Below are 288,358 nucleotides of genomic sequence, written 5' to 3' on the forward strand. Positions count from 1 at the left end.
CCCATGCGACTTAGTGGTATGGGTACAGCATGAGTTTCCTCCATGGTCCTGGTCAGCAGGACAGCCTTGACCTGCAGCAATAGCTCTGCTGCCTACAGCTGATGTTATATGCCTTGATTTACTTTGTTTTCCTGTCACCTTGCCATTGCTTTTTCCGTGCTGTAGCAGTTCTTAGGAGCGTGGCTGGTACCACGTTTAAAGCCTTGTGAAGTTCTCGCTTCAGTCTGGCTTATTGCCTGGAGGTGTTAGTTTACAAACAGGTTTTTAATACCTTTTTTTATAGAGAGGAGGCTTCTTCCTGGAGAGTTTTTCTTCCATATGGAACTGATGTTATTCTAGGGCTATTTTTGCTATCTTTTTCTGTCCCCTTCTAAACTCTGCAATAGTCAGAGGTAACAAGTTTTTCTGTGTGTGGACTTTTCATTCCCTCTTCAACAGGCACATATACTACAAACTACAGAGAACTGTACTTGGGGTCCTGAGGAATTCAGTGACATGCTGTGGTGCATGTTATTTCTGGGTATCAATAGAGGGGAAAAGCATCCTTGAACTAAATCTGCTCTCGCAAGTCATCTTTATTTATACTCGTGTTGCTTTTCTGTTGCTGAGGTTTAGAAGCACTTGTCAAGCCTTCACTTAGGGTGTATATGTAATTAAACAGTAGACTGTCCTCGTTCCTCCAAAGATGCCATCCTGAGCAAGGCAGCCCTGAACCAGTTTGCTCCTTATTCTTTGAGTTACCTCAATTCTCACAAAATCCTGCAAATTCCTGTTTGTTGTTCTGCCAGTGTTTGCGTCAGTGAGCGGAACAACCTGGGAAGTAATGCTGCAGGGTATTTAGCAACAAGCAAATAATCAGATCACCACAGCACTCTTGGGCTTCCATTCCTGTGTCTCTATATTTAAAGTGGTTATCTGCTTACTCCAACTGCTATTTGAGAACTCCTTAAAATATTGACTGTTGAAAGGTTCAATGACTTCTTTTGACTGAGAATTAACATCACTGATAAGGTGATTTGCATGCACCATGTGCAGGGGGAGCTCTGCCCTGGTAGCCCATGTGGACGTGGTGATAGCCACGTATGGCCGTGCTCTGCGAATAGCTGTCTTAATAGCTGGCAGCAGGCACATAACATCATTGGCTTTCCTCTGGAATCCGTCTATTGCATCCTGACTGCAAAGCAGCCCTTCTATAGAGAACTCTGATAATAAAATTCCTCTTGTAATCTGTGTGCTGGTCTACTGCAGCCAAAATCACTTTTAACCTTTATGTCGCCCGGCCTGGCTGTTATGTGTGGTATGAAATACCAAGGTCTGCTTTTCGCAGTTGCCTGTGGGACAGGGAACTTATGACTTGTCTGGCTTCAGAGCCAGTGATACTATTGCATTTGACAACCTGCTCACCTCTCCAGCTTTGGTTCCCTTGCTGATAGAATAAAGGTGCTGGGCTGTGATAGTCTGCAGGACTGCAGCAGTGCAGCAAGGCTCCTGCTCTGGCTCTTACATGATTTATTGTAACTTCTGGTTTAGACTTCTCATAGACTTACAGTAACCATTCATGGACTGTAGTCCAAGGCATGTGGTGATCCCCTGCCTGCTTGGTTAAAGATTGCTGGCCACTTTCAGAATAGATGTGATACAGGCTTTCCTTTATACCTGATTTGCTCCTCAAGCCATACCCCAAGGCTCTGGTACTGTGCAGCATGGAAGCTTTTTTGCCATCCCAATCCCACCATGGCTGGTGCAAGGCTGGTATAAACCCAGTCATTTTCCTATGCCACTACCCCACAGCATCTTTCCCAAGGTGTGTGTGTACTGCAGGTGTAGCCAGGGCAGAGTTTCTGCTTTACCAAAGGGTTGATCCTTAGACACGCTTTTACTTTGCACCTCAGGCTTCAGGAACTGATGCTCCAAACCCAGACTCTGTCAATAAAAGGACATTGTCTTGTTCTTCCGGGTGCTGTTCAGACTGGATTAGAACTTAAATCTTCAGTGCTAGAGGCTGTAGAGGAACAGTGTTTCCATTTAACATCTGTTGTGAATTTTATCTTTTAAAGCCATAGACCTGAATAACTGAATGACAGATTTATTGTGACTTCTGTGTTTGGATATAGATTTAAATGGTGCAGCTCTTTAAACAGCTGGATAGCTAGCAGAGACATTTTTAAAGCCTGTGATTAAGAAAGTAGATAGGTTTGTGTTTTCTTTTGTTATGTCTGCCTCAGCTTTTCTTCTGCTAATGCTACAGTCTCTTAGTGAATTTTGTTTTGACACATACTGAAAGGTTGGGTTACTTCCATGTAATACATTATGTTTTGCACCCTTACACATGATACTTCACTGATTTTCCACCATTTTGTTCTTGCTTTATGCAGTGACTCTCAATTGTTTGAGTCTCAGTTTTGTACACCTAGTCTTGTGAAGCAGCAAGTGCAGGTCTATGCAGCTATTGGAGTGCAGAGTGGACAGGAATGTGCTTTGGGTATTTCTGGCACTTCTGTCCATATTTCTGTTGGCCTTGCTAACCACATCACCCAGCATGCAGCATCGATTTCCAGTGAGACAAAAACCTCACCGTGACTGGCTTAAGGACCTGTACAGGGCAAGGAGATCCATCATCCAGGACAGAGGAAATCCAGGAGTGAAGCAAACCCTGAAGTCCAAAGTGGAGCTGTGGCAACTGGGCAGTCACCGAGCAGCTCACACTTTGCAGCTGCCAAAAACTCACTGCTAGCATTCCTGTATGACTCTTGCATAGCTCATCAGTACCTTGCATCACTTCTCTTGTCCCAATAAAAGCAAACAATGTCAGCAGCAAAGCAGGTTTTTTGGTTCTTCAGTTGCCATAGAGCAAAATATGGAAGCACAGAGCTGCTTGAGCCGTTTAGTGGCTGAGTGAACACAGAATGGCTTGATGTGAAGCAGGCATTTGGCCATGGTAGGGGTTTGGGGCCAGCAGCAGGTACCAGTGCCTGCATGGAGAGGAGCCAGGAGTGACCAGGGCAGAGTCCAGCTCATCCCCAAGAATGCTGGTGTGGCCGGGGGAGGAGATTTCCGCTCTGCCTGCCAGGAATCAGTCTGTTGGCATGGGCAGGAGGAAAAATACGATGGGAAACAGGGAGATTAAAATAACCCCAGTGAAAACAGGATGTTGGAAAACTGGTCACGGAGTGGGGCTGCAGGGCTGGCTGGGCACAGGGTGCTGGGAGGCTCGCACATGGGGGCTGTCCAGGGGAGAACACCCGGTTCCCATGTGCCTATAGGAGCCACCAGCGCCCTGAGGCAGAGGCAGCATGAGTCTGCTGGCAGCAGGCTGGTGTTTTGTGTTCCCAAAATATGACTGATTATGGCTATTTACACCAATGTGTTCGCTCACCTTCTCTTAACACCTGCCTGCTCCCTTCTCACCGGATGAAGGTCATAAACCATTCCCTGCAGCACATCAGCCTGGCATCACATTTATTTAATTGATACGACCTCGCAGGCGCTGCCAAGCAGCAAGAGGCAGCTCTATTTCACAGCTCGGCTGTCACCAGGGAGCTGTATTTCTCTCCTGCTCTCCGAGCTGTGATCCATGGCTCCCTTCCAGCCGCAGACAAAGTAAAAACCAAACAGTGTTTTTCTCTTGCTAACTGTCTCTTCCTTTCAGGGGCTGACAGCAGCAGTTACTGGTGCAGATTTACTGCAGGGCTGGCAGGTCCCTGCAGACAAGGAGCTGGATCCCAGTGCCAGTAGCTGGTTTGTGACCATCAGAGGTTTTGCTGCTGATGGGTGCTTGGCAGCTCATCGAAACCCTCACACACCCATCACTGAGGCATTTCTGCTCCTCTGCAAGCAGGGACAGGATGGATGCCAGAGGCTGGTTTCAGCCTGAGAGAATGTGGTGGGCTCATGAGAGGTCTTTACATTACAAAGTCCCATTCTCCAGCACATGTAGGCCATGCTCAGAAGCAAGCACGAACTCAGCCCTAACTCTGTAATGTGTGAGTTCACTGAGCCATTAGAAAATGTGTAGTAAAATCTCTGAGGCTAAACCGAACTGGTTTATTCCTTGAGATACAATAAAAATTAATCTCTTCCATGAGTCCGTACTGCTATCCACTTTTTAACCTTCCACAGTCAAATTGAATCTGCCAGGTACATTGCAAGTCATCGGTGTTTGTCAATGCAGAATCAAATGCAAAACGGTCCCTGGGTGAGGACCATGTCATCAGCTTTAATCAGCTGGGCTGGTTAACACAGAGCAATTCTCCTTGGTCATCTGGCGGTCTCCCAGTTAGGATCACAGCTTGACAGGCACCACTGTAGTGCTCTGCAGCCCTTCAGTGGAGGAAGGAAAGCTCAGTCAGCGGCAGGCTCCCCGGCTCTGCCCAGCACCATGGGGGTCCTGTGGCTGTGCAGCTGGGCTCCACTGGCTTTCCCTGGTGTACCTGCAAGTTGCTTTCCTCATCAGATGATCTGGGTCCTGAGGATGCCAGCCTGATTTGTGTTTCCTCTCGCTCGGTTTCAGTTCTTCCATGCTCAGTGAGGCAGATTTGCTCTCCAGGTCCATAAAACCCAAAATGCTCACCCATGAACATCACAGATGTTCACTACATCGCTTGACTTTTATGGCAGGTGAGAAATAACAGAAGATGATGGAGTGCTTGAAGTGAAATAATTAGCTGGAGTTAGTGGCCTGCCAGGCCCAGCAGCTCAGGGGGATGCCCAGCTCCTTTAACAATCAGCCCAGTACAATGTTTGTCCAAGCAGAGACTGAAAAGGCATCTTTTTAAGCTGAAATTCTTCACTATTGCAGGTTTTGACATGAATTTTGTCACCTGCTGGTGGTGTCACAGGAGAGCTGGCTTCAAACCTGGGGAGCCAGAGCTGGGGAGCCCCCTGCATGCCAGAGGGGAGTCAGTTTCATGCTCATGTTAGTTTCCAATGTTTGGAGGTAGAAATCCCTCCAGGCACCACTTTAATCCAATTTACAGTGTCTGGCTCAAGCGAAGTATGAGAAGACTGCTTCAGCTCTTGGAGCAGGGATGTGCCGCAGTGCGGAGCTGGGCACGCAGGCAGGGCACTGCCCCTGTCCCCTGGGAGCACGGTGCTGAGCAGCCAGGGGGCTTGGGAGGGCTCCTGCTGGCCAGCGCAGGCACCCTGTGAGGACAGTGGCAGCAGGGCATCGGGCCAGCGCACCGGTCTTTCCCTGCCTTCTCCTTAAAATGCTCATGAAGCTGCTGTAGAAAACAAGTCAGAGACTGCACTGCTCGTGCCTTTGGGCAGTTCCCATCAGGGCATTTGCCTCCGGGTGTCAGGGACACCACCGCACTGCCGCACACCACCCCGCTCCCGTTGCAGAGCCCACAGAAATACGGGACTCACTGTTTTCAAGCAGTTTAAGCCACCCTCGCTTCCTGGTGAGGGAAGGAAAGCCTCAGAAGGCTTTGCAGCGCGCTCACATGCTAACTGCTTTCCTCCTAGGAAATTTGTATCTTGTCTTTTCCACTTTACAGCAGGGAAAATGGAAGGTGCCAGAGGAGGGTTTGGCTGGGGCGGAAACACCTGGGCCCTACCAGATGCTGGAGTTTGAGTCACCGTGCAAGAAGCCTTAAGGTAAGGAAAAAGTCATTTAGAGCTTCAGCTCTTACTTTGTCCCTGAGATCTGTGCAATGTCATGGCCATTTATAGAAACTAATGAACCACATCATCTGAATATGGAGCAGTTGCAGGGAGAATTGCAGCAGTGATAGTGATTGAAGGTAGCGTTCAGGTGAGAGCTCAGTGCTCTCCCTCTCTTGGGAGGGCAAAGTGTGCCGGGGGGGAGCATCCTATGGCAGAGGTAGCATTCATGACCTGGGCCAGCGAAGAGGTCTCACACCACTGTGAGGTGGGATCTTCCACTTCTCTCTTTGGAGTTTCTAGTGCTGGGGAGCTGAGGTGGGACCAGCATCCAGCCACTGCTTAAGGACTTGTTTGCCATGGCGGTGCTGGAGCGCACCACACATTGGTGGCAGTGGCCACCACAGCACCTCTGTGCAGGCAGAGACTGCCTTCCCCGAGAGCCCTGCTGTAAAGCCCTGATGAAGCCGTAACATACAGAGCCCAAGCGCATCCATGGCCCAACAGCACAGTGCAGTGCAGCCTTATCACAATCCAAAGCGGTTTGTTCTGGTGTGTGACAGGAAACAAACCTTTTCACAGCCACAGCAGAGCTGGCCCAAGGTGGCCACGCATCCAGAGTGATTCAGCTGCCTCCAGTGCAGTTGTACATGTATTTTATGGCCATCGTCACCATCCTTCCTGCTTTTCCCTGAGAGGTGGGCTTGGGGAATCATTAATTCATTAGAAAACACTATTGCACAAATGCCAATGTAAGTCATTTTATATTGCTAAATAGTCAGTTCCAGTTAATGGGGTTTTCAATTTCTGAGAACACGCCGCAGTCGCTCGGGTGATGTCAGTGGTGTTCCTGCCTGCTATTGCAGCCTGGATGTCGGGATGCTGGCCAGGCAGTGTAAGCTGCTGCCTCTGCTATGTTGGCAACACATCCACAGCATTACTAATGAACGTTTCTAAATATGAAGGCAGCACTGAAGAAGAGGGAAACTTCCCCCAGGTGCAGTATTCTGCTATTGTCAGGGCAGTGTGGAAAGAAAGCAAAAAGGATTTCAAGACTCCTTTTGGCTGCCTGTTGAGGCTCTGATTATAAAACACAGCCTGAATGCACCATGCCTGAACCAACCCCTCCCCCTGCCCAAACCTTAAGCCAAAGGACTTAAATGAGCTCTTATGTAACACGGTTTTAGTGTTTCCAGTAGAAATAGGTGTTCTAAATATAAGTGATGTGCAGATAAAATAGGCTTATATAAAATGCTTTTGCATTTATATAACCCTTTGTTGGCATTGCACCCAACAGCTCCACCAGCCACCAGCCCAGTGATGGGGGCAGTGGTGCCACAGGTGGTGCCACAGTGGTGCCCTGTTCAGATGCCTGCCTGGCCATGGCTGTGGGACTGTGCTGCCCTTTGCAGCCACAGACCAATCCCTATCCCATCCCATTCCCAACCTGCCAGCCAGGGCCTCTCCAGGGGTGGTGCCTGCTGAAGGGACATCGTTTGCTTGGTACTTGTTGACTCCCTTCCTTCTCCTAGCTCACAGCAGCAATTGCAGGATACTCTCATGGTATTCCCATTGGTGTCAGCTCCTGTGAGGACACCCCCATTTTCCAGCAGCAGTGCTGTGACAGTGGTGATTATAGAGACTCAGCAGCTGGATGCTACAGATAGATACAGTCCCTTGGGGTCAACCTCTTTGGTCCTTTAAGCAAAGAAGGCTGTTTTGAATATTGAGAGCTGGAATTCTTCATCCCGATGTGCACACAGGGATTGTGTGTCTATGTATAGGTTTGCATGTGTATATTTATACATACACATGGACTAGTACAAGAGCTGACTGCCTGCAGCTCAGGGTTTGCAGCATGGCCTCAGGCTGTGGGCTCTTGCATGCCCAGGCACAGCTTGCCATTGCAGCAAGGCTGTCTGAATTGCCATTGTAGGGTAAGACCTTGTTTGCAATGCCTCTTCTCTATGGCCAGCTTCATCAAAACTGTGGTTGATCAAAGCAGCTGTGCTTTGATCCAGCTCAGGAGCCGTAACAGCAGCAACTAATAAAGATAGTGACAATTAGCTTAGAAGTAGTGTCTTGTGAGCAGAAAACAATGGTTGCTATGTTACAACCTTTACGTATGGAAAGATAGTCAAACCCTGCACAACAGCCTTCGGTGCATCACACCAACCGTTTGCTCTTAGAGGAAGGACTGATTACCAAGTATTTTTAGCTACTGACATGTACAACACATACGTAGAGTTATACATAAATATATAGAGATATGAATAGATATGCAAACCTTGTTTATACAAACACATATATTTTCATACATATGAGAAACAAGAACACATTTTTCAGCTACAGTGTATTTTTGCAACAGACCAGTATGATTTATACCTCTTCGCCATTAACATTTCCATTCAAATAATGCTTATTTTATGCCCATACCAGAGAAGCAATTTTGACAATGTGGGAAGATGCTTTTTATCGAGAAGCCAGAACTGTCAGCAGCTTCTATTATTTCTGGTGGGACTGTCAGTTCTCCAAGTAACATGACTTCATTTTTAATCCAGGTCTGTTGGAAGACACTTGATCGGTCCTGCTTTTGTCAGTCATAGAAGGCAAACTTGCCATAAAGAAACAGTATGTGTGACCTTTGGAAATGACTGTTGCCTTTTCTGTCTTGGTCTGCACTCTGTTTTTCTTGAAAGCCTGTCTCTGTTGTGCATTACAGGCGAGATGAGGCATTCATCTTTGTCTCTGCTGCCCTTGCTTTGTTGGGGGAGTCACTGCCTGCAGGCGGAAGGAGAACACTGGGTCAAGCAGCACTTGGGTGTCTTCTAGAGCTGGACCTGCAGCGGTTCATCAGTCACTTCCCTTTTGGAAATCAATAGGCACGTGTAGTACAAGTGCTTCTGACCCCTGAGAGTTTACCCAATAAAGTCATGCACAGACAGATTGAAAGAAAAAGCAAAAACCGAAACAAAAGACAAACCTACAAAGTGGCCACAGAGTGTTTGATGCCTCCCAGCACTGACAGCAGCCCTGCTGCAGAGGCTGTGCTTGAGCCTCAGATGTACCTTCAAGTGCTGCAATGTTGCTGGGGTGCAGCAGCTTTTTATATTTAAATTAATGGCTGTCATAAGTACATGGAAGGCTTTTGGGAGCTTGAATGGGAGGTGTCTATATAGGGTATGGCTCTGTGAAGACAGGAATAGAAGCAACCACAACCCTTCTGCCAAAAATGATGGGGCTAAAGAACAGGATAGAAACCCCCACAGATGCACAGAGGACTGCAAACCACTTACATTCCCCGAGGCTCCTTAGGGATGGTTTGATCTCAACAACAAAGATAGTTCTATAACATCATGGACATGTTATATAGCTCTATATACACATATATGTGCATATATACACATGTCTATATATCCATATATGGGTACACATATAACTATATGTACATATATAATGTATCTATATATACATACATCTGTATGTATATATAGAATCATGTGTATATATATGTATATATATACACCTGCACATAGGTGTATATACACATACACGTGTTTAAGTACATCTATGTCTCTACACCCATATATACACATACATATATGCATATATAATGTCTGTGTATACATATATGTGCACACATACATACACATACATGTAAGGTGTCTGTATGCATATATGTGAGTATATATACATACGCAAACACACAAACACACACACACTCTAAGGGAAGCTCCCCCAGTGCAGAGCAGGCGACCCAGACAGTGGCCCAAGGCTCTTATACTGCCAGTGCTTGCTGTTTTAGGAGTTCAATAGTGATGGTTAACACAGGGCCCTTGCATTGCAATGTGATTGCCTGTACCTCTGATTCAACATAAAGCTGCATTTGCACTGATGCTTATGTGAATGCAGTCGGAAGCCACTGCACTTTCAGCACGGTGCTTGGCTGACATGCTGCAGAGCTCCACATCGCTGTAGTGACTGTGTTTGCCCTGCCAAATCAATGGAATATGGTGTATTTCCCACCTTACAGCCTTCACTGTTCCACAGTCCTCCAAGTCCAAGTCTAAGTGTCCCAGTATGCAGCAGTACCTACCTGGTCGCTCTCCCCAAGGTAGCTGTCACTTTTCCCTGGGTCAATTAAAATAAGGTTAAAAGGCAGCCCAATACCTCGTGTGTAGCAAGCTCTTTTCCTACTGGGATTTGTGCTTACAATTCATTAGGTAATTTCAGTTCCAGTGAGTGGCCCACAAAAACTAAGCTGCCACGAAAACCCCAGCCTTCTCTTTGCACTGTTGTTCTTGGAGAGGACTGTTATTAATGTGACACTTGGCTCTCCCAGTAAGTACAAAAATAAAAATGCTAAGAAAAACTGCTACAAGAATTTTGCTTATTTTTCCTGAGCTGGGTGATGGGGCACTCGACTATGAGCCACGCTCAGTAAAACTGCAGCCAACCTAAGCAGCAGCTCTGGCAGCAGCCCTTGGCAAGCCTTGGTCTGTGTGGGTCAGCACCCTTGCTTTGGATATCTTGGAGACTCTGCTGGAGGCCTTCATTTGGCCACTGTGTGAGCCCTGCAGGGTGACAGCGCAGGTTACCCAACACACGTTTCCTGTAGTGCTCTATTAGCTGATTTTTAATGCTGTGCACATTGTCTAATGCCCTGTGAGTTTCCCACATTTATGTTACTTTCCCATGGAGTTAACCCATTGGTGCTGGTCTCTCCACCACACCATACATACAGGTATATAGACACGTTACATATGTATAGGTATATGTCTGTATATACAGAAATATATAATGTTTATATACACCTATATGTGTACATATATAAATAATACAAATACAAATATAACATGTATACTTACATATATATACTCATATACATGTATTTTTATATATACATCTCTCTCTCTCTCTCTCTCTATATATATATATATATATATATATATATTGCAGCACTTGCAGCCAGGTGGGAGGCACAGAGCTGGTGATGAAACTCTGGGCTTAACGTCTAAAAATGCAGATGGAAAAAAGAAGTCATATTACTGCCACAAATACCCAGGCAAGTACTTTTGCAGGCACAAACTGAGCAGGTAGCGAGTGGCTGGGGGAGGACTGTGTGTTGCTATGGAGGGTGCTGCTGAATTCATTCTTATAGAAAGCTGACAGCAACATTTCTGAGCTAAATAGACAGACATTTCTGCGGAGGGCAAGGCAGCTGAAAACAGAGCTGACCCCTGTTAAAGGTGTAAATCCTATCTGGTTTTGCAAGAGGCATGACGCCCATACTTCTGTTAAAGTAACAACAAAAAGCACCAAGAACAACCACTGGAAATTTGGCAACATCTGGTTTTCAGTGCTGAAAACATGCCAGCTTGCTCAGGCAACGTGGGGCAATTTTAGGAGATGAAAGACAGAAGACGAAAGCAGCTACGCTCTCGTGCTTTGTATCAGGTGTGGTGGGAGCCTGGCCACCACGCTCTTGTGCTCTCGGGGCTGGCTGGCAGCCTGCTGCTGTTGTGGGGCTGACGTCTGGCATCCCCAGCACAGGGCAGAGCATGAGGGAGATGGTGCCTTGGTTTGCAGATGGGATAATCTCTGACTCGTCAAATGGTGCTGCTTGCCCGTGACCAGCTCAACTTGCGTGTCCATCAGTAGGCAGTGGTCTCAGCCTGCTCTGAACAGAGCACCTCGCTGCAGGCTCCAGCCTTACCTGATGATCTGCATCCATTGGGTAGCAGCAATATAAACAGGTAAAACCTGTAACCAGCAACAGCCTCAGCTCCTGCTTGACACTGAGGCATTGGTAGTTCCTCCTGAATGATGAAATGTGGGCTTCACGCTGCCTCGAGCTGACCCCTTCCAGGAGCATCAGCACCAGCAGGGCTCAAAGGCTCCATCCCTTTACCAGCTTTGCTCTGGGGGCATGCGGGGCTGGACCTTTACAGAGGGGCTGTATTCGTGGGCCTCCTTCACTTACATGACCTTCACCTCCAGTTCTTTGAGGCTGTACCTAAGGAATTTAGATTTAAATTAATCCTTTGGCACCATCAGGTTCAGGACTTCCACCCTGAAGGCTAATGAGCTGCATTAAGATTAAATCCCATCAAGGAGAATACCAATGTCTTTGCCCCTCGGTGCTTGTTCAGATCCTTCCGAAATCACTATCAAAGTGCCATGGTTCACACTGTTTAGGCTTAAGGGGCTCTTTGCCACTGAGCAGCTGCACAAGAGGGAAGGACAAATGGCCTCCAGAGGCATCTTCCAACCTAAGTTTCTAATACCAAAAACCATCTCATGGAAATTAAATTGAAAAGAAAACTTCTCAGAGCTTCTGTCTTCTGGTTTTGTGCATAGCATGGTCACTAACAGTGTTTTATTTTGTACACATCAGGCATGAAAATGACAGAGAAATGCACAGTAAGAGAGTAATTTTCTAGTAGTGTTTGGCATTATAGGAATTGTAACTTGCAGGGCTTTTCCTTGGTCAGTCTCCTCCCTCTGGTTGAAGTCCGCAGGAGCTATCAGCCCAGCCATGCTCACCACAGACCACACGTCCAGAAGCACCCAAAATTCATGGCCACGTTTGAAACAGCTGCATGAGAGCAGCTTTGAAAAGAAATGAAGGCACAAACATACACAAAGCTCAGGCGTTGCGCAGCTGAGCTGAAACCCTCCCTCTGCCTCTTGAGCTTTGGGAAGATTGTCCCGGCGTTTGGACACAGATTTGTGCCTGAACTTTGCTCCCCTCAGCCATCCCAAGCGCACAGTTTGAAAACCCCAGTAATCTCTGGTCTTTCAGGGTTAACGATCAGATGCAACTTTGAAGCTGCTGAACTTGTGAACCAGGATGTGTTGGGAAGGCGGAGGCATGTAAAGATTAGCCCTTTCTCAGGAGCAGGGTGTTAGCTGAAGTGACTGAGAGGGTTTGCGTTTGGTGGGGGTTTGCTAGCAGGGGCGATGCCATGGCCCTGCACATCAGCGCAGCCCCTGTGCTTCAAAGAGCTGAAGCAGCTTTTCCCCTTCCGTCCCCCCATGCTCGTACAGTGCTGTGAAATCAGCAGGAGGCATAAATCCATGGCTGCTGTGTTGTGCTCCATGGGGTTGGGGTTCTTTCAGTTTGTTTCGGCTTGAATGAAATCAAACCCAGGCATTCATTTTCATTCTCCTGCAAAGCATCACCCGTGTCACCCTGCAGATACTCACCCAAACCAACCTAAACCACCACCTTGAGACCCATTCAGACACAGACAGAGGTGCTCTTGCCTCAGTGGGCCCAGAACTCCATCCTGGGAGGAGGCAAGCAAGGGGCTGCTCTGCACTGCGGGCTGTGTGCCTGTGCCCAAGCCCACCACACCAGGCTGCTCCAGCCTAGTGCCACTCTGCACCAGCCTGTGTGCGGGTTCCAGTCCAAGCCAGGACAACCTCTGCTTTACCAGTGATTCCTTAGCCACTCACGCCTACCAGGCGCAGCAAAAACTTCCCAAATGGCTTCAATTTGACAAGCTATTAGGATATTATCTGGTATGAAAACATAAGCAGAGCAACTCTAATAGGCTGCAAGATGTGCTTGTGTGAAAACTCGTTTCTGAAAGAGATAAATTAATTTGAAAACCGTGTACTTCTCCAGAAGGCATTTTCTTCCCATTTCCCCAGGACATATTTTAAAGCTGAATCATGCAAGATTTTCAAGTATCAATCTTTTCAAAGCCATACTTGACCTGGCGTCATGCCCGTCCCATTACCTCTTCAGCAAATGTGGATTTCACCATGGAGTGACCTGAGTAACAAGGGTAATGTCTTTAGTGCTGAGAACAGACTGGTATGAAGTGGGACTGAAGCGTTAAACATCCGTATCTTCGGCCTGTTCTCAGGGCTCTGCAGCACTGCGAGGTCTCTGTCCCACCGCCACAGCGGCAAGCGACCCTCCCGAAGAGCGCCCCGGAAAGCAGCGGCTCCCCCTCCAGCCTCAGCCCCAGCGGCGCCTCGCAGGAGCGGCGCACAGCGGCACCTGCCGGGCGTATATGGGCAGTCACACACGTACACCAGCGCTTGTACCCTCAGTGCTATTTACATCACGGATAGAGACACGTATGTATGTGCATAGATACACGTGTGTGTACAGATATATATGCATATATATGTATATACCCATGAATATTCATGCATATGCATATAATTTATTTACACATATATATGTACACATGTATAATTTATATACATAAATGCATATGTGTATATATACACCTATATGTATGTAAATGTGTGTATACGCACGACCAAATTTATATATATTCATGTATGTGCATATGTATATAATTTATCTTAATATATACATTGTATATGTATATGTATATGTACATGTGTATGTATACAGGTGTATATATGTATAATTTATATACATAAAAGCCTATGTGTGTAGAGATACATATATATATGCATATATAACATAAATATACACGTTTATGTAAATATGCATACACATATATGTATATATGTATATAATTCATATACATATACACATATGTATGCGTATACACACCTATGTATATTTATGTGTACCTATGTATATATAGGTTTTGCATACGTATGCACACGATATATAGATGCATTTATACACATACATGTGTCTATATAAGCGCTGTGTGTATGCGTACACAGGTTGTCCCAGGCGCCTCCCCGGGCAGGGCCGGCTGCGGGCGCTGGCTCCTGCCCTCACACAGGTGCAAACCCGCAGGCACGGCGGGGAGCAGCTGCCCGCAGCCGGTGCGATGGAGGCCGGGATGGCGGCCGCATCCTGCACGAAGCCGTGCTGCCGGGGAGACCGAGGCGCCGCTGCCACCCGCGCCCGGCAGCTCCGCCGCGCTGTCTGTAGCCTGGCACTGCCACCAGCGAGCGGCCCCGGCTGCCGGCGCGACACCCAGCACGGCGCTTCAGTTGTCTCCGGTGTGGCCGGGAAGCGAGCTGAGCTAGATGGGAAGTGCGTGGAAACAGGAGCCTCGTTGGTTAGGTCGGTGTTCAATTAGAACTAACTGCATCAGGGCGCTGCTTGCTCCCGCTCTGTGCGGGTGGGTATCCACACACCTCATCAAGAGGCTCGGACACCTCAGCCTGCAAACCCCGTTCAGGACGGAGGGTGAAGTCTGGCTTTGCCGAGACCAGCACCCCAGAAAGCTTCCTGCTGCAGCTTGCAATGCAGACCCGGGTGGGCTCCATCCTGCAGGACAAAGCAGAAACACCAGCCTGCCATGCCTGCATGGGTAGAGCCAAAGGCACCCAGGCACAGCAGTAGAGGCCTTTGGGTAGTCAGCTCCCTGCAGCTGGGTGAGATGATCTTTGAGCCTGCAAAAAGGAAGAGGTTTGGGAGAGGCTGGGATCACCCCAGCCTCTGCCCATAAACACAGCCTGGCCTGGAACCAAGCTGGACATCCACCTGCATTGCCTCCTGCTACAGCAACACAAGCCTTTAAGGCTCAGCTTCCCCTCATCCCTCACGATAAAACACATACTTCTAAGTTCAAAGCGCAGCAGAACATCAAGACCAGCCATTAACAATTGCATTTCCTACAGCCAGCCTCCAACAGTATCAAGTTTCTGCAGTTATGTCCGGCCAGGAAAGTCTAAAGAGTCCCCTGTGAAGTGTTTCATCTATTTTAGACGCAGAAGATCCCTGTGCCCACTGTAAAACACTTGTGTCCTACAGTCAGCCTTTAGCACTTCAAAAAATCTCAGATCAGCTGCTCAATACTGAACTTTTATGGAGTAAGAGGAAGGGAAATCTTTTCCATTACGTTTTGCTTTTGGCATTGCCAAAGCACTTTCACGTCCTGCTTCTGAGTCACTTGATTACTGGTGTAAGATGCACCATATGATCCCAATGTATGACACGGCATTTGAAGGCAGGGAGCTGTGTGTCTGCATACCCGCAGCACTGACAGTCCCCCCCAGCCCTCACCAGGGCCTTTCCATCATTTCTTGTGCTCTCCTCAGCCCCATCCCATCCACCTGCAGCAAACGCAAGTGGCTGCAGATGCTGGGAGAGGTGAGATCCGGTTTGGCTCACTTCTAGCCCAATCTGAGTGGTAAGCTCTAGTGAAAGCAACCTGCAGTGCTCCCCAATACTTTGCGTGTGCCATCCTCTATCCCGGCTGCACACCAGAGTGGTCTGTCGTAGGGACTGGTGCTGGTAAGCCGCATGGTGCCTCCAGCTTTTGTCCTCTGCACAGGCTAAACAGCCTCCAGGACATGCAATAGTTGTTAGATACGTTAGTATAACCAGCAGCATTGCTCCTGAGGAATACCCAGAGCCTCCCAGACTCCCTCCCTGCCAGACCTGCTTATTCATCCGCATCACTGTCCCATCCAGAGACAAGGGCTGGGTCAGAAGGAGCTATTGGGACACAAAATGCTATTGGAATGGGAGGAGCTATCAGGGTGAAACAGGGGCACTGGCAGTGGGGAGATAGTGGGTGCCCCACTCGCCTTGCCCCAGAGGAACAGGGTGACCCCAAAGGGCTGCTGCTGGCCCGGTGGCACAGGGAGAGGAGAGGCTGGGATGGGCTCCACAGTCAGCTCCAGCTATGCCTCTGCTCAGCAGGGCTTTGGCTGAAACCCAGACCCTGTGATCTGGGGCAACCCAGCACAGGCTCCCCAGCGCCCGCAGCCTTACTGCAGCCCATCTGCACACAGATAGGTCACATCAGCCCTCAGCAAAGAGTCGTATCGTGGCCAGTAGCTAAAGCAGCAAGGATGCTGGCTGCAGTGGTTACCAACTGCTTCCACAGACCAAAGAGTCTGCAGTGGGGAAAAAGCAATCCCAAAGCAGCAAACTGAAGTCTCTCCAAGCAATGACCATGTGCCCCACAGGAGCACGCAGCAGACCGGACATGCTGGAGACATGCAGAGCTGTGCTGGTTTCGCTCTGATCAGATGAGGATGAGGTTGGTTGTTGCAATGTGTGATAACAGCATTTTGCAAGCATGATGAAAACGTGTGGTAAAGCCCAGGGAAGTGGGGCAGCCTGCGCACACAAACCACGCAACATGGGCTTTTAGCAGAGTCAGGCTGAGGGCTTTAACTATTCCATGCCTGTCCCCTGCGCTCCACAGCACAAGCCAAGCCCTGCTGCCTGCACCCAGCATCCGCCACATCCTGTAGCTGCCTTGTTCCTATGGAGCCTGAGCCTGGGTCCCGGCAGTGCTACCCCAGAGGTGATCCCACAGCCAGGCCAGGCAGTGAGCCCCAGGGAACGCGGGGCTGAGCATGGCAAAGCAAAGGGCACCCAAAGAGCCTTCTGAATGCTGCCCAAAGCTTGCTGCAGGCAGGCAAAACAGTCAAAAAGAAATCCATTTGCTTTGACAGAGTGTCCTGACTGCCCGTGAACTGGCCTGTATTAATGAAATCATTACAGCAGCTTAGCAAGCTGCTCATTTGTCACATTAGTTGCTTTGCTCAGAACCCGACATTGAAGTACCCTTTACATCTACTCCCTTTGCTCCTAAAATACACGTTTCAGGACTGATTGAGGACTGATGGAGGGCATCGGCGCTGGCACAGACAGCAGCTGTGCGTCCTGCCCTCGCTCCAGCTGCCCAGGGACTCATCCGAAAGAAAACTAAGATGCCAGTGTTTTGCAAGAGTAAACAGGACAATGCTGGAGGCAAGGCACCATGACCTAGAGCCCAGGTGGGTGCTGAGTAATTCAGTTCCCCTCCCTTAAACAGTTTATTTCTGCTAATCAAGAAGGGTTCCCAGAAAACAGATCTGGTTTCTGTTCACAGTAACTTGCTGATACAGGCTGCTGTATTATTTGCAGAACCAGAATAATGCAAAAGGTAATACAGCACATAATAACCACAGCAAAACCTGGCCAACTCGTAGGTGTGAATCCCCATGCCAAGTCATGAGCCAACATCAAGTAGACAGTTTGTCAGAGAGGGATTCTTTTCCTGCCTCCGAAATTTCACGTTTGTAAGCAACGAAGTGGACAAACCCACCATAATTAACGCAGAATCCAGCCCCCGTCTCCAGAGCGGGGCACATGCACATGCAGTAAATGTTTGATACTGACAAATACAAAAATCACAGCTAAAGCCAAGACAGACTCAGCGACAGTACATGAGGGGCATGATGGATCCAATTCATGAGCAAAGATCCCTGAGCGAGAACACCCCAGCTGGACCCCGTTTGAGTGCTGCTGGGATGGTGTGTCCCTCTCTGGTGTCTCAACCCCTCCCCAGCAGAAAGCTTCAGCAAGGAGAACAGATGTGCAGCACGGGAGCTTTTCTGCTGCTGGGGATGAGACATGCAGCACGGACAAAGCCACCTATGACCCACTGCATCTACTCCAGCAAGCCCGCATGACCGAGCGCACATGGGAGCAACATCACAAATAACACTCAGCTGCTTCAAATGGACAACTACAGGTGGCACCAGCAGAAGTAGACCCCCCAAAAAACCCACACTGTCTGTGAAGACTTTTACAGTAAGACCAGCCCAGGCCAGTCAGGCACACAGACACCGAGCTGATTTTAATGGAAATACTATGCTGGGGGGATCTTCTCTTACAATTGCACATACTTTTCAAAGCTACAGTGAGAATATTAGAGACTCCTCTAGCAAGTGAGAAGCCATAAACCAGCAGAGCAAAAGGTACCTTGAAACCACCCCCAGATCCATGAGAAAGCCTCTCACCTGGAGGGTATCCACAGGCCCGCAACAAACATACCAACAATACCCTTTGGTGGGACACAGTTGAACCATGCTGGTTAAACTGCATGCTCTCATGCAGTATTCTTTTATAGTTATTGGCTAAACCAACTTGGAGTCTTCACTCCTTAAAAGAGCTGCAGTTACCCCAGAGGAGCAAGGAGGCAAGGAAGCTCAGTTGCTACCTAAGCAAGACACTGGCGGCTCTGGGTGTCCTTTCCTTCTCTGTGACAAATAAGGGTGGCCAAAGCTGCCCAAGAAACTTGTTCTATTCCCCAGAAAGAAATGCTCTTGGACTTCTTGTTTGTTTGGTTGTTATCTCCTTGAGGAGTCTCTAGGACACTTTGGAGGCTTCAGATAAGAACATTGGCAATTATAAAGGGAAGAATGAGTTCATCACTCAGTATCATTTTGGACAAACAATGTGAGGCAAACAAGGTTTAGCAACCTCTCTGGGTTTGCAGGGTTTAGGATCCAAATAACTCATCCTGATGCTGTAAACCTGACACACAGCCCAGTCATTTTTCCACCATGGCAGTATCTTATCTGCTCTGACCCCTGGCTCCTGCTGGCCAAACCCACCAGCCGACCTTTTTATTGCCATCTGCCCACGAAATGCTGTAGGGGTGATGTGCGTTCTTCACCTTCTGCCCCACTCTCTGGAGCTGTGAGCAGCCATCAGCCTTGCGCCCTGTGCAAGTGCCAGGTATACTGGTGAGGGCTTCGTGTCCCAGCACAACCCACACAAACCCTGCATGTCCCCTCTGTCACCCTCGTGCTTTGTGAAACCCCGACACAACTGCTCACCAGCAGACTGGGCCCAGTTCTTTGCCTGAAAGGAACCATCTCCTCCAGAGGAGCTGCTATTCCCGGCATTCTGCTTTATTTGCATTGCTCCCGCTGCAGCCCACACCACACACCTGGCGCCACCGAGGCAAAAAATGGAAAGAAGGTGAAATTCCTGTTCCTACACAAGGTCTTTTTATAGTGAAAGGGATGAGGTTTTTCACTCTCTTCCTATTTTCCACTTAGGGAGTAAACAGGAAAACCGACCTGGCCTGGTACCTAATTTGGGAGCACACAGCCTCTCTTGGTATGCCTCACTGTGATGCTTCCTGCCCTCTCCTGCCGTGCCAGTGGTAGCAGGGCAGCACTGGGGCCAACACCCCATGTCTCTATAGTGTCCCTTGGAGGGAGACAACAGCCCTCGACTGCTCCTGAACAGGAATGAGGACCCCACTGGGACCATTCCCAATCACACCCAGAGCCGGCATTGGGCATGTGGGACCAGTCAGTTTCTGTGTTAACAGCAGAGTGCATGAGCACTGGACTGCAGCCACTCTCAGGGGGGACACTGTCACCAAGCTGTGCCACTGGGAAGGCTTTCCTGCCCCTTCCCTTAGGGCAGTGCACCCTGATGTGCTGGGACATAATTCTGCTGCAGCATGAAGGGGGAACGAGGGAGGGCTGCAGAGGGAGGTCTGGGAGTGTGAGGACATGGACTTATGTATGTCCAATGTATGCAGCTCCCTTGTCTCCTCGGCACGTTCAAAGCACACAAATGGGCTGGGAGCCAGTGCCACTGAGCGAGGTACAGATGGCCTGACACCTCCCTGCATGTGGCTGAACGGGTTTGTGTGCACTGGCATCCACGTAGCCTGAACCCATCCGGTACCCATGGACCTTCACCTGTGTCCATGTTTGTGTTGCCACATAATGACTTCCTGCAAAGCGGAACACAGGTTCCTGCAGGAACCACCATATGGCAACCATCATATGTCATCCTTTGTTGACTTGCTTGGTCACAGGGATGGGTGATGAGCTAACCAGCATCAGCAACACACACACGTATCACCACCAACTCTGAAATTCCTACCCCTGAATCCATCCACACGGAACAAACCTCGTCCATTCCAGCGTTCCCACCTCCTGCCTCAATCCCCCTTCCTGGCCACATTTACCCTGCCCATGCCTCAGCACTGAGCACCCCAAGGAGGGGTGTGAGGGATGCATGGCCCCAGGAGGGTCACCACCATAACTGAGCAATTGCTCTTACGGCAAAGCATTGCTTCCTCAATGATGCTGCCCAAGAGAGAACATGTCTTTGCCTTCAGCAATGGAAAGACATAAACAACTGTGTGAGAGAAAAATAAACACTAGTGCTGGCAACAAGTGGTACTCAAAGCGTGGTGAGTCTTCAGGCCCTAAGAGATGTAGGAGGTCTGGCCCACTCAGCAAGACAGCTAATATAAAAGCAATGAGCACAGCAGAAGGAGCCTTGGTAGCAACATGATGACTTTAGTCATAGTCACAAGGCTAAAACAGCCAGGAGGGGGAAGTTTTCTCAAATACCAAATAGGAAAGTTGCATAACTGCTGCCCAGATCCTTCAAACAGGGCCTGATTTCCCCCTCCAGAGTTAGGGGGACTTCCCCTTGCACCAGTTTCCAGCTGTGTCTGTGGCACAGAGTGACCCGGGGAGTTGCGGTCCCCATCCACGGGTGGCTCTAGAAGAAGAGCATGCACCTTGCTACAGCTTGGCAGCCTCTGGGGAGTCCCATGTGCTTGAGAAATGGAAAAGCATCTTGAAAAACATCACCTGCAAGGCTGATCACAGCAGAGAGCTTTGGAACTCCTTCACTGAGAGATCGCTGACTGGTAACCAAAGGGCTGACCCCAGTGATCCCTCCTGCAGGTACTCAGCCACGATGCCTCCCTGGGCAAGGCGCTGTGCCATACCCTCTCCCAGGCCTCTCCTGGCTACCCAGGGCAGCAGCAGGAAAGCTTCAAGAGCCTTTGTCAGTAAGAGTACAGTAAGTCTTTAGGTTTGGCCTTTTTGATCCGCTTGCAAAACAGAGAGCAAAAGCAAGTCAAACAGAGCTCAGACACGGGTGCGAGAGCTCACAGTGTACCAATGAGTGTTTGCCCAGTGCAAGGACATCAGTGAGAGCAGTGCTCTTACCCCCGAGGAGTGGGAAACAGGCTCGATGCTGGAATTAAAAGGCCACCTCAGTCGGTGTTGCTCATTCCCAGGCACTGTTCCTGTGCATGAATCACCGTCCTTCCCTTTGGATCATTAATCACTGCAAAATCAATAACCACCACACACGTTTTTCATGTATTAGCCGTTAGTCTGACCTTGTGTCTATCTCTGTGGAGGGTATGAAATGAAAGCATTTCAGATCAAAGCAATCGGCACTAAATTTACCCAGCACTAGCACCCGGTGGAGCCCGCTGATTTACAGCCACTGAGCTCACACAGAGGTTGCTTTGGTTCCCAAGAGCCCTGGGCAGTTACAAAGCCGTCCTTGTCCTCTAGGAACACAGGCAGGCAGGAGGGGCCACTCCAAGAGGATGTTCTTCGGGATTTGTTTATCTCCTTAAGAACAGGGACTGCTTTCTTGTCCAGGAGCAAGTGCCTGCACCACACTCAGGGATGAGCAGTGCATCTCGGAGCTGCTGTGTGTGTCCTGCCCCACAGCACTGTTCTGGCTGCCCCCCTCTCCCTGAGCCTTCCGTGCTGTACTGCTGCAGAACAAACACCTTGCACAGCAAAACCTGCTAGAGACACACACACCATCACCAACAAGGGAGACCAGAAGGACTGAAGTCATTCACCAGGGATGGGGCATCTGCCCTCTGTGGCCCACGGACCGCAGGCTGAAACCCCCTCCAGCCACCAGAGCCAGACGGCATACATTAGACTGCCTACATTTTTTCTGCATACACATATTTCTTTTGGGACTAACATGCTGTGAGCCAGGCAATGCTGCTGACCAACTGCCACTACTATTGATCACTTCTGCACCCAGCTATCTGGGTCAGGCCTGCCCTATTGTTAGGGACAGGCAACGGGCCAGCAGACCAGGAAATCGCAGTGCTCAGAGGTGCCCCTGGGGCACAGCAGCAAATCAGCCACGTTCAGAACCCCCAAACTCCTTCCAAATGCTCACGAGCCAGAGGCAGGTTCGCTGCTGTCCTGCATAGACCCCCGATAACTGCACACCAACCCCCTCATTAGCCTGTCACAGCGCTCCTAAAGAGCTCTGGCTAATGCTGCTGCAGAGGCCACAGAAATACTTGCCTAAGGCAAGAGGATAGTTTGATGTTCAGAACAAAAATACTGGTCTTTGCACCAAGCGTGGAGATGGGAGGGTGGCTCAGGACACTGCAGAGTGAAGCTCTTGTAACAGCAGGAGGCATGTAATTTGACTGAAACAGTTTCAAGACTTCTCAAAACCTGAAAGCAGAGCTAGAGACAGCTCTTTATTAGGGATTGCTTTGGTTTTAGTTTAAAATCATCTGTTCACGCTCCCCCAGCTTTGAGCCTAGGGACTGTATGGGGTCCCAGCCATTCAAAGCCTCTCACAAATGCTGTGGTCCTGGCAAAGGTGCAGGGACCAGCTGAGCCTTGCAGGCTGGATTTCATCTGCTTCTACTGCAAGTTCATCACCCAACCATCCTCCCCAAAACATCAAAGTCTACCTTCCTACAGCAGTCAAAGCACCATTCACCACAGCAAAGGCACCCAGCAGACACCCTGCCTTCGTGCCCTCCCTATTAGGGAGGTGTCTCTGCTGTGCCCTCCATCCCACTTCCCTCTCTCCCCGCATGACACCAGTGAGTGTGTTTACTGGAAACACCTCTGTGCTCAGCCCTGTCTCGGCACTGAAATAGCTGTGGCCAGGCTGTGGACAGGCACGTGGCTCTTGCAGGCAGTGCTTTTGTAACCGGGTTTGTTCTGGCTGCCCCTCTCCAGTGAGACATCCACCCCTTTATGTTCCTCCTCGCAGTGTCTTCTTCCTAGAGTAGCTACAGTGAGTATTTCACCTTGTGTCAGGCTGACACACAGCGTGTCACACACAGGCTCTGCAGCATCGGAGGTGAAGTACTGAGTAACTGGGATGATGCCAGGCTGGTCATCCCACACACAGCTGCAGAGGCCACCCAGCCTCAGCTCTTCCCACCAGTGTGAGTGCCTGGCAGATGTTTTGGGTTTGGAAAGTATGGCCATGACTTCTTGCATTTTCCTGCTCTGCGTAGCTGCTCCCAGCACTGAGCAGACAGACAGATGCATGCACACACTGCTGATCTCAGCCTGCCGTTCCAGGAGTAACCCTGCTGTCAGTGTGCTGCATGTATGCAAACCATGGGCAGCAACCTCATTCAAATTTGGTAGGCAATGGCATACACCTCTCCAGCTTGGAAGATAAACAACCCTGCCCCATTGCTTTGCCTTAGACACTCCTCAGCAAGAACTCCTCTCACACCAAAGCCTTCAGCAGCCTGAACATCCCCCGTGTCAGCACCATGATGGGTTTCTGGGGGTTTTTGGTGCTCAATAAGCATCATCTCACAGAAGTAAACCAACCCAAGCTGCACTAGCAAAATTCCCCGAAGATTATATGGGGGATTTTATTCAAGGGTGATTCTGGTTTAATCTTGCAGCTGGCCTTACTATAAACCTTTGGACTATAACACATACCAAATAACTCCACCTGCCCAGCTGATTACATTGGGATATTGTTATTAAAAAGAGTTACTTTGACATTTATAATCAAACATGCAAGCTTAACATTGAGGGATGGGATGGCACAGGGCCAGAACAAGTTCCCCCTGCCTGGGCCAGCACAGGCCACCCTGGGACAGGCAGCCCCTGCCCACCTCTGTGGGCACACAGGTGAGGAGGGGGACACCCATGGGGTGAACACACATAGCTCTGCCCACACCGATGCTCTCCCCACCGATGCTCTCCGTCATCCATGCAGCCCATCCATCATGCTGGAGCCAGTCTCCTGCCCTGTCCCAGCAGCAATCACAGAACACCAACCAAAAGAGGCAGGGAGGCTTCCCCCCCCTGCTTACATTGCTTTTTGCTCTTTTCTGCTGCCTTTTAAAAATCCAGATGAGAAAAGTACATATTGGAAGGTTATCCTTTGTATCTCATGATCACATCACAAGTTAGCATGTGACTTGGGAGGGAAAAACAAGTCTTTCCAGCAGATGTCAATGCAGTGAGTGAGCTCTGCTGACTGCTGTACCTTGATGTCTGCTGCCAAAGTCAATTCTTCGTGCAACCTTGAGGTAAAGAACCTCATGATTCATGAGGATCTTATCCTAATTAAGGAAAACTCAGATGACTTTCATTTTGGCTTTGCTGTTTAGCAACTCTGAATGTGATGTGTATGGAAGGATAAATAGCAGCCCTCAGCCTCTGTTTTGTAAACAGGCTCCAGCGCAGGAAGGACAAGGGCAGGTTTGGAGCCACGTGGAGTCATGTGCTCAGGAGACTGTGCAAAAACCTCTCAATGAGCAAAGGGAGAGATCAGACTGGAGCTCAGGCAGCCACCCTGCTGCTCATAGCCTGCAAAATGGCCTATAATGTTCTCTGGAGGCCAGGGCAGGCATTGGTGAGCTGTGCCACACAGCCCCAGGGGAGCAGAGGAGCATCTCTCCATAGGAGAGGGGGTCTGGTGCTACATAAACTTGCTGCCTTCCCTCTTTAAGCAAATCAGGGGTTGCCCATTCCCAAAGGGTCTGGTACCCGATGCTGCCTGTACCCTGGCACACATGGGTACCACAAAGCCCTTCCCCACCAGAGCACGGGGCTTGCTGTGGCCCCAGCGCAGCTCGGTTATCCTGGGATACAGCATCTCAGGGCAGGGCCCCGCAGCAGCTCCTGTCACATGGCGGGTCAGCAGCTCGTGGGAAGTCACAGCCTGAAAGTTAAAACCCGGTTACTTCAGCCAGCTCCTTCCCCACAGGAAACAAAACTTGGAGCTCAGCTTCAGCAGTCTGGGTTTGACACGACTTATCTTGCCCGCGGCCCCGGGCGGGTTTGTCTTGCCAAGCTCCTGACCCAGCTCCCAGACATGAAACCCTGCAGGGAAAGGACTCAGGGAAGGGCAGGAGGGGCAGAGATGGGTCGGTGCGGGGCAAAAGGAGCTGCTGTAGCTCTCCTGAAGCCCCACACTGGGACAGCTCTGCATGGAGAAGAAAGTCCCCGTCTGCAGGAGGCTGATGGGAAAAGCCAGCACGGCAAATATTCCCACGGTTGCCGTCTTTGAGCCCCAGGGAAGCCGACCCCCGGTGCACAGTGCGGCGTGGAGAAGCTGTTGCCCTTCCTTTTGCACAGGCTCCGTGGACAATTGGGCAGCTATTTTTAAACTGGCTTTTTCTTTTCCCCTGCAGAGGCTCTTGAATGGCTTTCCCCTCGCACACGGAAGCACAGGGAGCACGGATGTCGTCTCTCATTGTGATGGGAAAGGTTATCGGGTACAAAACAAAAGTGAAATCATCCGCTGGCATTCCTGGGACCAAAATAGCCGCCTGCTCTCCAGCGCTGACGTTATCACAGGGGAAGGAAGGCTCTGGATACAGGCAGCCCCGCTCCAGAGCTCACGTACCGGCCCTGCAGCAAGCCAACAGCCGGGCTGGCTATGAGCAGCAGCGGAATGAGGCATTCTTGCTGTGATGGATTGAAGACAACTCAGTGGATGAAGTCCCAAAGTTGCCATCACCACCAAGCAGCCACAGAGCCTTGCATGAGCATCACTCCAGCAGCAGCCTGGCAATAAAGCTTGCTTGTTTCACGTTAAGGGCCTAGAGACCCCTCAGGAACAGCAGGGGAGTGGGGATTGCTGCGGCAGATGGACACTCCTAACAGGGGGATGTGTGAGCTGCCAGTCCCCATCCCCAGCAGCTTGGGGGCTGCAGTGTCCTGCCCTCCCCAGCAGCAGAGCCAGTGCTGCACAGGGACACAGTGAACTGCAAAGACAAGGCTTGGCTATCAGCTCACTAAAAGCATCTTTGCTATTGGACTTACCTGGGGGTTATTTCGTTATTGTTTCATCCTCTTGCACAAATAGATTAAATGCAAGAAACGGCATCATCACAGGGCCAGGCACATCGATCAGGCCTGTCACGGCAGAACCGCTTAGGTGCTCCTCAACTGAAATGTGTCATAAACACTGGTTTAAGCAGAGCTTGCCACCAGCCCCCATGCTTAGGAGGACTCTGGTGCAGAGCTGCCCAGCACCACCCTGAGCCACAGCATGACCCTGCACAACCGATGTGCTGCCACTGCCCTGGTCCCCTTGTTGTCTCATACCTTTTTGCAGCCTCTCCCATTGAGCCATCTGCAAGAAAGGCCTGGGAAGCACCCAGTTCTGGGGGATCCCTGCTGACAGGTGCTTCGCATGGATCTCCTATGCTTCCAGCTACAGGAAACACCACTGCTGGAACGTCCCTGTTTCAATTCCTCTTGTCAAGGCAGGACCATGCAGGCATTCCATGCTGCCGTCCCTGGAGTGGTTCTGGTGGAAATCATTCCTAGTGGCACACCAAGGAGAGGAACCGGAGCGGGGATTGCAGGGAGACTCCAACACCCCAGACTGGTTGCTGCTCGCAGTCCTACTCACCACCTGCAAGTAAACCAAAAACATGGGTAAGGGCTGCAGGGTGCTTTGCAGATGGAGAAGGCAGAGACACACATGAGATCCCGCAGAGCCCAGTGGAGATGGAATGGCTGGCAGCTGGCATGCCAGAGCTATGGCACTGGCCAGGACATGGGGAGAGTAGGAGTTGGTAAACCCTTCAGTGATGCCCTCAGCACTTCCCATCCTGGAAGAGGAGCTCATCTGGGCTTTAGATGTAAACTTCCTGCAAAGCACAGACACTTCATTGCTTAAATATCTCCCTGTGAGACAACTGCCAGGGGTGAGGGGTGAGTCACGGCAGTGCTGAAGCTGAGAACCAAGGAACATGGAAGCTAGGGGTGAATTTTATTCCCCCCAAACACACAGTAAATTGTCCAAGGCATTTTCAATATCAGCCAAGTGCTCCACTGCCTGCCAAACCCAGATTCCTTTCAGAGATTTAAGGCTCCTCTTCATTTGAATTGCAGTAATGAACTAATACTGGGAGTGCCTCCAGCTGCCAGCAGCTGGCTTACGCTTAATTGCACCCCACAAGCATTTCCCTGGAGCTGCGGAGGCGCCCAGCCCAGCCCACGGGCACTGGTTCATGCAAAACCAAGCAGGTTGGGAAGCACAAGCCAGTGCTGTCCATACAGGCTCCGTTAGGGACAGCAGAGCCGCCGGAGCAGGCTCCGGTGCAGCTTTCCTGGCTTTGTTGACGGGTACGGCTTTATCGCTGTTAAAACACCGTTTGTTGCTATGACTTTCCCCCCCCCTTCTTAAATGTCAACTTGAAAAGAAAAATTCGGGAAAGGTCTCTTACCAGAGGGACTGGCACAACTCCAGTCACTTGGATAAACATGCATAGGGTCAGCTGCTGCAAGAGGGGATTTAGAACCAGTTATTTACCTGGTTGAACAAGCATTGTGTTCTGCAGGAAGGTGGGACTTCATGTACCTTGCAGGAAGCAATCAATCTCTTTACCACCCATTCATCTGCTGCCGGGATCATTAAATGCTTTGGACACCCAGAGAAGATGCTTGGCTCAGGATGCCCGATTCCCTATTCTAATGGGGCAGGAGTACTCATCAAAGCCCCAGCCTTACCCTGAGAGAACTGGGATACTACTGATCTAATGCTATGGAGAGGTGCTCACCAGCAGCACCACTGGACCCCTTCCCCAGGCACCTGCTGGGGCTGCTCTGCACCCCTGTATGGCATGGGGCTGGTAACACTTGGCTCTTCAAGCCAGTCAAGCCACTAATACTTGGCTGGAAGCAACGTGCCAGAGACCCCGCTAGTGAAGAGCAGCATTATACGTGCATAGAAGCAGATCCAGGGTCAGGTGCTGGAGTCCTCACAGGGCAAGGGGCTGCTTGCACAAAGAGGTCAGCCAGTGCATCGATAGGGAGCAGCCCCTACAGACACAGCCTCATGATGCCCTTTAGCTCTATATGCTGCTGCTGCACAAGATCTCAGTGGTATTGCTGTCTCTAACCTGGTAGGTTTCTACCCCGCCACTAAGCATTTTGGCTGCAGCCAAATCAAGGATTTGACTGAAATAATAAGCCTTTTTCCACTTGTTTCCCCTGCCCAGGCCTTCATCCCCATGGCTTTTTAGACAGGGAAACTTCAGATTTTGTTTTGCACAAAATTCATTGGATTTTTGCCCTTATGTGTATAACAAGTACGCTATTTATGATTTGCACAGAGTGCTCCATAGCTCAGTAGTACCACTCCACCAACTAGACAAGCCTGCTGCAAGATGGTTGATCATGTTAGGTTGATCAAAGGTCCCTAGGCATACCACCTCCATTCCTTCAGCATCCTCACTGCCCAGTGCACAACCAATGCTGCTTGAACCTAATGACTCACATTACTGTGCACAATGAGCAGCTCCATGGCCTCCAGCAGCATGCAAAGGGTACCACAAGGTGCAAGGTCAAAGGCATCATGGCTCTGCACAGTGGGAAACCACCACCATGAGGCTTTCAGAAGTTAAGCTGGACAGAAGAACTGTCAGCAGCGGGGAAAAGGGCGGCTGCTGGTCCTGCCAGTAAAAACAAAACCGGAGAAATGAGCCCACACCACTTCCGATCGGATGTGACAGCTCTGCCTGAAGTGCGCAGCAAACCCAGCCTGTGTCGCAAGCGCAGCAGGAGGCCCAGGGGCTCCCAAGTGATGGGAAGTGGAGAGCCGTGGTTCTAGGGGTGCAGGAGGGGGAGCCGTGGAAAGCTGTCCCTGCTTCTGCTCTTCCCTTCCCCACAGCCAGCACTGTGCACCCACTCACACAAGCCCGGAAGGAGCCCGGTCCCACTTACACATGCGCCACATCCCTGTTAATTCTGGTGTCCTGTCCTGGCAGCCTTCCCCTAGCCTGGGGTGGGTTTCTCTAAGAAAACCAGAGAAAGATTGTTTCCTATGGGCAGGGAATCTAAGAACGTCTCTCACCTCTGTGCTGGCCAGGAGAGGGGCTCTGGGCAGCCTGTTCCCAAACACAGCAACGCATTCCCACCAGGCCCCACACACCCCTTGAAATAATTCATTTTTCGTGGAATTCAGTCACTTGAAAAGAAAACAAGAAAAACAACAGAAAACCCTTCCACTGGCTTGCAGCAATATTTTGTCTGTAAATAATCTAGAGAGCAAGGTCACATTCCCAAGTGAAAGCGGAGCAGGGGTGGGCAGGAGGGGGGTGCGGAGCAGAGGGGTGTGCAGCCACAGCCCCAGGCCCTGCAGGCAGAGCTCTCCCTGCACAGGGGATGCCCACGGCAGGACCCCCTGGCACTCACTCGCCCCATGCCAAACGCACTGAGGTCCATGCTGTTCTGGAGCTGGCTCTCAGCAGCAGCTCCAGCGTGGGCACCAGCACAGCCCGCAGCCGCCAACCAGGACACGGTGCCCGGCTTTGCCAGGGCAAAGGGCAGCTCCTCCGGGACACGGGAGACACAGACCTCACCCAGCCCTGCAGTGCCAGCACCAGAGCTCAAAGCCAGCCGCCGGCCATGGGGCAGCGAGGGGAGCGCTGGGGGAAAGCACCCACAGCCCTGGACCGGCTGCAGAGCAGATGGCAGAACGCAGCCGGGATTTCTGGTTCGCGCAGTCTCTCGCCCCACTCACTCCCACGTTTAACCTTTTCCTCCCATGGGGCAGACCTTCGCTTGGCAAAAGCAACCAGGAAAGCTGGAAGGGTTTCAAAGCGGCAGGTGGTGTTCTGCTCTGAACATCACCAAGGACAATACACCACATCCCAAGGGATTGTTTTTTCCTTTGCAAAGCTTCAGGCTCCTTTTGTGCTATTTTGTGCCATTTTCAGAAGAGGTTATGAGAAATCATTTTCTTTGCTTCCATTTTCTATCCCAGGGCAGGGCAGTGCTGCTCTGGCACAGAGCTGCCTACTCGCCCTGCAGCAGGAACGCTTAAGGATGCCAGGTTTTTCATGCTGAGTCTGACTTGTGCTGGCCAGCAGCCCCACACAGGAGAGGTGCCCACGCTGGGACTGCCAGCAGAGCTCCTGCAGGTACATGTTCTGCAGGGCACGTAAGGGTTAGGGGAAAACAAAAGGAAAATATGATTAAAAACTCAACCCTTGCACACATTTGACACTTCTCATACCAGAAAGCTCAGGGGTTTCTGCAGTTTTGGGATGGAACCCACGTACTGACTGGCTGAGTGCAGCAGGCACTGGCTCTGCTGTAGCCCCATCACAGTGGAGCAAGACACCATCCCAGTGCTGCCCCATTTGGGGCTGTGTGAGGAAACAGGACCCGGCACAGCCCAAGCAGGAATCCAGCCCCCTGGGCAGAGCTGGCTGCTGTACCACATCCCACTGCTTGAGAATGCCACTATCCAGCTTGGGTATGAATCGCTCAAGGAACCACATCCCTAGCAGGCTCCCAGTGTGATTTGGTTCAACATTTGAAGTCCTTGTCTGTATCAAAGCACGCACCCATGTGCTGGGTATCAGGAAGCAAGCACTCACTCTGTGTGTGAAGCACCATCAGCTCTCAGCTGCCACTGGTCTTGTCAATACTGTTTTACAAGGTTATTTTACACCTGGCTGGTGGAATTCATTCTTGCTCATGCATTAGAACCATCCGAAAGCTATCTAATCACCACCCATCCAGTGTAGCACCAACACGGCCACTCCTTCACAGTCTTGTGCTTGGCACCAAGAGGCAGTGTGGCCATGCTGCCAGGGAGGAGGATGACACTGGCTACATCCAGCATGGCCATGCTTCCAGCAGAGCTCTAGGAGCACATACTCTGCTTCAGGAGAGGTGGGAAAGCCCCAGATCCAGCCCATATACCAGGAGATCAGGCACCGAGTGAGCTTCTGCTGTCAGCTTCTAGAGAGACAAGAGCTGAGCGCTGCCTGCCCTGCACTGACTCCTCACCAAGCCACATGGCTCTGCCTGTGTTCTAGGAGTCTCTAATGGGGACATCATACAGCTTCACAATTAATGCTCAGAAATTAATTACAACACTCTGGGATTCTTCTAAAGACACTAATCACTACAAGGAAGAAGCCAACCAGCCTGTTGGCTCGGCACACAGTGCTTTCTCTCTAGCACTTTGATGAAGCCACCTTTGCACTTTTACACACTGCGAATGAAAAGCACCAGCAAGAGCTTTGGTGTCAGACTGCCCATAGCAGAGCTCCAGTGCCATGCCTGGTCCTCCCTGAGGAGCAATGCAGCACAGACACCTTCCCCATGGTTAGATGAGCCTGGCCATCGTTCCCCACAGGCCCTGCATCAGGCCACATGTGATAATGATACAAATAACTAAAAGGCAGTATCCAGAAGCTGTAAGCCGGGTGTGGGGTTCCTGCTGTTACTCACCATGTGCTGAGCTGTTCAAACAAAAGAGCAGGCTGGGTCAAACACAGGAACTCCCTCAAGTGAACTGTTGTCACAGGTCACAATCATTAAAGGGATTAGACCTAAAGAGCACGAAGTTTCTGCAGTGCCTCCCATAGCTCTCTGTGGACAAGCTTTTCCAATGCCATGCACTGCGGTGTCTCTTACTACAGGACATGATGGATTTCCACTGCCCTGATAGCTGCTGTGATCCCCTACTGAATTAAAGCAGCCAAGTTAATAGGATTAATTCCTAATTAACAGAAACATGTAATGCACATCAGCTCTGACACAAAACGGGTGAACATCCAGAACATGAGACTGCCAATTGGCAAGTTCCTATTACAGGTTGCAGTGCTAGAAACTGATCACAGGCTGGGCAGAAACAAACGGCCTCTTCGAAAGGAAACCTCTGTGACAAGGAAAGCCAGGTCCTCTCTTTCTCGTTTGAATAAAGCAAATAGACCAAGCCCAAGCAGAGAAAAAGTCCAACAAAACGATCTTGTTAGCTCAGCAGAGTTGATTTTTAAACTTCCTACATTTGACTTCAAGTAAACCAGGATTTTATTTCACTCTGTTCTTATTGAAGAACTTCAGTTTGTGACAAGATAATGGTTAAAAGTGTGAAGGTAACACTTTAAGGTGCACCCAGTAACAGCAGTATTTATGAAGCAATTACACTGACTCTTTAAACCCTAAAGCAGGTAATTCCCAGCTGTGCCTGCTCTCCCCACACAGCATCTCGTCATGGCAGGGACAGCCCAGCTTGAGGCAGATACAGAAAGCAGGGAAACAGAAGTGAAACCCAGAAGTTTGTTTTCATTATCCAAACTGAATGAGCACAAGAGGTGAAATTACATTAATAAATGTCACACACTTGATCTTTTTTTCTTTCCAGTGATTCCCAGAGGGGAGGTTTGGCTGCTCAGTTACATTTGCAACAGGGCTCTCCCATCCTGCCCAGGCTTGGGTACCACCATGTGCACCCCACCACCATATGTGGAGAGAGCAGGATGCAGCAGCAGCACTAGTTCCTCCAGTGAGACATGCCAGACCAGATTTTTTGCATACCACAGCTCACAAAGTGCCATGTTAACACCATTCTGCAACTCACAGGTTTTGAGCTCTAACAGCTTCTCATTTTTAACGAGTCAAAAAGAAACCCACTTGCTAATTCAACGCCCTTGAGAACCATGATGAATAGATTGCTTTTTCCTTTAGAGAGAAGGCAGCTGGGCTCCTGCACTGCAGCCTTTGCCCGTGGTTACAATGGCTGCGCCTTCAGAAGGGAACTGGGTTGGGAGCAGGTGCTGTGCCAGCAGATAACACTAACAGCTCCAGTAAGATCAGAAGGAACAACACTGAAAACTGGGCCCTGCGAAGGTGTCTGTATACAGCACAGCAGGGAAGACTCCAAACTGGTGTGAGCATCCAGACAAGGGATGCAGCTCAGCCAGCACCTCCCTTCAAACACAGACCCTGCCCAGCAGGCAGGTGCCTTGAAGTGACCCACGATTGATGGCTTCTGCAGGTGTAGGCACATAGGACACCAGCAGAACCTGCAGCAATTACTGTGTGCTAATCATTAGGTAGGAGAAGGCTTGTTGCACCCACCACCTGTCAAGAAAGTCAGCCAAAGCTGAAGGTCAGCAAGCTGTTGTGAGGATTAGCTGCAGCCTTGTACTTAAAACATCCCCTATTCCCCTTCTGCATTTAAAGAAAGGAACAGCATCCTGCTTCCCTTTTCTGAGGCAGAAAAGAGGATGAGCAGCAGTTTTCAATTGAAATAGAGGACTTCACTGAGCCAAACTGTCAGCATGAAACCGAAAAAAATAAAACAGAAGTCATACAAATGTAAGTTAAGCCTAAACTGCCCCAGAATAAGCGAGGCTTTGCTGATATAGCCCTGGTCTTCAACCCCCCACGCATCAGAGTATGGCTCCGGCTGTGACAGGCAAGTCAGCCTCGTGCCAGGCTCCAGGAGCCTGGGCTGTGCCCCCTGCTCTCAAGGTGGCTGAGCAGACCACCATCAAGCAAGGGTTCCCAGCAGAGACCACAGGAGGCTGGCTCCAGGAAGCTACAGGCAGCATTGACACCGTGCTGCTGAGCTGCACTGCGGTCTCCTGACAGCCTTACAGCTTTCCCAAACTACCTGATTCTTCTAGCCTTAGACACCCACCCCCAGCATTCCCCAGGCCAGGGAAGAGCGGCAGACGGTCTCCAATCTGCACCTTGTAAAGGGTCCGGTTTACACCAAAGGCTGATTGTGACTTTATTCAAGGACATTTCCAGACCATTTTCTTCTCTTTTCCAGAGCACACGGTGAAAACCAGGATATCCTTTCTGCTATTGCTTTTGTGGGGCCTGCCAGATCAGGTTACACTGGAAATCAAAATACTCGTATTTTATCTTTGTTCTGCTTGGTACTGGAGAGGCACTGAGATCCACAGCAGATTTCCATGGAGCTTTTGCCCTCTGTTTAGAGCATTTCTTGCCTTGTCATTCGGCACACATGCCCCTATGCATCCTGTATTTCGGAAACTACCTTTGTTTCCCGGCACCAGCCAGCTCATTCCCACTGTAGCCAAAGTTGCCAGCACCACAGGCTCCCGGCTGGCCAGGAGGACTGGAGGCAAACGCCCGAGAGCATCCAGCTGCTGCCGGGGCAGGCGCCATCCCTGTGGGAACTTGGGAGAGGAACTGAGCACAATGGTCCCACACCACGGGCTCTTAATCCTCTTGCTGGGAGCAGCCAAGCTGGAGTTCGAGAACTGGAAGTCGGAGAACAAGCAGGCGTTTGTTCAGAGCAGGCAGCGCGGGGGGGAGCACCACCAGCTCCTTCCCGCCTCCGCGGGACTTACCATCCCTGAATGTCCCTTTTTGTCCTTCTCCCGCATCTGCGGCCGAGCGCACAACGCTGCTCTGTCCAGCGCTGGGCCGTGGTCCCTGCCACACACCTACCCCCGTGCCCAGTGGCCAGCGGAAAGAGAAGCAGTGTGGCCACTGCCAGCCACAGCGATGCCGGCCAAGGCTCAACTTTCCCAAGAGGAAGTCTAACACATGCCAACTGCTCTCCCTATGAAGGGACATGCCCTCTTTACAGGCAGTGCAGTGGGCTGACAGGTGACCAGGAAGAGAGGCTGAACAACAGGTTTGCACCATTCAGCAGGTATCAGATGCACCAGTGCCACAGAAACATCCACTTGTAGACAGGAGCATGAGACCGCCCACCACCCTCAAAAGTACAGCTGCTCGGTATTACTCATCTAGTAAGGTTAAGCTCCATCACCTACTGCTCAGTCATCATTGTAACACGTGTTAGAAACTCCAGTTTCAGGAAAAAAGGGTGCACTTGTGAAAGAGAGCGGCAGCAGCAAGTGTTGGCAGAGAACAAGAGTTCTTTTGCTCTGTACAAGCAGGAGCAGCTCTCAGAGAAGCCTGTCTGCACTCACCTATGCTAATGAACTCTGGAAAGTTTTGCTCTACAAAACCACATGGTTATTTCCAGTTGCTGTGGTGAAGATGGGCCTTTTGGACTGGATTTTCCGCTTAGGCTGACTTAGCCCTAGTTCTTACTGCAGGACTCCTCTGCAGCAAAAAGCAGTACCGCACCGCTCCGGTGCTGCACAGTTACTCATTTCAGGTCAAAGCACCAGGAAGGTGAACACAAACTGATGCACTAAAACACTCAGCATCCAAGGAGTGAATCACCCATTCGAGCAAATAAGCAGAAAGTTAAGGTTTTTAAAATAAAAATACTCAACATTTATTCACCTTTGAAGTCACCATAGTAAAATTGTACACGCTATGAGTAACCCAGGAACGTTATTAAAAGCTACCAGAAACATAAGGCAATTTGTACAACCACTGAAAGAAATACACAGCATGTTGAAAATAGAGTGAAATATTACTCAAACAAGACAACGCTTGATACGCACTAGAGTGACAAGAACCAGCATTAAGTTTTAAACAAAAATAAAGATGTTATGGCTACAAGTATTATACAGTGATAAATACTTCAAAAATATATTAAGATATATGGAAATTCTTGTTTTGTCAAGGAAATCCAGAGAAATTCCAGCCTCCACTGGATTTCAATATACCAATTAAGGTTTAATATTTAAATTCCTTTCAGTAAGAACCAGTACTGCAGCCATTAGCGTCCTGTATCAATACTTATCTTCTTGTAGTGTAATGAAATCAGCTGTATGTTATATCAAGCCCTAATGCCTCTTGCATCACAGGCATTTAATTGCTCTAAATCAACCAACTAGTTGCCTTTCGGTAACAAGTGCTGTGCACCGTATTTGAAGCCATAAGCTATGTTAAATCACAGTTAACGTTCGCCCACTTTACAGTATTAATGGAAGGCGGGTTCAGAGACTTGCCTCCATGTAAAAAAGACGTCTCAAACAGAGGGTTTAGTAGTGGCAAGCCCACCATAACGTCTTCCTAGCATAACACCAAGCACTCAGAAGTTACAGTACATGAACCATGCTAAAGCTTAGGTTACATCTTCAATAAGAAAGTCCAGAGGGTGTGTGTAGATGAGAGGTTTTGAACATGCACAAATGGTGGTTTAGGACACATTTGTTTGTGCTGTTACTGAGTATTGTGTGAAGCAGTTTATAGCCAAGGATTTGGCAAGACAGTTTCCCGAGCCAGTTTAAAAATATAAACTTCTTCTTAGAGGGTCTGTTCTATAGAAAATAGAGTGAAATCTGGTAAATTGTCAGTTTTGAGAGTACTTCCCCGTGGTGACATCCGTTCATCAGCCTACCGCACCACCAAGAGAAAAGCCAATCCTGCTATTCCAAACCCCGCTGCGGCCATGATCGCGTTGCTTATGGTACTGCTCTGCTCAGTCGTCTCGGATCCCTGTCTGCCAAAGAAGCGGCAGAAGCCATCCTGGAAAAGCAAGACAGAGAAATGACATTGAGTTGGTTGGCTTACAATTGACTGGATTTCTTTTAACAAGTCTTTGAGCACAGTTTGGTTCACACTCCCACAATGGTGTTTGTCAGCTGTAGAAGTATCAATTTAACTATGAAGGTCTAAACCTTCTGCCTCGGGCACACAAAAATGCTTTGTGAGAGCCTCTGCACAAGGCAACTAGAAGCAGTAGCTGCAAGTGCACACTCCTGGAAGGGCCAAGTGGACACTGCTCAGAGCAACGCTGGCAGCTGCTCTCCTAGATCGTTAGTTGCGATAATCAGAAGTGGCAGCAATACAACTCCAGATGGTCGAGTTTGAACTCTGCTCCGCAGATGTCTATGTAAACAAGTTATACTCTTAATTTCTTCCGGAACTTTGTTCTTTACGCTTTAATTTGTGCGAACAACCAATGCGATTTTGCCAAGTGACAGCGTACACTGCAGCCAACAACCATGCTGTTCTGAGCAGTCAAATGGACCACTGGAAAACCAAGTTCATTTTGGTGTCTGGAAAAGTCAACGGAACCAGTGGCTGCTTCCCCCCTCTTTCTATTTTTAGTGCTTATTTGTACTGACACCAAATATTCCACTAGGACTGGAAACGGGGAATGTGCAGTTCTGTGGGACAGCTGACGTTTTGTTCAGTAACACAGGCAGAGCCGCACGGGCGCTGTAAAAGCTGTACTTTAGCATGCACCTCAAGCGGCAGAAAGCAACAACAGCCATCGCTTTACTCTGCAACGCACATTAATGCTGCTGCCCACACCTTCCCAAGGCTCCGACCTGCCCAGTTCCAGGACAAGCAGGAACCAGAGCAGCAGGTCCAGCAGACGGGTGGCTCCGTACGCAGGTGTGTTTGAGAACAGGCACATCAGTGTTTTGTGTTTACACCTGGGAGAAGGCCCGTGTCAGCCTGCTCTCCAAGATCTGCGGACCCGAGAAGGTAACCCCTGTTCCCACAGGCCAGTACACAGCTCCCGTATTTCCAGGGGGCTGCAGCTCATCTAAGATGGACACCGGCACCTTTATGGAACCGGACCGAGGCGCAACACAGGACTCCCGCAGGCACCTTGAGCACCCCGCATGCCCCACAGACCGTCGCTGCGCGCTCCCCAGGCCCCACAGACGGCCGGCGCCGCTCCCCGCGGAGCCTCCGTCCGGGGCCGCATGCGCCCGTCACCCGCATCACGGCGGCCCCTTCCCCGGCGATACCCGCGGCGCGGGGGGCTGCCCTGCCGTGCTCTGCGAGCGGGGTAAAGGGCCCAGGCCGCCCTCAGCCACCCCGCCCGGGCTGCCGCTCCCAGGGCCCGCCCCGCGCCCCGTCCCCGCTCACCCATCCGCCGTGCGCCTCCAGCCACTCGCCGCGCTCCTCGGCCAGGTAGGCGGCCAGCGCGGCGGCCAGGCACCGGGGGCCGTCGGTGCAGCCCCGCTCGTCCAGCGCGGCCGCCAGCGTGCCCGCGAACACCACGAGCGCCAGGACCCGGCCCCAGTTGAGGCCGCCGTCCGCCTCCAGCTGCACCGCCACCCGCTCCAGCAGCGCCGTCGCCTCCTGCGGCTCGGCCCGCGCCAGCGGCGCGCAGGAGCGGAAGAAGACCCGCTCCTGCCGTTCCAGCTCGGCCGCCGCCCGCCGCAGCGCGGCCGCCGTGGGGCTGGCGGGCAGCGCGCTGCCGCCGCTGCGGTGCTGGAAGTAGTCCTCCAGCAGCAGCGCCGTCTCCTCCTTCAGCGATCCCGGCATGGCGGCGGCCCAGGGGCGGCTGCGGCCCCGCAGCAGCAGCTGCCGCCGACTAAGAGGCGGGGCGGCCCCTCCGCCCGGCCCAGCCCCGGGGTGATGGGCAGCGCTGCCCGCCTCCGGGGCGGGGCCCGGCCCGGCGGAAAGCCCAGCCCGGAGCCGGGGGAAGGCGCCCCCCGAGCGGCACGTCCTGCACAGCGGCGCGGTGTGGGTCTGCGGGGGGCACGCACTGCACGGAGCCGCGGGCGGCCCCGGCAGCCGCAGACCGCGGGGCTGGCAGATGCGGGCGGAGAGATGCCTCTTTATTCATAGCTTCCCCCACACACATCAGCGTGTGATGCGCACCAGAGCGCGACAGGTTGTCTAGGGCCGCGGGCTGAGCGCGTTGTGTATTTACCAAACAAACGCAGTGGCGTTTGCTCTGTGATGGACTTACAGACAAAAATTAGGATTAGGACCTTTGCGGTACAAAGGTTGGCCCTTCACTGCTGGTGTAAAATGAAACGGCAGAGAACAACACTGGCCAAGCCGTGTCGTTTGCGCAGCACCATGGAGACATCTCAGCCACATGCCACCCCTGCATCCCAGCTGTGCCCTTCGAGCTGGGAGTACCATCAGCTCCTTAACAGATACCAAGACTCCCATAAACACCACACCGAGATTTATGGCAGACAGCACCCAACATGTGCTTCCTGCTCAGTGCTGGTTTGCTGGTGAGGTTCGGGTGGTGGCCTGTGACCATGCTGTCCCACACAGACCCGTACCAGTGCTGAGAGAGGCGCTGCCACAGCAGCCTGGGATGGGGGCAAGCTGTCACCTCTCCTCACGCAACAGGATCTGGGTGCCCAATGTGTTGGCATGGGACTGCTCAGCTTCACTGCGTCTATCTGGAGTCGCAGCTCTCTGTCTCCATTTCACATCCCGGCTAGAAAATCTAAAAATAGATGGTTGGAATAAACCCTATTGCAGTTTCTCAGATCACTATCAAGAACTGGCCTCATCTCTCTGAGTCATTCCCAGGCAAAGTTTTAGTTTTACATCCCCATATTTGGCTTTTGTTTTGTTTTGAAGCGGGGAAATCAAGCCTGTGTTTATGTGCTAGAGCAGTAGCTGGAATATCTTTACTTGTCACCAGTGCTTTACACACATGCTTTTTTAACTAGAGTTTTCCTTACGATTGTTAATCTTGCAGCAGGAATTTCCTATTGCATTCCTCACAGCAGGAGAGCAAGAGGGAGAGGCTGCTCTTTCTCTTGCAATATCCTTTTCCACCCTTCCTGTTTATATAGCATTTCTGTTTAACAGGATGGAGCCGTCCGATAGTGACTTTGCCCTGGCTATAGCTTGCTCCCATACATTTACCCTGGTTACATCCTGCTTGTGTAGCCTTTCAGGCTGCTTTTACTTCACCTCAGCTCGGGTCAAGAAGGTAGGTCCAGTGCTGGGGCTCTGGGATGTGACACTGCTGCTCCACTGCTGCACACAGAGCTGCTGTGGCTGTTCTCCAGGGCTGGGATGTGCTGAGGAAAGGACAAGATGCAGGTTAAAACCTCTCCCTCTGGAAAGGAATAGAGGCATTTCTGGGACACAAATAGCTTCCCAGACCAAAGGGGGAATTTCAAACCACTGGGTTTTCCAAAGCCTCCCTGGCCAACCTTTAGTGAGTAAGAGCTACAAGGGATACGTAAGTGCCCTGTTCCTCTGTCTTCATTTATCTGATGGGAAGTTGAAGTTCATTTTGGCTCATGGCTTTCACTGTTCCCTCAGGAGCAAAAAGGTGGTTTCCACACGAGGCAAGTCCATGAAGCCTGACTTACCAGCCCCGAAGTGCAAGAACCATGGAATGCAAGGAATTCTCCCTTCTTAAGAACAGAGGTGCAAGATGTAATGCCAGCCTCATTATCACTGGAACTGGTGACGGTTTGGGTACTGCTGTCACTCAGAACAAGCTGGCTCAGCACTTTTCCCCTCAGAGGGAAGGAAATGAAACAATGTGCCCAAATAAAGGATGTGGGTTTTTTCAGCATCTAAACTGAGCACTTCCACCAGCCAACTTCATGCTGACCACAAAACCTACGTGGAAGTGGACAGCTGACCCCAGCACAATTCTCCTCTACTGCCAAGGCTGAACTGCTGCATCTCAAGATGCAAATCGCAAGATCTGCACATCTGGTTTACCCAAATAGTGAGAGCCTGAGCCCTCAACAGTGTGTCAGTGCCCAGCTATCACTGGTGTCCCACTGCAAAGCGAGGAGAATCCTGTGCTCCCGCAAAACACATACTGGATCTGCACAGAAAAATTCACATTACCTGTGATCCTTCTGGGCAGGAAAGCACAACTTGGATGCTGGCCTCCTGAATGCAGAAGGAGCTCGTGTAGAGTTTCAGGTACTTTCAAGGACTCAGTTGCTGTGGCTCACCTTGGGTATTTCCAGAAGATATTCCAGAAGCAATTTTATAGTCCACCTGGATTTCACCCTAGATTTTTGCAGGACAAATGATCTCAGAAACTGTATGATGCAAAAAGTAGATCCCCCAAAACAGGAAAAATAGCTACCATTACAAATACCTAACTGATGTAAAAAAATTGTATATACATGTTCTCAATATGTAAAATACAATTTATTGTATTTAGGCCATTCATAAGTATCAACACAATGTAGTATGTTTGAAACAAACATCTTACCAATAAATACTATCTAAACATTAATATTAATCTTTTGATCAGATGTGTACAGTGTATTGACTCAGTATTGCACAGTGAGCTCTATATGACATTTCCGTAGTGCAGATTGTTGCAGGGATAGTTTGCCACAAACATTGCAAAGCATCAGAGTTGGCTTTTCCAAGTGAGAACAGCTGGACTATTTCATTAGAGTCTGAAGGCTCACACAAATGTCAGTGTCCTAGAGTAACTGTGGATTCATGGAACCTAATGTTTTCATGAATGAGGAGACTTTGTTCCCAACACAACTTTCATAGAATTGTAAAGAAATCCCATTTTCAAATAGAATGAGGATATTATCAGACCTGGGTGAACAGTCAATTCCAGTGATCAGTGAGCTTGTGATCAAGCCCACTCCAGTGAGCTTATTTTCTCTTGTTTCAATCTAAATATAAACCATGTCTTTAATATTTTCGGAGACGTATCTCACCACTTGCATCTCAAAGGCCAGACCATGCAAGCCCCCAGCATTACTCCAGCACTTTGCTCCCTATGTGCCTTTGCTCAGGTGACACACTCAATAGTTTCCAACGTATAAATGCAGATATAATTTCCCAGTAGTTGTATAAATGACTGTATCTCAGCTTTATCTGATTAAATCTTCATTCTATAGCATCAGCTCCTCACAGGCGTAGTCCTGCCAGTCTGTATTGCGTTACCATGCTCACACAGAGGGCTAGGTGCTGCCAGCAATGCGGCTGTACTGCTTTCCTGAAGCCCAGCAGCTCCTGGATCAGATGCTCCGGTGAGCACGGTGTCAAATGCTGACAGAACTGTGCTCGCAGCAGGTTTTCAACAACTCACTGTTGTGAATTCTCAACTCTAAATATGACAAAACTATGTCCATGCTAGTAGTAGGAGGTTACTGTTGGAGTAAGGACTGTACGATTGGACTTGTAAGGTTTGACAGGCATTTGCATGAACTTACACTGCTCTGACATTGCAGAAGGGCCTTAAAATGGGAATATACTGCCTCAATGCACATTTAAGCTACAGTGCCCTGCCAAAGTGGTGTGAACTGCTCAAAATGCAAGTAAGAATCGTGACTGTAGAATGACTATGACTGACTTGGAAAAGATTTGACCATCAGTATAGCAGTGTTTAGTGCTCAGCGTATAGTATCCCTTAGTGCTTAGCATGTAATATTCCTTTAAGTAAAAGAAAATTCACTCACCAAGTGATACAATTAAAAATTTCTAAGAAACTACTGGTTAAGTATTACCTCATGATTAAGTAAATCATGTTTATATCCCTCCTTTTTGCAGCTTATCAGTTTGTATATATTTAGATTCTTTATATTCAGGTAACAGAGATGAAATACTTATTTCTATCTAAAAAGACAGTAGGAAAAAACAGGGATTGAAAGGATTCCTTTTCTGTACAAAAAATACATTTTTATGACAACAGCCAGTACCTTCACAATAAGTCCTTTGCTCCTCTACTTACTACCAAGTTTCAGTCATTCATAACGCCACCATAAAGTATCAGAATTAATTTTCTTTCCACTTTTCACCACCAGAATTCAACGCGCTACTATGGAATGTTTCCAAAGTCTTATGCTACATCCTGATAAAAATCAGAAATCAGGGGTTTTTTAAACTTTTTTCTTTTTCTTTTTTTTCTTTTTTTTACTTTAAAAAGGAACTAAATTCATGCAAATAAATACATAATGTGCACTGAAATACTCAATCCTATGGTACAGGTGACTTCAGAGAAAAGTCCTTTTTAATTATCTAAACTAATTCTAATAAAAGAAGATAGTTTCAAAACAGAATTAAAAATATTGCATTTTACTACAGGTTGGTGCTTGCTATATGATCAAGCAGATTACATTTTCTACCTAGCTGTGTTAGCCTGTGGGTTTGATGTCACTCTTTTGTGGTATAGCAAGTATTTGATTTTGAGGAGTGGTGTTTTTATGCAGTTTTTGTATTCCAGGATTTCAGTCTTCGCTCAATTCTGCATACAGGATCTCAGGTTAAGCCCAGATCTGCAGAGAGAGAGTTGAACAATCATTTATGACATTGACTATCCAATGTTTAATCAGAATTTGGCAAGGCAGTCAGGTTAGTCATACAGAGCATCAGCAGCAGTGATGTTATTTAACCCACAAGTTCAAAACTCAACAGTTCTGTTGGCACTTTGTGGGGATATTTAAATTGGAATTTTCTGCTCATGCTTTACACTATGTTTTTACAGCCTCGTTAGTCACTCTAGAGTCAATTTTCTTGTAATAATCTTCCCACTCACCCCCTCTTTTTAAACAATCAGAGAAGGAAAGAAGCACCCAACGTAGCTGCCCCCAACACTTACTCGAAGCGTGTGGTCCCAGGAGCCTGAGCAGAACGCTGTCCCATCCGGAGAGACCCGCAAGGTGCTGACACGATTTTCATGTCCAAACAGAATGGATACCCGGGACCCTTTCAGCACATCCCAGACATTGATGGTGTAATCATTATAGCCTGCAAACAGTAGGCGACCTACAAAGAGAATGGGATTTTACAAAGTGAGGTCTTAAGGAAGGTCTTGTCTGCAGCAAGGGCCTTCTGCAGGACATCCATCACCCAGTGAGCCACAAGCCAGCCTTCCCATGCCACTCTCTGCACACAGCAAGCCTTGACCACTGTTCCTCCAGGCTAGCTGTACTCCTGTTAGGCAGCCCTGCTCCACTGCTGAGCTAACCATACTGAAAGCTGAACCAATTAAAATGCATTAGTTAAAGATATAGTTAAATTTAACTAAATTATATAGAATCTGTTTAGTCATTAGAGAGGGGGATGACTCCAAATCACAACAGACTGAAGAGCACTTCAAAAGCCAGTGCAGGGTAATGGTATTCGGCTCAGCAAGAAGTTGAATACAAATGGTTGAATGATTAGTAGACAATTGGGTAAGTGATTCATTGTCCCCAAGGGGATGAGCTGTGGGCTTGTGACCATGACAGAGACATTTGCTTCTGTCCCGGGGGGATGGCAGTTCACCACCCACTCATCCCCATTCAAATCTGCGTTTGTGCTGGGGCAGGAGGGAGAAGACTGGAGCTCATGTCTCCAGATCTGCAGTGAAAAGTGGTAATATATGTCCTCATGCTCCTCTAACATACATTAACTATTAGTCATTTACTGTCCTTTTAAATGCTATTTGTGTAAGTGTGCCTCATAGTCTTTCTTGTTTCCTTTGAAATGTTTTTAGTCATTATTGTGAAATTCTAGCCCAGCTGTAGTTAATGACAAAATATTTCCTGCCTTCAGTAGGGCCAGGAAAATACTTTTCATTGCTACAACAAAGCATTAGCCAGTGAGGTTATTTAAAGAGTAATTCCTTTTACAGAGACAAAAAGTCTTCCATGTATTAAATGTTTCCTTTGGTACTTAGTATTACCTTTAATAACAAATGCTTTACCAAGTTAAACTGGAAAACTTTATAGTTCCCCTCAAATTCCAACACGAAGATAACCTCCAAAGTTCAGGACTCACCACTGAGAGAGAAGTCCACGCTGGATGCTCCAAAAATGATGCTCTCTTTGGAATAAATTGCTACTTCTCTGTCTGCACGAAGGTCATATAAACGACACTAGGATTAGAACAAAACCAACACACATGCCTCAGTAAAGGCTGGAGTCAATGACTACCACATTCCATTAAAAAAAAAGGGACTGTGAAGGACCACAGCCTAACACATCACGGGAAGTGGCTGCTTGGCTTCTTCCCTTCTGCTATTCCTGGCTGCTGTAACTGGGACTCCTCTGGAGTCTAACAGCAACCTAAGCAAAACAAAGCTGTTTTGTATAAACTGAGTGAAGGACTTGCTTTTCCAAACCTTTTCCAAACTTTTGGAAAAGGCTTCTGTAAGCCTCTTCTGTAAGCCTCCTGCCTGTCCGGCTACAAAGAGATGAGTGGTGGGCTTTGGACCATGGCTACCCACTGAAAGTCCCTCTTGCTTGCCCACCATGGTTTCCTACATACTAGGCATCCTGCTGCTAAGAACGTGCATGGGAGACAGTTTCCAAAGAAATAGTTTAGCCACATACAGAGTCTGGGAGACAGAGGATTGAATCACTAGTAACCTTTGAGAACACAGAGCACATGGCACAGTGCTCAGACAGCCCCTTGGCATGGGGAGGCCTAGATGGTCGTCCTTGCTCTGAGTAAGACAGGACAGCAAGCAGCCCATGCCCTTCCATGCGGCCTCTCTGTTTGAAAACCCAACATGAAAATAATTCAAGTGAGATAATACATTTTTATATAGACCATTGGGTGCTCATTTCTCATGGAAAATTCCCAATCACCTCTACAACCTGCACTTCCTGTTTTTATCATTTGCCAGCATACTTGGGATTGTTTAACATGGAAATAATGTACTGTCAGACCAGACTTCATTGCCATGCATAAAAGCAGTCTGTTAGCCTGAAATCAAAATGCATTTTTTAATCTATTTGAACCGAAAACTTTCCTCAGTAAGTTAAGTTTAAGCAAACACTGGCCAGATGGGGTTGCTAATATTAAGACTTTACAAATAAAACCCGACTGCTGTTCAAGCCTGCACATAAAGGGGAGCCTGTTTCATTCGCACGGCGGTGGGGAGCTGCCAGGTATGTGAAGTCCAGGTCTCCAGTGCTCCAGGTTGATGAATAATTCCATCAGGCTGTCCTGATAGGGAGCTGGGGTCACCGCAGGTGACCGCATTGCCATGTGAGCATGCTTGTACGGTCTCCCTCCAGACGGTCAGGATTATCTGTGCCTTGAAATCCCTAAGCATGCAGATCAGGTCAAAGATACCTGTCAGCGCATCAGGATATACACTGAAAACACCAACCTCTTCATTTAAAGAAATGGAAACCGTCAAAACCTCTGTCAGAAGTACAGAGATGGAATTTCCCATTCTCCTGCTCAAGTCAGGGGTGTCAGGAATAGTTAAGAGAGAGGGAAAAAAATCAAATAAATTAATAAGAGCCTGTGGTACTGGGCATAAAAAGGGAGTGCTCTTATTGGAATTTCATAATGGACAATTTCTCCATCTCACTACCTCAGCAACTCGGTACCGCTCCTGAATGTGCAGAGAGCCGCTGTGCTCACCACAGTGCTAGAGGTATTAATTTCTAATCACAGCTTTTAAGACCCCAAAGCAGTGTACACTGTCTCCAGAAGAGCCTTAGATCACCTTTACATCCAGTGAAGACACAAGGAATGATTCTATTGAGCTGAGCTAGTACTGCAGTAGACTCAAAACATGCAATGAGGGCAGAGTACTTTTATAAAGTGCTCATCCTCATGCAACTCTGTGATGTTTAATAAACAGAAGAAACAAGATCCCAGCTGCCTCCCAGACATGTGCTCTGGAGATATACTGAACTGCCAGCTCAGTCCCTGCAGGGCTGTGGTACAGGCAGAGCCTGGTCCTCCATGGGGACCCACCAGCTGCAGGGAGAGCCACCAGCCCTGTGCATGACTCAGGGGCCCAGAGGCACCAAGAGGTAAGTGGCATTTTGCATACGATGTGCTGACCACAATTACCTGTCAGTACATACTTTGCCCCTCCTAGCAGCTTGCTCATAGATAAGGAAGATCATCTAGGACAACCTGGATGCGGTGATTCACTGCAGTGAAGACCTGGCAATGATTCAGGCTGAGAGGGAGGAGATGTACATGGCCAAGGCCACCCTTGGACCCTGCTCTCAGGGTGCACAGTGCTGAGAGGGTCTGTCCAGCTCTGCACTAAGCCCACTGCCTCTCTGCTTGCTGGGACATGTACACTCATGTTCAGGTTCCATTTATACCCTTGCACTGTGCTGCTGCTTCTGACACAAGCTGCAGCATTTCATCTGGTTCCTTCTGTTTGTGACCAACAGCTATAGAAAGCCAAATCTCTTCCAGTAAGACAAGTAATTCTGATCATGAAACTTCAAAACACAGAAAATCTGAAATGAGTATTTGGACAGTACCTCATGTAGAAAAGTTTGCAGAGGTGACCTACAAAGTGCTACTAGATTTCCCCTACAGCATTATATGTACCATTTATATTAATATAATAAATATTATGCATTAATAGTAATATGTATTTCATAATTTTATTATTTATTATTAATATATTTACTATATTATAGTATTTCTGCAACTTCGGTGTCACAGGCAAGTCCTCTGTGGATATGACCCAGTCTTTTAGGAAAATCAGACTCAGGAAGTAGCAGAACTCTCCTAAATTAGGTTACTTTTATTTATTTATATATAGAAATTGACATACCGTGGCATCATCCGAACCAGAGGCAAAGGCATCCCCACTTGGATAGTATCTGTGCACAAGTGAAATAAAGACCAGAACACATTACATTACATTACATTACTTGGATGAGGTCAGACTTCAAAAATAGAACCAGCACATTGCTCAACATCGCAAATGTGTCCTCTTCCAGAAACATACTGACCTGACACTGTTGATATCTGAATCGTGGGTTTCAAATGACTGGATGCACTGACCAGACCGCATATCCCAGACCATGGCTTTCTTATCACATCCCTAATAAGACAAAAAAATTCACTATGGTTGTGCAAATGGTGACATTCATCACTCATGTGTCTGATACATGTCATCAAGCCTGGCTACATTAAAAGGCTCAGAACATCACTGCTCTGAGGGGATTTAAGCAGCAAAGCAGCTCCAGAACTGGCTGTACTGGTACCCCAAGTCTGATGCAGCTGCAGTTAGGAGCACAGTATGCTACCAAGGCTGGAGCCTCAGTGGTGCTGCAGACCAGCAAGGGCACAGCACTGCCATGCAGCACAGTGGGGTGCAGACAGGCTGGGGGGTGTGCGGGCAGCCCCACACTAACCAGCACTCACTGCCTTGCTGTGCTTGTGCTGCTGCTGTACCTGTGCCTGCAGTCCCACCATCCCACAGAGCTGCATTACTGACTCATTCTCTTACCACTTAACATACCCAGTATAAAAAATTTATATGCAGCATTTAAAGTTTTATAACTAATTCTCTTCATACACTGAAACAGAAAATGAAATAAGTGTATCTGGAGGGTCTCTTGCACAGTGTCCTACCAGTTAACCTCTGCAACCACTGCTCAATGGCATGCTTGGGATGAGAAAAGAGCATAACAGCACTTTAACATCTCATTTTAACATCTCATTTAACATCTCATTGTCAAGCTCTAACCTGCCTTCCAAGCAATGCTTTGAAAAGACCATTTAACATTCAGTGCTGCTTGTGAAGTGCTCAACACGCTGAATGCTTTGGCCCATGTACTCTGCAACACGTCCTCAGGGCAGGAACTATGTCTTACCTGTAGGGTCATGGTCTGAACTGGGATGTCTCAATTGTGGTGTCTGAACTGCTGTAACAATTGTGGTGGTCTTTTAAGAGGAACAGGAGATTTTAATAGATATGCCCCTGCTGAGGGGCAGGCTGTAGGTAGGATCGGCTCTGGGGGGCTCAGCCTCTCTGAGGCATGTGGAATCATGGGGCAGGTCAGGACATTGCTGTTTCTGCCAAGCGATTGTGTCCTGCCCAACAGACTGTACCACACATCATTTATTTTTAAGCAAATATGATTGCTAATTAAATTAAAGTCTCCTCACAAGCCACATCTTTTTTCTCTCTCTTTTTTAATTCCCTTGTTAAATGAAATCCCAGTTTTCTGCTAATGATATCATATTTAAAAGAGGTAATGTTCCTTTGTACCAGCTTGTGGTTTCTGCACACAGGAAACGAAACACGACAGAGAACATTCTGGACTCAGCATATTTGCCTCTCAAGCCCTGCCACAGCCCAAGCCCAGCCTTTTGTATTGCTTCCACGTGCACTGTCCATAGTGATCTCTCTGGGAGTCTGGGGGCAAGACCAATCTGACAAACTGGTGATTTATCTCCTAAGGTTTTGAAGGAGAAACCAGCAACCGTCTGTGGAGAGATGGGACCCCTGAGTGCCATCCAGCTCACTCTGAGGGCACTGAGCCCAGGACGGAGTCCTGAATTCCCCCAGGAGGGCTGGGATTTTCACTTAAGTCACTAAATATAACAGCACCCAATCTACACGCTGATGTATTGTCATTGTTTATTCCAGCTCAAGGTTACTGTGTTACATAGGCACAATGCACAGGGAGTCTCTCTATGCCACCATACCTTCAGGTTGCACTGTTTTGGCTCTACCTGCATTGACACAGTATAAGACAGACCTTCACTGAAGTAGTATTTTGCATGTGATGAATTAAGCAAGTCCCTCTAAGCACAGACATGCCCAAGCTGCTACATCTACAAAGTATGACATATTCCCTCAGCAGTACCATAGCTGCTTGTGATTCTTTGCCCTATAATAAGCTGAGCTGTTCCTAGGGAGAATGAATCTATCCTTTCTGGGAAGCAAGCTCGGTGACAGGAAAGCCCGGGAGGAGTAATGCATTTGGATGGAATTAGCTTTCAGTCACGCTTCGGAGCAGCTGTGCTAGCAGCAGGCAAACTGGGCCAGTGTGCTGGGATATGCTCCTGATGGGCCAGCCAAATGTGACAGAAGAGCCAGAACAGAAAAGGCCCAGGTTTATTGTGCAGGGATGGGACCATGATGCTGAGCACAGGTGGAATCCCCTAATCCATGGTTGGCACCCTTTGCACAAGGGCCGTTTCCATCAGCAAGCACAGGAGTGCTGTGCCAGTGCTGGTGGGGCTCAGAAACCAGGTACCTCCAGCAAAATGACTGGTAGTAGCCTGCCTTCAGCAGGAGAGGTCATCTCAGCTCCTGCCGGCTCTCACCGGCACACCCTGATGTGGGAAAGACCAGAAGCACCTCAAAAAGGAGCTGACCCCATCCCACCTACGCCTTGCCTGCCTCACTGCCAGGCTGCATGGCAATGGCTCAGCTGCCTGGATCAGTGATCCCTCAGCAGCAGGACAAGATGTGGGAGTTGCCCCAGGTACTTTCCTGGAGCAGTGCTGCAGCCCCAGCGAGGGCTGTGTGCTCCTCTGGGCCAGGACAGGGAGCGGGCAGTGTTCCACCGGCGAAGGGGCTTTAAATACCTCTGGTACCGCTGGAAGGCACAGGGGACTCAACAACAGCTGAAGATGTGGCCACACCTCCTCTCCTTGCTCCAACTTGTACGGGGGTTTACCAGCATCCAAGCTACCTCTTGGCTTCTAGGAGCGGTTGAGGGACACCGTGGCACGCATGTTATTTGTGGCCCCGTTTCGATGCCCTGAGCAGCCGCCTGGCACACCCCGTCTGGCTCCAGAGAGCTGGTCACCAGAGAGCAGCCAAATGGGGGAAGTCATCTGCTGTGCCAGGCTCCTGTCCACAGGGGCTCACACCTCTGCTGTGGTTCGAGCCCGCTGCTCTGACTCTGAGCCTTTCCCTGCCCCGCAGAGGCGTTGTTTTGATGTCAGGCTGGATTGCTTTGGTGTGGGGTGGAATTTGCTAAGTAAGCAGAACTGCAGTCAGACTGGCTGGGTGGGTTTGACCCCACACTCAGGGGTTTAATTTGCTCCAGCTTGGAAAATGTGCTTGCAATGAGTGGATTGCACTAGGGCTTCCAACACACACTCCAGCACTCTCTCAACAAGATCACGAGCCTCCTCCTTTGCTGCCTTTTACACATTCCTGAATTTTATATTATGATAGGAAGCTCCTGCTTACCCCAGAGACAAAAGTATTTCCTGTTTCAGAGGGAGCCAGATCCAGGCACAGGACATCAGCTCCATGACCATGGAAACTCTGTAGAAGCTGCCCGCTCTCCACATCCCACAGAGCACAAGTTCCATCTCCACTTGCTGTCAGGATCTATAGGATGTGGCAAGAAGAGTCACAATGCAAAAATCAGATGATCTGCAAGTTCACAAACAAGTGACGTCCTATAAACACACCAAGAAGAGCTTTAATTTAATAAAACACGCAATAAATCAAAGCCATAAACTCTACGTGAACCTAAGCACAGTTTATGGTTTTTATTTGTAAGGAAAGAAGCTAGAGTGGAACGGACAGCTCTATCTTCATAGCTTCGATAATGGTCAGCTTTATGCAGTGGGTTTGGAGAACTGATAGCCACAAGGATCTGCTGGCACTTCCATATCCTCCAAAAAGGAGGTAGAACCAGATTGGTATTCCTGTCTGCCGCTGTATTTAACCCTATCCATATTTAAGCTGCTGTAATTCAGCCTGGGTAAAGAGCAGAACTGTTGGAGTCAAGTATACCTGTTTAGCTCCCTAAGTTTTTCTTTCTGCTTGAAATAGCCAGGTTAACCTCAATTAATTGGGCTTAAGGCATGGATTTTCTGAAAGGGAAGTAAGCCTGTCTAGACAGTTGTTTGTAAGCCCATCGCCTCTCACTTGTCCAAAACCATCTGTGTGTGAAACGGCTTGAACATACACTGACCAAACCCAGCTCCCAGCTTCCCTCATGTGCTACAGCGCTTGTGGTCAGTGCTTGTTATTGTGCCTAAATCCTGACAATGGTCAATTGATCAAAACTCCGCCTTGGCACCCGAAGCTGTTATACAATCGCAGGTTCTGTAGGGTGAAAGAGCCGCTGTGTGCTGGCGTGGAAGAGGCAAGTGTGAACGCAGGAGAGCTCGCAGCCTTGCACACAGGTTTTTCTCACGGTCGGTGAGAAAACTCAAGGGACCGCAATGGGTAGTTAGAAATCAGCAAGAAAATACTCGTCAAGAAGAAAATGATCAGGCAATCCTGAAACCATTCACAGAGCTGCACAAAAGTCAAACACTGAACATGTCTGATAGATGCTCCAAAAACTCCTCCCATAAACAGAGGTCTGCAAAGCTGCAGAACAAACTGTTCCGAATCCTGCAGTACAGAGACACCAATGCATGAAGATGATCATAGCAGAAGTCATGACTTGTCTTTCTGACCAGCTTTTGAGCCTACATCAATGAACTTCCCTGTTCTGAGGCATATTTGTTCTTGGCTGAGGAATGAAGACTTCCAGCCCTGAGGATATGCTCTTGTAAGAAAGATATGAGGGGAATAGGAATAGCTAAAGGGGTAAGGAAGGGGTCTGCTGGCAATGCAGCTAATGCTTAAAGAGAAAGGTTATGGACTTAACGTCAGGGCATTGCTGTTGAAAACCAAACCAAAAGAACCCAAAACATCCAAGCCCAGAAGGAAATTACCAATCTTTGCTACCAGACTCCCGCTCGCTCCAGCAGCACCGGATGAGGATCCTTGCCTGGTGCCTGGTGTCAAGAGGCAGCACTTGCACAGGGCAGGGGCGAGCAGGGACACAGCCCCTACCAGGGCTGGGAGCAGCAGTGAGGGCAAAGGGGCCACCCTCACCTCGGCCGCCTCCACCATCTCCACGGGCTTCGTCCTGCTCCTCAGCCCAGCCACACTGGCAGTATGTCCGCCTGCCCTAAGCAAAACACTTGAGATCTTAATTAACTGCTGCTATTAATACACATGGAGCACTGTCACATGGGGAGCATTATCACACCGCCGAGCTGTACATACCTAATTTAGGAAGCGAGGCTCTCTGTGTACTGAGGGAGGGGAGGCTCCCTCTGGCAAGGCTGATCTGGGGCACTGAGAACAAGGTGCAGGTCACCCAGCCCTGCAGCTCAGCGCTTGTCTTGGCCCAGGTGGGAACATGATGAGGAGCAAGGGTGGGACCCCAATTCTCAGCACTCACATAGCCTGAGAGTGGCTTTAATCAATAATGAACCACCCCGCATCTCTCTTTGCACTGCACTGCCTATGGGCACACCAGCTCCTAAAATCCTGTCTTTCATTCCTCTGAGGGAAAACCGAGCCATAGTTTAAGAGAGCAGCCACGGCGGAGCAGCAGCACTCAGCACCTGGCAGTGGGTGCTGGACCTCTGCCATGTGCTAGGGCTGCTCCAGGACGGGTACCACATCCCTCAGTGACACAAGCAAGGGAGAGCAGAGCTGCTCCGCACACAGGTAGGAAAGCTCCTGCACAGTGTGCTGATTGCACTGTGCACCCTTATTGTTACTGAGTAATCTTAATTCAGGGGGCATTAAGTAGAAGGGAAAAGATAAGAAATATGGGATTCTCTAGGATCCCCTACATAACAGTATTCTAACAGAAGCTTGGCCAACCCGCTTGTTTGTATTTGTTTCAATAGCAACATGCAGTGCTGTAAATGATCACTTATAAGCCTATCAATCACAAGAAGATTTCTTTTTAAAGTCTTTAGAAAAATCTCTGAATCACTGAATATAAAGCATCTAAATCCTCTGTGGTATTATTTAACAGTAATAATACATTATCTTCAATATCAATGCAGATTTCTGTATTTAATATGGAGAAGAAAGACCCAACTTTTCTTTCTGTGTCTTCTATGAAAAATAATTCTTTCTCCTTTCATAGGATTTAATCATGATGCATATAAATATGGACAAGGAAAGAGAATACTGGTTTTCTATCTCATCAAAAACATTCCACTTAATTTAGACTGCTCTAATTACGCCAGGCTCCTGCACAGTAAGGTCAGGGCTTAAGCAAGCCTGAGCGCTGAGTACCTCCACCACTTGTTTCCATGGCAATACACTTAAATTAGCACCTCAGAGTCATTGCAGGCACCATAGAACGACAAACAACAACATACTCTTCGGCATCTCATGTCCTGAAATAGAAGCAATGAAAGCTGATATTTCCTTCAGCAAAGCTCCAAGTATCTGGAAGAAGGGGACAAGGTATTCCCTTTCCAGCAGCTCTGCTGACACAGAGAGCAATGAAAATGCTCTCTTCTGCCACTTATTTTGCTGCAGAGCTGCACTGAGCAGAGCTTCAATGAAATTCAAAAACCAGAGAGGACAGGGAATTATCTTGGCTCCTTTCATCATCTTTCATGCTCCTGGAGAAAGAGATCTTTGATATTCACTACAGAGGAAGGCTGGCCTGGTCTCATAAGATCTGCATTTAGTTCCTAGCTTTGCCATTGTCTCCCACCATGGGCCTCTCTGCTCCACCTCCGCTGCTGACAGATGAGGATAGCATCACCCCTTTTCCTCAAGGGAACACATCACTGCATGTAGAGAGCACAGGGCTGGCCCTGCAGGGCCATCCTCAACCTCGAACATCTTACTCAACAAAAATACTAAGAATTAAAGCAAAAGCGGGCTGGATACGCAGGATAAAGCAGTCAAACAACACAGTCTCCATCGGCTGGCACAGCACATACCCAACCTAGTCCTGGTGAAACTGGGGTTTTCACTACTTGTGTTAGTTTTTGCTCCTAAAAGCAGAAGCCAGCACAGACCCAGTGAGCAGAGAACACACAGGTACCAGTGAGCTCCCTCTGTGGAAGCGCAGGGATCACAGCCTGGCTGTGGGCTGTGACAAGCATCTTCTTACAGCAGCTTTTGCAGCATCTTCTTTGCCCTCAGCGAGGGTGTTCCAGCAGCCCCTGCATGGAGCAGGACATGGCCCTGGGTGCCCTGAGTGCAAGGAAGGTGGCTTGCATCACATACGAGTGCAGCTCATGTTAAGTGTTGCAGGGCAGCGAGCAGCGGGTAGGGAATGCATTTACCTGCATGTCTGAGTTAGTGAAGCTGCAGGCAGACAAGTAGTTTGTGTGCATTGCAACCGATTTCTTCTTTGCAGCCATGTTCTCATTTTTGTCAAATGTCAGAGGGTACACAGAACACTTGTTGTCCAGGCCACTGAAGAGAGCAATAATAGCAATAACAGAGAGAGGGTAGAACTGGTTAAAACTGCAACGACAAAAGGCGAGTGGTGATAAGAAGGAAACCACCTGTCAGTGCTGCGCTGCCAAACCCTTACAAGTACCGACTTCCCTGTATTGTGCTGCCCGGGATCTCCCCTCGCAGGGAAGCCCCAGCTGCCTCACCAGCCTGGCTGATTTACAGAACTCCAACAGCTGCGCCCGGTATTTCTGACCCTCGTGGAGTTTATAAATGGCACTGAATGAAACCTCACCAAAGTATAACCCGGGAGGTGACAGAGCAGTCACCTCAGGGGTAGCTTCACATAGAGCCAAACTGACGGCTTTTGGTTGACATCTGTCACTGAGCATCAGTAATAAAGCATCATTATCTAACTACCTGGGCAAATTTAACCTAACTCCTATGGAAGAGATGGTGTAGCAAGTAGCGGGGTGAAGACAGGGCTTTAGCAGAAGCACTGATCTCTATAGCTGACACGTCCTTCCTGGACAGTTGCACCAGTTAAAACGTGTCTCCCAGGCCAAATGCAGGAGTCTTTTCCAGAGGCTCTGTCTTGTGTCTGACCCCTTTCTAGAGCCGTACTAGATCAGCCCTGCCATGGTCGCTGGGATCTCAGCACACCACCAGTGCTGGTTCTGTGCCTTGTATTACGTGCACAACACTTAACTGACAGGACAACAGAAACAGAGAATTAGGTAGTGCAATGCATGCGTGCCCCCGCTGTCTCTCTTGCAAGTATGAAGACAGAGCTTTCTTGCCATTCTTCGAGATTCAATCAAAGCCATCCTGTTTCCGGACTCCCTCTCTACACACATTTGTGGAGTCAGTCTGTCTGTCTCAGCCTGCTGCTTTCTGGATTTGCAAGCTGCAGTGAAGTCTCCCTTTGTTCCTTTCTCTCGCCCCAAGCTTGCTTTGTCTGTCTGATCCACCCAGTCTCTTATGAAAAGATGCTTTGCCAACATTTCATCTTTATTTCCTCCCCTGCATAAACTCAGTATTTTTGAACCTGTGTCCTCAGAAAACTTAAAGCAGATTATAAAGGATGGAGTTACTTCTCCCCACCCCATCTTGGCAAGATCTATTCACGTGCTGGTTATCATTCATGACTAATGTCTATGCTATAGAAGAAAAAGTGCAAAGTAAGACCACAGTTAAAACCTCTCTCCTTTAAAAGATACATCCAACACATAACCAAACTGGAATAGGGAAGTTGCATGCATGCAGAATTCTTAACCCATGATATAAATGCTGAAAGAGGATTGTTTTCCATGCTTACACAACAAATGTTATTGCACTGAAGTCAGTGGAGTTAATATGTACGAGCCATTATGGGAATAGAATCAGAGGCACTGAACACAGTCCTTCCGCCCACAATCAAGGCATGAAAACTTCTAGCTGTCAGCATCTAAAGGCACGAGGACACCACGACCGATCAAGCTAACTCCTTTGTGTAAGCAGCTGTGGGAACGGGGAACTTACCCACAAGCAATGGCACATCCAGAGGGGGCATACGCACACGCCATCACCCAGGTGCACGGCATCGTCACTGCGTGTTCCTGAAACACAGCACCTCTTTAAACTGGGATGTCACTGTTTCTCTAGCCAGTGCAAGGAAAACAGTGTAGAGTAGCAAGTTCAGTATTTCTGTGGGACATCCTGAGGGTCAGTGAAAGGTGTTTCCCCCAGCCATGACTCACATGTAAGGCTGGGACAGCCCTTATGCGGAACCCAGCAGGATGGGCAGTCCTGACATTTGCCACCTTATTCACGCACCCCAACCTGATCAAAGAGCATGTTTTATTTGGGTTACTCAGTGCTGTAAAAGATCCCTATGCTGCACTGTAAAACTGAGTGACAAACAAGCTGTTTCTCTCAGCTGTGTGGAGCAGGAGCCATGAGGCAGCCCAGGCAGGGGCTGGAGGAGCAGTGGCACCATTGCACAGTGAACACCACAGCTGAAGGATCCCCGGTTACCACATATGGCACCTGGTATGGGGATACCCAGGGAGGGCCTCTGCTTTGCTGGATGGGCTATGCCCCCAGCTGGGATCCCTCCCTGTCAGCAAAGAGGCTGGATCAGAGCCTCCCACTGACACCACAGGAAACTCCCATGCCCTGACAGGAACTTTGCTCAGAGACGGGTCAAGGGAGGTGGTTGTCCCTTGGGACCCCTGGTTTGACATGCTGGGGGAGGTTTGCATGTTATCCTATCAACCTGCAGCCCCCTGTGACACCTGCGAGCCCTCAGCCCTTCATCTTATCCCACTGTCATCTCCCCTGTGCACAGGAATCAGACTTCTGCTGAAGCTTCACTTACCTTGTTGGTAGTGAAGGAATCCCATACGATCACCTTCCCATCCTAAATGAAAGCACACAGAGAGAGAAGCTGAGGCCTTCCAAAGACATAGTTGTCAGCCTGCTTCCTAGATATGGGAAAACTCTGCTGCTCAATTCTATCCCCCAGTCTGTTATGTCATTAGATTTTTATCCCCATTTTAACAAGGGCACGATGGTCACAGTGAAGCACCAAGGAGACACTCCTCAGTAGCGCGAGTTACGCCTTTGGCCAGAAGAAAGGTGTATTTCCTTCTCACTGAGATGACTAAAAAAACCCCATCTTTTAAGCCAACATTAATTTCCCTTCCCCTCATCCCCTTCCCTTTTAGCGGGTTTATGAGAAATCCTCTCACTTGCAGGATGGGCAGGACCAGTAGAGAGCATTACAAATACAAGAGGTGGCCTGTGTTACAAATCACTTGTTGAACTGGCAGCACTCATGGGGACTATTTATGGACATTACACAGTTTATTCATCTTCCTTTTCCTGCATTTCCCTGGTTTTCCCTTCTCTCTACACTTACTTAACCTTCAATTAACCATTGATACAATCTGCTAAATTGCCATTGTGAGAACCTTCCACAGAGAGCAACACAAGTGCTTTGTGTATGCCAGCTACACTCATGGCAGCTATACACATAATGCCTTATGCACGTAATATTGTTATCCTCCCTGCATCACAAAAGCAAAATGTTTATTACTGAGCAACATTTATTGGTCTACCTGGACTCACTATGGTTCCTAACTAGAGTAAAAAACGCTGAACTGCATTAAAACTTGCCTTGTTCAGCTTTCTGAGCTGCACACTGACATTTTAACCACTTCAGAAAATGTGACATCAATTATTTAAAATTACTCTGTGTTGAGATCACCATGAATGGTAAAGACTCGCAGTAACTGAAGGTGGCTTGCAATGCAGATTGCCTATTTTTATCCCTCAAGTGAGACCCCTGACAGATTTCATATAGGTCAATGAACAGCTGTGAGATGCAACGAGCTCACTCACTGCCATACTGGGCTCAGGATGAACCAGGAGGTCTAGAAAGTAATTATCTCATTACCTCCTCCGGCTCATGAGACTGGTCTGGAGCAGGTGTTAAGACTGTTTCTCAACATGCCCAAGTAAAAGCAGTAAGTCTGGGAGGATGTTTGATACTCTCAAGGCTGCAGCAAGTACACAGACTGCAGATGAAAACTGTGCACACAAGTCTTTTTCACCCTTCCCTTTTCCTGGTTATTTTCTCTGAACACATAAACTGATATAGTTACTAAATATTTCATCTGTAAAGAGCAAGGAAATAAAAGTGGCCTCAGATGTGCTCCATTTTCTATTGTAGTACGGAATATGGGGAAAACATATATGACTGGACAAGAAATATTTAGGGTATTAGCTACAACAGGTGTAGTGATGATCTTGGATTTATACTCTCTAAACAAATACATTGCCAATGAACTGCTTCAATGGCACCTTGAAAACATTTACACTGTACACAGGTATCATCTGCAAATAGTGGCACATAGCACAGCCAGAAGATTTGTATAGTGCCCAACACCAGCTTTGGAAACGGCTGCCCAACAGCGTACCTGGGAAGAGCTCACAATTCTTCTCTTATCTTTGCACCAGTCCATACAGAGAACTTTATTTCCATGGCCCTTCAGCGTCCTCCTGGTCTTCATCACAAACTGGCCCAGCGCCTCCACACGCTCTGCCACCTGATGAACTGCAAACAGCTGATGGTTAGCGAGCCCTGCATCAAAGCTCTTCCCTGGTAAATCTCTATGTTATGAGTAATGCTACTTGGAGGAAGTAATCCCTGAAGTTTGAGCCTATAGTGCAAGCCAATGAACTCTGCTTCAGAGCTGGCAGGTAGTTAAACCAAGGTGAGCAGTGTATGAACATATTTACCAAAGATAAGGGCGAATTCACTCAGAGCTGAAATTCGAGGGCTGTAGCAGCTCTTGCAGACCATCACACCCAAGTAAAACTGGAAAACAGATTACCCTCTTGCCCCCTCTTACTTGAGAAATCCTTAAACTGGCTGAAGCTTGAAAGTGCACAGCCAGCCTCCAGCCTAACACATGCCTCAAGGTACTCAGAAGTGAAGCCCACTAATGGCTCTTGGGCAAAAAAGAAATCATACAAAAGAAGGGGATAACATCAATTCTCCAAAGTTTCTATGATAAAACACTCTTCTAGATGTGAGACTCCCAGCTGCCATCGTCTTTCAGTACTGCAGGGCTGGTGCAGTGTGAGACAGGTACTAGCCACCGCTGCTGGACACTTCTCTGCTGTGCCATCACTTCTGGTGGCCAGGAAAGCACTGAGGGCCAGGACAGCTCTGAGTGAGCGGGGAAGCTTGGCATTTACTATTAAAGTGCGCTACCCGACTTCTCAACAGTGTCTATGGCCATTAATGACTTCATGGATTGCTCAGCTTTTTCTTTTATGGGAAAGAGGAACAGTGGGCAGGCAAGGAACTTTGCTGAGTAGCATTGCCTGGTGGGGGTGAAGTCTCACAGCAGAGCAGAGGTCCTGAGGCACCAGAACTAAAAATTACTCTGTCTAGAGCAGAGCTAATAGGCTCCAGTGCTTACCTGTGTTGTTTGTCCACACACAAGCCTAAGATCCAGCTGCTGTTAGCTAAGGGGGCAAGGTCTGACCCAATAATTGACATGAATGCAGAAGCTCACATGCTCTAATGGGATGGTGAAGGCAATACGAAGTTTTTCAGTGCCATGCTGGAGGCTGAGCTCCACACCCCACATTGCAGGTGATCGCTCTGCAGCTGCATTGCTGCTTCATGCTTTGTCACTTTTCTAGCACTGCAAGAAAGCTCATGGGCCAGGAAGGGCTGGCACATCAAGAGCAGGCATCCTTAACTTTGAGCTCCATTCATGGCCCAGGGTCAGGGAACAACTTCTGCCTAAGGCAGAGACTGATTTCCAGTAGATCAGCTTTTCGGGAGTTGCCTTTCAAAACCACCAGCCCCACAGGCTGTGCCGGAATAATGTATTTACCTGCTCAACCAGTCTAACCCAGCCAGGGGACAAATACTGTTCACCATCCCTGACAGTTTGTCCCCACTATCTCTAACATGAGGTCAGAAGCAAGTTTCTGAGAAAGCAGCATACCAATCCACTGAGGAAAGATACATTCCCCCTACTTTCACCCATGGACACCTGCCAAATGATCCAACCAAAAGACATGAAAACACAGGACAGGAGGTTATCGTCGCAGCTGGAAAGATGCCTGTGTCCAGAACATATCTGAGAAAACAAACGTTTCACAGACAATGGACAAAGTGTTCCCATTATGTCAACGCAGCTGATGCTGGAATTGTCTGGTTTAGCCTTTCTGATTCTCTGAGGACGCTTATCTCCAACCACAGCCATAATAATCCTGCACCCGCCTAGCACAGGTTTTAGAGGCAGATAATTATTTTGAAGCATTCTCCAATATTGTTTCAAGATAGCTGAAAATTATGCACTCAGGCAAGCAGATCAGCTAAAGCCAATAAGGAGCTTGAGTGGTTCTACAAAGGTCCAGGTAAAACAGGCTGTTTGTTCTAAAACGTATCATTTGGCCTGAACAGGAGGTGAGAACTTGATGCAGATACTATTGGGTCTTTGACCTTTTCTGTGCTGGAAGTCCATTTCGTCCTAATGGTCTCTTCTGGGCTTAAACACTGGCAGTTTGTGTGAACAGAACAAACTTTTCTTTACACCTCAACTTTAAGCGGTAGAATTGAATCCTTAAAATTGTGAGATTGCAAATCAAATGCACGCTTGGTATTTCCTTTTTCTCTCCACATTTTTGAGAGCTGCTGTTCAAAACCAGTTGAACAAATAAGGGCAATCCTAGTTCAGCCAGCTGTTTGTTTTGGGAACCATAGAGGGAAAATCATGATCAGAGCAAAGAAATATCCAAGATACAATTTTAGACTAGAAAAAACCACCCAAACCAAAGCAGAAGAGATGCTTTGTTCTGAAACTTCCAATCTCTGCAGAATTAGTTCTTGCAGATGAGTGCAAAAAAAGCTCTGATACAGAATCAATAATATGAAATATGAAGGAGCCTTGTTCTACAGCACCATATGATTTCTGTCTTCAAAATCATGTCATAGCTATGCAAACACAGCCTTCCAACAGATCCTACTTGTGACAAAGACATAAATGTCCTATGACTATCAATGGCATGTAAAATTACACTGTCTCTGAAATCACAGGGAAAACTCCTTGTGAGCAAAAGTGGATTTAAGCATATGCTTAAGAGGTCTGTTAAAGAGGCCTCACTATTTCTGATACAGAAATTATACTGTAGGAATATGCTGATTTATAATGTTTCTGTAATGAAGACATCTCCATTTGTTTAATGATTCCTATTAATAGGATACTCACATAATGTGTGATTGTCTAATTTAGACAAGAAAATGCTCTATTTACTCCAGAAAAAAAAATCCCTTAAATCTTCGCCACCTGAAATTTAAGGACGTTTTCCAGTCCCTCAGTCTGACAGAACACTGAAAGCTTAAATGCTGGATCAGGCTCATTTTCCTTTCCAATATTAAAGGCATCCAAACAGATGAAAGAAAAGTTTTAATGACCCATTAATATTTCTGTTAGAGTGAGCTATATGATTTCAGAGGAATAAACCCCCTAAACTGCAACATATGATATCATTGTAATCATAACATTAAATAATAAAAATAAAAGGATTTTTATCTCTCAGGACAGACGAATTAACACGTATTTTAGAAGCTCCATAAAAATAAGGTTAGGTTATTTTTCCTGAGCAGGGGCGGGGGGCACGGGAGGAGGGCAGGGCTGAAATGTGCCCATGTCATTTGTGTTACGTTAACCGTGGGTCTTGAAACTGCAGCTGATAACGGTGAGTTACGCATTGACAGCTCCAGCACTGACTCACCCCGCACCTCTGAATCAGCACTGGATCCCTGCAAGTTGTTTCCTTGGGGAAGGAGCGGGGAGAAGGAGCTGGGTTTGGAAACAAGGTTCCTTTTTAAGCCCTTTCACCTCGGGTGAAATCCTGGCCTCCTTAAAGAGACTTCCCACCCAGTTCCCCAAGGCTAGGTTTAATCTTTGTTTCTGCCACCAAGATGAACACCGAACCGATGCAAACACATCTCAGAAACCACCAGGGATGCTCCGCGGGCCATTCCCTCCCGCCTCCCACCCCAAACGCGGCGCAGGAAGCGGCTGGGGCGCTGCGGGGTGACTGCCTGCCCACCCGGCGGGCACTGCATGGCACTGAGCACCCAGGGAGGCTGCGCCGCCTCTGCTCCCCATCCGCTTCCTATTTATCCCATCACGGAGCCGTGCATTGTTTGAGCAGCGCGGCCGAGCGCAGCAGTCGTGCTCTCAGCTGGGCTTCAGCAAGCGTGGAAAACCGACTGTCCTGGCAGCGGACCCGGGGCAGCTCTCTCCGCGCTCCGCTCCAGAGCGGCGCTCCTGCCTTTCCCGGGCAGCGGCCCCGGCTTCCAGCTGCGCTCATTTCGGGCCGCAGCAGGGTGTTTTCCTGGCCACCCGGCGAGGCCAGGCCGTGGTGCCGGCATGCAGCGGTCCCTGCCCGGCAGCGCCCAGCGGTGCCCGCGTCCCTCGCACCCGGCCCCACTCACGCTCCACGTCATGCAGCTTGGCCCGCTCCTCCTCCAGCTTGCCCTTCAGGGTCTCAGCCTCATTTTTCAGCGATGCCAAGGTCTCGTTCTCGCGCAGCCCCTCGGTTGCCATCTTTGCGAAGGAAGCAGGGAGAGAGACGAGATGAGATCGGGAGGGAGGAGGAGTTTGCTTGCCTGGCTCTCAGGGATGCTGCTGAGGCTCCTGCTGCCTCAGCAACGGCGCCGGAGCCGGCCCGGGCTCCCTCCCCCTCCCCATGCTGACGTCCAGAGCCGGACTGGATGCTGCTCCAGCCTGTGCGCAGCCAGCACCTGACCAGACACCGCATGGAGAAACACCCCCGAGAGCCAGCAGCCCCTGCCCGGCCCCGCGCAGAGGCAGCGCAGCAGGGCCATCATCCATGCCTGCTGGCCTCCAGGCAGGCGGCAGGACCAGCCTCACCTCTTGCCTCCTCCCACCCACAGGCTTCCACCTGCTCTACATCCCAAGCCATTTTCATAGCCCGGAGGCTTCATTTCCCCAGAAATACACGCAAGAGGGTGTTGCTGCTTTGTACCCAAACTGGTTTGTAGCAGAAGTTGCACACTCTGCATGGGAAAAAGGGGAATAAAAAGAAAGTCATATGGAATTTTAAAATATCAGTCTGGAAAGACTGATTTGCCTAGCAAATCCCAGCTCAGCTCCATCATTCCCTTACATCCTATGGGTAAGGGGCACTAGAAAAACTTCACTCAGGAGGTAGGTGGCCCAGCTCCTGTGCCAGCAGGACAGACGCAGTGGTGTGAACCCTTCTCTCTACTATGCTTTGAATTCCTCATTTTTAGTTTTGGTGTTACCAAGTTTTCTTTCCTCCCAATGCCATTTCGTACCCCTACACACAGGTAAGTGGTCTGAGGCCTTTCCAGTCCTTGAAAGGGACCAGTTTCCAAAACCCCAAAGTGAACAAGGAGCACTCCAGTTTGGTGTTGGTGTGAGCCTAAGGCACAGCTCCACAGCTCTGCAGTGCCGCACAAGTGCGGGTCAGAGCATGTGCTGGGCACAGGGAGAAGCTGATGCTTCCAGGAAAAGAGCCATGGCACACGGCCTTGCGGGTTTTTGTTCCCTGCAAGGGGAGTTCCTTGAAAATGTCCTCTTCTTATTACAGTAATTGTCCTTGATCTACACAGAGAAACCATGCTCAAGCTGACTCCCATTGTCTCCCTTTAGCCAGAAAATAGACAATCCAACGGCTATTGTTCAATGTGGAGATGTGCCAAAATTGGAAAGGGAGATAAGAAAATACATGTTTGCAGCTGTTGTTTAGACTCTGGGCACATCCTGGACATGGTGTGAGTCTTGGAGGAAATAAAACTCCTTTCCCACACTGCGTTTACTTAGCAGCAGTGTCACCATCCAAGCAGGATGCACAGGCAGAGCTGTTGAGCAATTCACTGTCACTGTGGAAGCTGAATTGAGGGCCTGGTCTGGCTGTGTGCTCAAGCTCTCTCTTAGTCAATGGATTTGCAAGCAGGAGCGGGGTTACTTTGCTAGAAAGTCAAATGCAGTGGATGCATTTCCAGGTCTTCTCATTGTCTACACCAACTGGTGTGACCTAGCCCCACCACACAGGCTGCCACATAGGAAACCCTGAACTTGAAATTCTGAATCCTGAAGTGAATTGATCAAGCTACACTCAGTATCACAAAAGCAAAAGTAGGCAGTACAGAGTTCACATAGTGCTCGATATAGGAATGTTCTTCAAAGCCCCTGAGAGTAAACAGCACATTGGAATTGCCTTCCCGCATGCTGACAGTGCCAAGGGAATAGAAATTCACTATTTTTAAAGTGATACCAAAAGAACAAAAAAAGCACTCTTTAGCAGGAAAGTGACAGGAAGCTTCTAGTGTGTTATCTCCATGTCTCAAAAATTAAACTACTTATATAGAACTCAGTAATGCATCTTTGTGCTGGCGGAGTAGCAGGGGAAGAGTTTCAATAAGATTTTGAAGGACTTCAGTCTATGACAAACGCCCTGCTTCTGACACCTAACAAGTGTGAAGGGGCCCAACAACAACAAAAAAACCCCATAGGAAATGTCTTTGCCTTGATAGGAACACATCAGCTCTAAGGAATTTGACTTAGGTAACACCTGTATGTCAGACAGTTGGCACAGTTCTAAGTGAAAAACGAAGGTTTTCTAGCCTTACTGATATGAACGGTTTCACTGCCTTGGGGAATGGGATTAAAACATCTACAAAGTCTTTGGGAGCCATACATGTTCAGACTGATACATGATATAACAGGGATAAGCTGAGATCTAAAGTGAGAGAGAAGCCTCTACTGAACAGAGCGAGCTCTGGAAGTGTGTGATATGTAATGCGTGTTTCATTGGTTTGAATTTAAAGAAAAGTATTTAACTCATCTGACTAAGCTGCTCATCTACCCATGTAGCTGCTACCTAACCATGCCAAAACCCCAGGTTAGAGCCAGGCCATTTGGGAGCTTTAAATAAAATGAACCAGGGCTGGATTAATTTAGCGAATAACACAGTACAAAACAACTAAAAAAGAAAAATGTTGCCATTTAATACACAGTCAAGGTTTTTGTTTCTCCCTTTCCATAAGATGTAACCCTACTGAAGGCAACACTTCCTCAGTATACTAGCAATTGCTTAAAAAATGGTAAGGAGTCAACAATTTGTTAAAACAGTATTAGAATTCACTATGCTGAAGGCATGTTGAATCTGAAATGGCAGTGCAGTCAGCAGCCGTGGATAAGGTCTAGGCTCTCTTAGTCTGGTCTCTGCTTTCAGATGAGTTTCAAAATGCATCAGCACAGGACGAAAGGCTGGGAAAACATCCTGCACAGAAGGTGTGGTATGTGGAATATATGGAAAAGCAGTGACAAGTAACTGAACTCCCCTTTGTAATGTTATGATCCAGTAATTGTGCACTAATAACTGGCATATAAAAGTGTTTGTTGCTGGGGCTTCCTACTGCCCACCAGCATTCCTTAGAAAGCTGACTGCTTCCAAACCGGCTGCTATGTCCTCAGCAGTGAGCTTCCAAGTTGCCCAGCACAAGGACGGCTTTTTTCTCTGACTCTTCCCAATGGAGCAAAGGCAAACTCACTCTTGGCTTCATGTATTTTGAGGTAACCACTCTGAAAGCAGTCAGCTTTCTATAGGGCATTACTCTATGGAGGTGCTAGAGAAACATTAATCACCAAGAACTGTGGCAAACCCACTCAATATTGCAATCATAAACCTACCTTCCACACATGGCAAATACACCAGATTGTAGCGATGGGGGTGCATGGAAGAAACTTGGTACTGTTCCATTAATAAGGAGACTCAGGAAAATGGAGGATGTAACAGTGTGTCACAAATTGTCACCTATCTCAAGAGTTAGGTCTTTAAAAGTTTTCACTCTTACTAATTCACCAGCTGATCTCTTTTTAGCTAATTTACTAACACTTCTGTGGGAAGATTAAACCAGCAAACACTGATTGAGTTTCTATTGATTAGCACCAATCTCCAAAGCAAGCAAAAACTAAAGGAAAATGATCATTTAGGCTAAAAGGCAAAGAACTAAAGTAGGATGATCTCAACACTGGGAATCAGCAATTTCTAATTCTGTTACCCCTCAACATAAGTTGGTTTTGGAGAAATCACAAAGACTGGCTGATGAAAATGCATGTGTGCATCTGCTGGACTGAAATTAGGAGCTGCATGTGCAAATCAGGATGCTGCAAAAAGATCAGCCAATTACACTCCACATTATGCACACGCATCCACGAACATGTGTACAAGTGGTCCGCATTTTGATATAAGCCAAAGTATACCCGTAGCTCTGAAAAAGTCCATTCAAAAAGGATGCAATTCCCATACCCATATGTAGGTAGGGGAATATGCATATGCTAGTGCAGAGAGCTCTCTGAAACTCGTGTTCTGAAAGCTTGTTTTTAAATCTTTTACAAAACAAATATGAAGCAGCAAGCTAAAGCCAGATCTACCAGAAAGCCCAAGATCCTACTGCAGTGCTAATAGGAAGCCTAACAGGCTGTTAGGTACTGACACAATTCTTCCTGAAGTCTCAATCTGCTTCCACCTAGCAGCTGTTTCAGTTTAACTTCCATAACGCGAATAATAAGGAGAAAGTTGCAGGAACTGTAAATAACAAACATCCAGTTTCCTGCAATTCCAGCATGTATTTATCACATCATGCAAAATTTTATTGGATAAATAGCCATTTCTAGGCTGTTGGCCAAGAAGGACCTGAACAAAGCAGCAATTTCAAAGTCAGGAGAAGCATGTAAACCAGGAAGGGACTGTCTTTTGTTTTGTGGTCATTACATTTAAATTTCCTCCTAAACAAAGTAACGAATGTGCTGCATCAGCCAGGGAACTGTACACACACACCACCTACAGCCATCAAATCAGTGCTCTCATCTGCCTGTAAAGCAGTGTTTGGTAAACACCTCTAGTTAAACCTTTCAGCATTCATGCAGAGATCATTTAATCTGACACTCAAATAAAGCAAACTATTGGACCCGAATAAAACAAATGACTGGACCCTACTCAGTTGTGGTAGAGACCAGTTCTGGGGAGGAAACAGGGAAGGATGTCTTCTCCAACTGATAGTGCACAATGGTTCAGAAAGATAAAGTAGAACTATTCCAAGTTGGAGTACAATCAGGACAACAAAATTCTTAAGTTTACAAAAGGAGGTTTGGAGACCAGCTCTTCAGTAGCCACATGGGTTCATGACCTTAGCTTTGTATTTAATCTAAAAGCCTCACTGTGATCTCTCTAGAACAGTGCTCCCTACCAGGAGAGTGGGACATCACCTCACCTGTAATTGCTGGTGATTAGGAAGTCTCCAACATCATCCCTTCTTCATGCAGGTATTCTGGTGGGACCTACTGGTCAGATTTAGCAGGTTTGCTAGTCTCGCCATTACCACCTTCTTCTGATGCACACACATGGTGACAGAAGACCCCCCACTGCTGTGCATCCTTTTCCTGCCTTATCTTCATTGTAGCTACTTCCAGCTCTCACCCAAGTACTGCACATGGCATAAGAGACAACAGGGTCTCAGTATTGAATGTGGGCCATGAAGGAGTTCTGACAGCACGGCACTTGTGTCTAGGTTTTATTGAGACAGACTAGATGAACTTCATATTCGCTAATCACTAGTGAATGAGCTTACTGCAGTGGTTTAACCTTTTTTGTTTGCGAAGTTCTGCTAAAGGTAGTGGGAAACACTCAAGATCATAGACCAAGCAGACATGCACACATATACCTCAGAGCAGAGTTTAGACAGGCAGGCAACATGGGCACAGTTGAGGAATATGGTACCCTAGAGGAAAAATCTCGTAGGCATTTTCCAGTCAAGAATCATAAAAGGTGTCCTTGAACCCTGGGACCACCTCTATTGCAGGCTTGTAGAAATATGTCTGCAGAGCTGTTTTTTGGCAGTCTACAGGCCTAGCAATGCTTATTTGCTGTCAAGAAAAATACAACATAACAGACCATAAACACGTCAACCCCCGTTTTTGTCCTTCCACATTCTGGCTGATAAAATCAATAACGTACCATTTCCACACATAGCGAGCAGTAGCTGAGTTGTTCTGATTTGATGTAAACAGGCCTAAGGGGCTTCTCTTTGAAGCACTTGTCACATGGGCCAAATACAACTGCTAAAAAGGTCTGGTCCATCTTTGTGGCTTGAGAGAGCTGAAAGAGATGGAGAAGAAGGAAAGAGTGCATTCCAGTCCAGCACAAAGCTTCCCATGACTGCTCCGCTAGCTAATGCAGCCTAGACTGAATATAGACATCTGCAGGCTGGATTATCTCTCTGTGACTAATCTCTGAAGCTCAAACTGTCACTATATGCAAGACACTAACATGCTCTGCAGATTATATTTCTGTGAAGAAAAATACAAAGCCAAATACATATATTGTGTTAGAATGTGCACGGATTATACATGGTTATAATGTGCACGTGGATTCACTACATGCAGGAAATTACTCTTAGTCTCTAACTACTGTCAGGAGACAGTAACCAGAAACTTCTAACAGCAGCTGGATCTGAGAAACCTGCACTGATCGATACTGGTTTTCCACTACGTTATTAAACAGTCAATATTATGCATTACTTTTAAAGCTGAAAAGACAACCCAGGAATCAGTCAGCAGCAACAACAATATGAACAATGCGCTGCTTGAACAGGAATTGATGCTTCAAGCACACTGAAAGCTGGGTCATTATGAACCCACTTTTGTCCTCAAGCCAGCCATCTCTAGGATTAAAGCACTACCATCAACAGAGATTCAAATCCAACTTCAGAGTCAAAACCAAACAAGAATAACACTGTCATTTTTCTCTGTACATTTTTCATAGGGAAAATGGGACCTTTCACCACTTCTAAAATGAAAGCTTTTAACATTATTTAGGCATGTACATAAATAATGAGTTTATGTGTAACAATTAGAAGAAGCTATTGCAAGACAGACTTAAATGGAGCAAAAGAAAGTCAATGAGCCATGCAGACTTTAGAATTTGTTTGGCTGGACATTATACAACCCCAGATTTATTCTGTGGCCCTGCCTTCATTCTGCTGCTTATTCTTATATATTTCAGTGGACTACTTGAAGAGAGAGATGATAAACTCAGAACTTCTGCCCACACTCAAGTCAGTAAGTTCTGCTGTTGTCTCCAGGCAATGCCTAACTTCATCCCAAGACATGTGGGAAACACAATCTGTCCTGAAAGGAACTACAGCACATTAACCTGAAGCATGGATGGAGCTTTCAGTCAGCTACACGCAGTTGAGGAAGTCTATATTCTATTTGATGAAAAACAGCAAATATGTCCTGAAGTTTTCAATGCATTTTTTTGCAAGCAATGAGCCTGAGACCACAAGCTACCATCCTTTCAGGGAGTTTCTCTGTGCTGCTATTGCTCATATCTTTAAAATGACTACGGCACCAGGGCTCAGTTCTGTTAAGATTACTTAAACTGGACATTTACAACTCAGTAATAACCTGTTATTCTGAGGTTCTTAGAATTAGTCATTCCCACCAAGGCCAAGCCAGGTGATAAAATCATGGATTTATATTACTTGGTGTGAAGCCTCGAGACACTAGGCCAACTAGACTGTGGGAGGAAAACCTTCATTTCAGAAGAAGTGTAAATGAAGATATTACAGGGAATCTTACATGCCATCCTATTTGGACAAAATATCGTTACTATTTCTAAGGACTTTATACAAGGATCTGTTAGGCTTGGAACAGATACTCTGGGCAGAATTAATCTTTGATAAAGTGTAAGAATTCGCTGGAGTAACATACAGGGTGAACCATAACTGCTCAGTATTTTACCTCAGATGAGATTATGATGTTACAAAATTTTGCTACGAGAGGAGCCATCAAAACTTCTGAATAATTAAAAAGCAGTTTTATACCTGAGATTGGCTGCGATAATGGTGGAGTTTTACACTATTTTATAAGGACATAAACTATTTAAACCAAAAAAAGTCTAAAAAACTTACAACTTCTTCCACTGCAGCCTGAAATTTTACACTTACTGGTTTTTAAAGTTACAGCAGAAATTTACAAATGATGTCATGGTGAAACATGAAAAAAATATGCTACTTAGAAAGTCTATACAATGAATCTCATTGATAAATATCCAAAATTACCCACCTTTTCAAGCAGCAAGAACCTAGAGATTCTCAAGACGACTAAATAAGCTGTGTGTGACTGCTAAGCAGAAAGGCACCCTTCCCATTAAGTCTACTTAAAGGGTATTTAAAGCTCAGCCTCTTCCAGTGCTAACACCTCAGGTCAGCTACATACTGATGATTAGACTTTAAAGACTTAACTTTAACTGCCCTCTTTCATAATATAAAGAACATAAACTTAATATAAAGAAGATAAACTATTAGGCACACTAGATCTTACCTTCCTATTCCATACAGGAGCAATTTTTGGGTGGTTTCCAAATGTTAAAGTTTAAACACACTGGAGAGATAATGACTGAGTTTTCCAACTATTAAACTGACATTCAGACAAATAGCACTGTCAATGTTAAGTTTATCTCATATTCTCAATGAAATTTAAAAGTCAAACAAACTGATCAGTGTCTGTGCTGGTTGTTCCTTGGATATGCTTTTACTATTGATCTGTTTCAATTCAATAGGTTTAAAATCAGTAAAATAAAAAATTGTCGCTTTTTTGCATGTTTTGAAAAATTTTGGGGAAATTTATGGAAACATGTCTGAAAAAAATAAAAAATGCCGAAGATCACATCTACTCTTGAGACGCTATTGAAGTCACTGACTTCATGCCATTAGATGTTTGCATTTGATAGGCAAGAGGATCCAGGACAAAATGAAGGGGGAAAGAAGGTGGAAAAAACGAGGTCTCTGCCCAGCAGAGACTCGGGTAGAGGTCACCTGTCCCAGTCTTTCTTTATTAGAATATTATGGAAACACAGGACTGAAAGGGACCCATGTATGCTTCTGAGTCCTATGCCCAGAAACTGCAGGAGTTGCATGTCTAAACACATCCAAAGATGCCAACAGCACCTTACACATCACACCATAAGGCATTTCAGTGCTTTCCCATTCAGCAGGGATCATCATTTGACATTTTCGCAGTTGAATGAAACAGCTTTCTCCTTTGCTGTCATCCTAGGAAAGTTAACCTCAGTAATGCCTCTTTTATGGATCTGCCTTCTGAAGTCTAAAACGGCTCCTTATATTTAGAAGAATTACAGATAACACACAGAATTTTGTACCTGCACTGTGGTTGAAGGTATTGTTGTCAGCAGAAGTAAGGTTCTGAGAGCGTAGCAGACACTGATAATTTTGAACTTGCTTTTAAAAATACACTTTGTTGCTTGCTAACACACTGTTAATAGCAATCTTCACACAAACCTCCCAAAGTAACCTCACACCAAATTGCCAGGACGTTTTTCCTTAATCAACAATTTTTGTCATAATGACATACATGCCTTCTGATGCTTCTGTGTGATGTAGTCTAAGAGTGAGCCGTGATTTTACTCATACAGTCCCAGGTAACAGATACACAGGTCCAGTAACTGTGAAAAAAGGCTATATATAAATTAAAGCAACAAAACTTGCTGGAAGTAAAATACTTACAGAAATTCATGAGGAGCCAGGACAGCATACCGTTCTGACAGGAAAATACACCACAGCAAACAAATAGATGTTTATGGTGCAATACAAGACTAACAGTATTCACTGACATTCACATAGTTAAAAGTTTCAAACAATCCCATACTGAAAACATAACTATTGCATCACTCAAAACACTACAAATTGGTTTAAAAGCTACTTTATTTAACAGATAAAATTACTAGTCTATCTACATGTCTGTGATATTTTGTACAGCCTTCAGTGTTACTGAACAAAATACAGATTTTTTCCATCATATAATTTGAATATATCTCTGTGAATATCACCATGAATAATTCACTGTACATAGTAAACACCAAGAACACTAAGTAACAAGAATCATTCCTTTATATTTACAGATAGTTCTGTGAAATTAAGCAAGCAATACTAATACTGTGTAATAAAATCAAATCAATTGTTCCTTTCTGTAATATTCAAATTAACTAAATTAATCAGAATCCTTTAAATATTACAAAGCTTTAGTACTCAGTTTTAATAATTATGCCTGATACACTAGCCAGAAATCTAGCATTATTTTATATTGGACATAAGGAGGAAGTTCTTTCCTGTTAGGGTGGTGAGGCACTGGAATGGGTTGCCCAGGGAGGTTGCGAGTGCTCCATCCCTGGCGGTGTTCAAGGCCAGGCTGGACAGAGCCTTGGGTGGGATGGTTTAGTGTGAGGTGTCCCTGCCCATGGCAGGGGGGTTGGAACTGGATGATCTTAATGTCCTTCCCAACCCTAACTGTTCTGTGATTCTATGATTCTATGATTATTTACTGAGGAATTCCTAAGGACAGCCATCACTGTGGTGAGGTGAGTGCCGTTTCTTCAGTTGTTCTGACGCGGTCCCGTACTAAAATAAAGTTACTGTTTGCTGCCTTCTGACTACAGGAAGAAGCTGGACAAAGCAAAAGGGGCCACACTTCTGCTTCTGAAGATCCCACAGTTGAAACAAAATAAAGATGAAATGTAAGGAATTAAGCTTGGTTTATCAGTAACACCAGACCATAGTACCTGCATTCACTCCTACTTAGTGTCTGGAGGAGGAAAACCAGCAAAAAAGGAAAGGGAGAAGGATGGTGTGCACATGTGTGTATACTGTGTATATTCTGCAGTAGAGAAGGAACCAAACCAGGAGATGACTCCTGCTTTTTAGAGAAGTTTGTAATTCAAATCTGGATCATAAAATTAATTTTATATCTGACTTCTGTATTATAACGACTGAAAAAATTAAAATCCGGACTTGTCACTGCAAAGAACAAAACCGAAATCTGTCTTCAAGAAGAGCACCTGAGTCCTTCCTCTGGCTGAATTGCTGCAGTGCAAGCATTCAGTCAGCCAAGCCAGCATGCCTACAAAGAGACAATGTGGGTTCGTAATTCTCTAAGGTTGGTCAGAGTTCCCCAGTTTCAATGTAGCTATTTATATTGATTTTCTTAAACAACTGTGGAAGGACCTTCCTTTCCCTTCCCTCCTATTACTGTCTTCTGGAAGAACTGTTAGAAAAGACTTCTTTGATGAAAGGAATACAGGCACAACCAGTATAGTATGGTATAGAAGGGTGAAAGCTACTGTAAAACAGATCCAGTGTATCAAGGCAATGAATAGAAATTGTGGAAAAGAAAAGAAAGAAATCTCTTGCTACAGGAAGGAAAGGCAAGGAAAATTGTAAGGTAATAACATTTACGACATCTCTTCCCCTCTGACTGGTGCTGAGAGAACACTAGTGCAAACCTTCCAGATAAATGCTTCTCTTGTCAGGTGTGGGTTAAGAAACCGTACAGTTAGCTTTGTGTCCAGCTGATGATATCAAGAAATCATTGTAGGACTGTAATGCAGGGAGATAGGTAAGATAAGAGAGAAGGAAATCACAAGCTCAAATTATTCCTGCTTTGAAGTCTTGACTCAGGAACAAGGTTTTATCAGTTTAATTCACTCCAAGCTGCAATGCTATCCACCAGGTAGAACCATGGAAGTCTGCCTAACTTAATATAATACTTGAGGAAGTACCAATGCATTGGTTTTACTAAACCCTTGTAAGAAAGCCAAGTCTGAAGCTGCTGGGGACTTGTATCAATTCCAAGGCATGTGGAGAGGGGGTGAAAGGAAACGTCACTTGAAAGAGATATTTGGTATCGAGCATCAACTGTGGAGCATCCTCACGATTGTTTAGCATAGCCTGAAATTATAACAGAAAGGGTAAGGAAATACTGTATTAAGCACCAAAGCAAAACCAGTACATTGTTTGCTTCCCACTGCAAATCTTGCTTTCATGTGATGTTAAGGAGACTTGTTTTGATCAGTTCCAAATGTCTAGAAGTTGAGCAGCTTAGTAATAATGATCTAAAGGTCAAGCATAATTACGTAGCATCAAAAACTGTGTATGATGTATCCTGTAGCTTCAGTATGAGAAATAAGAGTGGTAGCTCTTACCTGGACTTTACGAACAAATGATGGAGTCACTCTTTTCTCGAAATCATCTATTGGAGTGTAGGAGTTGAGGATCTTAACAATCTGTTCAAAGTAAAAAAACCCTGTTTTAGTCTGTCACAAAAAAATACAAAGACAAAAAGAAAAAGGCATTAGCACCTTTACTGATACTTAATTAGAGTTTCAGTAAAGAGTTTTACAGGAGAGAATTTTGACTGGTCACCTAATGAGCTGTTACATATATGACAATTGCTATGCCTCATTTCCAGAGGTATGAGCAGGATCAAGGAGATGTAGAAAAAGCTGAACTGCTTAAGGGAAACATCAACAAAAAAAGCCTATGGCAAAGTAAAGAAAATACATTGTGGAGTAAAAAAAGGGATTGAACAAAGCAGGCAAGTATTCACCATGGGAGCAGTTAAAACGCTAACAATCAGGAACGAGGAGTTAAAAATTTAATAAGTGGTGATGTGGAATGCTGAGGAATGCTGCTTATCAAATGAAAGGCCAATTACTCTTTGCAACAAATTATTTTCGAGAGCCAAGATTCTGCAATTGGTGCTGCCAGAAGGATGGTTCATTACCTGCACAGTCGAAAGAGATGTGCAGTGTTCACATATTTCCTTGGCATCATCATCTGTGATCTTTTTGACCTGAAGGAGCCAGGCTGCCTGAGACAGAGGCTCCAAAGTTTCTTTGGCATTGCTGCTTTGAAGATTCTTGTCCTTAAGCCATTCTTCCAAGTAGCTGATATTACATCTGGTTTAAGCCACAAACGGACAAGAGAAATGTCAGGTTCTCCATAACAAGTGAATAACATTAAAGATTTCTAAAGAAGGAATGCTCCCCTAATGCATTGTTCAAACTCATATATTTTAAGTTAAAAACCATACTTGTAGGTCATAAAAATAATACAATTGCTGATCTGAAAGTTTAATCCCTTGTATATTTTGATTATTTTTAGGTTTTTATTTCTTAAAGTTTGGATAACAGAAAGCAAGTTACAAGTTTAGATGTTGTTTACAGAAAATGACTAATATGTCTTGGCATTACCTACCACTCTGTACCACTATAGGTCTTCAAAATATTCATTTACAAGTGAGCTTGTACAGGAAATCAGAACAATCTTTGCACATTGCAAAGCAGGGCAGGGCTATAATTGATTACCTAGAGGTTCAAGCAGCTTTATTCTAGTAATATTCCCAGATGGGTCAAGATTCTACTGACTTTCTTTCACCTTAGTCTGCAGACTGTCTAATGGAGAACAAATGAACTGTATCTCCTGAAAAACAGGAGCATGTTCTCTTGATGTTCGTAACAAGACAGATGATGCCCCGTCTACTCCCTCAGAAGCTCTGTCTCAGCACCTTTCTCATCACAGAGCATAAAAAAAGGTAAGTCAGCTTTTGCCTGTCTGCCAGCCAGGGGATGCTGCACTTGTTTACTACAGTAAGAATTAAAATACTATTTTAAAATACACATCATAAGTGACCTGGCATGAAAAGAATCCTAAATATGTCTGATCGTAAACTCCAGACTGCAATTTTCTCTGTCTTTTCTTCCAATAGTGGTTCCATGGGAAGAACCATTTGTAATATGCTATGTTGAGAAAGCTCAGCCCAAAATGCCAAGATCTACTTTTTCAGTAACAGTAAAATCTGATCAGCTGCTTCCCGCAGAATGGTTACAGTGACTTAGAGATAAAGGACATTACATCAAAATGTTAAGAACTTGTTCTCAAGCTTGTGTGAACTTTACTGGCTTTACCTTATCTGCATTCCTTTTCTACACGAACACATGTCCTTGCGGAGGAAGAGGCTATTGAGGGTGATAGCTCCAATCAGAAAGAAAAGCTGCTTCACTGCCTGCTTTAGAAGCTCAGAGTCCAAGCCATTCTGGCACATAGTACTATAAAAATAGCTGAGCTGTTGCAGGATAGAGGTCATTGTGTAGGTATCCGTGTCATCTATACTAGAAGAACGTTTACGGAACCCTGTAGGTTTCAAGCCAGAAATGCCCTGAAGACTTTCATATTCCAGCATGCCCGGTACTGAAACACAACAGAAAATAACTGGTAAGACCAAAACTCCTAAGGTTCCTGTCAGTTACATTAATTTAATTCTTGAACAAAAACTACCTCAGGATATTTTAAAAAGTAAATGAGGCAAGAAAGAAAAAAAATAACACACTGACAAAGGTTTCTGGAGCACACAAATTTTAAACAGCCTTTTATTTTTGTAGGATGTTGATCAGTTTCAAAGCATTATCCCACATCAGGAAATGTGAGGAGAATGTCTTTCCAAACCCTATGGGGACATACCATTCAGTGGAATTTATATGTGCAGAAACACAGATGCCAGTACTCATATCTATAAATCAACCGGAAAAAGAAGCTTATCCCACTTTTTTCTCCATGTATAAGCTTTATTGGTGTACTTCAGAAGCTACATTGAAGCCTGTTTGGATTGCTGCTGTCTTACCGATCATGGGCTGAATGCTGTTCTCCATTACAACAATGAATTGGTAGTAGATACGAATGGACAAATCACTAAGAATCTGCCTGTATTCCGAGAGATCAAAATGCTTCAAACAGTTCTTATTCTGACGTGGAGTGTTACACTTCATGAATTCCTACAAGTTGTGAATATAATTATTAGAAATCACATAACATTGTAAGTTGTTACTACAATGTAATGTATTAGAGTAACTCATTCTATCACTGGCTGAACACAGCCTCAGAATGAGTCAAAGCTACAGCTGACTTCAGTGGATGCTTCCAGTTCTGGGCTTCCTGTACTTAGCTTTCCAGTTTATGTTGGCATTTACTCTGTTTCTTAAGCTGCTAAAGCCAAAGGAAAGACATGCATAAATTTCAGTGAACTTTGGCACAATTACTACATCACTTAAACAGAAAGCAACCCCCACACACACCCTCCAAAAAAAAAAAAAAGGCAAAATGCAGTTATTTAAACGATGTTGACAAAAAAAACCAAACCAAACCAAAACAACTATGAATTACATTTTATTGCTACAAAGGGATCTAATTTTTGGACTTTTCATCAGGAAAGTTCTGACTTCAAGTCTAGGCTGAATCCTAATTTGTTTGAAGTCTTGAATGTTCATTAAAAATACAGATTAAAAATCTGCAACCAAATTATAAAAGATTGTCATTAAATTCTAATGTTTTCAGTTCTCCAATGCTCTTTAGATGTTCTCGAGATGACCACAAGAGGGAGTGTTGTGTTTAGACTGCACAGTTACCGTGATTTCAAGGCTTTATGGTACCTCTTTGCTTTAATCCTGAAGACTATACTCTTACGTGTTTATGCAGTTCCAGTTAAGTCTACCTAAGTCTATAAAACCTACCAAATACACCACAAACTCTATTAACTGATTTTATATTAACTGAAAAGAATTGAAAGAATTTTGAATCTTGGGATTAAACTTAGTTTAAAAAACAAGAGAAACAAGGACAAACCTGGTCATTTTATTGTTTTGCTCCTTTCCTGAGGTTTTCTTCTGTAACCTTATTTTGGCAGCAGTAGGTGTTTGAATGGTCACAATTATAAAATAGTAAAACTGTTTTTAATATATTTAAGTAGCTGGATATCTGAAGTCCAGCTCATATTAAACTCATGGAAGAGTTCAAATTAAGTAGCACTTTCCATGTCATGTCTTTAACCTACTTTAGCACTTTAATGTTTCTTTGATTTCACTTGATCCATTAGTTCTGTACTGTCCCATTACTTGTGTAAGACGTACAATGCCACTGCAGAGCAATGTGAATGTGTAAATATCTGGAAGGAACACTGGTGTGCTGGTGAATGCATTATGACTATTTTTAATTCCAAATTAAAGTCTATCAAAGGTAAGGTAATGAAATTATTTAATTAAATCAATCCTACCTCTTCCCCACTGTACTGCTTCAAACAGTTAAGAAAATAATATGTATTGGAAAGCCAAAAGGACAGCATCTCAAAGTCTTCTGAATGTTCCTGAAAACAGTAAGTAAAGCAACCTTACAATGGTATTAAGTTAACTAAAGACCGTTACAGAATTGATGTAATAGAGACTAATTATAGAAGGAGGAGCATATACTATCTATAACATGTTAGCTGAACAAAACATGCTGTGTTTTCAGGCTAATATACACATAGCAAAGATCCCTCTTTTATTTGGTAAACGCTGTTTAAGTCTTTTTATATCACAGACTGGCTAAATGAAGCAGCCTGAACCAAACAGTATTACACATTTGTACGCATAGCATGGAGGTCTTCCTGCAAAAAAAGTGTGACCACCTGTATACACAAATGAAACTGAACTACATATAAGCACACTTCAACTATGTGTAAGTATGTTTTACTTTTGTTAGCTAAGTAAACACAAGCTCTTCTAGCGGATAAACCCTGGTATAAATTTATTTATGAACAAACTATAGGCATTCTGTATACCACAAACTCAACTGCATAAACCATAGTCCATTCCTGCCTGTGCTACAAAGCATGCCTGGTGTTTCATGGCATTATAAGTCCATAATGAAGCATTCACATTTGTTATGCAGATGAACCAGGCTAACAATTCTTATCTGTAACTTGATTTTGTAAACTGGCTGGCAGCATAACTTGAATGACTTGGGTACTAATGATGCAGTACCAAACGACATGTCAACCCCCCCATTAGACTAGAAGAGCAGAACAGCAATGTAAAAACCTCTTAAAACTCTGATACCTGCCCGCTGCCAGACATACCAACCTTCCTTCTGTCCATCTGACTTGTACCAGTGCTGACAGCACGGGTGCATTTCACCTAATTGTAAAACGTAAAATACTTTAAATGACCCTGTCAACAAGCTCTTCAGATAGAAATAATTTATGTGAATGCATTCTGTGCATTCTGTGTTCAGCGCAGTAGAACCTTACCTGGAGGCTTTACACGGGTACTACTACAAACTTCAAACAGAGTGCCACTTAGCATTATTATTCTATTACAGGAACACTAGCGAATGAAAGTGTCAGCGTTCCCCAGGTACTGCGCGTGCACCTTATAAACCTCACATCAAAAATCACACAGTACAGTACAGTACAGACAAACACAATTCCTACCTTAACAACTTGCTTGATGCCATCAATGGTTACATTCATGAAGGATTTCAGCATGTCAGCATCATTCAGATAATCTGCATACCTCACACACATGAACAGGATGTGAGCTGGAAGGCCAGGTATCATATTAACTACAACTCCACGCGGCTTTAGATCTGCATAAAGGAGAGTCATCAGGTTTTTACACAAAAATTCAATGACTCAGTGTATCATTCTGAAGAAGACAAGCACTATCGGGTTCGTTTCTTCAGTGACCAGTCACTTGATAACTGATTTACTGACAAATTGCTTGTTTCTGAAAATGCCTGGTTTGTATTGTTCCTGTAACAGTATTAATGAAGTCTTCCAGAGAAGAAGAATATTGTAGCAAATTCTAAGGCCAGCATGGGCTGTGCCAGGCAGGACAACTTTAAAAGCAATCTGCATTTACTTGTGCACTGAAGGCCTCACCAAATTCTGGCACTGCTTAATGACACACCTCTGTTCGCAAACATACAAACATTCACAAAGCTGAAGTAGGTGACAAGAAAAGGAAGGTGTAGTTTCCAAACAATGTTTAATAATGGTACTAATGTACATGGAAAATTTGATGAGTTTACTATTAATTGTAAGCTAATGCAAAAAGCTGATTTGGCAGTAAGACTGATAATGTAAAGTAACTCAGAGAAAGGACAAAATTCATTTACAAGAGAAACACTAAAATACAGCTCCTTCCAGTGGAGGGAATGATATGGAAAGAACAGACAGGGCAGTAATCCGTCACACATGGATATAAACCCAGTGACTTACAGATTTAGTAGATGACCAAGGAAGAAAGTAAATTCAAGTCCCTGGTGTGCTTTTGAGATTTATAGCTTTATAGGTGAATAAATAATAGAAAAGATGATAGAGTCAGCATTATGTAGAGTCAGACAGACTATTTTCACACAGATAAAGCACTTCCGTACATAGAATGTCTGCCAGTGGAACAAGAACAATATAGAGCCTCCAAGTTGTACTGGTAGTAAGAGAGTGTGGAAAAGGCAACTTCAAACGTAAGTGAAATACGCTGCCTTGTAATTTTTGTTGTAGTGTTCTACATTGACTGCTCTTGACTACTGACAAAATTTGAAGTATTACTAAAATACCGAGGATGAGATTTTGAATGATCCTTTCTTCATCTTCTTTTTTGTACTCCATCATTCCAATGTACTCTTTGGATGAAGCTGGCACATGAGCTTCAGCTATCAAACATGAAAGCACTGTTATTTGCAGGTAAATAGCTAAGCTAATGTTCACATTAGAACAAACTACTGGAGAAAGGCAGTTTTCTTAGTATAGTATGGGCATGTTCACAAAAATGTTTTTAACTTATGATTGCAGGCATTATGAGTTAAGCAACATTTGTATTATTCATGTGAATAGTTTCACTGGATTCAGTGGAATTACTTGCATTTATATGGCAAATAAACAGGAACAAAGCATCTCTACATTAGTCACCTCTGCAATGCTTTTCAGAGTATTTTATAGAATTACTTCCTATAGAAGAGCTTTGTACAAACTAATTTCATATCAGGAACCATCTGTCATTTGAAGGCTAGTGGGAGAAGTTACTCATCCAATGCAAAACTAACATTCTGTTGGCTTAGAGACAGTTTGTGTGAGAGTACGTATTAACTTCTGTTGAAAGAATATTATGCTTCTGGCTTAATCTTTATCATATAGTCTAGGTTCCATATGTGCCTGTTATTTAGCTGGGTTAAAAAATACAGGAAAGGACTTTCATGTAATTTCTATTGACGGTTCTCCTTGCACTTTTTTTCTGTGGACTTAAATTTCTAACCCCGCCCCAAACTCTACCATTCAAAACTATTATTACAAAGACATTCAAAGCTATTATTACAAAGAAATCACATAACCTTATCTTACCTTTTTCAACAGACTTGGTAAGAGTTTTGATCTGATCCTCCAATTTTTTTATTATTCTGTCTTTCATGTCTAGTTTTTCCTCAAGATCCTGTAATAATAAACTTCAGTGAGTTCAGAGTGACCACAATTAAAAAATGTCTTCTTTTGCTACATGTTATTGCCACAATGAAAGAACACTATGATGTGCTTTTACTTATATTTGATAGAAGAAACATGAAACCTTCATAGTATTCTTCTCCCCCAGTGATTTGAGAAACCATCCTGTCCACACCATGAAATCACATTATCTCCTCTATCCTGCATTTCAGGTACAGTGTCTTAATTGTGATTTCACTTCCTCACCATGTTTTCGACAGTAAGTCGTGTTGTCTCTTGCTTTATCTTGCTTTGTACTTCATCCTGGGTTTCATCTTGTATCAAACCATTGCTCATACCCTCAATTTGTTGGGCTTTGACTTTCAGTCCCTCTTTTTCTTTTATGTTTACTTCATTCTGGGCCTCATTATTTCTAAAAATAGATAGATAAGAAGCTTTGGATTTTATTCTTCCTCTGTTAAAGCATAGTCGTATTATACTTTTCATTACTTATTAACTGTACACAAGGCCGTAAGGCAAATCTTACATCGAATGTGCTACTTTAAAGAGTATAAATGACTCTGTTACCACAGCTTATAGCAATGACATTTCTTACATAAAAAACATTAAACTACATATTTACCTTCTCTGTGTTCTGTCCCCTTCTAGCTCGTAATGCAGCCGATGAGACATCTCTTTCATTTTTTCAGTAATAATTAACAACAAAACCCCAAAAAAAAAAGGAAGAACAAAATCTTATTTTCTTACTGTTCTGGACTGGTATTCAGTAAATCTCTTCTTATACTCATAATTTTGTTTCCTCTAATGAAATTGAATGCCATGCCAGATATGTATCAGAGAAACATCATACTCCTCCCCACCACACAGAAGGCTCTATGGGAGGAGGAATTTTGACTCCACTAACTTCTTGCATTTGGCAGTAAAACTGCTTCCAAATTTTAAATCAGTTCCCTAGGAAGCCACTGCAGTAGAGAGACTCGGAATCCCCAGCAGCGTGTGCTCTCCTAAACGGAGAACAACCTTCGAACAAGGAAAGTTAGCAAGAACTTTTCCCTGTCTCCCACTCTGAATTTTTCAGCACTCTCCGAAGTCCACCTCATAGAGTATGCCTAAAGGTCCAAAACATCCTTCCTTTTTATGAGTTCTTCCAAAGGGCATAGCCCATTATTCTTAGCAGAGTCCTACTGAATTCACTTGCAGATCACAGAACTGAGTGGCCTCAAAAAGGTAAAAAAAAGAGAAAAAAGCAGACATACTTGCATGTATTTTATTAATAACTAATAACTATATTATTATTATATAACTATATTATTATTATATATTATTAGTAACTATACACGTTTTTTCATTGCGTTATGCTGCAAAATGTAAGAAAGTAATAAGGCAATGAAGTTATGCAATATTGCTTCAGCTTTTCAAAATTCAAATATAGGGAATCCATTGTGTTAATCTTAATCAACCAAAAGAGTAGGGACCGTGTTGGTACTTTACCTTTCAGCTTTATAGCCTGTTCTTGAAGACGGTTTTCAAGATCCAGTTTTTGATTTTCAAGTTCAGAAACTTGTTGTTTAAGATCTGGGATCACCTTTGAGAGAGAAGGGGAGATTTGCGCATTTCAGCACCTTCTTTTCAAGTGTCTGCAACAGTTCCTATGACACCTGAACACCTTCAACTGCAAAGAGTCAAAACCAGGAGAGACTGTGTGGGAGCAGTGCTACCTGCTTGCCTGACTTGTTTAGCTTTTCTGGAGGCATCTGCTGCTGGCCACTCTTAGAAATGAAACAGTGAGCTAATGAAATGTTTGGACTGGCCCCAGTACTACCATTCTTCTGTTCTAGTTTAAAGGAAATTATATGGTGGCTTTAATTTCTCTGTGTCAATTAAAAATAACATTATTTACAACTTTTCCTTATATTTTCAATTTAAGTAGCTTTGTTTTTAGAGTATTTCTTTAGTTATTTTTCACTCAGCAGAAACATAATGTGGTATATATTATGGTATATATTACCTTCTGGAATAATAGCACTTCCTTGTTTTATGTATGTCTCAGTACCAATAACGAGATTTGCCTGCAATTTGTTAGTAACTTGATATCCTTAGCTGCCCTCTGGTGGGGAGAGCCTCAGAACTGCACCATAAACCCCATACGCATCTGGTTTTTCACTATCAAATCATCGAACTTGTCAACCTGAGAGATAGAAACAGCTTTAAAGAGGCTTCTGAGAAAAAGATGCTCATTTCTGTCCTCTGATTACAGGGAAAGAATGGAGTAACTGAATTCTGAACCTGAATGTCTCACTGCAATGAAAACTGAAGGTGGGTGTTGTGGGTTGAGCCTGTCTGGCCAGCAGCAGGGCACCCAAAAATGCTCACTCCCTCCATATACCCACCCACATCCTGGAACTACAAGGAAGAGACTAGAAAGAGCAGAAGCAAGAAAATACCTGGGTCAAGATAAAGCCAAGATAAAGCCAAACACCTCCTTTCTTCTTCCTCTACCTCAGCTTTTATAGCTGAGCATGACGTTATATGGTAGGGGACATCCTTCCAGTTAGTTCAGGTTGGCTGGCTGGACTGTGTGCCCTCCCAGCTCCCTACCCATCTCCAGTTCAACTGACTGAGATGGGGCAGAGTAGGAGAAAGAGAACGCCTTGACACTCTGCCTGCTCTTTTCAGCAACAGCCAGAACACTCCTTTTACAAAACTGTCGTAGCCACAAAGGCAAAATGCAGCATTCTAGAGCACTGCAAGGTTAACTCCATCCAGGCAGACCCAGTTATAACTCAGACTCAGACACTGTTTTAACACTGACCCACAGAACGTTACAGTATCACAAAACTGCTTCTCATTAAGGCTGAATACTGGAAGAGTTCCATCAGAAAAACACATAATCTGATGGAACACTTCCAGTATTCAGCCTTAACACATAATCTGACCTAAAATAACTGTCTTTTAATTATCAGATGAGAAGTCATATGAGGTAGGTATTAAAAAGGCATTGCGAGCTACCTTCCTGGTCACTGCTAAACCTCTGATTAATCTTTAAGTTAAAATTCTGTGTTAATAATCCCCCCTAAATTAATACCAGTTTCTTCATGACTTCCCGTATAAAGCTGCGTATTTGTACAAATCATTAACCCCTTCAAAGTTCCCTGCATTGTTGAGAAACTGCAAAAAGCACAACCAAGATATCGTATGAGCTCTGCACTGGACATCCTGGCAGTATTTTGAAGTCCAAAACTTCTCTTATAAAATCAGAGTATTCAGCCACATAAACGCACAAGGGTTCAAATGCTTTCTAAAGGTTCTCAGTGTCCCCTAGCTATCAACAACAGAAGCCAAAGCCTGTCTGTGCGCTACACACCAAGCCAGAGTTTGTAGAACGGTTGACATTCTGTGATTAGAATTAAAACCTCAATTCAGGTTTAGGAAAAGTAAAGGGAAAAAGCCTCTGTGAGGCCGCCCAACAAGCTGTACAGCCAAGGCTAAATGTGGTTGCCTCCTAACACACTACCCAGCATGCAGGGAAAAAGCCTGTATGGGTGTGCAGTCTTAGATGGCCATACTGGTTTGAGCCTTGAGATCTCTAGGACATGACCACCAGATTTTGAGGTCTTTATGCCACAAACACATTTGATTGTATTACGAAGTAACAAAAACACACTTTGCTTCACTACACCTTGATCTTACCAGGTTTTCTGAAGTTAGCCTGCTAACTTCAAGTCGAATACCATCATTTATGTCATTTTCCTCTCGAAATAATTTTTGTAGATGATTAATATCTTGGCTGAGATGTTCAACTTTAAAGTTCAAACCTTCAATCTCTTTCTCATATATTTCTTTCTGAGACTGGAAATGACTTTCCATTACTCTGTTAAACAAAGAGGGAGAAAGAACATGGCAGATTTAGTAAGACCTCGATTCAATGGGTCAGGATTACCAAGTGAAAACAAAGTACTGTTGTTAACATGCAGACATTCCATTGCATTACCTGTGCATTGAGGGAGTTGAAAGTTACGCATCCTATGGAACTTAAATAGGAAGTTCGGGGCAGATATAAGGAAGAAGTTCTTTACTGTGAGGGTGGTGAGGCACTGGAAAGGGTTGTCCAAAGAAGTGGTAAATGCTCCATCCCTGGCAGTGCTCAAGGCCAGGTTGGACAGAGCCTTGGGCAACATGGTCTAGTGCGAGGTATCCCTGCCCATGGCAGGGGGGCTGGAACCAGATGATCATCAGGTCCTTTCCAACCCTAACTATTCTATGATTCTATCTCAGAGGAAACACATTTCCCCAAGTGACACATACATGCATCTCACTGACGTAGTAAAAGTTTGTTAAACTGATTTTAAACTGCTCAGCCAGTCGTATAATGTAGGGTTTGTTCATTTCTTAACCAGATGTTCAGCATTGCACTGTCAGATTAGTTACTCACCGATCTTTCCATTTATTTTCTAGATCACAGCGTGGAGTTATGAAAACATTGGAGAACTGAACTAACCTTGTAGCTTTTTTCAAGCCCTCATAAGCAAACCACAGCTCTCCATCTTCATTTAGGTGTTCCAAATCCTCTGTAGAGAGTCTAGAATCATTAGTGGCATCATTAGTGTGCAGGTGAAGAAAATGCATTTCCTAAGCTTTTTAGAGCAGACTCCAGAACAAAATTACCTGCTTCTTACATCTTCAAAATCATAACTTTCAAGAAGCTGTTTTGTAACTTCTGACATCTTTTCTGGAAAAAAAGAGAAAAGTTTATTACATTAATAATTTTCTGAGCACATTTCAAACTAAGTTTGATTATAAAAATCAAACCAACCTATTCCTCAATCTACAAGGTTTCTTCCTGTTACTCAGTACATGTATGTGATTTACTACAAGAATATGAGGGACTTGGTTCTACTTCTGGACATGTAAGGTGCACCAGATAAAAATAAGCATTGGTGATATACCTAATAAACACATCAAACTTTCAATGCAAAGTTACCTCTTTCTGTTCTGAATCTGGACAACTGACATTTACTGGACCTAAGGTGAAAGCCTGTCTAGATAACACAGTATTTCTGTGTTCTTGGTTCTTGGGTGTTTACAAGCTACTTGCTAAATTTTAAGTGAGGTGTAAGTTATTACCACTGATTTTTGAACACAAAAGAGAAATGTTTGAACTCAGAGTTTCTTCAAAGGGCTACCCCAGATCACAGTATGTGGCGATCACTTTGTAAAACTCATCTGCTGGGTTTTTTTTCTTTTTCTGAGTAAAGGTATGAATAGAATGAAATCTCTATGGGATGGGAAAGAGAACTGGGGTTTCATCAAAGCAAAGATGGAAGAAATCCATTTAAACTGTAGTTGGTAAGTTCTCTGAATTACGTAGTATGTACCTTACCTCTCAATTCTCGCTTCTGTGACTGAGCCTGCTTTTCAACATCCAATTTTTGTGTCTGAAGCAGTTCAATTTCCTTTTGCAACTCAGGTATTTTCTGAATCAAGACAAAAATTATGAACTGAGACAAGGACTGAATGACAAGGGCTGAGTATCACTTATATCATAAAGACTATTATAATTAAGAACAAGTGCATGTGGTAGAAGGCTTAAAACGTGCTTAAAGCACCTGGTTCTCAGGCATCAGAGAGAGTAGTAATGTGATGCAGTGAAAATGTGTTTGGGTCATGGAATTGATTAAAACAGATCAAAAACATAAAAAAAAATGTGACTTTATACAAACGTACTATTTTCAGGTTCAGTTTATAAACCACGTTTATGAAAAATCCTTTGAGAAATTAATACTTTCTTGGGAAAAGGAAGAAAAAAAGGCACACACATTTAAACATGCAAATACTCAGGCGCAACTACTCTTCAAAACAAGCACTTATTTCTGCAAGCAGTGACTTATATTGTGGGCTATATGCAACATAGTGGTGTATAAAATGCATCTTATTAACTACAACAACTTCTAAAAATGCACTGGAGATAAAAAATTAGTGATATATATATAAATATATATATAAAAATAATATATAACGCTTTAATATAATATATATAAATAAAACACCCACATTCTCTACTCACTTTATCTAGCAAAGATGCCAAAATTAAATGTGTCATGTCTCACCTGTGCTTGTTTTGCGAGTTGTCCTACTTCTGTCTTCAAGCCATCCTGAATGACAATTTCTTGCTGAATTTGATTCTGTAGCTGACTTTTTTCTTCTTTCAGAATCTTAATTTCTGCCTTGAGCAACTCAATCTCTTTTTCATAGTCCTGTTTCTGATTCTGGAAATTTTTCTCAAGTATCCTAAATAAAGCAATGAGGAGGTGATTTTATTTCCCTACATTCATAAGAGTGGGCTTTGGTTTTGTTTTAATTTGAAGAACATGTTTCACTGAACCATAATTACATGAAAATGCTATCCTATATCCTCAGAATCAATCTACAAAATGGATGACAATGGGATGAGAGTAAGCCTAGACTTCACTACATATAACTCAGATATTGGAACTGAATTCAAGGCAAAACTAATTCATTTCCACTTAAAGGCTAATTCTCTCCATCTCTGAGAGTTAGCCTACCTGAGCAGCTTCATGCTACATTTATGGCCACAGTCAGCACTGAAGAAGGGCGTAACAGAAAGCCCTGTTCTTCTCAGTAAAACACTGCAAGAATCTTTCAATTTTCTACTAGTCCCTGCTGGAATGGAGTGGCTTCAAACATAATATAGCTAAGGGGCAAAGCAGGAAAACCAGCAAAGAAATCCTCTTAGCATAGTCTGAAGTTACTTGCAGCTGAAATCAGATTGAGCTGAAACACCACACAGCTTCCAACCCTCAGGAAAAGTGCCTTGATTGCACTCTTCACACTTGAGAGAACAGCATTTATTTGGTACCTAAGGTTCTCTGTCCAATACTGGAAAAGAGTTACTGGGAAATAAACACTGGATCTGAGGAAACCATGCTACAAAGCAACAGCCATTAAATGTTAAATAAATGTACTACGATGTACTGCAAATGAAATACCAACAGGGTGAAAAAACTAAGGTTTTCCTCCATATTTTTAACCAAATGTCCTTTACAAACACTGCCTTTCCTTCTAGCTGAATCTTCTGACTTTAATATTTACTTCACAGTAATTCTGACTGGTATGGCCATCATCTGCTCTTCCAGTCCTGACCAAATTCTGAGGGTATCTCCAAAGAAACCATTATGATTGGGATTGCCTTTCAATTCTCAGGAAGACACATGAAAAGACAGGAAACTGCAAGAGCAAAGAAGAGTCTCAAGTCTACAGTATTATCTCCTCTGTGTGACAGACCCTCAAACAAGCATATGCTCTTCCTCAACTGTACATGAAGTACTTCAGTACCAGCATTCATGTCCAAGAACACTGACAGATTCATAATGATGTGAGTATAATACATTTACAGAAGGAGAAAGGAAGGCAGAGAAAGAGAAGAAATGAAGTCTGCTTCAAAACAGTAAGATTCAGATTCCATACATTCGCTGATTTTCTTCTTTTTGAACATCATTGAAGAGTTGCTTCGTGAGGTCATCCATTTTTTCTGTCAAAAAAGATTTCAATATTTCAAAGACCTTCATGCAATTACGGGTATTTATTAAAACAGTATGAGCACAATGAGGTTTGTTTTAATAAGTAATCCTTAGCATATTTTAAGGCTGAAATTATTCTCACAAATGCCAAAAATTAACAAAGCAAATTTTACAAGTAATGCTATAGAATACAAAGGTTCTGTAACACCAATGTGTTATTCATCTAAACTATACTTGATCCCATGTGCTGTCTGTGTCCTTTGAAATTAGATTCTTAAAAGTTGCATATTAAAGGAAGAAAGGACAAAGCGACACTTTGAAGGAGTACGTATGCATGAGATGGGAAACATAACAGGAGGAGAGCTTTTGCTACTAAAAAACAAATTTAATTATTACACTTCCACTTCACATTCTAAGCAAGAGAAGCTTAGATTTACTGTAAATTCAGCATTTATACTGCTTTCATTAGAACAAAAGTTATTTGCCCTTGCTGAAAACCTGACTTTACAACTTCAACCCACTCTAACTCCTTTAAAGCTCCTTTTAGTTACGTACCTTTCATTTCCTCAGTTTTTTCTTGGAGCTTTATTTCTAAGGTCTTTTTCTCTTCCTGTAATTCTTTATTCTGATTCTCGAGTTTTAAGATTTTCTGTATGCATAGAAAATAAGCATAATATACAAATTACAAAGGAAGATGAAATAGGTCACAGAAGGTCTTACATTTTAACAAGCATATATGGACTCCCTTCCTTCCCTGATGCCCCCCCTCGCGAATGTAAAGTTACTTCGTAACTCTTGAACAATGCATTTGATAAATCCAGTAACTGAAAAAACCCAAATGTTTCAATTAAAAGCATGCAGATGGGAATTAGAATTTACCTGGTCACTGTCCTCTTTCTCTTTTTTCCCTTTCTCTTCACATGTTCTCTTCTGAGCAGTTAACTTTTCAAGATCCAATTCAAGTTTCTGAATTGTATCCATGTCATTCATATGGGTTGAAGCCAGACTGGTCAATCGCTCCAGCAAACTATGATTTTCTTTACTCTACAATGAGGTTAAAAGAAAACAGAAAAATGCACGCCTGAAACTGTTTAACAGAACTTTGAAGGAAGCCCCTGACCTATTTCTGCTCACCATCCCGTGTCATGATTATTTCAACCAAGGATTGTTTCCATCAACTAGATTAAAGCTACCATCTTAAAGATGGTTTGGCTGGTATGGCTCTCAGAAATAAGCTGCCAAATAGCCATAATATGGAATTCCCAAAAGTTACAAAATAACATTGCACAAGAGCAGTATCCTTCATCCCAATAGAAGTAATCCCACCCAGAGACTGGACTATTCAAAAAAGAGACTCTTTCCATTGGCACAACTAACCCAAAAAATATCAGGAAACCCTAGATGATTCTTGCTACCTGGATGTAGGAAGAATACTATTGATATTATAAAGAACCATATTCCTTACATATTCTCCTGTCTTGTTGAGTATGGATATTGTAATTCTCGTAAACCTCTAGTCAACATGAGAGCTCTGAATAAAACAGATACAATAAAAAGTCAGTGCAAATCATAAGCTGACTGGTGGCCCCCACCTTCTCTTCCATCTTCTTCTGCAGTTGCTGAACTCTGTATGAAAGCTGGATATTCAAGACAAACCGCCGAATATTCTGAAATCTGCGCCTGGCAAGCCACGCACGGGCATACTTCTGAAGGATCACAGCCTTGTGTTCTTTGAGCATCTGAAATAAAGTATTAACATCTGGCTGTAATTATACATGGCTCAATCAGCATCAATTATAACATTTCGTGACTCTGCATACACTGGTAATGACAAAGCTTCTCATGGAAGTATCAACACAGTGAAATACCCAGACTGCAGACACATTTGAACCACTGTAGTAATCACACTAAATGATTCGCATCAGGTATAAACCAGACAGAGTTCTTGGTGGCTCAGGGATTAAATATAAAACACTGTTTATCAGTATTATTACAGTCTTTTAAGGATATAAAAATTGAGCAGAAGATATGAGAACCAGGCATGGACAAGGTAAAGTATTAGGGCTCACTGCCCTTGTCTCCATCTTCTTACAGAGCAATAGCTCTTTCCAGTTACTGAAATAAATCTTTCGATAGGTTGTACCTTCTGATACTTTTTTCTTGCTAGAAATCCTCTTGTATAAGCTTGAATTGTCACAGCAGCCACATGGATGAGCTGGCAAAGTCTACGGACCAGGTAACCCCGACAGTATTTCTGAATCATTATAGCTGCCCATGTTTCCTTCAGAGCTCTTGCAGTTATAGCTTGCCTTGATTCAAAAGACAATGAAGTTTACTTAGGTCATATTAGATTTCTCATACTCATTCGCTTGGCCAGTCAAATCACACACACACACAAAAAGAAGGTATTAAAACCAGGCATCCACTATCAATAATACAGCTTTTTCTTCAATTAAAGTGAGAGAGGGAATTATCCACAATCTTTGAAATCTGTTCCACAAGCAATTGTTCTGATGGTCTTTTTCTGGTGCAGTATCTCTGCTGCATAATTCCTTTTAATAACTTTTACACGCTAATTTGTAAACCCTTGTAAATTGCTTTTCCTTTCTGCTACCTCATTTCTTTTCTGGCTCTGAAGCTCAGCAGTAAGCCCTAAGCCGACAACTGGGTCATGCATCATTAGCTAAGTAGTGAGCTTACGGGTAGGCAGGCCTCTCAGGAATCCAGCAGACATCTGAAACCTGCTAGAGCACTTTCTTCATATCACCTGAACAACTTGAACGTGTTCAAGCCCATAATTACAGTCAGGAGGAAATGGAAATACAATCTGAAATGCTCATTCATAAAGATTACACTGCCAAATTAGTGCTGGGCATTAGTTCGACCTTTTCTATCCCTCCAGGCACACCCTAACAGCAAATTCATTATCATCCAAAAGTACCGTACAGTCCGCTGCCCCCGGAAATACTGCTGTATTATAAGAGCTGCTTGTTTTATGCAAAGGAATTTCTTCCGCTGCAGCCAGCCTCGAACACTCTTTTGGATCACAATGCACGCGTGTCTCAGTTTGTCTGATCGCAGCTTTTCTAAGTAAGCAACCTGTCCTGCTCTGAAGAAAATCTTCGTTCTCCCAAACTGATACTGGTTATGATCCTGGAAAAGAAAACAGTGGGTGTATTCAGTTTTCAGTCTACTATTGTAGACCAGACACTCTTCCTTTTATAAACTGTCAGTTCAGGCAGGCTCCTCTGAAATGACACGATCTTGTTAAGTAAGAATATCCTCTTTGCCTTATTTGTAGATGGAAGCACATGGGAGGAAATTTCCACTTATGTGGAAAGAACCATAGAATCACATCCAAAATATTGTACCCTAGTGATCTCAAATTAAAGGGAGGATCTGGGAGGATTAAGGCCTTGAAAGGAACCTCTTCATGCCCTCCTACAAGTCCGGTTCCTTGGGCTCAACACCACCTCCTGGTGTACATGTCTGGCCTTGAATGAGCAAGCTGTGTGAGCAGAAACTCAGCTGCTTTTAAGCTCAGGCTCCCAACCCTTGGCCTGTGCCAGAGCTGTGTTGCAAATATGCCTGTGCTTGGTATTACACATCCCTGATTCTGAACTCAGTCCCGACATGATGACTTGAATCACTGGACAAGCCTCATCACTACAGGCTTGTCTAAAAGTAGGAGCAATATACGAAATAGTACATTTTTAGAACAGTTCTCCAACGTGGTGCATTACACCACCAACAGCCCTGTCATGTGCGTAAACTCCCAATACCTGAAAAAAATGAATAATTTACTGTTTGCTGGTTTATAAATATAGGTAGACTATCTTCCATGTTACAAGCGAAGATATTAAGTACAGAGAGGTGAAATCTCATCATGACTGCATCACAACACAAGGTTATTAACTCACAAGCCTATGTGCGACACACTGTATCAGGAAAATAGCAACGTAAACATCTTTCCTATTTGAGGAGTGAGATACTACTCTTGGCAAAAAAGACTGTTTATTAATAATAAACACTATAATACATGATGGGTCACTGCACATAAACCAACCTGGATTAGCCGCTGCAAAACGATCTTGCAAATCTGCTTCTTATCATTTATGGAGAGTTCCTGCTGTGTCATAAGGATGCTATAACGGCTGAAAAACTCAATGTAAGTCCACCTGGAAAATTAACAGTTAGCAAATGCAACTCATCTTAGAGGCACTCAAGTACTTTTGACAGATGGAGGCCCGCTGCTGTCCCTACCTGGATGGGTAGCTCTGTGCACTAATTCGAATAGTTTCCAAAACACCACATGCTCGCAGTTGCTGAGCAACTCGTTTTGAATCAAACCTAAAAAAACCCGACAGAGTTATATTTTACATTTTTGCTTGGTTTAGAATGCTATGATCATCAGAAGCATTCTACTAGTTGGATTTCCATTTCTGCCCTTAGGATGCAGGGGTCCCTACATTTTATATACAGTCATAGAATCAGAGAATCATAGAACAGTTAGGGTTTTGTTAGTCAGTTTGTTTTTCAAAATATGTGATAGGGACTACCTGGGTTTTCTTTTTCTTTCTCAAAACAAAAGGAAGACTGCATCTATTTCTCTCTTGGAAAGTCCTGCTTCCTTTCTGTATTAATGTTGACAGTTCACATTAGCAAGGGGCAAAGAATCATGCCACTCTCAGCACACAACATACATAGAGATAAATTCCCTGAAGTCTATTGGGAAGAAACTCTTGGTACTCTTTGGCAAACTGAATAAATGTGCCAAATGGAAGAGCAAATGAATAAACCCAGATTTACTCATGAATATCTGGGTTCAAGACTATCAGCACAAGGCATAGAAAGACCCTTTCCAATTCTGGACCAGAGCTGATATGCCCACAGCGCACTACACTACAGTGTGAATTCAGTACTAGCTAAGAAATCCCTGTGGATGACAGACTGTTGATTGTTCTTTCAGATGGTACACTCTTCTAGTCTGATTCAGACATGGTTTTATCTTACCCAAGCTACTTCCCCGCCTCATTGCTATTAAACAGAATAATGAGGTCTCACAGCAGTGATAGTGAAACAGTGCCATTTGTAATATGCTTTGAATGGACAGATTTTGTCTGGCTTCAGCAAAATGAGCTAACACACTTAAATTGAATTTAGAATCAAAGTTCGCCTCTTCCCTCCTACTCAGATACAGTAAGAGCTTTTTTTTTCACTTGCCATTACACCACCTTCCAGCTGAAAGCTGTGTAATTGAAACCAGAGTGCTTCTGCTCACTAAACAGACCAATAGCTGCATCAAGGTTCACTCCTGCTCACATGTTAGTGCTTATCAAGAAGGTCATAGACACTTTGCAAATTATCTTACATATATGATTATTTTATAAGATTAAAATTATACAAAATTGTTGGAAAACCCAACGCTGTGCTCAACACTGCTCACACCTTTTGACTTCTAAAGCTCTTCTAAATATCTCTGTGGAAAAAAGAAAAGTTCACAAAGAAAGTGGCAGTGGGTTTTATTCCCTAAATACAAACCCGTGCTAATCCATACTGTACAAGAACAAACACAGCTATACAAAATATCCATCCACTTAAATTAAAGGTGGACAACCTCTCCCCTAGAAATGTTATGACAAATACACAAACACTAATATCCGACTTAAAAATTCTTCATTATCCTAAAATCCTTCAAGGTATCAATAACCACTACTGAATAATTCCGTTTTTTGTAAGATGACCATTATTTTTTTTTCCACTTCAGCAATCTTGAAAGTTAAAATGTTTTCTGTATGGAAAGTTGTTCAACAATAAGAATTTGACTTGCTGACATGTAGATACTGTGAAACAGAGAAATATTCTATTAGCTTTGAAGGTAATATAACAGCTCAACACCACAAACATACTTACTCAAAAGGCAACTTCTCATCATTTGGCTTTATGCACCTCACATAATGAGGGGTGGTTGCATTGAGTGTCACCATAAGTAAAGACAAAGAATTCCGGAACTAGAAAATATCAGACAGAACAGTTTTGCTAATGAAACATTTACAGCTAAGCAAGAAGTTGAATCTTGGGTATGTTAGATTTTGGCTGGACACTAGGAGATTTTCTTAGGGTTTAGATCTTAAATGCAGGAAACATAACAGACCTGCAGTACCTAACAGTCTCCTATATATAAATTGAACTCACTTACTTATACCCAGACCTGGAGCACTGTACTGCGGTTGGCTCCAGCCCCTACTGAAAACTGGATAGCCCCTATGGACAGTAGTGGAATACAGTACCTATGTTCCACTCAGATTGCACAGAACACTTCCCTGAGAGCAGGAGCGTCATAGAACAGTACGTTTATGTAGTACCTTACTGCCAACCGTCATCCGGAGTTGCTTGTTAGGTGACTTGAGAACAGGTCTTGCAGATTTTATGTTAATAGTTGAACTGAAAGGTGAAATGGACACTGGACTGTCTTGAAAAAAATTTGCACACAGATGAAACTGAAAGAGTGGTGAAAGAATCACAGTTAGATGTTGTGGAACTGCAATAACGTTTAAACAAAAATGACATTTTCTATAACATAAAACGCGAAGCCTTAATGCTTGGGCCAGGTATTGCAGGACTTGGAACCAGATTTTTAAGCCACAAACAACAATTGAAAAACAGTTCAACAACTCTGAGTCTATTGTGAAGCACGCACACATTTCACAGACAAAACTCAGTAATTGTTAAGGTGGCCTGCAAAAGCCATTTCAGTATGAGCACACATGGACATTAATACAGAACAGATTTAAAATCAGACCATTTAAGGTTATATTTTCACAGTATTTATCTTAGATTTAGAATACGGTTTTTGCTCAGATGAAGTTTGCTTCTTAATAGTAATCCTGAAGTTTCAAGTCTGTAGACTCAAAAGGAACTTCAAGCAGATGGGAAGCAGCAGGCACGTATAAGACATCTGATGTTTTCCCTGCCCTGGCATTCTCTTAATGTCTCTTGAAGAATAAACAAAGGCAGCTGTTACTGATACACTACCCATCAAAGGTACATGTAATGACTATGGGAAAAAAACTAAGTGAATTGGTCAGTTATAGGGCTTCCAAAATGCTCTTCAAAGGAGATATTAAAAAACCCAAACAAACCAACCAAACAAACCCGATCAAAACCCCAAACCACCAAACAAAAACCCCACAACATACCTAGCAAAGTAAATGCACATACATGAAAAAGGCGAACACTGCATTTTTTCATCTTGTGTTACTCTGACGGTAAAAATACATGCTTGTAGAATATTAATAAAAATTAAGTCTAAACAAATGGATTCAACTTCTTAAAAAACTCTTTATCAGAACAATATTGTAAAATTAGATGTGAATGAATCCCAGTAAGATCAGGTATTTAGAAAAATCAGTCATTACTGACTGCTCACAAACCTTGCTGTCTTTCAAGATTTCAATCAATACCTCGTGTACTGTATCTCTGTTTTTTTCCAGAAATCCTTCACATTTATATTCTACCTGTGCAAACAGGTGAAATTATCAACTTCTCAGTTACACATATACAAATACAGCAACAGTTACCAAAACAATAATTTTTAGTAAGTTGTGGTAGCCAACAGATCTTTATTCTTCTTAAAATGATGACTGAAACGCTGCTTTATCCAGATTCACTATGGCAAGAATACAAACATGCATAGTGCAAATTTAGAAGCAGGACAAACTGTCAGAATCCACTATCAACTGCAATTTCCCTCTGCCTTCATTAGGAGTTTCTTTCCTCTTCATTATTCTGTGATTTCAAATCTGAATACTAAACAATGAATACTACATTTGAAATGCAAATCACTGAGACTAAAATATGTATGGACTACAATCCCACCTCTTTTATTTATACATTTTACGCTTTTTCTGTCTCTATCTTGATTATTTTCCTATTCTCAAATCCAATATGTTAAGCACTTCCTATGTGTAAATGGCATGACACAGACAGTATTACCAATAAATAACTAATAGTATGTATTGAAGATTGATTTTATAGAAATTCGAAGTGTGGTTGGGATTTCCTCTATTTCCTAAGTTGGTTTCTTTCCTGAATGAGCTAATTCTAGAAACAGGGTGAAATAAGACTGGACTGTTTACACTTTACCTTATCAGCAAAGTGTTGAATGATGAAAGATGTGTTTGACATCCTCGGCTTTTCAAAGAGTGCATTTTTATTGACAAAATTATTATACAGCTTTTGCAGCCAGTTTTCATCTGTTCCATGGGGTAACTGTAAAAACGACAAGGGCAGCCTCTTTAACCAAACTGTGAGGGACTCTTAGGAACAGCAAAACTGCTTATTATCAATAAAGGGTGTTACCTGCAATCAGGAACAATCTGATCCTTAAGAATGCTAATGGGCAGAACAACAGATAAGATAATGAGTTAGGGAATGTTCCCTAATTTCTCCCATATTACTACATGATTTGGGTTCTGACTTGGCAATATCACTAAAACATCTCCCAGAGACCGGAAAGTATCAAAGGATGGGACGTCCACTGTGCCTCTGCTCAACCTGTTCTAGTACTACACTACTCTCACAGTGCAGAAATCTGGGGTAGCTTCGAGGTAAGAATCTAGCTTTAGGTCCTTAATTTTGTAAGAGAAAAATAGGCTACAATTAAAATTACCAAGTAGAGGGCAAACATTAATGTTTCTTTCATAAAGAAAATGCTTTACTTCCCATTAAAAAGGACAAAATATGGATTACAAGCCCAACCTGTAAAAATCTATACAGTTTTTTTAAATTACCAAGCACTCTTCATCCAGAAGTTCCAAAATTCCCATTTTGGCTTCAATAAGGTCAATGACACGCTGGTTGTCATAGAAGTCGATTAAAGTCCATGGGATGTCTTCTTTCATGTATTCTTCTTGTTCAAGTTTAAAAACATGCTAGATATGTGAAAATTATGAAACTGTAAGGTTACAATTAAGGAAGAAAATAAATACAATGGGTGCACGTGTGTGATTGTATACGTAAGGCAGAAACCAGATCTTTATGCATTTGACAGTATACTAGGTGTCTGTCTGGTAAGAAAATAAACTCAGAAATTTTCATAACTATATGTGTGTACATCACTATTTTTATCTATTGCTGGAGAGCCATTATCCAGAAATACCTGTTACTCAAATACAAATAGCATTTGCAAATATCCATTATTAATATTCTCAAAACTGAAGCAAAATAAGTTAAAGAACTGTACAAAAAAAGGAACATACCAGGTTAAATTGCTGCTGCAGTTTCTCATTAGCATAATTGATGCAAAATTGTTCAAAGCTATTTACATCAAATGTTTCAAAGCTGAAAAACATGTCAAATAAGGAAAAAATAAAACTGACATTTAAATACAGATGGTAGGATTCTTGCAAGACTTCAGAGGTATCCCAGTATTTCCAAGAAAATTAAACAGCCATAAGACTAATGAGGCTGCTAAGACATTTCAAAACCTCCCTGGAAGTTAATGTTACCAGACATCACTGAGCTAAACCAGTCCAGAGTTAAATCTAGACACAGCATGTCAAAAGTGAAATTTAAACCTCATTCACCAAAAATACTACATATTTATATTTGCTGAACATTTCCGTTACTCTGGATGCTAAAAGAACTTACATGACTATGACCTTTTAGTAAAAGAAACAACTCCAGAATCATTAGCAGTGCAAACTCAAAAGCGTCTCTTATCAACCCCAAAGAAAAGGCACAACCTAGATTTGTTTCCAGAGACATTCTTACCCATAAATGTCCAAAACACCAATAAAAGTATGTTGTTTGCCAGGGAACTGCAAAGCTTGGTTAATTCTTTCCACAATAAAGTCAAATAGGTGGGAATAGATCTTCTTTGCCAGAGCATCCCTTGCATTAACAGCCTGAGGTCTTGTCATTGGCTTTATTACAGTCTCAGAGGTAGTGATTATCTTTCGGTGGCACAACCATTGTGCCATTTTATCACAGTTTAAATCCAGCAGTTCACAGAATATATTGAGATGTTTATCCTTCAGCTTCAAAGAAGATAAATAAATAGTATTAGATTACATTTAATACTATAGCTGTTGTCTAGACAGTGAAATCCTAGCACCACTGATGTCACACTATGATTTTTTGGTTTTAGATAGACAAGGGGCTGTGTCCATTTCTTTGCCTGGTACAATATCAGGAAGAGCTAAAGCAAGTAATACTTCATATTGCTCCTGATACAGGAGAGAGAAAAAATAAGACTGGATGAGCTGCTTTGGATTAAGACACTCAAAGGAAAAGCTACTTCAGTCTATGTTTAGGTGTCCTTGATTTTTAGGCTTGCATTGTCTGCTGGGACACACTGTGAGCAGCTTTGCAAATGCTCTCTTTCCTGTATCCTGCAGGTAGTCCCAAATGGTTTTCCCAGTGGATGTGGATCAATTTGACACAGGGTTCTCTTAGCCACATTTTGCCTTTTGTTCACACCTTCTGAACTTGGGCGTAAAACAGGATTCACGTAAACACTTGCTGTGATTCTATATAGGTGAGGATGGAAAAATCTCTCAAGCCTAGTATTTCAGATTTAATGCTGCTCTGATCCCCATATACGAGAAAACTATTGCTAAAGGACATTTGGCATAGAATATAAAAGAAAACGTTAGTATCTGAATCAGCTAATTCCTTACACTGATGGATGATCTTTCATCTCCAACAGCTGTTATTTCCACATTGCCCAAGTGTAGGATTGCTGCCAGCATTTTAAAGACATCCATTTGAAAATCCCCCTTCAGACCTAAAAAACCCAATTCTTGATTATTTTAAATACTCAGAAACAGTACAATTAATTAAAATAGCACAGTGCTGGATTACTTGCTTTGTTGTGCAGCCAAGAATTGTGTAACATCTCCGCAGCCCACTATGCAAAACCTTCGTTCTGCCTACTTTCTGCCTGTCTGATCCAAGGAGAGATCAGGCATAAATTCTTGTACCTCCCTAAATGCCAGCTTCAAGTCTGACCTGGCTCTCACATAAGCCATACAGGGGCAAAGAAGCTTCCAACTGCACTTCTGTCACAGCATCACAGCATCTCAGCTGAAGGGCCAAGAAGGCTTCAGCTCGTAATGATTTTGACTATTAACAATAAATAGCCATTGGCTCTTGCCTAGTACTTTACCAGTCCAACAGTGCAATGTACAAGCTATAAAAGAAATAATGTTGGTAATTACCACTACCGTTTTGGACATTTCAGAAACAATCCACCTTTGCCCACTTTAGGAAAACAAACAAACAAACCAACCCAATGAAAACAGACCATCGTTTAAACCTATTGAAAAGGTATCCCCAAAAATTTACCCAGTAAGGCAAATGTCTTCTGAGTCTCCACCATATTTGCTCTGTCATCAACTCCTTCTATTACTGTGCTGCCACCCATTCTTGTGTAGTTAAATTCTTCTGCACTTCCTATAGATAAGAAGCAAAACTTGTAATGCTGGAAAATTCAGGACTGAGGACAACCACTTGATAAAGACTCTTGTAACATCAGGGAAGTAAAGATGCTGTCAGATGCGAGCACTTCAGGGATGAGCTGAGTCCTCTTTTTCTGAGAGAAATCCAGGCACCTAACTCAGTTAAGCTGACACAAACAAGTATTCATAATTCCTGGCAATCTTAATACTTGATCTGATAAACAAACAGGAATGAAGATTGAGTAAACATATACCCAAGGTTTGCATCTCACAGGTGGCATTAAAGCTTCTCTGTAGGTAAATGGATCACACCCCTAAACAGTCATTATGGCATCTGTCACTAGAGAAAGTATTAGAATAAGATTTTCAAAGACACTTCGGTACCTTATCACACACTGCTCAAGTTACTAGGGATTTGCTACCAAGTTCAATACAAGCAGGATTTATAGCTAAGTAACTTAAAAATCCAAGTCCCATTGTAAGTCTGTGAGATTTATGCTACAAAGCACTTAACATTCTAGCATATCCAGCATGAAAATCCAATCTTCAAAATGCTGCACTTCAAAAATGAAGAGTAGGTTATTTTCTTGAGACCTACCCAATTTGAGATGCTTATATTCAGGTTGCATAGCAGATGCACACAACTGATAAAATATGTGGTAGTTTCTCTCATTCTCTGACTGTAAGTTAAAGCAAAGAACACCATTAGAGAAAGACAGAAAAGAGTAAAAAACCAAACCACAAAGAGAAAAACATTCTGTATTCCACACTATTGATAAGTGATAATGATACTTAAATTCTGCTGCAAGATAGTTTGGCAAAGAAATTGCCCAATATTAAAATGGCACATCTTAGACTTCAACAAGAGCTTTGAAATAGATAAATTCAAGTATACTTTCATTACCAATATGCTGAGTTCTTTCCCCAAGGCTCTTACACTACTAAATTTCTTCTGCTTGAACAACCATCTACTAATGAGAACTGACAGATACTGCAACAAACAACTGTGCAGAGTGCCAGCTGAAACACTGCCCTGTGGTCTCCCAGAAAACTCTCTATTTCCAAACCATCCTTCAGGCAGCAGATATATAGAAGTATTTTTCATAGTACTTAAAAAGTTACAATAAGAGAAGAAAGCCCTGTAAAAACGGTTTTATTAAGTGCTTTCTTTTGTAGATTATCACCATTATGCTCTGTAATGAGTCATATGCAATAAACCCTGGCCTTATAAATGTTCATCCATTTCTTTACCGAGACTCTCTCTGCCCTATATGCACTGTTGATTTCCAGATACAGTTGGCACAGGTTACTGTTATGACTGAAAGACACAGATTTCTCAAATACTTCTTACACTTATCTCAGGGAATGCATACATCCTCCACTTTTACCCACCTGAAAGACAACTCTGGATTTCTCAAGCAGGTATGTTCTCATGTTAGCACCAATGATTTGATAACTCTGATCAAAACTGATCTCAGTGTATTTTCCGAACCGACTGCTATTATCATTCCGTGTGGTTTTCGCATTGCCAACAGCCTTCAAAAATTATAAACTGTTAAAATTTGCTTGACTTGCTTTTTTCATAACAGTAACTTTGTCAAAACATGACTCAACTACAAGTTCCTAAAATAAGAGGTGCTCAAGGATCAATCTCAGCATTGAGCTGCGAGACTTAAACTGAGGCCTGAATGTGAAGATAAGCCTCAAGTCAAAAATAGCACAACATTGCATAAACTGAGAATTAGAGAAAGTTTTCCCATGATAAAGAAGCTTAAACCAGTTTCTATTCCAATTAATAAAACCAAACAACTCGTTCAATATTGTTTTCTCATCATCTAACTAACAGGATGTGGTCAGATAAAACGCTGGAGGCACACCAGAGCCTCTGAAGGGCCACTGGTAAATTAGGTAGCACCTGGGTGCTCCTGAAGCTATTACCTCTTTCCATCAGTAACATTCAGAGGCTAAACTTGTAATTTAGGTACCTAACTCAGGCAGCTAAAACATCCCTCAAGATTTCAAACGAAGATTCCCAGCAGCTCCCAGATTTCTTTCCTTGACAAGTACAGACTTGACAGATACTCTGAAGCTTACCTCAGTTATTGGATTGGATGCCAATACTCTATCCTCCACATGTGCATTGCTGCTTGACTTACTCACAGTGGCAAAATATCTCATAGTGTATCTTGCAGACACAGTCTTTCCAGCACCCGATTCTCCACTGACTATAATAGACTGATTTTTGTTATTTCTAAAACCAAATAATGAGACATGATTAATAAAACAACTTAGACACGTCTAAAATGCATGTATAAATGTAAGAATTATATATATGAAACAGATGTATGAAAACACAGCTGTGATCTACTCTCCTACCAGTTTCATCTTTTAATTGTTCATCTTTTAGTCCACTTTGGTTGTAACATCTAGGCTGATGTCACTGCTATTCACTCAGCTAAAAGAGCATTTTGCCCCCCATCAAGAATGAAAACAGTTATGAGTTCTGGAAATTCCTCAGCTTGTTAAGGAATTACTCCTCTTCTAGTTAAGCTGCTCATTCAAAGGTATTCTTAATAGCCAGTGGTACATACACAGTTAAATGACAATTAATACTGACTGCACTAGACTTAAAATGTTATTTATGGACATTAAACATCATACTGGACCTTGCCATTTGCTTGTATGCTTCTTCTGCCACAGCAAATATATGTGGATCCATGTCCCCCATGTTTTGCCCACTATATGCATGGATAATAGCATCTCCGTATATTGGCAACTGTTTATAGGGGTTTATTGCAACCAAAATTATTCCTACAAACAAGTACACAAAACCAAAATAAAACACAGGTTAGTTCAATTAAATGACAGGTTTTGGCAACATCAGTTAAACTGATACAAAGTAGTAATATTTTCTAAACTAGGTAGGAGATACTGATCAACAAACAAGTCTGTACTCACACAAAAATGAGTTAAAATACGCTTATCAGATTGAAAACTAACCCAAGATTTCTTTTCTTAAGCCCTGCATTTTCCTTTGCTTACCACTATAGGTGTAGATAAGCCTAGACTCCACAAAGCGAACTTTAAGATTGTGTAGAACAGCAGGTTCATGGAGATAACTAAGTGCAGTGAGATCGTTTTCACCAACAAGTATGTCAGGGTTTCGGAGGGGTGGCAAAGCAGCTGGATCAACAGGGTAGTTCAGTTCCTGTCAACAAAAATGACTTGCAATATCATAAAACGCGTTAGTTTTGCCTAAACATAAATTGATCTTCTACCTTTACACAGAGTTACAGGGTTGACGGAGCCCTGTCTGATCCTGTATTTCATCAATTCCATATATCCCACTGAACTTAGGGACTTGCAGATCATGACAGTAAGATGAGGCTCTTCACTATTCACCAAAGTGAAAGGCACATTCTCTTTATTCACAGTATTTTGTAGTGAAATCTATAAAATGGAAAATACTGTAGCTCTCTAAACACACGTGTATTTCAAGTACTGATGAAAACAGTAGACCAGCTGCAACTGAAAGAACTGATCAGAACTTCAGTCAGCTCTGAAACTGCCCTTACTTGCAACCCTTTGTTTTTCTTTACACATTGTTTAAAACTTCTGTTTCTTTCAACAAATCCATTTAGTCACATATTTCATACTTGTATTTATAGAACAGCAATGCAGAAAAACTGTTTTAGAAACATTAAACTGGAAAGAACTTAGACACTTAACGTAACAAATCTTACTTAAAGCAACAACTTTAGAGAGAAAAAACCCACAACAGCTGGCTCTGTGAGACAGAACCGTGCCTGCCCTGCACTTCTGATTTACTTCAACTTAAGATGAGTTTCAGTGCTTGTTTCATAAGTGAAGTGATCTTAGAGGTACGTGCTCTGTACTAACATACAGAGAGTAAAACTGCACTTCTCATCATTGTAGATAACAGCTGCTTTCTGTGCAAACTTCAATGGGACAAAATTCTGGTCACCACAGGGTTAGCATGAAAGAAAATGTGGACAAGTCACTTGCATCCCGTGAGTCCTGTGTTTCCACATAAACATACCCCAGCAAACCCCACAATAATTACGGCTTTCTCCTTACAGTTCCATCTTCTAACTGCACATGGAGAAAACAGTCTCCAGCTTTGTAGTTTTTTGTGATTTCTGCAGACTGCCAAACTTCTTCATTATCAGGGATCCAAACCCTATTGTACTACAACAAAAAAACAAGGTAATGATTAGCTTAGTTATTAGCATAATACCAGACTGGCATGAAAAAAGCAGTTTTCAAATGTCAGTGCAACCTAAAGCTGAACTGGCTGCCAGGACTCTATGGATTATTATTAGCTCTGTTCAGCAGGCTGTATTTCTGTGTTTTAGCAATTCTTCATGAAAGGCAAACAAACAAGAGAGCAGACTCAAGCTCAGACATGTTTGTTCTGCTCCTGTTTAGCACAAGGTCTGAAGAACAGCAGCGTGCAGGAGGCTGCAGAACAGTGGTGTGCAGGAGGGTGAACAAGGGCCAGACGTTGCCAAGTTCTTCAAACCCTCTAACACTGAACAAAGAGAATAAAACCCACTTGAGACAGAGCCCTGATTTCGAGGAGATTTTAAATGAGCAAGTACCTGAGAAGACATCTCATTTACCAGAATTGAGACTTCGCTCAATGCAAGCGTAGGACACTGAACTTAGATAGCATTTTGGCATAGGTACAGATGTATACACAAGAAAGGCTCTGCACAGGTACCTTTCTTTCAATGGGACTGAAGTGCAAGCTCTAAACAACATCTTCCCCTCTTATAGGGTGAATGTCAAAGACCATCAGCAGGTTTCTCTCTTTACAAGCAATCAGTTGGCTCAGCTGAGCTCAGTCCCAGTGTGGTACTTCAGCTCTGCCTCAAGGAGAAACCACCCTTCCTAAGAGTGCTTATTTCCAATGGAAGCAGGCGAATTCTCTTTTACACGTTTGAAGACCTGAGACAACAGAATTACCTCCAGCCTTCTGAAGCGTGTTTGAACGCAAACTATGCTCTTGGAGACATCTAGTTCTCCTATGCTGAAGTTAGAATGTTGAAGCATTAGCAACATCTTTACATGTGCTGACCTAGAAGCTACAGGAAACAGCATTCCTCAGAAGGACACAACACAGCTGGCAACCTCTGTAAGTCAGGAATTCCTTCCTTCCGGAATGTGGAGTGTGTCCTCCCTATTCTGCCAGGGTTTAACCCAGCAGCAGCAGCCTCAAAAGCCTCCCTAATGCATCAACTACGCATTGGTAACACTGGTTTTAGTAACACTGAAATCACTTCTGTTCACGGATTTGCAGCTTGTGACCACTTCTGACACCTCACCATCTTCCTTAAACCATTTTCTATACCATATAGCATGTATCTCAGATGGCAATGACGGCAACACTGATGTAAGGAGAGGACAGAAGGAAGGACAGCCTGAAAACCACCAGTACATGCTAGTACTGAACTTCTTAGGAACCATCACTCCCCTAATTTGTGGCAAAGTACCACCAGAGAGCACAGGACCATTTAATCCCTACTTGCACAAGCAGCGGTGCCATATAACCTTCCAGCATCTGCTTTGATAGCCAAACAAATGAAGGGTGTTAAATGGTTAACACCCTCCATTTGACTTCCCTCCATAGGGAATACAGGTATCTGTACTCCTGGTCACTTGAAACCAGCTGTGCTTACACAAACCTATGAGAACTGCTGCAGCTGCTTACTTGGGAAATTAAACGGGATCCTTCATTTGCTGTTGCTCCGTGTGGGTCAAGAATACCCCACACAGTGTGCTCCCATGTAGGAAAGTGAACTGCACTAGGTCAGGGACAGGAGAAGGAGGAAAAGCATGCGATTGAAGGGCTGGTTCTTCAGCTCCAGGAGCCTCCATTGGCAGATGCAGCCGGCCTACCAACATTCCCTTCTCCAGAGCTGCCTCGCAGGTAAACACAGCAGAGTTTGCTCATTTTCGGATCAAGTTACACCCACTCTGCTTCCGCCTGCCAAACACTACTGATGGAGAAACCACCCATTCCTGCTTTCAGCTGTGCCCAGTGCGGTACCAACACCCCAACCGAGTAAATACCCCTGCAGCACAGCGCTAACAGCTGTTAATACAGCAGGTGCTTCTGGGATAGAAGATACAGCCCTGTAAGTCAGTAACTTACACTATTTAAAGCTAAGCAAACAAAGGGTACGTCACAACACTGGTGACTGCAGGACAAGGGGGAAAAGCTGTGCAAAAAATACAGCAGCCACGTTAAACCGGAGGAAACCTCGGTCTGTTGCCAAGTTCTGCCAAACACCCAGTATCTGCGTAACGAGAAGAGCCAGCACCCCACGATGAGTGGCCAGGGAAGCGCTGTTAAACTTTGAAGGTGCCTAACTGCAGGCTGGCACGTCAGAGCCCTGCACACAAAGGCCAAAAGTCTCAAGAAACAGGTATTTATCTGAAAAACCAGCCCTGTTTCCCCGTGCTGCCCGGGCCTCCACGGCCGCCCCGATGCGCTGTAGCCGAGCTGCCCGGGGCGCACACCGCGCCGCACAAGCGGCTCAGGCTGTAAGGCACCGCGGCAGCCCCGCTCCTTCCCTTCCCCTTCCCGCTCACCTGCGTGTAGAGCTCGGCCAGCGCCATGGGGCAGAGCGGCCGCTGTGGCCGGCGGGGAGCGCTGCCGCGGCCCGCCCCCGGGAGCGGGGAAGCGGATCCCGGGCCGGCCCCGCCCGCAGGGCGCCTCCCGCAGGCCCGGCCGAGCCGCTCGGGAGAGCCCGCGGAGCCGTGCGGGGCGGTTTGTGCCGCAGCCTGCGCGGTGCGCCCCGGCTCTGGCAGCGCACAAGCACAGGGGAGATGCGGAGTACTGCCAGGCACCAGGCGGGCAAAGCCGGCATCCTGCATTCATCACTAGGGACCAGGAACAGTGGGTAGGGTACTGGAGCGGGCAGGGGGATCACGAGGGGAGACCGAGCGGGTAAAAAAAACAGGCACACCAGTCACCTATCCGACACCGTGAAGGGGTTTCTCTTGCAAACTTAGAACAAGATGAAAACGAACATCTCAGAATTCAGTTAGTAAGCTCAGGGCACTCACAGCTACTATATTTAAATATCCTTTATGAGGAAGAAGGCTTGAATAAACCTAGCACCAGGTTTTGGCAGGTCGATATATGCCAGAAGCCCAGGATCTGCCACCAAAGATGCACAATGTTTTAGCAAAGCACAGATCTTCATTCTTATTTCAGTAACAGTTACTATTTGGTGACAAAATACGCTAACAGAAGTGGGTTATGTCGAACAGAGTATTTCCAACCAAGCACAGCAGTTTATGGCACAGTGTTACTGTCCGGGTGTGTATTTACACAACCCTCAGCTTTGAACCAACTCCCCTGGCAGTCAACGTGAACTCTGCCACGAAGGTGCAGGGAGCCTGTGTGACCATCCCGGGACTATGCCAGCACACAGCGTATGAACAACCACACAAGCAAACACAAAAATCCAAAGCAAATCCTAGTGTTGTATTTTTATTTGGACATTTTCCAGTGATAGCTATTAGGCTACAGCTTTTATGATGCATACAATTACTAAGTACAACATCAGACACTACAACGGATCAGAGCTCAGGTCATTCTGGCAATGTTTTGGTTTTCATCTACGTACTGTAGTGGCATTGAGTGAAAACCTATGTTCAAAGGCTTTATTTATCACATGAAGTATCACCATCTTAAAAAACCAAGTGTTTACTCATAGTTTTTGTACGGTATTTGAAATGTGTTCAGTTTAAATCACAAATTACACAGACCTTCAAATTGCAAATGCTGGTGTTTCCAAGTTGGGAACCAGTGTTACTGGTTATCAATCCACTTCTCAACATTGAAGTTGGTATTTCTTTTCCCCTAGGATAGAACAGATTAATTGCATTTAATGGACTTACGCACTTCCGTGTACCATCCCAGATTGAAGTCTGAGAAGCAATTTGGATAGAAGACTGTGTCCTAAACATCAGAATAAAATGATCACTGGAATAAAAATACACCAAACTGAATGAGGTAATTATTGTGCAAATTCTCTATAATAACTGTATATAATTCTAAGGGGGGGTTGACAAGTATTTTTCCAGCATCCGATAAAATCTATCATAGCAATAGATAATAAATTAAAATATAAAAGATATGTCCACATTAAAAGAACATGACAATGATTCAAAGGGAAAAACCAAAACAAGTTGTTAAAATAAATCTGCATTATATTCTATGGTTAAAGAGAGATTAGTCCTAAGGCGAAAGATATATTACACACTGACACTAAAATTTTACTTCAGAAAAGTGCATGTAAAATACTGCCATGTAAAATGTTTGGTGAGTTACCAACTACGCATCTCTTCCAACTTAAAAGTATTTTCCTTTAAGACATGTCAAGCAGCATATACTTTTAATGTGATATAAAAGTAATACCAGTCAAACCACTGAGTTTAAGGATAATACCTATAAATTACTAAACACTACTTTTTTTTAAGGAACCAAGATACAATAAGGCTTTTTACAGGTAAGCAAACTTAAAAATGAAACAAAAATACATTTAGGCATACATTTTAAACACTAATGCTTAAGTAGTGGATACATTTCCTGATCTACAGTAGGAACATACTGTAATGCCAATAGCTTGGTTTTCAATAGGAGAAAAAAATTATAGGTCAGCATGTTCTCAGGTATTTTCTTTCCTAGCCTCATTACGGGATGTGAAGGCTTTCCCCTTACATTCTCACAAGTACAGTACCCCTAACAGCCTGAAAATTACATTATACCTTATCTGGAGCCACTAAACAGTAGTAGCCGTAGTTTCAAGAATCAAGTAACATTGGAAAAAAGTGTTTGGTATACCATGCACAGGAAAACGATCCAAATCATTTAGCAAAGATCACTCAAAACAGTTATGCAATACAGTATTAGATTCTTGGAAGTACTGGCATGACCCATCAAACATAACATGGGGCATACACATTTGAAAGTGAGACAGCCTGAGCATCTTAAACTGATAGTGACAAACTTTGGGTTGTCTGTACTACCGATTTTAGCAACCATACAAACAGCATGTCTGCCTCTCAGGTAAAACAACTGAAATGTTTCAGTCTGCTTAACAGCAAGGTTTTTTTCTGTGAGTTTGCAGGCAAACAGATTAGTACCAAATAGTCTAATAGTGTACCTCTAGATTATTTCTCAGTATTTTAAAAGAAATTAATGTTAATGCTAAGATACTGTTATAATACATAAAAAATATTGCACAATGCAATTAAACAATGTGTGTGGCTTTTTTTTTTTTACGTGTATATTTGAGCCATACACCACAAACTACCTCTTTTAAAGTTCAGAATTGGAACTTAAGCAGGGCTTCTGCGCTTAATTTGCGCATTGTGAAATGTGAATTCTGTTGTGAAGATATGTGAGACAGAAGAACCTTTCCAGTAAGATGTGCAAGATCCAAAATAACTCAGTTTCTCATTACTGAATGTCACTCTGGATCTCCAACCATTAAATCAGCATGAATCATAGTCAAGTGACAGCATCACAGTCAAAACCTGCTTAACGTTCTTGTCAACCTTTCAAAGAATGAGAGCCTTGGGCTACTGCAAAAATTTTCTATTAAAGTTTTTCCTCTCAAATTCCAGAATGAAGGAATACTTTTTTTTCTTCTTTTTTCTTTCTTTTTTTTTTTTTCTTTTTTTTTTTTTTTAAGTGGCAACAAACCAAAAGGGATCACACTCAAAACACACGCTGTCATTTCTGGGGTCTACAAACGAAGAGCATTAGACAGACTACAAAATCTAAATAACACTGAAATCATTATTGACTTCTGATCATTTGTTTCAAGATTGTGTATTTTTAGCTACTTTTAAAAATAACTAAACATGTAATTTCCAGTGTGCTACTTGTGCTTAGTTACCATTTTCCTTTATAGGTGTTATTTGATACCATTTACAAAAATCCAGTTAAAGCAACAGACTGCATCAGACTGTAAATAAAGTTGACAACAAAAAATGAAATTATCTTATTTTTAGTGCTTAGTATGATACTGTTGTACATTTAAAAGAACACAATATGCAGCAGCGATTTAGTATGCTTGGTAAACCACAGTGCTAACAAATGAACACCTAAATTACAGCATATAGTGAGCTATAAGACTTATCACTAGAATTCATGTCAAATCGACATAAATTAGTGGTTTAAGAAATCATTTTCTATATTGCCAGTTTGTGTTTCTCTACTCCAGTTTTCACAAATTAAATGTAACAGGCTCCCAAGTGACTGTGTATTCTACTACAAAATGCCTTACTTTCAAGTCTTCCATGTTCAGGGCTGTCCCTGTTGATCCCTGCCTATCAGATTACATACGGAGTTTAATTTACACTATTTAAATATGTTACTTAAGATCTAAAAATGTCTCTAGACAGCTGAAGACACAATTTTAGTCCAAGCCTGATTTCCATGTTCTGGAAATGCATGAATCGGTGATGTCCTCATAAATGCAATGACTGAACACAAATGCACATCTTTCTATTAGCCTCCAATCTGTGGTGCTTTTATGTAGTTTTATGGTTACTTGTACTACAGATCTGGGCATACATATAGAGTGTTCAGAAAATGTGTTTTCAGTGGCTCACTATGTTTTAATGGGTAAAGATATGAGGCAACTGATTCTCCATCTAACACTGATGGTACATCCTTGCGATCAGACACGTGATATGAAGCCCAGGCCCAAGCTGGCTGGGATCTGAATGGTTTCTAATGCCAGAGAGGATGGATTAAATGGAAAAGTAACAGGGAAGATGTGTTTAGCATCCATGAGCAACTGAGGAGAGTCCTTCCTGTCTCGCAGACGCATCTGCAAAGATAAGAAAGTGATTACATCAGCATTTAGCCAATTATTCATTGATAATTATCATCTTGCAAAGAGGTAGTGTTTCATCTATGCTTACAGAAACCCGGATGTGTACAGACACACACTCTATGCTAACTTGACCCAACACATTTGCAACAATCATGCCTTTAACTGTAGTTCCTGTTGTCATTTTTGGTGCTGCATATCTTCCCCTTACAATGCAATCTGAAGATATTAAGATTCCCTGCAAAAGGAAGAATTTGCCCACTATCTGGGCATCTTTTCAGTAAGTGAAATTATAGTTTTATACCTTCCCAATCTCCCTTATCCTGCTAGTAATGCAATTCAAATTTCTAACAGACCAGGAGGATCATCTTTGTTTCTTTTACTTTGCTCTATTGGCTGCTTTTCTTTGGAGTTTTCAACACATTTAATTTTCATCAATATATATAAAACTTATATAGAAGTTTTTATAACTTTATAGAAGTTATATATATAATATATATAAAAACTTATGTAGAAGGGCTAAATGAAGAACTTTGGAATGAAGACAGGCCTCAAGTTTTCAAAGCAGTTGGAACTTCTCATGCAGACATAGGTCTGACAAAAATAAATTTGCATATATAAATGTTACCACTTGAAAAGTTGGCATAAAACATAAAAGCGTGTTTACATACACAAAGATGTATACACACAAAACCCTCTCACCTTCCAAAAATCTCATAGAGACTGACAGGGAAGCTAACATTTTCATGCAAGCCTGGAGGCAGTAAATTGTGATTGCTGGTAATTTTAAGGCTGACAGCATCAAACCTAGTTACTTCAGACTCCTGAACGTATTTCAGGACGCAAGCTATTTTGGCTCAGCAGAAGGTTTATCAAGAATAGTCAGATAATTACAGATGAAAAGATATAGCCATACCTGTATGGTACGTATAAATGATACCAAGACTCTCTCTTCAAACTCGTTAACCGGAGTATACAAATTCAGAACTTTAACAATCTGTGAAGAAGAACAACCATTCTCAGGTTAATTTTACTGTTGAATCAACAGATGCATCCACGGTTACTAATAATATACATTTTCAATTACCTATTTTAAAAAGAAAATTCTTTACAAGTATTCCTTATTTTTTGCTTCATTGATACATATGGAATTCCATCATAATGCTATGGTATATGACTGCCTCCTCCAGAATATGTGTTCTTTGCAGGTAGAAACTCTGAATTTCTACATGCTTGTGGAAAATACCAAACTATGGAAAAATCAGATGATAAGTAACTGACTGTGTTCCCGCACTCCCTGGAAACATGCTTTATTTCGCACCCTAATTTTGACCCTGTAATTATTACCTTCTGTAGCTTCCATTCAAGAGTCTTATGACTCCACTGTTTTTCAAGAGAGTGAGCTATTTCTCTAAAAATGGGGCTAAAACCACCAAAGGGAAGAACTGCATCAGAAAGACTTTAAATAATAATATGGGTTAAACTTGTAAAAAAAACTTATTAAAAATTCTCTTTGTTTTTTACACAATTCTCTTTAAAAACAAACCAAACCAAACCACAACACTTTTAAACAAAGCTAAAACACTCAAAGCATGTGGAATTCTAACTTATTATTTCAGTAAAAAACGAACAGATTTTTCCAGCAATGTGAATTACTAAATCAAGATGACTGCATCAATGCAACTGCTATTGCCAACCCCACTGTGAAAGAAATGGAGAAATTTCTTCCTTTCCCTGATGGGAATGTTAAAAATCACCAAAGATGCTTGGATTCATTTACTCCTGTTAAAGAAAAGTGCAACTTTATCTGGACAAAATCTAAGCTTTCATAAAGAGAAGTCTTCAGCTGTTCACTGAGATGTGCTTGGTTCAGCCTTCCGAGGCTAGTGGGGACAGTAACTTAACACTTTTGTTTGCAGACCCAGAGACAACAGTTCTGTGTGAATTGTCCATTAACTGGATACTAACTGATGGCAGAAAGATCATTTCCTGGTATCGCAGTCAGAGCTACAGAGTACAGAGACATCTTTGAGTGAAGAGCTTTCTCTAAGGATTTTCACAGACTGAGATACTATTCACAGTACTACACACTGCACAATCTATTGAGATCCCTCTCATTTGCTCCAAAACTTATCTTGAACATCAGACCTCAAAAAGATCTGGTCTTTTTCTTTTACCCCTCCAACTTAATCTGTTTCAGTTTTACTAATGCAAAACAAAGTAAGAAATCACTGATCCGTGTGCAACAGCAGTGCAGGCAGGCATAGCAAACACCAGCAGAGCAGAGAACTGCTCAAAAGTGACAGCAGAACAGTCAGTAAGAGTTTACTTACCTGGGCAGTAGTCAGTGCATTGCACATTGAACAAATGGCTTCAGCATCCTCATCCGTTTTCTTTTTTACTTGCAACAACTGTGCAGCCTGGATGAGGGGTTCCAGGGTTTCTTTAGCCCCGCTATTCATCAGATTTTTATCTCGTAGCCATTCTTCTAGTTGACTCACATTGTATCTGTACAAAGAGGCAGGAGTATCAAGATATTAAGGCTTGATGATAGCTAAATTGAAAACATGTGCAATTTCTATTCCCCCGTGTTTCTTCTTTGTCCTTATATGTTTTTCCTTGTAATTTCTTGTAATTTTGTTTTTTATACTCTTTCCTTCTGATTAAGACAGGAAATTTTGATTTTGAAAACAGTCAGAAAGTATGGCCCAAGACTTCCACTAACCAGCTTTTCCCATCTGTTTCTGTTCCTGTTAACTGCAGGAATGTTATAAGAAGAAAGACAAACAAGATTTTGTCCATGTAAAAGTACAGTGAAGCTTTTCAAGGTCCCTTGAGGGGCTGGAATGCCTTGCCTAAATTTCTTGGCATATGCCAGTAGAATGCATTGGACAACTAATGTCAGACACAGGAACAGAGTAAGATGGCACAGGACTTACCACAGGATGCAGCAAACTACAGGGTGGGTGAACACAGCAGGTATACAGTGTGCCACCAACATACAAAAAACACAGGATGTTTGCTACTCTAAAAGCTGAGAAAGCAACTACCAGCATTTCACCTACACTTCTGATTCCTACCTGATGACAAAATACTTTTGATTTGCTTCTATCACACTTCCATGAAAGCCAGGTGGGATTTGGCCTGACTTAACCAACCTCTTTTTGACTGAACCTCACAACATCAATTTAACAGCATTGGCAGCTTTAGTATGTGGAAAAATAAATATTCAAAATGTATTTGCTATTCCATCCAAATGATGTTGAGCAGTGTCAAAAGTTCACTAAGGTTTTCAGCAGCACATTAAAGAAAAGTATAACATAAGCTCTCCCACCTTATCTGCATTCCTTTGCTCCATGAACACATGTCCTTGCGCAGGAGAAGGTTATTAAGCGTTACAGCCCCAATGATGTAGAACATCTGCTTGACAACCTGCTTGATCAGCTCTGGATCCATTCCGTGCTGACACATCACTGAATGGAAGGAGTTCAGCTGCCGAATAATGGAGTCCAAAGTGTAGGTTCCTTCATCAGCAATACTGGACGTCCTCTTCCGCAGCCCTGTTGGTTTCACCCCTGAGACACCCTGGATTGTCTCATGCTCCAGCATTCCTGAAACTGCATTTGATTGGCAACATTATTATAATGACTGAAAACCACCAACATGCAAGCAATTGTGGCAGATGGCAAATCAGTATTTACACAGGAAGAACAGGGCTTTCTGCCTGCCACACTTGACCATGATTTCCAGCAATTCTGTGTTCTGCAAAATCTAAACTCACAGGGTTTATATACAGATTCCAGCATCTGTGTTTGAAAGGGAAGTCTAACTCTAGCTTAGCAAAGTATTTCTTTCCTCCCATGGTCATATGAGTAGCAGAGTCAGCAAAACAAGAGCTGTTCCATTCTTCTGAATGCTGTGATTGGAAAGCATAATGAAAATGTGAGTGAGTACCGTCTGACAGGAAAAAAGTATTGTAATGCAAAAAAATCTCTTTGAATATGAGCTTCATCCCTGCTATTTCACTGCCAATTGCTGTCCATAGTAACAACCAACCATTACTCTCCATATTCATTTGAAATGAGTTCTCATGTAATTGAAGTCTAATTTTTCCATGGGATATTTCCCAACAGGCAGGACAACAAATATCAGACTGTCCTAACAGTTTATTCCTGTAAATGCATGATTTATGACAAGCATGCATAAGGTATATCCATTTATTCTGGCACTGCCAGAAGAACCAGCCACAGTTTAGTTTTTTCCTCTAATCCAGCCTGTCCAGTGTAGTCCTTGTCATCGCTACACAGAATACCACTAGAACCAGTAATGACACTACTGGTTAGGAAGAAATACAAGATACAGTATATTGCCACCATCACAACTTTCCATTTGGTACTACAGTGTGAAGTTTAAAGAATTCAACTTTGCCTTACCAATCATTGGTTGCAGAATGTTTTCCAACACTCGGACCAGTTGTTGGTAGATCTGAATAGCCAAGTCACTCAGTACTTGTCTGTATTCGGCTAGATCAAAATTAGTGAGGCAGTGTTCGTTTTGACGAGGTGTATTATGCTTCATAAATCCCTGAATTCATAAAATAACAGAAATTAATGATCTAATCGAATACAAAAATATTACATGAGCCCAGTATTTGTGTTTTTCCATGCAACTCACAAATAATACTTTAAAATAATAACCATAGCCCTAAAAACTTTAATTTGGAACTTCTTCTGATTGAGGCTAATGCTAGGATTTGCTTTTCAATTGTGATTTGTACAACATCTGCTTCTGTAACTTGAGACTTCAAGTATCTGACAGAGGAACAAACTGCCAACTTTCTGGCACTCAAGCATAGGCATTCTCACCTGGTCATTTAAGGCCAAAAGCCCAATTAAGTTTGAAAAATGAATTAGGCATAACACACCCTCCAAACCTAAACTGGTCTGCCACAGTACGGTTAAAGGGCTTAATGTGGCCTTTTTCATAGGAAGTGCAGAAAATAATTACTAAACAATGTAATGGTAGCAGCCAGATTCTTTTGCTTCATCTGAGTTGGCACTTTTGGGAGCACAGTGTCATCCAGCCTCTGGGCCCCCTGCCTGCAATAAATGGAAGCTGGTTCAAATCTTATTTTCCTGTGCTTCCTACTGATGTCATCACCATCATTCCAAAAAGTGAAGCCATTTTAAGAGACTTTGAGATATTACAGCAATTTGTTAGAAAGTGGTGCTCACAGTAGTATTGTAGAGCAACAGAAACCAGAGCAGGAGCGTTGCTTACCTCTTCGCCACTGTATTGCTTCAAACAGTGCAAAAATCGGCAGGTGTTAGATAGCCAGAAGGACACTGTTTCAAAGTCATCCCCTCTTTTCTGAAGATATAAACAAACACATTTTAACAAAGATTGGTAGGATGAATAATTTAATAAAATGTTAGCTAAACAATTAAACACTTAAAATCCATTCTTTTGTAGCTGTGATAGCTTGCAAAACTTTGTGTGTTTTAGTAACGTACTAGAAAAGCACTTTTTTTGCCGAAATACCGCTGAACATCCTCCCTGGTTTCTGCAGTATTTTTCAAGGACTTTCAGCATATGATTTCCACTACAGATACGAACTTTCTATGTTTTACAGACTGCCCTAACTGCCCTGTGCAGAAAATCACTGGGCAGTGTGAATGTATTCCCAAAACACCCATTCTGTGGCACAGTGACTCTAGTGAAGAGCCCAACAGGGAGGATGGAATAATGCCAGCAGGAGGAGCAGAGAACACTTCAGTTTTGATGAATGTTGCTTACATCATAACCATTTTGGCAGCCTGATAAGGAGAACAAACCAACCAACCAACCAACCCTCGTCGCCAGAGAACACAGGATCTGGTATATGCTGAGTAAATAAAAATTTCTAGAGCTCTGCAGTGCGCACTCCAGTAGCTTAGAGATGCCCAGAAATTTTCTATGAATATCTAAGCTCCTGCAGGACTGTTTACGAAATGTAGCTTGATTAAATGCTTGGCTTTTAGGCACATCTGTCTCATTTAAAGACTAAAAAACTCCATGATGCTTAAGACGTATTTATGTCTTAATAATGCCTTTAAGATACCCCTGACCTAAACTCTCCTAGCCAACTCACTGCAAAGACTTCAGGCAATAACATATTATTATCTGTAGGTGAAGCAAATGGAGAGATCTGTGTACCAAAACTACAAATTAAACATTTTAATTAAGTGTTCTGGAAAAGATTAACAAAGACTCATTCACTATGTGTACTCTTGACTACTACATCCAAAAGTTTATAAGCAGAGCTTCAGAGGAGGAAGGCTATTCAAATTAAAAAGAAGGAAATTCTTTTTCCACTAATTCAAAGCATCTGTTGTATTAAATGGAAAAAATGCTGTTGATGTAATTTGCTGCTTCTTAAGACCACTTTTTTGTGACTTCAGTGGGCAGAGGTTACTGATCAGAAATCCAGAGCCAATTGTTTGAAAGCCTTTTCCTCACTCCTCTAACATAAAATTGAAAGCAGATTTTAAATTAACATTTTTCTAAACCAAGCAGACTAACCAACCTTCAACACTTTTTTGATGCCATTGATGGTAGAAGTCAACAACGACCGCACTTTTTGGTCATCATTAAGGTAATCCGCATGGCGCACACACATGAACAAAATATACGCTGGTAGTCCTGGAATCAGGTTGACAGCTACCCCACGTGGTTTCAGCTCTTGGGAAAAACAAATACACATAGTCTTGTTAAGTGTAAAATCACTGGAAGATGTTCTATGAGGTAACTGCAAGCTCCCCTGTTAATGGTACACATATCTACACAGGGCCAGTGAAAACTAAGAGCCGCCACTTTCTTGCAAAGTATCAGAACAGAATAAAACAAAAGTCATAACTGCTGGCTAAAGCCCATGCAGGCACATTAGTATGTACAACACTCATCAGGAAGGATGATTAAATTACAATGGACATTTAGAATTTTAGATAAACTAAACACTGTCAAAACCAAAATAAGCTTTTCATTTCCTAATGAAAATTCTGTGCTCTTCCAATTCATTTTTCATTGTTCATTTTCAGGGGGTGTGGGAGCAGAGGAGGCAGCAGTGTGAAAGCTGCTTACCTAAAATAAGATTCTTGACAAGTTTTTGTTCATCCTCCTTCTTATATTCCAACATGCCTTGGAAGTCCTTTTCTTTCCGTGGAATGTTAACTGGACGAATAGGTTCATCAATGATTTGTCCAGGGGATATGTTCTCCATCTGGCCCACTGCAGAGGGAAAATGAAAGCAATTATAAAATACTTTCCAGTGCATACCAGAGAAAACAATGACATTTCTAAGGAAGAACTCCAGCACAGAGAAGTAAAAAAGTTTTCTTTGGTTCAGGATAACATTAAAAAACAAAACTTCCATTAAGCAAAAAGACAGACTGTTGACAAATGTATCTTGGGGGTGGCATTCCTCCTTTGAAGGAGAGTAGAAGTATGTGAACAGCATCCACTGATACAAACTGACCGCTGATTTCCTGGATTTTATCATAAAAAAACACAATGGCTGTTAATCACTTAATTCCAGATTAACACTGCAAGGGTCACTGCTAATTGTTCTACAAAATGCTGGTACTTTGCAAGCTTGATGTCTGTTGCCAGTTGGGTAGGTTTACCTCAACCAGTAGCCAAGCATGCACACTGGCTCCAGCAGGACAGAGAAGAGAATATTAAGAGCAGAAGTGAGAAATAATGTGTGTTGAAAGAAAGATGGTTTAATAAGCAAAGGAAAGGGGCAGGGGGAAGCAAAGCAAAGGCAATCACTCAAAACAACCCATAGGGGGATCGATACCCAGCCAGCTTCCAAACAACAGCTGCCTTATATGCAAAAAACCCCTCTTCTGGCTCTTGACATTAGGTGGTATGGATTATGGAATATTCCTCTAGCTAGTTTGGGTCAGCTGTCCTGACTGTGCCCATGGGCCTTCCTACCTCCCCGTTTACTGAGGGCACAGAGCAGGGAAAAAAGGCAACCATGACACTGTGCCAGCTCTGTTCAGCAATAGCCAAAATTATGTGTTACCCACACTGCTTTAGCCACAAATCCAAAACACAGCATCATACAAGCTGCTACAAAGAAAGTTAACTCCATCCCAGCCAGACCTACTACACCTTTCTACATTAATTAGGTAATATACACAGACAAAACTATGTTTTCAAAACCATTTTCCTCATCTTGTGTTGCGTATGAATGCTGCTGTGGTCTTGTCCACAGCAGTAACCAAAGAGTATTGAAAGACTTTTTAAAAACAAACGTAGGTTGAGTAACCTTTCAAAAGGATGTCTGAAATAACCACCTTGCTGTATAGAGTACCTCCCGCTATCACATTCACCACCTACACTCCACCTGATTAGGTTGCATGTTTATTTTTGCAAAGCAGAATTCAGCTTCATCCCATGAAAGCTACATCCTCTTCTCAAAACCCTCCTAGCTCTATGCAGTTATGAACTGTAACATCCTGTAAGTATGCTGAACGTGTGCACCTGTCAAATGGGATAGAAAATGCAGAAATCCAAACTGGAGGTTAAGGAGAGATCCCACTAACTGAAGGATAATATACTCCTATTAATTCAGCTTTAACCAGATATCATTGTTCTTTTCAAACACTGACAACTACACAGTCACTGATTTCTCTCTTAGTACTCTATAAGACAACTCATTAGGCAGCAAGCTTGTTTCTGGAAAAAGCAGTGTCCTGGTTTGAGCAGCAGCAGTCAGTTTTCTCCTTCTTAGGAGCTAGTACAGTGCTGTGTTTTGATCTTTTGGCCTGGGAACAGTGGTGATAACGCCGATGTTTTCGGTTGCTGCTCGAATGTTTGGTCTGGCCAAGGACTTTCTGAGCCTCATGCTCTGCCAGGGAGGAGGGGAGGCCGGGAGGAAGCAGAGACAGGACACCTGACCCAAACTAGCCAAAGAGGTATTCCATACCACAGCACGTCATGCCCAGGATGTAACTTGGAGTGACCCGGAAGGGTTGGGACTGGAGGGTTGGACGAGGTATCGGTCGGTGCTCGGCTGGGGGGAGTGGGGCGAGTTATTGGTCGGCTGGTGTTAAGGTGTTGTATTCTTTCCTCTTGTTATTTCCTTTATCATTATTATTATTGGTGGTAGCAGTAGTGATCTATGTTATACCTTAGTTACTAAACTGTTCTTATCTCAACCCGTGGGAGTTGCATTCTTTTTGATTCTCCTCTCCGTCCCTCCAGGAGCAGGGGGAGGGCAAGAAGGGGGGGGGAGTGAGTAAAAGAGGTTTGTGGTTGGGTTTAAACCACGACAAGCAGATAACCATAAAAAGCTTCTGAGAGGTTAGAACCAGAATTATTTAAAAACAAATTCATACTTCAACTTTATAACACTATTACTTGCTTTTAGCCATTAAAGTTACTTTACTTATGCAGAGACATAGAAAGCTCTCAGTCCCACCAGCCCTGAGATCCTAACGCAGCTCACACTAATGCTCATAAAAATAAAATCAGCTTAGTCCATATCTTAGCATCCTCATACTCAAGCTTGGCCAGCAGCTCCAAAAGGAAATCTCAAGCAGAAAAAGACAGTCTCAGCATTCCTGGCTCAAGTGATGCAGAAATTACCAAAGGAATACTGGGTAAATTATTTCTGCTTGGTTCATACTTAGTATTGCTTTTGTCTTGACAAAACCAGGTAGTGTCTTTGAGTACACAGACAGCCCAGGTAACATGCCTTTATGTTCAAACAGTTTCCGCCTCCAGAGAAACTTCAATCTCCTTTACTCATTGCTCAAAAATATGATAAATCTTCTAAAGGTTTGTAAAGGAACACATAATGGTCCGAGTATACCTCCTGTTTCTGGAATCAGTTAACAGAGACTATCACTACTGCAGACTTTGCTCCCTTACAGATTGCTACAATAGATGGATATGATGACAACAGGATCACAAAAAGTAAACCAAAATCTTTCTCACAAAATATAAAAGTACCTTCAAGTTCACCGATCTTCTTAGCAAATACTTTCAACTGTTTCTTTAACTTGCGAACAGTTTTGTCTTGCTTTTCAAGCTGCTCCATTAAATCCTATAAATTAGAATGAGAGTACGATTAAGATATGAGAGAAATCCCATAACGTGTGGCAGAGACAAAATCAGTGCTGTTAGAATTACAAGGCAGTGAGGGAAGCTGAACAGTGGTGCCATCCTCTGGCTGAGGTTTGCAAGCTGGTATGCTGCCTATAACACAAGCCAAATATCACAAATATTAAGTTATGTGCAGCAAGACAAAGGCAAAGCTCTTAGGCAGGTATATTCTGCAGACACTCAGAACTAGGTCAGCTCTGAGGCAGAAGGTGTTTTGCTGCAAAAGCATCTCCCTAATGCTTCCTCCCTGCTCTTCCAAATGCCTCATGGAAATAATTTTCTTCATTATTTAACAGCTAGCCCGTATTTCTGCATCATTTATTCATGCCTTCAGGACTGACTCATTATTCAGACCTATCCATTTTACAAGATGATAAGAGAGAGATCTGCAGAAGGACCATAACTTGCACTTGAATTTACCAAAAATCAAACATGCAGCATTTCTTGTGATGCTCTGCCATTTCCCTATTGCTTGCTGTCATCACATTTCCTTACACTGAAAATGGTGTCTTGCATCTTTTTGTTCTGCACCTGCACAAAACCTAGCACCCACAAGTCCTACTCTTGCAGTAAGCCTGTATTTTTCCTCCAAAGGAGCACTCCCCTATCTTTTAATAGTCTATCTTTTAATAATTCTGTGACCTGTGGTAGTACACTCATAAAATAATCATGTAACTAAAAAGGGGGAAGTAAATCTAAAGGGAGCAAAACCTCAAGCTCAAAAAAACCCTGAGAGCCATTCCAGGGTAAGGGTTGGAAAGCAGCTTAAAAGTGCTCTGTCATAAGCATGATTCTTCCTGGCACTGGTAAGGGACGATGAGCTCCTCGCGTCAAAAGCATCATCTGGGAAACAACACCTCCCCTAAAGTACTGAAAAATATCGTTGCAGCATGGGCAACAATTTAGAATCAGGTAGAAATTGTTCTTAATCATGTAGTAAAGAGTTTACAACCTAATATAATATACTTGAGCAACAAGATACTAGGCCTGTTGAAAGAACAGAATTGAAGCCACGCTTCACTTTAAAAGCAGTGTTCAATTTTGCAGCAGAAGTTCTGTTAATAACACAATATACATTTGTCAGATACAACAATTTCCCCTGAAATTAGTAAAAATTATGTCCAAGTCCAACAGACTGTTTCAAACACATCAGTGAAGGAATATGGCTTCTGAACAACAAGTATGTGAAGGGGAATGAAGTTCTTTCTGTGGTTCCTCTAAACAAATTGAACAGATTTCACATCTAAGATTTAGAATATCATAAATTGTATTCTTACAAGCTTGCATATGGTGCTGTCTCTAATATTTTATAGTGTTATCTTCAATATGATTATGGAAATACTCTTTCCAATTTTATCCTACATAATTTTGCATTTTTTGAAATATATTTAAAGGTTATGTACTTTGATTCTGATATTTATTCACTGCAGATGTCAGCACTGTAAAGAGATTCATGAACAAATTCAGGCTATGACTGGACTGCTGGCATTATTCACTTTGATAAGTTTCCATCTGACCAAGCCCTTATTTTGCTGAACTGAATTTAAATGCACCAAAGTTTTAAAGCAAGGAGTGGTTCTGAAAATCGACAATCTTTTGCATCATGTGCATCTGTTTCAGGGCAGCATTAAGTACTATTCAGAAAGAAGCTGCTTTGCTCATAGTGCAAGACTTATATTAGTAACAAAACTGTGCATCAAAAAGAGACACAGATTACAACAAAGGACACTAAGACTAACAAAAAAAGCAGTGAGGGAAGTAATTGGCATCGTGAAGCTCTCTGCAGGGGATTTCCTTTGAAAGGGAGAAAGGGAGGCAGCCTGCTTTTCAATTAGTGCTCCAGAAACAGCAAACGAGACAACAGAGAAACAGGGTTCACGTGATCTACATACAATCATCCGTTTGTAAAGTGAAATCCGGTACAACTGATACTTCTTGGGATCATCTGCATACAACTCCTCATAAAACTGCAAAAATAGGTACAGGATTGTTTTTTCCCCTCCCTTGAGACACTGATACTTCAGTAAGCACTATATAAATTAAATCAGAGTACAAGAAGATCCATAAGCTCTAATATTTAGGTAGTTGAGTCCTTTGTTGTGGTGTTCGCATCAGCCTCTCCCAGAGAGAAGCTGATGTAGATCACCTGTAGATGTTTTAAAAACCGGCAATTGTGAAGGCCTGGAGTATAACTTTTGCGAGAACCCAGCCAGGACATTTTCCTATGCTAATCAAGAAGGGATTGCAGTGACTACTGCCATTCCAGTATCTCATCTGGAAAGCCTGTAAATTATTTCCACTCTAGGGCTAGGAGTGCAGAAGCAGCATATACCTGACCTGAAGTGGACTTGCAATACTCAAACATCAGAAGTGAAATACAAAGGAATGAGTCTATATTTAACGAGTAAAATTACATTCACTGTATTTGAAAATAAAGAGGACTCCTCTGCAATGTAATTATGTGACTGTGTGTTGTCTTGGGAACGCAGAATGTGATGAGTAGGTCTCTGGAGGGAAAAAAGGCTAAAAATGATAACATATGACTAAGCAGCGGGAAGGAGCTGTCAAAGACAGAAACATTCACCATTTACCTTTGCCAGTGGGAGACAGCTGCTGCTGAAGGCAAACCTATACTTTCAATTAGTTTTTCAACATTTATTAAATGAATTATCTGATGCTTTCCTCAAAACCTTTGGTACTAAACCAAGTAACTTCTATAACATACACAAGCAGCAAAGACTACACTTTGGAATGCCTTAGAGGAAGTGTTGACACTCAGCTAAGATTTTTCTTCCTGAAGCAGCATGGTTCCTTTTACCAATAAACAGTGGTAAACCAATAACATTCATGGCGTAACATAATAATATAACATAATAACATGGGACTCTCTGGAAAGTTTCCCCATAAAAGAACTAGCCTGCACATGAAGAATATACTCCTTTGCAGGGAAAGGTAAGGAGCTCCACCCCACCTTTCCTCCTTACAAAAATGTGCACTAAACAAGGAATACCATTTATTATCTAAGTGACTTCTAACCAAGTTTCTTTTTCTGAAACTACTTTATCTTCAAAAGATACTGAATAGTTGGAGCTCGTAACACAGCAGATTATCTGTGTAGCTTCAGGAAGGGGGGAAGAAAAGTGGCATTGATAATGGAAGAACTGTGTCAGAGTGAAATAAACAAACTGACACATTTCAAAGGAAACACCACTACTTGGCAGTAATATTTTTTGACCTCCCTGGTATCAGCATTCTATTTAGCGATGATTGAACTCATCAGTTGAAAGCTGGGATCCATGAGCTTTCTCCATGCCACAAACTTCAAGCAAATTCCCTGAAACATTATTACTTCATCAGCAAGTCCATTACCTTACCTACAAAGAGCCCTTACACGATTTTTTGCAGGTTGCCATCTGATAACTGATAAGAACTTACAGGTACAGCAAGTCTGCAAGTCCCCTCTCCTGCTCTTGCAGCATCATTTCCCTTACCAAGTTCTCATTAGTCAGCCGGGTGATCTCATGCTGTAGACTGGCTTCAATGCGGGCCTCTGGAGGCAGCTGCAGATTCTGTGCAAGGAGCTGCTGCTGGCGATTGTTTTCCTCCTTCAGACTTTGGATCTCACCTCGCAGTGATTCCAGCTCGTTCTCGTGGCTCTTCTTCTGTGACTGAAGCTGAGACTCCAGCAGCCTAAAGAAGTTGAGCAACAGTTGTGTGAACACACTTAGAAAGTCACATCCCCAATTCTCAGAGGGAGTGTAAAGCTTTAGCTGCTGCTCAGGAACAATTAGCCAGGGCTTGCAAAGGAAAATGAAAAAGGCAGAGTACTCTTTAAACCCTTCAGTATGCCTTCTAATTAAATTAAGCTTGCATGATCAAAAAGTGGAGAGAAACTAATTGTGACACTGCTTTGCATTTCCCCTGTGATTGAACACATACTCTGTGTGATGCCACTGAGAACATGTGGCAATAAATGTCATGGTAAGTCACGGCAGATTGTCACTGCTTTTAAAGGGGCTTTAAAGAGGTTTTACCTCTCATCAGATCAAACTGTGTAAGATGAAGACGACACTGTTGGCTTAAGCTAGGACCCTGCAAAATTGAAGGAAAATCTTTCTAGAGTTAACTCTCTTCAGTCAGAAACCATGTAATTGCAAATGCACATAAATAATCTTTATATTTCACCCAACACTTTGCAGAGGGTTGTCATTAGTGCACAAAGGTTAACAACAGAACCAAACCCAGGACTGGGATCTGGGAGCTCTATTTTACCCTCACCACTGACTCGCTTTTTCCCCTTGGGCACCTCATGTCTCAAATTCTTCTCATGTGAAATGGGGATAACACGTACCAGCCTCCTTCCGAGCAGTGCTGGGGCGATCTACTCTGCTTGCAAGGCACTGTCCAAGTGCTCTGACTCATTTCATACATACACACAGGAAATGACATTACTAGTGACTACTAGTGTTCAATTAGACAACCTTTCAGGGTTTAAATATGCATAAGGCAGGCACATTTATTAGTAACCAGACTGATCAAGCACGCAAGAGCAAATAGTCATTTACCTGCATTGCTCTGCCGTTTAATATAAAGGTTCTTGTCTCTACAGTGCTAGGACAAGAAATGAGAGGCCCAGAGCAAACACTCACACCCTGCTCTGCAGAAAACTTGCTCTGAGTTAGATCTTCACAGGCTGATGAAACAATGTTAGGTGTAGAATTTGTTAGCACAAGGAAAAGAAAGACTTTCATTAGTAGCATTCATTACCAAATACCTCCTTCTGTAGTTTCTACTACCAAATGTGTATACTGAAGATGATCAGCACTGCTGATCCATTGAATAGGTTGCTAGAAACCATTTCTGAAGTCTGGGACACACATACGGATGGATACGGGCTGTGCACACAGAGCCAGAACTGCATCTCGTATCAAGGCAAATCTCACCCATTGCATGGCCAGCATTCAGTCTGCAGAGACTGCAGTGAGTGCACAGAGGCTTGAACAGCCCCACAATGAACTTGTTGATTGGTTATTTTGTGTCTTACATTTTGAATCTGGCATGGAGAAGAACGTTCAGTTTCCTGAACTTGAGTCGTAACAAGGAGAGTAAGACCCGTAACTATTTGAAAGTCAAGAGCAGGCTGATGCCACTCAAACAATAGTTTTACGATTACTAAAATGACTGTACTTCTTTAGCCTGAAAAACTGTATGGGACATGAATTTTGATACCTGACACAAAGGCAGACAAATAATACAAACTACAAATCTTTTCCCATTATGGAGCTTCTGGTATCTTACTATTTTTGTGCAAGTATCCTTACGAATTATGTAATAGTTGCTGCACCATCTTAACTTTCTAAATTACAAAACTTGGCAAGTAGAAAGTTTTGGGGACTAAGTTTGAGGAAACACTTTAATTTGCATGATTTCTGGTGGGTGTTTTTCTAACTGTTAAAGCAATAGAAATACTGTAGCAGAAGCAAACCCATAGCAAGGGGCACAGTTAGCTAGAAAAGAAGATGCAAATGAAGAAAAAAAACCATTCTGAGAAGTCTGGTAACCTGTTGGCTTGTTTTAACCCTTCATAAACCAGCCAAAGTTCTCCGTCCTCATTCAGCATATGATAGTCCTGGGGAGATTGCCTTTCAAGAAAAGCGTTTAGAAAAAAATACAAGAGAGATGTGATGGTGACGAGATGACATGGTAAGGACATTACACACTACATTAAAGTTACTATAAAAAAGAAACAAAAAATGCTCTAGAACAACTTAACAAATTACTTCTCTTGTTTGTATGTATTTCTTCTTTATGACGAAGTTCAGTTGTCAGTGTTAGCCCAACTGGTTACTATGCTGTCACAATAAACGTATTACAACAGGCTATTGTGACCATTACTGGACAAAAGGTAACAAACCAGCACGAAGAATGGCACCCAGCTTGAGCAATATAGCAATTAAGGACTAAGAAGACATAAATCCAGGAAGCTTGATTTTGCAGTTCCCCATTGTTTCCTAATCCTTTCAAATATTGCATACAGCAATTTTACTAATCAAATAAAATTATAACTCCAACTATAAATGTTCTCTAAGTATGTTGACTTATATGGATGGAACTTCGTGAGTATGACACGTCATACACACAGTGTCAGTGCAGACCCCAACTGATCATAGATTAAAGAAAGAGAATCTGTACCTGTTTGTTTCCTTCAGTCCAATATATGCCTGTGCTATTTCTCCTTTGTCTTTCATCTTTTGTACATCCTCCAAGAGGATTGTAGCATCTGTCATGGTATTCTAGAAAAAGAATGATGATTTCCAGGGTAAATTTAACAACGTAATTGTTCTCTGAATCCATGTTTTCACCACCTTACCCATATGGAACACCGATCCTTGAGTGGCCACATTAAAATTATAGCGTGGGTACCTGAGCAGGAGGTTAGTCCATAATTTCTATGTCCCTCTGGTGTATCTCTTAAAAGGAATGTATGCAACATAGTCAGCTATCAGTCTAATAAGCAGGTACATGTGTTAACCTCTTCTCATTTGTTCACTGTGTAAAATAAATTTCATGAAATGATGAATGTGCATTTTATTTCACATTATCAGGAACGTGAAATTGAAGAAACATAATGTAGCAAGCTTAATTCTATTCATATTTCTTAAATACAGCATTACATGTAGTCTTTCAAATCTCATAAATACGGTCTATTCCTCACTTCGTGTATTTTAAATACCCTGGCAAAGCAGGAAATAGTTTACAAAGGCTGGAGATTTCTTAAGTCAAATGCCATCATAATACCAGTCTGTTTCAGTTCTGAATGCTGTCTATGGCACTTCTGCTTTTTCTTCAGTAAGCTTGAAGTACTAAACAGATGTTTACAGGCACCTTGGCCAGTGGGATCTGAGTCACTACTGTGGAATAATTACAGTGCAACCACAGGACTCTGATGAACATAAGAGGTGGAATTCTGAATTTTCTTTTTGACTTTCAAATTCTGTTTTCCTGAGTAAAATTGTGCAGAGTATTCCCAGTCAGAACTTTGTAGACATAAATTTTGGAGCCTAGGTCTCTATGCCTAGTACAATTCATGTTATCTAATATGAAAAACCAATCAAATATACGAGCCCCTCGAAGAATTATTCCCAACATCCTTATAAGATCCTTGTGATTTTTCTCCTATTCCTTTATTACACAGTAAAACTGCTCTATCCCCCCTGCCACTCTATCAAGCTTTAGCAGTCTGAACACATTTATCATTTTTGTGCTGATAGAAAAAATGCTGACTACTCTTGTACCTTCAAGAATACCCCACCTGCTGTAGTTCTAGTATTTGAATTAAGAGCCTTCATTTAGAGGCAGTTCAGTTCCTCATACTCCTAAATATGTATTCAACTATGTTTTCTAATAAAATATTCTGCAATTCCTCTCTACAGATCACAGTGTGAGTCCTCAGTGTTTGTGACATGCCAGGGATAGCAAACATTATAAAATAAGGTAGTTCTGCATACCATAGACTTTTTTTGGGTGAAATTTGTGAATTTTGTGAGTTAACAGAGATCTGATTCCTGACTTAGAGTGCTGTTCACTCCCCAGACACACTCTGCAGGATAAATCGATTGAGCGGATTAGACCAGTTCCTGAATCTTTCCTTTCACGTTCAGGTGACCATAAACCAACAGTTCAAAATTGTTAAATTTGCTTCAAGTAACTTGTTCTTGTGCATGGAATGGGGAGATGGGGATGAGGGGGCATGAGAAAGGTTTTTCGATAACAGCGAAGTAAAGTGCAAGAACAGCTTCAAATACATGTAAGCTACTTATGAGAGGCAGGGAAATGACAGCTCAAGTATTGTTGAGGGTTTTTTTTTTTAGCGTATAACAGTTCTGGTTTATAACTGTAGAATAAAATATGTACCTTATCCTCCTGGTAATCAAATTGGTAGGCAAGAAAGAAGAAAAACAAATCATTTAAAAACAAATCTGTCTGTGCTGCAGCTGTCCAACCAAACAAGCAGAAGCGATCTGCAAATTGGCTGTTAGCCACCCCACAGGTCACCTTCATATTCCCTCATACTCATAACTGCTGGAAAAACAACACTCGTATCCCACCATTGCTGAGAATAAGTTATTCAAGGATTTACTATTCAAGTATTTTTTTAAAATGCTCTAATATTACAGAAAAATTACTTTTTCTTTATAATGAATCATTCAAAACAAGATATGTACCCCTACACACATCACAGACTTTCATTTATTTAGGGCAAATATAAACATAACTTTGCTGGAGCAAAGGAAAGATGACGTATCTGTTCATTCCTTGCTGTGGTTATGAAACACTTAAATTGCTCAGATCAGTGGAAATGACTAATTCCTGGATTCACATGATACCTTTCCAGGTTGAATAACTTCTATTTTCAAAGCTTTTGCTTCCCTAAGTATGACACCAGAATGAGAGCTTTTTAGAAGATGTGCATTTCAGTGGTGGTAATCTACTCTTCCCAACAAAACATGTAGCACCTTTTAGAAGAAATCGTCCTTGTACCTCCCTACTGGACTATTAATTAAAACAATTCTTGACAATTACTGTAAATTTTCCAGTCAAATTACACACTTACTAGAGAAATGATACTGCTCCAAATGAGAATTATTTCTGCACTGTTAAAGGAGTCTGCAGAGATTCTGGCCAGACCATGAGTATCTGCCAGCTTGGTGTGATCAACATGGTATCTTTACGTGAATGCTGGTAGACTAACACAAAATTGGTATTGGTTTAATAATAGAATCTCCCAACGTGGACTGCCACAATCTCTGCACTAATGATGGATCACTGGGTTACACTTACAAAGGCTTTCAAAACCTCACCATTTTTTCTGCCGTTTTAAGCATGCTGTTAAACTAAATGAAGCACTTCAGTGATGGAACGTAACTTTACTACACAGTGCATCTGCTAACTTATTTACCTTGGGTTGAATAGCCTCTTTCTGGCTAACAAGCTGAGACCTCAGGATGAGGACTTCTTCTTTGCGTACTTCAAGCTCTTCACTTACTGAAGTCAGCTGATCCAGGAGGACTCTATAAGCAGGAGCACCAGGAGCAGTTACCTCTGGAGATCGCGTTTCTGTGAGGGCCTTCTGCAGCTCATTCAGCTCATTCTTCAGTTTTTTATTCTCAGACTCAAGTTCTTGACGCTGCAAGAAAGGGACAATTCTGTCAAGTAGCAGCATTCCAGCCACAGGTACAAAACTTGCAAAACAATCTATAGTCAATCTACGCAGATAGAAATGGTAAAAACAACGAATAACTGCAACAAATCAATGAATCTCTCCTGTATCCCTGGCCTCTGCTCTGTGGTGAATAGTACCTGGGAGGATTTCACTAACAGGGCTAACCTTTTGTCTGAAGTGCAAAATCAGAACACATAACACATAGACATGTATCATACAGATTTGACAGGAAAAAAATACCAATTTTTACAATATATTCACAACAAATAGTGGTCAGGAGGCTGAGAAGATTCTGCACCACTCAGTGATATTAGGAAATATTTTTAGTTTTAGTGGTCCTTGGTATGCAGTAATTTAAACGATGCGTGTGGAAAAGAGGGCCACGTTTATCACTGTGGTTTGGCTCAAATCAAATCGCAAGCTGTGCTAAGTATTCCAATAGAAAACAACCCCTGTTTTAGGAAATCTTTTTGTTCTGCAGCCTCAGTGACACATTCTACACCTCAAAAAGGGCAATCCTACAGTAAGATGATTGCTGGGGAATCTTTGTTCTTGTTTCTTCAGCTAATACTATGAAACAGGGGGGCTGATGTCATTTTCTGTGCCAGCACATACAATTAGCAGCAATATTCTTACTAGAAAATAACAGAAACCTTCATTTTAGAATTACCTTGAGAGATTCGTACTCCAGCTCTGCACCTCTCATTGGAGGCCTTTCCTCCTCCTGTGAAAGAATAAAGACAAATGAAAAGTAAATATCCAACCCTTTCTATTCTTTAATTTAGTTGAGGCAGGAAAAAGGAAGGGAGCTGTAATTATTTTCCTATAAAACTGGCAAACACTCATTCTGGTACTGCTGAGTGCTTTAGTTTGAATATTGGCATCATCTCCTTTCATTTACTTATGAGTTCATGACACCTAATTGGCTAATATAAATAAAATCATGTACAAATCACACTGCTGTCACTGGTAACGAAGCAGAGCAAGATGAACCCCAGGATACTCAAGAAATTCATCTGTAGAAGAGTAGTAAGACAAAATTGCCAAAACTGGTTTCATATATTTATAAGTATTTAAGGAGACCAAATCAGAGGAGAATTTCAAATAAAATCTGCTAAACGTGTCTAATCCCAGCACTTTGAATTTGCATCCTGGTTGAAACACTTCTTATTCTGCCTAAAAAGAACATTTACTTATTCTCCCCATCATTAAGTATATTTCTATATTACTATTCCTTAATAAAAAAATAATTAATAAAATAAAAAATTAATTTAATAAAAATAAAAAATGTGGTGTCTTTTTTTTCCTCTAAGTGAAGTCCCAATCACTTTGTTCCTGTTAATTTCCCTCAGAGCATAGCAAGGACCTTGGAAAACTAAATAACCAGTTCCTGGTACTAAGCACCAGGCATAAAACATGTTGTTAAATAAAGCAAGTACTAGAGGAAGATAAGGATTTGGTAAAAGCCAGTCAGCATTCACACAGCTACTGTTTCACAAGAAGAGATACTCTGGTGTCAGCATTTGATCAGCTAGGAGTCCACCTTAGCTTTAGCACGGAGAGCCTGCTCTTCCTTTCTGTCCAGTTCATCCTGCAGGGATTGCTTTTCTTGCTCCAGCTCTGTAACCCGTTTCTGCAGCTTGAGGAACAGAGACATGTCCAATGGTGCCTTTTTCTCACTTGGTTCCTGCTTTAGAAAGAACAGAAGGAAGTCAAGAAGTATTCCCCTTCCACATCACGAGGAAGCACTACAGTGAGTAAAGATGGGAAACAGACTGGGGAAAGAGAGGAACACGGAAATGTTACTTGATTCTGAGACTTGACTAGAAGCATCTAAAATATTTCGTCAGCTATCAAATGCTATTTTGGAAAAGGATCTACTACTATAAAACATATCTAAGCCTAAAGCCCAGCAAAAGAAAGCACTAGAGACTACCTAGCTGACAGGAGGTCTATAATTAAGCATACCTTTTATTCTTACTTGTTTGGAGGGGGAAAGGAGAAAAACAAAGTCTGTGGTTAGACTCACCTGGAAACAACTGTAAACAGAGGTGCTTTTTGCAGTTTCAAATTATTTCTATATCTAAATTCTGAACTCTTCAGCTACAGAGAAATCTCTACACTGACTGCAGATTTACAGGTTAGTTAGTGGGATGTGACAAAAAACAGGTATCAGAAGATATATTTTATGACTTTTATTCATTTACTATGCTAATTATACAGCCTGTTCTGAGCCTAGCCACTGGCTTTTTCGCTATTTTCTGGGCAAGGACCAGTGTTTGCAATCCAAAGGTCCACCAGAAATTGTCCATCAGCCATTTCGTACTTTATGTAGCAAGAAGATGAAAGCATTTACTGTGAACTGCAGCATAAAATTTTGAAGCCTAGAAAAGAAACTAGAAAATTAATATTAATGACTGTAGCAGAGAAGCAAGCACAGCCATTTCCACTTCATCTCCTTTTACTGCTAAGGGGAAGAGTCACAAACCACACCAACAGCTCAGGAAAAAGAAGACTCTTAGTTTTCTGGCTTTATTGGTTTGCACTGAGATGGACCCTGTTTTTTAATGTGGTTTTGTTTTAGTCTAGAGTAAAACTGGAGATTGAAATCTTAAGGGGTTAAACAAATGCAGATTTAATCTTCTCAGTGCTGCATTTATTCTCACTCTTGGGTGACTTATCCCAAAACCCCAACCTGGCTCTAGAACAGCAATTCAGGCAGTCTATTGGCCAAAGGCAAAGATGACATTTGGCTGACATGTGAAAACCTATCACAAACAGTTGCACTGTCCTTTTCCTGATTAACCACGAAGGTAGCAACATCCTTCTGAAACAATTATGCAAGGTAAAAAAAGTAAGTGGGAAGGCAAATCATGAAAGACTCTGCATACAGTATGTGTCAGCATCAATGCGCCAGGGTTTTTGCATCCATAGTAGAAAATAATGTTCTGCAGAAGCTTTCAAAACCAGTAAGGACAGCCTGTAAAAAGCAACTATGGACATAACTAACCTTAGACAGAGGGCAAATGCAGTGAGCTGTGCTATGGCTCACAGTTAAGAAGATCTCTAGAATGCACAGAAAAAGCTTTGCATCTGCAAACTGCCAAGCACAGTCAGACCACCAACCTGACAGCTCACTGCTGTGCTGGCACTCCCAGCTCTGTAGGAGAGCCCAAAAGGAGGAGTTATCTTGGAAAATATTAAGCAATGGCTCGGAGTTGCAGCACAAATTATTCATTATTATTATTCATTAGCTGAACTGAGAGAGTCATCTTTCTGAAGATTTTTAAATATCCTGGGATTTGCATCACTGCATATACAAAGGGTAGTAGTCGTGGAGTTACATTCAACTCTTGGCTTGCCATTTTCAATCCTTCAATATACAGCATACAGACTGCTCAGGAATCTCACTGGCTTTTTGAATTCCTACTTTTGTGTTGAAAAAGTGATTGTGCTTACAAACACTGGCAAGCAAATGTTTTACAGATGCATATCAAGTGGACAGCCAAATATCTAGTCTATGTCTACTGTAATACAGATGAATTCAAAGCCTACTTTCACAAAGTCTGTTTACATTGGACCATTAATAACTAGAGAATGAGGTGTTTTCAAAAAGTAAATGGGAAAAGTTGGATTAAAACATTAGATATCTGAGTATAAGGATATGGTGTTCACACACATATGAGACAGACAGGAATGAGTTCAACCATGGATCAATGAAAAATTGTGGGGTTTTTTTATAACGTTACCTCCATCCTCACTGGTAAGTCTTCTGCTTCTGTGATCTCAGAGCTAAAAGTATATTCAGATTCATTGCTACTGTGAGTGGAATCCGTTCTTTTGTGTCCAGGCTTGGGGATGCTCTGGCATGCAAATGAAAGAAATTAATACAGCTATATGGTTTTCCCTGTAACTGTGTCTTCACAGACATAAAAACCAGCTGTTATTTCACAGATATCAAAATTTGTAAGGAAAAATTTTTTGATTCTAGTCTCTCATTCCGCTAAAGCCTATGAGATGTAGTCCTCAATCAAATCTATGGAGACAGGTCAGATCCCATACCATCAAGTACTGCCGCAGAATCAAGCACAATGCAGCGTTTTGTGGGAAAGACAAGATCAGTTTACAGGAAGCACAGGCAGCAATTCTCTAACTTCCCAAACATTATATTGAAGAGCAGTTTTTCTTCCCACCACATAAAATATTCCTAGAACTACTTAAAATTTAACACTGGATGTGATGCAAACCAACCCAGCACATGTGAATAACCTCAGAGCAAAATAAGGGTGGACAGCTAATCTAATTAATCAGTATTTAAAAGGAAATATTCTCTTTTCAGGTACAAGTCACCGCCACTCAGCTGACAACAGAATAAGTTACTAACTTATACTACTAGCTTCTGCATGAACACGTTTGTGAACAGCTTTTGATTTCTCACATTTAGCCACTTACCACCATTAAGTTCATTTCATCCTTAAGATCATCATACCGCTCCTCCAAACGGCTGAACTCATTCAGCAGGTTCTGGTATCGTAAGCGCTCATCATTCAGATCTAGCTCTAGCTGCTTTGTTTCCTCCACTAGCTTCTTTTCCATCGTCTCTGCCATGGAGAACAGGAATCCAAAGTGAGAACTCCACTTCTACCTACCATGCAGTGCATCAATACTGGAGGTACAGGCATGTGTCTGCTCCACGAACACAGATGTGAAACAGTCTGCTGTTTGAAGCTGGTGTTTGGTATTTGTGCTTCTTTAGGTAAGTATCAAGCCAAATATATGAAAAACCAACACATTATTGTGTAACCACAGAAGGGTCCAATCAGCCAAGCTAATACCTTGCATTAGCAATTCCAGGAGGAAGGAAGAAGGGGCTCTTGCCCAGTGTGCATCATGTAGAAAACAAAATGTGAAATGCTTTATGCCTCAAGCACACTGCCCCTCCTCATCACAGCGGCATCCATCACAGCGTTTGCATCTGTCTACACAGTCACAGCAGCCGAAAGAGCTGCTGTAGATTAATTGTTTTAAATATTAGAGCCTCTTTTTAAAAAGTGAAACACTTATAACAGTCATCCTCACCAAAAAAAGCCCCAAACGCTTAGGACTTCATGGAAATTCAAACAGTAACTAATTCTGATGCATGTGAGTTCTTAGAACAAAGAAATGAAATCATTAAACTAAACAGGAATGCAAATTACAGCAAATTCACCCTATCTAAGCAGTAGTGTTGCTGTACAAGGTAATATGAAGTAGAAAACCTGAGTGAAGAGAACAGAACCAACCTGTTATTTCCCTCGCCTGGTCATGGATGCGGCGGTTCAGCTCCTCCTTTTCTGTTTTCAGTAATGTGTTCTGCTCTTTCAGCTCTGATACCAGCTACAGAGATAACAAAATAGTTGACTCAGAATGCAGATCAGTTTTCACCAGTAGTTCTAACAGCAACAACACCCTTGTTGTAAGAGTTCAAATACTTCAACTTCTCTTCAGAGAATGAAATCAATGAACTAAGTTATGACATCTTAATTTCCCAAATTACGTTACTTAAATATGTCCCACTGCAGATTCCCCTGCATGTTCTGCACTCCATTTTTGATCAGATGCCAAAACTGCCTTGAACCTTCAACTCCATAGTGTCATATTTTTCAGTAAAGTCCCAAAGATGCAATTGATTCCTTGAACAGAAATATTCCTAAAATAGGAACAAATTTGGTAGTTCTGTTGTATATTCCATTGCATTGAGTAACACCATAATCTAACATCTTGCCTCCACCCAAAAGTTGTGCCACTTTAACTGTGCCCAGCTTTGCCAGTTACTCATTTGTTTCTGATTACGGTTACTACACATTCACTTTGCTTACTCAAGTAATATTTTTCCTTATGTTCATCTAATCTTGAAATGTATTACTGCACATCACAGAATGATGGAATGGTTCTTCCAATATTCGAAACTTGCACTGTTATCAGCAAGTAATCTTGACAGAAAACAACCTGCTTGATATGTTCACGATTGAAGCGAAGATAAGAAGTTAGTCAAAATGTGTGGAACTAGACTGTGCACACATACACGTGTTTAATAGGCTGACTGTTTAAATTACGTAGGATATAAGCAGGTGCCTTTGAATACTGTGTATGGGACAGATTTCTGATATCTACGTGTAATCTCTCTAAGTAGGCAAAATGATTTTATGAATGCCCTACCTCTGACTAATTGAGGAAGCTTAAGTATTTGGATTTGCAAATACTTTCAATATCAAAATCTTAGTAGCTTGAATGCATATATTTACATACAAGATACAGATTTGGTACACTCTTTCACCATAAATATAGCTATTTAGGTATCAAGCCTGTTTAGGATTGACAGGTATAACATTACTTGAAAATACAGTAGAAATATCATCCACAGAACTGAAGCAATTAAGCCCAGGCAAAACCTGAGTGAACACCAGGCCCCTATAAATCTTCTCATCCATCTGAGACTGCATACTTGCCTGCTCAGTTTCATGTTTGTACTTGTCTGCCCATTCCTCAATGGTCTTCTTCTCAGACTGAGTTTGGTGCAGCTCCTTCCGGAGCTTGGCAATCTCCTCCTGAAGGCTGAGGACACGGTTGGTCGCGTTCTTAGCCTCTTCCTCACTCATCCGAAGCCTTTCCACATCACTCCGCAGCTTCTCTGTCTCCGTACTGTATGTGATCTCCAGGTTGCTCAGCTTCTCCATCAGAGATTTGTACTCTTTGTTCTTTGCAAAACACAATACAGACACAGCAGCTGTTGGAGAAGTTCTCATTTATGGGAGCCTTCTAGTTCTCTACAGAATATACCCAGACACAGGAGCAAAAGAGGAGCTTCCCCACTGGTCTTGCAGAATTGCTTAAGGAGGTGACAGAACAGTCCAGCCCCTAAGCCTGCACATTAACTTTCCAAACTAAAATCAGACAGGGAGCCCACATATATACATCAAACATGATCACCTCAACTTCCCCTTAAACTGAGCAACTGATGTGCTTCCAATGAAGTACTGACGTTAAGCGAACAGATGTTTTCTCTCAGCACTGCTGACACCCACAAACAGATGCTTTACTGTTCTAGTTCTACTGTGGCCTCCCTTTCTCTTCCATCAATGCTCTTCAGCAGAAAAGAGAACTGGTACTTTACAATGAAAACTCAATGCATTCTTCCGCGAATGGCCACAGTGCTACTGAGAAAGGTAATACAAGATTTCTGAACATGTTCCTGACGTGAGGGATCTTTTACCTGCTCATCAATTTTTCGCTGCAGCTGCATGATCTTGTTCTCCAAGCCAATGTGAAGCTTCTTGTAGCGTTCTACAGAGCGGGCCTCTATCTTCAGTTTCTTTAGCTCCCTCTTGGCCATCATGCGCCGGTAACAGCATTGCAAGTAAACAATTGCCTTCAAGGTCCTACGGTAGTGCACTCGAGCCAGCCAGCCTCTTACATGTTTCTGAATAATAATAGACTTGTGCTCCCGGAGCATCTACAGTGAAGAAAAAACACCACAAGGGATATTAGAGTTGCAAACTACACCTGCTCAGTTAAACAGACTGCATAATGAGAGGTGTAAAGATGATGTACAGAGACACCTTAGCCTGAAAAGAGAAACCTCTGGTGAAGGGTAATAAGAAATGATATGGAATCCATTTAAATAAAAAAGGACAGAAAAAGAAGACAGGAATAAAGAAGATGACAGGGAATAAAATAAAAAAGAACCAGAAGGAAAAACATGGAAGAAAGAACTGGAGGCACACTGAAGAACCAGGCATTCTTTTATGCTGATGTCAGATCCAAGCTAATTACAAAAATATATGGTACTTGTTGGCAACATTACAAATACAATCTTTTTTTGGTTTTTTTTACTGCATGTTTTATCTTGAAACATCTTAGAATCATTGACATACGCAGTGTAGGATTCAACAGTTTAAAACTGCCACACTTGATACGCAAGGCAGCTAGCAGACACTAGAACCCAGAGTCAATTTCAGCAGTTGTTCCAAACAGCAACCTTAGTCCAGCTGCCAGCCGACTGAACTACTGTTCCAGTCAGTATTCCCTACGTATCTTAGACTTGCCACCAGCGAAAAATATCTCCATTTGTTCTAATCAGAAATTTTATATTGTAATATTTCCAACTTACTCCATGGCAGAAATTTCAACTATAGCTTTGGAGTGTAAAAAAAAAAAAAGTAATTCAAAAAAGGATATTTTTATATGAAAACCAGTGCAGGATGCCAGCAACCCCCATCAGTGTGTCAGCCACAGACTTCCACTAGGAAGAGTCTACTATTTTTTGGATCCTTCACTCACTGATTCAATGAGAGATCCCCCAGGTGTGAAGCACCTGAGTCCCAGCAGACCACAGCTATGCTCAGAAAGGCTGCCCAAACCCACAAAGCTTCTAGGACTCCAAGATCTTCAGAGTTCACTTAATAAAGCTTCTGCAAATTAACCAATGTATTCTAAAGAACAAAACTACTTCAGATTTTATGGTGCTTCTTGGATTCGATAGTTTGAAGATCATAGGTAGCTCACATTCTTACACTGATTTACCACAAAGCTGGTGAGACAAACCAGTAGGGTAACAACAATTTTGTTTTCTTTTATACTTCTTAGAAAATGAACTGAGATGTGTTAGAAGCATTACATTTACAGAGCAATGAAGTTGAAAGGTTCACTAGCAAAGTGGCAAGATCATAAGACACACACACTTTCTCCCTTAGCCTTTATTTCTGAAGAAAAGAGATTTGGAATACCAGCACTCAATTAAACAGCACTCCGAGGTAAGGAAATGCCTCTCTCAGAAGTACAGCAAGTTCAAAAGCCAAAGTCCTTGTGACAGCATGTCACGCAGTTAGCACTCCCGCTTCCTTCTTACATGGTTCCTGGAACACTCCTTCAGGTTACCCATGGATGCCTGAGCAGCTCCAATACAAGTAGCTTTCATCAACATTTTTACCCCAAGTTTGAAAGCAGCAAGTCCCATCAAATACCTCCATTGTGCAGGCCTGGTCCTCATCTGCCAGTGAGTTCTCACACCCATGGAATCCAGTGAGGAACCCTGCCACTCCAGGGTGAGAGGATCAGGAAAGTCACTTAATTTACCAGGTATTTCCCAGGAAAGCTCATGTAAAAGCTATGGAGGAACTCAACTCCTTGCTAAGATGAGAAGCTCATCACAACGTCTCGGGAGAAGCTTTCCCCAGGATGTGTGAAATAGATGATTCAACCATTTCAAATTCCTTGTATTAGCCACGTGCCTGCAACACATGACCTCCCTTCTAACAACAACAACAACAGGTACCTTTCACAATCCTACTGAACAACTTATGCACCCTACATTACTTACAGAGTCACGGCTCAGCCCAAGTATGCTGTCATGGGGCAACCTTTCAGTTTCACTCATTTGCAATCAGCGTGAACTTCAGCACAACCGTGTTTACCTTCCCACAGCACGCAGAGCCCGTGCTGCTCTCTCTGGTCATGCCTGTAGCTCAACTTTAATACAATCCATCTTAGGAGGACAATGTATACACAGCACACTGCAGGGGCACCTGTCAGAACTTCACATTTTACCACGGTGAACAATTCACTGCTCGAGGGCGATAATCCCTTAACAGGCACGTCCACCCACCCCTTACAGGGACCCCTCTGGAAATCTACCATCTCTGCTAAGAGAGAATATAACAGGTTCATAAAACTCTGTCTACAGGACAGATGGGGTGGGTATCACTCATGCGACTAACTTCAGGCATAGACAATCATCTGTTTTTTAAGGATGGCTTTTAGTCCACATATTGCTGTGACCCATGTCTCACTTTGTCACATCTGTCAGATCACCGTTAAAAATGCATCTTGTATAATCTCACAACACAAAATATCATTTGTAATAATGAAAATGCTAAGAATTCCAATAAGAAGGCAAACAGGTACCTGCACGAAAGAACAGCCAAGTCTTACTACTTAAAAATTCTTATCAGGATTACTTGTTTTCATACTTTATGGTTTGTGTTACAATGCTGTAATTTAGACACATTCATATGTGACTAAGTAGACCAGTTTAATACGAATGGAAAATAAACAGAAGCTTCAAAAGTAAAAGAGAAACACATGGAAGCATTAGTTGGCTTTTGGTTATATTCCTCCAGTATCTACTTGCTTGGGGAAAAAAACAGAACTCTTCTGGTTCATTTTTCAGCAAAATATAAGCTGCCTTTTGAGCCTTGTTAAAACAATTAGTAGACAAAAGTGCCATGAAACATATTGGCATTTTGCAGTTTAACCATCTGAATCATAATTTTGTTTCCAGCCCTGTAACTATTCATTTTTCAATTGAATTTTCATTTTTTATCAAGCATAATCAGGAAAATTCCATCAATATCACTAGGACAAGGTTATATCAATTGCTTCCCAAACAAAACCAACAAGATATTAAGCAAACAAACAAGCCCACAGCCATGCTTAAGTTTTAATCTATTTTTGTGCGTATCTCTCTGCTGACATTAATCTCCTTCAGTATCTTCCATCAGCTGTTTTGGAACCACTGAAATTAGGGATGGAATAGGAATAGTAGTGCATCACATACATGTATCAATGTGAGCAACACTGATTCAGACTCACAGAGGCACATTCACACAAGGCTATTCTCAGCATTTAAGTACCTCAACACTCTATATAACAAGTGAAAAAGTGAGAAATGCTGTAAATCTCTGCTAGATTCTCCACTGACTGTACTGAAAGTCTAGGTATGTCCATATCAGATGACAACGTGAATATCTCTAAAGCGACAAGTTCACCAATAGCAGTATCAGATCTTTCTTACTTGCAGGTGCTGCCCTTCAGTCTATGCTGTGATACTTCATTTGTGCATTATGCGTAACAGCACGCACACAAACGTTTCAGATTTCCAGGGGGGCAGCACAGCACAGCTTCGTCCTAAAGGTACGAGGAGATTAAGGTAGAGAGAAGAAGTAAACCATGATTTCTTACCATTTGGTACTTATTCCTGGCCATGTAACCTCTCAAGAGAGCCTGAAGAGCAATAGTAGCAGCTCGCATGCATTGGTATTTTTTGTGGACCACATACATGCGCTGGAACTTCTGAATAGTGATGGCAGCCCGTGTTCTCCGGAGGAAATTGGCATAGCTAAGAAAGAAAAAGATTACAAACACCACCTGTAATTATTTCCAGTGCTTGAATGCTATTTTTTTTTTACAATCTGTAACTTTACCCTCTTTCTCAAGAGCCACATTTTCTACTTCCATTTCTTCCTAATGCTGTCAGTGATGCAGCATGTTTACTTGCTATCCTACCATATGGCAGTACAATAGCAAACTATGAGAAACCTTGCTAGGTTTTATGGGGAAATGTTTTCGCTTCCTCCAAGAACTCTGCTATAGAACTGACAAGATAAACTCAGCCTCTCATCACCTTTTCTCCAGCTTTAAAGCTATTTCCACTATGTTGCTTTCCAGATCTCCTCTTAACCTCAACTTGTAGAAAATGTTTGCTTGTTCCTGGCCCTCTCAGCAAGACAATTACAAACCACCTTGACAGAAGCCTCTTCCTGAAGGTTGATTCTTAACAGTCTTCATAACCACCCGTCTTTGAACCTGTACTCCTACCCTTTTCTTTGACCCATCCACAGCCATCCCTCAGGAGTCAATCCAAACAAAGGATGCTTATTGATGTATCTCCCTTCACTGCTACACTCTAGATGAGGAATGGCTTTTCCAGAAGGACAGTCAGACCTAGCTGAGAGGGCACATGGAAACTGGACAATAATGACTCAGCCAAGAGTGCTGTTTTACCTCACCTGCAACATATCTACTAGTACTACTTGTACTCTGCTCTTGCTAATGACATACAGTTCAAAGCATCATACAGTCAGGGTGCTACTGTGCTCTCAGGAAGTTCAAAAGCAGGCAGGACAGACACATTCATATTCAATTTCCTTAATTTCTCTGGAAAACTGTTTCCTCTCAGCCAGTACAGGAAGGAGAGAACAAATGTATCACATTTAAATGTCCTACTTAAAGGGATCTGAATTGAGGCTACTGTGGGTTTTCCCACGAGCATTGCTTACCATCGTGCTTGGTACCCTCTGACATATCTCTGAATGGTGATGGCAGCCTTCCTCATACGCATGTACTTCTTGCGCATCAGCCAGCCTCGGATTGTCTTTTGGATGCGGATGCAGGCAGCTCTCAACTTATCTGCCCTTATTTTTTCCAGATAGGCTACTTGACCAGCCCGGAAAAATATTTTTGTCTTACCAAACTGGTACTTATCCTTGTCCTATTTTCAGAGGTAAAAAGAGGATCAGTTACAGCATAAAGTGTTAGAGCCTTAAAAAAGGCATGAAGGGCTAAATGAAAGTATGGTTAGCAAAGAGGCAAAATTATCTGTGTAATATTTCAAGTAAACCTAGACTTAAGTAGAGGAGGAGTGTATTTTCTCTGTATGATTCTGTTAATAAACTAATAAAACAAGGCCACAAATGGCCTAACAGAGTAACTGAGATTTTTGCTTACAAAGACTGTAAGTGATGTGGAAGGCTACAGGAGGTGACAAAGGGGCCCAGAGGATGAAAGCAATACAGCCAATGCACATATACAATTTCCTACTTAAATAGTAGATGACACCTTTGAACAGTCCATCTTCAACCATATTACACAAACAAAACAGCTGGGGCTCCAAACACGTATGCATCATCCAGGACTAAGCCAGAACAAAGCATCTTGCTGCTGCTCAAACACAGCTGAAATTTCAAAACTAAACCAGAAAGAGAATACGCTACCACTACAGGCTGTAGTACTCCTTGGAGGGAAAAGCTGAGAATACACCCGAGTACATTGAAAAAAACATACTTTGTTCATTGTCTGATGTCAAAAGGACCAGCAGTCAAAGAGCTACAGCTTAGGATACACTTAGCACTATACATTAACGCTATAAATGCAGACACATACATATAACCAGGAGACTAGCTAAGTCCACCCAATGACACAGAATTTAAGGACCTTAAGTCCCCAGCCTACCCGCACAGAATTTTTCTGTTTCCATAAACATCCTCACATAGACGTTGCACTATGGCAAGGTAAGTGCTCTTGCTTTTGTATCTTCAGAAAACTTTGCTTATTTCTCTTCCTAGCTGACACTTCTGACTAAGTCTCAGTTCACCACCTTCTACTGGGAATAGGCTGGAACTCTCTTTGGAACCTGCCTGCCCTCCACTGTTCATCAGTCCTTAAGAAATCCCAAGAAACACATCAGTTCAGGTGTAACGCCGGTGTGGTGTGGACGGTGGTGTGGACGTCATTCACAGCCTGGAAATGTAGGGCTGCAACCGGAGGTAGGAGGCAAAGCAGGAGGCTGCTGAGGCAGAAGGATAGCCATGGTGCTAAGCAGGAAGACAATGTCACGAGGATGAAAGGAGTGAAAGAGGCTGACTTCAGCACAGGAGCACAGAGGAGCAATGTGAAAAACACAAACACGTACACAGACAGAAACACCTCCACATTAGAAAACCTCCAGATAACTATACCTTTCCTAAGGTGTGGTTAACGCACCTTGCCGTTAAGCAAGATAAGGTTCACCCTCAACCTACTCACACTAAGAAAATCACTGTCTTCCTTTCCTGAGATACACTGGGCAATTCTACAGTTCCTGTACTAATAAAATAGGTTAGTACTATGTACAAGTACTAGAATAGTGTGGCTATGAGCGATGCTATCTTTACTCCTTCAGATTCCGAATGCTGACAGTACTAAGTAAGTCTAGTACCAGAATCAGCTTCTCCAGGACATTTTTACACGTCTGCTTTCGGTCACCAAGGACATCTCTCTGCTTCATCAGAACACGGTAACGGCTGAAGAACTCTTGGTACGTCCACCTGCCCCAAAAACACAGACATTGTCAGTCCCAGCAATGAATAATTCTCTTCAGAAGAGCTGCAGGTGAAAGCAGTCTAAAAAGCAGCAAACATACCTGGAGGGGAAGCCAGCTGCACTGATTCGGATGGTCTCCAGGACACCACAAGCTCTCAGCTGCTGCACTGCCCGCTTTTCATCGAATCTACATAGGAATAAAAAGAGCCGTGGGTATGGCACCAGTTTTGCATTACAGGGACCTGTGGCCCTGAGCACACCTAGGACAGGAGTGGCAGAGAGGGGGAACAGGGGTGGGATGGGATGGGTGGTTAACAAGTCTGGTCAGTGCTTTTGCAACTCAGTGACAAAAGAGGACAGCCTGACTGCTGCAGGCTGCTCATCCTGGCCTGCTTCCCACTGGTCTGCTCAATAGCCATGGAGTCTTTGTGTGCCTGGACTTTAAACAGGCTTGGGAGAAAAGCTCTAAGCAAGTTCATATACAAAAAAAAAAAAAAAAAAAAGGAATAAGACACTGGAATCTGCAAGAGCAAATTCTGCAAATAACTCAAGGAGCGCAAACTGCCAGTCACATTTAAAACAGCTAGCAATAAAAATGCTGGTATTTCTTTTCATATATCACCATAAACAACAAAAAAGCATCAAGAAGTATTTCTCCCTCTATTAATATCCAAACTGTAAGTAAGTACACGTACAAATGCACAAGTCCTTAACAACAGAAAGGAGACAGACCACTCCCGAGTAAGCAAGGTTTAGCAGAACCTGGATCCTCTGAGGCCCTGGGCAAGTCTCTCCCCTGCACAGGCTGTATGACCCATACATGAACCAGCTTACGTGAACGGGAACTTGAAGTCGTTGGGCTTTATACAGCGCACGTAGTGTGGGGTTGTGGCGTTCAGGGTTTCCATCAGCAGGTGGAGAGAGTTTCGGAACTTTGTGAAAAATGAAAAAGGAAAAATATCAGGGAATAGCCTCAAAGTTTGAGATAACCCCAGGACGTTGACCTAGGGATATCTGCTTATTTGTAGTAACGCTTTCAGTGATAAACACCAGCCCGTTTTTGTTATGGCAATGGGCTTTTGTTTCAGGTATCATCTTTGGGTGAATTATCTTACAGTAAGACTTCTAAATGTTAGGCTTTACAGCATGTGATGAATTACAAAAACATTGGATAGACAGGGTTATTTTCAGCTTCTGACTGTCTCATCTACCCTTATCTTTGCCTAATCCATCTCTTCATGACTAAACTTCACAGCACATTACTAAATAGCCATTTAATTTTAAATACATTTAAATCAAATTTAAAATCAACAGAGTAGTAAGAAAAAAAGTATCAATTTCTTCAGCTCTACTGATCGCAATGTCAGTCCTACTGAAGAAAACCTTGGAAGTCCACTATCAGAGAGTTTTAGGAGCTTTACCTTAAAAGCAGCATCATGACCACAAATATCCAACATACTGCAGTAGATCCTTCTAACCACAGGATATCGTATTAGATAAAGAAAGCACATTTTAAGATGTCTTAAACATATTGGTATGGATTTCCTTCTTTCTGCTGAACTCATGATTCTACATCAACCTCTATTTTTACATAGAATATGATAAAAATCACTTTTGTATTAGCTTTCTTTAAAATTTATTAATCAATTAATGTGGTTGGTTGATAGGAGCAGTACAAGAGCACCCCTAACACTTCAACTCATAGTTCCAGTCTGACAACAAAACTGTCAGGGCCTTTGCAAGCTTTAAGATACTCTCTGTCTGCAAAATCAGAAAATAAAGATAGCTGGGCAGGGGTTCCCTTGTATGAATTGCAGAAGACTGGAATTTGCAGCCTGCACCACAAACACATGCCAGGCAGATCGGCACTCTGTACAGTTGCACAAATATCTATTCTTATTCCCACCCACAGCTTGCCAGAACTTGCCTGGGGAAGGTTATAGAGAAATTACAAATACCCAAATCAAACATTCTCTGAATTCCCTGATTCTCACTCAGCAGTGTGACTAGCTCATGACACTGCACAGACACTATGCTATTATCTTTGTTGGGGGATCAACAACCAGCCAAGGCAGTGGACAAAGCCCAGGCATTTTTGGTGATTTCATCAGAACTCTGAACGCTTGAGAGATGTGGCTGGTTCATCCTCAAGAATTGGCAGGAGACCCTGATACAAAGAACTTGTGCTCCCTCAGAGCTAGTTTATATTCCAGGCTGTCCAATAGTAACATACAAAGAGTTACCCACACAGATCTCCTGGAAGCTCCAGGCAAAAGAAGAATGCCACCACTCACCAGCAAAGTGGTGCAGGCTGGCAAACAGATAAAAAATGAGTACTAAACTGTCAAAAAAGTTCCCCTTGGCTCCTATGTACAGTCCGAAGGACAATCTGTCACATATAAAGCACTGACTGGGGACATGACCATCTTGAGAAAGCATCTGTTAAATCTGTTGAGTGGAAAGCACTGATCTGCATGCTTTTAATAGAATTCTAGGACATACACATAGACATTTTATTTTAGCCCATTGATAACTAGAACCAAGTTGTCTGGGGACTGAACTCCCGCTTCTGATTTGAGTCAGAAAATGTGGCAAGTGATCAAAAGGACCCAGTATAAGAATTTCAAAGCTTCTCAGCATCCAGCGCATTAAATCTATTTTGAAAAACATGAGTTTTTGTTTTGGCAGCACAGTAAGAACTGTACCCTGACACTGTGGCCCAAAATGTGTTTCCAATTAGAGTTACTTGCTCCAAACTGTCAGTCATAATCAGCTGCACTTGTCTCGAAATCACAAGGTATGCCAAGAAGCACCAGCACACCTTGAGACAAAAAAGACAGAAGGAGGTAGAGGGAGATATTATCCAATAGAGCTGCATCTTCAAACTCACCTGATGTCCCACAGTTTTCTTATGCTCCTTGCTGGCTTGACCTGGCCTGGCCTTGGCTGGTTTGACAGCCGTTCGAGACAAAGGCACGCGCCCTGAAGGGGTTGCTGATGTGGGACTGATGGCCTTCTCCTCATCCTGGAACAACTCCGGTAGCAGCTTAAACTGGTGTGATAGCAGAAAACATACAGAGGGTAAGAATCCAGAATGTGACTGTACCTGTTCATGCTTAAGGTAGTTAGAATCCAGCCTGGTTTTGCAAGCACTAAGTTTTTGTTGAACTCCACATGGGGACAAATGCAACAAAGCATACAAGCTCGTAGTATAGCAAGTGGGCCACGATTTAATACTAAAAATGTTGTGGGTTTGATCAGTGAGTCTCCTTCTGAAGATAAAATTCTGATTTAAGTTTTTTTCATAGAGCCAGCAATAGCTTCCATGTGAACCTGTTAGATACTGACAGCAGCTTCGTAAGTACCAATTGCAGTTATATATGGCTGCTTTGATCTAAGAAGGAAACAACAGGGTCCTCTTATATTTCGGTGGTGCTTCAAACTCCTTGGTGTTTGAGAAATATCTAGGACACTGAGTTACCCAGCAGGCAACAAAGAATATTCCCGCTTTATCACTCTAAATCGAAATAATCAACTTGAAAGAGGAACCACCAACTAAAAAAAAAACCACTAGCCAAATTTATCTGACTGAAGATCTACTCTCAGGCTATTGGGAGTGGAAGAAAAACATGAAACACTTTTCCAAATATCACACAGGGCTTCCAGTTCCCTTTCTTTAATTGCTACAAAATACACCCATATATAATAGCTGCTTTGAAGTAGCTTGTAACTAAAAATAACACCACCAGGTCTTTCTACTGACAACCATAACATGTGAGAAGCATTATGAGAGTAAGAAAATCTGAACTTCTCTACCTGCCAGTGAATAATATTTTATCTAGCATCTGTGCATTTTCTCCCGACAGGAACATTCGCTTGTCAGTGCTAGAAAGTGTTTGGGCTAAGTACAACCTAAAGAACAGAAAAATTGGTTTTGCCTTATAACACTTGGTGAGCATTCACTATACCCAGTGAAACATGCTGCGCAACAAAATGGTGCTTGTGCTCTGCGGTTGTGCCAGATGGGCTAGCAGAAGGCATCAAACACTCCTCAGCAGCATCCAGCATAGCACTCCAGCATAATATAATGACTACAAATGCCGCAAAGGTATCCTAAATTCCTGGACTAGAAAAAAAAGGAGTTTTGTACCTTAGCTTTATCTCACCTGAGTGTGCCAGATTAGGAGTACGATCACCTTAGGTTACCTCTGTAGCTGGTGGAAGAATGACATTTCTAGGGGGTGATTTAGCCTGTCTCCTTATACTCAGCAGAGTTCAGGATGATCAGGCCACCACCACCTCATTCAGCTGCCTGCGGTCAAATGAAGTGAGTCACTATGCACAGGCATCTGAGCTACAAAGCCAAGTCTTTTCATCCCATACAGAAACTTCTTTGAATGCAATATGCTTCGTTGGAAACTCCTGATGCTCTCACACACCAGGGGTGAGGGTGGGAAGGCGTCCTTAGTGTCTCGACTGCAGATGGATGAGCTCTTCTAAGCTACCAGTACCTAAGCCTCATTCCCTTTTTCCAACCCTGGAGAAATCTGTCTGTAAAAAATGGGCAAGTGCATTTCAAAGGCCTCATTTTCATAGACACTGCCTTAGCTACTGCATGAAGAAGGAAGGAGCAATGCATGGCCTTCTGCAGCAGAGGTCAACAGGAAAGCATTGCTGAGATCTTCCAGACAGTGAGGGCATTCATGTTTTCATTGGGTTTTGGCTTTCAGTATTTTATCAATTTTCTTTGCTTTGCAGAACACTGGGAGTGTTCAAAGAGAGGGAAAACACTGATCAAAGGGCAGATAATTCACATGGTACAAAACAAGCAAGCAAGCATTTCTTCCCTGTATTTTTTTCCAACAACTGAACAGACAAGCTGCTAACAGTCTTACAGATCATTTCTTTCAATATAGAGCCACGACAGAAGACTTTAACAACATGCCAGTAGCAAGCATAGAAGCTGGGGACTGTTGTATTCCTTTCATGATACATGCGTGGAAACCAAACTAGTTCAAAGAGGTCCTCTAAGCAGATTTATACAGAAGGCCAAAATAAACAGCTAAACACTACAGTGCTTGCCAAGAGCAGTGTGTGTCATGCACTTTGGAGAGGAAAGAAGAATTCAAGCTGTATGTGAGAGTGGGCATGGGCAGGATGACAGATGATGCATTCAATTTAGAATTACCTTCTGTTGAATGTGCACAGCAAACCCAAAACACAGCAACAACAAAAAGAAACAAAAATCAGAAATGCAATTCCACTACACTTACTAACCAAGAGGGACTGTTGGAAAATTAAAATGAAACTTTCTTCTGTTGAAAATCTATTTTCTTCACAGTTCTTTTTTTTTTTTTTCCTAATGCTAAAAATGCTAAAATTTACCACTGGGGAAAAACCATGTTGTTTCTTAGTGTTTAGACTGAACAGACCCAGCCTACTGTGCCTGCCCAAGCTGTTGCCATGCTCTTATGACAGCTATGTCCCCACTGTACCTTACTCACTGCCTACATGCCCATAGCACTGCTGCACCTCCCTGCCAGCATCTCAAGGATGCCACCCACCTCCCCTGCCAGCAAGTGACTGCATTCAAACCACAACAACACTTTTCTCTGTGGAAATTTTGATGTGTTTTTTCATTATGTTTTAATCATTTAGCTTCATATATCTGCTCGTAATAGAAGCAAAGAGGAAAGTGTTGGCTTTCCTGATGGAACAGCATAATTTTAAACAGCCTGTCCTTCATACCCAGCTTCCTGGGCCATTACAGCTAGCAAATTCCCAACAGCCACCACAGTACAATGTCGAGTTAATTGCCTTTACATTTCAGAAGAGCACAGCTAGCATTTCTGTCATTAAAAAAAGCAGACAACGCTATTGAAGGTCTGTTCTGTAACATTGCTTCATGCAGTATTTTTCTATTCAGATGTTATCTTCCCTTCATAGACATGAAGAAGGCAAGACTCCACAAATTCTGGTTTGTGTCCTTAGGGTCTATACATTTCATTCCTCTCTCATGTTGCTTCTGGAACAAAACTTGTTTCTCCTCCAGAAATTTTCTGCTTAATTATCAGGCCACAAGTAAGGACCTTCCGTCTTCACATTACAAAATTAAGGCTAAACTGTTAAGCCTTCTTATACTATTATAGTACATTAGTACTTGTGATGCCTTTACAGAAAATATAGCAAGGTTTTGTGAAAAGTAAAAAAAAACAACCCAAAATGCCAAAAACCAACCACCAAAATAACCACCCCAAAAAACCCCCCAAACACCAAACATCCTCACCCAAACAGAAACAAACCCAAACCAACCAAAAAAACACCCCTCAAACAGTGAAACCAGTGGCTAAATATAGACTGATTTTACATGGAGAATATGAAGCTACAGGATTTCCTAAACTCATACAGATATTCAAGTAAAATACAAACTATGTTCAATTTCACTTGATCTGATACCACGAGGAAAGATTTGTTAGGTTTATAAGGAATTTTATATGACCTTTAGTTCAAGGATTCATAACTGCAAAAGAAGGCAAAAAATGCTTATACTAACCTTACTTGATTTTAGGACCTTAATTTGTTCTTCATAAACTGTGTCTTTATTCTTTTCCAAAAAGCCTTCACATTGATATTCCACCTGAAATCCATTATTTTACAAAAAGCAAAGAAGTAAGTATTAAAAGTATTTAATAAGAAAATTTTGCATGGAATTCATCAGTTACAACATTCGCATTTAACAAAGATCATTCTTGTGGCTGTTATAAATACCAGCTCCCAAGTGCATCGTTGTTAAATACAGATTTTCTTCAAGGAGAGTGTTTTCCAGTAAAATGTAGAACATTAAAAGATATAGAGATGAATACTGTTACTGCATTATACCAGATACATTTCACTGCTGAGAGATGCTTGTGGTAAGACAGCATGATTGAATGGTTACTGCAAAGGTGAGGACTCAAACTGTGTCTCGAGCATCTCCTTCACTGAAGTTATCACGGCTGCAAAACTGTGTGAAATCCAGATGCAACCGAGAACAAAGTATCTTATCTTGTTAGCTGAGAGGCAGCACGTGGATCTGCCTGCAGCTTATTATGAAAATGCCTCACTTGTACTCAGAAAGACTATTTTTACCAGAAGCAATAAAAAGCCTGAGTGTTATGACAATAGATAACAATCCTCTATCACAAGGCCATGGAGTCTCCTGAACCAAAGAACAGCCAGACCTTCAGATAAAAACCTGGTATTTATTTCACTGTCCTAATTCCAGGCTGAACAGAAACCAGAAACTATTGTCACAAGTCTATACCTCAGAATTCTCTATTAATTAAGTATGCTAACCCTCATGAAGTGTCAGATGCTCAGTCTTCAATCTCGTATCAGCAGAAGCGCACACTATAAAACACATGAGCAGACCCTGGCAGCAATTTTGTTCTTCAGAGCAGACTGACAGCATCAGCAGTCCTCTTTCAGCACAGCCATTTATCAGTGCTCACACAGTGACAACATACCCTGAGGTGCAAACCATTTCAAACAATTCCTGGGAGGGGAAGGCAGCGGATCTCCCACGGTCTTTCCACAGCTAAATCCCGCTCTGAACATTGCCATTAACGTTCTTACTGCGGGAAATAATGCCACGAGAGGGCAGCAGAATCTGCCTTCTCCCAGAGAAGACAACATCACGGCGCAGGGGATGCCAACCTGCCAGCTACAGCTTTATTTTTTCCTTCAAGATGTCTGTATGCGTTTACGTAAGCACACAGGAAAAGCATAAAAAGCTTAGCACAGACAGCCCATCAGAGCTTAGTCAATACCTGCTTGGAGCTACTTCTAGCTTTACTTGGCCCTCACTGCTCAAATTAGGCACAGGAAAGCCTTGTTTTCAAATACCAAAGTTTAATCTAATGAACAGTATATGAAATACTATTAAATCCTTCTTGTTCTCTCATCCACCAAATAAAAGAGAACTCATGAACACAAACAGTTACAGAGATGTTCTTGCTGCTTTCATTAAGGTGACACTAGACGCAACAAGAACAGGGTCCATAAACTCCAGAACCTGGGAAAAATCAAGGGTTGGCCAATAAAGGCTTCCAAACCCCCACGTCACTATGTAGAGACCTACTGATAAGAATCCCTGAGTTTTCCAAACTTTTTCTTGGCAAAGCTGGTAACATTCTGAGGCAGCTTCTTTGTTTAACAGGACAATTAAACAGGATTTTAAATTGTATTTCAACCTCAGGAGTTGCTCAGTTTGACGATGCCCTGTGGGAGCTGTACGTGCATGCACTCCACTGAGGCACCCCTCGCCTGGCTTCCTAGAAGTAGCTGTTCACTGACCAGCAGAGGGGAGGGTAGCAGCAGCACACGATGCTCCAGCAGTAAGAAGGGTGTGTTAGCCTCTTTCCTGTTTGCACATTAAAGTGGAAGCAAAACCATGTAATTTCATCATTCTTTAGCTAAAACTGCAGTGAGATATATATAGAAATACACAAATGCTTTGTGTATTTCTATAGCATAACTGGAATGGATACAATTATGCTGTGAATTGCAAATACCCAGGCTGTCATGTTTTGAAAAACGGTGGTTCGTGGTTACAGCATGTGACAGGAGTCAGGAGCTCTTGTTTGTGTTCCTGGCTCTGCACAAGCTGCCAGGTCAAGTTTCTTCTCCCGATCGGGTGTACAGGCAGGCACACATTCTGCAAGAGGCTGAGCAGAGCCAGAGATGCTGCTGTCCAGTTGCTGCCAGCAACAGCCACCCACCCCAGGATCCCCCTGCCTTGCATTACTCAGCAAGTCCTCACCTTGTCAGCAAAGTGCTTGATGATAAAAGCCTTATTTGACATACGTGGTTTTTCAAAGAGGGCACATTTATTCAGATGAGTATTGTACAGTTTCTGGGCCCAAGTGTCATCCGAGCCTTTTGGCATCTATGGAAGAGAACACACAGCCATTTAAAATGTCTTCAAAACTTTGCAGTAGCAAAAGAAACTAAGAAAATGGGGGACAACATTTAGTGGTTTGCTTTCAAACTCCCAACTCCTTGGATTTCCAGCATGGAAGCCACTAACCAGCTATGCACTTGCCTTTCTAACACTCTGGACTGGAAGTAGTCAGCAGTTGGTGTAGTGGCTATGTGACACACTAGACACTAAGAATGCTTCCAGTGTCACACACTTGAGGGCAGGGATCCAAGAGGTATGTTATATCTAACTGAACAGCATCTTAGTGGGTCAGAACTCATCCACCACAGGTAGAGATTTCTTGTAACGCTGTCTGATATACAAGAACCCTTAGCTAGGTTTCCACTGAAGTAGACACCATGTGCCATCCCCTGTACATGGCTTAGCATAATTACAACTAAGATAAAAGACAAAGGTGAGACATCAAGTGAGAGGTGATTTGGAAAAATCTGATAGGAACAAAGACTGCACTTGCTACACTTGGGAAAGGGAGAGTTGCCAGAGTCAAAACAAAGGTCAGTTGGAGATCCAGATACAGATACATGATGGAGAGGAGAGGAAAAAACAATTGAGTAAAACCATTTTTTCTCCTCCAGTAATTGCCAATTCTGTTTGTTTGTTCTCCAAATCCTTTCAACAGCAGTGTCAAAATGATGGCTGTATACAGATGACTTTTCCCTGAAGCAGGACAGCTGACGACCTCTTTCTCTGTGAAAGCCCGTGTACACACACCTTGCACTCCTCATCCAACAGATCCAGAATTCCCATTTTGGCCTCTATGAGGTTGATGCAAGGCTGATTGTCGTAGAAATCAATCAAGGTCCATGGTATTTGTTCCTTCATATATTCTTCTTGTTCTAGCTTAAAGACATGCTACAGGGCGAAAAGAAAACAGTTTTCTGTGAAATAACATGCAGAATAAATATATCGAACTCTCACTTGAATTCATCTTGACACATTAATCCAGGCTGTCAAGTAACACACTGGTTCAACTGAATAAACCTTTTAACAAGTAAGCGTACGAAAAATAAATTAACCTTTTTTCCTGGCCTAAAAACAACAGACTAAATTAAAGCACTCATCCATACTCTTTGCAAATAAAGTCTGTCTTCTCTTATCTTTTCACTGCATTGCTCCACAATTATTATAAACTGTTTTATTAAAAGAAAAACAAAACAAAACAGCACAAACCCCAGAAAAAGCCTTAAGTGCAGGAACAGCAACTTATAAAGCAGGATGCGCCGCGCATTTATGATTTCTGAAGTTATGAATACTGCTCTATTTCAAGCAAAACTTCACTATAAATACTTCTGCATTTCCTTGTAAAAGAACAGAGCTCCATTTTCTCTTAAATGGCTGACACACTGCATTAAAATACACTCTTCAGCAAAGCCCTGCGAGAATGACTGTAGGAGTATTAGCGCAAGAAATCCTTTAAGTAACATTCTGTGCAAGATTTACCTGGCGCAAAGATCAATCACAATGTAGTTTTATATTTATTCCAAAATATTATCACAAAAACCTGCACAGCTGTAATGAAATGTGCATGGATGAATTAAAACTTCAGGAAACAAGAAGGTAAGAAGCTACTAAACAGGCAAACTGTGGTCTTAAGAGCACAAAAAGACTGCTGACTCCAGTTATTTTAAATGATGTTTTACCTCCCATTTGAATTTTAAAGCACGCTAACTCCTCTGGCAGGCAGAACAGAGCTCAGAGCATACCCCACCAAGCAGCAAAGAGCCATGCTGTGGGTTCAGGGCCCACCTCAAACACCAGTATTCATGGAGCCAGCCTCGGCTGCCTTGAGCTTAGTGCACAAGCCCACAAACACCTCGAAGACAGCAGAGAACTACCCTGACAAAGCAGTTTATCCCTTTTATTTCATTAGCTTAACACCATCCTTTCCAAAGCAGTGCTCCTTAACAGCGCCCGCGGGAGCCATTCCCACCCTGCCGCTTAATGGCTGTGTTACATGCCAAGTTAATTCCTGACTGGAAAGCCAATGGTAGTGTTTCGCTGATGAATCATACCCAAGTCCTGACAGAAAACATAAAACCATTTCTTCACTGTAAAGGAATTAGCAATTACATGGTGAAAAATGTCTTCAGGTCCATTTGTCCTTATGGCTGTGTGTGGTGAGGCAGGGGAAGGGTGCCCAGGGAGGCTGTGGAGGCATGACTGGTGGCTGGGCAGTCCCTGAGCAGCCTACCCCCAGCTGGGCTCAGGCCACCCCAGGCAGCACTTGGAAGTTTGCTGCCTGCTATCAGACACAGAGGTTTAGTTTAAAGCAACTTCCAACTCATGTACCTGCACAGCAGGTCAATGGGTCCGTGCTCACTGTCACTGGGTTTGGTAGCTTGGTGGGGCATCCACACAAAAGCCCTGTCGCCCCATCCTTCATGAGACATGTGCAACAGCATGAGAGGGAAGGGAACACGAAGACAACAATCTTCACTAAAGGAGTGAACCCTTACGACCCTTACAGTGACCAGATTTTTGCCATAGAGCTAAGAAAACTCCAAGATACCTTGCACTTAGCAGGTATGACATCCTGCTTACAGAACTGAAGCCAGCCATGGCATTCCCAGCATGGAGAGGGCACACTTGGATCTGGAAAGCCCAGACCCTGCTCCAGCACCCATCTTACTCCTTGACACACATTCCTGACACCAGGATGAACAACGGCATGAGGGAATCCAGTCCTGCGAGCACACACTGCCGTGGAAGTACGCTCGTAAAGAGAGTTCCAAGCTACTCCGGCACTGCAGCACAGCCTAGCAACAGACCTGACATAAATAACTTGCCTCATCATTATGCAGGTAAGATATGTAATTACAAACGTCACAGGGCTGAGGAGAGAGAATGAATCGTGATCTCTCCGGAGGAGGGGAAGAGGCGTCTCCTGCACACGTCAGTCGCCAGCTCGTGGCTGAAAACCTTCAAAAAACAACTCCAGGAGAGGCAGTACGAGTGGCAGATTTCCAGCAGTGGAGCCCTGCTCTCTGCTGCCTGTGCACTGGGGCTCTTGCTGGAGGTGACAGAGACACAGCTAACTCCAACTTCATCCACATGGTGCTCTCATTGACAGGCAATCTCAGGGTCTTAATTGCCAAGCACTGCTTGTGTCTTATAATTGTTGGTGTGATTGGAATTTCAAATAGTCCCAGAGCAGCAGTTAGTCATAAAATCTATTTCTAGGAGATAGTCGATCTCTCTCCATCCCCCAAAGCCCACGGCCAGGACAGCTGGTTAATAGACTGAAGGAATTCATTGTAACCACTGGGGACCCAATTAGCAGAATGGGCTTGGGTGAGGGGAAAGGGAAGAGGAAATGCCAGCCATTTCCTACTTACCATATTGAACTGCTGCTGCAGTTTTTCATTGGCATAGTTGATACAGAACTGTTCAAAGCTGTTGATTTCGAATGTCTCAAATCTAAAATATGCAGATACTCAAAATTACTAGTGCAGTGAAAAAGACAAATTAAATGACTGCATAATTTTAAATTCCCTCCCTCTAGTCAAATTCACTGCATTATTCCAGGCACAAACTGCAGTCAAGCAACAATGCACACAGGGAAATGGCAAAATGCAGTACATGGGCAATTCAGTGATGCTGCCTCTTTAGGCAGGGATGAGGAACGCGGGGAAGGGACTGATGCTCTTGGAGAGCATGTTAAGTTATCTTTGTCCTCTCTAGAATTGCCACCTGGAGGAACCAGGAGATTACTATTTCATCGTAACCTTCCCCAGTGCAATACATAAAGGAACTACCAACAGCAAAAATCTGAAATCCCACTATAAATGTCAAACGTGAAAGCCAAGACAAAGATCTTCGTTAGCATGTCAAAATTAAACACCTACTTCCTTCAGCTGGAACAGGCAGCTGCTAAGGGCTTGGGGTTTTTTGTGTAATCCACGCAACACCACATGGTAAAGACAAAGATGTTTTCCAGTAAGATAGTTATGTAAAAGATGTCATATCACTGACAGAAAGACTCACCCATAAATATCCAACACTCCAATGAAAGAATGCTGTTTTACAGTAGCATGAAGGGCTTTGTTCACATGATCTACAATCCAGTTAAAGAGATTAGCATAGATATGTTTGGCAAGTGCATCTCTGGCGTTGATGGCATGAAGTTTAGAAATTGGCTTGATGTAGGTTTCGGTGGCAGTTGCAAGCTTCCTATGGCAAAGCCAGTGGGCCATCTCTTCATACTCCACACCCATGAGGTCACAGAAGATGGTGAGGGGTTCATGCTTGGGCTAACAAAAACAATCTGGTTAGGTCTTGAAGCAGTATCACCAGTAACGCACATGCCATCATGCAATCAGAACTGCCTGCAGTGATCCAACAATAAGCAGCAACAGCACCAAGCTTTCTGCCCACTCACCACATTCACATCACTGCAGTAAATTAGTGATTCAGTTTCCCCAAATGCATTTTACTAGACTTGTGCTCACCAAAAAGCCCCACACAGGGAACCTGCAACCTTCACAAACATGAACCCCCTAGTTTCACAGGGACGGCCTTCGTATTTTGAACTCTTGTAACTGTCTCGGTTTTGAATGAAGAAGCTAGAGAAATGCAGAGGACATCAGCTGTGTGCTGGGGACAAACTGGACTACAGCTCCTGAGTGGGGCTCTCATCTGCCTATATACATCCACAGTAGGGCACAAAGTGATGGCAAATAATGGGGCATGACAGCCGAAGTCAAGATCAAAGAGGAGTAAGGGTGGGAGGACTTCAGTGCTCTGGTCTCAGTATTTAACACAGTATTTCCTCAGTGAATTCTGGTGACAAACATTAAGAGATAATTTGTGTGGAGCACACAAATTATGTTCTCTAACCCTCAAACGGGACTGTACGAGTGAAAAAACTGACCTCTGTTTAATCAGGCAAAATCAACGAGCAAGGTAGTGCAAGGCATTTACCACTCAATGAGTTAAGATACTACTACCTTGTGACTAACAGGCAAACCAATACATAGAAATCAAATAGGACAGACAGGTCTTTCCTCATAAGGAACTCCCCTTATACTACTTCCTCATCACGTTCATTTTGCACTCCGTGGCTCAACAGCAAACTGACAAGCAGCGTCTTGACAAAGACAGGTTAAAGGGACTGCTACTACATGCCCAATAGCTTCAGGGTACATCAGCTTTATCTTTCTGTTTCTATGTCCTGACTTCTCTGAGGCTTCTTCCAGTCCTTATAGCATACAGATCCCATGGCAGTGCTGTTATACCTCCAAAATCTGATTAACTGAACATGCTTTCTTTCAGCTTAGCCATACCACTTGAACTGGCTCAGAAGACAATAAGGTAATAATAATAATGAACACTGCACAAAAGAGTGTCACATTAGGGTTACTCAAACTGGCATTAAACAGATTCATTCACAAAGCACTACATGGAGCCCATCGGTGAGCTCCCTGAAGCACCATGCCAGCACTTCCGAAGCAGACCTGTCTGCATGGTGACAGAACTCTGCAGTGGCATGGCTATTGCCAGAGAACAGCTTGGCTCAGGTAGCAGATGCCATTGAGCAGACATTCACTGCTGCCTGCTAGATGTTTACCAACTCAGGATAGGATTGCAAAGGAACTTGCAGCTTTGTACTAGCTTATTCAGTGGGATTCCTGCATTGGAGATACCCGTTACAACACAGGCTAGCTCATCTTGTCCCTGGGCTCAACTTTCTACTTGTGGTCATTAAATGATGCTTTCTTTGTAGTGAAAACCTCTTTAAGACACACCAAAGAGCCAGACTACCACTGCAGTTTCACAGCGGTTATTCATTAGACCCCATGGGCAGACAGTGTCAGAAACTGCTCCAGAAACTGCTACTGCAGACTCTTGAGAAAGCAACTGATGACAAAATGGGGACAAAAACCTGCAACTGTTGCCACTATTTGAAGAGAGAGAAAGATGAAGGCTGTGTAGTCCAGCAGTGGACATTCAAGGAAAGGCAAAAAGAGAAACTGGTCACTTGTGAATCCAAGGAAGAGAGAGGAGTGACAAGACAGATCTTTTTTTGCTTCTCATCCCCAGAACACGGCCTTCAGTCAGAAGCCACTGAACGAGGAGGTTTTTTTTCCAGATCAGATTATGCAGTCCTCATTGCTGACCTCCACAAAGGTAAAAAAGGGCTGATAAGCCACAACACTTAGATGAGCCACATGAATTGCACCTGTATATCCCATGCTTATGTCTAGATAGGTATCCCTCAGAAGACTTTGTGAAACATCCTGCAAAGCATTTACTGTGGGCAGGAAACGCACTCATGTAGGAATATAAAGATCTCAACACCTGCCCAGGACTTCAAAGCTATCCTGTCTTTTCTAGGACAGATTGATCACAGTTTTGAAACAAAATTAAAGCCGCCACTATTATAACACAGTGAGAATTGTCTAGAGCCTCTAAACTGAGAAGAGTTGAATCCACCCGCAAAAAGAACCATGAAAATGGTAACAAATTAGAAATAAACACATTGCTTGTGGTTTTATATTGTTCCTCTTTCAGAAGAGGTCCCTGCAAACAAGCAGAAGGCAGAAGCGTCAGAGTAGAAGCTATACCCTTCAGCTCATCTACTACTCACAGGAATAACACAGCTGTCAGAATCCCGAGATGCAAACTCCACGTTGCCCAAGTGAAGGATGCCGGCAAGGATTCGAAAAATTCCCATCTGGTAAGAATCGCTAATGCCTGAAAAATGATGAACAAAATGTTTTGAATAGAGAACCACAACGTGCAGCTGCTGAAAGATTTTATCAAGAAGAGAAAATCAGTGACCACTGTGTTTTTTTCAGAGGCTTCAACACTGGACAGTACTGCCTGGCTCCACTGCTATTAACATTTTACAAACAGATACAAAAAACCTACCCAAAATACCCCCTCCCCTCTGCATCCCAAAAATACCCGTTTAAATGAATTATTTAATTTCCTGTTTCAAAGCGCTTTGTCAGTGACCTCCAATACTGCATATGCTACACCAAGGAAATCCAGTATTTATGTTCATGTAACATGTGCTCCTCCTACACTAGATATGTGATTCCATGGCAATTTAAATACCTTCTTAATGCAATAAAAGCATCTCAGTCCTAAAGTTTTCCAAACTCTCCTGCTCTTAAATGCAACAGATTTTAACAAAATATAGCAAACAATGCAGAAAATACCTGCTAGTATATGGGATTTGGGATATGACTGTGTTGCTCAAATTACCTAGCAGAGTGCAGGCCTGCCTGGTGTTTACCATTTCCTTAGCATCATCAACACCATCTATCACAGGGCTTCCACCTTGCTTCGTATAGTGAAAGTAATTTGCATTCCCTGTAAGAGAAAAACCAAATCTTTTACACACACTGATGCAGAAATTCACAGCACATCTGTAAAGCTGTGTAATGATCGAATTGCTCTTGGCAGAATCCATGATTTGAAATATGTCATTATACTTTTGCCTTCTGGCTCACAGGACTGACTTATTCTGGAGAAGAATTTCTTTCAAAACCTCATTCCTACAATAGGGCCTCAAGCATATTTTCTACCTAATCTTAGTTCGGACTTCCACACCTGTGGAGCAATCAACTTTAGAAGCAATTATTCTTCAAGTGTGAGCCAGTCACCCAAGTGGTAGGTAGAGAGTTGACAGCAGCACTCTGGAATTATGTGGCAGATATTCTTATGTTATTTTTACACTAGGATATTTTAATAACTATTTTGCCCATTTTCTTCTCGTTTCTAATTTATGGTCTGGTTTAGTCTTACATATCTTTGATCCGTTCTGGCTGAGAAGTCGTGGTTGGAGAACTGAATGTTTCATACCACTCTGGGGAGAGCACTGGGCTTCACTGGGAGAGCAGTAGCTCTCCTGGGTACTGTGTAAATTCCTATGGTTTCAGTGACCACGCTTCCAGCTGCGGTAACAGACTCCTTTTCTTCTGATCTACTAAGGTTTCAAGAACACTGAAAGAGAAGTCTGCTAAATGGTTTCTTTAGTTATAATTACATCAGTTCCTTTCTTTCCTGTATCAGCAGATGTGAATCCTAAATGTGCCAGGATGGTGCAAAAGAGCAGAGAAACACTTTAAAACCAGAACGATATTTCAGCAATTAGCACTGACAGGCTGCGCAGTTTGCCCACACGAAACTAACTCTTAAAAATACATAAGAAGCACTGAAATAAAGACTGAATTTGAAAACTTATGAGGTGATTGCCTGGCCCAAGGTCATGGTCATGCTTTTCCTTTACAAAGGACCAGCTCCTGTTAAATGAGAAACCTTTCCTTTATCAACATTTTGACTTCAAAAATGAAAAATTTCACTTATCGATTTTGTGATAAAGTAATGCTGGTAACAGCCCAAGTGAAAGAACGCAGATGCAAAATAAGCTTTTCAGGTGCTTGTAAGAGAAATGGCAAAATTTTCTGGTAGCTGGAGCCATGGAAAAAGGGTTTTAAAGGACCAAGAGAAGAGAATTTCACCCTCACTACTGGAAAGCTACTCTGTAATCTAGGACATAATAAATCCTAGTAATTACAACTGCGGTGTGTTAAAATATACTGACTAAACAAATTCATTACTTTTGTTTTATCTAAAACCCACAAAGTCTGCAATCTGCCATTTTAGTTATTTTCAATGTATTTTAGTATTTGAAGGTTTATAAGCTTAGAATTCAAAAGCCAGCAATTCTTTCAGTTCTATGGCTCAAAAAGCTCCGAGAAGCTTCTTTCTACCTACAATTGCACAACACAATGAATAATAATGTCATACCTAATCGTAGAGTTTTAAACTCAGGTAATGCTGCAGAGGCACAAAGTTGGTAAAAGATGTGGTAATTTCTTTCCTCTTCTGCCTTTAAAAAGAAAGGAATTTATTATTTTTCACAACTTAACAAACACCAGAAACATCCATAAATATAAAATAATTACTATGTTTAATGCTTTCTCTAGCATTAAATCAGTCTCTTCTTCCAAGTAGGAAGTGATGGGACAAGAGGAAATAGGCTCAAGTTGTGCCAGAGGAGGTTCAGATTTGATATTAGGCAAAATTTCTTCAGTGAAAGGTTTGTCAGGCATTGGAACAGGCTGCCCAGGGAAATGGTTGAGTCACCATCCCTGGAGGTACTTTAAAGATGTGTAGATGTGGCACTTAGGGACATGGTTTATTGGTGGACTTGGCAGTGATGGTTAATGGCTGGACTTGCTGATCTTTAAGGTCTTTTCCAACCTAAATGATCTATGATTCAATGATTAAGAGCATGGAAGCCACACGGAAAAAGGAAAGATAAATCAGCACCTATCATTTCCTTCTTGATTCACCCATTTTCAACAGCAAGAGGCATGCAGACATTTTCATTTCAAAAAAATGTATGATTTCACTTTCCAGAACTGTGGATTACTATTAAATATAGATCTGGGTTCTATGGCTGGGTAAATGATCATACTTAAAAGCTTTTAATTTTCCAAAAATAACTAATACCATTCGCCTCAGCACTTATAGTAGGCTGGTGAAGGCAGTATCTTCCTTGCCAAGGCAAAGCTGGAATTTTCAAATGGAGGACAAACACAGCTCAGAAGGTTATGACTCAAGACCAACACCATAATAGTGAATTTAAGCACTTTCAGCTTCATAGTTTCAAACCCCAAAAACCCCCTAAAACTTTCTTCCAACTGAACAAAGTGCAGGAAGTCTCTCATTTTTTAAATTTACAACAGTATTTCATGTAACACCCCTACAAAATGCAAATTGTAACTATTTAGGTTTATACCTTTAGGCAGCCATTCAAGAATAAGTCCATTTTTACTGAGCTCTAGACTGTAAGCTAGGCAAAGATGGAGAGAAGTGATGGCAATTGAGACTCATTCGTAATTACTGCGATAGCACTGGGTTTTAACAAGGGGTTGAAAGTGAGCTAAGGTGTCAACTTTACAACCATAACAGAGAGCTCTTCTTGAGTATGAGTGGTTTCTGCTAGGTTTTGTGGCCATACTCTGTATTATTATGGTAAGCACAAACTCACACCTAGTAGTGCACTGACAGTATTATTTCATGTTCAAATACACAGCCTTTTTAATACACATTTTATCACTACAAATAAGGCCTATAATGAAGGGCTGACTTGGTTTTCTTTTTCTCCTCCTTCCCAACACGTGCCATATTACAAATACACTATTACAGCCAGCTCTTAGGAGAGATAACTACTACTGCAACAGCATTTTTAAGAATAGTCACACAAACATACAGGAAGAAGATTGTACCAGTATTACCTGAAACACCACTCTTGATTTTTCCAAGAGGTAAGTTCTCATGTTAGCACCAATGATCCGATACCTCTTATCAAAACCAATTTCAATGTATTTCCCAAAACGACTGCTGTTGTCATTCCTCGTAGTTTTGGCATTTCCAATAGACTGAAAAATGGAAATAGCATAAGGGTTAAACAGCTTTTAGAAGTTACCAACTCTATTTAATCATCTACATGGCTCACAAACATTTAACAACATTAGTTTTGCCCTGGTTTCAAAATAATCAAGAATTTAATAAGGGACAATTTCTGCCTGGTCACCAAGTTACATCAAAATAAGGTTCTTTCAGTAACACGGGATCAGGAGCTGATCTTCCTAGCAATGATTTCACTTTCACATAGCCTAAGTTTCAATCTAAAAATTCTTCATTGCTCTCTGAAGTCTTTTAAAAGAAAGATTCTGACAGAATGCTCCCCTACACCCAGATTTCTCCTATGGACTTAACAAAACTACAACAATTATGTCACACTGTATTTATCCCTACATGTATGTGTACAGAGATATGTATAGATCTTGCTACCTCTGTAAGTCTACCTATCATAAACCCATAGTCCAGCAAACAGCCCCTGTACCCTGTCTGGCTAACAGTTTATTACTATTATTACCCTGTAACCAACCACATTTCCAAACTATTTCTGCAAACATATCATTATAAAATATTTACTTGAGTGCCTAAATATGATCTAAAAATGAACATTTACAGACTTTTCATTTTCATTCCCCTGAAACTGGATCCCTTCCATAGCAGCTCGGTTACTGACTCTGTAGAGACAGTCTTAAATGCTGCCCTGCGTGCCTAGGTTTCTTAGAGTGATTCAACAAAGCTTCATATGCAATAAACTAAATTTCATGTATTTCCTCTCTGGCATGTGGTCTTGGAATGATGACTGTGGTTCCTAAACAGTCTTGGTGCACCTCTGCCTTACTGCACCGGTGTTGGGATTATTAGGTACCAGCTGGATATATCAGAACTCAAGGCATGCAAATTGCAACATGCTGAACTCCAAAGAAAAGCATTTTCTCTATTATATTGTGTTTTAGACATCATATTACAACAGACCTTCCAAAAAAATCCTAAAGATATCTCTGTATTGAATGGCATTTGGAGTAATTCAGATACAGCACACTGCCTATTATCATATGCCATTTGTGTGTATGTTATCAAGCACCTAACTCTGAAATGCACCCCAACTAAAGAACACAGAGTTGTAACTATGTCCTGGTTCCCTTGTTCATGTAGCCATCCACAGGAACTCTGTACTGAAATAAAACTTGAGGAAATCAAATGAGAGCAAATAGCAATGCTAAGTATCAGTATTCGAAATCTGTGGCATCCAGTATTCCAGGCCTGTGAATCACTACAGGCTACCTGGGTACAGCACAGGAAGCAGGGATTATACTCTCCGAACCCCCATTACAACAGCAGCACCACGCATACCTGACCAAGCGGATGTCAAAGTGGGTATCAGATGAACAGCTGCTATAAAGGAACAATAAATTGCATCTCTGCAGTCCTAAGAAATACTGAATTCATTCAAACTGAGTGTACTCAAGCTGCATTTCTTGTGTTTTAAAGTTATTGCTACTGTGGATCTATTTTGGTGGTGGTGGCAGCAATATTACAACATTTTCAGAAACCAGTTATTACTTTGGAAGGTATTATAGAAACAGTCTTTGGTATTACAAGATTGTTTAGTAGAATATGTACTAAGCTGTACAGTTCACATAGCTACAAACAATGAGGCAGGAAATTACACATAAAGATGGGTTTCAAGACCCGACAATTTCTACATCTGCAATAGGAAAACTGTATTTAGTTACTGACTATGAAACTAATTATTCAAACGTTGCTAGAAAGGTATAGTGGTCACTTGATATTACAGAGTATTTAGTAGGCACAGACGAGGTGAAATTACAACGCTAATGATGGCAGCTCATAAAATGCTGAAGTTTAGGTTGCTCAAACAGGAATTAAAAAGATGAAATTACTGTCTGCTCCTAAGATTTCACAATCAGCAGACTCCTGTTTCTATAATGAATTACTCATTTTCTTCCTAATCTACAGGGGTTAATTTGTGTTTCTGCTGATTTATCAACTGAAGAGTTCAAAACACTAATTTTGCTATCCTAGAATCTGCCTCAACACCTGATTTCATAACAGTCTAAAGCTTATTTAGAGTTCAAGTGCTGAAGGTAAAAGGATTACTTTCATCCAATTACAGCAATGTTGAAAGTAATTGGAATTTTAGGTATACCCAGGTTCAGGAAATTGTTAATATCCCTAGAAAATAAAAATGAGGCACCACCACTGGTTTTTGGTGGATAAAAAAGGTATGGATGGAAAGCTCATTTCTAGCCCTCAGTTTAGAGCTCCTCACTCTGGAAATTAAATCAGACAATTAGCGGTGACCTGCTGACCGCTGACCGGGAGGTGGGGTCCAAGCAGTGAGAGAGAAGGATGTTTGATTTAGGCTCTGAGACCAAACAGAAGTGGAACAGGGAAACCTGTGAACAGTTTGCGGTTTACGGAGCAAACACGCAGCAAACTGCAGACCCATCCTGCACAGTCTCTTACAGTAGCCGTCACTCAGCAGGCAGGCGGTGAGGGCACAGCCGCCTGCCTGGCCCCAGGTACCACCTCCTGGTGTGCAGGGGAAGGCAGACCCACAGACCTGTTAGCCGTGCACTGAATCTCAACGTGGCCAAGGACAGTGTGACACTCACTGCAAACGTTGGAGCAATGAAAGGAGTACTCTGGGATTAGCTCACGCCTGCAAAACTGCCCTTGCTTCCCAGGCAGCTCCCACCGGGGAAGATGCAGCTCAAGACAAGGCTCAGCTCCTCCAGCTTCCTCCCACAGCGGGACACTCAGATCCCTCAACAGCAAAGCCCACTGCCCATCATAGCACAGCTTGGTTTAGCCTATAAAATGGTTTCAAAACACCACACAGCACCACAAACCAGGCACAATTACCTTGTGACAGAACACACACAACTGTGATGGGGCAGCTATACTTTGAGTACCATGAACTCCTCATGCCAGGAGGAAAGAAGGAATAAAACATAAGTTAATTTTTAAAAATACCTGAGCAAGGTAACAATGGCAGCATTTCACGTTTCACTGCATGTACTCCATTTACTCTTGTCTATTTGCTAATACTTCACATTACTGTACAGAGATGCTAAACATCTACCAAAGCATCAGCTGTCCTAAGGATTTTCTTAGGCTGCTGACAGATACACACATGAGTGTGCCTATGGACAGCGCTACTTCTCTCAAGGAATTCCCCCAAGACTTTCTCTCTGATGCATCATTACTTAATATAGTTCCTTAACTTCAGCTACAACTTGAATATACACATACAGGCAAAGACACAAAACACAAACCAGGTGTGCATTTGGCCAGTGGCCTGGGGAATACTGCTGTTACAAAGCTTAACAGATTTGAAGCAGTATTCAGATAAAAATTACTTGCTATGTGAAATACATTAACAACACTGGAACCCTACTTCCCATCATCTTTCAATCTGTCATCAATACCACACAAAATGATGCCTAAAGCACTTCCTGGTAAATGGATTAAAAACAGTATTTTAAAATCTGTTTATTCTAGGTTCCTTGATCCCAGTATGGATTGCTCTTTCAACTGAATGCTTATGTTAACCCCAGAAAAACTGCGGCTGGAGGGTGGCGGTTAGTGCAGTATCTCTCTTACCTCCATGATGGGGTTGGAGGCCAAGACTTTCTCCTCAACATTGGCTTCACTGGCAGATCCACTGACCGTGGCAAAGTACCTCATGGCGTACTTAGCAGAGACAGTCTTTCCAGCCCCAGATTCCCCACTGACAATGATTGACTGATTTCGCTCATCTCTGAAACACAAAGACATGTTAATTACCTCTCGAGGGCATACATTTTGCGTGTTCCCAGCTTGGCAACAACCCTTCTACCATAAATGTTAGCAAGAGAGCAGTAACGTAAATGCACATGGCAGACACGCGGCTGTTAGTGACCAAGCTCCTGAACGGCTGATTGGACTGCCTGCAACCAGGATGCTCAGTCGGGATTGACGCTGCCGTGACAGTCCAGCCAGCAAGCAGAGCTGCTCTAGAGAACCTGGCTACGGCAAAGTACCTGTTACCACTATTCACTACATGCTTCTGCAGCTACTTCTACCCAGGCTCTGTGGCACAGTGCTCCACTAATTATCAGTGCTCATTAGTAAAGATCATTAATGCCATCTTACAGATAGAGAAATCAACAGCAGAGTCAGCCACAGAAACCCTTCGTCCTTCTGATCTAATCACCAGCTTTTCCCAGAATTGTTCTGAATCTGAAAAATGCAAGCAGGGCTGTTCAGGACACAAACAGCAGCTCTGGAGTGAAGATGATCCCGTTGCTGTGAAGTAATTTCTTTTCATCAAAAAACCAGAAAATCTCCATTTCCTACTAAAACAATTTTCTCATCTCAGAGAGGGCTCTATCCAGAAAACCCAACTGTATGAATAATAAACACACTGCAAAATAACAAGGATAGAAATTAGCATTTATATAGCCTGAATCTTCTGAAGACCATACATGCTTTATACAGTACTTTTTACTTCCAAAGAAAAAGTTCAAATGAATGATATTTCAAAAGACTCCTATGAGCTGGGTGAGCTTAACTCTATTTTACATACTGCAAAGAGGAGAATGAAGAAGAAAAATTTTACCCCAAAGCTTTAAGAGCAGGAACACAGAAAGTACAGCCAAGCCCCAGAGCAGGCTGCACAGTAACTGTGACTGGAATTTCAGGCACACACACTCAAGCAGCACATATGCAGTCTGCACTGCCTCCAAACGCCCGCTGAGGCCATCAGTAAATGCTATGCAGAGGAAGCAAAGAAACATGCATGGAAAAACTATTTGTGGCTTCTGTAGCTTGAACATCCTCCAGAAGGTCTGGGGTTCTCTTTCTGAGGTGGTCAAATAAAAGCTGCTGATGAAATTATGAAGGTAAATTACAGATCAAGTTGTTAGTCTCAAGCCATTACCAAGCCCCCAGGTAAGAGCACAGCCCCAGCATCTACTTCATGTTGCACAAAGACGTAGCTAGAGGAGCCTCTGGTTCCATTACACACTTGGGCATTCATTTAATCAAGCTGGCGTTCATTTAACTGGATGAAGGCATCACTTGAAGCAGATTTTCCACATTTTGGTAGATTACTTGAAATGACTGAGTGCTGATTTAAATTTAATAGGAAAGTGTTAAGAAGATCAAAGCAACCTAATTTTATGTTCTCAACTTCCATTTAACACATGCAATAGGTGTGAATGACTACAGCACAGTTCACACATTCCTATACACCAAGCTGCCAGCCTCACTGGGAAAGTTGTGGGAAAGGACAACTAGTCAGCTTGGTACCGGGTTGTGTGTTCCAGGTTCCAAAGACTGCACTGACAGAGATGCCAGCCTTGGCCACATGAGAGTGAAAACACCGATCAGCGACACCTCTTGTTACAGTGGCCATGGGTCCCACTACACACGCTCTTGAAGGAGGCCCGTGAGCCTTGCAGTACTGATGAGCATTTCCAGCTGGGAAAGGAAGAAGAAACACTCTTGCTTCTTCCCCATTTCCCCTCCCAGAACCCCCTCCCAGTGTACAAGGGACAGCCTGCAGTTCTGTACATCAGGAGGTGGAGTGAGTTATATGGATGCTCATGGTCAAAAAGAGCAGCAGAAGGACGTGGAGAAGTCCAACTGAACACGTAACATCTAGGCTTAAAGGAGACAAACAACAACAGTTTTCCTCTCACACAAACAGTTCCTGCAGTGAGACAAAAAAGAGAGAACAATTTCTTCATAGGACTGGCACTGTTCTCTCTTTTTCCTCCTGTGCTCTTCCCAATAGCAAAAACCTCAACCGTATAATTCGAAAATAAGAAACTTCTGGTCTGATTTCAGGAGCTGCCCAGCACAGGAGATGGGCAACAACATAACAAGCCTTTCATTCGTAGCTCACCAGCTCTGTTTCATGTATTAAATATCATTAAATATATGAAGGCTCGGGAAGCTCAAGTCCTATGAAATGTATCCTCTGATGATTAAGCTGATTTTAGCTTAGTTCCTGAAGTACAAAAGGCTTTTAAAAAAAAGCAGTGCAACCTCAGGACTACAGACTTATGACAAAACTGTCAACAAACCCAAACTCTGTTGCCAAGAGAGGAACACCGAAGTAAAGGTGTCTCATCCTAACTGTCACACTCCTGAAGGGCATGTGTGAGAGCATGGGAAGTGCACGCTGGTTTTGCAGTCCCTAGTCCCTCCTGGGGAGCTCAGGAGGGGTAGGAAACACAAGGATCTTCAGAGCACTGCAGAGGAGGGGGCTCCCTGTCTTTGACAGTAACGAAGAAATGAGGTTGAAAAACCTTCTGCTTAAGAATACTGTTGCTAGTTAGCCTAGAGTTTCCTTCCTCCATGCTGTAAGATACGAAGATGTACTCTTCTCCTTAGTGCTCATTAATGTGCCTAAGTGATCCATTATTGTATTACTGTGTAAGTATGCACACACATACACTTTTCATAGATTTGCCCAGAGAAGATACAGCTGGCTCTGTGTGAGCCAAAAACATTGCTGCCGTCTCTTCTGCAATGAATATTTGTGCCTGCAGCAGCTACAGCAATCATGAGAAACAAAGGGCTCACTCATTGTCTGCAGCAGAGTCCTCTTGCATTGCCCTGCCAGCGCTCCATCCACGCTCAGAGCAGCTCTTGTCTTCCAAAGTACATTAGTCCATTGTTTTGCTTTAACACACTGGAGTGGCCATCCTCTAGCATATTATTCTTTCTGCTTTTTGGCAGAGAGAAAGGAAAACACAACAGAACGCCCAAGATCACACTCGACATTTGAAGAAGGAGAGAGGACAGAGTAACACAACACCCCAAACACAACAGCGGCTGTTACTGCCACAACCCCAGGGGAAGACTTGGCATGTGGGCATCCTACCACACAGCACGATAGTCTGTCAAAGAGGGTGGGCAGTCCTGCCAGGCAGCAGTGTAAGCTCAGCAGAAGGCTCTTGTAAGTCATTAAGCTTTTAAGAGACAAAATGCTACATGAAAAGAAAATTACAAGTAAAACAGAATCAAAATACTTTGGACAGTGTATGACATGTGGCAAGAATTCTTTTTAATGGCTTAGCATAAGCAATGGTCCATCTAAAATGTAACCTCGGCTTATGCCAAATGAAATATTCACAATCAGGCTGCATAAAAAACACAACTGAAAACCAAAATAAACAAAGTAAATCCTCGGAAACGCAAGTCGCAACAGACGAGTTCTTTCTCGGGTATAAATAACACCTTTGGAGTTATTTTTAGTTTAACTGTTAGCCCCCAACCTTTGACCTGACATTCTGAGTGCTTAACATGTCAGCAGTCAGGAAAAAAAGCTATAATTAAAACTTTCAGCCAATGAAACAAGTAAGTAGGGCAACAACGTTATGTGTGACACCACTCTGCAGCCTGATGCCACAATCCATTATCTGTGCAGTACTTTTTCATCCTCTTTGGGCTTTTTCTCTGAATAAAGTAATAATTACATGATTTTAAAAGATGACTTTAAAAGATGATTTTCAAAAATTTTAAAATTAGATGATCTTGAAAATACATGTGCAACCCCAGCAGACTAAACCATTGACTGGGAGCAGTTTACCATTCATGGAAACAGAAAGTATTATGTTCAGGCATCGGACAGGGTCACATTCAGCTTTTACCATTTCTGAACAGTGCAGAAGAATAAATGAATGAGAAAACCAAAATAAAACTTGTGTTTTAAGATGACAGGCCCAAACATTTCACAAGCTGAAACGTGAAATGAAAGGCTGAGATTGCCAGCAGATTCGTGACTTGATTCACGAATGTTCCATATCCATTATCTGAGGCTTACATGCTTTAAGAGTTATATGAGGGTAACAGCTCTTGCTAAATAAAAGAACATTATGGGAAAAGTAACTGGTAATTTAACATAGTATTATCTATCACAAAAATAATGCTGATCTCTAATTTTGAAAGGTAATATTCAGACGCTGTATCCAAGCCGCACACAACTCCACTCCTTGTGACAAGTAATGGCTATAGAATGAGCAATAAATGTCACTAATTTTTCATACAATAATTTCAGAAAAGAAACAGATTTGTGCATAAGGCTGGCACAGGCTGCTAAATTTTAAAGACAATTTTGCTTTCCCTACAAAATTCTGTCGACAGGCAATATGTTCATGAGAAAATTTACTGCCAGAGTGCCAAAACAGAACAGATACAGGCTTACCTAACTCCTGGAAGCTTGAGATTACAATTACATTCCAATACGGATTTTTTATGCTTTGAAAAATGACTGCAAAATTCAACACTGAAGACTGCTTCTGTTCAAAGAAGGTTCAGCACTTGGGAAAAAGAATGCTACAAACTGACCTGAGATAGCTTACATGCAGAAAGGGGTTTTGCAGAATACGAATGAAATGGCAATATACAAGAAACCAGAAAGTGGTTTAAAAAAGTAATAATTTAGTTTTCAAGATGTCAAAAAAAAAAAAAAAAAAAAAAGCCTCGTTGAGGACATGCACGTATTTTAATGCAACACTTTCAATAATTTTGATTACTACTAACTTTAAATTCTGTATTTCATAGAAATCTAAGGGAGATGCTTTCAGAAGAACGCAGGAAATGCTAGTCCCAGGGAGGTTACAGCTGTTGGCTGCAGCAGAAGCAAGAGCAGGTCACTGGGCACCTTCTATGCATACAGTGCTGCACCAACACTGACTAATCTTTGATAGCTGTCAGTATCTAAGGCAGCTTTTAACGATTCCAGTTGACCAATGGAAAAATTGAGGCAAAACACAAAAAACCTGATCAAGCAATGAAACATTAACATTACTAACATTAAATGCAGAGTTGTCATTTTTCAAACCATTTTCATTCCTTAAGATCACTACACCCACTTAAGCTGGTTCCCTCAAAAACCAAAAGCACTTACTGCATCGCAGCCATTATTTCCATGGTAGACTGTCCAAACAGATCAGGGTAAACAAGACATACAAACTGAAAAAGCCCTACAGATATCTTTGTTTACCTTCTTACTCTATACCATTAGAAAATTCCCCTCTGAAGCCGGAATACTAAAACAGTTAAAAACCTACTCATCAGTGAGCATTTCAGAGAAGATTAAAGAAGCTCAGAGCTATCCAAATTAATCATCAAAGCACAACATTGGTTTTTTGCTTCCTGTGATTGATGCATCGGATGTACCACTTGATCGTGTCTTTCAGACTCATGACTCCACAGCAAATAATGTCAAATAGATGTATATAAGCACACACACCACAAAAAGCATCAACCTGGGAAAATGAGCAAAAGGAATACAGAACTATCGGTATTTACCTCAATATTCCTATCAACCCATTCGTACCCAAGCCACCAGCACCTCTACCTGGGAAAAGTGTGTATTGAACTGCTGATTTTAAAAGATTCTGATATGGACTTTGAATGCTTGGCTGTGATGAACTACTTCAAAGCTGAGTTGTCTCAATGCTGTGCAACATAGATGAGATAGGCAGAAAAGACTAGAGCAAGATATCCTTAATATAAATTGAAGACGCCAAATAACAGGGCAATTTGATGAGAAGAACATTAGTATTTACTTTGCCTTTGATCCTAAATCATCTGCATTTGTTTACCTTGAGGACGCTGCCACAGTGATGATGTTTTTAAGGAAGCTTCTTGTCAGGGTGGTTTGAAGGCCACCACCTTCAGGTCATCTTCTCCTCCCACTGCTCCACTGCTAAGAGGTTTAATTAAATCTAGTGCCTTTCTTTCTTTTTTTGTGGAGTTGCTACTGGCTTCTTCTTTTCTTTTGGAATAACAGGTTTAGGTTACGGCGAAGGGCACCAAGCCCATGGCATGTGTCAGTTTCATGTTTCATTTAAATCAAAACAGCACAAACTGCTGCTAAAGGCTTGAGCCTGCAAACATTTCTATCTCTTACTGTTTCAATGCAAGAACAAGAACGCAATAAATAGCTTTTATTTAACCTAGCAGTGATAGTCTGGCCTGCTTTATCCCATTGCTGTTCCTCTACTGCAGTTCTGTGGTAATAAGGTAGACCTGTAAGCCTGAAATTGCTTCACATTTTCAAAACAGTGAATTTCGAATGATTAAGAACCTGACACAAAATGCCAGGAAAGGAACCTTGCGACTCAGGGAACATCTGAGATAGATCCTGCTCTTAGCACACACATAATTACCATTACATTGATGTGTGATGTGCCCATCAAAGACAGAAAAGCACCTTAGCAATATGCCATTCTAGAGCTGAATGACGGCAGCAGGAAAATCAACCCAAGAAAATAACTTAAAACCCAGCGACACTGCTGAAAGGTCTGACAGGATGCATTCTGCAATGCCGGCGTGTTTGAAACTTAGCTCCAGCTACTCTGAGTGCCGCTGGATTAACCAGGGACCAACACAAACCTGCTTCGAGCTAAATGACATGTTTTACACCCTGCACTATAAAGCACATTTCCAAGCTCTGCAAGGATACAGGTACATACATGTAGCTGACATGATTAAGTGTCTCCAGCAATGCAAACATAACTCTGACCTAAGTAAGCATCCTATTTTTTGTAATCAATCTCTCCGCATCCCAGCTGCATGTTTGTGACAACGTGTGACCAAAATAACCTGCAGTATCTACAGTCAGAACATTCCCACATCTTTGTATCCAAGAGTATGACTAAACAACTATGTTTAATAAAGATCAGTTTCTCTCCCACTAGGCAGCTGTAACAAAAACAAGAGCACAGGGAACTTCACCAGCTTCCTCATTGATAAGAGGAAATCAGTTTACTGAAAATAACTCAATGAAACCAAAAGCAGTGTGAAAGCGCTCGGTACCATTGTTACTGCTCTATTGATGTTTCCAAATAACTTAGAAGTACTGATGTTAATAGAAATAGAAAAATGCATCTAGTACCTCACCCATTCCAAACAGGTTACTCAGTCTGGGAATATTACCCACAGGAAAGAACTCCTTTCCTGTGAAATCCTTTGGCTTTCATCAGGTATCAATACAAAGTTAAGAGTTCTCTCTAGTATTAATTGTTTTTTTGTGAGCTTCACAGAAAGCAGCCCGATTAACTTATCAAGAAATGTAGGAAGGAACTTCCCAGCTGCAGGTGGCCAGTCCCAGCAGGCTAAAGGAAGCACTGCCTTCAAGAGACTGAGCATCTTCCAGCGGAGGAAAGAGAATGCACAGCAGACAAATACAGGGAAAAGAATGCAGCAAGAGAAAGACAAATCTGTGGTATAAGATGAAATGAAATGATTTTGCACATCTCATCTGAAGGCTCACTGATCATGTCTGACTTCAATTAACATTGAAATAAATAGAGTGTTTCCTAAAAATACCAGTGATTGTAAACTTGAAATCAAAATACAACTGGGTTTGGTCTGGTTTGGGTTTTTTTCCCCTTAGAGCACTCTTCTTTCTCAGCCTGAAATGAGAGACACAAGGATATTTACAGAGCTCACCAGCCTGTCCTCTCCTCAGCACCTGCCCTCCCAGTCCCATGTCACTGCAGGTCCCAGGTTCACTCTTTGGGCAACTGTGCTCCACTTCTGTGTGATGCTTCCAGCGTTACAGTTCCTTGCTTTGCTAAAAGACCAAAACTGCTTCTCACACTTACCCTAAAATGAAAAGCAGCTGTAAAGCCCACCAGACCCAAAAGATTTAACATGAGTCAGTGCAATATATTTAGCTTCACCTTTGCCTGAGTGCGGTGCTGTGTGGCAGCAAACAAGGCTGTACATGTTTAGCAGCACTTGTACAGTGCAAAGGCCTTTGAAATTCAGCCCAGGGTGTGCAGCATCTGTTAGGAGCCATTATAAAAACTGGCAACTCTACAAACCCAGGATTAACTTTTCAAACAGAAGTAATTTAACTGTTCAATAAACAAATAAATAAGGATTCATTCAGCAGTTTTCTAATGCTCCGATGGAGAACAGCAGCAGCCAGCCCGGGCAGCCTTCCCAGCACTGAGGGCAGGAGGCAACATCTTGCCCTTCCATCAACCTTTGAACAAACAATTTAATCACAAAGTTCTCTGCAGCCCAAAGTTCCATTATCCCCTGTTTCTGGATTTGGTTCTTGGCCTCATTAACACAGGAAAGCACCCCTGTTTTGTCCTCTTACTTTCCAACCACTTCCTACAGTCCACACAACACAAACACATCCTTCCATTCTCTATGTAGCTGGTGAGCCCCTTTCCCTAGGAGGTCACATTCCTCAGGCGGCACCAATAAACACCACCCAGTGTTCTACCTTCACCTGTACTGCAGGAAACCCTTTTTCCCCACTTTTAAAGCTTCCTTCTCACAGTGCTCCCCTGCACAGCGGGCACAGTCCCTCCTTCCCACTGAGCCACATCATCCCCGCATTCCCAGTGCTGAAGCCTCCAAATTCACTCGTATTGGCACATCCCAAAAGGTGCGGCCTGCCACAGACAATGTGTCTTTTCCACCCTAAAAGGGTGGTTGTGTGGATTAACTCTTGTAAAACGCCCAGAATGTGCGAAGTGCTATGTAAGCACTAAGGATTATTACTAGAGACTAAAGTGCTTTGAACCATTCTGTGATGATGTGATGGAGGGAAGAAAAAGTGAGTTACCAGTGCTGTGCCCCAGGAGCAAGCGTCACTTCTTGAATGGAACAGCACCCACATTTTTCGGTCTGTTCCACCTGCACACACCAGTTTATTCTGTCTGGATCTACCATGTTCTGACCTAACACATCCCGGCCTTCACAGACATCACGCTTTAAAACATCAGAGAACTGTTCAGCTGCACCTTGAGTCACAACAATTGCTCCCGACTAAGCAGTAAATTAATTCCTTGTAAAATTATTCATTTTTAATAGGCACGAAACACTAGTTCAGCAAACCATGCTCTTGAAGCACGCTTCTATATGTATTTCGAGCTTAAATAGCTTTTGAAGCCTAACCGTATTCCTCACAGACATCTTTAGCTGCTGGAGAAAAGACAACGTTCTGAGCACAGGACAGGGGTTTGGAAAGCAAATATTACTGTGCACCATGAGTTACCTGGCACAGAGACCCCTGCAGGAAATGAAGACATGCAAAACATAGCATGTTATTTTTGTACACTGAAAACAAATCAGCTTTGGGAGAATGTTACCAGGAAACCCACTTAAGTGCTGCATTATCAATTGCACATTCTATTCTCATATATTTTATTGTCAAGCTGGTCTGATCAAGTCATCAGGCACTGGGTCAGGATATTCAATCCAGGGACTCTATGCCCTGCTTTTGCCACCTTGGTGAACTCACCAAAGTTGCTCTCCTACCCCTCGTCGGTTTCAATTTATAAAACGGAAATAATAGTACTGATCACTATCAGTAGAGGATATTTTCAGGACTTTGAGGTAGAGGACTATGAGATCTGCTCATAGAAAGTGCCAAAGGTGAAATATTACTACTATACATAACCTGAATTCCCTTGAGTCTGCTCCGGTTGCAAACTCAGCCACTCCAGAACACCTTAAGTTCACAAGCATCTTTTGGTCCTCTTCAACAACAGCTTTGTCAAAACGTTCTGCAATACTCAAAACCAGCAGATGGACCTTGTTTTAATTAACAAACCGTGCCACTTGCCATTTAATGGTAGCCAGGAAACACGGCTCTCGACTGTAAAACAGCAAAAGGTGAAAAGATAATGAATTGACGGCAACATCTCTCGACACATATAAATGAAGAAAACTGAGGTCAGCACATGCTGCAAAATCATGACAGATTGCACTCCAGAGCACAAAGATGAGCCAGCACTATGCAACTGATTTATCTGGGGATTAGTCAGAGGTCACTCCTGCACTAGTTTAGGAAAGCTCATTGCTTAGCTACCAGCAGGACACCTCACATGAACTTTCACTTCCAGCTACCACCATACTTAACCCTTTTGTTGCCTAAGAACAATCACTGCTTAGACAAGTAGGTCCCTGATGTTACGTTGATTACCCCATCTGCTGTCTTGTACCCGTAACATCATAAAATGTCAGACCAAAAGTATAAAAGACTAATCTAAAGTCATCTGTTCTCTCCAGAAAGGACAATTTCCCTTTTCATTCTAATTTTAACAATAGAGCCCCAAAATTGCCATCTCTTTTCAAGGTATTTAATTCAAAAAGTCATATGTCAACGCCATAAGTCAAAGAAGGCTGTTGTATGTTTGTACAGTACCCACCACAGCAGGCTCTCATTTCATCACTGAATGCAGATCCGTGACGGGTTGTTAATCATCCCCCTCCCGACTTCTGCCAGGGGAGAAGAGAATATCCATTTATCAGACACTCACAAGCAAAGCAGCAGCTGATCAAATGCGCATTTTTGTAAGAGGACATCATGTTGGGATGCCTGGAATAACTGGAGACTGCCAGTCAAGGTGCTTTCAAAGCACCTACTCAACAGCTCACCAACCTTCGTTTTCAACAAAAAGTGACAGGAGAAAAAGTCTTCCTGCAGCTAAGAGCCATCAGATACATGCCAAGAATCTGACAAAACAGAGAGGCAGCCTTCTTATTAAAGGTAATTTAATGAAAAAGATAAACACTAACATTGAACAACACTTTGTCCAAACAGAAACAGCAACACATTGGAGACTGATGCTTTAAACACTAATGCTTTCCATCTTGGCATTTGTTGAGTTTTACAGGGATCTCATCAATATGTAATTCTGTTTGCAAATGTTACTTTCAACTTGCACTCTGCTAATTAATCAGAAGAAAATTTCCAAGTTAATTTATTAAACTGAAAAGCGCTGAACTCTGCTGTATTTGTCATCAACAACAAGTAGGATGTAACAAACCAGATCAACAAGGTGCTGATAAAAATACGTATTAATTACTGCAATATACCCTTACTAAGCAGGGGAAGGAATCTTCTGTAAGAGTGATTTAGAACTTCTTTCCCTAATAGTGTTAGGAAACTGATAATCATAAGTCTCATACACTAATGCATTTCTTAGCAGATTCAAGAGTATAATCATCAACATCTTCTCTTATTGCAACCCATACAGTTAAAAACGGAGGCTTCTGATGAATATTACAAAGAAAATGAGCTGCACCTGCTGATGGTTGATTCCTACTGAAATTGTGATGCTTTCCAAAAAGAATGAAGTATTTGCCAACTGCTGCTTTGCCTCAATTTGCATCGTTACAACAGAGAGAGGTGACAGTGAAGACTCAACTTCTTTTTTGTTAGTAATTTGGAAATGCTGGCTTACAAAAGCGTGCATCGCAGTTCAACACAGGCAAACACTGTTTGTGGTTTATATTTCTGAGACAAAAATAAGTTCTTCAATAATAATTTACTTCCTTCTAAATCACTCATCTGCCTGAAACATTGCCCCAAACCTGTATATGTTCGCTCAAATGAAGCAAACCACCCATCGCATACCCATGAGGAGAGAGACCGCCGACTGCAGGTCCCAGCTCTTCCCAAAAGCACAGCTTGTTACAGGTGTTCCTACAGAACCACAGCAGCCCCCAAATTGCTCTGCACAAAGCCCCGTGGCAGGGAGAGAGCCCCTCAGGCAGGTCCCCATCCGACCGATCCTGCTCCTTCCCACTAGAACATGCTCACAGGTGGATCTCCTCCTGCTCAGACAAAGGAAGAGGTGGGCTCTGGTCCAGATCACGCAACTCAAACCAATGAAGTTACTGATAAGTATGAGGCATACATAACCCTGGGTCTAACACAACTTAACTGCAGTGGTAAAACTAGATCATTGCTTATTTTGGGCACAGCAGAGGAAAGAAACAAAACTGTCAAGACTGCACAGAGGAGTGGTCAGAGGTGGAGATAGAAAAAAACGGCAAAAAGATACAAATGAGACAGAGGAAACAGAAGGAAAAAGCAGAGAGAGAAGAAACAGAAGAAAGAACAATCCAAGATGAGATTAGTCGTGAAAGAGCTGTGCACACTTCCCTGTGCTGAAATCAATAAGAAGCTACTGAGCAAACAGCAATCACTTATTTCATTGTCAGCTCTGGGTAAAGATGAACCATATTCCTTTTCACTGGAAACTGGTGACAGAACTGCTGCTGAAAGCAGAAATAATGGATGCCCACAGGGGCACACCACAGCCCAGACACACCACACCATTTGGCTGACTCTATGCAGAAAATTTCACATGCAAAGGTATCCTTATGGGCTGCTTTATACTGCAATTAACCCCATGCAGTTGCTGAGTACCACTTTTCAGGCACAGACCAGATGTAAGCTCCATCCCTGTCATTCCAGTGGCCAACATTATTGCACTGTATTTTTTCTGAAGACGGAAGGCAAGTATTTAGTGTGCAATCACTGGCTTCCTGACTGCTGTCATGGGGCATCTTCTCTGGCTGAAGATGACCACAGAGGTCATTTAGTTACAACCATGCACGTGTAGGGAGTTTCTCAGTCACAGCAGATGAGTAATGAAGCTGGCAAGAACAAATTTCAGATCATTAAATTAGAAGTTAACAAGAAGACCCAAGGAGTAAATATTTAGAAGAGCTCACGGAAGCCTTATGCATAGAAGCGTCATGACTAATTATTCCAGTGAGCATTTAAAGATGGAGTTAGGAGAGATTAGAAACAACAGAAAATTAGATCTCACCAATTAATTACATGCATAAATACAGATTAATGCCATATGAGTAGCTACCACATGAATATTCAATGCAATTATTGAAGTGTTAATGAAAGAGTCACAGACAATCCGATTTCCATTTTTAAATAACCAGCTGCAGAAATGTAAATCGGCACATTTTTGTCTAACTTCTTAATTCAGGTGCAAATGTGATTTGTTCAGGGTGTAGAAATCACAGAAGTTAAAGGGCAGGACAACTGCTCAAGGAATTGGAAACAGCGTTAGAAAAAGATATTCAATGAGCAAAGGCAGTTATGTCCAAATGACAGAAAAAATTCGTAAAAATAAACAAGAAAATAAATAGAAAGAAAAGGAAATATACATCAAGAAACTAAACAAACACTGAAACTGTTACTTCAGTGCAGGGGAATTCTTTTCATTGTCATGGTGTGCTCAGGTTTCATTTCGCACCAACGGAAGTCCTGCCAGTTATTCATAAAAGAATAACAAATCGTTTATAAAGCACTGTAGACACGCAAAGGACTTTACTTCATGAATGCAAAAGGATTATTTAAGATCACTTCCATGCTTACATAATTTCTCATCATTTGTTTCAAAAAGGACCTTCCACCGCATGTTATTTGTTGTTATTCAGGACAGCAGAATCGCTGGAGGGTGCAGCAAGAGCTGAGGAGCGGCAATTAATACAGAAAGAAGAAAACACAGCAGAAACTCTAGCCAAAATCTCAGCCCCCTGAGTCTTCCTCCGGCAGCAGAGAATACAGATGGTGGCAGATAGAAACCTCCACTGCACAAGCTTCAGTTATGGCATCATTCCATTTCTAAATCCTGTCATGCGCTTATAGATCAAGCACACAGAATACAGGTGATCTGGCAACCTGAAAATTCAACACAAGTAAGAGGTAAGCCCACTTCAGACTGTGGCTGGAGGCAGCCAATGGAGAGAGATTCCTCTTACTTCCACTGGTTATACTAAACACAACAATTCTGGGAATCGAGGTTACATCCATCACTGACATACTAGTGCAGGTCACTGCACCGTTCTGGCTCTCATATGGATTCTTAAATTAACATATAGCTAATTTCTAAGATGAAAATTTTATCATTTTCAACCCATTCTCCCTGTGCTTCCCCCTTCTGCAGTATACTTGAGGGCAATCGCAATTAACCCAGAGATCTGCCTTGGTTTTACAGGAGTAATTTGATCATGGGCTGTACTGTCAACAAGGAAAACTGTATCGGTAGCTTGCAGCTGACCATTAGGACACATGGGACCATCTTGTTAACTAAAGACCACAGCGTAGCCCAAAAGATCTTTATCTTGGAAATGAAACATTGCCAAAGCTCCTCAGGTTGGCAGGCTCTCGGGGTGGAGGGGAAGAAGCTTCGAGAAAACACTCTCCCTGGGTGACAAGCTCATTTTCATGTAATGTTTAAAGAAATGAGGATTTCCTGTGCAGCTGTTACAGTGTCCTCAGAGACACCGTTTCAGAAGCTCTGCGCAATCGTTCCCTCTGCTCCCTCTTAAATCTAGCCAACAACAGCCACAGGCAGATTACGTAGCTGGGACTTTACCATCACAACCAGGAGCCTATAAAAGCACTCATAAGCTGAGCGATTTATTTTTAATGCTGTCAGCATCACATATAAATACAAACCAATTCAGAATCTGGTGCTTTCCTCTTTAAACATCCACTGATGGTTAAAAAGTATCTCCAAACTTTGCTAATCAAATTAAAACATCCTAATGTTATAAAGCTCTGGGATAATTTTAGACCTATATACTGACCAGATCTGTGGCTATTCCTGTTACCTGTCAGCAGCCATGATCTCTGCGGCATTCATAATGCTTTACTGTTCACTAACTTAGGCAACTTATCCTCCTGTGAAATGTACTAAAACACTGGATAAAAGACAGATCTTACAAAATACTTCACGAGCTATAAATCAAAGAGAAGGTCACTGGCCAGGAATTTTTAGTTTTATTCTTCTTGGAAAAACAATGAATTCAAGAGCTGTGGTCCACAAACCTGGCCATCTGCTTATACGCTTCTTCAGCCACTGCAAAAATATGTGGATCCATATCCCCCATATTTTGGCCACTGTACGCATTGATGATATCTTCGCCATAGATAGGCAGTTGTTCATAAGGATTTATGGCCACTAAGACGATACCTAGAAAGGAAATGGAACAATAGGAATTATTAATAGGTGTTTCAAAATAAAACCAAAAAATAGCTTTAACACCAACTATTGTTCTCAGCTTTCTAAAAATATTAACTGGGGAAGAATAAGAATCTGATATTACTGACGCCAACAGATACTTATTCTGACCATGGTTTGCATTTAAAAAGTATCAGAAGAGCTAACTTCTACTCTGCCACAGGAAACACATCAGGGACAACTTCTTACTTTTTCTCTCTGTCTTTTCTAGCACGCATACGAAAACCAGATTCAGAGTGTGATGACTTGAAACACCACCTGCTCACTGCAGTAAACCAATGAATGTGCGTTGTACTCCCCTGTGTATTACTGTGAATTACAAATGATAGCGATTTGTGAATTATAGCTACGACACGGCCTCACGACCAACAGTTTGCATACGTGAAGCGTGTTAACCCTTCAGCTGTTATGCTGTGACCAGTTTTTGTAAAAAGCAACAAACTAGTCATTGTGTAATTTGGATTCCAGGGCATCTCTGCGTGTCAGGCAGGACAACCTCCTGCTCAAAAGGATAAAAAACCTCCCATTAGATATATTTCATAGGGCTGATACACAGCGGTATACAGTCATGCCAGGAATTTCAGTAATTACACCTCTAGAAGGCATCACAAAGCACTCGTGTGTGTAACTGCTTACACCTTCCATTTTCTAGTTCTTAGATCCCAATTGAACACGTATCTGCCTCTTTTAATACCATGCAAGATACAGAAGTGGTATCTGCATCACTGAAGTGGCCATTTTAAATATAGAATTCCTTCTCACATATGTATTTTGGTGCCTAGGAGTGCTTAATGCAGGTGCAGACAGCTGCATTGTGACTATAGCAAGCATGCTACACATGCTCCTTGGCCAACCACCCCTGAAGGGCCTGCACCAGCAGCATTTCCACAGCACTCAGCTCGCTTCTAAATTTACCCAGAAATTCACACGCACACGCAGAGACTTCCTCAATGCAGATCCCAGCCCTCTGCTCTGTGCAGATCAGTGTTGTGATAAGCTAAGAAAATTTCCATGGAAAAGCTGGGAGCCGGGAAGTGAAAGCACCTACAGTCTGGCACCGCCGCTGGGAGCATCATCCCGTTTCTAAATCCTGTCATGCACTTACAGAGCAAGCACAAACCCCAGCAAAAACGTTAAACAATAGAGTATCTGTCACAAAGAGATCTGAGAGACCTCAGTCTATTTCCTCAAATATACAGCAGGTTTTATGTCTAGACACACCCCTGTAAGTCAAGTCAGTGTTTTTCCATCAACCATGACTCCACTGAAATGACTCAGGAGCTCAAATGAAAAGTCTCTATAAAACTGTATGGCAAGCTCTAATGCTGTAGTGATGAGCCAAAACAAAAGGGAGTTAAGAGGGGGAACATCTCAGCACCAGCAGACTTAAGCAGTATTTTTGGTGTCAGTTTTTAACATCTGCCCTTTGTAACTGACAAGTAGTAAAAAGTTAAGTAACACTGCTCCAGGGAGCCGAGCCTTCCAGGCTTGCAAGTCTAATCAAAGAGACACTGAAAAAAAGCCATGCGACGCTTCAGACAATTTCCTCCTGCTTTTGGCTATGTTGGCTAAAGTAAACCCTTGAATTCAAAACAAGCAGCCCCGTGACAAGTCTCCAGCATATTAAATCACGTATCTTCAGTAGCGACCTGTAAAATCAACAAACAACTACCATCTGGAAACATCCAAAACAGGAGAGTTAGGAATTTTGTGCTTTGTATGGAACTTTCAAGTCAGTCCGTCTCGCAGGTCTGGAATCCAGACGAATTTATATATAACTTTATCTCCACTAAATCATGTATCTCCACTAAATCATGATATTTTAAGAAATATCATGGCCCGACTCAGATCAGATTTATGTGCATTTTTGCTCCTACAATTACACTAACTTAAACTCCTGCTACTCTCTTTGTCATTCATCTTATATATACACCCAAAATAAGTGTATTTAATTCTCTTTTTAACATATTCACCCATCTGCGGACAAACTGGATATTAACATAAATCATTTATTAACTGAAAGTTTGCTCTCCTGCATAGCAGGCAGTAGTTTACACATCTGAACTAACTAGCAGTATCCCTGACTTTTCATTGCAGCCGTAACAGTTTTTCCACATAAGCATTCAGGTTTTCCTTTTTTCAACTTCCTTCATTAATTCTTCATTTCATATTCCCAACAGTAAAGCAAAGTTGAAAATCACCTCTGAATTGCTAGTAAAAGGCTGACGTGAAATTAAGAAATCAGTTTCTGTTTAAGTTTGGATTACTTCAAAGTGAAATCTTAAAGGACTTAATATCCATTTGACACGTTACACTAAGACAGAGTGGTTGAAATCATTTCTGGGGCCGTGGACATCTAGTTCTGCTGGTTGAGAACAATTCTCTTGGTGGATTAAAATATTTTTCATCTCCTTCAGGCTAAATCAACTGGGCCAGCTCAAACCACCTTCATGAGGTATTTAAACTAACCTGGCTAATGTGTGAGTCAGATTAAGGAGGCAAATGCAGCTCCTTCCACAGGCAGAGCTCTAAGGCAATAATCTTTGCAAATGGGAAATTAACTTGTACTCAGGACGGGAAATGACAGGGCAGTTTGAAAGGTGAATGTCTATGGCCAAAGGATCAGATTCTGAAGGGCTGACACACCAACTGTATTTTCTTTAGCTTGTAACATAACGTACGCACGCCTACATCCCAAGCTAATAAATCCACCGCATACTGCGTTCCTCCGGTCTCTTCAGGAAGAGTTAAACCTCCTTCACCTGCACTTTCACCACCAGGACCCCCCACGCTACTGCATCCACGTTTCTAATAAACCCACATGTAGCTACCAGAGTCATCACTTGAGGCTTGTTTGGAAGCAAAGCAGCTGACCAAGCTCCACCATCCCACGCCCTTTGGCAGACCCATCCATGAGGAGCTAACTGCCTTCCAGCACTATGAGAAATTATAAAACCAGCCAAACCCACAAGTGAAGCTGCACTAGGGAAAACATGAGAACAACATGCTTTCCCAAACACGTCAAAACAGAACTAGCAGATAGCGCATTCCTTTTGAGAGCCTCTTCAATGATGCTAAACACAGAGCATATTGTAAGCAGCCAAAACATGAACCGGGTAGGCTGCCTTACGGGAGAGGTACAGCGGTATCAGCAGGCACAGGACCACGAAACTCAGAGTGAAACCCTTACAACCTCAAGCCGTGAGATTCCAGTTGTGCAAGGCCCTTTCACAGAATGTTTCCTCATCAAGAGCTTTGGGTGGGGGCACCAGGGAGTGAAACACAGACAATGCCTAAACTGGGGAACTGAGGAAGTCTCCCAGCGCAGGGACCAGTACATGCACCCTCAGAAGGGGTTGCCCAGAGAGGCTGTGTTATCTCCATCACTGAAGATACTCAAATCTCAGATACAGACTGGTCCAAGACCTGAGCAACCTGATCTGGTCAGGCCTGTTTTAAGTAGGGAGCTTCACTGAAGATTTCCAGAGGTCTCTTGCAATCTAAGTTATTCTGTGCCTCTGGCCATGCTCTGACTGCATGATGGGATGAGACATGGGTATGAATCATCTCCCACTCCTACAGGAATGAAGACTGGCTGCAAGCAGAGGGTGGCAAAGTCTGATTCAGTCCTCCACAGTCTGGACACTTGAAAGCAGGACTGGGAACAGAAATACTCTCCTGAGCATCCACAGACTAGGAATAGCCAGAGTGAGCAAAATGTGTCAGGACATTAATGCCTACAGTCTGTCCATAACAACATGTTTAACGTGGTGGTTGCCTTAGCTCTCCATACACATCACCATAGGTGGAGCTTTAACAGTGACCAGAAGAGAGAAAATCTGAGCCTTGGTAGGTTCTATATGCAGAGCAGGACAGAGCAAGGCCTTCAGCTACCTGCAGCTGTGATTAGCAGGTATCTGTCAAGGGCCACCTTGCAATATGACTTCCCTACTCAACAGTTTGCGAAACAAATGAAATTATAAACAGCAAGTCTCATAATATATGATAACATCAAGGAGGTTCAGTGTACTTGGAATACCAAGAACTGGGACTATCCTAATAAAGTCTGATTAGAGACAAAGTTAAATTGTATATTAAAAAAAGAAATAATGGGGCATGTTTTCTCCTGGCATTAACTGGGCTACAATGGATATGAAATGATAATTTCACTACAGGTACTGGAGAAATGTGTCTTTGCCTTGATCAGACAAGAAGGAAATTTTCAATATCTAGTTTCTAGCAAGCACATCATCGTACTATGTTTTGTTTGAATAAAACAAAGGTAAAACATCCACTAATGATTTAAACTGTTTCTTATGCAGTGGCACAATGTCCAAATGCAGATAAACTAGAGAAATATTTGAAAATTTACAAAGTTTATGTGTATGGAAAGGTTACATGAAAAGTTAACAATGTTTGGACTAAACACTGAGATTTAAAAGAAACACATGCACACAAAGTCCAGAACCATGACATCTAAATTTTGAGCCTAAATTATCTCACAATGTTTCTTTAAAATAGACCACTCAGCTGCAATTCTGCACTTACGATGAAATTCCCATTAAAGTAACTTCCTCTCATTCTGACCACCTGAAAATAACATGTGCAATTACAACTTCAGGTAACCCCTTAAATGGTATTTTTAAAACCAAGATTGCTCCTAATTGTGACTGGACAAGCACTGGCTCATGCACTGTTACAGATTCACTCCTATAGTTGCACTGCCTGGAAAAAATGAAAAGGAAAATAAACTGGTATATTCTGTACAGAGAGGGAGGAGCTCAGTGCAGAGGTAGGCAATCATAGCTGGGCAATAAACCCACCAAACAGCAAGGCTTGCCTCCTGCCTCTGCACCATGTGAAGCCCTCCTCTAGCCTATACCTATTGAAGTAAGCCTATGGGGAACACTAAGGCTCTTCTCTGAACCTTAATACTGTCAAGTATACTTGAATCACTTAACAACCACAACAAACATAGGGGCTTTCAAAACAATAGCCCAACATGACCTGTCATTAACTTACTTTAAGTTAAAGGCAGACATATCAATAATCAAAGTCCCTTTTCCCATCTAGGGCATTCTCTGTAAAGATTATGGTATGAAAAGACTGTACTTGCCACAATAGGTATAGATTAGTTTAGAGTCTATGAATCGAACTTTGAGGTTGTGCAGAACAGCAGGTTCATGGAGATAACTGAGTGCTGTGAGGTCATTTTCACCAACAAGTATGTCGGGGTTTCGCAAGGGTGGGAGTTCCTTCGTCTTTGGATCTAGGCAATATTCTAGGTCCTGAAAATCAAATGAAAACACGTGTTGAAAGAGCTGGTGTTTAGGTTTCCTCATTCAGTCCCTCCAGTCATTCTTCCCAGCAAAAGATGCCCCCCAAAAATAAAGCAATATTTAAACTATCTGGTGATTTCTGCTTGGAGCTCTTTCTCCAAAAATGTTAAGATTTCCAAAAAGGGTTTTCTACATATGTATATACACACCAGGCAACCATAAAGAGACATCATCTTTTTAGACTATTACTTAAGCAAACCCCTTGCTTTTGCTGCCTATTTTTTTATTAAATAAAACAAAATATGCTATATGAAATACCTAACCAGTTTTTCCAAATTATCTTCCTCTTGAGAGTAACACAGGAAGCAGATTCCCATCAGCCAGCTTCATACACTAATACAACACGAGAATATGGCAAAACATCATGAGGAACACATACACTGCAAAAAATGCTACTTACAATTTTTGCAGATGAAAATCAATCTCTGGCACAGATGGTTTAATTGCACCTGTCTCTAGATCTAAAATCACTTTATTTACTTGCTATTTCCTTGTCCCCACATAATGTCACTTAACTGGCAAACACCCCTACTCTGCTACATGTAAGTGTGAGGCATCACCACATAGCCTGGAATACATGGAGGGAAAATTAATCTCATCAGATTAAAAAGGTTGTACTCATATTGTGATACCAGAAATTTGAATCAAAGAATGAAATTCATTCAAGTAAGATATTTTATTTAGAAGCTGTTCTATATATATATAGTCTGCTCTTTTTACTTTATTGCTATGTGGGCCTCTACAGGAAAGCAGGATCTAAGCTGCCCACTCGTAAGAAAAAAGAAGAAAGTAAAAATAAGTATTTCATCCCCTGCATTAGATCTACATTTTCCATTAGAGGATCTGAGGAATCACCATCATTAAAACTAAATAATCATTTAAGTAGCATCAAAAAAATGAACAGGCCTTTACTAGAAGGAGCTTTTCGCAGACTCGGCATAATTTCTGTCCACTGTATACAGCATCATTTTTGTCATGCCCTTTATCTTTTCCCTTTTTTATCTTTATTAATCTTCTGCTCAGCTTACAAGTCACAGTTCTTTCTCTGCAACACTGTTCTCCTAGCAACACTGTTCTCACTGGAATATCAAACCAGGGCTATAGGTTAAACAGCGCAAGCAGAAAAAGATCATGCAGCTGAACATAACAGACAGTTGGATAAAAGCAACCATTTTTTAATTTTATCTTAAAAATCAGGCAAAATGAATTTTTCTAACTAAACAGTATAATTTATCACACCAAAAATATAGCACTGGAAGTCAGTGGCTAAGTGTAATTGCACATACATAAATACAGATATATTCTGACATAATGCAGCTTCCTGCATTAGATGTATCAGTCTCTGGTCAAGAACAAAATCACCTTAAGAACACTGCAGACTTACCTTGCCTTCTTCAAGTCGAAGCTGGAGGACTTTATCTCCAGGTTTATAGTCTTTGAGAAGTTCTGCTGACTTCCAGACCTCCTCTGGATCAGGGATCCAAACCCTGGCATACTGCAATACAGTAACAACAGCAAAAGATCATTGACTGCTTGTGGCAATATAGTTAAATCATCAACGTACATGACACCCAAGCCATGGGGTTTTTTTTCCACATGGATGTTTAACAGCCAAGCCCTTGCATCTGAATAACTGAGGTAAGTTGTTCTATTGATAAAAGGCTATACAAGCTTAATTTTATTCCCCACCAGAAAAAGACATTTCCCACACAGAATAATGTTACAAGATAGACATTCAATGTTGAAAATCTACAAAGAAAAGAAATATCTGTGATTTTAGAGAGATCAAATACTTGGCTATAAAAAAAATTAGAGTAATTTTTCTGCGTAGGTTCTAAACGCATTTGCAGCATAACATTATACAGCTCTTTCTGCCTTTTTTTTGTCCCCCAAAGAGAACACTTTGGCACATCTGTGTTAATTCAGGCAAAGCTACCCGATCTCAAGTATTAAAAGCTCTTTCCTTCGTAGTTGTAAATAGGGCAAGTTTAAAACAGATTATCTCAAAAATGCCAATAGAAAAAAAACTGAACAGATTTGGTTGAAAAGGCCCCCAAATACTAGGAAAAAGCCCTCAACAAAAAGCATTCCAGTTAATGCCTATTTTCACCAAACTTTATTCATAAAAGTAACCCAGAACAAACATATGGCCTGCTTTCAAAACCAGAAAGTATTTTTAACAGGGTAAAGACATAATGGTCATGTCATATTCCAGAATCAATTAAAGGTGTATGGAAACCACCTAGTTACTTACACAGTTGCATATCCATGCAAATTAGTACATACGAAAGAAGCTCTTGAGTAATACAAGGAAAACGCTAAGACATTTTTAATACATTAAAGCTTCTGAACTGATGCTCTTGCAATGCCTCGAGAGCACTGAGATCATCCCATAGCCATCACCTTTGCAAACAAAACAGCTTTTTGGCTTTAGAGGTGCAGCCATGTTACAAAACACTCTCAATCCACTATGCTATTTCAAAATAACTGTTAAGTATTTGACAAAGCAAACACTTGATGGCAGAGAAAACTGCATGTGCTCATACAGCTTCATCACCTAATCTTACATAACTTGTCTTTGTATAGCATCTTCTGCCTCAAAGAACGCTGAAGCGCTTTTTTTCCCCCCTCTTATTAACCCAGTTTTCCCTCTACTTAAAATGGCAAACTTCTTATTTCTACTCGGGATCCTTTGAAAGACCAAACTTTACACTGCCACCTTCTTGCAACACGGGAAATGATAAAGTGCGTTCAGCAAACACAACGGGTTGATGAGCAAGGCTGGAGGAGCCCCAGCCCCTGGACCAGGAGAGGGATACGCACCCTGCTTGGATGGAGGCTGCCAGGAAGGCGCAGCCTTCAAACTTGACAAAGCAATCTGCCTCCCATACCCAGGGTGTTTCTCAAGAACAGACCACGTAATTCACAGCAGCCTAAATCAGTGGCTTTTACCCTTAACACTCTGCAGCCTTTAAAGCACTGCTGCTGCCTTTGTCTAGAAAGCTCCTAACTCCTGAAAAGCACATGCCATGGATGTAAACCAATCCTCTCCACTGAGTGAAAGGAGAAAAGTAACGAAATAAAGAATTAAAAATTGGTTGCAAACCCACTTTCTTTGTTCCCACCACAGAGTATGCTGTGCTCCCACACCTCGTCTCTCTTCATCTTCACTGGATGTTTATGCCAGCCCTAAGAATCTAATTTACACAAAGAGAAGAAATTGTTCTTTGTAGTGAATGTGGCTGTGTTGGGTCTTTTCCCCCATCAACCCTTATTATTTTCATATGTATTTGCTATTGTCTCCAGTACAAAAGTACAGTATTACTTTATCATTTACACCCCTTCATCCCTCTCTCCAAAAGATAAGAATATTGATGAATTATCTGAAAAATTAAAGATCCCAAAACAATTCTTCTGTATGTGCTCTTGCCATTGACAGAGAACACTGTATATAATAACAGCAATGGAGGCCAACAGAAGGGCAGTGGAGCAGCTGGGAAATTAGCAGTGGAAGCCATGACTTGGGCACTTGGATTATGTGTTTGTTTTCAGCCCTGCTGTATCCCAAACTCACAGGCTTAAAAGCCTTGTTCAGGTTAAAATGAAGGTGTGTGGTAACACATGTATGTGCCAATGCAAATACAAACCTACAGAAACTGCAGCATAATTCCAAATTAATCAGGATGTGACCATAGGGGTGCAGCATTAAAGCCAAGTATCGCGATCAGAAGCAATGTCTTCTTTCCTTTACACTTGTTTTTTAAACAAAGGATTCCCTATAAAACTTCAAACTTACCCCAATGTACTTGTTCACAGAACTCTTTTACCTGAAAAAAATCAAAGCCCTGCCAGAAAGTGGGGAAGTTTTCCAGTTTAAAGCAAAGATGCTGCAGTGTCAAGCTGAAGACTGAATGTCTACCATGAGGTTTCCCCCCACCCCAGCTATGGCAGCAGTTCCCCATCCTCAACATTTCTGATGGATGTTATTTCCCATTCATCACAGGAATTAAGAGAAAGCAAAGTAAATGTAACATGAAAGAGGAAAGCATTTAAACACTGTCTGGCAAAACAGGTTAGCAGGCTGGTTTCCTCTAGGCTACACAAAGAAAAGTTTCCTAATGTAAAAAAGGCAGCAGCCTTCTAAGACACAAATACTGCTAACTTCAGGCAGCAAATGCTGCATAGCAGTTTCTAACTGCATGATCTATGCCAGCATGAAATAGGCACCTTTAATTTATTCAGCTGAAACTGTACATTTTCTCCTGTCTAGAGAAGGGAAAGGGAAAGGGAAAGAAGAAAACAGATCACCATAGAAACTAGGTTCTAACCCAGTTTACTACAGACAGCTGAACCTTCCACATGACATAACCCCACAGATACTGAAATCATCCTATGAGCGGTAAGCTGTAGCTTTTCATTGCCTAGCCTTAAATCCCTGCCAAAGAAAACACCTGGTAAAACGAAGAAGTGGGAGGAGAAAGAGATGTTCCTTCTTATAAGAACTGAATCATTTCACAACATTCTCACCTCCTTAATTTAGGAGAATGATTTGCAACATAAGATTTTCAGTCTTTTATATAATCAGTTGGTGTTAAAATCCCATTGCTGGCTAGCCTTTAATGGGATCCAATCCTACCGCAGAAATTAAAGCACCACCACTGCTGCAAACAGAACCGAGGGCCTCTCTCCTGGGAATTATCTTACTATCGTCCATTCATCCCTCTTTATTTACTAGTACATAAAATCAAGTTTATGACTACATTAATACTAAAATATGATAAACTTGCAGAGACACCGATTTACAAATCAGCCCTCTAAAAAGGGAAGGAAATTCTAGCCTAAAAATGACCATAAATTCTAAAATTATAGCACTGAAATGACAATAAAAATTGCAGCAAGAATCAAATGAACCTCATTGAAATTGTGCCTGATTCTGATCAATGAATACTTTACTCTCTAATAGTTCGATGCAAATTTGAACCACCAGCATAAAACTGCTGACAGGGGATATAAGAGTATGATTTATTCAAGGAAAGGCACTGAACGATATTTTGCATTAGAATGCAAATGTAAGGCACATAGATGAAATATGCCTGGATTCAGAAGGAAAACAAATAATTAAATGAATATTGATGGGACTATTTCAAACCCAGTTTCTTACCTAAACTCTCTTCCAGTCTCAGCAGGCTAACACAAAAAAACCCCACCACCTCCAACATCTCGCAAAGTATGGAATACCTATTCAACGAAGGTCAAGTGGGGCTGCTGAAAGGCAATGGCTTAGTGGTATCTACACTATTAGTGACTCTTTAGAAGAGTTCACAGCAGAAACAGAGGGAGAAGCTTCCATTTTTTACTGGTGGGTCAGAAAGCAGGTTCCATTACTACAGTTTTATATAATGAGAAAATACAATCAGAAATTGCAATATTCTGTCATACCTCATGATTTCTTGCCTCAGATCACATGAAGAAATCAGCAGACTATAAGAATTATCTACCAAATAAGATCATATGACTCACAAAGCCTCTCTTCTGAGATATTAACCTCTTGAAGTACTAATTGACACTGCTGACAGAACAGAATTAGCAATGCAGGCGGCTCAGCTGTCGCTCCAGCAGTCAAACAGTTTTCTACTTCCCTTGCACAATCACGAACACTGCAGAAGCAGATACAGCTATCTTCCAGCTTGGCAGCTCTTCTGATAAGAGCCGAAACAGTTTATGAAATTATCTACATCCTAAAAAACAAACTTTCAACTCAAAAAGAGCCGTCCCCGGATTCTCAGCAAGCTCTGCCCACGCAATTGAACCTGTATGAGAATCCACTTTAGCCAAAATCAGCTATTTATTTACAGACAGCCTCAAAACACAGTGTCTTCCAGGTGTTAACCATGAGAACCTTACAAGAGGCACTGCCCCTCTCTCTCTTTAGAATGACCTCAGGTTTGAGTAGGAATAAGCCAGCTCGGCGATGTCTGCATCAAAGAGATACCATCAGTTCTGGCAGTAGTAGCTGAAGGAGCTGGTGGAACAGCAACAGCTGATGAAAGTGAAAGTCAAAGCCAAATTGGACAGAAGTCATTCAGTGTTGAACCTGTTGCTAACTGAACACGGCCACCTGGAGAGAGCAGGCTGCATTATTGGGCTGGAAAAAGAGAGGTGTCTGTGCTAGCAAGGCGCAGTATCAAAACAGAGCGCAACGTTGTCAGTGTTCTCACTGCAGAAGTGTTGAACTGATCTGTGCAAAATGCAAACTTATTACAAAAGGATTTCTGAGCTGTACGATTTCCTCAGATGGGACTGCTCCTAAAACATAATTTGATGCTATTACAATAATTTCCTTTCAGCTTGTATCTTCTCCCTTATACTTGTTCACAGCACCACTACCGTGGATAATAATACTGAGCCTAGGAACACTGGAAACAGAAATGTTTAGTTTTCACATTAACCCCGTAAGCAGATGCATGGCCAGGTAAGTAAAAGGTCATACACAAGTCTTAACTTGACCAACTTGGATCCCCTACAAAGAGATCCTGATCATTCACACACAAGCTGAGAGGAGGTCCCATTTCTTCCACTGCTGAAGCCACTAAAATTTCCTCTATCTGCCCTGTGATACACAGGCAGTCCCAAGGAAGGACTGCATTTATAGCAAGAAACTGCTGCTGAGGCTGCACTCTGAAAAGAAAGACAAGACTTTACCCTCCTTTCATAAAAATGCCAAGTAACCAGGCAGGATGGGACATAAGAGCATTTCCAAGGCAAGCATGCTGCTGCAGAACCCATCTCCATTCTTCTTACGGTCTGAAGGAAATGGCATCATCAACTTTGCAAAAGAATCAAACCAAAAATTATCAGTTTTCTTAAAGGCAGCATCATTTTTGGGGCATGGAGCATATTTTCTCTCTTGTTGCTCAGCAACAGCCATTTATATACCTCATACCTCTTGTACAGTTTAAGGCCTGGCATTTAGAAAGTGTTAATCTAAAGAGACATTTCCATCATGAAAATACATGTGACAATTTCCATTAATGTTTTATCTGCAAAATAATCTCACACAGCCCACTTACCCAATAGGAAGATCAAAAACCCTGTGGGAATTCCCTGACCAGCCACATGCAGAGCTCCCAGACAGCACCCAGGGGACAGGGGTGACTCTGAGCTACACCCCAAGACACCACCACCACCATGAGCCTGCATGCTACTGACATTGGGTTTGCAGATGTAAGTCAAAGTGCCTCTCCTTCTTTCTTTTAAGCATTTCTATAAGGAATTCTTTGCATTTAGGGCCTGGTGCCTTGTAAAATAAAAACAACTTGCACGTTGTTTGCCATACACACCTTGATTGTACAAGGTACAATCAGAAACTGTCGGCATGCCACAAAGAATCACCGCAGCAAGATTCACATCTTCAGCCACTGGGAAAATGTCTGTTGACTTACACTTACCTGAAACTTCACCTTGCTTCAAGCGACACAAAAATACTTACACATGCTGCTACAGACAACCCTGGTCAGCAAACACAAATGTAGACTTTTTAAAATTTCTGGAAATACTACAATTTTAGCAACCTTTCCACTGCAATTCAGAGCAAATTATCACCCTGCAAATCTATGCACTGGGTCTGGCTTCAAGGCCAGAAAACTCAGTGGTTTACCTTAAACTATCAAATCTATCCAAGAACAGTTATATTCCCAGGTTGTAGTTGATACAATTTTTGTGAGGCACATTTTTAAGGAGTTAACACACATGAACTGTTTAAAAGTTGTGAATTATTTTCATCTTTAAAACCATAACTTTCTACATTCTGCGTTGACTGCACTTACCCTCTTCAGAATGACATACTGAGGGAGAGAGATCTGGTTTATATCCACTCATTATTAACCCAGACAGTACTCACTATGAGCTGCTGCACGCAGGAACAGCATTTGTCAGCTCCTGTTGTGTTTCACAGACCCTTTTTCACAGGCTCTTCTCCACCTTCAGCCGCGGTTACCACCTTGTACGCTGTGATCATCGCTCAACTTGTGATGATGCCAGCAGCACCCACCATCGAAAGCCGCTGGACAGCGATGGGACATCACATGCAGTGCTGCTGGGTACACCATGAAGTTGCCCACATGATGCTTCTGATAGGGCTTAACTAAGGCTGTACTGTTAACTACTGAAAAATAAACCGTGTTTCACAAAGCGCCACACCAGGACTGGGGCAGATGCTGGCCTGGACAAAGGCACTGAACAGGAAGTGCAGCTACATGCTTCCCTACACCCCCACCACTACCTAGAGCTTATATAGGACAGCAAGGAGTGATGATGCCCTGCACTACTGTCCCTGCAGCTCCCCACCTGCCCTGCCTGACTGTGGGGCTCCTCACACATCACCAGTGATCAGCAAACCTGCAGCATAATAACCCACATTAAAACCACGGTGAAACACCAGTACTCCTACTTACTTGCTGCAGTATGCCATTCCCATTCAGTGCAGCACACTGATCAAGAAACACTCATTTAAAGTAGATCAGGCTTAAAAATGGATATTCAAACCAAAAACTCAATGTTTAAGAAAATATTTTCAACTGTTTCAATACTGTGTTTGAAACAGTTTTGATTTCTAGACCTGTCAAAGGAATGAGCACGACTTTGAAAGATCTTCAGGAAGATGGCAATTGCAGCTACATCAAACCCACCAATGTTTTCGTCGCTACTTGAGACAAACCAGCTGAATAACCACAATAAGGTCAGGGAAAACATCGAGCAGAAGCGTGACACCTACCCCAGACTGAGCAACAGGGAAATATTCTTACTCACATAAAACTTCATTTGGGGTCATGTCCACACAGAGAGGCATACACTGCAATGCATTCTGAGCCATAACACCACAATGAAGGCCAGCACTGAATTACATGCTAGTGATTTCAAAAAGAATTATAAGTCTGCCTTAAAACCCCTAATTCATGCAACCTGAAAAACACGTTACAAGAGTTGTAGAAGAGCGGCCACAAGAAATTTAAGGGCCAATGAAACAACTCCAGCCATTCCCTGAATATTAAGCCAATGAGATATATTGAAAAAAGAATATTAGGAAAACGATGCATGGTTTCATGTGTACTTACAGTGAATGTTGTGGGTATATTACAAAAATACTCCAATTTAAGAACTTCTTAAAAGCCAATACTTAAGGAATACACAAAACCCCCCATTCAACGTGTCATGATTAACATCATGGGTGCCTGAATTCAAGATCTAAGAAAACAAATACCATGAGGGCAAATGAAAAGAGTGGTTTTAACACTAAGATGATGTAAGTCATAACACAGACTGCACAGCATCATTACCTAAATGCTGAAATATGTATTACTTCCAGGCCACTGGTACAAACTCAGTCCGGACCCTCATGTTTTCAGTTGCTGCTGTCACACAATGAAATGTTCTTGAGTGGATTTAAGTTCTTACACGTCACCACACTTTCCAGAAACCTTGCCCACAGAAGCCAGGGGAACTGATTCGTTTCTCAGAACACGCAGCACAGCCCAAGTTTTGCTCGAGGACAGAAGGGGCTCACAGCACTGACTGCAGCTGGTTCATCATCCTGGGCTCCTACATGCAGAGAGAGGAAGCGCTGTCTTTTGTCTCGGTGTCCCTGCTTCAGCGCGGAGCCATCTGCATCACTGCGATGAGACTATTTGGTGTATCTGGCACTCGCTTAGGCAGGAAGGGGAAATAAAGGGTTGTATTGATCGGGCAGATGCACTGCGCCGTGCCCTGCTGCAGCACTGGGGTTTGAAACAAGAAGTTATTGAGGAAAAAGCCGTGGAGCCATAACTATCACCTGGCTCACAGAGGTGAAATAAAGCTAAGTTTTCTGGTATCTGTAAAGCATCTGGTGTATGGAACATTGATGACCTAACTGTGAAAGCCTAATTCAAAAGTTAAAAATGAAATGAAAGGTATTTGGCATCAATTTTGACAGTAGATAAGAATGTACTTTTCCACGTATCTCTCTGTAAAGTTGAGCTCCAGTCCAAACAGCATTCTTCAGTTTCTACTTAACCTGCTCTCCCCCAAAAACATAGTCACACTGAAAGTAAAACACCCGCTTGAGGTTTTATCATTGAAACAGAGCTTTTTCTGACTGAGCTGGCATTACTCAGGGAACACTAGTTTTACTCAGCTAACCCAGAACGTAACTCTGTCATTATGGTGAAGTCCACACCACAGACACCTTTCTGACAAGTTATAGCAATGACCTGACATGACTGAAGCACATCTAATGAGGTTATATTTATTCCCACCGTGTTTTCATGGGAAATCAACAGGAAGTCCCCACACGAGGAAACCAGAATGACCTGCTATGAACAAGCCAGCAAGCTCCAACTTCAAACCAGCCAGCACTTAAACCTCCCACAGAGCCTCCACAAGAGCCAGGGGAAGCTGTGAAAGCAGAACTAGGGTTAAGGCCAACGCTGCTCTCGGGAACTCCCCAGCGAGAGCAGCTGCACTTCTTCCCCTGCAACCCTCAGCCCTGCTCCCATACATCCCCAAAGGGATGTAAATGCATGCACAGGAGTCACAACAGGGCTGCGAGCACCAGCACCACCAGCTCCCAAGTGCTGTCTGGTCCAGCCCATTTCCTCGCTGCAATTCTAACCTCAATTAACATGAGAAATTACAGAAAACACCTCTGTCTTGGAGGAGAAATTAATGCCTTTCACAATAGCTGGAAATCCAGCTATGTGTTCCACATTCAGCCCTAGAGAAACTATCCCACTTCTATTCTGTACAAGAAGAGCTCTCTATTTGATTGTTTGCAACATGCCTATAGTGCCTTTGTATTTCCAGTATATGAGACTGTCACAAGGAAAAGAGCACTCTGACACCAAATTCTAATAAGTTCTGCAAATGCTTCTCCTCAAGTAAGATATCTCTAAGGGAGACAATGTCCTAAACAATGACATTACTGTCTGGCGTGTCTGAAAAAGTCTTCTTTGTGTATTCCAGATCGTAAGTCAAAACTCTACTTACTTTAAACCTTAATAAACCATTGTACTAATAAACTACAATATGCTTGGCTGTACACCCTTCACTTATCTTAAACCCAAGAAAAAACAAACATTTCACTTACTTTCACATACATACAGTCTAAACCATCTATTTCCATCCCGTATCTCTTGTAACACGGATTTTCAGCACTTTCAGAGGCAGTTGGTGTTTCGTTTCCGGGCAAAATGGGCTCAATCTCCATGGAAAATACTTCCATAGTTCTTATATTGGTGTACACTAACTCATAATGCAACTTGGGACTCTGTCTGGCTTCCTCAGGAAAACAGCTGAGGTCATCTGCTTTAAAGCTAGTTATGAATAACCCATGGAGTCTGCAGAGAGTAACGTGTGACAAGCCATGTTGGGGCAATGAATTCCTGCTTTGTTAGACCAACTCATAGTATTTTTACACTCTTGTGCTACAAAGAGCAAGAGCATCCTCCTGTAAATCACAAAGTAATTGCAAAACTCTTGTCTTGTGATAATCAAATGGAACAACTCAAAGCCACTGTCGGTAAACTGCAGCAAGACTTCATGGTTTTTCATATCCATTTACAAAAAAAAGACCATATGGGTATGAAAGTCACTCAGATGAGAAGTCTTTGTTCTCCTATAATTAGGAGAATATAGGAGAGAAACGTGCAGTTTACATCTAAACATACTGTGTCAAGTTTCCCAGGATTGCTGTAAGTCACACATCATATTATTCCCTGCCCCCCTGTGTTATCTACTACAAAGAGAATGAGAGCTCTTCAAAGCAATGCTGCTTTAGTCTTTACATTTAATTGTAAAGCAAGGGCTCTCATCAGACCAGTGTATTTAAGTAGCCTGGAAGAATCTGCTCTTAACCATCCTCACTGTCCCCTAAGAGGTAAATTAATTCAACAAGCCGCTTCTGCCAATTACCAGTGGCACTTTTTATCCTATATGAACTACCCTTAAAGCCCTACCTACAGCCACACCTGAGGTGATGTTAAGAGGCAGAAATGAAGACTCGATGAGCAATGAGGGAAATGTAACAGCTTTCAAGATATTCACAAAATAACCACAACTTTCCCCAAGCAGCAGGGAGGGAACAGGCTCAAAGATGACCCTGCAGGCACAGCTGCACTCTGCATCCCTGGCTGCTTCTCCTCCAGTGTCATCTTCACGCTGCTCCCTCAGAACGTTTTGCAGCACGGTGACTCCTCATTCGCACTTATTCGATGTTAGGCTTTGTACCTTCTTCTCCCTTAACATTTTTAGAAGCTTTACCCCAGCCTTGAGTACCTGCATGCCATTAGTATTCAGGGAAAGATCTGTGACAATTCTTGTTATTGTCCCTGATTAACAGGCCAAAGAAACTCAATCCATGCCACTAAGGAGAACAGATGGTGTAAAGACGCAAGATCTCTGCTCTTATTTATAAGTAGTTTTATACTATATTTTGTATAAATATATTTATACATTATATATAAATTTATAATATATATTTCATATTTATATATTTTTATAAGTAATCCATTTTTACCTTTTTCAGAATTTGCATTTAAATTCGCCAAGACATTAAAAGTTGGATCAACATGTGCAATCCACAGACATACAGTAAGAGTGAAACTTTATTAGTAGTGCCTAATGTTTCCTGCGCTGACCTTCCAGCTGCCTAATGCCCAGAATTCAGCAAGAGCAGCACTCCCCTAATGTAATCACACCAAGTACTTAGTATTCTTTTAAAAACAAACAAGCAGAAGAAACCCCAAAACAACAAACCTTTTAGCCGGCACTGATTTCTTTTTTACATTTGTATATATACTTATACATACAAATAAAACTCCTAAATAGCGTGATTAACAGAGCAGGCAGCAAAGCAGCTGTATTGTGACAGAAAAGATGGGGGTTATGACCCCCATGGCCAGGAACAGGAAGATGCCAAACCACCAAGATTATCAGCTCACTATCTCCGGCGCTTTCCACATGTGCGCAGTGCTGGGCAGTTCAGGTTATCCATCTCACACAGTATTTCACATCAGGCTGCTGCCTGTAGCACGCTGAGACAGTGGGCTATGCTAAAATGAGTGGAACCACTATGTCCCCAAGACGGTGGGTGTCCTGAAAGTAGAAGCTACTCCCGAATATACTCTTGCTATTAAACATTAAAATTGGGTTTTAAGTGACCAACCTACTGCAACACTGCATACACAGAGCTTAACACAAAGAATTTGACAAGACAACATCCCTAAGATATGTTTTAATTTGTTTTCCTGCACAAATTACTCTGAACGGGTATACAACAGCAGTCATGCCCTGCAATAAGAGGAAATAAAGAATAAAAGGCCTAATCTTTCAGATTTACATGCTTGATTTCAAAGCATGAATTAAGCAATGCAATTACTCACACAGAGTAAGGATAAATTTTTGCAGTATCAGGCTTAAGCAAACCCAGGGTTAAGCAAAGCCAAGCAACACTGAGAACAGGAGGAAATGATGCAGTCCTAAGAGTGGCATAGAGCATGGACTGGCACCGACATGAAAGTGCTGTTCTCTGCCAGGAAGTCACTAAAAGCCTTGCTATTAGTGTTGGTAGACAAGGCCTTAGCAACCCAATCATACAACACTCCATCCTGGATGCAGCTCAAAAGCAAAGCCAATAAAAGGAAAAACTTGCTGTACAAAGAGCCTTTGAATTCAACATGGTTTAAATTTTCCCTATCTCCCAGGCCGTTTAGATAACAGGTTTAATTCTGTGCCCAATGCATTTCTACTTAAAAGTTTCGGTACCAATTTAAACCAATCCATCTCTTAAGAGCATCATCATCCCCAAAACAAAAACATGCCTCCGTTGTGGTGTATCAGGAATGGGGTTCTGGTCTATGAAAGTAACTTGAGCAGAAAGACATAGTTTGAGGAAAAAGCCAAAGTCACAGACATGATGAAGATTTCCAAGAGCCACAGCTCTAGTCTGACCCTAACACCATATTTTCTGCAACAAGAACCACCTATTATTAAGGGTAAATAGAGAGTTCTTCCTTGCTATTTCAGCAGCAAAAAAGACAAGCAGAAGGTGAGCAAGCTGTTGCAACTCATTCAAGTAGCTTGCTGATGGAGCAGCTGGAACAATTGCCTTGGCCAAACAGCATTTCTTGGCCTCAGGCCCAACTGTACAAATACTCACTGCCAGAGTCCAGCACGATACAGGCAGTAGTAAACACTGCTCCACTACAGCGAGCACAAAATTGGATCAGAGTTAACCTCTGCGCCTTCAAGCGTACAAAATCAAACCCAACCAAGCAGAGTTCAGACTCTGCTCATCCCTAACTCCATACAGGCAAACCAAGCTGAGCTGCCTTTAATCAAAAGGCATAAAACCCCTGTATCAGAGAAGCTCTTGCTGCTTTTACAGCTCGAAGTGAAACTGAGTGCATTACTTCCCACTAGCCAAGATGCCTTTCAAACCAGCAATGTCTGTACACATACTCATATATACATGCATACATCACAGACTCCAGTAATACAAGCAACGCTTCAAGTAGTCAGGTATTTGTTTAATGTATGCCTTGTGTTTTCAAGTAATGAAATCCAAATCCGATGTCCCTGTAGGACACCCCAAGTTGCTGGCTCCTCTGAGGTCAGCTGCAGACGCTGTTCTGACTTGCCAGAAATCCAGGCACCATCCCACTGGTACCCACAGGACAGCAGACTTGCCAGCTGAGCACTACTTTTCCTTCACAGCAGAAGCACCATTTACAATTAACCTATCACTTCTTGCTTTTTTTAAATCCTATTAAAAATAGACCATCCAGAAACAGTGAAACCTTGTGATACTGGACAGTTATGTGACTTCCTCCAATTCAACTGGTTCAATGAGCAAATCTCAATAACAAAAATGCTTTCTTTAGTCCTACAAAGGTTAAACAATGAGTCCCATTAAAGAGTGAGACAAATTGCTTTGTTATTAGAACAAGTGGAAAGGATTAAGCTCCTCAAGACCCCATGAGGAGCCCCTAAGAGCTGGTTGCATCTGCCTGACCAGCCGCTTGGTCCCTTTCAACTCAACCTGGAGCTCTGTGGCTCACCAAAAGATAACAGTGGTCATTGCACACTTTTCCTGACACCGCAGGAGCTTGACAGCACTTTTATCTCTTCATTTATTTCTCTAAAAAATAATAGTAATCCATTACCTAAGCCATCTGGCACACGCTATAAAATCACTGCAGTAGAAACAGACTGCAAATAACCAGTGGCAGCTCAGCATACAGACACCATTATTCTGCAAGGATTGCTGATGACAGTTTGTGGGACATTCCCACACAATCCGCTAATACTATCAGGTAAATGTTTTAACATGATACCCGAATTAAGAGAAAAATAAGACCAATTATTAAAAATAGGACCTTCACAATTATTTATCATATAACAAAGAATTCACACAACTTTAAAGATGAGGTCTACAGCAAAAAAAAAAAGGACTGAAAAAAATACATTTTTGGATATGAACCTATGACCTCCTGTCCCCCAAAGTAGCTCCCAACAATGCTACACTCTCAGTGTTTGAGTAGGCCTCCCCAAAACACCCTCCCAAACACTATCTGTGTGCTGCCAGCAGCTTTCACAAACAGCTTGCTATCTCTCAGGCCCCACTGTCCTGCCCAGGGTGGTTTCATTTCCTCCTGCGGCCACGCTCAGCACACAGGGGACCAGCTCTGGCGCAGGCTGGGCTCTGACTCAAACCATTGCTCCTCTCGTTTCCCAAGGCTCACACTTTCTTTTAGCAAGAAGGCTGGATTGCTGACACGTCACAAAGCTGCTGTTAGAAAGCCAAGAGGGCTTCAGCTTCTTGGGCTGCTCTGGCTGGCATTCAACTACAGGAAACTTGTTACAAAAGCATAATAAAATGTCCAGGTTAGGGCAAACCAAGTATTGTTAGGCTGTTAGGTAATTACATCCCCAGCACCTCCACTTTAAAGGCAACAGAAATAGAGCTGGTGCAAAACTGGGAGCTGCCACAGGGCTGCCATCAGGTTTGCTCTAGTGGCACAGCAGGTCCCTGAAGCAGAAAAGCAACTGAAATATCCCCTCTTCTGCTGCATTTTTTGGAAGAGACAGAGATACAGTTAAAAAAATACACCGTAAATGACATCTCTGTCATTTTCATGTGAAATCGACAGTAAACATCTGATTTCTGCAACAGCCTTTCTGCTAAAGCACATGGGTCCAACTCAGAGGTAAGAGCAGGATGCCCAAGTCATGCATGGAGATGAGCGACACCCATCTCTGCATTACAGGGCAGCATGGCTCTGGAAGAACAAAGCAATGACCTACTGAGACAAGTGGTTACCGTTTAATGTTCAGTAAACATTTATGTCACATGCAATAGTTTGAATGGCAATATACAAGACTATATAATTAAGGCAGGGGTTTTTAACCCACCAAAAAAGCCCATCAATAAGCACAGAAATTTGGCGATAGTTGTATTTTCTCTCACGCTCAGGCTGGTTTTTTGCTGTATTTCCCTCCCTGTGTACCACTGACATACCCTAGAAGAGCCATAACCTCGTCAAAATCTGCCTTTTGCCATCTTTGTTTGTAAGGACCTGGCACAACTGAAGTGGGGACCAAGTCTCATAACGCTGCACACAGAAGCAGCTGCCTGCAGGCAGCCCCAGGAAAGCAAGAAAGGGCTCCTTGGGACGCTGGGGAGTCCACAAGCAGTGTTTTGTTCTGCGCAGTTCCCTCTTGACACTTCCCTAACTTAATTTACTGCTCATAAACCTCAAACTGAACCATTTCAAGGACAGGGCAGCAGGACTGAAGGTCAGGTATCCAGTTCAGCTTGCCCAGATGGGGCTCACCAGTGAAACTGTTTCCTGATTGCTCGGTGTTCAAAGGAATATTGCCCCTCGCTTTAACTGAAATTGGCTTAGGCCCTACATTAGGAGTGAGCTGGCTGGAGCCTGCTGCCCCTAATCTCAGATACTGGAACAGGAGGAATATATTGGTAGCAGCAAGAATGAAAATAAACGAATGTCTGACTGCATAGATAAATAAATAAGTGTGCTGTGCACAGCCGTACAAAACTGAAACAGAAATCCCAGGAGGGCAAAGCAGCATGCTCTAGGAAAGCACAGCTTGAAACAGAAACAACTCAAACCCAGGCAAAAAAGGATAGAGCCGGAGGACAAAAATGACTGAATGTCACCTCTTCCCTCTGACTTTAAAAGAGGCAACATAAACACAGTGATCTGATCCAATTTGTTAATTTTCATGTACGGGTAACGAAAGCAAGTGCTGGGGCTTGGTTTTACACACCTGAAGCTCACAAAGATGTGTAACACAAAACATGGCAGTTCAGCCAGTGTGCAGAAGTCAAATGAGCTCCATGTCTAGGCAAAGCATTCTCACTAGTTGTTAATTTCCAAGGAAAGCAGATTACGTCCAACAGGAACCGACACATGGCCTAGATTGTCCCTATCAATTTTTATGGATCAGTACAAGTAGGTCGACAGTTACTGAAATGCTGATCAGCTACATCTGATCACAACTCAGCAGGGCTATGGTGATGCAGGAAACACAGAGAGATTCTCCTAAGTTTGTTTCCAAAGTCAAAGAACCAAAGCTTTCAGAAATGATCTTACAGCAGAACCACCAACCTGCCAGGGATAGATGCCCAATGGGACGAGTTAAACAGAGCTCACAGGCATAATATTTTAAATAGGAATGCCTGGGATATAACCCATGGAGCAGTTTTAAACTGGTGCATCCCACAACTGAAGCTAATGCCTTCAAGCAGGGTTTGTACCCGCAGCATCACAGGATACAAAGTCAGACATGGTTTGGGCCCATTGTTCGTAACTATCTTGTGAGTGTGCCATAGCCAGTCCTTTAACTTAAATCCAAATTTCCAGATTAACCATAACCATACACAACAAAGAGGCTGCCTACACAATGAGGTCACAGAGTTTAGACATAACACCTGGATGAATCAAAGGAACAGGATTTTCACAGGAGTGGCTCAAAAATGTGCATTGCTAGTTCCTAACAAAACAGAGTTTAGCTTGGGAAAATAAGAGTTCGTTTATGCTATTTCAAGGTGGCACACGGTTGGGACAACGGGTGTTATTTTTACACTGCCATGCAAACGAACCAGATTAGAAGGCTCAACAGTGCATGTTCGCAAAACTGGACACGCTGAAGCATGCAGCAGAGAGCCCCACTTCCACAAAGGACTGCTGGAAATACAAGGTCTGTGTCTCCTGTTCTCAGACAACATTTGCAGAGATGCTGACAACCTCCTTGCGACACCGGCCATCCAGTCATTGACGTAATTCTGCCAAGTGTTTCCAAGTAACTCACACGAACACAGCCACCTCAGCAACTCGGGCGAGCTGGGACATGGGTTCCCACTTAAGAGAGCTGCCAGGCTCTTAGCTCCAGAGGGGACACATGCACTTAGACAGCCAGCAATGATACACCCTACCTTGCTTGCCAGCATGTTCTATGCCAACACCATACGTTAAGTGTCAGTACTATACTGGAAGCTCTGGTGCTTTAAGCAGCTGTCCTGAATGACAATCCTGACTCTGCCTGCCAGTATGGAAAAGATGTAAAGTCGCTCTTTCTGTGCCTACATATGGCTCTGAAGAGGACAAGAACAGCCTCTGGTGTGAAGCACAGAAGCAATCTCACTGGCCTTGGTCACCCAGCAAGTCCCTACTGGAGGATCATGCCTGTGCTTGTCCGACTTTGCGTTTGCTCTTTTTACATCTGTGTGCTATGACCTTACATCCATTATTTATGTTACTTAATTAAGGATGAGATACTGAACGTGATTTAACCAGCATGCTGCCTTTACCTGGGGAAGAAGACAGCAGAGACTATTTCTCTTGAATGCTCAGCAGCTCTCCTATCCCAGCACCCAATGCAGAGCAATGACTTCCTTGGGAACTATAAGGGGTCCTGAGCTTTCTGCTGTTACACAGTCCCAAGGCAACAGGACATGCACATTTCTGGGGCACCTCCTGACCAAAGGATTTAACCCGTCAAGGAAATGAATTCACGGTCTGGCAGGGTTGGAAATTAAAAATGCAAGTGTTTCTGATCAACTCCTTATGAGACATCTTAATTCCATAAGAACCTCCACAGAGAGAGATAAATCAAGAACACCTTTCCAACGTGACTCCTCATGCTGAGGTCTATTGGGCGCCTGGGAGCAACTCTGCAGCACCATTGCTCTCTTGACCAGAATGGTAATTTTCATCCCGTTTCGCAATGACAACAGAGCTGCTCCTCTGTGAGACACAAGGCACTAAGATGCCTCATACCCACCAATGCATTAGCACTCTGATGGTGCAGGCGTGCACCTCACTTCCTCACGTTCAATCTCGCCTACACAAATACACTATTCAGATATGGTCAAGCCTATTGAAGTGGATTGATTTGCACTGATACACAGTCAATGTGTTGTCCACTGCATCCAACGTAAATAAGGTAACCTATTCGTGACAAAACAAAAAGCCTGTTTCCTTTCCCCCCTCACACAATGAGCTAGACAGGGGATAATTCTGGAGTATTTCATGGAGCGGCTCAAGCACCTAGATGGCATGGCATGGCTTTCGATGAAGCACACTTTGTGCAAGCTTTCTGACAGAACTATTTGAAGTTTGCTGCGCTGCACTGTGGTGCTCAGCTCTGCTGACCCCAGTCAACTCTTCCACCCTTAGAAACTGAGCTCTGTCCTTTTTCCCCAGTTTCTTTACCCCAGATCAAGGCAGAGCAATGAAAACAATGCATTGTTAGTGGAGAAAACAACCACTTCCACAGCTATCGATCTGCAGGCTTGGCCATCATCAGGACGGTCAGGGCAGTAACTACTTCCAGGTGGCCGATGAGATACGTTAACACAGAAGGCTAACAAGATCAGGAAAATGCCTGTCTGAAACACACGTGAGAGTCACACACAGCATCACTGCTGACTGTAGGGTACGACTGCCAGGAGAATAAATACAATCTGAAGGTGCAGTGTCGCCCAAAAGGTTAGTTTAATATCAAAGCGCCCATGCTGTGGAAGTGGTTACTGTGCAAGGCGCAGGGCGGTGCTCCTGAAGGAGACAGCCGAACAGCGCAGAACGGAGTGGCCATTCCACCCCGAGGCGCTGCAAGGAGCGGCGCATCCCTACGGAGAAGGCTGACCCGCCCGCTCCCGGCACGTCCCCGCTGCCCAGGCCGGCGCGGGCGGCACGGCCGCTCCCCTGCGCTGCTCTGCGGGCACTCCCCGCCGCAGCCTCCCCGCGCCCGGCCCGGAGCACCGGGGCCCGGACGCACCGGGCCGGGCACGCACCGCCGGCGGGATGCGGCTCCCGCCGCGGAGCCTGCCGGGGCCGCGCTCCCCCCCGCCCGCCCCGCGCAGCCCCCGGCCCCGCCGCCGCCCTACCTTCGTGTAGAGCTCGGAGGCTGCCATGGCGCAGCGCGCGGGCGGCCCCTCTGCGGCAGCCGGGCGGCGGCGGGAGGGAGGGATGCGAGGAGGCGAGAGGCGGGATGCTCAGGCGGCGGCCCGGGCGCGCCGCGCCATGTTGCTACCTGCGGAGCGGCCGCCGCTCTGTGCATTGTGGGAGCGGCGCGGGCGGGCGGTGCCTCCCACCGGCGGTGGGCGCTGGGCGCTGCGGGGCCCTGGCAGCGCCGGCTGCCCCGGGCCGGCCCGCGGCTGCTCCCTGCCCTGCCCCTGCCGAGGGAGCAGTCCCTGCGCCGGCGGCTCCGTTTGTCAGCTCCCGGGCAGCGCCACTCGAGCTGCGTCCAACCCGCCCTGCAGCCCCGGGAGCCCCGCGCCCTGCTCCAGCCCTCCGGGAGGGGGGCCTCCTGTGCACCCTCAGCCTGCTGGGCTACAGCCGCCCCTGGCCCCGCTGGCACCCTTCCTGCTACCCACTTAGTCACATTGGGGGTTTCTGCATGTACTGCCCAGGCGCCACGTTTTCCGTTCTTGGTTTTCTCCCTCTGATCCTGACGCCATCCTTGCACTGTTTAGCATCTCTTCCAGATTGATTGCTTCTTGACATTGAAACCGCTACTGAAAACACTGAAGAGAGGGCCCAAAAGAGTTTTGTCAAAAAGCAAGTCCAGTTCTCACTGCGAAGTGACAGCGCATATCCGCGGCAAGTTTAACGTCTGTGCCAAAAGGGAATTAAAAGCATAATCCATGTTCTGCCTAGGTCATAAAGTGGCACCTCATTGCTTTATGAATCATTAGTGGGTGTTTTTTATAGCTCACAATACAACAAGAGTTCTTTTGACGGCAGAACTGAAGCTATACTACCTTTCCGTATTCTCCTTCTTCCCCATGGGAATGCCTCCTACCAGTCCAAGTGGTCCAATATACAGGTAAGTTCCAAACAGTGACTTTTGCCACACTCCACCAAACTGCTTTTGGCTTTTCCTTTCATGCCTACAAGGAGTCCAGACCAGGTTCCTGCGAGTTGCTGTCCAGGTCAGCGGTGGGGTTTTTGGCTGAGAAGTTTGCGCAGCTGCTCTTCACATGAGCGCTGTGTCAAAAGAGAGATATATCCTAAAGCTGCCACTCATCTTTCATGTGTAACACAAAAGTGATTTGGGGTTCATTTAACAGTATAACCACTCCCCTTTAACAGACTTCATCTAAGAATCTGGATGTATGAACCATGAATCTGTTTTGTTTCCACAAGGGACAGGAACCTCCGCTCCATTCGCTGCTTCACATCCAGTATTCAATACCCTTTCTTCACTCTATCTATTCTGAATTCAGAGACTCACTTCAGGAGTTTGCTTGGGCTGTGGATTACTGTATCAGCCATTCACAGCTGGAGCTTAGGAGCCAAATGTAATTATAAGCCCCAGCAAAAAATAGGTATCTGAGTCCAAAATACGCTATGATTTGACACAATTTGCATAAACCAGGATTTCAAATCTGTCATTAAGGACAGAAATCGGGGGCACTGAAAGTTGCCAAGAAACAACCTGTTTGTAATGCATTTAGACTGACTACCTAATTATTACTTTAAGATGCATATCCTGCATCAAACAGTTGCTGGCAAGATTCATCTTGTGTCTTGCACAGCATCTTTTCAAAAAGACCATTTATGGCATTTGATTTCAGAGCATATATCCCAGGGTATTCCAGCTGTCAATGTACAGCTCATGTAGCTGACACCATCCACATGAAGAATTCATACTGAATTTGAAGCCCATCAAAAAAAAAAAAAACCCCACCAAAAAACAACCCCAAACTGAAAGAGGAAGAAAATAATCCTATGAATTGAGTTTATGTAAGTTTTTTCAGAAGTGACTACAAAGCATCTATCATAGAATCATAGAATAGTCAGGGTTGGAAAGGACCTCAAGATCATCCAGTTCCAACCCCCCTGCCATGGGCAGGGACACCTCACACTAAACCATCCCACACAAGGCTTCATCCAACCTGGCCTTGAACACCGCCAGGGGTGGAGCACTCGCAACCTCCCTGGGCAACCCATTCCAGTGACTCACCACCCTTACAGTAAAGAACTTCTTCCTTATATCCAATCTAAACTTCCCCTGTTTAAGTTTTAACCCGTTACCCCTTGTCCTGTCACTACAGTCCCTGACGAAGAGTCCCTCCCCAGCATCCCTATAGGCCCCCTTCAGATACTGGAAGGCTGCTATTAGGTCTATCTTTTCTCTTCCATCTATGTTCCATTATGTTTACATCCATAATCTGTTCAACTGTGGCAGAAAAATTCTCCGAAGTAGGACTTCCTACTCTGCTGTCACACTGTACCACAAGTGAGCAGTGGATTCTCTGTTGGCCAAACAAGAAAGGGAATTCATTGCAGGCACAGAAACAATATGTAGTGGTAATATGAAGAACATGAGATAGCTTATATGGCACAGTGGATGGGCCTATCCACTCCTTCAGAAAAGCATTTGTATATTCAGCATGGACCATCGGTGTAACTAATCACTGGAAAGACAGATGAAGCTAACTGTGAAATTCATAGGCTAAAATCCTCCACTTACCCTTTCCTGTATTCTCACACTACAAGGATTAGGCCTGTAACTTTTAGCTGCAGAAAACAAACCGGGCTGGTTTCAGCTGGCACTGACTGAACAGTTATCAGTTAAGAACTCTGAAATGCCATGCAAGAGATACGTAAGAAGAGATAAAATCCTGTTCCATGCACATATTCTCCCAACAATATTCGCGATTTACTTACAGTTTTTTTCTGGCCTTACAGAAAAGACAAAACCTACATAATGAAATTTCCACACAAAAAGCTTGCCTCAATCCATCTATTCCTACACTAGGAAGATTTCACTTGTCTCTAGAACATCACATATGTCTTTTCTTTCCAATGCATTAGCCAAATTTTTGTCAACAGTATAAAAACCACCACCTGCAAACAGACCTGAAGGTCAGTAGAATCCACAGGTCCCATTCTTTCATTTAAGCATCCTTGTAATTACAGCCATATAATTCAATGCCATGCATTTAATGAAAATCCTGTTACTCAAGGAAGACAAAAGAGTTGTTTTTTGACTCAATCCCAGTAAGGAAACAACCCTACCATGCTAACACAGAAGTACCAGCAGAGGTTGAACCCAGTCTCTGTGGAGATGTCAATGACAGTTGATTATTCCATAATACTGTCAAGGGAAGCTGACATCATCCAACCATAGTCCTCTTTAACAGGAGCTACAACACTGTTCTGCAGTGAGGTAAAAAAACGCTAAACCCAACTGAAATCTGTTATTAAATTTAGACAAAGTCAGAAACAAAAAGTACTTCATCTTCCCATTTTAAACCAAAGTCAAATAAACATCCATCTGAATGGAAGGTGTCCCTGCCCATAGGAGGAAGGTTGGAATCAGTTGATCTTTAAGGTCCCTTCCACCCAAACCATTCTGATTCTGTGAAATCAGTGGAGGCTTTGCCAGTGTTTTCCAAAGCAGTAAGTGAACAGACTTCTGTGCCTCCTATAAATACGGACAAGATTTATTCTGAACATGGATCAAGCAGCATCATCACTGTAACAAAGATGTACTGCCTGAGAATGACACTGACAATTCGGTCACCTGTGCCTAAACTACTGCTTTTTTCAAGTACATCTGTTGAGCTCAAGGGTATGTCTGCCTCTGTGCTTGTACTCCAGAAACATTTTCAGGATAGTATTTAGTGGGAATGAATGCTTTGAACATGCACGGAGATTTTCAGATTTCAAGTTACTCTGGATCTAGAAATGCCAGAAATTGGGAAGCCAAATCTGTGAATCTGGAAAGAGGGTGGCTCACTTGTACTACAGCAGGAATAAATAATCAAACCACACATTCAGCCCAACGCCACTTTAAACTAACAAAAACATTTATCCCACTTGCGTGCTCCTCCAGTCTAGCCTTCAGAAAGCCCTCCAGTCATCAAACAAACAAGCTACTGCAATCTGGCCTCCTTCCTGAAGAACATGGTTATGTTCTGTGAGCACAGCCGTTAAATGTGAAGCTTCTCTGGGCACAGGTTTGTGCAACTGCACGTGCTTCAGCTCTAATTAGAAACAGATTTGGGCATTAAGCCTATATGTAAAAAGTTTCTCTTTGCCTGAAGATTGATGTCACTCCCCATCCAGAGATTCAGTTACTTCAGGCTACTGATGCCAGTGTTCATGCAGCCTTTGCACTGCCCCAGCACAGTATCTGCATAACACTACTTCAATCAAACATTTTTCTCCTTAGTTAGAGGTACAGAGTACAGAAGGTTACTACAACCTTGGCAACTCAGCTAATCGTGTAAATATACCACATGGATCTTCAAGGTGCACAAAGACCAGCACCTGAGTCAACCTGAATATAAAATTGGACTTTTTGCAGCATCTTGATTTCTTGAAAACATTGCCACGTTCAGGCCAATAGATATCACCTTCACTCAGTGCAAGGGACCAAAACAATCATCTGTTACGGAGTTTTCAAACAATAAGCTTTTAATTGCCTTATTATAAAAATAAGCACTGAAATATATATAAATGTGATTACATTAAAGTAATTCTGTAGTCTAACATACTAGAAACTAAAGCCTAGTTGTATTTTTAGTGATACAGAGTACCCAGATTTAGGTTTCAGAAATTTTCCACAGAGAATACCGAAGTATCCTGTATCTTTTAGGAAACCACAGTAAAGACAAGACATGTTGCAATAAAAACTAAGTAGATCAATTTATTCTGTATACTATACAATGTGTAAGTTTGTAAAGAACAATTGACAATTTTATCACCTTAACATCTCGACTGGGTGTATGTCCAACAAAATGTACTCCTGTGGCCTTTACACAAACACTGTCCTACTACATCAAGAACAATGAGAGGGAAGCCTTTGGTGTTACAGATTTGGGGACATATCTGTGAAGTTGTAATTAATCCACTTAACTATCTCAAATAAAATGTTGGTGCTATCTGCTATTATAAGCCTACGTGAGTACTACTCTAATAACTAAACACTTCTATCTTTAAAGGCAAGATATGAAAGGGACTGCCAGTCTACAGTGTGGACAGGTTTTCTTTGAAAAAGGCAATTATCAAATGGTAAAACTCATATAATACATTATGTACATAAGTTTGGATAGCTGAGTTATCTTGCTGGAGTAAGCTGCAAGTAAGCATCGATTTGCAGTCATGTTTGATTTACTGTTAAGTGATTATAGGACTTAAGTTTTATACAGTGTATAGAACCAAAATAGCTGTGCCTGCTGCTGAGGTCTGTCAGATGTGAAGGCTCATAATCAGTCATTGACCTAGTTAGTATTACAGTACTTCAAATATACACATGGATAATATATTCAGAGCTGAATTTGTAGTATTATTAAGAACTGCAAGTCACTGAGTGAACATCAGAAGAGCTTGTGCTGTCCAACCAGCAGGACCAGCTAACTTGTAACTAAGTGAATGGAATGTTTAAATTTCCATGGCTATTTTTTGTTTTGAAACCTTCCCAAACATCAAGAAAGCTCACCTTCTGTGAGCTACAGAGTAGTGGCACCAGACAACACACAGCAAGTCACCTTAAGTTATTCAAAATTTGTTTCAGGCCCAGTCCTATCATTAAGTTCCAATTTCATTTATACATACAAAAATAAAGAGGGATTTTCACATTAGGACAAGCATCTATAAAAAGCAGTTTGCTTCAATATATCCAGCTTCCCTGCTATTGTCCCAGCCTACTTTCTTATGTAAAGAAGTCAAGTAGGTTCATTTCTCCAACCTGTTCTGCAAAAGTCACTTTTTTTTTTTACACTAGTGTAGGATAAGGAATCAGGACAGATTTGACAGAGCCCATTTATTTACTAGAAAGGTGCTATACAGACTTGAAGAGAACCAGGTTAGCAATTTCAAAATTATCTGGAATGACTTCTCTGAACCGAAGACATTATATAGACACCAATAATGCTTTGGCCATGTTCTGATCAAAATAAAACCAAATTAAGATTATTCATTTTCTCTTGATCATTTTCTTATGGTTTGTCTTTAGAAGAGAGCATTACACAAGATATGGGCCAGCATTCTTTTTCAGCTGGCAGTCCTTTATCCTCTAAGACTTTTCTGAATATGTCAATAAAAGCACATCCTTCTGAAAACATGCATCTTTAAGAGTGTTTTGCAATACCCACATCAGTGCTCTATTTAGAACAGGCTGTTTCAGAACTGTTGCTTTCAAGAAAAAGGTATTCAGTAAACTGATCTTTTTAAAAGTTTCTAAACTCCCAAAGCTCAAGGCTGTGGTTACCTGTATGAAAATCAATTACATTATGGATCATACTGTGCTTTTAGTATTCTGATTTCATTGAATAAACATGCTTTTAAATGCATCAAGTTACCTGCCTTATATCAGCTCTGTATTTTGGCTATCTAGTACTTACGACCTGCATCATAAAGATGAACTGAAGTTCATTCCTATTTTCTGACATGAAAAGTTACCTATTTCTCAATAGGTCATTGTATAAATACCACTTCCAGTTCTCTCTTTCTCCAAAGCCAAGGAGGGGCTGCTGTATAATAGAGAGTAAAGGAGGTATTTTACTACTACTTCAGGAGGCCAAGAAAACAAAAATTATAACCTTCTCCTTCTAGAAGTCTAAAATAGCCCAAAGACAAGTGCATAGCAAACCTCAGCAAGCCTAGATTTGGTGTTTGCCACACAGAAAACTCGCTATCAGTACATTTATCCATCTTCCATGTCATCAGATAGAGCATTTCAGCTTTAAAAGCTTGAAGAGTTGCTGAACTGAAAGGGCATTTGTCTCCAAATATAGGTACAAACTCCAGATTTAGATTTGAATGCTGGACACTGTTGCAAAATCAAAATATACAACTGGAAAAGCATAAGGCTGAGTCAAGTGTAAATGTGTTTCCCAAATTTCAGGTATACAATTTTAACTTTCAATAGCAAGATTCTGGGCTCTTAGTTTCAGGACAAGACTTTGAAATATACAGAATCACCTGTGCTTTGATTGGCACATTATCTGCTTTTTAAAATGTAAAACTAATAGACGTTTGCAAAAGGTTGTGCAAAACTATTGTATTTACAAAAATGGCACAAAAGTGAATTCAACAGTCTATGCACATGCACACTTCATTCACATCTTCAACAAAAGTGTGTCCTAAGCTACGAAACTGAAAATAATACCAGCTTCAACAGGCAGTTGTCAATAAGCACTAGATTCACAAGAGTTACACCAAATGGGCAAATATTGCCCAAGTAAAAACTCTATTGTTAAAGCTGAAACAGGTTTAAGGCCGTTCAAGTTCAAAAGCAGAAACAAAATTCAATCAGAGCCCTGGTCTTTGTTTTAATACATGCTTTACCATCTAGCAACTTGTGGTCTAAACCTCTATTTTAGACAACAAACTCAAACACGGAAGAAAAACCCAACACAACTGGAGGTTATATTAAATACAAATATGCTGTAATTAAGATGAAATAACAAAAGCAGAAACATTAGAAGTAAAACTTGCGATGTCACTTGCTGGAACCAGTCCTACACTAGGAAATGGGCAAATATGTACATTTTCAAGTAGATTACATTGCTCTAACCAAACTTGTCCTTTTTATTCAGTGCATTGTTCTCAACTAGTTCAAATACTAAACGTTTTACTCTTAACAGTACTCCCTTACAATAGCAGCACATGCTATCGCTACCTGCAAAGCTGTCAGTCTCATGACTTAGTGTAAGAAAGAAAAAGGGGGATGTGAGGGTGAGAAATAACTATTCAGGAGAAATAACAGGAATGAGAATAATCATGCAGTTCAGCTGTTCTCGTCAGCCAGCCAGCTTGCTAGCAACAAGAGATGGTTTCCGCTGTGGAAGATCCTGTGGAGTAGGAATATGGTCACCAGTGACTTCTGTCTTGTCAGGTGCTGCAGTAGGCAGTTGCTTATTCTTCATCTTTGCTTTAGCCATGTTGTAATCACCAGAATCAAAGTATTTTTGCTGGAAGACAAAACACATATGTTTAAAAGCCTGAAATCTTACTGAATTCATACACACAAAGTAGATTCTCTAAATTTTAAACACAGTTATAAAATCCTGATTTGGCACAGTTACCTTTACGTTGATTAAAAATAAAATCTTATGAGGACTATTAGGCACACATATCTGAACTCTTAACATTAGTAACAGTAAATGTACAGTTATGGTTCTACACATACCATTAAACTCACACATTACTTTTGCCCCTGCTTTCCCAAGTGTTTTTCCAAGAGTAAAACTTCACATTTGTGAATTCTGTTGCAGCGAACAAGTTCTGCTACATAGAATAACCAAACAATGCATGAACTGCAGGTGGAGAAAAGAGCCTGCTTCACCATACCAGAAGATCAAAGCGGCATGAAACTGCATGCTAACAAGAAACGCTCTTATCTGCATACATTAAAACAGTGAAACTACCATCCCTAAAGTTCCCAAACCAATGATTAGCAAAGTCAAATCTACTGTGCAGTCACTCAGAAAACCACTACGTGAAGGAAATTCTTATCCCACACACCAGGCTTCTGAATACAAAAATAAGTACATTAAGTTTGAAGTTCTAAAGCAGTGTTCCTTATTATTTCAGCGTATTTTTATTAGCTTTACCTTTAACAATGTTTTCTGTTTGATTCTAAAAATAACAAGTTACCTATGGATGCTAAAGCCAGATGACTGTTATGACTCATCTGTACCACGGTAAGAGGAGGCATGGAATTTCATCCAAGGTCTGAATCAAGTCTTCAACTGCTTATTAACACATTTTGCAGGAAAAGTTTATTTTGTTTACATCTTACTATGACATTTACTGTTAAGGTACTTGCAACTCATGATTCTGAACACATTGTCATATAAGGCCAAAAAAATTAGATTCAGGATGGAGACTTACACAAGCAACTGCTGCTTACAATCACAAACTCTGGAGAGAACCCTCCCCAGTTAGCTTAATATAGGCTTATTCATAGATCAGTTGAGCAGCCATCACTACCTGCTACATCTAAGTGCTTCCAGGCTGTGTATTAACTACTATACTCTTCATTTTGCATTAGAACTAACCAGCTGCAAAACGTTCAACAGTTGTTAGAGAGACATAACTTGAACTCCTGACTTAACAGGCCTTTACCTAAGGATGGCAGGTATGGGTGTTTACACAAGGCCTCCTGAAGAAGGCTTTCAATGCTCCCTGCCACAACCTTAAGTTACCAAATCTGGTTTTCCCATGCAGTCAGTAGTACATATGAATCACACACTTTTATTCATAAACCTTCACAATTCAGTCCTTTAGATGGTGTAACCTCTATTTATACCATAATGTTCTAACACTGCAATCTGCAGACCAGACACCAAGTTATACCATAACCTAATTTGGAAGGAGGCTTTCCTATTTTGCCCTTCAAGACTACAGCAACCAAATGAAACTTTTAAATGACAACTAGGTAATAACAGAACTGCTCCCTCTTTAGATGTGTTACTGCTGTTAATGGATATCTATTTCTGTCCATGCAAGAGCTCCAAACAGAATCCTTCTACAGGAACTTGGTATCACATAGTTCTCATCTACTATTATTCTGGAGAAAGTGTGATAATAATGGTGTGTGTACCCAATGCAGAACTTTTCTGGAGAACAATTATCAATGGGTAAAGTGTGTCCTAGTTGCCAAAACAAAGAAAATCTGGGCTATGGATAAGTACATACATTTAGAAGAATATCTGAGAAAATCCACCGTCTTTCATACATTAGAATATCAGTCCATTACCTCCTTCAACTTACTGTTGTATTTTCCTCTGATTTACTCTACCTTTTCATAGATGGCCTGTATTTGATCATCCCTTTTGAACTGACGATATCTGTCCCAGTATCTTCATGTCAGAAACATGATCTGAAATATACTCACTTTCCTCACTCTGTTGTAAGCTTCAGCAATCCAAGCAGCCCAAAATACACCAGGCTCTATAGCAAGTAAAAATGTTTCCTCATTTACTTCATCAAAATGAGGATATTGTACAGATTGTTACTGTTGGTGAGTTTTCGTCACGGTTACACTGAGTGCAAGCAACCATAATTCCTTTATGGTCATCAGCCCTTAGGGAGTGGATGCTGTTTTCCTGTATTACCGTTGCAATACACACTAACCTTCTCCATTGTGTCTCTACATGTGCACTGAACCCACTGAAGTCTAATTTAGGCTGACTTTGACCATGATAACAGCCTAACTCACAAAAGGAGTCACCTGATCTACCTGCCCATGCCCAGCAGCTATTAACTATGCTGCATATGCTCCAACTTATGAGAGAAAGCTTCTTCAGAAAACATTTAACAATTCCCACGAGATGTTACCAGGTAGTACAGAATTAGATCAGCACCAAATTCCAACAGCTGGTTTGCGAAGGATTTATACTTGGAATCGTTGCATGCACTCAAAGGGCCTAGACAATAGTGAAAAAAAAAAAAAAGGAAGAAAAAAGAGGAAGAAAAAGAAAACAGCATGACAGCAATAAAAGCACCATCAGAAGAACTGATATTCTAGGATTATTCCAAGAACAGGGTTCCAGTGTGCCTGGAAGGCATTACATAACACCTTTATGAATAATTAAACTAAAAATAAAACCAGCCAAACAACCAGCTGAATAACTAAGAAAATAAGAGACACTGGTTAAGTGTGGAACAATACTGAAATATTAACTCACTCTTCATTCTTCTATCACTATGTTTTTCCTTAGGGTATATATTCAGAATCATACCACCATTCTCAAGCCGCTGATGTCAGATGGTGCCTGGTGTAACTCAGCAGACACTAAGCTTTCATGTGCTAAAACATGGACAACAAGAGCGGTCATTTCTGGGACTTAAGAATGGGCAAGATCAGTACAAAACAGGGGTGAGGTTCTGACCTTTAGTGTTTATTATGAAGTCTTTTATGATGTCTATCACAGCAGCACTGAGCCAGCTTTTAAATTCAATTTTTTCCTATAAAATGCAGTTGAGCCACTGCTGCTGTAGAACAACTATTCTGCCAATTTGGCATCTGTTTTGTGGAAACAAATTTGTCTTCCTTGTGCTTTTACAGACAAAGTTTAAATTTCTCAGCACTCTTTTATTCACAAAGGCCCATGGAGCAGGGGGAAAAAAGAAACAAAAACCCAAACACCAAACACAGAGATACAGGGATTTTGGAATTTCTTGTCCATACCCTGTGAACAATTAATAACTTACTCCTTTTTGAAGCCTCTTCCTCAAGAAGTCTGAGCCTCCTGGCTTCTGGCCCAGATGAGGATATCTTGCTTTCAATTTTGCTTCTTCAACTTTCTCTGGGCTGATCACCTTATCCTCCATTTCCTGAAAGACAATTAGCACTGCTGTAAATGAAATACGCAATAATGAACTATTTATGCAGAATCCCTTCACAGGTTAATTCACCAGCAGCCAACTGCTGCTACCAAGCGAACATAATTATTTGGTTAGACCTTTTCATACATTCTCTCCCGAATACTGACAGCAACTGTAGGAGTTGAGCCTCCCATCTTAGATACCCTTCCTGGAGACGTGTTTAAATCTAACCAAAGCATTCCTCCTTCACATAAAAATAGTCTGTACCAAAATTAAATTATTTGATTTTGAAGGAAAAAAAAAAAAAAAGGGAAAAAAATGCCCCTAAACAAATTTATTTTTTCTTTGTCAACACAAGGGTTCCACTAAGAACAAACAAATGCTGAGAGCTGGGGAAGAACCAAAGGAATTTTTTCAACTGCCCGTTTGATCATAAATTTGCACAGACAGACTAGCACATGCATTGCCACAATCTAGTTTGCATAACTGTTCTAACTGTAATGTGTTGATATTCACTGTGAAACAGTGTTAAAACTGCTCAGTCTCAAAAACATGCCTGCTATCATACTGGTAGCAACAATACTGTATTTATATATGTCTATAATTATCCTAAAATTATGAGGATGAAGACAGCTGGATAGTGCTTTTAGGTAAAATAAAATGCCTATTTTATGAGTATACTGTAAAATGTGAATGCTGAAAGTAATCATTTGAAGGTACTCATTTGGCAAAAACTGCAATTTGTTCATCCAGTCTTTCAACACTGACCTCTAATCCAGTTCATGTAACTTGATGTATGAAGTATAATTTCATCTATTAGATCATTTCTAAAGTATCTTCCATTCAAAATTCTTGTTTTGCTACTTTCCAATATTTGGCTAAGGCTTTTGTTTAGTTTTGCATGCATATCGTTGCTACTTCAGGAAAAATATACATTGATTTCCACTGACTGCTGTAGTGCTGAATTGTTATCACCATCCAAAGTCAGAGAATGACTTTTAGGCAGGAAATAAGAATTATCTTTGAAATTAGGAGGGCCTTTCATTCATGTGTAACTAAGGTTTCATATGCACTTAGAGCTGCTTAGGCATCCCCTTCACAGTCTTTCCATCCGTGTCACCGTCCTTTGAATCATTCAGCATGATTGCGTGTACTCCACATGAATGGGTTACAGAAAATAATTCAACAGAAAAATAACCACCTTGCCCCCCGCTGGGCTATGTTTCATTTGGATCAGTTTTCACAGTCTGTTTAACCAAGCAGCAGCACAAACAGGTATGTTAGCAGAGAAGCAGGGGGGGCACAGGAACAGAAGCAGCTGGGAGCTATTTAAGCCAGAGCTGCCAAAGAACTAGAGCCACCACACTAGCCTACTCCCAGTACTTTCCTTTATAAAAACTCAACAGTCTATATAATATTCAACATATTTCTGGTCAGAAGCCTCAAAAGCAAAGGTTATAACAACAGATTTAGAATGTAACACTGGCTAGCTGCTCCATTAGACCAAGACATATGAAAGAGTGCTTTGCACAATACAGCGAGAATCTGAATTAACAGTTCTACCAAGGAAATTGTCGTAACAGTTAAAGAAAACCTTTATGAAGACAGGAACCAATGCTTTTTATTAGATGAAAACACAGCTAGGCAATACTACGCAAAACACAAAAATACATATAAAGGGTAAAGTCTCCCTGACCCTACTGAACATAGAGCTATTTCACACTATACAATCATACTAGCCAAGACCACTGTTTTCACATGTTATAAAGACCATTCTTCAGCTGCTGTCCTTCCTATTGTGCTTTATTATCATGCCGACACTGACACGATTTTCTCAAAAGCAATCCTTTCAGCTAAATACTTTCAACATCTAATGCTGAATCACTCAGTACTTGCTGCTAAGCCAACAGACAAAGCATTTCAGGGGCATGTTTTGCCAAAACTAACCAAGAGATTTATTTTTTTTAAGAACAGCCGGCCAACAATAAATAGCTTACATAAATATGTATTCATGGTGCATCAAAGGAGACATTTATGCAAACTCACAGGGCTCACAAATCATCACACACCAGGCAATCAAAACACAAAATGCCATGTTATGCATCAATGCAGCTGAAAAGGATACAGACTATGGTCACTTACCCTTGATGACCAAGAACAACTGAGACTCAAAAAAACTATGCAAGAATGGAAGAATTTCAACACAAAGACTTGGGGTGTCAGACAAAACCAGGCCATGGCAGGTTCAAAAAATAGTTAAGACAACAGTTCTTCATATAAAATACAGTTAAGCTGCAGAATCCATGCCAAAGGATACAAGGGGTGCCAAGAAATTAGAAGAATTCAGAAAGCAAATGGATATGTTCATTGGCAGCTCAGAAGAATTTTAAACCACAGACTGCCGAGACCCGAGATAGTTTTCTGGAGAAGATCACTGCATGCATGTCCTGACCTTATATCCTTCTGTGGACTAGACTTTCTTCAGCACTCCTGGAGATGTGTTGCTGAGCTGCAACAGCTCTAACTCAAGCCAGCAAGGCTTGATCTTACATTTATAACATCCTCTGTTGAGTTACAGAAGCAACAGAAAGTGACTAACACATGACTGGGGAGGAGGATGTCAAGATATACCACGCTCCTCTTCCTAGCAACAACCACACAAAAGCTATAATTTTAGATCTCTACAGGAATTTGACACAGCTAATGAAGTCTGCTTACTTCATTAAAAGGATCTACCAGGAAGGCAGTAGTTACCTAACTCATTTAAATATAGCTTTTGCTTTTAAACTTTACAGAGGTAACAGCAGCATAAAGTTCTGTATCTGTTGGGCAACTAAACTGCACGGCTAAAGAAAGAGCCATCAGGCTTTTAGAATTCTGGTATTAAGCGCTGATCCTCTTTAGCAAAAATTATTAAACAAAATGGAACACAGAAAATAGGAAAACAACAGGGACAAGAGCACAACTCTACAGCAAACTTATGTGGCAAAGGCCAGTCTAGAAACAAAATGCACCACCTCCAACAGCTTCCTGAAAAAATATGGCTTTTAAGGCAAAAAAAGTCAGTCACCCAGGCATATGTTCTCCAGTGTCTAAAGTTTCTTTGTTGTTGAACTTCCCCCTGCCACTATCCTGAGTTTTCACACGGAGAACAGGAAACGCTTGTCTTTGGCAAGTTTTCAATGTGTATCACCCTCTTGTTTAACACCTTTCTCACTTAACACATGCACACGAGTCAGAAAGCATAGTAGGACAGTCTAGAAAAGAGGTCTGGTCATGAAAATGCTGTCTCAAAGTTCATTTAGGGGCTTCATCTTTTTTAAACATATATATAAGTACTGCAAAATAGGTTATTTATATTTCAGAGCTAAGCATTAACTGAGTCAGTGTTGAATTTTGCCTATGCAGACGAACAGTTTTAGTGGAGGTTAAAACTGCATGGCACTGATATCACAGGATCCTAACAAGACATGAACTCACAGCAATCCAAACTCTTCTTATTGGTGTTATTAATTTGTCTTGAACACCTCATCAGATCAAAACTAAATTAGCATACCGGAATGGGACTCCTGCCTGTCAGGTAAAGGGTAATTTTTCAAGCCCATGCATAAGCACTGCTTTTCAAGACTTGAGTCTGAAACTTAGCAAAACCAGCGCCAGTCACCTGACTTCACCAGAACACACTAGAAGGCATCACAATAAACTTGCTGCCACATGTTTTACTCTGCTCTTATTACAGAGCTATTCTAGGAGCACTGCATAGGCCAGGGACTTATTTTTACAGGCTTTGAACAGGAACAGTATCCCTCCAGCAGTTCACCGAAGATGAACATTATGTCAAGCTGCAGAGCACGCATTTAAAAGCAGATTACAGACCTGCCACAGAAGTTGGTTCTGATTACTGCACCTATTGAGATAGTATCCTTCCATATTTACCCTCAAAGCTCTATTGTACATCTAACTCATATTACAAACTGCGAATTATTAAACAAATAACCGATAGCTAAAACAGATCCAGCTTTTTCTTTCAGCGTCCTCCAAAGCAGTGTTTGTTTCGTAACTTCTCCCTGCCAGAAATAGCTGTGGAGATCACAACTGAGTCCACACAGCAATGACCATACTAAAAACCGAACGACTTCTTAACGTCACAACCCGCAGATGGGAGCTGCTAACAGCACAGTCACCTGTGAGGCCAAACCCCACTTGAACTGTAAAATTATGAGCTACAGAGATGACGTAATAGCTTCATCCCAAGACAACCCAGCCAGTTGTTCGCTCTAAAGGCCCACATTAGAACAGGTCACAGCCATTGTGCGTTGGGGATCTGTCCTCTGAAACAACTGAAATCAAAACCCGAAACGTTTCTCAAAGCAAAACGTGCGTTTGGCCACCGGATTACCGCCGCGGCCCCGACAGCGGTACGCGCTGGCAGGCAGGACCCGGCGCCCTGCGAGCGGGGAAGCGCCATGAGCCCGCCCAGGCCAGCGCACGCCTGCGATCCAGTAGAGAACAGAAATCCCGAGGCGCGGAGGCCAACATGGTGGGGCCGCTCCTCCGCCTCCAGCCCCGGCCCGCGGCGCGCCGCTCCCGCCGCAGGCCCCGGGCTCCATGCCGCCCGAACGGAGGACGGCTGCGGAGAGCAGCCCGCTCCCCCTGCACCGCGCTGCTCTGAGGGGCTCCGGGCACGGCCAGCACCGGCAGACGCTGCCCGACGGGCCGCAGCGGCCCGCGAGGCTGCCCTGGCTGAGGGAGCCGGGTGCGGGGGAAACCCGGCCATGGCGGCGCCGGTCCCGCGCGGATGGGGACGGCTCCTGCCTCTCGGCGGTGCCGCGGCGGTGCCGGCCACCCACCTTCTGCTCCTCGGCCGAGGCGGGCTCGGGGCTCTCGGCAGACATGGCGCCGCGGCAGCAGGACGGGCGGGAGAGGGAGGCGCGACCGCCGCTCCTCCGCGCAGCGCAGCGCTACCACCGCCCCCCGCACAAGATGGCGGCCGCCCGCAGGACGGAGCGCCGCCGGGACCACACTTCCTGCGCGCGCGCTCGGCAGCCGCTTCCGTCTCCGCCCCGTGACTTCACGTCCGGTGCCGGGCGCTCCGCGGCTGTGGCGGACGCAGGCGCCGGGAGGTGCGCACGGCGCCCTGGCTCCGCGGGGCGGCCGTCCCCCGGTGTAGGCAAGGAAAGGCCTTGCCGGTTGGTTAACATGAGCTCTCGGGCCCTCGGCAGCTTGACCTGAGGAGCTTTAACTCCCAGACACCGGCTGACAGGACAGGAGGTCTCAGATCGCCGAAACTTGTTACCTGCACGGTTTCAAGTATATAAACCATTCGTTCCCTCTCTGTCTGGCTCCTGGCAGAACAGCAACCTCCCTGGGACTCTCAGAACATAGAGGAGGGTTTTAAATAGCTCACTGTCAGTGAGTGCTCAGGGATCCCGAAGTACGGGGATTGAGCATCAAGGTACAGATTTTACTTAACACTCAGTTAAGCGAATGCACGCTTACGGTACTTCCACAGAGCATCCTTTCCCGGCACCTTGGCTGCTGTCCTGTGATTCTGACAGCCCTCCCACCGCCGCTCTCCCTAGGAGCCAGCACACGCTCTCCATCCGCACTGCAGCCCCTGCCCACACCTAATCGGAACCGGCTGCAGCACAGCCCGCAGGGATGGGCATGGGTAGGCTTTGTGCGGTTGAGATCCAGAGGATAGATTGAGCCAGGTCAAAGAAGTCTATAGCTTCTGTTTTAGTCAGTGATTTTGTCATAGCTGAATTTTACTAACAGGTCCCCAAACCAGTAGTTGGAAGAGTCATTTTAAGCAACAGAGATTTGTCCAGAGATGAGGACTGTGTAGTAGCATGGAGCTCAAGGAATGCGCATATCCCGTGTTCAGAAAGGGATACAGCAGGGCAGATTGCACATGAAAATCACAGAACACACTAGCATTGTGCTTCCTAATGATAAAAAAGCAGTGATAGCAGTGGGTGTGCCCCATTTCCTTCTAGCAAAACCAGGCAGAAATGGTCTGGAGGAGCAAGAAACAGAGCAGCAGGTAGAAGGAATGATCATGAAAAGGATGAAGACCACGGGTTTTGAAAGGGAACAGAACAAAGCAGTGATAGCAGACAAGGATGCAGACTGCAGGAATTTCTTTCAAACCTCTTAGGACGTTAATGTGAGGGAAAACAGTTTTGAGGACTCAGTAGATCCTTAGCAATTTTTTTTCTTGAAGGGAACAAATGTAAGCTATGCTGTGAAGAGGAAGGATGGGAAGTAAATTGAGAACCTCAGGAAAAGCACAAGTTCTTCAATAGCCTCAAATACAAGAAAGCAGAATACAGAAACTAGGTCAGTGTTTTAGAGATGTGCATCTAAAGCAGATCGTGAAGACAAAGGGGCACAGAATCATAATGAAAATTACTGAACAAACCTTGTAGAGGCCAAAGGTCTTCAGGTTTGTTTTGTTCAATCTGGCATAATTGAGCTAGCTAAACAGAGTATAACCTCAAGCTGGAATAAGGGAAGATCAGTTTAAGGGATACTCGAATCAGTTACTGGTTTTCTTATCTGGTGAATGTATTCAACTTGGATGAAAAATTAACCTTTAGGGTTTAGAGAACTGACTGAAGCAATCTCCAAGTAACTAGTGGTCATCTATATAGGAACGTGCAAAAAATTAGTATGTTTCCAGGAGACTGATAGCTTGGCCATATTTCTGAATTTAAATAGGAGTAAGGGAAGGACAGAAGACAAGCTATATAATTAAGCTGTCTAATCAATAATTACCAGAGAGATCATCTAAAATAAGCACTCAGAAAAGAAACCGAGGAGCTAGATGCAAATTCACAATTAAGAACAAGGGTTTCACGCAATCATATTTCCCTTAATGAAAGCAAACAGACCATGTGGAGAAGTGGGTGAAGGTGGCTGAAGTTCCAGATGCCTTCTGCACTTCTGCATACAAATTAGGGAAACTAAACTAGATGAAACTTTAATACGGTGGCTGCAGGTTCTGTTGGAAATGGCAATCAATTTTTCAGACAGCAATGCTGTGTTTAGTAGGGTTTCACAAAGGGGCTTCCCAGGGCCAGTACTGCTCATCAGTTTCAACAGGAGCAAATTACATTCAGTAAGAGAAACTACAAGAACACTAGAAAATTCACTAATTGCAATTCAGATTCAAACAGATCAGGTCTTGGGTACTGAGAGAATGAAGTTCCAACAGCATCACATCCAGGAAAGCTACCATATTGGGAACAAGCAGGTAGGACACTTCTGTTATACTGGATTGCAAGATGAATGTAAGTTGACATCTTTGATACTAAAAACCCAAGTATAATAGGATGTATTAAGAGGACTTTAATCCATAAGACTTATCAACCAGTCCTTCCGGTATAATTGGCAGAGAGGCTCTGCTTGGCATGGTGTGTCTACTTGAGGCGTTTCAAGACAGATTCAGGCCAGGAGAAAGGAAAGAGCTAGAATGGTGAGATGTGCAGAATGTAAAAGGCAATGCTGACTGAAGAGTCGGGGGTTGTCTTAGAAAAAACAGACTGAGAGGGGAGATACAAGAACTAAGTTGTTTTCTTGGCATATAGTGAAAAGGCCAAATAGCATTTGACTTCAACTGCAGCAAGGCTTAATTGGACATCATAAATAGCTTACTTGTGTAGTTTAACACTGGAAGAGGCTACTTGAGTGTCCATCTATGGAGGCCCTCATAAACCACTCAAATGTTTATCAAGAATAATTCTATGTGGTTTAGCCTATTGAGTAAAGAGAAGCAGCAAATGCCCTCTCAGAAATTAGCCTGTAGTCTAATTTCTTAACTTATCCATAGAAGGTCGTGTGGAATTCAACTCATATTTTATTCATTCAGCATTTCTCCAGGTGTGTCCCTAATAGGAAGTGTTAACTCAGATCAAGCTATAAATGGAGAATGGCTTTGTTAAATCAAAGTTGTGCATGGATAATCTAAGGTCACTTTCATTCTGAATCCATACAGGAACTAGATGTACTTTGTTTAAGTCAATACAAATTTATTTCCTAGGCATGATTTGCAGTGACCACATAGTCAAAATCCACACTTCTTCACTGCACAAAATGAATCAATATATTACTCTTGAGGGAGAAAAGGCTTGAAGAAGTCCTTTAAAGTTATCAAGAGGACACAAATATACATTGTGTATTATCAGTGCAAAATATAAAAAGTTAATCTAGTATAGGTGAACTGCGACTTTTCAATTAAAAGTGTGTCCTTTTCTCATCCTTTTTTTTTTTTTTTTTTTTTTGTCAAGTATGCAAGCAGATGTGCACCATGACACAAAAAGTACTTTGAGGATACATGCTGCTTGCTTATGACTCAATAGTAACCACAAAGAAACTAGGACACATTCTCATTACACTAGTCTAGTTCTGTATAAGTATAACTGCAGGTGTCTTCTGCTACCAAAAAAAGCCTTTTCCCAGTTTCACAGGTAACGCAAATGACTAGAAAAGGCAAACAATCTCTTCACGTACAGTTTTCCCAAATCTCTATAAAATAAATGCTAACTAACCTTTGAAAATCCAGTGTATCAGAGGGGAAAATATTGCTGAACTGGGGAACGGATGCAGTAATGCCCTTTTACAGCAACAGGGATTTGAATATACAAGGTAGTCAATAAGCATCATCTGGAAAGTCTGGTCTCCCTTACTTTCCCTGGCAGACTTCCTGGAGATTTCACGATACACTGACTTCTCTCATCTAAGGGCACTGCTGAATATACAAGGCGCACATTCATTCCTTCTCCAGAGTCTTCATCAGATAAGTGTGTTATACTCCCAAGTATGAAGGTCACCTTTCATATTACCCACTGAAAACCTACAGCCATGTAAAGAAGAATGTGTAAGTCAAGGTAAGACAGTTGAGATCTTCAGCAAACATTGCAAAGCTTCATTATTAGATATATACTTCAAATATAATCAAATGCTTCTAGCTTTATTTCTCTCAGTTACACAGTTTAACACTTAGCATAAACTGTTTCTCTGGCTGTATTTTGGTTTAGGAATACACATACATACTGGAAAAGATTTATATGCCCAATGTAGCATTTCTAGTAAAACTTCCTATGGCCACCTAGTGGCCTAAATAGATTTGACCTATTAAAAATATTTAGGATTACATGAAGATCCTCCTTATCTAAAAATAAAACAAAAAGTACAAGTTTCATAGCTTTTGCATATATTTAAGATATAAATACTAATTTGTTTGCACGGTACATCCTTTAACACAATCTGAGAAATCAAATGGGGGAGGGCAGGAATTGTGTGTGAGAAAAACTAATAACAGAAAGCAAAATTAAAGTGGCCCTTAGGCAAAGGAAGAAATTGAGGGAGTAAAATATGAATCAAACCAATGATCTGAATGCATGTGTAAGTAAAGAAACAGCCTGCACTATGGTTGCAAGTGTTATTAAATCTGTATGTGAGGAAATAAAGGAAGAGGGTACCATCAAAGAGAAAAAAGAAAGCTAAATGCTTGCATAGTGTGAAATGTTATGGAAATTCACCAGTTGTCCCCATTTGCAATAACTTAAATGAATATCACTTAAAACATCACACAGATTAAAGACATCTGTATATATTTCAGATTTCAATATTAATGCCAAAAATACATAGTATGATTTTACATAGGATTTATGCTACATTAGAACACTGAAGACAAACATCACTTGAGTATTAAATGAAACATTAAATATTAAATAACTGAAAAATAAAATAAAAAGTGTAAACACTAAACTAACTTGGGAATTTGCTATTGCAACACATCCAATGAAGTGGTTTTAAAACAGTACAAAAAGATTAAAGTATATTTCCAGTCTACTTGGAATACACAAAGCTCATTCCAGAAACCTTTCAAAAACTGGTCCAGGATCACATAAGAACCTTCTCTCTCTTGAGCGCTATTTTCATTCCTTTACAGACTTAACTTTATACTGCCACCTCTACCAGTCTTCGCTCATAAGGAGTAATCAACAGTAAAATGAATACTTCAGTTTGCCATTGTTTGCTAGCATCTTGGTGAAAACTGAGGATTTGTTGGAGATTCAGTGTAAGATTTGAGTTCGTATGCAGCGCCACTATCAACTTCCATGGATTTCCGAGAGAATAGGAGCCGTACATCTCTGTGGAGGTAGATCTTTCCAGATTTAGAACTCTGGAACCTGAAAAGATACAAATATCTGTATTATCTAAACCAAAAGATTCATCTTTTTAAATATGATTGAATAAAATGTATTCCTTTAAGAGATTAAGGCAAAAACCCCAACATGTGAACACACACAAAGTCAAGTTAAAATGAAAGAACAAAGAATAACCTAACATTTTTGATCTACTTTGTTTCCTTCAGCATTGACAGGTTCTGTTCCTAATCACCAATGTGGTGCACAGCTCTGAAAGTAGCATGGAATATTTGAAGTTCCCACTGCAATTTTCTGTATTGAATATTAAAGCTCTCAGCAATCTAGAAAGGCAGGAAGTGCTCTTCAGTGAGCACTCCTAAAAATGCCCAGAGGGTGGCCTAAGCACACAGAAAAGGGAAAGCTCAGCTATCAACAAAGACATATATACATATTATACATGTATCTCACTATTAGCTACTATACAGACTTCATTACTCTCTTCATGCAAGAAGTTTACTACTGCTTTATAGCACACGCCAAACTGAAGTCCAACTCAAGAAGCAGTAGGTAGAGGGATCTCTGCAGGCAGACAGGAAGGGTTTTTGCACCGAGCTATTTCAAAGAGACTACAGTTCACTGGCCTAATCGCCAAAGTAAACCCACTGAACCACTCTGAAGCAAAAGTAATACCTCTTAGATTAAACCTACCCATAATCAGGCTGAAATTGGGACAGGCAAGAAAGAGACAGCTACAGAAGATATGTCAAGGTTTCATCGCCTGGGGCAGCCAGGTTGTAGAAATGGATTCTGTGCCCCCATTTCATTCAGGCAAGTGATGTAAAACAGCCTGTAGTCATCCCCACAGCCAGACAAAGGAAAATCCTGCTCTCCTAGATAGAGCTGTCAATGACATTAAACGTGGTGGGGTCCAGCAGAATGCTCCTACTGGCTCCCACAGAGCTCCCATCCATCACAGTTTATTTGCTTGGTGCTGTCAGCGTGAAAGCCCTTTACCTGATAGGCAAAGGAGAGAGGATTCTATCTTATGACAAGACTCTGGAGGAGAGCACAAGAAGGAAGACTGAAAGAGGCGAGGGACAAACTGAACATATTAATTCAGTTAATTCAGCATGTAGGTCTTAAGACATTTTAAAATGAAAAGTAAAATATTGAAAGATCTTTTGCAGCAAAACTATGATTGAAATTAATTCATCCCGAACAGACAGATCTAGTTATCAGAGCACCATCATAAAGTAGAGCTCAATTCCCATTTTACATGTGGATCTATCAGAAAATAATTAGCAGGGTCTATTTTTAAACTTCTCAAGCTTACTATTTTCTATTAGTGCAAATTCTGCAAGACTCCCTTTGCCCAGAAAATAGCACTTCCCTGTAACGTGGCTTTTCTGAGCATGACATTTCACAAGGACTGAGGATGATTCTATGATTCTATGAGTGGAGACAGAATTCAGAGGATTCTTTTCATCTCTGCTTCCATCACCTTTTTTCTTTGAGAAATGTTCATCATAGTAATTGGGATTTAGAAATAGTGCTTTCATACATGCGAATGCATTGGAATAATCAAGAGACAACCATTACATACACCACCCTTGAGGGGTGGTGATGGAGTGGGCCAGCATGGCACTGGCTCCAGAGCTGTGGCAGCTTCAGTAGTGTTGTGTAGAGGAATCAAGAAAAACACAAAGGTCTCTGACAGATGGTGTCCTAGGAACAGTTACAATAGACAAATACAGGAAGGCTTAAACACACAAATATCAGATGAGCTAGAAAGTCTGACAGAGGAAACAAAGTGACAAACATTACTGAAGAAATAACAAATACAAGCATAAACCCCTTCCAATATATTTTATACGCCATCACAATTCACAAAGAACAGAGTAAGCCACAGAAACAGGATATAGCAGGATGAGCACAAAAACATAGGTAGCAAGACATGTTTTGCAAGTGGAAAAGACTATACAACACCATCTGTAAAATATGTAAGTAAACTGATTAGGACAAGGATACAAATTTTGAGATCATGAAAAAAGCTGAGAGATCAGAAAGATCAAAGCCCAACCAGTACGTCAGTAATAGCAGGTATCTTCAGCTTACACCAGTAAATTTTTCATATGCCACATGAGGAAATCTTTTCTTTTTTGAAGTTCTAACACCTTGAGGAATCACTACTTTTAACAACCAGTTTCAAGCTTACCCTCCACCTAGACTTCAGTAACAACCCCTGTTTAGCTGTTAAGCAACAGCAACGATGCTCCATGCAATCTAAAGAGGCAATGTCAGTAACTAAAGCTGTTGACCAAGCTTTAAATACTTGGAAAAATGCTGAGCTCTGGGCAGGTTAACTGTTTAATTGTCTTTTATAGGGATGCCAGAATGTGACCTAGAAACCTAGATGGTCATCACCTTCATGACACTGGGCAGAAATGAGGCATGAGCAGAGCTGGACTCGCAACTCTCAGTAGATAAATTACAATGCAAAAATCATTGCTTCACATGCAACAAAAAATTGATCCCCAAAACATTTCCAAGAAATGACTGAAACTCCAGATGCAACTCTTGATTTTCTTAATAGTAAATGAAGCTCAGCTGTCCTTTCAGGCTCCATTTTATATCTCAATACTGTAGCTGTGGGTACAAATACAGTCTAATGGCATATTGAGCAGTATCTCAAACATACAAAGCTGCATGCAGAAGCTGCATACAAAATAAATCTGACATTTGAAAGAGTGTTATAGAAAATCTGGCTGCCAATGTTAAGTTCCAGACCTGTGCAAGCATTTTTGCTGCATTACCACTTGAAAAGGAGCTTTCATAATGCGAGTGCTGACAACTGTGATTAAGGCCTCGCAAGCAGATGCGACCACAATGCAGCTTACTGGTGGTGACTTCATTTGTTTTTTTAAATGAAGTTTCAACATGCAAGCTTAAGATGCTTGTTTTCAACAACTGCTGCAGCTAAAACCGAAAGGCTGTTCTAAGCCAACTTGAATAACAGAAAAAAAAACCTCAATAGTTAAATTTTTTTAGGTTTGTGTACAAGTTTTCAGTAAAACGGGTTTGAGGAAACATTGCTGCTTTTTAAAATGAAGTTTGAAAAACAACTTACATAGAAATTAGTATACTAAGACTTTTTAAGCTCTCGTTATTAAAATCCATCTTTAGTAAAGAAGGCTACTAAATTGACAACAGAGTTGTAAAATCTGAAGTACTCTTTAATAAATCACAAGATAGATTAACATAAACTCCCATAATATTTCAAGGAGTTTTGTAGCTCTCCAATTGTGAGAAAGGACCCACAGTTTGGGTTCATCTCTGAAGCAAAGAACTTCTGGCACACTCTGCAGGTGCTTACTTTCCAAACTAAGCAGCTAAACATTGTTTTCTTCAGCCAGAAATGGATGCATTTCAAATTACATATTATAAATCCATGAGTTGATCCCTATTAGATGCCTGAAAGCTGAGCTAAATTGTACAGGTATTTCAAAACTGGAAGAATCAAAATAGAATTTCTGTTTCTCAGTAGGATATCAGAAATAGGAAGGTCATGAAAGAAGATTTCTAGCTATAAAAGCCAACAGAGAGGAAACTAGGTTTGCCCTCAAATAGAAGTAATTATTGAGCCAGTCTACAACAAATTTACAAACTACATTAAAGCAGAAATTGAAGGGGGACACAAGTCTACAACTCTCCATGCCTGTATGCCAGACCCAGTTGGCCACAGACTTTTGCCCACCTCTGCAGCTGATGCTTGTCCCCAGTTCCTCTCCATCAGTTAGCTCAACATACAAGTGAATGGGGCCTTTTATTCGGCCTACACATTCTTCTTCAGAATTTAGCCCAGAACCACATTCTCAAGTTAGACATGGCAAGGTAGTGCGGCCTGAAAGGGTGAATTTCAATCCAGGCTAAAATTCAGAATGAAAACACAGCTCAGCAGCCTCAGCAGGATGCTATTTTCACACTCCAGTAAACCAATGCATTTTTTTTATGCTTTCAACTTTCATTTAATGGGAAAGCTTGGCCTGGAATCGCTGCCCTAAACAAAGTTGTGTTTCAGAAGTCTGCTGGGTAGAAATCAGCACCACTAAATAGGGAAAATGGTATGTACCCGAAGTAATGCTACAAGTTAAAGAGAAGAGTATGAGAGATTTGATTTTGTTTTGCTTGCTCACCCCAGAATGTCAGCTGCCATTGTTTTTATCCAAGTGCTGCAGTGAAAGCACTGGGTCTGCACATATGTGGTTTCTTTTCCACAATGCAGGCAAAAGTCTGCACACTGGAGAAGGACAGAGTATATCCACCATTCCTCCTTTGTTCCAAACTACAGTCTCCAGAACCTCCTGAGAGCAGCAGCACAGTATCTGGTTTCAGGCAGTGCTTTGTAAATCATTTAAGGAAGATTGTGTGAATATTTTATAAAGTGAAAGGCATTATCAGCAGTTTTGCATCATGGAACAGGCATTTACATTTTTTTACCACTAACCTCTGTATTTTTAGGAGTCACTCAGAAAGCTTTTCATATTACAAGCTATTCTGGTCAAGAGGCATGCGTGTGGGACACTGGGCACCTTCTCTACATTGATCCTTAGTTTTGGCTTTTCCCCATGTAACATCCACACTCACTATTTCCTGTAACCTCAAAAGAAGTACATTGATCCAGCCAGAACTAGATCTCTCTTACTATTAAGCTTTACAAGGCTCTACAAGATACTTCAATGCCAAAAAAAGAGCTTTATATTTTAACTTTGTTTCTCCCAAGCAGAGTCCAAATTATTTATTAGCTCTTCTTCCACTGGTGTCTAGCTTCAGGACCAAAGTTAAAGGCATTCTTTTTGTAAATCAGTCTGTATACAGAAAGGTTGGCTGGGAAGGAAATCATGAGATAAATGTTGTGAGGTACCTGGGGTTTTTTGTGGTTTTGTTTGTTTGGGTTGTTTTGATTTTGGGGGCTTCTTTTGTTAACTCTGAGGGGCTTACCTCAGATGTATGAGGTAGCGTAGTAGCCTTTCTTCAGTCTGTTGACTGTTTTCTTTATTGACAGTTCTCTTGACTTCTCGTCTCACAGGAACAGAGAAAGTTCTTTGCCGTAGGAATGTTTGATGATTGGCTGGCATTTCTCTCAAGTCGTAGATCACCACAAACATCTTCACCACAGTTTTGTTAGGGTTAAATAAGGTCTGAAAAGACAAATACTTCGATGCAATACTCTTTAGAGATGGCAAATTAATGAAACATAAATGAGCAAACAAACAACAAAACCCAAAGAAACTCCACCTGCCAAAATAGTCACCATCCTCTATGCACTTTGTTCTGGTGCCATACAGAAACGTTTATGTAAAAATGTTGTGCAGTTTTTCTGGTTTTCAACACCTCAGCTACTAGCAATTCCCACTTTTAAATATAATACTAAACACAACCTCATCTGAATGAAACACCAGTGTATGAATACTGTTTTGTTAATCTGCATCCCTCCCCATTTATTTTTTCAGTCAGCTTTTTGTCTACACTATTTTCTAAACACAATATGCTCACAGGAAGCACAGTGGTGGGCTCTGCTTTTAATCCTGAAGTGTGTTACCCTGAACTGGGTTCTTAAAAGAAAGAGGCAGATCTTCGATTTTAAGCAACGACTGTGATTTACTTTCTAATTTTATTACAAAAAAATAAATAAATAAAAAATAGGTGGTGTTAAAATGTTACAAAATTTAGATACAACTGAGTATTTAATCTTAGTCCCTTTAGAAGGATTTCAGAATTTGGACTGTGGCCCAATTACTTCTCTGTTACGTGTTCAAAGCCACAGTGTCCCCAACTATTCTTAATCTTCAGTAACTGATTTTAAGTCTCTTCACAGCACAGATGGGTTCAAAGGTTGGGAGTCTTCTTATTTCTGCTTTGAATAGCTGCAGTACCTACAGAGATGTACCATTTCCACTGCTAGCTTCGTGCTCATCTCCAGTAACCCCATCTCCTCTGCATGACTTCCTTGATATTAGTAGTTTCAAGGCACCCTTATCTGCTGAATACATACCACTTGTATTGTTCCTGAAGGCGGTACCCGATAACCCCTTTTACCAAGGGACTCTAAAGTAATTACACCCTAGGAAAAAAAAATAATAATAAAGGACACACATGTAATTCACAGGGAGAGACGTAAACAAATCAAAACATTCTATTAATGTAATTGCATTCATTAAAAACCAAAACAAACCCAAAACCTAGTAATGCATCAAAACTAAAATACAGAAAAGGCAATGAATTTAAGATGCAGCTAAAAATCAACAGTAGGGGCCTTACAGATACTTTGGCAGATCATTAGAAGCTATGCAATAAGTGGTATATTCTCATCTTGTAAAGATCCAAGTTGCTGCATTTCCAAACGAGCAGTCAGGGAGCTATGGCAAAATAGAGTTGTCCTTAAAACATTGTTCCTAAGTTAAAATGGAAACTTTGTCTCCTCCTTTCCATTTTTATATCACCTACAATTGCACCAATATACCCCATATCTCAAAGAACTGATTTCTGCTTTTCAAAGGCAGCAGAAGCACTTAATCTTCCATTCTAATCCAAACTTTAGCAATGATGACATCTGCTTTTGTACCAGCTGTGAGCATCTGAGTGCGCTGGAACACTGCTGAGGGCACCCTTAGGGTACTGCCCTAGAGCACACGTTTGATTGACCTGCAGTGCACAGCTGTTGGCCCCCACTGCACTGGACTTTAATCCCCAAAACCCCCAAACAAACAACAACAAAAAAGACCCCAGAGGAGAGAAACTAGCTATAAAAACATGAACAATGTTTCTGATGATGGAGGCACTATAGAAATGTTGTATTAATCCTGGGAGACTCAGCCATAATAGCATGTTTAGAGTGTGTGGAAAAGCCTGAAACAATGAAACTCAGCTAGGAAAATAAGCAATGCTACTTTAACCATTTCAGGAACATCAGAATCCCTTCACCTCCTGGAAAATCACGTGAAATAATCTAGAAAAATGAAAGCAAAACAATAGATACTTCTTTGCAGTGGTTAAGAGAAGATATATAAAAGTTTAAACTATTACTCAAACTTAACTTGTAAAGCCATTTCATTTTCTGAAAGTCGTTTTCATTGTTCTGACCTTCTGTCAGAAACAGAAGGTGAGAAATATGCTATGTGCCATTAATTTACAATCTCAATATTGGGATAATCAGATGTTCAATGCTTTACTTACATGTTTAAATGTTACTATATCTTAGACAGACATACACACCTGAAAACCTCTAAAAATTAGTAACACTGAGGTCCCTTAACAGGCATTCAGAACAAATCTAGCCGCCTAATTCAATGCTGTCATACAAGACATCCTTAAAAGGATGATTCTTACAAGGAAGCATGCTTTTTACAAGGAAGCACTTTTAGACATCCAAAAACCATGCTGTCATTGTAGAAACATGGAATTAGCACACAAATACTGAGAACACAAATACTGTGTTGGTGTGGACATCAGCAAACCATACAGCTTGTGAGAGTGCCACATGTCACAGTAGCTGAGACATTATTTGCTTGAAAAGAAAGGACTGAAAAACTTCTGTGCCTAAAGTCTCCATCAGCAAATATACCTTGGCCTGCACCTAACCCACTCTGGGAGTGGTTAGTTGCCCAGGGCAGCTGCTTGTTGGGACAACAAAATGTATCGCGTTAAGTCCAGCTATTGCCTCACTGCCTATTTTAAGATAGGTGGATAAAAAGAGATGGTGGGGATTGATCCCTCCAGTGAGGAGGGAGACAAATATGCCCAATATCCCAAGATGAGAGCAGTTGGATGGTGCGGCAGAGCAATGGAAGGAAAAGGACTAGTTAGGGAAAGGAAAAAGGGGACAGAACTCCATCATAAGCAGCGGAAAACAACCCAGATCCCTTCAAACCCACTTGCTGAACATCTACTCACAGAGCTCTTGTTCTTCACCTGCACCTATCAGAATTTATGTAAAACAAATCCAATCACACACTTACCATGTAAGGGGAGGGCGCATTATCATCTGAAACGCTGTAGAATGACACTTCAACTGGCAGAGTCATATGCGTGGGACAAAAGACTCCACTTGCTCCTACTTCTGCTGTGAAACCCTCCACAACGCCGAGCGGGTCTAAGCGAAAATTCAGGACAGATTCCTGAAAAACAAAACACACACAGCTTAGGTTGGAAACACCTCAGAATATAGCAGCAAACCAGGGAACAGGTTTATATAAAACCTTGGGTCTGTTCTAAGATGACCTGCCAGAAATCAACACTGAGGCAAGAATTATGATAAACAGCAGAACATTCAGCAAGATGATATTGGTTTAAGAGAAAGCACCATCCACATCCAGTCTTCACCCTACTGAAACTGGTGCAAAAGCCCAGAGAATTTTGTTGCAGCAGGATCTAGGCATGATTTTCCTTGACATATAATAGCTGGGGGGAAGGTGGGGGGGGGATCTAGAATCTGTAACTTTTCATACTCACTCTGTATTTCACAGCGTATGATACAACCCATTAACGCAGTTGCTATCAGTTGTTGGTATTTGATATGCTACACAAAGTGAAAAGCTGGAGGCTACACTTCAAATACATTCTGTTTACTACACTGATTCAACACAGCTTTTGTGATCATGTAGTTGTTAAGAGTGAAAATGTAAATCTTTTTTTCTAGGTATACACATGGACAATTACAGATTATTAAACCTTATTTAAGTCAACAGAACACCTCCTCACTTGACCATAGCTGGAAATAAAAGTTAAGCAATGTGTTGTGTCTGAATCTCTGAAATAGAAGATGTCTGGGTCATGAAATATGTGCCCTTACAGCTGGAAATTAAAACAAATTTTATTCAATTTAATTATAAACTTTTACATTGTAATCAGGCTGGAATTATTCACAGTCAAGTACTTTTCAAAGCAGTTCAGAAGAATAATAACAATACCACAAGAATTCCAGAGAATATGCAATACCTCAAAGTTTCCCAGAAGGCTAAGACTTGTTACTGGTGGAGCACTAGAACTTAGGAATGGTTTCCCATGGCTCTCTGGATCCCTGTCTCTGTTTATACATTGTTGTGGGCTATTAAAGAAAAAAAAACACAAAACAGAATAAATATAAAGGATAAAAGCATTGGCTTTTGTCTTCTGGGTACAAAGAGCTCCAGAAAGAATCATTTACTTACTGCATTACAAAATATTGTCCTAAAGATTGTGCTAAAGAAGTAACAGTTGAACATTGCCTGGTAACACTTTAGCAAAACATTTTCGAGTTGACTGAAAAAAATACAGTCACAAGTTTTACATTACAGAGGTTGAAGACAATAAAAATGTAGATTGTTCATTAACTCCATTAAATAGGAACCAAAGTATCAGATTGTTCTCTCTTGCATGCAGGTATTTTTGTCTTGTATCCCGATGTTTCTAACATCAAAATACCATACTATAAGCTGTTCATGTTAACTGTATTAATGTACAAAAGGCCACAGTCAGTTCCTTTTATAAGGCAAAATGTTTAACCCATTCAACACCAAGAACAAAACAGACACAAAAATAACACTGACTTGAAGAAGAATCAACAATTACTGTATTTTGTTTGATAATTCAAGTGTGTATGACAGCATGCCTCCCCCGGGACACAGCTTGTCCTGGCAGCAGCTCTCATACCATGGTTATGCCCCAGAACTGTGCTAACCTGGAACCCTGTGGCAACTTAGCTGCCAAGCCTTATTTCAAAATAAGGATTCTTTTTGAAAGGCCCCCATTTTCTGTCTTTCCTAGCATGATTTGTAGTTGCATATGGATAGGTCTCCCCAAAAAATGTTAATGTTGCTTGTAAATAAAACACACCTTCTTGCAGACAGACATTTCAACTGCAGCAGTGATGAATCCAGATCAAAGCACCCAGACTGTGTTTTCCTTTGAGGAACCTCAAAAGGGAAAAAACATGCTAATTTGAAAACTGTACTGCTAGCAAGGGCAATTTTGCCAAGTAAGCACAAGTTTCCCAATAATTTTCATGACATTACAAAACTATGAACACAAAGCAGAAGAAAGTCATTCCTATGCATTCCAAACCTAGTGAAGAAAATCCTAGAATTGATGACAAGACTGTAAATTCTGATTAAAAAAGTATTTGAATAAAGACTCATTCAAGAGGCTGATGCCTTTTTAGAACGGTACAGAACATTACTACTAAACAGGCTGTAACAATTTCCATCCAAGTTCCCTGAAAATATGACAGCCTTTACAAGCACTGGAGAATAAAACGTATCAGGCATTGATTACAAAACATCACCACTTCAGAAGTTTTAATTGAGACTCCCTTTTTCTTTAAAGACTTCCAACAACCTACCAAGAGCTGTAACACTTCCCCAATGTCCTCCTGTCTTATCACAGCAGCTTTGTATCACTGAGTCATTCAATGACATCTCTGATTGCTGAAGAATATACAGTACAAACTGTTCACAGAAACAAAAGCTTTGGAACAATAGGCAATCCGGTATTAATAACTCACACAAAAACTCTTAAATGACAAAATATGTTAGCTTACACTAATTTGCAAAATGCTTTCTTCTCTGCTCTAAAATAACACCAAAGCTTTTTTTTTTTCCATAGAATTTTCTAATGTCACCTTTTGTTAATCTTGGTAAGATCTCAACAACTACCTCCTTAATATTCTCTTTTCCAGAATTATTGTTCAACTTCATGTGAGTGTTAACTCTCAAATTTCCACTTGCAAGAGCATTCATTCTGACACTGAAAGTAAACACACACACTTTACCTAGGTAATTGGTCCATTTTTCTACCATACATAGATACTAAAAGAACAAAATACCTCCTTTCTCAGCATAACTCCAACAATAACTTACAGGGCTTGAAAGCAGAGGCAATCCAGTTCTGGGATGAAAAGCCTTGGTTGACGTTCCATCCAAGGATCGAGAATTATGTTTCCGCCATGTATTTGCGTGTTTTAAAGATGGTGCTTTCTGTCAGCAAAACAAATTTACCCAAGATCAATGGGATATTTCAATGGCCTATCATGGCAATACTTTCCTTGCTGTAATGGAGGACTTCTGAACCAGGTGGATCTGCATCACACTAGCATATTATGAAATACTTAGTATAAATATGCCTTGACTCACTCTACAATCACAGAAACTGGTCACTAAAGATCACATACTTTGAGACACTGGTGTACTTATAGAAAGACAGGATGCTTAACTGCCTAATTGTCGTTCATAAGGCTATCACCATAAGCAGAATAAGATAATGTTCTTCTCAATGTTAAATTTGTAATTGAGAAGGTATGGGGAAGGCACTACCAGACAAACATTACTTCAGACCAAACCAGCAATAACAACATACTGCTTTCTACGAAGTTAAACTTAAATCCTTGTTCATATTGGTCCTTAGCAGATATTGGGTATAAGCTATGTGACTAAGAGCAGCTATACAAATTGGTTTTTTCCTCTGCGTATTTACCTGTACATCTGGGTTCTTCAGCCGCTCACACTTAACTACACTGTCTTCTGTAGGTTTCTTCTGAGAAGTGCTTTGTAAATCGACACCTATTGGGTCTTCATTCTCATCATGTGCAGTTTTAGTTTTATCTTGTTTGGTTTTGTTTTTGAAACTGTCATGGTCTTTATTTAAATAATTCTCAATACTAATAAGCTGAGTGTTTTGCTCATAAATAATTGCTTTTTTTGAGTCTTTATCTAAACACTTGAGCTCATTTTTGTGCAAAGAGTCAGAAACCTGCATCACAGTTGCCTTTTTTGTACCTTCAAGTATTCGGCATTTATCTATCTGTAAATTATTAAAAGAACTGTCCGTGCTATTGTTCTCATTAATAACTGTTCTTTCTTTAAGTTTATTTGTGCAAATCTGTTCATCAGTGTTGCTGAAATTTGAACACTGTTTAATTCTGTTGGTTATCTGGTCTTTCTGTGCACAACCAGAATGTTTCATTTCCAATTTATCTGGCAATTCAGATTTATTTTCTTTAATACATGATGATGATGTGTGAATGTTAGTAAATGCATGAGAAGTTTTATTGGAAGTCTGATGAAATGCATTGCGGACAGCTTCACTGGGTTTTGATAAAACTAATTTTCTTCTTGCTTGGAGTTTCAGAGAAGGCTTCGATTCTCCATCAAACCTAGAAGGACTGATAGGAGTATCAGGTGTCTTAGTCCTTGATTTACTGCTGTCTTCTAACGAATTAAAATCAGATTTAGCAAAAGAAACAGAAGATGGTTCCTTGCCTTTCTTCAGCAAATTTTCATCTTCATATGTACTTCGGAAAATCTTTGAAGTAACTGGGCTAGTCTCATGTCCTTTTAAAGGATGTCCAGTAACATGAGAAGTAGCCGGATCACAATGAATCAAGTGTTGGGCAATCCTCGCTATCACCTCCTGCCGCTCCTGGAGCAGAGAATCGATCAGGGGGTTGCCCTCTCCTGCCAACTGACGGCCACAATGGTTCACTGGAACACGGGAATCCAGCAGTGTGGTCTCTGGTCTTGCCCTAGTTTTCCCTTCACCGCCATCTTGTATCGCATTGTCTAAGTTGGCAATAGAAACAGGGGAGGTCTCCTTGCCTTTCCTTGGCAAGTTTTCGTCTTCGTAAGTACTCCGAAAAGCTTTTGGTGTAGCCAAGCTGTTTTCATGTATGTTGAATGGACGTCCAGTAACAACTGGTGAAGTAGCTGGATCACAGTGAATCAAGTGCTGAGCAATCCGTGCAATGACTTCTTGTCGCTCTTGAAGTAAAGAGCCTATCAAAGGATTGGTTTCTCCTGTGGGCTGATGAGAGCAATGACTATTCGAAACACGAGAATCAGCTAGGGAAAAGGACTTAAAAGTTCTGACAGGTGCTTCATGAGATTGTGTCTTACTGTCTGCTGTAGCATTATAGCACTGAACTTTAGTCTGCGATGCCCCAAAGTCAGATCCAAGTCCGGTAGACGGATAAAGTTTTAAATTTCTGATAGATGTGGTAAATTCAGGTGCCTTTTTTCCATTAAGTTGTCCTTCAGGTGTCACTGTCCACGTCTGTTTCCCACAGAAGCGCTGTGGACTGGAGGTACTGCATTGCTGTGCCGCAATGGAATCACTGTGCTGATGTAACTTACGCTCTTGCATTCTCTTTTCATAAAAGCTAAGGTTGGTGTGAATACTACAGGTCAGTACTGGGTAGTTCGATTGTCTGGGCAAGGACTGGACACTGACTCTCAAGGCCACGTTGTGAGAAACGTTTGGAACAGGAAAGACATGCTCAGTTGGTGTCTGGGAAAACTTCCATTGCAAGTCCACATCTGCAGCGCTCACCCTGAAACAATACAGAAAGGCATTTACAGAATTATCTAAATGAAGAGTCTTTAATTATCTACTTCATAACACAAATGTCTAAATAAAAGCACTAGAAAAACCAGCAATTGCTGTGCTTTGCTAAGTGTACGAATCCTATGCAACCACCAAAGAACTGAGACAACAACGTGGCACCTTCTGAAAGCAAACAGGAAAACTAGAGGGAAGGATGGTTTTAAGACAAGTTGCAACAATCTGCAAACAGCAAACGATTAGTATTTTTTTCCATCCCAGACATACCTGTACAGAATGTTTCGGGGAACAGCACCATGTGAAACACTCAGCCACGCACTTAGCTGAGAGAAGAATACAAAAGAGCGAACAGCCAATAAAAGGGTCTTCTCTTCAATAAATCGATCTCCACTCCTAAAATGGAGTAAAAGAAGCACATGGATGTTGGCAAGAATATACACTATCAGAACGAGAACATTTTCAAAGCTTCATTCTGAAAATAAAACACAGCTGAATCAAGCAAAACAATGAAACATTGAAGATTACAGAGCCTGATTTGGTTTTATCAACATAGTAATTCATACAATTTAACATAACAAGTCATGTACAAAAATCTTCAGCTAGGAGCATTTCATACTCTGTGTTGCAGAGTGTGCATTGCAGAACGTAAGAGTACAGGAAGACTGTGATTAAAAGATGTTCAGACTTCATTGGTAAATACTGGTTTTCTTAGGTCAGTCCTCATGGCTATGGACCAGTTCAAAACTGCTGATAACTTTAAGGCCTTTAATATGACAAGATTCTTGCAACTGTCAGCTAATCCTCATATTCAACTTACTGTCGAGGGACTGGCTCCAAAATCCACCTTTCTAATAGCAATGCATCTTGTTTGATTGCAGGGTCATTTAAATCATTCCCCTCAGTGGTGGGCCCTTCATCGCTATAGCAACAGTCTGGAAGTAGCATCACTTCTACCATGATTGGAATATTGTTCTTCCACAGTAGCATAACCTCAGATCTGGTTCGCCTGGCTTGACGACACTGAAGGAAAGAAGAAATGTCAATGCATGCAAGACAAAAAAATATTAGCCAGATTTAAGTGTACTTTAAAAACATGTTCCAAAGTACTGGCAAAGGCTAAGGGTGAAATTCTGTAAACCAGGTTTCACTAAATCAGAGATAAGATTCCAGAGCAATTAAATGAAAAATAATTAACAAATCCTTTTATGGCTGCCATTTGAGCAACTTCTGTAGACAATTATATTAAAAAGAGCACATAAAACCACATTTCCCCAATAACTGTACTTTGCTACCTTGTATTTCTCTCTCCACAAGTCATCCTCTTGGATGGACACACTCAAGCAGTATCTTTATGAGTTCTGTGTCTTGGAGTAGGCTAACTTCTACATGAATAATAGCTTAAATTCTCACAGTACTTAGGAACTTTTACTTGAAATGGGATGCTCCAACCTTACTCCCAAACAGAGTAGCTACATTTGTTGTGTTCATGTTTTTTGGATCACTAACTTTTCAATAATACCTGAAAAAGCAAGAAGTTAGGCAAGTCAGCCTATATTTTCTCAAAAAAAAACCCCAAACCAAACCAAAAAAAATCCAAACCAAACAGACCAAGAATGCTAAGAATAGCACTTACCATTTGCATAATAAAGACTCGAAAATGTACTGCATTGAAGTAGTCATGCAGAATTTCATGTTCAAGGATAAAAGGCTTAATGATCTCTCATTTTAAGGACAGCTCTATTATTAGTATGATACTGAATTATATAGTCATTTAAATGTGAGACTGACAGAAAGCAATTGTTACTCGTGCTAAACTGTGACTTTACCATGGGGTTCTCAGCTGACTTTAATCAGGGTAGCAAGGATGCCCACCATGACATTTAAAATGAAATGGGTACCATCATACCTGAGCCAGTTTGTCGCTGCATTCATGCTTAGTTGTTGGCAGCTGACCTGATTGTGCCGGCGGGCAATGAAAGCCCTCTGTTCTGCCTTTGATCGAGTACTCGGGTGTTCGACCTTCAGTGATCAGCAAGGCCAAGGAGACCAGGAACTCCTCAGCTTCATACTCAAAATATTCATCCAAAGTATCTGCCAGTTCAAAAAGACAAAAAAATGACATCTGTTGTATACTAAGCTTTCAGTTGTTGGCTTACTCCACAGTTTGTTTCAATTTACATTTAAAATGAGAGCTATGGGAAATGGATCTTTGTACCACACTGGCTGCACTCCCTATAAGTTACTGTACCACCACAAACCAATTTTCCTCATCCCATAACATTGTCGCTACAAGCGGACAAGATTAGAAATACTCTGAAGAAAGATTCATATCGTAACTGGTCAGTGCAGCAGATGTCAGCAGTGCTGAGAAACAATCATTTGTGCTGTGAACCACAGCTGGATCACAGCCTCCCTAGAAGAAAAAAGTTTCCTGGGTTCTGGTAGGAAAAGTCTGATGGCAGTATGACTTGGCATTGTTAGTATCATGGGATAGAAAGAGAAATCACAATACATCATAAAATACATTAAAGATTGAATAAGGAAAGAAAAAAGATTTACTTCTATTAGAAAAAGTGGGACACAATGTCCTTGAAGTTTTTACTGTGATTCCCTCCTGCTGAGAGCAAGGCGTACTTGAGAGGTCCATTTTCAGTTACCATTAACACCCAGGAAAGGTTCCCAAGGAACATACAGAGTGTTCATTGTTTTGTACCATGGTCAGTCTAAACTTGCGCAAAGAATTAAAACTCAACAAGTCTCCACAGACAAAGCAGCAGCTGGCATTGCTCTTCGTGAATTACCCTGGCACACTCTATTCCCACAGAGGGAGAATGTTCCCTGATTTTATGGTGTTGTTTATGGTATGACCACCCTTCTCCTTCTCCCTCATCATGAAGATGTCATACATCATTCAAACAGATTCAAGTACAACCAGATCATGTCACTCCCTTCTCTGCATAGAAACGCTTAAGTTTCAAAATGATTTAGTTACTGAAGAGGTTAGAGGAAAACCTCTTTTCTGAAAAAGCTAAACTACTTCTACTTCAGAGTCTATTTTAAGAGCAGGAAAGAAAAGCAGGTGGAGGCAAGGCTGCCAGCAGTCCTTCACCTTTATATTTATGCTTATGGGGAACAAAAGCATATGACATCTTTACAATTTTAGCTTAAATGTCCTAAGTCATCCAACAAAACTGCCACAGGAACAGAGTTAATTTCTATTCACGCTTTGATTACCATGCATAAAACACCTTTCCACCTGGAAAAAAAAAGAAAGTCTCTTTTGTCTTCATTCCCTCATAGCAGAGCGTTTGGCAGATGTGGCAAGACAGACTTCAGAGATCCATACAAGAAGAGATGCATGAAACAAAAGCTGCAATTAAATGTGCAATTACCTGCATATGCAAATTGTAAAGTGTGTAAAACTAGCTTTTGCATGTACATATTTGCCTAGCCCAGGCTTGTACTCCACAGACCCCAGGGCTTATAGCCTTTTTGTTGGATCTACATAAAGTAAATAAGAGAAGCCAGCCCACTGCCAGGGAACAAAATTCATTGCATAGTCATCCTCGTCTTTACTGACTCTTTCTCCCCACCCTTTCAAAGGGATGCACTTACACAGCTGCTTTCAGTGGCCGGGACAGGCTATAACTGGGCCCCTCTTTGCACTGTGTGCCCATATGCAGCCAGTGGTGCAGCACTCCTGACCCACCATACACGTCACATCTGCGTGCACACATCTATGACAAGGTGCCAGCCACTGGACTGCCATAACCAGCACAGGTCCTGTGGCTGCAGGGAAGGGGCTATTCTGACACAGCTGTCTGCCCCCCACCTTGGGGGGCACCCTGACCAGAAAGGGACCGTGAGCCCTGGAAGAACAGGGCACTGCCAGGACAATTCATCTGGCCGTTGCATGCCCTCAGGCAGAAGAAAAGCCAGAGAACAGATGAATTACCCTGGAAGACCCCACATGGCACGTGAACAATGCATTAAATCATCTGGCACGAGTTAAAATGGTTATTCATCTGACGGACGGCAGAAAATGACTAATAAAGGGTGCATGAAAGGAATAGTAAATAATAAAGGACAAGACACTTCGGCGGTGTTATGAGTCACTTAGAAAATTAGGCACCTGCTTCCCCCCCCTCCCCCCCCCCCCCTTTTTTTTTCCAGCTGAAAGTCTGGTGAGCAATAGGCAAATCATTCTTGAGGATAGGGAAATGGTATTTGCAAGGACTCTGAAAAAGCATCTGGTATTACAGCTGACCAAAACCATAACGGCAGCATTATTTATCTAGAACATGGTGCCCAGAGAAGCTGTGGCTGCCCCATCCCTGGCAGTGTTCAAGGCCAGGCTGGACGGAGCTTTGAGCAACCTGCCATAGTGGAAGGTGTCCCTGCCCATGGCACGGGATTAGAACTGGATAAGCTTTAAGGTCATTCCAACCCAAACCATTCTATGGTTCTATGATCTTTCCGCTAACACAAGCTTCATGCTCATCTTTGTATGCTCAAGGCCAGGGTAATGTCAAGGAAGCCACAGCAGGAAATATCACTACTGGAGTACTTTTCCTAGTCTGGCACAGAAGTTCAAAAACTCTAGAAATTGTTCAGCAGGAATGATACTAACATAAACCAGAATTGCCTCATGCTTAGCAGACTAAACAGAAGGGGAATTCATCCTTGAGAAAATGTGTAACAGGAATTCTGTTTAGTTAAAATAAGTAAAAACATCTATGGGTTTACAGAAAAAATAAAGAGCTTGATCAAGATCTGCACATGCTTTTGCACACAGATCCCATCTCAAACTTCATCTTACTGTATGTAACAGAAACATGCACAGTAAGATGTGGTATGTGAAAATTTACCTTCCATGATTTTAAATAGCAAGGAACAGTAAAATTGACAAGCCCTTTAATTACCATCAGCAGCTTACTATGTGAAGCTGTAGACCTTGTTATTACTTCACTCTCTTTTCTTAGAAACAAAAAAGATAAAAATCCATATTTGATCAGAAGCTTCTGGACTTGAGAGAAATTAACAGATAAATCCTATGGCCTGAGTGCTTCTGCTGAGCTGGTTAGGTGCAGGTAAAAAAACCCACCCCCTTTTTCCTTAAAAAAAATCTGATATCAGAGCTTATATTGTATATCTAAAACACTCAGTGTCTTTACAGACGTGTAGCACAAACTGACATTAGCCATAGACAGTCTAAGCATGTCCAAGATCCAGTGAATGTAGTAAATAAGCAAGATCTAGTGAATAAAGCAAAGTAAATAAATCTGAAATGAGTAATGCTTATTTCAGAATACATATGCAATACTACTTCATGTAAACAGATAAAGCTTACTTCTAAGTTCAATTTGCAAACACTGCCTCTGTTCCTGTATCAGACCCATTATTTCAGAAGCAACCAGTTTCTTGCCTTAAGCACAGACGACCCATCTCGCTAGAGATTCAAATCTGTATTGGCTGCAGTCACAAAAACATGATATTGTTTCAAAATAAAACTTTCATCTTCTTAAAGGATGGTAAACAGCAAGTATTCAACTAGGAAATGCTGCTGTTTTCATAACAGCATTATACAGACAGGCAATGCTTTATGTCAGCATTGTAACGAACAAAGTATTTGATATGGACTAAGAAAAACCACAAATAGCAAGGGATACTGAGGGGCTTTCTACACAGTTCATGGGCATATTGATGTTTTTAGCTCCATTAGGTTTATATATCATTTAGCCCCTTTTCATAAGGGAAAAACCCCTATAAATATTGAAAAGCCTGGTAAATTGTTCCTATACAAAAGACACAGATGATGCAAGTTGATGTAATTGAGGACAAGGGTGGAAAGACATTTATAGAAACAGCAAACTCAGTGTTTAGTTATAAAAGTCTTACAGTGTGTGTGCTGTGACCGTTTTCTTTTGTGTATGAATCAGCCTTGTTTAAGAGACACATCATATATTGTGCATAGAGAAACCTCAATCCTATAATCTGACTATACAAAAATGATTACTTTTCTGCTTCATCTCTAGCAACGGGACATGAAAGTATATAATACAAAATATGCATCCCGGCAGTGTCTGGGTTTTATTCCCCTTAAAATAGCAAAGAAAACTGAGTTACTTGACTGAGTAGGTTGGAATTAAAGTAACAAGACACTACAGCCTTTTAACAGATACATTGGAAATGAAGTTTATTGACCAGGTGGTCACAAGAGATAGCAGATGTTCTTAGAAGAGGAAAAAAGGCAAACAAATTTAGACTGAAGATACTGCACATACACCAGAACACACAGTATTGGAGAACTGGAACCTGGAGGCACATCCTTCTTTCGTGCTTTGCCTCCTGCACATACCAACCTCAACTAAGGCTGATTTCATACACCTTCTGGACAAGCAGAAAAGCCCATTTAACCAGAGATGTCATAAAGACGGTCTTCAAATCCTTGTCCTCCCCCACCCACTACACACATGTGCACATCACTGAAGCACTGAAATAAAGAATAAGAACTCAAAAAAACCCCAAAAACGTTAAGCTGGCTGACATCTTAAAACATCTGTGGAAGTTAGGTACTAATGCTAGGATGTGGTAGTAGTGAGTCTAAAATCCATTTAACTGTCACCCAAGGATTTTCCCAGAACTTCAGTTAATCCACTTGTACCCAGCTGACTCCTTTTTCCCAAGCAGGTCACACTTACATGGACCAACTCCCTTCCTTTTCCTATCACAGCATTTTCTGTAGTCATTACAGAAAACATTTTCCTGAAATACGTGTATTAGAAGAGCATTTAATCCATTTTCTAGGCTTAGACAGGAAACAAAGACATTTGGTACCATGTAACCCATTGTGCTCCAGGGGCCATCTGCAATCCTATGCCCTGTCCGGCCCAGGGACAGTGAAAGGGTGAACAGCCCTGTGCCTTCTTCCTGCCATGACCAGGCAGTGCCACTGTAATCTCCCTTAGCTCATGCTTATTTTATTGCCTAGCACCTTTCCTACTGCACTGCACACCACAAACATCTACCAAGCTTGTCCTCTTCTCAGAAGAGCTCATTTTCCTAAAGTGAGTTTCTTCAAAGACAAGTTTATTCAGCTTGAACTATCTGTTAGTCCTGACCTCCACCAATTTGGAGGGCTGTTTTCCTAGACGGTCCACAAAACAACTAATAATTGACTTTAAATATGCTCTGTAACAGTACAGACCTTCCTGGAAAATCTTCAGGCATCCATAATGGATTTTGAAGGCCACTGATTTAAAATAATCAGATTTCTACCTCACTTCTTAGAAAGCTGAAACCCAGTAAGCAAAGCAGTACACAAGAGCTCATGGTGTGTTCTGGCTGGATTCTCAGCTGACAAGCCCTGCTCCTGACCTACCCCAGTTGTCCAACAGGCACCTTGGCACAGTTGCTACCTCGGCTCTCTGCTTCCTTCATGTGTTACAATTTTCTTTGAAAGACTAAATATATTCCTTAAGTACTTAGGGTTTTTTGTGCTTTTAGTACAGGCTGTCTGTAAGGAGATGCTTCAGTCTGAGAGTCCATGGCAGGACACTCAGGCTGCACTATCAGCTTTCAGAATCCACCACCTCCTAGCAAAGGCATCGCTCTGCATTTACAAATGTACAGCAGAAGCTCTCTGGCCCTTCCCTCAAAACAGTCAACTGGACAAGTTTCATTATCTTGCTGCTCCAAGTAGGGGTAAAGGTAGGTCTGTATTTTAAGAATAAAGCAGGGATTCAGGAAACTACTGTAAAGGAAATGAAACACAATGTAAACATTTGACTAACAGCTTCTCTTCTGGAATTAAAAACACCTATGGGTGCTTTGGTTAACTAATTCCATGTTGTGCTTCACTTCAAAAGAAAGTTGCCCTTGAACCCCCCCAATTCATGATGAGCAGTCATATTGCGCCTGCATATTACAAACCCGTAATTATATCTGAAGTCACATGCTTCAAAAGCCGGGCTATACTGAGTTTAAGTATAACTTAAGCTATCAAGAGGCAAAGTCATGAGATGGTCTACTTGCTTCAAAAAACAAAGTATTGGTTAAGTTTACTTAAATTGAAGCATATGCAAGGAACTGGTTACCTTATCTTAAAATAGTCCTACACAGAAATTTCCCCCCCCCACATTAACTCCTATCTTAGATTCTTAGGGACCAAGATCTTCAAGGTCAGGGACAGCCATTATGAAAACATGAGGACTGCAGCACAGTACCCCATCTTACTCTTGCTGTCGCCTTACTTTTTCCAGGGTACCAAACTGAACCACTACCTGATTATCAGTGCAGTTCAGCTGTAGGCAGGAAATGGCAGCATAGGAATTTCACATTAGGATTGATGCATACCTGCTAGTCAAAGAAAATATAGAGTATAAGCTATAAAAAATTGCTGAATCTACTTGTTTTGTATAGCAGAAGAGGAAGAAATTTACCTGCTTGCATTGTTATGCCAGTTTATAATTAGAAAAACAAAACCATGTACACCACTAAGGGGGGATTTTTAAAAGTCAAGACACAGCTACATGGCAGATGATGAAGTTAGCTCCGAGCTCCAGAGTAATAAAAATCAATCAGTACCAATCAGTGCCATCAGCTCCACTCCAGACTGCAGTGCCGCAGTAACTCCCCAGTACGTGTGTATCACTGCCGACTTACCACACACTTCTGCTGGATGCCTCTCACAGCATCCAAAGCTAAACTCAAGGCAGCTTTGCCATAAATAAAGTTACCAAAAAGAGACTGGTCTTCAAATTGGGCTGGGTTAAAAAAAAACCCAACCAAAAACATACATTTCACATTTAGTAAAACCTACTCAGGGTTCAAGCAGCTTAATAAGTACAGAAGTAAAATCCAGTTATATTTATTTAAAGCTAAGATTTCCTGCAGTCATCTCAGAAACTACCGCTCTTTGAGAGTATAAAATGCAGACTGTTAAACTGATCTGGGTGTTCCCATCTTGCTTCCTGCATTTTGGCTGACATCCTATTTTGCCATCACCATACTGCTTACTGAGTCACTTCTCCCAACTGTAGCTTTCTATTTTTATCTAAGCAACAACAGTTTAACCTGCTTCTTTTGATTTTTTTTTTTGGCATTAAACCAAATTCTAGATCCAATATTTGCATTTGAGTCAGGAAAACTGGTTTTATTTTCTCGTAACTGGACAAAGAAAAGGAATACTTAAGAACAAATGATGTAAGCTGAATTGTTTCTTGCTCCATATGGAAATCACAAATTGTGAAGTAGGTCATTATGATTTCGTCATCTGTATTTCATAGATGGAAAGCAATACCTGAAAATGTGAAGTTTAAGGCTCATTTCAAACCTAAGTTCAACAAAAGTTGCAAGAGAACTCTAAAATACAACTCTATTCTGACATGGGTAAAGAAGTGCTGTACTGTCAGCATAAAGCTGTAAGATTATCAGTGCTGCAATGTTTAGCATTTTATGTACAAGCAAGTTGAAAGAACAGAACATACACTTTTCTGCTGATCCCTAAACTTCCTAGTCTACAGAACAAGTTGCAAAAGACGCCAGTTGTACTGACATGCTATCACTGGACAGGTACAGAAAGCAAAGAGGACTTGTCTCAGCTAATGACCTTACTTAAGCACATATCAGCTTAAGTTTTCCTTTATATTATGGTTTCCTAGATTGTGATTATATATGACTACACAAAAACTCTCAAGTTATAATGAAACAAACAAGCCTTAGCTTGTACTAAGACCAAGTAATTTCTGAGTTTTCCATTCATTCTTCTCTAGCTTTTCACATTTTTTCCTTGATTTAACTGATGCTCTGCCTTATGTTCTAACATATTAGCTTATGTTAGAACAAACTGCATGACTCAATAAACCTAAACCTACCTGAACAAAAAAAACCATAACAAAACACTTTAAAAACCTGACAAAGCAATAGGATTTCTAATTCTGCAATTCAAAACTGTTCTTTTCAGGTATTTGTTAGTTCATAAAAGAAAACTATTAGGAGAAAACATCTCTTCAGTAAGTATGGAGCTGTGGCACTATGTATAGAATAGACACTAAGCTGTAACTGGAAGGTAATGAAAGATTTATATCTAGTCTTCACTCTCACCATCAATACAGTGATTTACCACCCTCAAATATACTGATATAAATTTTGCAGAATTATACTGAAAACAAATTACTGAAATGCTCCTGTTTTAAACCCCACCCTGGTTCATAGGAGGAAGGGCAATGTGGAGATCAGACCTACGCTAGCTTCACAGTCACTGCCACCATAATGTGAAACCGCGTCCAACATGCTTGGTTTGGGGAGCTGAAGAAGCCGTGTGTCACCCTAGAACAGAAAACAGAATGCACTTAAGCTGACAGAACATGTGAAAATTTCTTCCTAAGGTGTTTTCTGGAAAAACAACTAAATACTTTAGTATTAAAATACAGATTTCCCAAGATGAGAATTCTAGATATAGTCAATCTTTTCCTTTTTTTACCACTTCACAGCTTCTTTCACTGATGTTGATGATGACCATTTCATCTTTCGTCAAGGCTTCTCCAGCCAAGGGAACATTTTGGAGATAAGGATGATGATAGATGACGACCATCTTCACTGCTGTTACTCACTAATTCAAGAACCAACTTAGCCACAACTACATGTCTGAAGACATACAAACTGAAGGCTTTCATCAATTTACTCAGCCTCATGATAGCTGTAAATCCCACCCTGCAGCGACTCCACAGCTGTTGCTTTCTTTTCAAAGCAGGCCCGACATGAATTAGCTATGAAAAAGCATATGTATTTGGCTAAGCCTCATCTCCTTCTGAAGGCCTGTCTTCCACACAACACATGCAGCAACTGAGGTCTGGGAAGCCCAATTCCATTTCGAAGCCAAGACATCCCTCCCATTAAACAGGTTGACGGCAGCTCTACATTGAATTCCAGCTGTGATAGCATTTTTATAATACATAAATAAAAATGCATGCCAGAAATTTTATTTGAGGCCTTAAACACAAAACAACTCATGACAACATAAGTTTCCTTTCTAATTTGTTTAACAATCCAGCTTGACAAAGATTCAACTATTCGCAGACTTCTGCAATATTTTACACAGAGATTGGCTTAAAGATGGAAAGCAGTAATTTGTAATAATAAATCACGCTCAGATGTTCCTGAAAAACACCACAGGACTGTTTAAAAAATACTACAGTAGGTATTTCGGTGCTTATGAGAACTGTCAGAGAGAGAGCAGCCCTCTATTTAAAATGCGACATGTTTGCATCTTGCGCTATCAGATGTTTGCTGAAGTGTTACTCGGTTTATTCCTCTGTAGCTTATCATCTTCACGATATACTCAAGCATCTTTGGGAACAGCATTCACAGTGATGTAGGGTTACACTTGCCAAAAAAACAATGGGTTTTGAAATTCCGCTACTAAGAGTTAATCTCTTTGGGGTATTTCATGCTTTATCTCATCACCTTAAGTATTTATCGTGCTCAGAAATTTTGACAATACACTTTAAAGTGTTCTTGCACTTATTTTCCTGTCAACACCGATAAAATAACACTTCTATGCTGAGGAGGAATGTAAAGTAGCCTTCAGCTCAGACAGACTGAGTGAATGATTTGCAAAAGGCATTAAGGGTCTGAGAAAAACTGTAATGGGAGCATACAGAAATCCTGCTGGGGAAAGCCAGCTATGCTGGGTGAACATAGGTTCCACTGTGGTTTATCATCACCATGCATAAACTGGTATTCTTCCTCCCTAAGATCACTGCAAGAAAAAGAACAGTTACATCATGTGCTATTTGCTTCAAACCCATAGTCAGACTTCTTGAATATAAACCAGAGCGATTTGAAAAGTGCAATGTGAAAGCACTGACTCATTTTTGGGTGGAATCAGCAGTGATGCTACAGCCACAGGAGTCAGGGAAACCTCCTGGAAAAAGTACCATGTTGATTTATGGGAATGCACATTATGGAAACCCTTCGCTAAGTACTCAGCCTTCAACGCAGAACCATTGTCCAAGCAGTTGAAGTTTTGTAAGTACAGAAGCACTCGGCCTTCCACAAAGCCTGAAAAGCTTCAACAACCAGTAGCCAAACACTCATCTTCACACTACAGCCAGGGGCCAACAAGCCCAATAAATGGGTTTTTTGATAGCCATGATCTTTAGACTCTGATGTCAGGAACTACTGACATAAACAAACTTATTTAAACCTGCACAAATCAAACACCCCTGGTAACTCCTCCCTCCTTTTAATCTGTTGAAAAGGATCTTTTTTCAATGTACAGAATGTACATTTTTTTAATGTACATGACTGTAAATACTAAGAAGCTTTGGTATGTTGAAAATCTCCTTAAGGCTACCTATCACTATCTGCAATTTCTCAGTCCTACTGTGGTAACACAACCCCAAACCAACAGTAAGCCAGAGGAGGCTGTGGGATGGGGGTGGGCAGAAATTCAGAAGTTCTGGAAAAAAACCCATCTATGACCTAGTCTACTTTTCGGTTAAAGTAGTCTACTCTATTAAAAGACTATTAAAGAAATTAAAAAAGCAACTGAGGCCTCCCACGTGCACGATCAGTATGTCAGTTCTTCAGGGGCATCATCTCGTTGTGTCACGCCTTCAGGAGGTTTTGGTTTCGTTACCAGCATTACATATTTGGTACAAGTGCAACAGAGGTGCTATCAGCAACTCACCAGCATAGCGATAAGCCCTACACTCAGTCAAAAAGCAACCCCCCTCGCTCAAAGGCACACAACACTCAATTTCAAATGTTGTGTGGTCTTAGAAGAGCCTATAAGAATTATAATGATGTGAATGAAAGTCCTGAGAATGCCAGCACTGTTACCCAGGTCAGCCGATACCCCTGTTTCAGTTAAGCCAAGATCCACATAGTTGAAGGTTAACTTGCTTGATTTGTAAATCCCAGAGAAGCCTGCATGACTTCTGCAGTTTTTCACAAGGCTGAAAAGACCTCATGGGACAGGAATTAAAAATCTACAACTGCCTGGGCAGTAATGAACTTCTGTTTCAATCCAAGCCATCACAATAGTCATTTTACGTGTCTAGACTTATTTCACCCGTGCAAATGCTGAATAACTTGATGGATGCAGTTTCATTCCTCTCTGTTTTCAACCGATTTGAAGGATCACCAAGATTTAACTGAGTGACATTCATCTTGTTACAGTTCACATTCACTTTAAAATTTAAAAAACAAAACAATAATAGAACTTTAAAAATCAGACTACTGAAACCCTAGAGCACTCAGACCTTGTTATGTTTGCCCTCCACACATACACACATCTTGAAAAGTACCTTTCTAAAACCTGGGCCCACTTGAACACTGAAATGTCAAACAACATACTTGTTTGCTTACAAAAGGTGTCTGCTTTCCCTCTCTGCTTCATTCAGCCATCCTGCTAGGGCTGCGCTGCAGCTTTGAAGGCTACCAGAAACATCCAGCACCTCATGGAACAAAAGCTCCCAACAATGCTAGATGCAAGACACTCAAAGTGCCAAAATTACCACTACTAGAGCAAGAATAATAGTGGTGTACTCGTATCTGTTCAAAACAATTCTCCCTTCAAGGGAAAAAGTGAGTTCACGGATGACTGCGCCATTGCTGGCACAGAGCTAAGACAGGCACGGTGAGGGCCAGCAGGCACAGCACTGACCTCGAGTCACCCACCATCCCTGGCCTCCGCTCCAAGTTTACTGGTTGCACGTGTGTTTTGTAACACCCTGTACTGTGTATTCTTAGAACATACTTTCCAGAGAACCAAAGGGACAGGGCTCACTCCTCCACAACCACTTCCAGACCAATCTCACCAGCAGCAGCAGCATCCTGCTCCTCAAGATAAACTAGCAGTTTACAGCCTAGTGAAGGATCCAACCTCTGCGTCTGCATGCTCTAAAATCAGGTGACCCGTGAGGCGAGATACAGAGCAATAAATTATTAGGGCAAACAAAACACTGCTCTAAAAATAGCACACATGAGCAGCATATGAAAAACAACAGTTTTTATGCAGTCAAAGCTCAAGGACCTCCACAGCCTCTTTTGTTTTGTGCAAAAACAACTGACATAAGCAAAGACGGCTAAACAAATAAACCCCAACTTTAGCTCTTCCCTGATAACTTTCAGGGAATATATTCAAACTAATATACGGGGGGGGGGGGGGGGGGGGGGGGGGAGCTGAATTTGTGACCAACAGAAAAGGTATTAATGTCCAAAGTAAATATGCAATGAAACTTGAATCAGAAGATGTCAAAATGACTGTCTTTTAGGAAAATTTCCCCAAGCTGCCTTCAGTTCAGAAATGCCAAAAAGTCACTCTCTGCTACACATCAGGTACTAGCATAGTTCAGGCAACATTTAGGATTTGCCCACTTGTCAGGTTCTATAGATTTAACAAATTATTGCGAATACTTAAGTTGAGCATTGGGAAAAAAAAAACAAACAACAAAACAAAACACAACCTCCCCCCACATCCCCCCCCCAAAAACCCAGAAAACTGACCAGCCTCCCTCCCCAACCATTACAGAACCCAGAGGCCTGACAGCCACACTTGTTTTGTCAACTGTCCCAGTTACCAAAAAGATTATCCAGAGATTTTCTGTTAAAATCAATAGAACAAATTTCATTACTTTCAAGTGACATCAATACAAAATTCTGTTGGAGAAATAGGATCTTTTCCTAAGAGATTACAAAGACTAAGTGTAGTCAAAAAGATTTCAAGTTTACGTTTAGGAATACATAACTACATTGGCTATTACTATAAACAGCTGGTATTTGCAATCACTTACCTTCAAGAGCTAATAAAAAACATATCCAAGAGATTTTTAGCACAGAACATTTTATTCTTACCATCTGAATTAGTGGCTGATCTTGAAAGGACCAGAATCTGGCATGGGAATCCAGACAACAAGCAACCCACCCTCTTTATCCCCAGAAGAGCACGCAAATTGGGTTCACTACAGCCTTAATACTGGGTTGGATTCCTAGGAAATAGCATTTAGAGAATTGCTTTCGGCATGAGTTGGTTTTCCTCAACTGTGGAAAAACACTGCCTGGAATCCTACAATTTTCCTCAGAGATTCTTCCCAGTCCGAGCTGTGATAAAGCTGGAAACAGGCCCTGCAGTGGGAACCTCTAGGCTGGGTGCAGCCCACGTGAATGCCATCAGGGCTCCGGCAGGCAGATGGCAGTGCCTTATCTGCCTGCTGGGGAACTGCCAGCAGTGCCCACAGGATTTCTCATGGAATTCATCACTGAAAATGAGTGTGAAAGAGACAATGAAGAGATGATGCCTCACCAGCATCCAGCTTTGTGAGGAAAATACATCTGGTCAGTGTCTAACAGCAAAACATATTTTCCTGTCCTCTTTTTTTGCCTCTCAAAATACCATCTTTCATAGCAAGCAAATAACTTACATACAAAACCCAAACCCCAACTTTCAGGATCTTCCACAGCTCACCACCATTCCTATTGTCTCCCACTCACTATTGCAATAAACTTCCAGTTAGCCTCTGATTAATCACTTGTACTTCTTCCCCCCTGTGTTATCCTATAGTCAGGAAGAACACTTGATGCAACTGACTGCTTCCCAGCTTCTCCATTACATTGATAAAGGCTTGTTCGCCTGTACGCTGGGAGCACAGTTTATCTGTCTCATCAGTATTATCCCTTTGTTTCCTTACAGACCTCTGTTGGAAGTCATCGATTTCATGTTTGATACTTGCATAAGGTCTGAGGTGAGGATGGCCTTTTGTTCCATGCTTGTATAATACCCAGCAAGCCATGATACCTGAATGTACCTCTTAATTTGTATCACAGATAACAGATTATAATCTCCAGGAAAGAACTCCAGGAATTTGCTTCCCCTCTCTTTAAAAGTAGTGTTATGACTGAGTTAGACACCTGGAGGCTGAATAATTCCTTGGTCCATCTAGACAATCAAGCACAGCAATATGATACACTCTGGAAATACATTCTTAGAATATAGTGGTTTGCTACAGATCTACATGAAGGACTTAATTCTGTAAAGAGCCCACTGTTGTTGTGTTAAGACCTACAGACATAGATGTCCCTCACAGAAACAGCAAGAGCTGAAAAAAACTGTGTTCTAACAGCATTGATGAAACAGACTTACAACGGGTTGTTTGTGCTTTATGAGAAGCAACCTGCATTCAGAAATATACACAGGTCTTGTTCAAGGCTTTCCCAGGGGACCAGATCAAAACCTGCCTCAGAAACACTTCCCTCCAGGAGTTTCAGTGCTATGAAGTTTACTCTATACCAACACTTCAGCTGCCCTATCCTAAAAAGACATACTGAGCCTTCTGTTTTGAATTTAACTATAGTAGGTACAAGAGCCATAGAGTAACTTTACTATAAAAATAAGCAAGATAGCACTCAGGGTCCTTCTAGCATCCTGCTCACAGCAGCCAAAGGCAAGCACCTTAGCAGAAAGGGCACAAAGTAGGGCTGTGCTGGTTATTTCCCCAGAATACTCTCCCAGTCAATTGAACCAAAGGGGCAGAGAAGTTTGCCCTGTTCAGTGGCAAAGAGCTTCAACGCCTTCTGTGGCACCTGCTACAGATCTCCACTGTCCTATAGCAACATTCCCCTGTTCCCACCAAGGAAGACAAACGCCTGGCTGCAAGTGCAAGTCAGATGAAAGGCCACATCCACACCACAAGCTGCAGGACCTTCCTTGCTCCTGCCTACCATGCCCAGGCCAAATACACAGAGCTTCCTACCTCCTCCTTATTTTCCCCCTTGCCATGCTATTCAAGTTGCAGTAGGCAATTTTCACCTTAAGTCAAATGAAAACAATCAAGAGAGATCTGCTCAGATTATTAATTTCTGTATTTAAACCAATGATTGAGCAGCCAGGCTTTTCAAGTATACAATATTTCAAACATCTTTTAGAAAGATCTTATAGGAACTAGAATACGCTAGGCCTCTTGGAATTCACATCCACATTGTCTTAGTTTATGTTTTCTGCTCCTCCAGCTGGTCTGCTTTGCCTTTTAAAATTTAGTTTAAAGCCATAAAACCAACAAGTTATCTTCAGTTTCATAAACTTTGCTAAAATGAGAGGGGGAAAAAAAAAGTGTTAGTTGCCATGGCAGCAGCGAGGAGTCACTGGGTCAGGATGCAGAGAACTTCTCTTGTTCTGTCTGATCATTTGCATCAGAAGTTCAGCCATCTGTTATTAACTATTTAACAACAGTCTTGCTTGTTAGCACTGGTGCTTGCTATTTAAGTTTGCAGAATCTATCTCCCCACCTTCGGCCCTTTTGTAAATATCCTAATTAATGTGGAAATTCATCTGAGGGTTCAGCTGTCTTTCAGGTAGGATGACCACCATTACTTAAATTTGGTCAGTATTCTTTCTCACCAAGGAAAAAGCATGCACTTATACAGACACCAACCTCTAGAAGCACCAGTTTTATTGTTAGAGACACCAATTTGAAAAGAATTTCAGGCAGTAGATGGTGTGGCTGAACTCCAAGACAGGCTACATGCCTCCCATTTAAACGTATTCCACTGCGTGTTATATTCCCAAATTCCGAAGTATCCCTTCATCTTCTACATCCCACATTCTCAATATTGCAGAAGAAAACAGTTTTGTAATTTTATTTCAGAGTCTGAATAGCACAGACTCAACAATGTGTTACTAGCAAGGAAATACTACCTTTTATCCTCCAAGAGGATCTGAAATAGATTCACCTACTAGCTGTACACATGTTCTCACATTTCCAAGCTTAGAATTTTGGAGTTAAAAATCATCACTATCTACATTCAGATCTCTACGACCTAAGGCAAAATACTGACTCTTTCTGAATCTAGTCCCAGGAAAGCAGGCCAGCCCTGCTGCTTCTCATCCATCATGCTCTCAGAAGAAAGCAAAAGGCTACTCAATGACAAAAGGGGAACAACATGGCTGTTTCTTTTACTGATCCTAAACTTACTTCACAAAAATGATCAGTGCTATTAGGAGCAAGTAAGAGGCCTTCAGCATGAAGTCCTTGTTTCAGTCATTTAACAACTTAAATGTGGCACCACATAAGCTAAGACCACCCTGCTCACACATACAGCCAGTAAAGATAGGATCCTCTGAACTTTGAAAGTGGATGAAAAATTTGAAAAGCATTTATGTGGGAAGAGAGAGTTGCAGAGCATCAGAAGACTAATTCACTCGTCCAAATAACAAGACAGGATTTTCCAGACTAGTCTTTCATTCAGATGACAAGACCACCAACAGCCTGGCAAACACACCAGCATTCTCAGTGCAGCAAGACCTGGTGCACAGACAGCACTGGCTAAGGTGCATTCTCAGATTCTATGAAGATGAGAGATTTGGTAGATACAACCACACATGTATAGGATAGATCCGATACAATGCAATGATTTATAGACCAGTGTGCTACTGTATCGAAACAAGAACACAGACTAATTCATTACTTCTGGTTCTGACAAGAACTGCAACTGAACAGACTGAAGTGTCTGAAAAGGGTTTTCTTTCAGCATGTTCAGAAAATTTGTCCATTACAGATACTCAGGTTCACATGTGAATTATATCCAGGGCAGCTTTCTGACTATCAAATCATGTCAACTCCAGAGACTTGGTTCAGCTCCAAGAAGCTTTGTGAACACTGCTGGCATACCTAAGTCCAAGAGAAATAGTCGCACTGGGGAAGAGTTTTCCTATTTTCCCAGAATAACTGAAAAACAAAGAAATGAGAAACAAACCAAACAATGCAAATGCACTGTTAATAACAGAGCTTTTAAAGAATATGCACGAGGAGAAGAGAGAAACACTCAAGAATTCAAGACTTTTATTTTAATGGACAGCACATCAAACATTAGATATATAGTATGCAGGTTAAGTAGGAGCTGACACTCTCATATCTTTATTACAACATCATGTCAGTTAGAAATTACACCTACAAGCTGAAAACTTCTGCAGTACTGCTGCTAGAACAGAACTAGCTATTAGGGTATTTAAAAAAAGCACACAGTGTCCCCAGGTGAGGAATGTAGATTATGAATCCCATTATTTTATCTGAAATAAAGAAAAAGACAAATCAAAAAACCCCAGAGCAACCTATTTTCATGACATCTGACCTCTTCTACTGCAGTTTCTTTCTGTATTCATCTTCTGCTTTCCTACTTCATCTCTCAAAACTTTGATGTTACAACCTGCTCATTGTCGTCTAAGTGGTGGGTAATTTACCTTGTGGAACTTTGTCAGAACATGTTTGACCACCCAAAATCATCCTCCTAGCTAGTGAGGCTACCTCTGGCTTCAGGTTTGTTTCCGTATCTGCAGTCCAGATTATTTAGAGGGTGAGGTGGAGGGATAGGAATAAGGCTAGCAGACCAAAGGCTTCTTCATTAGAAAGGCAAGGAGCTCTGAAAGAACCGAGATGACATTAATGATGGTGGAGCAGCATGAAGCTCCTCGGGTAATTTTTCCAATGCTATTAACCTTCACCTACAAGGCCTGCCCTTAAGTGGTTAAACAGTAACCTGCAAAAGTAAAAAAGTTACAAAAGAGACAATATATGCTTCTCATTTAAAAACTTCTGGGAGAACAGCCAGGAACATAAAATTGTATTTAAACTTTATTCAGGAGGACAAATGAGGACATTACAACTCTCACGCTGTGTAAAAGCCTGCTCAATTTAAAATGGACACCAGAGCCTACTATGGAATTTTGAATGCATAAAACAAAAGAACATTTTGGATAATTTTAGAATTTTAACTGTGTCATACAGCACAATTCAGCTATTTACAAGACTCCACATTGTACTCCATGTTATTAAGCTTTAATAGTCTTCTGGTACTCAAAAGAATAAAATGTTAGAGGGTCAAAATTGAAAGGCTTAACAGAATTCCAGCCAAGAATCTAGTTTGCCTTTCTCTCTACTAATATATGGTAATTTTCTACATAGCAAAATGGCAGACATGAGATTAACACATTTAAAATTCAATTTATGCAATTACGAAATTTCACATTGTCCTCTCAAAACTTCCTTACTACTTTATAAAGCAATGCTTCATTGGGTCAAAACTAATAATCCCACACAAACCACAAGAGTACACTAGTGGAATTGTTGTTCCTCCCATATCGGGAGGTGAATGTCTAATAGCAGCCATCTCACTGAAACTAGAGCTCTGGTACCTTTCGGAGGAAGAATAAGCATCAGATCCAGGTTGAAAATACATGCAAGTACTTGGCTGGAACAACATTTGCATTTTTAGAGAACAGGTTGGCATAAAAAGAAATGGATAATCCTCAATTCAGCATTGAGCTCATATGCTATTTAATTAGCTTTAAACACAGCCTACAGTTAAGCAACCAGTAAGCTGCTAATTAAAAATACATATTTTTAGTTGCCCCCAAAGCTGATATACTTGCATCAGCTTCATTTGTCCCAAGACAAGTAGTGGCAAAGGGCTGATAGTGCTTTCATGCATTGTTTCCAGCAGAAATCAAAATACTGTAATAGTTTCCTCCTGCTGGAGGAAAAGGGAAAAAAGAGAGAAACTTGACCTACATAACAAGGCACAGAAGAAACTCAGTTAAGCTTCAGGGTGGTTTTGGGACGGGGGGAAAAGTTTTCTCCTCTGCAACAATGAAGAGTCAAGCAGTTACATATGGCTACACCGACAACTGTTAGCAGATTTAACTACATGTCTCACTTTTAAGGCTTAAAAATATCCCCTTCCTGTTCCAGGCTACCTAATACTTTTGCCGTAAGAATGTAATGAATTAACACAATTAATTTTCAGGTTGTCCATTACTCTCCTCTAAAGGGAGTTGTTAAAAAGAGATCTCACAAGCCCCAGCCTTTCCTGTGCTCAGTAATGGGAACGAAAGGGAGAACATAGGGAGAAACTGTTTGTTTTTCTAAAGGAACTATATACAGCCCAAGCGCAGCGCGCTCCCGCACTGCGCCGGAGGGGCAAACTTCAGCATCGACGGACGTTAAACCACCTCCCGCAGCAGCACACCGACACACGCCGCCGATCGCGCCCGCGGTGCCACAGCCTGAGCTGATTTCAAGCCAGGGACGCCTGTCCCACCACCACCCCCCCCAAGCCCCGCCGCCCCTCCCGGCACCCGCGTCCCGCTGCCCCTCGCCCCCGCACCGCCCGGTTCAAGCCCTTGCTCCGCCACCGGATCCGAGGACACCCCAAGTGCGGGCGAGCGGCCGCCGTGGCCCGCCCCAGGCCAAGCGCGGTGAGCGGGCGCGGCGGGCCCGGTTCCCCGCCGGTACACACCTTCTCCGCCGGCGCGCCGCGGGTGGGTGCCCACGGCATTTCCACAAAGGAGGCAGAGTAGGGCCGCGCATAGCAACAGGGCCCGCGCCCATTGGCCCCGCCGGGAGAGCGGCCGCCCCCGGGGCGGGACGGGACGGGACGGCCGGGGCCCGCCCCACCGGCTGCACCGCCCCGCCGGCAGGTGAACGGGGGGACGGGACCGGGCACCGACCCACGGCAGCAGGAGCCGTCGACACGGGCGCTGGCGCGCTGCCGTCCGCAAGGAAGGGCGCTATGGCCACGCGTGCCTTGCCGCGGAGCTGCCGACACCCGGGGGAGGGCAAGCACCGGCACCGTCCAGCTCCCCACGAGGGGCTTCGAGCGCCGCCGAAAGCCCGGCCCCGCGCATGCCCTGCGCACCGAGTGCTCACACGGAGGGGCGCGTACGCGGGGGACGGACACCCGTGGCTGCTGCAGTGGGACAGGAGAAGGCCCGTCCGGCCGCCAGCCCCAGGAGCCGCTTCCACAGCGCCTCCGGCACGGCTCAGCCCCATGCCTCTGACCCCACGGAAACCGTCGCTGGCTCTCCCTGCATCACCGCAGCTATTAACCCACCTGATGAACTCCTTACTTCAGCGCTCTTTACAACCCCTTCCTCGATCTTTTCAGGGGCACTTTTGGGGACTAATTTATGAAGTTTCAAGAGAATAGTCCCAAAAGCACATGTATTATTCGAGGCAAAGTCTAAACAACATATTGTCTGCATTAATTTCATCCAGTTTCTCCCTATTTACAAGTCAGACGACATGCACCATATTAACATGATTAGCACCAAAAAAAGTAGTCAGCCTAACCACTTTACAAAACAGGATCACAGCTCCTGTTCTGTAATTAGATGCCACGAAACTGTAAGTCCAGATCAAACTAGATTTCACAACCACATTCAAAATCCAGTAGCACTCACTAACCCATCGAAGAGCATGGAGAACATGTTCACAGAACAATACCTTTTCCCCACTCACATTTTAGAGAGCAGTATTATTTAGCTGTGGTTGTGCAAAGCCGTGGCCTATACAAGATCTTTAAGCAGACATTTTCTCCTAGGAAGGCTGGATACCCTTTAGTAGCTGGCCCATTTAAAGATTGTAGATACAGATAGTGCCTTACAGAAAGTTATACATGAAACATACCATTTCATTAGTCACTGACATTCAAGCTTCCTGTGTATTTTATCTCAGTTTGCTTTCCAAGTTTTTTTCTTTCATGGAACATTTACTTCTACAAAAACACCAAAAGTTTACACAGTTGTCTGAAAAAGCAATTTCAAGTTTTTGTAATCAATCAACCACCCAGCCTTTGAAAAAAGTACTCAGATGATTTTCTATGGAACAGTTATTCAGTATCTATGGGAGGGGTAAGAGGAATATTTAGCATGCTAGTAAATATGCTATGTTTAAAAGTTTTGCTAACAAGAGGCATAAGCAACAACCCCAAGTCAGTTCCCACAGGGGCCAGCACAGACAGCTTTCAGCAGCCACCAGCTGTTTCCACAGGCCAACTGACCATGTTTTAGTGATGAGCAGCTGCCTCTGGATGACAGGCATATCCACCATAGTGCTCCTGAACAGTCTCCCCACACTGGGATACTAGGGTGCAACCACAAAGATCCTTTTCACATCTGAGAGTCTTCAAGTACAGTAAAAGCAGGACAGCATGTTGACACCCCAGCTTTTAAGCTTAAAGTCCTAAGCCAGCTGTAGGTATGCAGAGCTGAGCTCTGTGCCTGCTTGTAGAAGAACACCCCAGAAATGAATGCATCTGGCCTAGCAGAATGCCAAACTTAGAAACTATAATATTAGAAATTCCACAAATAAAAAAAACCCACCTTGAAACATGCTATTCATTTGTCAGTCTGATCTCATACGCTTCCACAAACTCTCAGAGGCACAAGATACATATAAAAGGACACTGGTAGCGTGACTGAATATGAGATGTACAGTATGTACAGCAACACAGAGATATTCATAGGACTTTTTCCCTCAGCTGCATATTCCATCATCATAAAGGAGCTGCACTTAAAATACTACTATTCCAGTTTTAACACTGCAAATTACAAGAAACAAGCAAGACTGAATTTAACGGACTATTGCACCCCACGTTCTACCACAAACAGGGTAACATTTATTAAAATAAACAGATTATTTTAAAAAGAATGGATTTTATTCCAGCATAAACTCTAGGAATAAGCAGTCCTACACATTTCACAAAGCAGGAAATCACAGCCAAGCGTGGTTCATCTTGGTATCAAGTCAGCTGTGGATCAATTCAGGGGCACTTGCCAGTAGACATAATTGGCATCACCCCATCATAAAAAAAGCCCAACTCCAGCCTTTGGAGGGCCATGCCAAAGCACAGCATGGCTAGTAATGAGCTAGTTCAGAAAAACGCTCCAGTTCAATTCCAGCCCTGTCTTGAGTGAGAAAAGCAAAGTGTGCGCATGACCCCTAAGAAGCAAAGCGTGACTTCATAACACCTTAGGTTTACATAGCCTAGCTGCAGAGACAAGCTAAAAACAAAATCACACTCCTACCAATGTATCCCTTGCTCAAAACAATCATTTTGGACTGAGGCATCAATGTGAAAAGTATAAAATGAGAAAACACTCATGCAGACAGCCCTATTCCCTTCTCCCTCCTCAGATGCTTATTTCCTCAGAACAAAGCTGAGGTCAGCTCTTGATGCTTGCAATGCATGTCAAAAAGCTCATAAGATATACTATTCACAGTCTTAATAATTATGTATAGTTTTCCTTTATGTTTAAACTCAGACTTCTTGAGTGAGAAAGAGTACATATTGGCTACAGCACATCTAGAAAAGTAGCATCAGATACTAACAGTTCCACTACCATTTTAAAACAAAACAAAATCAGCGTATATCATAAAACTGTTCGAAATTTCACACAAGAAGCTTGACTGAAGATGAATAGAGCCAGCTTATAAAAAGTGTCCTAAAACATTTAGGAAAGGCCATTACATAGTCTCAGCATGAAGATGGGATGAAAGTACATAAAACGCATATCAAGCATCATCCCTTAACCTTTTTCTCTAGTGGATCCAAAATACTTTCTCGTAGAAACTTGTTTGTTCAGTGAGACTATCAAAGTCTGCACAATAATAGCCAGTTATGCCAGTTTTAGTGAACTTAATCACTATGTAAGATGAGGCAGATATTTACCCTACCAGTTCTACATTGATCTCCTGATCTTTACCTTCAATTTTTTCTAGTTTTATGAACTATTCCTCCTGTTTCAGCTTCATTCCTCCTGCCCTTCAGCTACTTGGTTATATTTGTTCACTTTTTAACAGCACGCACACTTCTAATAAAGGGTCTTCCACACCTTGCTTGACTTAGCGTGGTGTAAGCAGCTGCACTGCGAGTAGCGCTACTAGCATGGTTATGGTAGTAGCCTTTACTCAGCCCACTCCTCCAATTCTAGTCCTTCAGATACTTTGTTTCTTGTTGCTTCTCCACAGTAAACAAAATTTCTCTGCCTGTTCAAATAGCAAGTGCTTCAAAAGGAAGAAGCTGTTTCCCCCTCAAAATAAAGCAAAACAAAGCCATATTTTTCATTAAAAGGCAACTGAAGTGGGAAACCTTGCATAGGAAATATGCCTGAAGACTCATTTTTAAACAACTATACAGCAGAGAAAAAAGGATTTACCTTTAAGTAGCATGAGTGTTGAAATCAATTCCTTTGACCTAACAGTGCATTCCCAGTGCATACTGATTTTGACAACTTAGTCCCTGCTCAGTCCCTACTGGTAGGAAACTCTTACTCCACATCACTGGAATATTTATTAAAGCTCTTCTTGATGCATCTGTGCTCTTCCTCCTTACTCCCAAGTCCAACTTTATCAAAATTAAAAGCCCAACTAAAAAACTGTAACAAAAAAGAATGAGTAAATGGGATGTCCTACTGGGACTACGTTGCAAATAAATATTCAGATATATCATGCAAACAAACCATGCATTGATACTTGTGTCTTTACAAAAATTGCACAGGAAAAGAACATCAACCCAACATACCAAAATTCACTTTTTGCTAACACAGAATTTATGCCCTCAGCAAGTAGACATCACAGACATTTGTCAGATACTACTCTTAGCCACCCCTCTGCCCCTCCAAGTCTGCAGACAAAGCCTTCTAGCAAAGTTGCTGACCTGCCTGGAAGTGCGAGTTTGAGCCAAGTTTTGTTTCACTTAGGTTGTTGGGCTAGTGCCCTGGCAGGGAACTCAGGAGAACAATACCTGGCAGGCAGGGGAGAAGGGCTTCCCATCACTGTGGGAAAAGTGCTGACCACAGCAGCTCTTCCTTCACCTCTCCTTCCGCTGACCTTCAAAGGAAACCACCACCACCCTGCCACCTCCCACCATGGTACCAACTAAAACCACCCTCAGCTTGCTCTCTCTGCCCTTCCCTCCCCCATTACACCCAACAACAAGATGATACTTGTACAACACCTTGAGAAAGAAATTTAATTTATTCCAGCACAGAGAAAGTGTGAAACATGCCCTAGAAATCCTCAAGGCTCAGTGGGAAAAAGGAATCCCTGCATGCACAGCACCATAAAAGGCTAAACTAGCTTGAGCAGTCACCTGCTTCCAGTCTCACTAAAGTTCTCAAGCCAAAATGGACTGACTTACCAACCTGGATCTCTGGGACCTTAATGGAAAAAACCTCAGTAACTTCACAGGATACATAATGTAAAACAGATGACATGGCTCATGTGCACCACGGATTCCTTATTTTAGACAAGTTTTTATTTTACTTCAGAAAACAATTCAGCTTGTTTTTTTCCCTTGGAACAAAAAAAAGTCATACTTGGCAGTAGGTTTGGGAAATGCATTGATCGCTGCTAAGAGAGAAGTCTATGTGCCCCACACTATATACCTGGACAGAGAGTGGATGCCTTCCCTCTAACTGAAAAGTGGTAAAATCAAAAGAAATGTGTATGGTGGGAGCTGAAGAACTCCCCTTACTGCTCCTAAAGCAATAAAGTTGTCCAGGAGACTTCTTGGTAACACTTTTTCTTTACCTTGATTCCTAACAAGGATTCTTACATTCAGAACAGACATGAAAGTGTTTTTAGTGTCTTTAGTACTTCACATGTGGAGTGCTTCCTTCCTCCTATATTCATCTGCCTTCACTAATTCATGCACTCATTCCTCTTCAAATTATCCCTGAGAACATTCTCACGCTATTCTACTACATCTTTGCATTTTGAGTCAACAGAATGTACTAATACCGTCTAGATAGAAACTCTAGATAGTTTTGCTCCCAAAGCCAACATTAAAAGGTAACGCAACAATCACTAGCCAAAAGAACTAGTCAAGCTGATTTAACATGGAAGAAAATGTATTAATGCAAGTGAGTTTTATTTGATTTGGTCAAAACCACACTGAATTGTTAAGAACAGATGAAGAATTTTCATGACTGTCTTACACCTCAGTTTTGCTGTTTACAAGTAGCCTTTATATATATATATAAAAACATCTCTTCCAATCTTGGTACAGTTGTGCATGCAGATAAAAAATAACTGTATATGGCTTTGGCTGTGTGCTCACAGCTACAGTCATCCCACCCTGCACAGCACCAGCAGAAAAAGGAACACATAATGAATGCAAAGTCTTCCAAAGTCCAACTACCTACCCAAGTCCAAGAGGCACTCTTCAGTACTCGCATTCACCTGGGTTTATAGACATCCTTAACTGCCTACTTCTACATGAAGTTTTTGCACTCCAGAGTACAAAGGTAACCATGCGATTGTACAGGCACTTCTAAAACAATTTAAACCTAAAACAATTTAAACCTTCTGTCTAAACATTAAATACAAATGACCTGCAAAGACTGAACAATTTATTACCATCCTGAAAGACAACAATGTGCGACGCGTTCAAAAATCTAAAAAGCAGAATTTACCAAGTATCAGTTCAGAAGGGAGAAGTTATTACAGCTACAAATACAGTTAAATGGCAAGATCTTATTGACTGAAAGAACAGCTAGTAATTGCCAGACTGTTATCCTAAACCTTTGCCTGGTAGAATGAAAAGCTATGGCTATTTCACCACCATTTAACACTTGCTATTAGTACACGTTTGTCAAAATAACAAAGAAATATTTTTTAAACAGTGAAGCAGAGCAAGTTCTTTTCACAAATGTCATAGAGCTGGTTTGTTCCCATCAGTTACTCTGTTTTCACAGAAGATTTCTAATTTTAATAAGCAGAATTTCATTTGGCAACAAACTCACATCTCTCATGAGAATCTGTATTTATAAATGTTGGCTTATTTTTAAAAACATTTAGAAGCTGGCAGACCTCAGTTCCAATAATAGTTTCAACACTGCCCTTAACAACAAAGTCCAGTGTAATATGCCTCAGCCCAGGGATCTGATCTGGCATGCCAAAGTTTCTCACTTCAGCAAATAAAGAATACCGTCAGAAGAGTCAGTTGTATAGCCCAAACCTATGGGCTTGGCATATCCACAAGCCCCAAAATATCCACTTAAATGCCACTCCAGCAGCATCCATTTTAGCAACAAGAGCCCCTCTAAATGCAGCTTGTATGGACACCACCAAATAAACAAAAAAGAAAATGGCAAAGTTGTTACTACTATGGTTTGTTCCCTGAGGTACAGGCACACAGTGAAGAACTCTCCCTGCTGAACACTGATACAAGCGCTCTTCCAACCCAAGAGCTATTTTTACAACAGGACAACTTGCATCGTTGTCAACATCCAGGTACAAGGTGCAGAACAGTAAGAAAATTTTAACATAAGCAAACACACCCAAAATGTAAGATTCTCCAATTCTATGAAGTCTGCAAATTAATATCCTTAGATTTTTACTGGTTTTTTTCTTGGGGGGGGGGGGAGGGAGGGAGAGGACTTCAGCTTCTAAAAGCTAAGAATTCTCCTAAGCTAAATTTCCATAGAAGAAATAACAGAACACATATTCCAATTTCTTGGATGCCAGCACAAGACTGCATTGAAAGAATCCAGACTCCAACCTCAATTAAAAAAAAAATTAAAAAAAAAAGCTTATATTCCTGTTCACTCATCCTCTCCATTTACATACGATTTGTTATCAGGCCAAATCTGCACTCCCTGAAGATTAGAGCTAGATGGCTTCATGCCTTATAAATGGAATCCAAGTGCAGTATCCTGACCACCTGTCAGTTTGGTTGGGTTTTCCTCCTTTTAAAGGGATCTGGTTTTATTTGGAAGCAGTCTACCCAACCTGGGAGCAGCAGACACCCCACGCCCTGCAGCCCATCAGAGCCGGCCTCCCTCGCCACACGCACCTTCTTGCACGTGCCCTGCACAGCGTGTCCGCCAGCACAGCTTCCTCCCTGGCCAGGGAGCAGCGTCACCTCCACCTCATCATCACCCAACCTGCACTTACCTGTGGCAACCAAGCCCCAAGCATTGCCCAAACGCTTTTGGAGTGACAGCTCCACTAAGCAGGAAGCACCTCATTTCCACTTTACTACTTTGTTTACTGGCTACATCGTTCCACCACAGAAAAGTTTAAGTGCTTCGTGACATTTCACTGAGAAGATACTATAAAAATAAAGTGTCTGCATCACAGTGCAATATGGGACGCTAAAATACCACTCATCCTTTTGAAAAAGATATTTTCACTTCCTGATCTGCATACTCTGTAGCACACCATCTTAGCTAAAATGTTTCCAAAAAATATTTCACAGAGTGAATATAGGGCATAAAATTAAATCTTGTTCTTAAAAACAAGGTCCTTATCCAGAGCTCCTAACAGCTAACTCCACAACTCTTAACCACATTGGTTCTGCTCACTTCCCTCTCAACTCAATGCCTCCTCAATCCTTCCTCCTAAGAATCTGAGGTAAAGCATTCAATCAGCTTTTTATCTTCATTAATCTCTCCTCCAGCTTCCTCACAGATACACTGAGAAATCCCTCAGCTATGTTTCCAGTATGAGGTAGTAAACAGACTTTTGTTGGGCCCGAAGAGTTAGCTCTTTCCATACCAAACCACCAAATAAGGTGGAAGAAACCTTCTTAACCCAATTACTACAAGCAGACCTAGAGGCACGTATCCGAGTTTGACTTGCAAAGAGGGAGAAGAGAAAAAGCAATCTTCAGACTGATTGTTCCTCTCTTGTAGACAAAAAGCCATTTCATTAAATTATGATAATCTCACTGAGGGAATTAATGCTTCAGAAAGTACGAGAGAACTGCTTTTAGCTTAATTTGTAAGTGAAAACAGAATAGTCTACACAGAGAACACAGCAGAGGAATAAACAAAGCAAGGTAATAAAAAATAAGAAAAGACTCAAATAAGGTGATAAAAAACAGCCAGCATGCATTTAGAGACAAACAAGCCTGTCTTCCTCCTTTAACTGATCACTCGCACAGCGAGGGGGAGGGAGGAGGAAGGAGCAATAACTCTGAGCTACTTAGACTTTTGATGTCTTGTAACATTCCCACAGTAAAATATGACTATACTGTAGATTCATGTAAACCACAAGATTTTTTCCAGTTGTGCACCAAGTGTACTCTATGAGTACGTAACAATCCTGAGTTTGGCAGTAAGCTATCACCCTGACATTATGCAATGTTTTCATTAACTCCGATGGTGAAACAGTGTGTTTATACAGTTTATGAACAAAGCTGAGCTGGAAAAGCTTGCAAGCACTCTGCTACGAAGCCTAGTTCTGTCTTCCAAACTCAATAAACTGGCAAAGTGATCAGAAGTCATTAGAACGAAGTTCAATAGAAGCAAGAGCAAAGCTCTGTACTTGAGAAAGAAAACAGAGCTCCAAACACCCAACATGAAGCAGCTGACTAAGAAGCAGTACCTCAGAAAATAAATGGTGATGGTATTATGGATCAAAGCTAGGTAAGCTGATAGGTTGCTACTGCAGGAAGACAAAAAACAAACCAGAAAGAACAAAACTTAAACATCACTTCAGAAACATTGTATTCGAGAAAGGGAGACACATCATTCTTTGCACTGATAAAGCCTCAGCTGAGCCAACATGTCCACTGTATTTTAAGATGTTTCGACACTTCACTTTAAAAGTGGCAGCGTAGGAAAGGTAAAGCCAAGCAGCAGCCACCAGTATTGCTGTTAATGCATTCCCTAAACCAGGTATAAGTCTATGTGAATATGCTTAGAGCAGCCACTGCCCTTCCACACTGACAACCCACCTGATGGGCAAGTCTTGAGTGATGCTCATGAGACACATCCTGTGAATGCCTGTGCCTTTGCATGGCAAAGAAGCAAGACCACATTTTTACCTGCACTTTCTAACCCCTCTTCCTCACTTGCAAAACTGCTCCACTGGTTTGCTATGCAACACTCCACATTCCATCTTCTCCATGCTGCTCTCGTATACTGCATGTTTAAAGCTGTAATTTTCAAACTTTCCACAATATAAAGGGAGGTAAGTACCTTAGGGCAGGATTTCCCTTTTTTCTTCATTTCCGCTCATCCCTCTCACCTCCTTAATAAAGTATTCTGTAACATTTCCCACTGTTAAAGTGGTTGCACATCTAGATCTCCCCTTTCTTCTCCTGCACCACCCTTTATTGCTGGTGATAACGAGATTACTTACTATTAGTATGACAAAGGCTAAACCATAACTTCCCCCCCCCCCCCAGTGAGGTGGGGCCATTACAATCTTATTAACTATAATTTTATGCTTAATTCTATCTACAAAAACTGCATCTTTGCTTTAATTGGATTCTGATATAATTATTGGCAAGAATGAAAAAAACCTCAAATATTTCAAGTCTGTTTAAGTCTGTTTCTTTGTTTTTACTTGTATGGATTTGCAGTCCTCTCAGAATTGTGAGGGTCTGTAGAAAAGTGGAGACTGTGGCAACTGAGTGTGCTTCTCCCCTGTTCTTTGCTATTAATTTGGGACAATTGGAAGCAGGTGACTACACACTTGGCTGCTTGTATCCTGTGGTACAGCTGCTATGCAGAAAGCAGAACATGTAAATATGTGCACGATTCCTGCCTCCTAAGAGGCTCTATGGGCTGCATGTGGCATTTAGAGTAGCACTTTCACAACCCCCTTTGTGCAGGGTATTGCTTTATTACATTAGCACACAGCTAAGCTACACGAATCTACTAAAATGGCTGGAGATACTCCCTCGGTCTGGAGATATTTCCAGATTTTTTGTTAATCTTAACAGAATTCCAAGACATTATTTCTGAAGGGTTTCACCCAGATAATGATAGACATTCACATCTAACTTTTTCTGCCTGAAAACTAAAGAATAAGCACAGGTCATATGGAGGTTCTGAACGGCTACAGAAGAACATCTTAAAACTACAAATATTGACTTTGGTTTTACCTGGCTATTTTGAAGTTTTGTTTCACCTTGACAGCAAACACCTTTCAAACTTCAGTGTCTGGTATTAAAACAAAGAGATTCTAAAAACAATGTGCCTTGCTGCAATTGATCAGGTAGAGGTTTACGCAATTAAGAAACAAGGAAGAAAGCAAAGAGAAAAGCCCATTTTAAAACCCTAGTACTTAAACCCCATTATTTTATGTATATGTTTGTGATCATTTCTGTACTATCTGTGCTACTGCCACATCATATAATCCTTACAGCATATACATACAAGAAATACACCTAAGAGTGGTCATTTACGCGGTGTCACTATTAGCAAACATGTCATTAACAACTCTAATTAAGCTGTGTAAGTCATGTAAGTGTTAGCATTTAACACACGGATATCTAAGCTATATTAAAGTGTTTTTCAAAACACCAAAGTGATTATAACACAAAAAGAATGTGTTTTTAAAACTGAAAGCAACCAGGTGAACAATAGAATCGCCAAAATTTTAAGAAACTCAAATATCTAATCAATACTTCCAGGCAATTTTTTTTAATTAACACTCACTTCTACGATGAGGACTCATAAAATCTGTTTAAAAACCAATCTTGCTTTAAGTAACAAGAATCAATAATCACTGCTCTTGTAGCTCAAGATAGAAGTCATGACATATTTTCAACTCTAGGGGCATCAGCAGCTGTTGCTATACTGCAAAAGAGCTGAAGTGTTATAAACACATACGTAGACAGTCGACTTTATTTTCCTGTAAATCCAGATGTCAGTAATCCAGATTAAGATCCAACCAAATTATGGCGAAAAAACAGTATTTCAGCATGCTTGTTACGATACATCTCCTTTATAACCGGAACGAACCCCTCTGCCAGATTACAAAACATCACAGATGGAAGTTACGGCTCTTCTGAGGGTGTTTTTCAGCTACATTTTGTCATTTTTGCCCACGTGCTGGCATTGTCTGTCGGTGTCCCATTTGCCTTTGACCGACTCCCGCCCCAGCACTGCAGTTCTGGCTAACAAGCGGGCTGTAGCTGACACACCAACTGCAGCATTCCCGGAGCAAAAGCAGTTCGCTACGGTGTTTTGTCTCCCTTCCGTCCAACCCAGACAATGGGAAGCTGAAGGGCAGGCAGGACATGGGGTCTTGGACGCATTCCCGGGGTACCTTCCAGTCTACCAACTCGGGAAATGATAATGGGAGTGAAGCCGAGCACCAAGATTCTCTCCCATCCCCCAAAATGACAGGGGAGGAGATAAGAAAATAGAGCGATAACACCGAGACAAAATACCAGGCTAATCCGATACAAAACAAAACACACACAAAGAAATATCCTGATAAACCGTTTACCTCGTTCCGGCTTCATTTTCTCCGTCTCCTCAGGCAGGAGCCCCGGTGCCCCGCTGCTCCCCCCACGAAGGCTGGCTGCCGCTGCCTCCAGCTACCCGAGAGCGATTCTTTGCCGTACGACCAGCAAGCGGACCCCTGCCTGGCAGCGGGGCCCGCCGGCAGGCAGGCAGGCAGCGGGCCGGGGACGGCTGAGAGACGGCGGCCTCTCCCCGCGCCCGGCCAGGGTGTCCTTCCGTGACACGGCGCCGAGCGGGGCTATTTATAACCTGCCGAGGAAAAAATCCCACAACAACAGACCTCGGCTCACCCCCGACTCTGAGTCACCGCGGCCCCGGGCGACGGCGGCCCCGGACGGAGTCCCCTCCCTTTCGCCAGCCCCGAGGAGGGCAACGAGCGGCCCCCCACACCCCTCCGCCCCGCAGCCCGCGGGCCCTGCCCCGTCACCGGCCGGCGGGTGGCGGCGGGGGGCTGCCCGGCACCTTCATCCCCGGCCCCGCCGCTGACCGCCCGGGTTGCCGGGCCGTGCCCCCCGCGCTTCGCCCCGGTCAGACAGCCCGCCCCTCCCGCCGCCGCGGAGTGCTGCTCTCCATGGCTCTGCCTCCCGCCCTTCCTCCTCCTCCTCCTCCTCCTCGCGGCTGACTAACTCCCCTCCTCTCCGCCGGGAACTCCCCGCCTCCCGCCGAGCGGGGCACACACATGACAGCCCGGCGGCGGCGGGCACGTCCGCTCGGCAGCGCGGGACCCGCCGGTACAAGACAACGGAACAGAACGGGACGGGACCGGAGGGCACTGCGGGACCCCGCACCGTGCTCATCCCGCCCCCAGGCCGGACCGGCCGCCCCGCCCCACCCCTCGCCCGCCTCACGTGCTCCGCGGCTGCCAATCGCGTGCCTCCACTTCCTGCCTGGCTGCCCTCCTGCCGGGCAACTCGGTTGTCATAGCAACAGGGAGCCGGCCCGGCTGAGGCCTGTTGGCGCTGGCGAGCCCGGCCGGTCGGCGGGGGTCGGTGCCGCCGCCGTTTCTCGCTTTGCGAGTTTACCGGTATCCCTTCCTCTTGTACCCCCCGCCCAAAAAGTGTTTTGGCACACAGGCCCCCGGACCCTCGCTCACCCGGCGTAGGCAGACCAGCCGCTGGTGGGCCCGTCCCGCACTCCCGTTAGCCGCTCGCCGGCTCTCGCTGCTCGGCCTGCACGGCCGCAGAGGTGTTCCCGCGCTGGCACCCCGTGTCTCCACACAGCCGCGTGCTCATCTCTGTAGGGACCTATATATATAGCTGCATATATAGGCGTCCTCTGAGCAGCGATTGAAAGTGTGAACGGCCCGAGCCGCGGAAGGCTGTGCCCCCACCTGCCCAGAGGAGCTGCGAAGGAGGGGAGAGGCCGCCTTTGTGCTCCTGGCCCCAGGGGAGGCCGCCGCCCTGATACCTGCCCCTCACATGCCCACTGCCTGCCCTGCCCAGCAGCCCTGTGCTCCACGCTCACTTCACACCAGTGACAGTTTGTGTGCAAAGACAATGGGGCCATCTGGGTTGTGGTTACAACCGCCTCAATCCAGCAGAAAGGCAAGCGTACTCGAAAGGAATGGCCTGCGCCATGCCTCATTCCAAGGCCTGTGTGGCTGCCTGGCAGGTCAGGAGCCAGGGCCACTGAATGTGAGCCAAACATGGCCAGACCTTGCACTATTTAGTGCAGACACACTGCTAATGCCTCCTCTGGAAATGAGGAACAAGGTGCGGTGGTGACGGGGCTCCCTCCTAAACAAGGGACTCAGATCCATGCGGGCTATAGTGACTCTGGTATCCTAGGCTCCCAACAGTAGAGAGCTCACAAGGAGACTGTACCAGGGCCAGGGAAAGCACCTCATACAACAGTAATGCTCTGAGTTGGATGTAGTCAGAAAAGACAGATGAGTCGATACCGACCTCTCTTACTTTAATGTGGTCCTATATTTGGGATATACACAGACACCACTGCACCTCCAGTCATTACACTGGCAAATCCCTGCCACTGTGATTATTGTTTACAAACTCTTCCATCTTACAGACTGAGCACTACTGGGGACATTCACTCTCTACAAGATGATTTATAAATATGTGTCTTCTGTCCTTTCTATATAGAGAAAATACACATGGGTCAGTCAACTCCCCATACTTTCTGGTGTGCCAGGACCCCTGCAGATGCTTGTACACCTAGGATCCGCATAGCCTCCCTTTTCTCACAGCTAATCAAGCAGCCACTGAAGATATTGCAGAGAATGTAGAATTCCCAAACAACTCAATGCTACACTGTTTGGCTCATAGGAACTGCACCTATGTCCCATTATTACACTTGGAGGGTGCTTCAGAGAACAAGCTGTCCAGTAAACATCTCTCATTTCAGTCATACCCCAAAATACATAGGCAAGTAGGAGGGTATCACATGCAGCGCTTTGATATTACACTCATAAGTACATGAGTGTTACTTCTGTTGCTGTGTGACTGCTGTAGATGTGTTTGGTAATTACAGATATCAGAGCTCTCTGCCGGATGCAGTATAATTGCAAATGTGGCAATCCAAAATTATAAAAGGAGGAATTTTACTGAGCAATAGATGCTGTAGATGTATGTATATGTGAAGTTCAGCATGACTACATGGGGCATGATTCAGCCACCTGTCAGATCCTCCTACCGGTTATAGTCATACTAATGAAAAGTCACATCCTTTAGGCAACTAATTGTTGCTGTAAGACATTGCAAATTAGTTTGTAGCTTGCTCTAATATTGGTTTTACAGTCAAAATCAAATCTGCCTTTCTACTGTTTAACTACAGTTGTAGCTATTTAACTGTTACGCCTCATGTAGTATTTTTAATAGTTTTTAAAGTTTTAAGCTCATTTTAAGCATCACTTTTTTTTAGCATCTCACGAGACATACATAGGCCCAACTTCCAAGAAAAAAGCACTTAATTAATGAGCCAAATAGTAAGTGCTCAGTTTTCCATTACTTCATAGTTCTTAAGAGTTCAAGAAAATGCCAGATACATTCTGAAAACCATTTACCATTAAAAAAAAAAAAAAAAAAAAAAAAGAAAAAAGAAAGTTCTAAGGGATATGATTAGAGTAAGCCAGGTCTGGCTTGCAGTCCTACTCTATGTGACTGCATAGGAGATTTAAAGTTCAGCTTCCGCTCCAGTCAGATCATTTCTGGACCCAGAGAGCAATGGGTATATCTGAGATACATCCTTCAGGTCCTGCTTCACTTCAGACAACGGATGGTTTCCCTTTTGACCACAAAGATATATAACAGATCAGAAAAAAGCAGAAGAGGAAACTTAAGAATTATTAGAGAAATCTAATTATACAATATTTTATGTACAATATTAAAGGCAAAGTAAGGGTAAGCATCCCAAACAAATTTGTGGACTTAGTGTGTCTAAAATGTCTAAAAATGGCCTTGAACTCATAACTTTCCTCCCAGTCACGAACCAAACAATGAGCACTGTATGAATAGCCAGAGAAGACATGGCATTAGGGGTTTCAATCGTGGGAATTCGCTTACACATCCTTGGAGACTTTTTGAGAACAATGACACTACTGAAATGCATTTCTGACCTCAGAAGCTGAATATCAGGTTAAAAAGTCTGAAAAGCGTACGGCTGCATTATGCATCACACGAAAGCAGGATTAGCTTAGAACAGTAACAGAACTTTAACTGTGCTCCCATTGCCAAGTTCAGACCAACACGTGCTTCCAGGAGCACCATCAAGGACAAAACCAGGATTCTTGCCAGTTTGTGTCTGGTGGTTGATTAACTTCAGTGCCTAGGCAGGTAAGAGCTTTGGCTGCAGCACCCAATGCCATCAAAGCAGCTCTAGCACATACAATCTCCAGTGTCGAAAGCCATGAGTTTCAGTTGCAGGCTCTTTCGCAGTGGAAACCTTAACAGGGCCACTTACCTCTTTTTCCTGAAATGTGTCAGACCTTTCTTCTCTTACAAACCCTACCCACATGTGAGGCTTGGCTCAAACTGGCCACTAGATTTAAAATAATCCCTACTCAGGACAGCATGACACATAAACCTTGCTCATGTAGAAATAAAGTTTGTTAACAAAATTAAGATAAATATATGGCTGTGTTTTCTTTCAGAACTTCAGCCCTTTAGGCTTTTGGCGCAGTCCCTGTAAGCTGGTACAGAGTCTATTTTAGGTCATATCCCCAAAAGTCTTTTCAGCTTCAGCTGTCAAAGAAGTAATGTCTGATGCAGCAGATCAGGATTCCTGTGATTCCTGGAGATAATTACTGCTTGTTAAATGACGTGGTACAACTGCTTTTGACATGGCTGTTGTGGTATAAAGCCACCACACTTGGGAGAATATTACAGCCAAAGGAAGAGGACAATGGGAAATAGAGTAAAAGATACAGTCTGCAATGAAACAAATTTAAAATGTGTTAAAAGAGAAAGTCTGCAAAGAATCAACTGTAATGTAATTGTCCCCAGTAGTAATCACTTTGGAAAGAACGTTAAAATAGAAACAAATACCACAAGAGCTAATAAATTCCTACAAGCTGTTACTGAAACCGAGAGAATAAAACAATATAATTAAAATATCGGTAGGTTGTAAAAGTTTAGTTTTAGGGGTTATAACCATTTTGCATTTGGTTTTTGATTTGTCAGTATATGCACATAAGTGGGTCTAGTCGAAGAGAATTCATCATAATCCTCTAAGATACCTATAACCACAACAATAAGAATAGCTTGAGAAAATTTTTTTTCTGCACACTTGCCAACCTTTGTGTTACCACCATTAACTTCAGCCTCTGAGTATGTGTCTTTAGCTCCATTTGTCCTTATTTAGCAGCTAAATTTAGGTATTTTTATGTCATCAACCCAAACTGATTCAAAAATACATTAAAAACACCCAAACTACATGCCCAACCTTACAATTTCCAGGTAACACAGGTCATTATATCATGCAGGGATATCTGAGTGGCATTAAGGCAGTGCTTCCGGCGTTCCATCACTTGCTTTGTTTCATGCTGATCTGAGAGGCAAGAAGACTTTGGTGGTGGGAGCCACAGAGGAGGTTTTGTTCTCTATTCATCTCCAATTCCTCTACAGAGCTTCTCACCAGCATAATTTTGAACAGCCTTTAAGCCTCTCGGTTACATTTGGGACTTGCCTCAGGATCAAAGAGAGGAAAGTAAATTAATCTCATCTTTTTGTTTTGAGTCCCCAAGCACAGACTGTCATATGAAAGTCTGGCAATATGGGAAAAATCACAGTAAAAACAGCAGGATTTTAGTTTTCTTTCTTTGAAATATACAAGTCATGGTCCTGGAGCTAAGTATTTTGAAGAGAGTAAATAAACATAATGTAAATCAACAGGTGTTAGACCCTGGTGTTTGCTAACTTACAGGGATTTATCTTTTCATACAGTTCCTACCAAAACCCTCTATTGCTTAATTTCACTAATTGGCCTTTAAAAGTAAAAACTATATAGCTATTGTCATGTTTTACTTTCTCAATCCACTTTTTGAAATTAGTAAAGCAACATTTATTCATCCGTCCCCTCCATGTGCGCTCTCAAAGTGCTTTATGTTCCAAATAGTACTTTCTCACTGGAGGCACAGCCAAAACTAAGTTGAGAGGGAATTATGAGGACAATGGAAATTTTATCTTCCTCACCAGAAGTAATTTCCTGGATTCGACACTCTGTTACTAAACCTTGTTTACATACAGGAGATTCCTTTAGTTGAAAGCAACCTGGCCCCTGTCCTGTGCTGCTGCTCAAGTTCCCTGGGTCACATGGGATGACTTGTGCCTTCTTCACTATTCTGGCAGCAGCAGCAGGAGCTTAGCACCTCTCAGGATGGAATCTCTTCTGCTGCTGCTCTTCCAGAGACTGAGGTCTAGCAGTCAGGCCTTCTTGCCAACAGAAATTCAGCCCATCCTAGATTTCCACAATTTTCTTTGGAAAGAGTAACTTGTATGATCTCTTCTCTGTTTGGAGCAACTCCTAAAACGATGTTTCATAAACCTTGTATACTTCTTCAGTAACCGATCTGTGATGTGTAATTAGATGCCAGTTCCAGAAGAGAACAGTGCTATCTCATCTGAAGTGGCTGGTGGTAATGAATATAGAATTATGAAGATAGGCATGTAAAGGTTCTGCTTTACAAGAAGAGTAACCACCTGTTTTCTATAAATGCCCATCTAAGAAGATACCTACTCAGCAAGATCACAACTGTTAAGTTTTATTGCATCAACACCTGACTAATCAGACAATAATGCACTTAAAAGTAAACTATCTACTTACGAATAGATCACTGATTTCTGAAAGAGAGAGAGAAATTATTCTTTTTTACATATAAGATCTTTTCTGTGGCTGTAATATTCATTCCAGACTGGAAGCAGTTTTAGTTGGGGTTTTTTTCAGTGTTTTTTTTAAGGGGATTGTGCAGGTTCATTGATGAATGCTAACATTACACAATGTTTACCCAGGACTAAGCTTGATGGAAACATTAATCAGAAAATATATAGGTTTACAGATTAAAATGGAAGGTTTTGTAGCAACAGCAAGCCCTGACATTCCCTGAACAGAAGCTAGAGATGTATGTTTGCCAAGAGAAACAGCAAGATGTGGCCAACAGTAGAAGGTTTTGAGAAAATAGAAGCACAAGAACTGTTTCCAGTCTAGGTCATCTCTTGCCTCTCAGCACTCTCAGTTTACTTTTGAGCAGGTATATCCAGATGCTGTACGCCAATTACTCATTGCAGTGATCTAACAGGCATCCAAGCACCCCTTTTATATTATTTCTGTTAATTTCATTGGAAAGAGAGTGCATAACACTTGGAAAGATGTTTGGAGTTTTGCAATGCTGTTTTGCTATTGCCAGTGGTTTGATCTATCATGCAATAATTTCCAGCGCAGTTCTGTGCAACTAATTGTACTGAATTAATTGCTGGTGTAACTCCATCTGGTAGGAGTTCGTGAAGTTCAACTTCTGATGCCTCCGACAGCCCTGTTTACTTTCCCTCTCCTATCACAGCAGCTGGGTCATAGTTTAGCACTGTACCAACAAGTTGGCGGCACATCGCAGCCAGCTCCTCCCAGCTCGGGCAGCTCTCATTTAAGGCAGGACTCAACATCCAGAGCCTTTGCCCACGCATACTTCCACTGCTACTGGCTGCTCATATGGAGTTTGTACCACAGCCACCTTTTGCCCAGTTTTCCTACATGGCTGTCTGCAGACTTGCCACCCTGTTTGGCCTCTCAGGTAGACCTTCAGACTTCTCAGTTTCAGGCAGTGCTCATCCTCTGTCGCATTAGTACCCATTTCACAGAAGAGTCCGGCACATCTTTTCATACAATTCATACAGTCCACCACTTCCACAGGTGAAGCAGAGCCAGCACCCTTCCAAAGGGCCATCTTGTAAGTCTCACCTTGCAAGGATAGCTGTTGCACCTCAGAGAACTGACACAGTGGGCACGTTCACAACACATTAGAGAATTACTACAGCCACACTGCCACATGTATTGAATTTACACACAACTTTCCACAGGCACTGTAGATGAAAAGGATAATTCATTTATGTAGAGAAGCGATTACTTTGCTGGAACAAGTCATCCTGCCTATAGTTCCACCCAGGCTAAATTAATACCACAGCTCCTACTACACTTATGAGAGAGTAGGGCAGGTAAGTAGCACGTTAAATACAGGGCAATGTTTAATGTAACCACATGCATGGTTTACAAGAGAAGTTGCGTATCATTTACTAAAGCAGTGAGTTGGGGTTTATTAGGTAAATGCCAGAGCTATTGCAAAACTGCAATGGCCTTGTTCTAAACATTTTAATTGCATAGTTGTTAGCCAAAGCACTTCTAATATATTGATGGCCATTTAGTGACATATACTACATATTAATAGTAAAAATGGAAATAGCACTGAACAGAATGGGTTGCACATCGTCATCAGGACAGATTTTTCAATACAGAAATATGAAAATTACCCAGATTCATGTTTCATTGGTGCCCAACTTCTGCTCTTTTTTTAGCTTTTTTAGATTAAAAAGTATTCCCTAAAATTTCACTCATTAGCTGCTGTCCTGTAATTGTATAGTCCATAGTGAAGAATGCCGTGGCTTACCTCACTTGTTGGCAGGGTCACTAATAGCAGTCCTGGGCCCAGCTCCACTCTCTTCATACACCAAAATTCCCCAGATAAAGACCCAGCCTACATGTCTCACCCCAAGCATAGTGTTTGTAAGCTTTACTGTTCCTAAACCAAAACAGTTTATCTTTTCAGGACCCTGGCATTCTCTGAAAGTGAGAGCATAATAGCAATTAGAGCAAAAAAAAAAAAAAAAAAAGAGAGAGAGAATTAAAAGCTGAGCACTGAATGGCCTGGTTGTACTTCGCTGTGTAAAAATTATAAATGAAAAAATATCCATGCCTGGCAAATGCCATCAGTGGTGAAATCCTTGGCCCATATACAAAGGTCAACTTCCCTTCATACAGAGGGAGGTAGGATTTCAACTCAGGCTATATTGGGTAGTGCTTTCTTTGCTGCTTTCACACCAGATCAATTATAATTGTAATCCTATGGTTGATTTATTCTTGTGTTGTATAACATTTGAAGGGGAAGAGAAGCTGACATTTGTTCAAGGGTCTCAAACAAAGGTAGTAAGTACAGTATGTACACTAAAAAATAGAAATTGCAGTAAGTTATGAAATTGCTTATCTTTGAATGTCAATTAAAACTTGAAAGTTGGAGAGATCACTGTAAGTGTACAGCAAAGTCAATCTTTACTTAATTAGGCTAGGTATTTTTTTTTAAACTAGTGATACAGTTAGAACATTGTAGCTGTATCTGAGCTTATATTGCTTTTGGCTCCTTCTGGATTTCTTGGTTAATTTATTTTCCTTTTAAGTTGTTTAACTGAGTTCTTTTCTTTGCACAAAACATAAGCAGCTTCACTGCCTGGAAAACACAGAGCCTGATTGTTCTTCTGCTTACACCAGTGCAAATTAGCAGTGATCCCACCATTCTATAGAATTACGTCAATGTAAAGCTGACATCCTAGAGATAGCTATCAAAGCCCTTGTTTCAAAGTTAATTGTTTTTGCTTAAAAAAAAAAAAAAGAAAAAGAAAAGATGAGTACAAAACACATTTGTTCTCCTTCTCAACTGAAATGTCAAAGAAGCGCTGCAGTTTTGGCATCCAATCTGTGTGGGATTTGCACACACGGATCACATTTCAAAAACAGGGCCCTAGTCACAACCCATCATGCTAAGAGGCCATTTCCTTGATCCGATTTTTAAGGAACGGGAGGGTTTTGCCCCTGTTTATTTGCTGCCATTGAGATGACTTTTTCCACTGTCCAGAGCCAGTAGCAAACTGTCATCAGCTGTCAGCAATAAAGCTCCAGGAAGAAATACATGGCCCATTTAAAGCCATTCCTCACCTTTGCTTCACCAAGACAATCACTTTGCACATTTAATGCTTTCAGATTTTTCCTTGGCAAATGAAACATCCATCATACCAAGACTTGCAATCCCTTTGGGTTGGTTTTTTTGTTTTGTTTTGTTTGTTTGGGTTTTTTTTTTTTTTTTGTTTTTGGGGTCTTGGGTTTTTTTTTTTTTTCCTTTTTCCTCTCTGCTTTAAATAAATAGATAAATTGCTTGTGAAATGGACTGAGTGGGGAACAGGGAAGAGGATACATTCACAGAGCTCCTGTGCTCTTAACTGCCTTAGGAGGCAGCATCCTTGGGGTTACTCTAACTTATGGCAGATACCTTCCTGCCATAAACTGTGTGAAGTCATTTTTCCTGCTTCCTCCATGGCTCTGGTCACTGTAGCACTGATTCTTCATCACTGCTTTGTTATCAGCCTTCTGCATTCACCTCCCTTATGTCTGAAAAACTGGAAGCCAGCTCCTCATTGCAGTGGAAACTTGCTCTAGTGACAGCCATCTGTTGCCAAAGCGCAGTCAGTCATGCACAGCAGAGGTGAGCCAGGCTTGCATGGACACAGTGGCAACTCAGCACTGAAGTTGCTGCCAGAGCACCTGTGAACCCTACCACCACCGTCACCACTCATGTTATGCCACGTACTCACTGGCTGCTACCTGGCTGCTCCTGTTCCCATTTCCCTCTGCAGGTTTCAAGCACTGTTCCTTGTTTGCACTGCAGAACTTCCCCTTCTGATAACAGTCTCCTCCAGTCGAACAATAGGCACCCAAAAGCTTTACCTGGCAGCATTTCCAGGTGGTTGTATAACACTGGATCAACAATACTTGTACAGCATTAGAAGGAATTAAACCCTTGCTCCTTACACAAGCCAGAGCCACACGATTTAATTGACATAACCTGCCCCTCCCTCAAACAACTTTCATCAGAAAGCTCAAATGCAGTGATTTAGAAATTACATCCAAATTGAGGTGTTGGCCTTTTTTGCATCGTTACTCAAACACCAAAAGCACCATGGGTGCTTTTTTACTTATGTATTATCTAGCAAAGCAGTACCCTGAAATTTATTTCCAAAATAAAGCACTTGATCTGCCACAGCATGCACAGAACCTACAGTTTATGTTGAAGAGAAAACCCGAATATTCCCTCGTGCTTCTCTGGGATGAGTGAATATATATTTTCAGTAGTTACAAAGAGCAAAATGGGCATCACATCAGAAACAAGGGGAAAACACACTAAGTCACAGATCATAGAACAGAATGATTTGGTTTGCAAACGACATTAAAGCTCATCCAGTTCCAACCACCTGCCATGGGCAGGGGCACCTTCCACTAGACCAGACTGCTCCAAGCCCCCTCCAACCTGGCCTTGAACACTGCCAGGAATGGGCCAAACACAGCTTCTCTGGGCAACCTGTGCCAGTGCCTAACCTCCCTCATAGTAAATAATTTCTTCCCAATATCTAGTGTAAATCTACCTCTTTCAGTTTAAAGCCATTACTACTTGACCCTCAAACCCAGGGTCCTCGCTGGCCCCCCACATTCTGTTCTTACCCATAGTTGCTAGGAACTGCGAAGGGCAGCACTGACCACAGCTGTGGAGTTGGAGAATCCTGGGTATGCAGGTGTACAATTCTTCTCTCTTTCAATGGAAGTTAAACAGCATTTCCTCCTCCTAAAGTATTTGTGTAAAACTCCCAGGCCATGTGCCATGTCAGCTGTCATAAAACCAAACTTATCTGAACTAAAGAAAAATCATGGGAGGAGTAGAAACTGAACACCTGCCTAGCACACATAGAAACTGTAGCTCTAGAAGGGTACATGAGGATGATGGACATGTAGTTTGATTATAAACTTCCTCCACCAACAGCCAGAGCAGATGGTGGGGACTCATATCCCAACTGACACCTTCCCCTTTGCCCCAGGACAGTCCTGGGGGGTGACAAACAGCGTTGTCAGCATGTTAAGGTTTCATGCCAGAGGTCTTCAAGGAGACTGAACCCCCAGAGGAGACTGCCAGAAGTGGAACACTGGCTGCTTTATGCGCAGGAGTGAGAAAGGCAGTATTTACCTACTGAAATAGTTGGAGTTTAATTATTTATTTTTCATGGCACTTAGAGTCTCTGTTGAATAATGATGATCCATTGTGTGCCACTTGCAGCAGGCACAGAGGACAAAACTTTTCCATAGAGGTTGTATCCTGGAGAGGCAGGGCAGAAACACATACAGAGAGGGGAGTTACCAATGTTCATACTTCAAAAAAACAATATTAATTAAAAAAACCCCACTCATTATTCACTATTTGTCATGTAGCCAAGAAATTTATTAAAACTCATTTTCATCCTGATCATATCACAAACGAAATACACAGTGAACGTTAAAAATAAATGAGTAGCTGTGATTCTTGATGTTTGCGATGTGGTAGTGTAAGTATCATTTGTCACTGAAAGAAGACAAAAATAAGAAAAACCATTAAGGTCAGTCAGAATACAGAGTGC

The 288,358-nt window shown here is 42.5% G+C and overlaps 6 protein-coding genes and 2 long non-coding RNA genes across 19 annotated transcripts; all 8 read right to left on the reverse strand.

The window, feature by feature from the left end:
- Nucleotides 1-8,051: 8,051 nt before the first annotated feature.
- LOC136018826 (uncharacterized) lies at nucleotides 8,052-21,109 on the reverse strand. The gene is made up of 2 exons (XR_010614594.1): nucleotides 20,914-21,109; nucleotides 8,052-8,385 (listed from the first exon to the last, which is right to left on the reverse strand). It is a non-coding gene; the product is annotated as an uncharacterized LOC136018826 (long non-coding RNA).
- Nucleotides 21,110-23,727: 2,618 nt separating this feature from the next.
- LOC136018824 (uncharacterized) lies at nucleotides 23,728-27,544 on the reverse strand. Of its 5 annotated transcripts, none has more exons than XR_010614591.1 (4): nucleotides 27,268-27,544; nucleotides 26,425-26,737; nucleotides 26,140-26,265; nucleotides 23,728-25,033 (listed from the first exon to the last, which is right to left on the reverse strand). It is a non-coding gene; the product is annotated as an uncharacterized LOC136018824 (long non-coding RNA). The 5 variants fall into 5 exon arrangements; XR_010614590.1 differs by having other exon boundaries at nucleotides 26,807-27,544; XR_010614592.1 differs by adding an exon at nucleotides 25,721-25,881 and having other exon boundaries at nucleotides 26,425-27,544.
- Nucleotides 27,545-35,334: 7,790 nt separating this feature from the next.
- On the reverse strand, nucleotides 35,335-38,350 carry BCL2L10 (BCL2 like 10). Its single transcript, XM_065688927.1, has 2 exons — nucleotides 37,861-38,350; nucleotides 35,335-36,501 (listed from the first exon to the last, which is right to left on the reverse strand). The coding sequence occupies exons 1-2, from the start codon at nucleotides 38,260-38,262 to the stop codon at nucleotides 36,370-36,372; spliced, it is 534 nt and encodes a 177-aa protein (XP_065544999.1). The 5' UTR covers nucleotides 38,263-38,350; the 3' UTR covers nucleotides 35,335-36,369.
- A 550-nt stretch (nucleotides 38,351-38,900) lies between these two features.
- On the reverse strand, nucleotides 38,901-62,895 carry GNB5 (G protein subunit beta 5). Of its 3 annotated transcripts, XR_010614744.1 has the most exons (14): nucleotides 62,604-62,895; nucleotides 58,555-58,691; nucleotides 56,952-56,993; nucleotides 56,114-56,190; nucleotides 54,478-54,610; nucleotides 50,609-50,752; nucleotides 47,403-47,494; nucleotides 47,222-47,270; nucleotides 44,458-44,554; nucleotides 43,295-43,461; nucleotides 42,822-42,971; nucleotides 40,567-40,734; nucleotides 39,667-39,776; nucleotides 38,901-39,190 (listed from the first exon to the last, which is right to left on the reverse strand). XR_010614744.1 is itself a non-coding variant. In XM_065688925.1 (11 exons), exons 1-11 carry the CDS (start codon nucleotides 62,713-62,715, stop codon nucleotides 42,960-42,962), a joined length of 1,062 nt encoding a protein of 353 aa, XP_065544997.1. In that variant the 5' UTR covers nucleotides 62,716-62,895; the 3' UTR covers nucleotides 40,857-42,959. The 3 variants fall into 3 exon arrangements, 1 of the variants encoding a protein (XP_065544997.1); XR_010614743.1 differs by having other exon boundaries at nucleotides 38,901-39,776; XM_065688925.1 differs by lacking the exons at nucleotides 38,901-39,190; nucleotides 39,667-39,776; nucleotides 40,567-40,734 and having other exon boundaries at nucleotides 40,857-42,971.
- A 9,032-nt stretch (nucleotides 62,896-71,927) lies between these two features.
- Nucleotides 71,928-107,024, reverse strand: MYO5C (myosin VC). 3 transcript variants are annotated; one of them, XM_065688766.1, is made up of 41 exons: nucleotides 106,940-107,024; nucleotides 104,420-104,530; nucleotides 103,364-103,529; nucleotides 102,988-103,132; nucleotides 102,416-102,572; nucleotides 101,714-101,857; nucleotides 100,920-101,001; nucleotides 100,209-100,316; nucleotides 99,542-99,648; nucleotides 98,634-98,899; nucleotides 98,120-98,201; nucleotides 97,652-97,792; nucleotides 97,005-97,130; nucleotides 96,323-96,376; nucleotides 95,225-95,359; nucleotides 94,773-94,870; nucleotides 93,123-93,209; nucleotides 92,926-93,037; nucleotides 91,801-92,012; nucleotides 91,003-91,168; nucleotides 90,452-90,598; nucleotides 89,739-89,903; nucleotides 89,415-89,508; nucleotides 88,807-88,870; nucleotides 87,429-87,609; nucleotides 86,702-86,795; nucleotides 85,987-86,050; nucleotides 85,820-85,900; nucleotides 85,012-85,192; nucleotides 82,813-82,906; nucleotides 81,944-81,995; nucleotides 81,568-81,733; nucleotides 81,226-81,313; nucleotides 80,445-80,540; nucleotides 79,318-79,472; nucleotides 78,121-78,210; nucleotides 76,696-76,846; nucleotides 75,983-76,265; nucleotides 74,800-74,974; nucleotides 74,219-74,299; nucleotides 71,928-73,964 (listed from the first exon to the last, which is right to left on the reverse strand). In XM_065688766.1, the coding sequence occupies exons 1-41, from the start codon at nucleotides 106,964-106,966 to the stop codon at nucleotides 73,812-73,814; spliced, it is 5,181 nt and encodes a 1,726-aa protein (XP_065544838.1). In that variant the 5' UTR covers nucleotides 106,967-107,024; the 3' UTR covers nucleotides 71,928-73,811. The 3 variants fall into 3 exon arrangements, with proteins under 3 accessions (XP_065544838.1, XP_065544837.1, XP_065544836.1); XM_065688765.1 differs by having other exon boundaries at nucleotides 92,926-93,013; nucleotides 96,293-96,376; XM_065688764.1 differs by having other exon boundaries at nucleotides 96,293-96,376.
- A 795-nt stretch (nucleotides 107,025-107,819) lies between these two features.
- On the reverse strand, nucleotides 107,820-199,347 carry MYO5A (myosin VA). Its single transcript, XM_065688763.1, is given in 42 exon segments — nucleotides 107,820-111,201; nucleotides 112,121-112,201; nucleotides 113,538-113,712; nucleotides 114,539-114,821; nucleotides 115,638-115,788; nucleotides 116,485-116,574; nucleotides 117,770-117,924; nucleotides 118,324-118,470; nucleotides 121,207-121,300; nucleotides 123,252-123,326; nucleotides 124,851-125,049; nucleotides 126,921-127,001; nucleotides 127,552-127,652; nucleotides 130,319-130,546; nucleotides 131,253-131,306; nucleotides 132,126-132,269; nucleotides 134,332-134,445; nucleotides 135,035-135,183; nucleotides 135,865-135,958; nucleotides 137,071-137,319; nucleotides 137,835-138,074; nucleotides 141,581-141,737; nucleotides 142,678-142,889; nucleotides 144,375-144,483; nucleotides 144,579-144,665; nucleotides 145,313-145,410; nucleotides 147,369-147,530; nucleotides 151,032-151,115; nucleotides 153,279-153,404; nucleotides 154,170-154,310; nucleotides 156,794-156,875; nucleotides 157,443-157,708; nucleotides 160,045-160,151; nucleotides 160,668-160,775; nucleotides 162,216-162,297; nucleotides 163,712-163,855; nucleotides 167,466-167,622; nucleotides 182,479-182,623; nucleotides 187,788-187,959; nucleotides 189,395-189,505; nucleotides 199,133-199,311; nucleotides 199,314-199,347. Coding segments are annotated over 42 exon segments (5,820 nt in total). The 3' UTR covers nucleotides 107,820-111,048.
- Nucleotides 199,348-213,205: 13,858 nt separating this feature from the next.
- ARPP19 (cAMP regulated phosphoprotein 19) lies at nucleotides 213,206-224,897 on the reverse strand. The gene is made up of 3 exons (XM_065688435.1): nucleotides 224,711-224,897; nucleotides 219,747-219,869; nucleotides 213,206-216,499 (listed from the first exon to the last, which is right to left on the reverse strand). The coding sequence occupies exons 1-3, from the start codon at nucleotides 224,753-224,755 to the stop codon at nucleotides 216,329-216,331; spliced, it is 339 nt and encodes a 112-aa protein (XP_065544507.1). The 5' UTR covers nucleotides 224,756-224,897; the 3' UTR covers nucleotides 213,206-216,328.
- Nucleotides 224,898-229,460: 4,563 nt separating this feature from the next.
- Nucleotides 229,461-277,213, reverse strand: ATOSA (atos homolog A). 4 transcript variants are annotated; one of them, XM_065688057.1, is made up of 14 exons: nucleotides 277,111-277,213; nucleotides 276,415-276,680; nucleotides 253,627-253,714; nucleotides 245,292-245,476; nucleotides 244,203-244,405; nucleotides 243,653-243,778; nucleotides 241,523-243,374; nucleotides 240,910-241,026; nucleotides 239,888-239,967; nucleotides 239,012-239,120; nucleotides 238,033-238,191; nucleotides 236,070-236,138; nucleotides 235,016-235,215; nucleotides 229,461-230,059 (listed from the first exon to the last, which is right to left on the reverse strand). In XM_065688057.1, exons 3-14 carry the CDS (start codon nucleotides 253,676-253,678, stop codon nucleotides 229,906-229,908), a joined length of 3,306 nt encoding a protein of 1,101 aa, XP_065544129.1. In that variant the 5' UTR covers nucleotides 253,679-253,714; nucleotides 276,415-276,680; nucleotides 277,111-277,213; the 3' UTR covers nucleotides 229,461-229,905. The 4 variants fall into 4 exon arrangements, with proteins under 4 accessions (XP_065544129.1, XP_065544128.1, XP_065544130.1 ...); XM_065688056.1 differs by lacking the exons at nucleotides 276,415-276,680; nucleotides 277,111-277,213 and adding an exon at nucleotides 264,680-264,746; XM_065688058.1 differs by lacking the exons at nucleotides 253,627-253,714; nucleotides 277,111-277,213 and having other exon boundaries at nucleotides 276,415-276,789.
- Nucleotides 277,214-288,358: the final 11,145 nt, after the last annotated feature.

Source organism: Lathamus discolor, chromosome 8 (genome assembly GCF_037157495.1).
Source record: "Lathamus discolor isolate bLatDis1 chromosome 8, bLatDis1.hap1, whole genome shotgun sequence".
Classification (NCBI taxonomy): Eukaryota; Metazoa; Chordata; class Aves; order Psittaciformes; family Psittacidae; genus Lathamus; species Lathamus discolor.

What these genes read in the sequence shown, in the direction of transcription:
- BCL2L10 (XM_065688927.1), bottom strand. Translation starts at nt 38,262, where the DNA reads ATGCCGGGATCGCTGAAGGAGGAGACGGCGCTGCTGCTGGAGGACTAC. An exon ending in TGGAGGCGCACGGCGGATGG is followed by an intron (nt 36,502 to 37,860) that starts GTGAGCGGGGAC and finishes TTGCTTTTCCAG; the next exon opens with GATGGCTTCTGCCGCTTCTT.
- GNB5 (XM_065688925.1), bottom strand. Translation starts at nt 62,715, where the DNA reads ATGGCAACCGAGGGGCTGCGCGAGAACGAGACCTTGGCATCGCTGAAA. An exon ending in TCACTAACTCAGACATGCAG is followed by an intron (nt 50,753 to 54,477) that starts GTAAATGCATTC and finishes CACATCCTATAG; the next exon opens with ATCCTGACAGCAAGTGGAGA. An exon ending in CTGGTTCGGATGATGCCACG is followed by an intron (nt 44,555 to 47,221) that starts GTATGTCAATTT and finishes TTCTAATCCTAG; the next exon opens with TGTCGTTTATATGACCTTCG.
- MYO5C (XM_065688764.1), bottom strand. Translation starts at nt 106,966, where the DNA reads ATGGCGCTGGCCGAGCTCTACACGCAG. An exon ending in ATGAAAGATCATCCATCAGT is followed by an intron (nt 98,900 to 99,541) that starts GTAAGGAATTAG and finishes TCTTCTTTGAAG; the next exon opens with CTGAAGGATAAACATCTCAA. An exon ending in TTCAACACTTTGCTGATAAG is followed by an intron (nt 96,377 to 97,004) that starts GTAAAGTGTAAA and finishes CTGTTTGCACAG; the next exon opens with GTAGAATATAAATGTGAAGG.
- ARPP19 (XM_065688435.1), bottom strand. Translation starts at nt 224,755, where the DNA reads ATGTCTGCCGAGAGCCCCGAGCCCGCCTCGGCCGAGGAGCAGAAG. An exon ending in CCTCGGCCGAGGAGCAGAAG is followed by an intron (nt 219,870 to 224,710) that starts GTGGGTGGCCGG and finishes ATTGTCTTTCAG; the next exon opens with GAAATGGAGGATAAGGTGAT. An exon ending in GGAAGAGGCTTCAAAAAGGA is followed by an intron (nt 216,500 to 219,746) that starts GTAAGTTATTAA and finishes TTTGTCTTCCAG; the next exon opens with CAAAAATACTTTGATTCTGG.
- ATOSA (XM_065688056.1), bottom strand. Translation starts at nt 264,718, where the DNA reads ATGCCGTGGGCACCCACCCGCGGCGCGCCGGCGGAGAAG. An exon ending in GCAGCGACAAACTGGCTCAG is followed by an intron (nt 244,406 to 245,291) that starts GTATGATGGTAC and finishes TCTTTCCTTCAG; the next exon opens with TGTCGTCAAGCCAGGCGAAC. An exon ending in TTGGAGCCAGTCCCTCGACA is followed by an intron (nt 243,779 to 244,202) that starts GTAAGTTGAATA and finishes ACTCCATTTTAG; the next exon opens with GAGTGGAGATCGATTTATTG.